The 243793-nt window shown below is 41.9% G+C and overlaps 1 protein-coding gene across 4 annotated transcripts; it reads left to right on the forward strand.

The window, feature by feature from the left end:
* The first annotated feature begins 46355 nt into the window (after positions 1-46355).
* Positions 46356-230006, forward strand: CDYL (chromodomain Y like). Of its 4 annotated transcripts, XM_055113155.1 has the most exons (8): positions 46356-46519; positions 112784-112901; positions 166385-167051; positions 209963-210219; positions 211991-212163; positions 218019-218229; positions 226732-226875; positions 228363-230006. In XM_055113155.1, exons 1-8 carry the CDS (start codon positions 46449-46451, stop codon positions 228519-228521), a joined length of 1800 nt encoding a protein of 599 aa, XP_054969130.1. In that variant the 5' UTR covers positions 46356-46448; the 3' UTR covers positions 228522-230006. The 4 variants fall into 4 exon arrangements, with proteins under 4 accessions (XP_054969130.1, XP_008954818.1, XP_034817273.1 ...); XM_008956570.6 differs by lacking the exon at positions 112784-112901 and having other exon boundaries at positions 46357-46514; XM_034961382.4 differs by lacking the exons at positions 46356-46519; positions 112784-112901 and adding an exon at positions 49737-50141.
* The last annotated feature ends 13787 nt before the right edge of the window (positions 230007-243793 follow it).

The following is a 243793-nucleotide window of genomic DNA, read 5'->3' on the forward strand; positions in this document are numbered from 1 at the left end:
AATAATGGGTGACTCATTGATTGTTGTAAGGATTAAATAATATAATTTCCAAAAATACCTAACACTAAGTAGGCTCTAAAATTAGTCTCCCCACCCTCAACTCTCTACCTTACCCTAAGTGCATATATACATTTAAATACATAGTTTTAGTCACTTTGTTTAACAATGTTACATTTTAGTAATTTAAAAAATATATTTTCCCAAAACCCTCCTAGAAACTCCAAATGTATCTCCACTTCCCTGACACAAAGTAGCTATTTGCCAACACGAGGAATGGGGTGAAAGGAATAGGACATTCCATTGAACCAGAAGTTTCCAGAGAAGTGTGGGTTTCTTCCTTTCAACCTCTCTGATGTAATCTAAATCACTAAGTAATGACAGTTTGTCCAAAAGTGAGGAAGAAGGGTAGGAACCTCATGGATGTATGCAGAGGAACTTAAGAACTCCTCTCAAACACTGTAAAAAAAGTTTTCTGTCCATACATAGGGTGGATTTGCAACACAGCCTTCCACAGGCTCAAGCCCATCTGTTGTAAGGAGCATGAGTTAGGACAGAACAAGGAGGAAAACTACCAAGTCATCTCTCTTCACACAAGTCCAGCCAAGTATTGATTGTTTATTCAAAGCTTTCTTTTCTCCCTCCCTCTCTCTGTTCAGTCACTATCCCCTGCCTCCCACCCACCCCCTCCCTCCACCAAATGAAATTAAATTTCTCAACTACCTCTATTTGATACTGTGTTTAGCATAAGCCCTGAGTAGATGTGGATTCTGTTTCTTGAATTTTCCCTGACAAACAGCTTCCAGCTGCCCTTTGGGGTGGGATGCCACCGTGATAAAATACAGTGTCATGTTTGCTGAGGATTTCAGCTGCCACCTGGGGGCTCATGCACTCAATGAGTGCTCTTTAGCAAGGCTGGTGGTGACATGGTGACAAACGGTATGTTGACTTTTTTCTTTCTGTGGTTTAGGACTGGTTGGTTTCAGTCTTGCTGGCTCTTTCTCCTGGGTTACCAACATTTTCCACATTTAGAGCCTGTGACTGCCTCTCCTCCAGGATTATTGCAGCAAGCTCCTTGCTGTCGACAGAAGCCATTTGTTGGTTAGAGGGTTTACAACTGAGACGACCTACAAGTGCCCATTTGATAGTTAACCCATGCTTCAGAATTTGCTTATTTTTTTTCCTTTTTAAGGACTCTTTCTTCAACTAAACAGTTTCTCTTCAGAGTGTTATCACTCCGCTCCCATGAAATGACTGGGACTGATACTTCTTTTATCTCTGGTCACACCCAGCAAAATTAAGCTTGCTTGTGGATGATTAGCCGTAGGCTGATCCACGTCTGAGCCAATTGGCTGGCTGTTTAGGAGGACTTTGCCTCGGGCTCACCCCTGAAGCCACCGCCCCTGAGGCCACTGCCTGTGCCATGGCATTCCCAAGCCTCTATCCCCAGTGTGGGCTTCCCTGCTGCATGTGGCTCTTCAGCCTCAGCTTCCTCCTCTTCACTCCCCCATCCTTGCACGGGCTTCCTCTTCCATCCCGCTTGCTTCTAGAACTCCCCCATCCTTGCATGGGCTTCCTCTTCCGTCCCGCTTGCTTCTAGAACATTTCCAATTATTGCTTCCAGGTCCTGAACACTAGTGGCTGAACTGAAAAATGGAAAAGATGATGAAAGCCAGGCACTGAGAAATCAGTTAATTAAACTCTTCAGAGGTCCCCAGAAAGGACAGATTCCCCTGCACACCTGATGAGGAATCTTGGACTCTTGCTTATTAAAGGGAAAGGAAGTCCATTTTACTGGAGACTTGTCAAGGAATTCCAAGCCCCTGGACAGAGGGCTTCAGTGACCAGGGTAGCTTTCTGCTTTTGGTTGTAAAGAGATCAGAAAGTGTCATCCTTCAAAGCGATGTCATGGGCTCAGAGCCCTTTCTGTGCACTTTGCCATATTGTGCCCACTCCGGTTCTCAAGGTCAGTTGGCCATCTGAAGTGGAACAATGACTTCTCTACAATCCAGCTTTAACTATTTGCACAGTTCCATGCCATTCCACTAATTTAGTACATACCAGGGTGTACCCAGGCTTCAGGCTGGTCTCGGTTCTACTTCCCAAGCCCAGTCCCAGCACATGCCTTCCCAAAGATCTTTCCTCCCAGTTCCCAGTCTCCCTCTTAGGATCAAACCAATTCAACTTAACCCTTATTTAATGTCTTCTCTCTGCCTACTCAGCCCAGTGTGGTAGTCAGGCACAGAAACTCATCAATTACAGCACAGAGTCAGCAGGTCAACAACAGAGTGGGATAAAATTCCCTCTTCTCCAAACACACAAACCCAGCTCTGTAGCATCTTTTTTCCACCCCTGAAATTCCCCCAAACAGACTATCCCTTGTGCTGGCATCCAGCAAGGTCCTAAAGAGGCCCTACAGCCTGTTTTTGCTCAGGCTTTTTTCAAGCCTTTTTCCAATCTACTTTCTCTGAAACTTTGCATGCATATACACACACCAGAATCAACAAGTCGACTGAGCATGCAAAAGCCACATCCACATTTCTAGACCTTGATACCTTCTCAGACCTCTGGCAAATCTAAAGCCCAGACCAACTGGGATTACTCCCAGGTTATACATTGCTTTAGAGAAGAGAATATTTGTCACACCTAGGCATGGATCCGAGAAGTCCTCACATGCTCACATGCAGAAGGCCCATTCCTTAAGTAATTAGAAATCCATCATCTAAAAAAAACAATGACCAAATCACATTTTGATTAGGATTAAAAGGTGGAGGCTGGGCATGGTGGCTCATGTCTGTAATCCCAGCACTTTGGGAGGCCAAGGCGGGTGGATCACTTGAGGTCAGGAGTTTGAGACCTGCCTGGGCAACAGGGTGAAATCCTGTCTCTACAAAAAATACAAAAATTAGCTGTGCATGGTGGTGCATGTATGTGGTCCCAGCTACTCAGGAGGCTGAGGTGGGAGAATCACTTGAGCCTGGGAAGTGGAGGTTGCAGTGAGCCACGATCACGCTACTGTACTCCAGCCTGGGCCATAAAGTGAGACTGTGTCTCAAAAAAAAGGGTAGAGACAATAGTACAGGTACCTCGAAACATCCAAAAACCCAAAAGCTTTTCTATTGTGAAAGCATCAGACAATTTTCTTATAAGAAATATATTTTTTCTGATGAGGCTTTGCTGGAGATATTACCAGAACAAGTGTCTCCAACCACTGGTAGTCTGGAAAATGATAAAGGTGGGTTCTGGGTGGCACAGTGAAACCAGCCTGAGATTACAAACCTTTGCTGGGGGTAAACTACAGAAGCAACCATGGAGACTTAATTCTGTGTTTTTCTGAGATTCTATAATTAGGTAATGTCATTTACATGCTTCCAAGTGAGGGAAGGAAATTCTTTGGAGGCAAAGCGTAACGGTTCCAGTACTGGCACCAAATGTCTTCCTGCTCAGCAAGTCCATTTTAAAGTCTTGTTCATGAGCTAAGCTGAGTTCTCCTACAGAAGCAGAGTGAAGAGTCAAGGAAATGTGAAGACTGGCCAGGCACGGTGGCTCATGCCTGTGATCCCAGCACTTTGGGAGGCTGAGGCGAGCAGATCACAAGGTCAGGAGTTCAAGACCAGCCTGACCAACATGGTGAAACCCCGTCTCTACTAAAAATACAAAATTAGCCTGGCGTGCTGGTGCATGCCTATAATCCCAGCTACTCAGGAGGCTGAGGCAGAAGAATCGCTTGAACCCAGGAGGCGGAGGTTGCAGTGAGCCAAGACTGCGCCATTGTACTCCAGCCTGGGCAACAAGAGCGAAACTCCATCTCAAAAAAAAAAAAAAAAAAAAAGAATATACCTCTTTCAGCATCCCTTTGCAGGGTCCTCCCTATCTCTGTGATTCCAATAGTATTCTCTGAAACAACACAGAAGAGTTGGCCTCCCTCCCTCGCCTGACATAGCTCTTTACACAGTTGCAATTCCATGCCTCACTCCCCACCCCGTTCTGGTGACTTTCCTCTGCACACATTCCACCTTGCTGTCCCTCTTAGTTTTTAGCACCTATTTAGCAAATATGCTGGAAAAATATTTCCAAAAAAAGTTAAAAGTGGTTGTTTGGAATGATGAGATTACCGGTAACACTGTTGTTTGCTGCTTCTTTGCATGTTTTCAACGTCTGGGCCTGGAACAAGTGCAGGTATTCCTTTGCTCATTCTGAAACGATGCTCAGCATTGAGTGTGCTATCCTGACTAGTGCGAATACTCCATTGCTTGACATCTCCTGTGTAATACATCTCCTGTGTAATACATACGTTACACTTCTGGTAATACATTCTACGATTGTATTTGTCTTTTTCAAGACCACTTAACACCTTCAGCTTATATAAATCTCGTAGCTAACTGAAGCCTCCAGGTTTTTTCACATGAAGTGTTCACATAAATCATGGATCTCCCAACCTATTTTCATCTTTATGAGTAGTTAAGACATAAATCCTTCTTACAGTATTAAAGGGTGCTAGTGTATTAAACTACCTAAATAGCCAGCATGCCTTTTAAAGGGGCTATCATGATCTAATTCAAATGGCAAGAATTCCAGGGTCTATGTCAGGTGCCCCTGGCTCCCTCTGTGTCTCATCCCCTTCCATTATGGATCCACAAAACATGTCTTGAAATGTTGCCTCCTGGCCAGGCATGGTGGCTCATGCCTGTAATCCCAGCATTTTGGGAGGCTGAGGTAGGCAGATCACTTGAGGTCAGGAGTTCGAGACCAGCGCCTGGCCAACATAGTGAAACCCCATCTCTATTAAAAATACAATAATTAGCCAGGTGCGGTGGCATGCACCTGTAATCCCAGCTACTCAGGAAACTGAGGCAGGAGACTCACTTGAACCCCAGAGGCAGAGGTTGCAGTGAGCCGAGATGCAGGTTGCAGTGAGCCAACATCGCACCACTGCACTCCAGCCTGAGTGACAGAGAAAGACTCTGTCTCAAAAAAAAAAAAAAATTATTGCCTCCTGCAAAAATTAATATGCAAGAAAATTCAAGGGACTAGTAATCTGTGGAAGGAGGAGGAAGATGGTAATGTTTTATTTCTTTTTGGTGTCAATTACATGAGGTCATTTTATTTTATAATATACTCTCTTGTATGTATGAAATAGTCAACGATACAAATTTTAAATATGTGATAATTTAAAAGTAATATGTAGAGTTGATTTAAAATAGGAGGAAATGACTGGGCATGGTGGTCCATCCCTGTAATCCCAGCACTCTGGGAGGCTGAGACAGGAGGATCACTTGAGCCAAGGAGTTTGGGACTGGCCTGGGCAACATAGCAAGATCCTGTCTCTACAAAAAATACAAAAATTAGCTAAGCATGGTGGTGCATGCTTGTAGTTCCAGCTACTCAGGAGGCTGAGGCGGGAGGATTGCTTGAGCCCCAGAGATTGCAAATGTAGTGAGCTCTGATTGTGCCACTGCACCCCGGCCTGGGCAACAGAGCCAGACCCTGTCTCTAAATTAATTAATTAATTTAATTTAATGGGAAGAAATGTCTGGGCACTGCGGCTTACGCCTGTAATCCCAGCACATTGGGAGGCAGAGGCTGGAGGATCACTTTAGGCAAGAAATTCAAGACCAGCCTGAGCAACATAGCAAGACCCCATCTCTACAAAAACATTAAAAAATAAAAAATTCACTGGGCATAGTGGTGAATGCCTGCAGTCATAGCTACTCAGGAGGCTGAGGTGGGAGGCTTGCTGGAGCCTGGGAGGTTGAGGCAGCAAATGAGCTCTGGTTGCACCACTGCACTGCAGCCTGGGCAACAGAGAGAGATCCTGTTTTAACAAAAATGGGGGGTGGGGGTTGGGGGGGAATTCTCAGTATCCCTTCAATTTTGAGGGGAAAAAAAGGTAATGAGAAAAAATAAGGAGAAAGCAATAGATAAGCAAATGAAAGGGAGGAAAACAGATTTAAGTTTGAGAAGGAAAATGAAAGAAAAGATAGAGGCCTGGAAGACAGGCAGAGATAGGAGGATTAGATGGAGTATTTGGCTGAACAGGGACGACAGAGGTGGTGAGGAGTCCCTGCAGCGCTGCAGAGTGCGAGAGAGCAGAACAGCGAAAGCTACTTCGGATCCTCCAAGAAACGTCAGCAAATCCATCCTATTCCTCAGCATTCTGCTTCAGCCACCTAAGGCAGTCAGCCTCCCACTGCCGTTCAGCCTGTGTGGCCCAGAGCCAGGAAGCACGTTCCCTCGCAGCTCTGGGTACAGATTCCCTATACACATGAGTGTCTCCCTCCCGGTGACTCAGCTGCTGTGCTTTCCTCTCCTTCCCCAGGGCCTGAGCAGTAGCCTGCCTGATGATGATCAAGCAGAGCCCTGCAAGTTTCAAGAGGAATGTCAGTGACTCTTCACTGAAACCCCCCAGGTAGGCATGCAGTGACAATCCAGGGCTTTCCTGGACACATTGCAATCCTAACCTCAGGGTAAAAGCCATGTCCCTGTTCCGTCACAGCATGGCAAAATCAATTCCAGTTGGATTAAAAAGTTACATGTTTTTAAAAAAATGAAACCGTAAAAATGTATGTGACTCAGATAAAGTAAAAAAAAAAAAAGAAAAAAGTGAGTGGTTATGTGTTTTTAAAAAGACCGAGATCAAATGGATAAATATTACAGAAGACTAGTCTAAATTGTTTAGTGCACACCATGAAATACTTTTTTCAACCTCTGGCTCCAAATCTCCAAATTTTTGTCCCCTTCCTTACTCCTTGTGCTGAACAGACAGCCTTTTAGTCACTCAGTTTTAAGAAAAACTTCATTCTGGTCATTAAGACTCCATCTCAGGTATGAAAATTTCAGTAAGTGAAGGCAAAGATTAATTTTATATTCGTTTAAAGGCTTTTCCCGTCCACCTAAGGCCAGGCTTGCAGTCCCTGTTCTGGAAGATGGGCTCTTTGCTCTTTCTGCATTTTACTCCTCTCCTCCTCTCTCTCTGCAGTTTCTTTTTCTTTTTCTTTTCTTTTCTTTCTTTCTTTTTTTTTTTCTTCAGACAGAGTCTCACTCTGTTGCCCAGGTTGGAGTGCAATGGCACATCTCGTGTCACTGCGACCTCTGCTTCCTGGGTTCAAGCCATTCTCCTGCCTCAGCCACCCAAGTAGCTAGGATTACAGGTGATGGCTAATTTTTGTATTTTTAGTAGAGATGGGGTTTCACCATGTTGGCCAGGCTGGTCTCGAATTCCTGGCCTCAGGTGATCCATCCGTCTCAGCCTCCCAAAGTGCTGGGATTACAGGCATGAGCCACCACGCCCAGCCCTCTCTCTGCTGTTTCCCCTCTGGCGTTGTGGGGAAGGGAGGGGAAAGGACTAGGGGAAAGGTGCCTTTATGTAAGTCATGCAGCTGTCCTGACAGTCAAACTCTCTCTCTGGGAGGGTCCCCTTGTGTGGGCTCAAGAGACCTTTGAGGGTCTCTCCAGGGCACTGTTGTCTGATGCATACTGGGTCATCTCAGAGTCCCACTCCTAGGCTCCCGCCAGCTATCCCCATCACAGCCTGGGGCACATGATGCAGGGGGCTCCCCACCAGCCAGCCACCTTGGGCGGGGCACCAGCCAGATGGCCTGAGTCACTGTCTGCTGCATTCACTTGGTCCACAGCACATCCTTCCACTCCACATTCCAGATGGGGAGAGTGTAGCTGCTCTCTCTGTCTGCTTTCTCTTCATCCCGCTGGGACGGGCTGCTCCAGCAAGACTTTTGCATTCAGAATTCTCTAGATGAAAAGGAGAGACCAGTTTCTATGTTCAGTCAGACTCCTAATTCAGTGAGGGGGAAGGGGAGGGCACAGGGATGGGAAGCTGGGGGATGGGGATGGAGGGAAGATGGGGATGGGGAAGAGGATGGGTCCACCTCTCTCAGAAACTTTCTCATTATTCTGTGCTAGTGTCAGCACCAGATGGGCCTTCAGACCCCAGCATCTCCGCGAGCAGTGAGCAAAGCGGGGCACAGCAGCCTTCCGGTTTACAGGTAGGTCTTGGTTTCTCCCAGTGGCAAGCTTGGAGTCCATCTGGCAAGGAAGAGCCCATAGGGGAATCGCCCCACACCACACTCTCCCTTTACATCTTTCCTGTGCTCGGGTCCCTTTGGTGGTCTGGTGAAGCTGTGGACTCCTTAGAATGATGTTTTTGGCCGGGCACAGTGGCTCACGCCTGTAATCCCAGCACTTTGGGAGGCCGAGGCAGACGGATCAGCTGAGGTCGGGAGTTCAAGACCAGCCTGACCAACATGGAGAAACCCCGTCTCTACTAAAAATACAAAATTTGCCGGGTGTGGTGGTGCATGCCTGTGATCCCAGCTACTCAGGAGGCTGAGGCAGGAGAATCTCTTGAACCCAGGAGATGGAGGTTGCGGTGAGCTGAGATTCATTACATCGTTGCACTCTAGCCTGGGCAACAACAGCGAAACTCTGTCTCAAAAAAAGAAAAAAAAAAAGACGTTTTTAAGTTTATAAAATAAAATATACAGGACTACAAAGGTTATCAATTACATCGAAATGCAGTTATCACAATCATTTGAAAATGTGTACTCTAGTAATAATGCTTCTTTTTTAAAAAAATCACTTTATTAAGATATAATTGACATACAAAAAGCTGTACATATTCAGGCCAGGCGCAGTGGCTCATGGCTGTAATCCTAGCACTTTGGGAGGCCTAGGTGGGCGGATTGCTTGAGGAAAGGAGTTCGAGACCAGCCTGGCCAACATGGTGAAAGCCCATCTCTACTAAAAATACAAAAAAATTAGCCAAGCTTGGTGGTGCGCACCGGTAATCCCAACTACTCAGGAGGCTGAGGTGGGAGAATCACTTGAACCCAGGAGGTGGAGGTTGCGGCGAGCTGAGATCGCTCCACTGCACTCTAGCACGGGCAACGAGCGAAACTCCATCTCAAAAAAAAAAAGTTGTACATATTTAATGTATAAGTGCACCCCCATGAAACTATCACCACAATTTATGTTATAAACATATCCATCATCTCCAAAAGGTTCCCCCCGCACTCTGTATTTATGTGCATGTGTGCACGTGATGGGGGGGGTGGGATGAGAGCACCTAACAGTTAAGATCTACCCTCTTGGTAAATGCTCAAGTATGCAAGTTGTGTTAACTATAGACAGCATGCTCTCCAGCAGCTCTTTAGAACTTGTATAAGGGAAATGTTGTACCCTTTGACCAACACCTCCTGTTTCCCACTCCCCCAGCCCCTGGCAACCATCATTCTGCTCTCTGCTTCTATGTGTTTGACTATTTTATATTTCTCAAGTGAAATGATGTAGTGCTTGTCCTTCTGTGTCTGGCTTCTTTCACTTAGATGATGCTTTCTTAAAACATAATATGACAAGGTCTAACAGTGATTTCTAACTAGTGATGAGTATAAAGGTATTTTGCTATATCTGCAACAGCTGTATGTAATATGAAAACACATGTGCTTTCTACTAGAGACTAAGTTACAGTTGCTGCTGGTACTACTATAGTTTGTTGTGTACATTCATAATTGGGGGAAATGCAACATTTCAGCTAGAGGATAGTGAAAATAAGGATGGAATATTTTTCCCATTGATGTTTGCAACCTGCCAAGGATGGACAAAGAACCCTTGCTCTAGACTGACTACTGCCTGCTCCAGGGAATCCTCCCACAGCCTTCCTGGCCTCTGCTTATATAGGTCAGGAGGGTGCAGGGGACATGGCTGCAGGGCCGGTTTGGTGGCCTCTTGGTGAGGTTTGCAGAATCACCCAGCAACTTCCCTAGGAGTGGAGAGACATGAAAGCCAATGCTACTCAGCTTTTTTTTTTTTTCTGCTACGCACTTTATTAGCAACTTAGCTTTTTTTTCCCTCATAACCCATAGACTTAGCAGGAGGAGCATAGACATTAAGAGTAAGTGCACATGAAATATTGAAAAGGAGTAAACATGAATCCTCTCTTTGCAAAAGACAGTCTCAGAAATTTTTCATCTGCTAATTCACTTAATTCAACAAATTACATCTATCATGTTTCAAGTGCTTTGTTTATCGATATAGTGATAAACAAAATACACTGATGGGACAAGCAACTCTGAGATGACAGAACAAGTTCCCTAAATAGTCTGTTACTGTGACTCCTGTTTATGCTTGACATTCACAAAATATTCTGGAATTGATACCCAAGAAACTGCTAACAGTGATTACCTCTGGGGAGTAGAGATGGAAATTGAGAGGAAAAGAAGGGAGTGTCTTTTCATGTTAAACTCCTTTGTACTGTCTTTAAAAATAATAATAAACATCTTTTTATATGATGAAAAACAAGTTGTAAAGACAACTTTAAAAGTTTTCCTAAAGGAAACCATATGTGACTTTAACTGATTTGAGACAAGTAGAAGCTTTCTAAGTATAAAAGTAATAGAAGGAATGATGGGGGAAATTGATAGATTTCACTACACACACAAAAAAAGATGCAAAACACAACAATGTCACAGACCAAAAATAACAAACTTAAGAAATATTTGCAACAAAAATTAAACAAAAGGGGCCAGGCGCAGTGGCTCACGCCTGTAATCCCAGCACTTTGGGAGGCCGAGGTGGGTGAATCACCTGAGGTCAGGAGTTTGAGACCACCCTGGCCAACATGGTGAAACCCCGTGTCTACTAAAAATACAAAATTAGCATGGTGGCGCATGCCTGTAATCCCAGCTACTCAGGAGGCTGAGGCAGGAGAATCCTTTGAAACTGGGAGGTGGAGGTTGCAGTGAGCCGTGATCATGTTGCAAAACTCCGTCTCAAAAAAAAAAATAGCCTCAGCCTCCCAAGTAGGGGGGACTACAGGCATGCACCACCACGCCTGGCTAATTTTTGTATTTTTAGTAGAGACAGGGTTTCACCATGTTGGCCAGGATGGTCTCGATCTCTTGACCTCGTGATCCGCCCACTTTGGCCTCCCAAAGTGCTGGGATTACAGGTGTGAGCCATCGCACCAGCTGGAAATGATTTCTTAAATAAGACCCAAAACAGACAAATGTTTAGAAACGTAAATTGAATTACATGAAAGTTAAAAACTTAAACACAATAACAGACATCTTAGAAAAAATGTAAAAAGTCAAAAGCCTAAAAGAAAGTGTTTGCAACACGAAAAACAAAGCATTAATATACAAAACATGCTAAAATTATTTTAAATAAACTTTAAAGAAAATACAATAAAAAAATGAGTAAATGATACATACAGTAATTCACAGAAGAAACTGCTATAGTCAAAAAATACAGGCTGGGCTCTATGGCTCCCAGCACTTTGGGAGGCTGAGGCAAATGGATCACTTGAGGCCAGGAGTTGGAGACCAGCCTGGCCAACATGGTGAAACCCCATCTCTACTAAAAATACAATAAATGAGCCAGGCACGGTGGTGCACACCTGTAATCCCAACTACTAGGGAGGCTGAGGCACAAGAATCATCTGAACCTGGGAGGCAGAGGTTGCAGTGAGCCAAGATTATACACCATTGCACCTCAGCGTGGGTGACCAAGTGAGACTCTGTCTCAGAAAAGTAGTAATAAGTAAAAATAAAAATAAAACAAATGCAGGAAAAGTTGTACAACTTTACCACAAACATGTAAATGCAAATAAATCCACATTTCACTCCCACAGATCATTTCACTTTCCCATATGATTAGAAAAACTTTAAAATTTTGACAAAACCAAGTGTTAGAGAGGATCATGGGAAACCAAAGATTCTCATGCACTATTAGTGGGAATGCAAATTTATTCAATCACTTTGGAGAAAAATTTGGTATTATCCAGCAAAGTAAAAAATGAGTACAACCTCTGACCCAATTCTGCTTCTGAAGAAACACTTGTACATGTGTGCAAAGAGACAAATAAAGATGTTTACTGCAGTGTTGCTCTATAGTAGAGATTAGTTGGAACTAGCTCAAACGTCTGTGTGTAGAAGAATGGATAAGTAAACTACAGTGGAACAATATGTGCAGTATAAACAAAGGAACCAGATTTGTACATAGTGACATCAAGGAATTATTAAAAACAATGTTGTGGCTGGGCGCAGCGGCTCACGCCTGTAATCCCAGCACTTTGGGAGGCCGAGGCAGGCGCATCACCTGAGGTTGGGAGTTCAAGCCCAGCCTGACCAACGTGGAGAAACCCCATCTCTACTAAAAACACAAAATTAGCCGGGCGTGGTGGCACATGCCTGTAATCCCAGCTACTTGGGAGGCTGAGGCAGGAGAATCGCTTCAACCTGGGAGGCGGAGGTTGTGGTGAGCCAAGATCACGCCATTGCACTCCAGCCTGGGCAACAAGAGCAAAACTCTGTCTCAAACATAAATAAATAAATAATTAAATAATAAAAATAAAATAAAATAAAAACAATGTTGAGGCCAGGCACAGTGGCTCACTCCTGTAATCCTAGCACTTTGGGAGGCTGAGGTGGGTGAATGACCTGAGGTCAGGAGTTCAAGACCAGCCTGGCTAACATGGCAAAACCCTGTTTCTACTAAAAATGCAAAAAATTAGCTGGGCATGGTGGCAGGCACCTGTAATCCCAGCTACTCGGGAGGCTGAGGCAGAAGAATCACTTGAATCTGGGAGGCAGAGGTTGCAGTGAGCCGAGATCTTGCCATTTGCACTCCAGCCTGGGTGACAAGAGTGAAACTCTGACTCAAAAAAAAAAAAAAAAAAAAAAGTTGAGTAAAAAAAAATGCCACGTATAGTTTTATACAGTATAATACCACTTATATAAATATTCTTAAATACCAAAGCAACATTAAATATTTACAGATGTATTTCTACCTAGTAAAAGCATAAAAAGGTGATTGAGGCCGGGCGTGGTGGCTCACACCTGTAATCCCAGCTCTTTGGGAGGTGAGGCAAGCAGATCACCTGAGGTCAGGAGTTCGAGAACAGCCTGACCAACGTGGAGAAACCCCGTCTCTACTAAAAAATACAAAATTAGCTGGGCATGGTGGCGCATGCCTGTATTCCCAGCTACTCGGGAGGCTGAGACAGGAGAATCGCTAGAACCCAGGAGGCAGAGGTTGTGGTGAGCCGAGATCACACCATTGCACTCCAGCCTGGGCAACAAGAGTGAAACTCTGTCTCAAAACAAAAAGAAAAAAAAAAGTAATTGATACACACTAAATTTCTGATGGAAAGGAAATGGAGAAGGAAAGAGGAGAAGTGTTATTGTACTTTCCTATACTTTAAAAAAATTTTCCCAAAAAAAGCAGTACACGTGAAATTACAAAGGAGAGTGTCTGACTTTTATTAGATACTTGCTAAATTATAGCTATTCTTGAAGTTATCTATCAAGAACAGGTGCTAAAATGTACTTGCTTCCTGTTTCCCAACTACACCAACTGGTGGCTTCTCCTCATCCCACGTGTGCTGACAGCAGGCTCTGTGTATCACAGAACAACACGGTGTGAGCCTTGAGCCTCATGTCAAGCCGGTGCTTCTCAACCTGGGGACAATTTTCACTGCCAGGGGACACTTGGCAATGTCTGGAGGCATTTTAGTCATCACAGCTGGGGCAGAGGGCGTTGCTACTAGAATGGAGAGTGTTGAGGCCAGGGAACTGCTGAACATCATGTGATTCTCAGGACAGCCCCCACCACAAAGAATCATCTGGGCCAAATGTCAATAGTGCCGAGGTTGAGAAACCCAATGTAAGCTCATAGAAAGTAACATAAATAACCGTTGCATTAAATCTAATATACTAAATTTGACTACTTTTCTGATGAGTCCTTTTTATAAATTACCAGACAAGTGAAGCCACATCTTCTTTCTAATCTTTCTTTCTAATACTGGACACTGACTAGACCGGAGAGTGTGGGTGATAGAGCTGCTTCTGCCAAAACCATGGCCTCTAATTTCTCTTCTCTGTATCCACAGCAGGCAGAATGGCATCTGTTGGAAAGGGCATATACTCTAAAACCTTTTTTTTTTTTTTTTTTTTTGAGATGGAGTCTTGCTCTGTCACCTAGGCTGGAGTGCAGTGGTGTGATCTCTGCTCACTGCAACCTCCACCTCTCGGGTTTAAACGATTCTCCTGCCTCAGCCTCTGGACTAGCTGGGATTACAGGCATGTGCCACCGTGCCCGGCTAATTTTTGTATTTTTAGTAGAGATGGGGTTTCACCATGTTGGCCAGGCTGGTCTCGAACTCCTGACCTCAAGTGAGCCACCTGCCTCAGCCTCCCAAAGTGCTGGGATTACAGGTGTGAGCCAACGCACCTGGCCTCTATAATCATTTTAATTGGGCGAAATATTATGGAATTTTTTTCAATCATGAAAATTAATCAGGCTTGCATTCTAGTTCAGTCTAACCCTGGCTATTTCCAAAGCCAAAGGAAGCACAACACAGGTATTTCTTTTCAACCTCCCAGGAAATAGTTCAACTGATCCATGGACCAGATGTCAAACCTACACCATTAAAGCACCTTCTCCATAGTCTTAAAGTTCAATTGGCCAAATCATGCATGAAGAGGCTACCAATCATGGTTACATTCAGCTTCATAGCAGAAAACTGCAAAAGACAAAGGCATATATAAGATTAAATTTCATTTTTCTCTCAGTTAAAAGAAACCTAGAGATAAGCAGTCCAGAGCTGCTTTGGTAGCTCCATGACATCATCATGCTCCATTGCATTCTCTGTGCCCCTCATCCTCATAGTTCCAGATGCTTGCTGAAGCTCCCCCAGAACATCCCTGTTTCTAAGTTCAAATCAGCAGGAAGGAGAAGGGAAGGGCATGGCTCTACTCTTTTAAGAACACTTCCAGGCAGCTCCTTGCAACCCAACTACTTTTATCTCATTGGCCAGAATTTAATTACCTGACCATACTTAATGGTCAAGGAAGCAGGGAAATACAGATTTCTAGCTGGGCAGCAATGTGCCTGGGTAAAAATCAGGATTTCTTTGCTAAAGGAGAAGCAAAGAGTGGGTTTTGGAAGGCAGCTAGTAGTTGATGCTGTAGACTGGTCCTCTGGCAGATATACTCATGAATACTCTTCTGCCCCTGTGTAGACCCAGGCATTTCCCATCCAGTTAGTGCATCTCACTCAAAGTCCAGAATCTCTAGGTGATGTGCTCGATCATGTCTGCATGTGCCTCCTCATGGTCTGGTAATTTGGAAACCAAAAAATGTTATCTACATTTACATGCAATATAATTGCTGGCATAGGAGCAGAATAAGCAGACACACAGAAAAACTCGCATTAGAAAAGCAGGGAAAGGCTGGGTGTGGTGGCTCATGCCTGTAACCCCAACATTTTGGGATTGCTCAGATCACTTGAGCCCAGGAATTAAAGACCAGCTTGGGCAACATAGTGAAGGCTTCTCTCTACAAAAAATAAAAAATAAAAAAATTTTTAATTAGCCAGGTGTGGTGGCATGTGCCTGTAGTCCCAGCTACTTGGGAGACTGATGGTGGGAGGGTCATTTAAGCCCAGGAGGCAGAGGTTGCAGTGAGCCAAGATTGCACCACTGCACTCCAGCCTGGGTGACAAAGATCCTGTCTCAAAAAAAAAAAAAGAAAGAAAAGAAAAAGGAAGAGAGAAATATTGCAGGTGTTGGTCCATAGCAATGATCAAATCCTGCTGGAAAACAAAAGAAAAAGGAAGAGAGAAATATTGCAGGTATTGGTCCATAGCCATGATCAAATCCTGCTGGAAAAGAAAAGAAAAAGGAAGAGAGAAATATTGCAGGTATTGGTCCATAGCAATGATCAAATCCTGCTGGATAGGAATGGCAAAGACTCCCTTTGGGGGCAGAGAAGGTCATTCCTTGATTGAGCTGCTGCCTTGGAGGATCTCTCTTGTCCATTGCCCCCATGGCCTCTGGCTTTGCCCTCTCAGGGGTTCTTCCTTGTCAGTTTTCCTCTATGGCTATATCTGAGCCCTGGGCATTGGAGATAGGATCATCTTGAAGCTGCATGGTTTCCACAGCCAACTTCTTGCTTGTGCAGGTGCAGCTTCCCAGGAATTCTTTTCAGAGTTGTCTAATCAAAGTTTTTGCAGGCCAAGCTTGAGGTTTCTGTCCAAACATAGGAAGCTTCCATCCAATCTCTTTGCTTCCAGTCAATTCCAAGTGTGGGTTACTACAGCCTAACACTGCGTCCAGAAACACTTCTCACGCCCCAAGGCTCTGATCTTTTATTTAGAGCTCTTTATGCTCTGCCCATCCTTTCCCTCTCCAATTGGCCTGGCTGCCTTGAGACCATTTGAAAGAAGAAAGAAGTTGGGTGAGATGGGAACACGCTTAATCTAATCTTTGTGTCTGGGCTTGTTTCCATTGTCTGGCAAGGAACCTAGGAAGATGCTCGGAAAGTGCCTGGGGCCACAGCCTTATCTCCTGCCAAGGCTGGATGGGCTTGCACTCACTGGAAGCTGTATTTTTCATCCTACAAGACTCCCAGTTACAGGACTTATAGCTGAGTTTAGATTACAGGCAGAGTCTAATCTTTACAAAGCTATGTTTCCTTCCATCTCTGTTGGCAGGCAGGATAGCTCCAGATGAGTTTATATCTTTATCACAGCTCTTAGCTAAAAGCTGCAAGATGCAATCAATACAAACCAAAATTTTACACTTCTTACCCCTTCCCCCAGCCACATCTTCAGTTTGCATGTTGCTTGCTTTATATTATTCAGGAAATGGCAATTTTGATCAAATGTTTTGCTACAGCATAACAAGGGTCACTAATTTTCCAACTGATGATATCTGCTCACCACTGCTCCATGTCTGATCTTCTCCACTAAGCCAATGACACAATTGGATTTTATTATATATATCATCCAACTCATGGGTGTTGAATTTTATATTGATTAGGATAAGGTTTAGTTGCATAAAACAGGAAAATGCAAAATAATATGTTTAAACATAATACAAGGTGGTAACCCCACAGATGTGGCTTGTCAGATGTGTAGTATGATAAGAAACACAATTTGCTTATTAATTATAACAGTTCCTAGTAATAACTTGTACCTGAGAGTATAGGACTTAGATAAAATACCTACAGGTGAGTGTGATAACAGCTCCTTTTCCTATGTAGCTTGTGAGACTTTTCTCAAGTTGGAACAGGATTTAAGATGTAGTTTCTCATAAGGAGGGATCCAAAGATTTTACGATAATGTCGACTAATTCCTGACCCAGAAGTCTGCAGAGGCTGGTGAAGGAGGGGTGGGGAGCTGAATCACTACTGAGCAGGACGAAGGTCAGATGGGAGTTGGGAAGGAGAGTGTCGAGGGAAGCCATCAGTGGGGCCCACCAGTCCAGAATCTGACTATAAAATTGCTAAATAGCTCAGGCGCGAAGTCTCACACTGCAATCCCAGCACTCTGGGAGGCTGAGGTGGGAGGACTGCTTGAGGCCAGGAATTTAAGGCCAGCCTAGTCAGCTTAGTAAAACCCTATCCCTACAAAAAATTTTAAAAATAGCCAGACGTGTGGTGCTGCATGCCTGTAGTCCTAGCTACTCAGGAGGCTGAGGCAGGAGGATTGCTTGAGCCCAGGAGTTCAAGGCTGCAGTGAGCTATGATTGAACCCACTGCACTTCAGCCTGGACAACAGAGCAAGACCCTGTCTCAAAAAAAAAAAAAATTGCCAAATTATGAGACAAAGAGAAAGAGAGTGCATGTTGAAATCAAGGAAAAGTCCAGAGTCCTACTGCCACCGATTACTTTAAGAACCAACATTTCTTGTCACTATGTGCCAGGCAGTGTACTAAATGCTTTACATACCTTTACTAATCTCTAAAAACCTTATGAGGTAGATACTACTATGATCTTCATTTTACAGATAAGGAAACTACGGCTTAAAGAGGTTAATTTTTCCAAAGTCACAGCAAATAGCAGAGCCAAGACTTGAACTCAGGTCTCTCAGAGAGCAACGCTAATCTCTTAACCTCTATGGTAAATTGTTTGTAAAGTAGATTTGAGCTTTTTTTTTTCTTCAAAGGAATGGCTCTCAACTGTGTCAACTATTCAGCAGTAGCCAATCATTCATCACCTATGTAATCAGTCTGGTTTATGAGAAAAGATATCTCAGACATACATTTCTTTTCTTTTTAGAGACAGGCCCCTGGCTGTGTTGCCCAGGCTGGAGTGCAGTGGCATGATCATAGCTCACTGCAGCCTCAGTCTCAAACTCCTAGGCTCAAGCAATCCTCCTGCCTCAGCCTCCCGAGTAGCTAGTACTACAGCCAGGTGCCACTATACCCGACTAATTTTATTTATTGTAGACGAGGTCTCACTATGTGGCTCAGGCTGGTCTTGAATTACTGGCTTCAAGTGATCCTCCAGGCTCAGCCTCCCAAAGTGCTGGCATGACAGGCCTGAGCCACCTCGCCTGGCCTACCCCAGCCATACTTTACTAATTTGTATTATTAAGCCACATGTCATGGACTCTATGAACAAAAAGGGGGAAAGAAAGAGGTTGGCATTTAGGAAAATGAGAAAATAGACCAAGTATGATTTGAAGACCTTTTATTCCTCTCTCAGAAAACCCCCTCTTTCCCTCCCTCCTTTCTTTCATCAAACACTTAGTGTTGGCCGGGCTCGGTAGCTCACGCCTGTAATCTCAGCACTTTGGGAGGCTGAGGTGGGCAGAAAAGATCACTTGAGGTCAGGAATTCGAGACCAGCCTGGCCAACATAGTGAAACCCCATCTCTATTAAAAAAAAAAAAAAAAAGTTAAATAACACTGAGTGTCCACTCTGGTCAGGTAAAACACTGAGGAGTAGAAGTGTCACCAGGGTCAAAGCCCAGCTCTGCACTTGCAGAACAGGGTGTCCAGTGCTGTCAGTTAAGCTCAGGTGTTGTGCCTGCAATGAGAGGCAGCTGGTCTCATGGGGAAGTGAGGGTAGAAATCCTTTTGATGAGGCCCAAGCTGAGGCCTGGGAGGATAAATAGAAGCTTGCCAAGTGTGGGCAGACTGGAAGGCAATCCCAGTAGTGGAGGCAACAGTGCAAAAGCCCAGAGCAGGAGAAAGCATGTGTTCAGGGAAGTGTTGATGATAACCAGAATGTGGGAGCCATGGGTAGGGGTGTGACAGGAATCAGCCTGAAGATGCCTGGCGTGCTACACTCACCAGCATGGACTTCATCCTGGCCAGATAAATGTTAGATACAAACGGGACATCCAATTCGTGCTTTAGAAGGTTCATTCTAGCTGGCTGGGCGCGGTGGCTCACCCCTGTAATCCCAGCACTTTGGGAGGCTGAGGCAGGTGGATCGCGAGGTCAGGAGTTCTAGACCAGCCTGACCAACATGGTGAAACCCCGTCTCTACTGAAAGTACAAAAACGAGCCAGGCGTGGTGGCACACACCTGTAATCCCAGCTACTCAGGTGGCTGAGACAGGAGAATCACTTGAACCCGGGAGGCGGAGGTTGCAATGAACCAAGATTGCACCATTGCACTTCAGCCTGGGTGACAGAGCAGACTCTGTCTCAAAAAAAAAAAAAAGTTTAGTCTAGCTGCAGGGTAGAGAATGGTTTGAAAGATGACTTCAATGAAGGAAATCAATGAGTCTATCAAGGTAATGCAGTGTTGAAATGGTGAGACCCAGACCTAGGGCACAACAACAGGAATGGACAGTAATGAAGAGACCGGAATGCTGCTGAGGAGGTGGAGAGACCAGAGCTTGATGCGTGCTTAAGCCTGGTGGCTGAGAGAGGAGGCGGGGTCAGGCCCAATGTCCAGGTACCTAGCTCGGACAATTAGGCTGGTCAGTGGGTCCAAAAACACAGGGAAGAGAGAAGCAGGTTTGGAAACAGGTTCAAATCAAATAGAGCTCACAGGAGTCCAGAGTTCACAGGACAGATCTGGCCTGGAGAAGAAGCTGTGGGGTCGCTGGCATAGACTAATGGGAGCCAGGGGAAGGATGAGATTTTCCCAGAAGAGGACTGTTGGCCTCCTGCCCTGCACCCCACATAGCACACACTGGCCAGGTCTTCTCGCTGTGCCGGCCCCTCACCCCGTCTACTCTTGGGGGTCCTGCTCCATGCTGCGTTACCCCAATCCCCATCCTAAATTAGCTCTGTGTCCCTTTCTCTCAGGGTCTCTCCTAGCTACTCTGGTGAATGATTTAATGTTAAAAATTCATAGGCATTGGTCAGGCACAGTGGCTCACGCCTGTAATCCCAGCACTTTGGGAGGTCGAGGCGGGCGGATCATGAGGTCAAGAGTTCAAGACTAGCCTGGCCAACATGGTGAAACCCTGTCTCTATTGAAAATCCAAAAATTAGCCAAGAGTGGTGGCGGGCACCTGTAATCCCAGCTACTCATGAGATTGAGGCAGGAGAATTGCTTGCACCTGGGAGGCAGAGGTTGCAGTGAGCAGAGATTGTGCCACTGCACTCCAGCCTGGGTGACAGAGCATGACTTCATCTCAAAAAAAAAAAAAAAAATTCATGGGCATTAATGCATTATTACCCAGAACATTTCTGAATTTTAATCAAAGAGAATCAATAGGATTTGAATCCATAGAAGAGCTCAGAGCATTTCCTTTCTTTTATTTATTTATGTATTTGTGATAGGTGGTTATTACTGAGGTGACCTGGCCCTCATGTCCCACTCCTGCCACTAGAAATCTCATTTCCCCAACTGTGCGTTTTCCAAAAGTTGAATATTTCCTTTGCTTTTCGTGCACAGATATAAATTGCTTCCCAGGTCCTGATCCTTTTTACCTTAGAGAGCCTGTACCAGCACTTAGTGCATTTATTCATCTTTGTAATGGACAACTGCGATTGTGGCTATTTTAGCAGAGGACACAGACAAAAGGGAACTAGAACTGTTTCTCACCAGTGCAAGGCCCTTGAGTCAGAAACACCTGGCAGTGAGTGGCAAAGAAGAAACAACTGTGAAGTTAAATGCCAATACCCCAGGGAAGCTTTCCCACAGGAATCATTAGGGACTTCTTCACCATGTTCCCATGGCAGTATGGCATTTATCATACTGCACTGCAATTCTTTTGTTTTCAAGTCAGTCTTTCCTTCTATATTGTAAGTTCCAAGGAGAGAAATGTCGTACCTTCTCCATCTTTGTACTGCCTGTCCCTGTGCCTTAACGCAATGCTGCTGTAGATAGCAGGCGTTTAATAAATATCTATTGGGTGAATGAGTCTGCAGAGATATATGCCATTCACAGAGCGTGTCAGGGAGCTTCTCGACACACCAAGTCACACTGGGAGGTTTTCCAGGGAATATAAGATTCCTTTTGCTATGTTGACCTCTTGCTTCTTGACCTTCGCATGTGCTGTGCCCGTGATTTAGAGTACATCTCTCTTCATCCCTAATTAGGTAACAGCTACTTAGTCTTCTTAAAATTAATAAATATCAAGGCTGAGCACAGTGGCTCATGCAGTTTGGGAGGCCAAAGCTGGAAGACTGCCTGAGGCCAGGAGTTTAAGACCAGCCTGGGAAACACAGCATTTTTTTCCAGGTGAAAAACATCATTTTTCACCTGGAAAAAAACATAAAGGATACATACTAATAACACAGGCTATATGGCAAATGTCTAACTGGTGGAGCTTGAGAAAGAGAATTCTGAGGGAAGAAAAACAGAAACTGATAGCAAGACTTGGAATAGGAGCAAAACAGGAGTATGATGGCATTGGGAGATTCCAGGGAAGTTCGGGAAGCCAAGAGGATGAATGGACACGGTGGTAGGGGTAGGAGCGTGGGAGGTATGGGGACCAGGATAGGAAGACATACATGGTTGAATGGAGAGACTGATGGCAAAGACACACACACACACACAAACAAATTTTAGTAAAAGAAAATATAAAGAAAAGAAATCTTGGCAAACTGTAAAACTAAAGATGGAAGAAGGAGAGGTAAAAAAGGAAAATGTGCAAAAAGCCAAGAAGTAGCTTAGCTTATAATTATTCATCTCTAAAGGCTTCTATGAAATTATTCCTTCTGCTATTCAAAGCTTTCCTAAAATTCTGCTCTTCCTAGAAGTCTTTAACAGCAGAGAAGTAAACATCTTACCTCCTATAATAGAACAGTGAGACTGGAAGGGATCTTAGCAATCACCAAGCTCCTTCATTTCACACAGAGGATGGAAGTGACTCCCCTGTAGACACACTGTTAGATCGCCTTGGAGCCTGAGCCAAAGTCACAGTCTGTGTATTTCTAGAATAGTGTTTATTCCAACAGGTAATTTTTTTCTACTCCATTTTCCCAAACAAATGACCTTCTCAAAAACTGGGGGGAAAAAAGTCTGTTTTTTAAAGTAAGTCAATAAACATTTCATTGTGAAGGACTAAGCAATAGGCCTGGGAGGCAAGAGCTGGTTTTTGTACTCACAGCACCTAGCCCAGAGCCTGGCACAAAAGTAGTTTTCGATAGGGTTTTGTTGGATGGATGGATGGGTGGATGGATGGATGGATGGATAGATGGATGGATGGATGGATGGATATGAGATAGATGGATGGATGGATGAATGGATATGTGATGGATAGATGGATGGATGAATGAATGTATGATGGATGGATGGATGGATGAATGGATATGAGATGGATGGATGGATGAATGGATATGTGATGGATGGATGGATGAATGGATGGATGGATGGATATGTGATGGATGGATGGATGAATGAATGTATGATGGATGGATGGATGGATGAATGGATATGAGATGGATGGATGGATGAATGGATATGTGATGGATGGATGGATGAATGGATGGATGGATGGATATGTGATGGATGGATGGATGAATGAATGTATGATGGATGGATGGATGAATGAATGTATGATGGATGGATGGATGGATGGATGAATGGATATGAGATGGATGGATGGATGAATGGATATGTGATGGATGGATGGATGGATGAATGGATGGATGAATGAATGGAAGGATAGATGGATAAATGTGTTCTATTTAGGGCTGCCACCACTATTCAGATAGTTATTGAATAGACTGTTTCAATGTTTTCTGACTTTAAGAGGTATTTGATCTAACTTGCTTCTGCATATGGGCCAATGATCCCAGGTTGTTTTAAAGAATTCTTGGTAAATGATCTAATTAATAAATGAGATGTTTTCAAATAAGTTATAATCTCATCGGAAACCTAAGACATGGATGTAAGCAGAAATGATTAGCAATACAGGAAAACAATGTGTTAAATGCCAGGTGACTATTCTTGCAGATAAGCTGTAAGTAGAGTGATATAACTTGTTTTCTAAAGTGGGTCCCCTTCGAGAGTGAAAGAGGGCCTTATTAATACACCTACACAATAGGAACAAACAGGGCTATATGGTCCAAGTAGGGGGTTCAGATGAGAGGGCAGATTTCCCATGTACTGAGGAGGCTTCTTGAACTTTGCTTGTGCTGTGCCATAATTTGGAGCACGTCTCTCTTCATTCCTAATTAGGTAACAGCTACTTAGTCTTAAAATTAATAACTATAAAGGCCAGGCATGGTGGCTCACCCCTGTAATCTCAGCACTTTGGGAGGCTGAGGCTGGAAGACTGCTTGAGGCCAGGAGTTTAAGACAAGTCTGGGCAACAGAGCAAGACTCTGTCCTTGCAAAAAAAAGTTTTTATTTAATTTAATTTATTATTATTACTATTTTGAGACAGAGTCTTGCTCTGTTGCCCAGGCTGGAGAGCAATGGCATGATCTTGGCTCACTGCAACCTCCACCTCCCGGGTTCAAGAGATTCTCCTGCCTCAGCCTCCCATGTAGCTGGGACTACAGGTGTGCACCACCATGCCCGGCTAATTTTTGTATTTTTAAAAGAGACGGGGTTTCACCATGTTGGCCAGCTGGTCTCAAATTCCTGACCTCAACTGACCCACCTGCCTCAGCCTCCCAAAGTGCTGGGATTATAGGTGTGAGCCATCATGCCCGGCCAAAAAAAATTTTTTAATTAGCTGGGAATGGTGGCACATGTAGGTAGTCTCAGCTACTCAGGAGGCTGGGGCCAGAGGACTGCTGGAGCCTAGGAGTTCAAGTCTGCAGTAAGCTGTGATCGTGCCACTGCACAACGACAACAATCAAATTAATATATGTGATGTATTAAAAATAAGTTTGAAAAGTGTGTATGAATGACAAAGGCTAGAAAAAAAATTAAAGATTCTGTACATACTGTAAGTATATAGACAGGAGTTTGTTATCTCATTTAAAAAAAAATCACGCGTGTCTTTCTAGAGTTTTAAATTTCAGATATTTGGCTTTGAGCAAAATACTCTTTTCTTTTTTTTTTTTTTTTTTAAGATGGAGTCTTGCTCTGTCGCCCAGGCTGGAGTGCAGTGGCGTGATCTCGGCTCACTGCAAGCTCCGCCTCCTGGGTTCACGCCATTCTCCTGCCTCAGCCTCCCGAGTAGCTGGGACTACAGGCACCCGCCACCATGCCCGGCTAATTTTTTGTATATTGTTTAGTAGAGACAGGGTTTCACCATGTTAGTCAGGATGGTCTTGATCTCCTGACCTCGTGATCCGCCCGCCTCGGCCTCCCAAAGTGCTGGGATTACAGGCGTGAGCCACTGCGCCTGGCCAAAATACTCTTTTTAATGGTTTAATGAGAGTAGCATAGAGTTTATTTTTAAATGGTAGAAATGTTGCTAAGAATAGGGTAGGTTTATATACTTGCTATACAAACTGTGGTCCCTGGAGTCGCAGCATCAGCAACACTTGGGAATCCGTTAGAAATGCAGATTTTCAGGCCTCACCCAGACTTATGGAGTCAAAATCTGCCTTTTAATGAGGTGCCCAAGTCATTTGCAAGCACATTAAAGTTCAAGAAGCATTGGTCTACACAACCTTCATTCTTTCAAAAGTATGACATTTATTTAAGCATTTAAATATACCTTTCCTACTTTGCTCTTCTCCTTTGTAAAATGTATTGACAGTATGCTTCCTTTTGCTTTTAAGCCATTTAAGTGTCTAGAACTTGAATGATAATAATGAAGAGGGCTGTTGTTTACAAAGAAAACAGTAAGAATAGGATGAACACCCTAGATTCCCATAATACATCCCCCATTCAGGGGTAACGATGGACAGAGACTCAAATTCACATGATAAGCTGCTCCATTTTGGCATGAACCAGTTTTTAACTCTAGCCAGTCAATTTTGTATTTAAAACTTCTCCCAGGAGAAGAAAAAAAGTGATAGAAGAAGAAACCATACTTAGAAATGCAAACTATTCAAGGAAATCTTGACTTTCAGTCCTTGTAAATACTGAACAAAAGGCTTTATCTCTCACAAGTTGAAGGAATATTAACATGCTATGGGGGTGTCTTTCCTGCGACTGTTTTGCTGGCTCTGGGCCCGGCATGAATTTGGTAGTACTGGGCAAGGCCACAGCTGCATGCCGGCCTGCATTGCATCTCTATTTTTGCAGGCATTAAATAGCTTCTCCCATCTCCAACATGTGTTGCTGCACATGTGACCCAGTGAATCAATCCCCTGTACAATGAAGCAACAATAATGGGTCTGGGGCAATTAGCACAGGGACAGCAGGTCTTCCTAGCAGACTCTTGCCCACGTTAATATTCACAGCATATCCTGGGTGGGTGCTTCTGAGAATTCTGCTAATGCCCCATTACCATCCTCAGGGCTGGTAATTGCAAGGGTAGAGATCTGTTGCAGCTTCTGGGCAGCCGTTCCCTTCCTTCCCAAGATGAATGTTGTGAAGGGCAATGAGGGGGTTGTGAGTGCCTCCAAATAAAGGTCTTTTATAGCTCTTTAAAGCTGTAAGTCATTCAGTCATAGTTTCTTTCGCCTGCTGGCTTGACAACTTTAAAAATTTACATTTCTGAACTTGTACTTTAACAGGCTTTCATCATAACTTCGGGAAAGAAGAATTAGAATGGGGAAGATTTAGGTGCACAGATGGGGTCGAAATCAGGATAATATTGACTAAGCACCCTCCTGGGGCTCTCCTAACACAAACGATTACCCTGCCTCCTAGGATTTTGTAGTTCAAATAGAATAGGTGAGCACTAAAACAATCAAATCTGTTATCCTGAAAGGCCAAATAGGCAAAGTAGTTTCTAGTGAAAATCATGGAATATTAGCCCTCAAAGATAGTTTAAAGCCCACCCCTCCTTTTTTGGTAATTGTCTGTGAAATGAGGATCTTACAGACCCTGCCTCATCACATGGCGGCGAGGACCAAATTAGACACCCTGGGAGCTTGCAATGGAAAAGTCTTTCATGTCTGCAAAGGAAAATAATGTGTGTGTGTGTGTGTGTGTAGATAGGTAGGTAGGTAGGTATGTAGGTAGGTAGATAGATAGATAGATTTTTTTTTTAAGACGGCATCTCACTCTGTCACCCAGGCTGCAGTGCAGCAGTGTGATCTTGGCTCACCGCAGCCTCAACCTCCTGGGCTCAAGCAATCCTCCCACCTTAGCCTCCTGAGTAGCTGGGACCACAGGTGTGCACCACCATGCCCAGCTAATCCTTCTGGTAGAGACGGGGTTTTGCCATGTAGCTCGGGCTGGACTCGACTCCTGAGCTCAAGCAATCTGCCCGCCTCTGCCTCCAAGAGTGGGGGATGGAAAGCATGAGTCACGGTGCCTGGCCTAATATGTGTATTTTTAATGATCTTTATTATTTTAAGCTGAAAAAATAGACTCAAAGGAGTCAAGTGGTAACAAGACAAGAGCTCCCTTAGAGGTGCTCACCCACCTGCATGCTAAACTGTATGAGGTAGTTTTCCTCTTGGGCTGTCAGTGCTAAAGATGTGTAATAATGCAGAATACGTGTACTCTGGACTCTCACTAGAGAATACAACTTTGAACTCCCTGCTGTTCAATCCCTTAGCAAAATACTGATTTTTGAGAAATAATGTTTTTGAAGAATCGCCTGAAGGTTATGCAAATTCTCCACTCTGCTGGATATCCTAAAATTTACCTATGGATCAAACCTGATTGTCAGGGCACTGTGTATTTGGATCCCAGGTATTTGCCTCCTGGTAGTACTAACTTGACTGAACTGTGCTTACATGAAGGGGTGTGCTATCAGACCCAATTGTAAGAAATGCATTATTATATTCAACACAAGGATTTTATGGAGAACCTGATCTGATGGATTGCTAGATTCCTCTTTATGAGGACTCACAGTGATAAATTTCCTTGGGGCTGCAGCTTCAGGAGAAACCTAGCTTCTACTAAACAACTTTTTAATCTTATGATTAAAGTATCAGCCTCTTCCCTCTTTGCTCTGGCCACTAGGAAACTTGGGGCCAAATTTGTTTATCAAATGGATTCCATTGCTCTGTAACAGTCTTGGCTTTAATGTTCTTACCCCCTTTTTCCCTTTGGCAATTTGTTTTATCTATGTAGTTGCCTACCTTTTGTAAATCGACTTGTTTTTAAAAATTAATTATCCCTAGCTACTTGGGAGGCTGAGGTGGGAGGATCATTTGAGCCCAGGAGTTTGAAGCTGCAGTGAGCTATGACTGCACCACTGCACACTACAGTCTGGGCAATAGAGCAGACCCTGTCTCTTAAGAAGAAAAAAATCAATTTTGATTACTTCATAAATTTCAATTGAATTGAGTCTCTGACATCATTTTCCAGTGAAGCCTTGAATCAGTCTTTAAGCAAACTATTTTCATCAGCTGGACCTTGGAGATGACACTCAACTATGATTTTTCAGAGGCATGTGTTAAGTCATGAATGCAAACCAATCACATTTTCAAGACTCTGAAGTTGGCCGATTTTCATTTCAGAAGACATATTTAGCTTTATAAGATCTCTTAAATTTATAAACAGACATTGAAGGGTAAATAGGCACTTGATCTTTGATACATAGTTCTTGGACTCACCAACAAGCAAAACAATAAAATCTCAGTCCGTTGAGCTGTATCATTTGGGTTTTGTGACAATTTGGACAAAGAGTGGTTGAAGTTTACTCTTTGCTCTCTGAGTATATTAAACAAAAGAGTATAAATTGTAAGAAGGAATATCTGAATATTAAAGAGCTATTTCCCAACAGCTTTTATTCCTATTTGCATATTAAAATGCCAGTAGATTATCTTTATAATCTAGCACTGCTCTGATTAGTACTTTAATATGCCTATTACAGACCCTTCCTATTTGTTAAATTAATATTTGATTACTATAATTTCGAAGGAAATCCATTCTTGAATGTCATAAATATGTACTCTTGAATCATATCCTATAAATTGAAATATTTACTAATATGTGTGGTCTTGAAAATCATTCCAAATTCCTGAAATCACTCTGAAATGTAAGTAATACATGGTATGTGCCTTTTTGAAATATTTGGAAATGTGTCTGCTTACTTCTTTTTTGAAATGACCCCTTTCTTGAATTCTGGAATATTGCATCCTCTTTCTTTTAGTTCTCTCTCTGATTAAGCCTTTGTCCTGTTTGTTGTTGTTGTTGTTTTGTTTTGTTTTTTGTTTTGTTTTGTTTTGTTTTGTTTTTGAGACAGAATTTCCCTCTTGTCACCTAGGCTGGAGTGCAATGGCACAATCTTGGCTCACTGCAACCTCTGTCTCCCAGGTTCAAGCTATTCTTCTGCCTCAGCCTCCCAAAGTAGCTGGGATTACAGGTGCCCGCCACCATGCCCACCTAATTTTTTTGTGTGTGTGTATTTTTAGTTGAGACGGGGTTTCACCATGTTGGCCAGGCTGGTCTTGAACTCCTGACCTCAGGTGATCCACCTGCCTCGGCCTCCCAAAGTGCTGGGATTACAGGCATGAGCCACCACGCCTGACCACCTTTGCCTTGTTAAACATTTCTTCCTCTTCACACCCCTAATTGTGTGATTCCCCAAATTCAGCATTTCTTCTTTCATGCTGACCTAGGATAACTAAACCTTCTTAAAGTATCAACTATCATTCTTAACAGATGACTCTGGGACCTGAATATCACTTGAGTTCCAACTTCTTAGATTACCCACTGGATACTTCCACTGTCACCTCAAATTCATTGTGTCAACTATTAATCATTACTGTTCATTTCATGTTAGTGGCATCAAAAGACTTAGCAATAACAAGAAAACTTTTATCAATTATATACTACATACTACAACAGCTGCTTTAAAAACAAATCTCACTTAATCCTCTGAACCATCTTATAGGTGAGTTTTACCACCTTCACTTTACCTATTAGGAAATTGGAAATAAGAGAGGTAAAGAAAGAGACTTGCCCTGGTCTCACAGCAAGTATACTGCAAAACTTGAACTCAAGTGTCATGTTAAGTGGTCTCCCAAAAATTATATCTAAAATTAAATTATTTTATTTTCTCTGTAACAAACTTTCTTCTTGTATGCCTATTTTTGCCTATGGTACCGTAATTCTCCTTCATATGGAAACTTGAAATTGTGAAGGTTTTTCCCTCCTCCTTATTATTTCTCCTGTCAAATCCATCTGTAAGTCCTGTAATATTGCCTCTTCCTGATTTTCCTTTCTTCCTTCCTCTAGTTCACACACTTACCCATTAAGGTCTCCAATAAATCTCTGTCCTCTCTTTCTGCTTTTAGCTCCTTGCACATTCTCCTTCCCTGAATGGCCACTGAACAACCTTTCAGAAGGCAGCGGTTGCCCTGTCCTCTAGTTGACCAGAAGCCTTCAGCTGATACAATGTCTTAAGGTCCTTACCCTGACAGTCTAAGCTTTCCACAGTTCGACTCCAACCTACTTTTCCAATAGCTGATAAAATTCACTCCACTCTTTTGCTCTCTTCACACTGCTTGGAATAGGCATTTTACTTTCTGCCTTCTAAACTTTGCTCACTCAGCCTTGCCTCTCAAAATAAATATCCTCCCACCTCTTTCCCTTAAAATGTCCAACTCAAGTCTCTTGAGTTGGCTCCGTGGTTTTTACTTTCCTCTAAAGTTTACCTACTGTATTTATTATTTGTGTTACTCATTCAGCAGAAGCATATGTTGCCCTGTGTAGTAATTGTAGCAATTAAAATTATCGTGTGTGTGTGTGTGTGTGTGTGTGTGTATGTGTATCTTGCCTCCTTGGTCAGATTTTAAAATTCCTAGAGGGCAAAATGAATTACAACCATCTTCTACATCTCTCAGATGTTTGAAATGAGTTTACATGTAAATCATTCTACAAACAATATAGTATTCAAAGAAAGCAAATTGCTTTGATAGAGGCAACAGGGTATAATAAAAAGAACATGGGTTTTGAAATTAAGAATATATGAATTCCAATCCAATCAGCTGTGTGAATTCAGTCAAGTTCAAATTTTTTAATAATATGGGTTACTTTTGTCACCTTATAGCTTATTGTGATGCTCATAGCTTATTACAAGAGAATTTAGGCCAATCCCTGCCATCCATGTATACTGAAAAGCAAAACTATTGTGGTTATTTGATGACTGAAGGGTATCACTGTCTTTTCAAGTCTTGTGTGAGCATAAGTGATTGGTATGAGTCACCATTGTACCTATAACTGATTGACATGAATAAATATACAGAATATAAACTCCAACTATTTTTTAAAAGTTTGTTGGATATTTCTGTATTTAGAAATATAACTTTAGTGTTGAAATAGTTGTCATCTAAACCAATGATGCCCAAACACAGGTCTGCAAGAAAATGAGAAAAACATTATTATAATGAGTTTTTTGGTTAAACTAAATAATGCAATTTTTAGGATTATTCTGTATTTTGCAATTATGACTCTCCTACTTTTTGTGTGGGTTAACATTTCTTTGCTTTATAAAACAATGGTCATGATACATGGTAGAGGACAGTAGCTGTGGTTTTTGTTATTTCTATCATGGCTTTTCTTAACAAAACCAAGTTAGCAAACTGATGTTCATTTCCACAATAGCTTTGAAAATGTCACAGATCCATATTACCTCAAATGCTTGGAAACCATAATCTAGCCCAAGCTCTTTGTTTTAGAGTTGAGAATTATTTGACTTACAAAAGTTAAATTATTTGTCCGAGATCATGTAACTTACTACTGCAGACCCAATATGAGAATTCAACTCTATTAACTCTCAATGCAGAATATGCCTCATTATTTAAGTGAAAAACTGTCTTTTCTACAAATGAAAAGAAGACTCTATTTTTCATATAACTTTTGAAGAAAAGGCATTGTGTAAATTTTATTTGCTAAAAATAATTTTATTAAGCCAGGTGTGGTGGTTCATGCCTGTAATCCCAGCACTGTGGGAGGCCGAGGCAGGAGGATTACTTGAGCCTAGGAGTTGTAGACCAGCCTGGGCAACATAGTGAAACATCATGTCAAATAAAAATAAGTAAATAAACTTATTAAAATCCTCCCAAAAGATGGCTTTATCACTAAATGAAAGAAACTGGATGATAAACTATACATCTGTAAAAATTTTTTAAAAACAAGTTTCCTAATTTTTTAATTTCATTTTTTTCTACTTATTTTCAAACAAAATTAACTTTTATTAAAAATATCTTTGTGGCCTGGTGCAGTGGCTCACACTTGTAATCCCAGCACTTTGGGAGGCTGAGGCAGGTGGATCATTTGAGGTCAGGAGTTCGAGACCAGCCTGGCCAATATGGTGAAATCCTGTCTCTACTAAAAATACAAAAATAGTAGGATGTGGTGGCTCGTGCCTGTAGTCCCAGTTAATTGGGAGGCTGAAGTAGGAGAATCACTTGAACCCAGGAGGCAGAGGTTGCAGTGAGCTAAGATTACGCCACTGCACTCCAGCGTGGGTGACAGAACAAGACTCATGTCTTGAAAATAAATAAATAAATAAATATATATATATATATATGTATGTATATATATATATATATTATATATCTATCTTTGTGGCCAGCACGGTGGCTCACATCTGTAATCCCAGCACTTTGGGAGGCAGAGATGGGTGGATCACTTGAGGTCAGGAATTCGAGACCAGCCTGGCCAAAGTGACAAAACCCATCTCTACTAAAAATACAAAAGAAATTAGCTGAGAGTGGTGACAAACACCTGTAAACCCAGCTACTTGGGAGGCTGAGGCACGAGAATCGCTTGAACCCGTGAGGCAGAGGTTGCAGTGAGCCGAGATCATGCCACTGCACTCCAGTCTGGGCAACAGAGAGAGACTCTGTCTCAAAAAAACACTTTGTGTACCTGAAGATTCTGGAAAATATAAGAGGAAGGAATAAAAACCCTATAATTCTAGAGAAAAGTCACAATTGACACTTTAACGTAGTTCCTGCTACATATTTTTCGATGTATATTTTTGTACGGTTGAAACTATACTACATATTTCCTGATTCTTCATTTTACGTATTTATTTTAATTTCTTTAAAATATGTAATATATTTACATATTTTAAAGCTTGGAAAGAATAAACAGACATAGAGTGAAGAGGCTCTTTCTGATCTTTCTACCTCAATCACCCAGTTTTCTTTTTTTTTTTTTTTTTTTGAGACGGAGTCTCGCTCTGTCTCCCAGGCTGGAGTGCAGTGGCAGGATCTCAGCTCACTGCAAACTCTGTCTCCCCGGGTTCATGCCATTCTCCTGCCTCAGCCTCCCGAGTAGCTGGGACTGCAGGCGCCCGCCACCACACCTGGCTAATTTTTTTGTATTTTTAGTAGAGATGGGGTTTCACCGTGTTACCCAGGATGGTCTCGATCTCCTGACCTCGTGATCCATGCGCCTCAGCCTCCCATAGTGCTAGGATTACAGGCGTGAGCCGCCGCGCCCGGCCAATCACACAGTTTTCTTCCTAACCAAAATTAATACAGTTGTTAAAAGTTTTCATATGTGTATCTTTCCAAAGAGACTTTGTGCATTTTATTCAGATTCTTTACCTTAATATTAAAACAGATTCACTTTCCATCTTATTTAAAATCATATAAAATGTCAATTTTAAGGCCCACATAATATTTTATTATACAGATATACCATAATTTGCTTGGTCCTGATTATCTATCGACATTAAAATTGTTTCCAACTTTTGAGTTTTAGCAACTTTGTAGATCCTAGTGCTTAAATTAAAAGAGCCCATTGATCTTCTCATTTTAGAAATTGTAGGACTTGGCGGGTGCAGTGGCTCACACCTGTAATTCCATCACTCTGGGAGGCCGAGGTGGGTGGATCACCTGAGGTCAGGAGTTCAAGACCCGCCTGGCCATGGTGAATCCTCGTCTCTACTTAAAATGCAAAAATTAGCCGGACGTGGGGGTGTGTGCCTGTCATCCCAGCTACTCAGGAGGCTGAGGCAGGAGAATCGCTTGAACCCAGGAGGTGGAGGTTGCAGTGAGCCGAGATCATGCCATTGCACTCCAGCCTGGGCAACAAGAGAGAAACTCCATCTCAAAAAAAAAAAAAGAAGAAGAAAGAAAAGAAAAGAAAGAAAGAAAAAAGAAAAACAAAAGAAATTATAGGACTTTTACAGTAATTTTCCTTGAAGAGATTAGTTTCTTTTTACCCCTATTCTCAAAAGCAAGTCTGTTGTTTTTTTCTGCTAAGGCTAGTCCATCAACCTGGGGTTGAAACAATCCTTTATCTCCATGAACTGACCTCAGTGAGTTACAGCCACATCCTCTTATACTTTGGAAAGAACATCCCTCAGCTCAGTGTTCCATAAATATTTATAGCAGGAATGCCCCAGTCCAAAGTGGATGGCATTTTGACCTCATCATTGTTGCTGACTCCCTGTATCCTGGGAGCTTAGAGGGTCGAAGCACTGTTGTTTAAGACACCCTTTGGAGCTCCCCCTTGAAAGCAAAGAGTAGTTATGCATTCAAACATACCCAAGGAATAGCACGGCAATACAAAAAAAAAAAAAAATGATGACCCAAGTAGAAAGCATGCCCAAGAATAAATAAATGTTGATGCTGCTTTCAGAGGACTATGAGAGTTGATGGGCTTTGTGCTAAATGCTAAAGACACTGGTTCATCATGGATTGGTCAGAAAAGAGTTTGCCTCATTTAGAGGAATATTCATGCAGTTGGTGATGAATAGAGAAAGGTGAGGAAGCCTTCCCGAAGCAGAGAAGCCATGAATTTGTTGCCTAGAAAAAGGTCTATGTGAAATAGAGCTCTTCAGAGTGAGAAATCTGGACCTACGCTATGAGGAAATTGGCATAAAAGGACCAAGAAGAAGCCTGACAAGAAAGGAAAATACTTGGTTAAAACAATTGCAGTAGAAAGGGAGAAATCTGGGCTTAATATAGATAGAACTGTCAAAGATAAGAGTAACTGCCAGAAAACCAACAAACAAAACCAGATAAATCAGTGAGCCTTCTGGGATTTTTTTTTTTCTGGGATTCTCTCTCAACCAACCCAACTCCCAGCCCCATCCCAACCCCCCTAGATAAAGTCTATTGTCCTTGTCCTATTCCTTGTAGTGGAAATTTAGCATGTTCTCAATTTGATGCAAAGTGTTAGGTAACTCCAGGATCCAGCCCACTCTTCTGACTATATTTCCAACTATGTTATAATATTACTCTAAGACTCTCTTTTATAGAAATGTTCAAAGTAACTGTGGCAAAATTGTTTTTGCTCCCAACTATTGTACACACTTCATAAAAACTATTTCTACAACCTGAGAGCCAGTTGAGATAAGCTCTTGGCGGCAGATAAAGACCAAGATTGAGCACTCTCCAGTTACATATGTGTTAAACAGATCTTTAAACATATCCTTTCAAAGCTGTATCTCGAGGGATAATTTAATGTAGGAATATAAGGTACCATGAGAGGGTCAATCACAGAAATATTTTTGGTGAGAGTGACTTTCCCCATGATTTTTTTTTTCCCCAGACTGAGTCTTGCTCTGTCACCCAGGCTGGAGTGCAATGGCACAATCTCAGCTTGCTGCAAACTCCACCTCCCGGGTTCAATCTATTCTCCTGCCTCAGCCTCCTGAGTAGCTGAGATTACAGGCGTCCGCCACCACGCCCGGCTAATTTTTCTATTTTTAGTAGAGACAGGGTTTCACCATGTTGGCCAGGCTGGTCTTGAACTCTTGACCTTGTGATCCGCCTGCCTCAGCCTCCCAAAGTGCTGGGATTACAGGCATGAGCCACCACGCCCGGCCCACTTTCCCCAGAATTGTTAAAGGTGACTACTTATGTGGTAGTATTCAAATACCCAAAGACCACCTACTCTAATTAGCAAAATAAGCTGTATTTGTATTGGTCCCATTCTTTCATTATTCTCAACCTGTTTCCTCTCTGTAAGATGGAAATAATATCTGTTTTATAGAATTGTCATAAAGGTTAAATCAGATTTCCAGTAATGGCAGACTAAATAAGTGTGATTGAGCTTCCTGCTAAGGACAACTAAGAAAGCTGGGGGAAAAGCATTTTAAGAATCTGATTCAAAGCAGTAGAGAACTAATAAGATGTTTAAAAACACTGAGCTAGGGTGGGGAAGCTTGGAAGCCCATGGAGGTGAGCCCGGAGTTTCTGTATGTTTCTCCCCTGTGAGCAAGACCAGAAGGCGGAGAGAACAACATGCTGAGTTATGATTTTGAGAGCCACAAGATCTAAGGTGACAGGGGTTGGTGCTCAGTTTCCATCAAGGGATGGGAGTCCTGGTGGATGAACTCTTCTCACACTGGATTAAAACTCTGAAGGACCTTAAGGAAAAGAGTAATTCAGAAGTAAGCACCCCTAGAGACTACAGCTTAGCTTTTAATTCTTTCAAGCCATGAAATTGGTTTTAGGTGACATTTTAGTGTTTGAGCACTTAGGCAGCTGGCAGGAACAAACATATCCTCTCTGGAGAAATATAACATCATCTCAGACCTCAAATATATTTCTACATTTTGTAGATCCAATATCTGGCACATAATAAAAAATAATCAGACACACAAGGAGTAAAATAACATGAACTAATATCAATAGATACAGCAGACAATAGAAACAGACCTACAGAGGCTACAGGTGTTAGAGTTTGCACACTGACTTCAAACTAATGATCTTATTCAGGTCAAAGAGATTAAAAAAAAAATCCAACAAGATTAAGAATTTCAACCAAGAACAACAACAACAAAAACTCAATAACAAATCAAAAGGATATTCCAGATTAAAGGGTACCAAAAAAAAAAAAAAAAAAAAAAAGGTTTAAGAGCAGATGAGACACAATTGAAGCAAGAATTTGTAAACCAAAAGATAGATCAGGAGAAAGTACCCAGAATGTAGTAGAAAAGCAAAATAATAGAAAAATCAGAAATGATAATACAACACATAGGACTGTAGTGAAAAGCTGTAACATACGTTCATTGGAAACTCAGAAGGGAAGAAGAGACTGAGGTAGCAGCAATAATAAGAGATAATGGCTGACAAAATTTTGCAAACTGGTAAAATAATTCAAAGACTCTATAAATCCTAGGAAACCCAACCAGGATAAATACACAAACGAATACCTAAACACATCATAGTAAAACTGCTGAAAACCCAAGACAAAGAGAAAATGGTAAAAATAGCAAGAGAAGAAAGATAGATTACCTTCAAAGGAGCAAAAATATAGCAGATTTCTCAATGGAAACAATTGAAAGTAGGAGACTATAAAATATACTAAAAGCACTGAGCAAAAGTAAGAAAATTGCCACTGAAATTCTATACCAGCTGATATAGCCTTCCATAAAAAGGTAAAATAAATAACTTTTTAGACAAACTAAAGCAAATATTAGATGTTTTTATAGCAGAAGGAAAATGTCCAGCCTTGGAGATACAGTAAAAACAAAACAAAACAAAAAAACCGAAGGACAAAATAATGAGTTAAATATGTAGGTGACTCTAAATAAATATTGATTGCATAAGCCAATAATTATAATAATTTTTAGCAATTAAAATGAAGAATTAAAACATAAAGCAACAATAAGGATGGAATATAGAATTAGTGGTGTTGGAACATGGGTCAGTAGGACATGGAATAAATGGTGTAAAGTGTTCTAAGTTTCTTGTGTTGTCCAGGAAAAAAAATAAAAGTATTGGTATTACATTTAGTTAAGAAAAAGACACACTTAATATTTAGGGTTATTACTGTATATATTTTAAAGGAATATATGGCTTTCCAGGTAATAAGGAGAAAAATAATAGAATAATTTTTTTGTAGGGCCAGGCACGGTGGCTCACATCTGTAGTCCCAGCACTTTGGGAGGCCAACATGGGCGGATCACTTGAGATCAGGAACTCAAGACCAGCCCTGTCAACATAGTGAAACCCCATCTCTACTAAAAATACAAAAATTAGCTGGGCATGGTGGCGTGTGCCTATAGTTCCAGCTACTCAGGAGGCTGAAGCAGGAGAATCGCTTGAACCCGGGAGGCAGAGGTTGCAGTGAGCCGAGATCACGCCACTGCACTCTAGCCTGGGCAACAGAGTGAGACTCCGTCCCCCAACCCCAAAAAAGAAAAATTTGTTGTAAAGTTCTCAATCAGTCTGGAACAAATCAATGAAGGAAAGAAAAAGAAACAGAACAAGTAGGAAAAATAGAACATATTGAATAATACCTAGAATTATAGGTAGAATCAAAATTACACATACCAGTAATTACTTTAAATGTAAATGGACTAAATATCCCAATTAAAAGACAAAGATTATCAAACTGGATTAAAAAATAAAAGTGTTAATTGTAAGAGACATGTAAAACTTAAGAATCCAGAAAATTTAAAAAACACATTTGGAGAAAGATTTAGCTATCATACAAACACAAAAGAAATTTGGTTGTAGGTTTTTTTTCGTTTTTTGTTTTTTGTTTTTGAGATGGAGTCTTGCTCTGTTGCCCAGGCTGGAGTGCAATGGCATGATCTCAGCTCACTGCAGCCTCTGCCTTCCAGATTCAAAAGATTCTCCTGCCTCAGCCTCCTGAGTAGCTGGGATTACAGGCGCACACCCCCACGCCTGGCTAATTTTTGCATTTTTAGTAGAGATGGGGTGTCACCATGGTGGTCAGGCTGGTCTCAAGCTCCTGACCTCATGATCTGTCCACCTCAGCCTCCCAAAGTGCTGGGATTACAGGCATGAGCCACCGCACCCAGTCAGTTGTAGGTATCTTAATATCAAAGTAGACAATGTAAAAAGCATTATTGGTGTCTTTATAATGACAAAATGCTTCCTTCACCAGATAGATTATAACAATTTTAAACTTGTATGTACCTAGAAACATAGCTTAAAGATATTCAAAGCAAAAACTACACAGAAAGGCTTAGACAAATTCATAATCATGTTGGGATATTTTAATGCACCTGTCCCAGTAACTAATAGAATATTTGAACAACATAAACAGTAAAATACAGCAAAATTAAACACACACACATATATAATAGAGAGAAAACACTGCATAACAACTAAAAAATACATAGTCTTTTGAAGTACCACATAAAATATGTATAAAACTTAAGCAATTTTGTGACATAAGTGTTAACAAATTTTAAAGGATTGAAATTCTACAGATTATATTCTTTCACTACAATGTTATTAAGCCAGAAATTGGCTGGGTGTGGTGGCTCACGCCTGTAATCCCAGCACTTTGGGAGGTCAGGGTGGGTGGATTAACTGAGGTCAGGGGTTTGAAACCAGCCTGGCCAATGTGACGAAACCCATCTCTACTAAAGTACAGAAAATCAGCCAGGCATGGTGGTGGGCACTTGTAATCCCAGCTACTTAGGGAGGCTGAGGCATGAGAATCACTTGAACCCGGGAGGCAGAGGTTGCAGTAAGCTGAGATCGCACCACTGTACTCCAGCCTTGGTGACAGAGGGAGACTTCTTCTCAAAAAAAAAAAAAAAAAAAGACAAATAAAAAATAACTAGAAAATCCTTATTTTTTGAAATTTTAAAATATCTTTCTAATAACATGTGGCTCAAAGAAGAAACCACAATGGAAATTATAACATATTTTCAACTAAATAATAATAAAAATACAAACTATTAAGACTTGTGGGATGCAGGGGAATTTATAGGTTTTAATTCATACGTTTGAAAAGAAGACTGAAGATCAATGAACAAAGTCATCTTTTTTGTTTCCCTTTTTTTTTTTTTTTTTTTTTTTTTTTTTGATACAGAGTCTTGCTCTGTTGCCCAGGCTGGAGTGCAGTGGCACAATCTCAGCTCTCTGCAACCTCTGCCTTCCAGGTTCAAGCGATTCTCTTGCCTCGGCCTCCCATGTAGCTGGGACTACAAGTGCATGCCACCACGCCCGGCTAATTTATGTATTTTTAGCACAGATAGGGTTTTGCCATGTTGGCCAGGCTGGTCTCGAACTCCTGACCTCGGGTGATCCACCTACCTTGGCCTCCCAAAGTGCTGGGATTACAGGCATGAGCCACCATGCCTGTTGAACAAAGTCATCTTAAGAAATTAGAAAATGAATAACAAATAAAACAAAGGAAATAATAGTGATAGAAGCATAATTAAATAGAGTAGACATACCATACAAAGAACCAAAAAAGCTCAAAATTGGTATTTTCAGAAGACTAATAAATTAATATACCCATGGCAGGACTGATAAAGAACAAGGAGAGAAATGATACATATTTTCAATAATTAAAATGGGAATATTATTAGAGATCCTACAAATACTAAAATTTTATGAACAATTTTATGTTATTAACTTTGAAAATTTAGATGAAATGGACAAATTGACACGGAAAGAAATAGAAATCCTGAATGTTCCTTTTTTGTTTGTTTTTTTTTTCTTTTGAGATGGAGTTTCACTCTTGTTGCCCAGGCTGGAGTGCAATGGCATGATCTTGGCTCACTGCAACCTCCACCTCCTGGGTTCAAGTGATTCTCCTGCCTCAGCCTCCCGAGTAGCTGGGATTACAGGCATGTGCCACCATGCCTGGCTAATTTTTTGTATTTTTAGTAGAGACAGGGTTTCACCACGTTAGCCAGGATGGTCTCGATCTCCTGACCTCAGGTGATCCACCTGCCTCAGCCTCCCAAAGTTCTGGGATTACAGGTGTGAGCCATGGCGCCCGGCCCTGAATATTTCTTTATTAAAGAATTTGAATCTATAATTTAAAGTCTTCCAATAAGAATGCTCCAGACCCAGGTGGCTTTATAAGCAAATGCATACAGGTATCAAAAGAAGAAATAATGGCATTCATACACAAACTAAAAATTGGAAAAGAGGAAGTACATGACAACTTATTTTATGAGATCTCTATAACCTTGATATTAAAATCTGACAAGAGGCCGGGCACAGTGGCTCACACCTGTAATCCTAGCCTTTGGGAGGCTGAGGTTGGCAGATCATTTGAGTTCAGGAGCTCGAGACCAGCCTGGGCAATCTGGTGAAACCCTGTTCTCCACAAAAAAAAAGTTGGCCGGGCATGGTGGCGTTCACCGGTAGTCTCAGCTACTTGGGGGGAGCTGATGTGGGAAGATCACTTGAGCCCAGAAGGTTGAGGCTGCAGTACACCAAGATCTTACCACTGTACTCCAGCCTGGGTGACAAAGTGAGACCCTGTCTAAAAATAAAATTAACAAGAAATAAAAATTTCAGGTGAATCTCCCTCATGAACATAGATTCAAAATCCTAAACATATTATTAGCACACCAAATTTAGCCATTTATGAAAAGGATAATGCATAAAAACTTTATTTGGTTTATTCCAGAAAAAGAAATTTGGCTTAAAATTAAAAATAAATATGTCAATGCATTTACAAAATGAAGGAATAAAATCATTTGATCATTTCAGTAGATGACAAAATTCAATATTCATTCATGATAAAAAAAAAAAAACATTTAGAAAACTAGGATGGAGACTGGGCGCGGTGGCTCACACCTGTAACCCTAGCACTTCGGGAGGCTGAGGCAGGTGGATCACGAGCTCAGGAGTTTGAGACCAGCCTGGCCAACATGGTGAAACCCCATCACTACCAGAAATACAAAAATTAGCCAGGCGTGGTGGCGCGCGCCTATAATCCCAGCTACTTGGGAGGCTGAGGCGGGAGAATCATTTGAACCCAGGAGGTGGAGGTTGCAGTGAGCTGAGATCGTGCCACTGCACTCCAGCCTGGGTGACAGAGTAAGACACCCTCGAGAGGAGAGGAGAGGCGAGATGAGGGGAGGGGAGGGGAGGGGAGCAGAGGGAAACTAGGATGGAAAGGAACTGCCTTAATCTAATTAAATAGGACTACAAAATTCCTTCAGCAAATATCATCCCTAATGGTAAAAGCTTTCCCTCTGTAATAAAAATCAAGACCTGATATCCACTTTACTCAATGTCATATTGGAGGTCCTAAGTGCAGTGTCCCTCACTTTATAGGCATGCTGCATATGCAGTTGGCATCAGCGAAGCAGGTCCACCAAAACTTTATTTTGAAATGATTTGATATCTAAACAAAATGTAAAAACATCAAATTTAATGCAATATTGCAATAATTCCCTAACCACTCTGCTCCAACCACTTTCTCTTCATAGAGCCAAACTTTTAAAAAATATAGGTCAGATTATTGATGAAGAGACCCAGGACCTGGTCATGAGCTACCAGATTTGCCTGCCTCTCCATCCCATCTTATGTCTCCCTTCCTGTTGTCTGCATTCTGGCTTCACCAGCATTTTCAGAGTCTCAAAGGTGTCATGCAACTTCCACATCTAGGCCTTTGGAAAAAGCCCTTTCCTAAGCCTGGGACCATTTCCAATGCCCTCTTCACCTAATTCATCCTTTAGATTTTAGCTCACTAGTTGAGGGACAACCTAATCACAAATAGGGAATAGCCTCAGTCACAATGAACACATCTAACACCCAGAACTTGCTTTCTAATATGATTTTTCAAGAAAGAGGAACCAAGGCTCCTTGGAGAAATGGTTGATTCTAGGACTGGAGCAGAAAATATACAAGATGAACCTGCAGCATCTTACAATGCCAGAAAGTAAGGAAGTGATCAAAATATACACCGCCTCATGATGAGAGTATGTCAAAGACGCACAGAAGTCAACTGAAAGAGCTCCCGGTGGCCCAAGCTAGAGAATCTGATCAAGGAAATAAATAATGCATTATGGATTATAATCCAGGGTATAAAATAATCCATGAGTCTCAATTGATATAAAAAATGAATAAATTAATAAGTGGGGGAGAAGAGAGAAATCTCCTATGCAGAAGAATTCTAGATACTTTTTGTAGACACTCTGCCCTCGAGGGGAAACATAATCCTCATTTCTTAAGTGTGGGCTGCTCAAAGTGACTCCCTTCCAAACACTACAGTATGGAAAGGGACAGGGGCTGGGAGTGGAGAACCCTAAGTTTTCAGTGCAGAAATCTGACAAGCACTGTATTTGCTAGGTGATCAAGGTCAACATCAACAGTGAAGTCATGTTGATCGTAGGTATCCTTGATACAATGTGATGAGAATGGCATTTTACCTCTGTGGTCTTCCTCCCCCAAACACAAAAGCCCAGTCAAATCATATCATGAGACAAATATCAGACAAATTCCAGTTGAGGACATTCTGCAAAAGTTTCACAAAATGTACTCTTCAAAACTGTCAAGGTCATCAAAAACAAGAAAAGCCTAAGAAACTGCCATAGCCAAGAGAAGCGTAAGGAGACAGGAGAACTATTAATAGAGGTAATGCGGCATCACAGATGGGATCCCGGGGCAGAAAAAAGAAAATTAGGTAAAAACTAGGGAAATCTGAATAAAACGTGTATTTTAGTTAATAATACTGTATCAATATTGGTTCACTAATTGTGCCATGTATACCTGACTAAATGTAATGGGGAAAACTGGGTATGGGAACTCTCTACTATATTTGCAATTTTTCTATAAATCTAAATCTGTTAAAATCTAAATCTGTATGAAAAACATCAACAACTAAATAACCTCTAAATAGTGAATAGAATATGGTATACCTCCTACTTCTCATAAATTATTTAAAAGTCTGCCAAGTATTGGTCTGAATACGGAAATCATATTTTGCTTAAGCTGGGGAGTGGGTACATAGGCCTTGTTGTATTTTTCTTTATGCCTTTTTGCATATCTAGTATTTCATTTTTTAAAATGCTAAATGTAAAGCAATTGCGTAAAAGTCAAAATGTTGATCTCTCGCATGATGGCTACTTAGTTTTAAAATATCAAATTATTTGAAAATAATTTTCCAATGATTCTGCTATGCTGGTACCCAAGCATGTCCAGTGTGCCCACGGGGTGCTGGGCACTGTCTCTGGGGAAGCAGCAAACCAGACTCATCTCTAGGTGGCCTGGGCTCAACAGCTTCCTGCCATTTTTTTTGATTGGTAGTTAAGACTTTTTTGTTGTTGTTTTGTTTTTGTTTTTGTTTTTTGAGACGGAGTCTCGCTCTGTTGCCCAGGCTGGAGTGCAGTGGCGCGATCTCGGCTCACTGCAAGCTCCGCCTCCAGGGTTCACTCCATTCTCCTGCCTCAGCCTCCCAAGTAGCAGGGACTACAGGCGACTGCCACCACACCCGGCTAATTTGTGTGTGTGTGTGTGTGTGTGTGTGTGTGTGTATTTTTAGAAGAGATGGGGTTTCACCATGTTAGCCAGGATATGGTCTCAATCTCTTGACCTCGTGATCCACCAGCCTCGGCCTTCCAAAGTGCTGGGATTACAGGCGTGAGCCATGGCGCCGGGCCAACATTTTTTTTTTCCTGACAACTTAATGTCTATCTATCCTAATAGATTGCCAGCTACTTGGGAGCAGGGATGATTGTATATACATTGAGTAGCAAGGTTCCTGGCATACAATAAATGGTCAATAAGTATTTATTGAGTGACTATAACTTAATGATTCAAAAGTTAGACCCTAGTGTTACCTGGACCTGATGAAGTTTAGCTTCCCCACTTACTAGGAATGGGGTCAATAAAAATGCCCACTCCAAAAGGCGCTTTGTGGACGAATGTGCTTACTTATTACGGTTCTTTGTAAATGTTAGCTATGATTTTTATTAGGTGCTTGCTGAATTAAATAGCTTAATATTTGTAAAGTACTTAGAACAGTTCCTAGAACAGGGTAAGTGCTTCTTGTTTGTGTTTATTTATTATTTTTTTAATGTTGCTGTTGACCAAATTAAACTTCACATTCATTTTGTTTAGTCTGTTAGGGATATTCTTTGGAAAATCTTCTACATTGTGTGGAAAGATAAGGCCTAAAATGCATACTATTCTGATTCGTTCAAAATATATCACTCTGGGATATGTGTAATTCAGAAAGGAACGTGATCTGAACACTTCTGTAGTAGTTATGGAGAAGTAATGTGTACTACAAAAAAGGAATCATTAAATCATTTAAGAAAATTGCTGTGCACTACAGCAATACCATTCATAGATAATTAACAGTCCACCTTTGCAGGGGTTTGTTACCTGGTTTCAAAACATTGGCTTTCAAACTTCTTGCCCTAGCTCAAAATGTAAGAAATACATTTTACATTATGACTTAGTACACAATAATATATGTGTGTGCATATATAAGCATATATATACATGCCTAAATATTTGTGTATATGTATAATGGAAACAAAATTTTACTACACAATGGTCATTCCTAGTAAAGTGATGGATGCTCTCTAATACTGTTTCTAGTTCCAGTAGGTGAGAGGGTAAGAGAATTTGCACTTTTTTTTGGCGGGGGGGATGGAGTCTTGCTCTGCCATCCAGGCTGGAGTGCAGTGGTGCTATCTCAGGTCCTTGCAACCTCTGCCTCCTGGGTTCAAGTGATCCTCTTGCCTCAGCCTCCCGAGTGGCTGGGATTACAAGCACATGCCACCACACCCGGCTAATTTTTGTATTTTTAGTGGAGATGGGGTTTCGCCATGTTGGCCAGGCTGGTCTGGAACTCCTGAGCTCAGGTGATCCACCTGCCTTGGCCTCCTAAAGTTTTGGGATTACAGGCGTCAGCCACCACGTCCAGCTGAGAGTTTGCACTTTGAACAAGTCCCAAGGTGACGCCGTTGCTGCTAGTCTGGGGAACCACATTTTGAGAACTTCTACACTAGACAATACTAGTGATTGAAAAAAAATCAAGCCCCACTAAGTGCCTCCAAGTGCTGGTCTGGCCCCAGTCTTCCAACTCATTTACACTTTGCTTTAGATTCAACATCCACCTGCTCCTGGGATAATTCTGGGTTCCCCCACTTCTAGTGGGTCTTGTGTTTCTATTTTCCTTACCAGTCAAAATGTCCACACTCATCTCTTGCCTAGTTGTTCTCTCTCTCTCTTTCTCTCTCTGTCTAGAAATGGAAAGGTAAAGAGGATACTGGGATGGTCTGACTTGAGAGACAAATGCAATTAATCATCACAATAATTCAAGAGAAAGTTAAACAGTACTTGCTGTTTTTTTCCAGGGATCCAAAATGAGTTAGTTACTGCCTTGGCATAAAGTCAACCAAAATTATGGGAATACCTGTGCCTATTTCCTCTTTATGATTTTTGGTCTTTTTGCTTTCCAAAAATGGGGTAATGTATAAAATTATCAATGAAAAACTTCCTTCCTCTTGCTCATTACTTTAATCAAAAAAGTTCAACAAGTACATATTACAAGGATTCTCTTGGTAGAACACCATTAGCTAAATAGAAAAAGGAACCGTACTTAAACACTAAATCTAGTTGAAAAAGCAAATGATCCTTAATTGTAGATTGATGAGCTCCGGCCAGTGATGGTATCACAGCCTAAGATGAAATTGGTGAAATCAAATGTTAAGAGGTCTCAGAATTGGCATCACAAGGGCAAAGAGATGAAACAAATAGTGATATCTGGCCAAGGAGCAGCAGTGTGGCAGCTGGCTACTGGCTTCCATATGAAAGAGAGAAATGGTACCTACCTGGGACCAACATGGAGGGCGGCAGGGAGAGGCTGCCCCTCGAAATGGGGAAACTGACTATTTGGGCAGGGAAGGAAACAGTGACTGAAAAAAGGAATCAGCTGTTATTGATTGACCAGAAAAAGGTACTGGTATCCACTCTAAGCTTTTAGGGAAGGAAGAACTGGTTGGCTCCCAGTTCAGACAAGGCCCCTAACATCTGAATTAATCTTATAACTGGTTCTGTATGCTTCTTTCTTTTGGGTCTCAGGTTTAAAATGTTCTTTCTTTTGAGTGGGTGATTGAGATGGAAATTCCACCAAGTTTTCTGGAGTAGATACTCTATGACAAGAACGGCATTTAATTTCCCTTCAGCCACTGTGGGTTTAAAACAAACAAACTTAGGTCGCATCTTCATAAAAATCACAATTAAATTTTGGGTTATGGAGGAGGTAACCAGGATAGAATATGCTTTGGGGGTACAAAACTGTTGAAGGGAATCATTATCAGTAGCTTTTCACAGCTACCCAACCATAAAACGCCTTTGGCTCTGAGAATAGTAGTAGCTAGATTTTGGCTTCTTTTGTTTTTTCTGTCCCATCCCCCATCTCCCCTTGGATGCCTTTGGATTCAAATGTAGATGAAATGCAGATTCTTGGGAGAAAGGAAGACCTGCCTGGTTTGGCTGGTGATTGGGAAAAGAGGAGGATCTCAGATTTCAGGTTTTAGTTATCATTCTCCCGAGATGGGAAAAGGCTGTGATTCTTGATCTGAAGAGTCTTATCGTCGGTAGTACTTGCCATCGATGATCAATTGTTTGGATTTGAGGAGGAGAGAATTGAATTATGTTGGCCTACAACAACGGGAGCAGGTCAGGTGAGAATCGTTTATTGCTGGTAGACGTGTCTTTTAATCATGTGTGTATATCGTCTCTCTTGTTGACCACTTCTCTAATCTTTTAAGAGTCATATGTCTTACTAGTGCATGGTATTGTGCTGTATGTATTTTTGCTGCAATCTTCCCGGTGTGCTTAGGGGATGTGATTTCACTTTTATTCTTAAGCCACTGAGAAAATAATAGCACCCACACACGTGGTCATGGAAACTACAGAACTTCACTGTTTCATAAAATGTGGTGGAAATTCCAAGTCATTAAATAATCTTGGGCATATTTACTTCTGCTATGAGTGCTGGTAAAATGTTTATATAAAAAAGTGACGGAGGAAAGCAAAGTTTGCTTAAAAGTAAGACAAATTGAACGAATGAGGTTAAAATATATATGTATATATAAGCAAAATAGCATTCCATAAATCAGTGAGTTTTAAATGGAGGGCAGATGAAAGGAACAAAGTGGACAATTGAGAACTTGCTCAATTTCTCAGTAGCTAGGTGGATACCCATCTCCTTCGCCAGTGGAAGCCAACTGTCAGAGTGGAGAGGTGGTTGGAACTTAGGAGTATGGCTCACTCCTGCTTTGTTTTAGAGGCTACTGGTGGTTACTCTTAATGTTGTAGACTAAGGATAGCAGCATAAACATTCCAGATTGTCAAGATTGAAAAGCTACGTAAATTGACAAAGGTCTATGTAAATTGACATTTTTGAGTTACCTTTTTGAGGCTATAATTCTTCCCTTTTTTGTTTCCACAATGGGGAAAATCGCCTTACTAGCTCAATATCTGGATATGTTTGTTGTGGATGTCTATGTTCCTTTCTTTCCCTCTCCTGGGCAACAATGGCAGTTTTGGAGACTCCTTGGAGACCACAGTACCATTACGCACATGGTGGAGCCCCTTGTGAATGCCTAAGCTTGTGGATGTTCTGAAGGGGGCAATAATTGGAGTAATGGTCATGGCGAGAAGTGCTTGTATTTGTATTGGTCCATCATTGCATAATAGGCTTATATGTTATATGTATCTATTTCCTATTGAGGATCTCTTTTTTACAGTTGATTTTTCTTGAGGGATTTTAAACTATCACCTGCCAGTATTTGAGCGCTTGCCGAAGTGTGCACTCAATGCTTTGAGATTTCTCAAATGTATAAAGTCCTAGTCCTTGCCTTCAAGGAACTTACAACTTTTGTTGATAAATTGGTAAACCTAGAGAGAAGGCAACAATGAAATGCAGCATATAATGGAAATGCTAAGTGAGAGGAAAGAGGCGCTGTTTGGAGGAGGGAGAGGGAATTGGCTGGGCCATCAGGGAAAGAGGCAGAGCTTGAGGCGCCTTGACCAGTTGATGAAGTGGTGGCTTTAATTTGCGATTCTTGTGCAAGCATTTGATAATGGGAATTGGATGTGTAGGTATTGGGCTTTCTCGTGGACACTGAAATTCCATTCATTGAACAACACCTTATTTCCTGTATAGAGAATGGTGCTAGGGGCCAGCGTCAAATTTGAAGATGAAGTCTGATTGAAGGTCATCGTTTGGAGTTGGGGTGGGGTGAAGAGTAGACAAACCTTAAAATACAGAGACGAGTGCTGCAGTGAGCACGCGTGAGTGCTTAGGCAGCGCTTGAAGAGGGAGTTACCGATTTGGCCCTGGAAGTCAGGAAGGCTATCCTTTTAAGGTGATCCCTGAGCTGGGAGTTTGTTTCAAACGGTGGGGACCGCAGGTAGAAGCACCGCTTAAGGGGAACGGCGATTCGACTCGCAGTGACTTAAGGGTTGGCGTGGTGCTTGTTCCTGGGCGTGGGGAGGACAGGAAACCGCGGGGTCTGTGAAACGCCCCGAGGTTGTTGAAACGCTGTTGGGGGGCACAAACGAATAGGGCTTTAGGAAGAAAACTGGTGGGAGGAGCCTTGTGGCTCCAAGGTAGGTTAGGAACTGGAGCGAGATGGAGCACGGAGGAGTGAGGCGGCCCGAAGGATGCCCGGGGAGACATGGAGGAACTGGCGAGGGCTTCCCGATGCAGGGCCTGGGGGAGAAGGTGAACTAATGCCTCTGCAGTGCCCCGTGGGGAAGTTCCGCATACTCGGCCAGAGTGATCGGAGTTGGCGGCTGTCTGGGGGAGTTGGGTCAGGAAGCCCCTTCTTTCGCCACCGATGGGGCACGTCCAGGGCCCGGCAGGTGTGCCCTGGCAGTAGATCTTCCCTGGGAAGTGGAGCGCGGGCCAGCCCTCGCTGTTCTGAGCGAGGGCCTGTCGTGTAGTCCACACCGTTCCGCGAAAGGAACCACCATTGACAGCCTCGTTCGATTAGAACCCGGACCTCCCTGGAATCCAGACTCGGTCCCCTCCCAGCTGCGCTTCGGAGGAGGCGGACGCTCCAAGAGGAACCCAGAGGCCTGGCGTGGGGGGAGCTGCGGGCAGAGCGGAGGCAGCCGCGCCCTCGCGCCGCCCTCCGCCGCGCCCGGCTCCCGCCCCCCGGATCCCACCCCCGGCCTGCCGCGGAGCCAGCGTGCCAGCCGGAGCTCCCCGGGCCACCCCGCGGGGCGCGCGGCCCGGGCTCCGGGTCTTGGCGGCGGCCAGTGGGGCGGGCATGGGGTGGGTGCTCCACCTGGCCACGCCGCCGGCCCTTCGCCGGCTGGCCCGGCCCCGGACGGGCGGGCGCACGGAGGCCGCCTCTTGGGCTCCTCCTGGAGGGAGGCGCGCGGTAGACGGCGCGGCCGCTGCCGTCGGGGCGGTGGGCTCCAGACGCGGGCCGGCTCGCTCGCATGGTTCCCTGCCCCATCTCGGGTCCGTCGCTGCCCGCCCTGGTGTGCACAACCGCGCTGCGCCTCGAACCTCGAGGTCCAGGTCCCGCCTGCCCTGGGCCGGGCCGCAAGCGCCCACGTCGAGGCGGGCTGGGGGGCGGTGCCGCGAGCCAGGCCGACCCCGAAAGCGGGACTGGGGAAGTCGGAGCCCCGCCCACCACCCCGCCCCCGCGCTCGCGGCCCCGCCCCCGCTGCCCCGCTCCTCCCCTTCCTGCCGGCTCGCTCCCGGCCCCGCCGGCCGCCCGCCTCGGCCCCGAGCGGAGCCCACTGCTCCCCTCGGCTGCCCCGCCCCGCCGCCGCCCCGCCCCTCCCGCGCGGGCGGCCCGAAAACCCGGAGCGCGGGAGCGCGGCTCCGCAGGGCCGGGCGGCCGCACTGGGCATGCTCAGTAGCCGGGGCAGGTTTTTTGGTCGCAAGTAGGAAGCTTTCTGCACTACACCGGAGAGGGGAGCCGCGATCCGGCCGCGCCGCCCGCACGCCGCCGCGCCCGCCCCAGCCCGCCCGGCCCCGCGGCGGGGCGCGATGAGCCCGAGCGCGAGCCGGCCCGCCGGGGAGTGAGCGCGGGGCGCCCAGGGCGCGTTGCGCAGCTGCTCCTGCGCACAACCCCGCCGCGCCGCCGGCCCGCACTGGCCGCGGAGTGCAAGAGGCTCGTCCGTGCCCAGCGCCCGGCCGGCCGCGGGAGCAGGAAGCGCAGGCCACGCAGGACCCAACTGAAACAAAGTGTCGGCCGCCCGGCGCCGGCGCCCGCCCCGACCCTGCCCCTCCCGCCCGCAACTCCGCCGCCCACCATGGCTTCCGAGGAGCTGTACGAGGTACCTCCCCTCCCCCCGGCCTCGGGCCGCCCCCCGCCCGCCGCCCCTCCCGGCCCGGCCGCGCCGCCCGACGGCCCCGCTCGCCGCCCGCGCCCGCCGCGTCCCCTCCCCCGCCGCGGCCGCAGTTTGCTGGACGGGAAATGTGTGTGAGGGGAGCCCGAGCCTCCGTTCCGAGGGGCCCGGCCGGGGGGTCTTGAAGTTGCCGGGCGTGGGGTGGGGGGGTGGGGGTCCCAGCCGTGGGGAAGTGGTGCTGACACAAGTGACTTGCTCGGACTGAGCTCAAAGTGCTCTTGGCGTGGGTCATGGAAGTGGAGCCTCCGTTGCCGCTCGGCGGGGACCGTGGGCGGTACGGGGGGTGGGGTGGGGGGGTTTTCTTGACCATTTGATAAAGCATTTGGGAGAGGGTTTTGCCCCTGGTCGGGGGGTGGCGGGGAGAAGACCGGTGCAAACGCTTTCGACTTTGCTGTTCGCCAAAGCGATGCAAAATCTCGCACCGAAAATGCTAAACGTTGACCACATGCTTTAATTAGGTTAGCATTGTGGCCAGAGCCAGGAAATTTAAATTTAACGCTGATACACCGTCATTCATTTGCGCCGCAGCGTTGCAAATGAGAAGGGCATAGCCAGAACTGTAAGTTATGGTCGATGGGTTTAAACCAGCTTCAAGTTTGAGAGTTACCAATTTGGATCTTTAGACATGTTTTGTATGTCTCCATGTAACTTCTTTTGACGTATTTCAAAGTAGACTTCCTGGGAGTACAGAAGTTTGGAAGGCTTTCTGTTCTTCTGGATAAATGATTCTCTTGTTTCACATGTATTTATAAATAAGTTCCTAAGAGACTTAAAACTTGCGAAGACTCTCTAGACTCACCTTTATGATGCGTTTAGGGACCTGGGTGTTGAGGGACTTAAGGAAGCATCTGTAACAAGTAGAGCCCTGTGGCCGCAGGGATCCTTTCAGTTGTCTTCTCTTATGGGCGTATTATTGCTGTTGGCATAGAATAGAGCTTTGTTGTCTGCGATGTTAGTCTTCTAGCAACTTTTTTGTTGCTTTTTAAGAGCAAGTGTTTGCAGAAGTTCTCAGGAGGAAGCTGCCATCTGTAGAATTAAGGGTAAGGTTGTTGCTTCTCCTTACATTGTATGTGGTCAGTATACCTTAGCTGGTACTGAAAATGTTCCATTCTTTTCAACCGTTTTACACATTAGCTGTGCCCCGCTGTATTCAGGATACTATTTTAGGTCATTTGGGGATGTAAAAGAAGAAAAATCTCCCTGTTCTCAGGAGCTTTCCTTCTAGGAAGGAAAGTGTTGTGTGTCTGGAAGACACAGAAATGGAGGCTAGGATGTTTGAGGTTGAGGTCTTCCAGGTGAAGTCTGTACAGGGGGAAGTACATAGCATGAGGGTATGGGGGATTTTAGTTTCTACATTAGATTATTCTTTGGTTGTTTAGTCATGAGTGTTCACTCTTGGCATTTGCTTTTATGAGTATGATTACATAATCAGTTCCATCAGTGGATGAGAGTAGCACCTTATACGTAAGTTGTATCCTATGTGTGTAAGAATGATTCTGAAGACAGCACATTTCCCATTAGTATATTATGAACTAAGTTTAGTTCCTTCTGTGCTTATTCTATATCTTCAGGTTTCTATTCCTAACAGAAGTTATTAATGAGTAACATTTTGTACTAAGTTTGTGTTCATTTAACGTTTATTGAATGCTTGCCATATGGAGGTTTCATGGGGAAATATTGAGGTGTGAGAATGGTTCATGCTTTCAAGGAGTGTCTATTGGGGAGGAAGTAAGTATATTGCAAATAAATGATACATCTGCACAATTGAACTTTTGATTCTGAGTTTTATTTTAGTTTTGGAAAAAAAGGTATTATAGAAGTATAGTTCAGGTGATAAATTTAAGCATGTGTAGTAAATATGTAGTGGGCAGTATCTTTCAAGGCAAAATTTGTAACTTTTCTTTTACTTGTAGGCAACACTATGACTATGTTATCATTGAAAGTTGACATTGAAAGTTTTGCATAGCAGTTGAGAGCCTAGATTTGGAGCCAGACAACCCAGTTAGTGACTTCCAACTCTATCACCTTGGGTAAATTAGCCTTGAAAGCTCAGTTTCCTCATCTGTGAAATTGGGATCAGTGTTTCCCTTATAGAGCTATGAAGTTTACATGAGAACATATGTAAAGCCCACCCTAAAATTCCCATGGCAAGCACCCAGTAAGTGATGATGATTGTATTGTAACTGGCTTAAAATGCCTCCCTGAAACCTGGTTTTGTTTCTAAAGGTATAGAGTTGTATTGTTTTCATAAAGGCAGTATTATTTGTAGGGCAGAAGTGATACGCAATTGTAAATGAACACGATAGTCTGACAAGGCTGGGAAAGACGCTAAGATGATGTTTTGTGGCCAAGTCAAGGGTTGTTAGTTGCCTTGTTTTGTCCAGTTCTGCCTAAACTGAAATAGAAGTTTTATATTTGGCCTCAGGCTCCACAAATCAAGAGGGATGTATTGACAGGAGGAAATGTGAAGTCTTGCTTCTTTGAACTCACATGGTCTGGTAGGAGGACAGGTCTGCAGTAACTGTGGGAACTTGGGTGAGTTACCCAACTGCTGAGCCTTGGTTTTCTCGCCTAAAAGAAATGTCTCCAATACTTAGCATGGAACCTGGTATGTAGTAGTAATAGGTCTTTAGTAAATGTTTAAATGGCTATTGAAACTAGGCTTTGTGAACAAAAAATAAAGGAACAGATCCTGGAAAAGATGGGTAGAGCATGAACCTTGCGAAATTTGAAGAGTTACTATTAGTTGAAGGATAGAATAGATTTACTCCCTACTTTTCCAGCTGCTAGGATTGAGGAAAAACAGATTTTTGATGCGGCATAGGTTAGAACTTCATAGTTTTCACAAAAAGACAAGCGTCCTTTACATCACGCTTCTAATGTAAAGGGCCAGATAATACATATTTTAGACTTGTGGGTTATATTATGGTCTTTGTTGCAACCACTCAGCTCACTTCATGTAGTGCAAAAGCAGTCGTAGACCTATATGAATGTGCGCTGTGTCTCAAACTGCTTATGGATAGTAAAATTCATTTAGTATATTTCATATAATTTTATGTGTCATGAAATACACATTTGTGTTTTTTTTCCAATCACTTAAAAATGTAAAAATGATTCCTAACTTGTAGGTTCCACAAAAATAGGCAGTGGGCTGGCTTTGCCCTGTAGGTTGTTGTTTGTTAAGCCCTGCTGTAGGTGATCAACTGTCATAGTCTGTTTAGGAATCTGGGTTTACTCAAGGGTTGGGGGTGTGTGGAAGTTAGACGGTATTTCTAACTTTCATCCCAGCTCTAGACTTAGAGCTAGAAGATCTGGGTGGTACTCCTCCCTCCTTTCCTCCTTCTCTTCCTTTCTTTCTTTCTCTCTCTTTTTTTTTTTTAAGAGTCTTGCTCTATCTCCTAGGCGGATGTGCAGTGGCTTCATGTTGTCAGCTCACTACAACCTCTGCCTCCCGGGTTCAAAGCTATTCTCATGCCTCAGCCTCCTGAGTGGCTGGGATTACAGACGTGCACCACCCCCGCCTACCCTCCCCCCCGCCCCCGCCCCAGCTAATGTTTTGTATTTTTAGTAGAGACAGGGTTTCACCTTGTGGGCCAGGCTGGTCTCAAACTCCTGGTCTCAAGTGATCCGCCCACCTTGGCCTCCCAAAGTGCTGGGATTACAGGCATGAGTCACTGCACCCGGCCTTCCCTTGTTCTTAGAAGCTTGTTAAGTAACTCATCTTGTACTTGTCTTAACTATCCTAAACTTTCTCATCAGTAAAATAGGGAGGATGATAACCAAATAATTGAGGCTTAGATGGCTTTAGCATGTAAAAGCAATTCTACAAAACGTTTTCCATTTTTAAAGAGGAAAAAAAACCATCCAACTCTCAAACCATGAAACCAAACCTGTTTTTCCTTCCTCAAGATTTAGGATTTGAAAGTATTCTATAAACTGATTAGATTATATCACCAGAGAAAGCTGTGAGGTCAAGAGGACCTTAATTTATCTAGCAGTCAAGTAACCACCATGAGACTGTTCACGTGAGACTGAATAAGGAACGTATGCTGTAGTAAACTGGAATAAGCATTCTCTTTATTTGTATGTCTTAATAATTCCTTTTTTCCTCAGTAGATGTGGAGTTATTCCCTTGAGAACTCCTGTAATAGTTTAAATTTCAGTAAGCTCTCAATGATTAGTCTTGACCTTCTGAGAGAATATTTATGTTTTCATTTTCAAAAATGGAAGTAAGCTTTTAAGAATGAAATCGTATGTGGTGTGTAAAAAATTGTTTTAAAGTTGATTAGCTTGACAGGATGATCAGGATTTGCAGGGGAAGGTAGGTCTTTTGAATCTTTCTTCCTACTTTGCGATAAGATTCCTGCTCTCTCCTGTGCACCACAAGGCTTTTACTTACATTGACCAAAAGCAGTTGTGAATAAAGTCTCAATCTGTAGTTCAAATGGAAGTCACAGAGACCAGGACACCTTTCATGGATGTTGGCCAAGCTAGGTCAGCGTATGTTGTATATGGTGTAGCTGTCTGAAAAGATTGGGATCACCAAAATTAGTAAAGAAAAAGAGTTCATTTGACTTCAGGAGTTGATAGTGAGGCAGTGAGGTCAAACATGCATGTGTGTTTTGACAATAATAGCCTATCTTAAATGCTCTTTTTCCTGTGAGTTGCTGAGAATATTATTTATTCATTTGCCCCAGCAGCAGTGTGGAGACCTCTCATGTGCTCTTCCTTTGAACTACTTTCAATTCCTGTGTACCAGAATAGCGTTTTTTCATTCTTGCTGTGATATCTAAGAATCATAGACTGTTCCCTCGTGCTCTATAATGATTTTAACCACGGAGAATATTTTCATGGTATGTAGGCAACACTTTCTTCGCATTGTTCTGGTTCACAGTTTTGGATAACTGCGATTCACAAAGCCAGGCCTCAAATGAATTCTTTTGTAAATAAGGAGTGATAGTTTTTATATTGTGAGCACTCCTAGGTGGAACAGGACCAGCCTGGGGTCTTTTTTCAATTCAGATTCTTGAACCCAAACCACGAGATTGTAATTTTCAATGTTTGGATGGAGACAGGAATCTTATGTTCCGAGAAGCTTCTTTTTGGAATGCAGGTGGATTTAGGAGCCTCTGGATACGCCCTTCTGTGTTTCAGACCCTTAGGCTGTGCGTGGAGGTGGGTGGGGGTGGGTTGGGGATCTGCCTGGCGGAAGAGGAGCTCTCGGTGGACCAGACTGGTTCTTTCTGCAGGCTCCTTGACCACTGCTGGTTGTTAACTGAGTAATTCCAGGAAGGGAATATTAAAAACATCAGGTAGTTAGCTAAGGGCGTTGTAATTTCTGTTTTCTGTCTTTATTGCCTGGCATGTTTGTCCACTAGAATGTAAGTGCTTTAAAGCTCAGATTCATTTTCTGGTCATTATTTTCCACAGCTCAAAATACTGCAATCGTTGCATAATTGTTGAGTTACTTTAATGGAAGAGTGAATTACAGGAATGAATCTCCATTCCTGACTCCTTACTTACCTCGAGGTTCCTCCTCCCCTAAGCATTATGCCTCTTGCTGTTCTTTTTACTCTTAGTTCCTCATCTGCTTACATGGTTTCAACTCTAGAATGGAGAATTTCACTGTTTCCCACACAAACTTAATTCTCTTCAGCCTTTTAAGCTGGGCAAGGTTTTGGGGTTCACGTTCTCTAGGAAGTCTGGGGAGGGCCTATTACGAGTCTAGATATGACTTTAAATCCAATTATAACCTCAACTAGAATTTTATGAAAATTTAAACAAGTACATATGAGCATATTTCAGAGGGAGAGAATCAAGAGCTTTCATCTGATTCTCAGAGGGATATAGGACCCAAAGCAAGTATTAAAAACTGCATTGAGACCTTTGAACTAAGACTTATCTGTGGCTGCCCTCCACGGACCACTTTGACATTATTTTTGTTGAACTGTCCTCTGCCACAAATTACAGTAAAACCATATTAAAACCTCACTGATTGGGTTTAGAAGTCGTATGCTATTTCTAGTCTTTAAGTGGCTAATTTTGCAGCTATGCATACATGATGTCTAAAGATAGTCAGTATTTAATGGCACTTCTGACATTGTAAAGATTTTACATTCCTTGAACCCTGGTGCATTCCTGAACTCACATGCTACTGCTTTCTTATTGCCCATGAAAAAATCCCTCATCAAATAGAACATTATTATTTTATACAACCTTTCTTTAGATTCACCTCTGACTTCATAGTTTCTTCACCAGTTTCTTCAATCAGATCGTCCATCTTCTATCTCAGAACTTCCTTCTGGGATTTTTTTTTTTTCTTTTCTCAAGTGTATCCTTTAGAGATTTCTTTAGTGAGGGACTATGGATGGAAAAGTTTCTAGGTTTTTGTTTTTAATTATCTGGACATGTCTTTATTTTGCCATCATTTTTTGAAAGAGAATAGTATTTCAAATAAAACCAGTTAATTGGTTAATTTCTTTCAGCTCATTCTGAAGATGGTGCTCCATTGTCTTCTGCCTTGCCTTTGCACTATTCTTGAGACTTTTTTTTTTTTTTTTTTTTTGAGGTGGGGTTTCACTCTTGTCGCCCAGGCTGGAGTGCAGTGGCATGATCTTGGCTTACTGTAGCCTCTGCCTCACTGGTTCAAGTGATTCTCCTGCCTCAGCCTTTCAAGTAGCTGGGATTATGGGCATGCACCACCATGCCTGGCTATTTTTTGTATTTTTAGTAGAGATGGGGTTTCACTATGTTGGTCAGGCTAGTCTCGAACTCCTGACATCAAGTGATCCACCCGCCTCAGCCTCCCAGAGTGCTTGGATTACAGGTGTGAGCCACACTGCACCTGGCCAAGACTGTTGTCAGCATAGGTGCAGTCACTTTATAGGAGATCTGTCTTCTGTCTCTGGTTGTTCTTGAGATCATCTCTTTGACTTTGGTTTCCTCTTGTTTAATACGACAATGTATTTTGTGTGATTTTTTATTAGTTAGGTGGGTATATGTTGTGCTGCTTTTTGGATTTGTGCCTCATCAGCTCGAAAATGGATTTGGCCAGTTTGTCTTCAAATACTCCTTCTCTGTACTCGTCAGGAATTCCAAGTAGACATCTATCAGATCATTTCATTCTCTCTTCTTTGTCTTTTACCTTTTCATTTCCATCTCCTTGTTTGTGTTTTGTTTTCTTTTTATGTGCTGCATTTTAGCTATTTCCTTGGATCTAAACTATAGTTCACTAATGAGCTGTGTTTAATCTGCTGTTTTATTCAACCATTGAGTTTTAATTTTCAATAATTACATTTTTTACTTCGAAATATTCTGGGGAGTTTTTACCTAATCTGCAATTCGTTTTTTAAGTCTTTGGTGTTTGTCCATTTTATGATTTAGTCATTATTTTGGGTTGGGGGCAGTTACTGAGGCAGCTGGGATATTTTCCTTGTTTCCTACAATTGCTATATGGTATCACTGTTAATGAGAGTTATATTTTATTAAAGATCTAGTTAATTTGTAATGAGAGGGCCCTTTGGAGTCATGTTTGCTTTATTGCCAGAATCTGAAGAAACCTTCTTGATTTGGAATTTGTGACATGAGCAGGGATTGAGGCTTTGAACCAACACTTGAGATTTACCTGATGATATTGAAAATGCAAAACAGTAGTTTTCAAGAGGACTGTTTATGAAAATGGATTATAATAGTTATAACGCAATTGCTTCTGAAGCAAAATGTTCAATGTCTTTGTTCGGCATGCCTTGATATATAGTCTTGTACCACATAATGATACTTTGGTCTTACGATGGTGGTCCCGTAAGATTATAATACCACATTTTTACTGTACCTTTTCTATGTTTAGATACACAAGTTGATTGGTTTGGCTGTATCCTCACCCAAATCTCATTTGGAATTGTAGCTCCCATAATTCCCACGTACCATGGGAGGGACCCTGGGGGAGGTAGTTGAATCGTGGGGTGGATCTTTCCTGTGCTGTTCTCCTGATAGTGAGTCTCATGAGATCTCATGGTTTGATAAAGAGGAGTTCCCCTGCACAAGCTCTTTTGCCTGCCACCATGTAACATGTGACCTTGCTCCTCATTCACCTTCCTCCATGATTGTGAGGCCTCCCCAGCCATGTGGAACTGAGTGAATTAAACTTGTTTCCTTTATAAATTACCCGGTCTCGGGTATGTCTTTATTAGCAATGTGAGAATGGACTAATACACAAGTCCTTACTATTGTGTTAAAATTGCCTACAGTGTTCAGTACAGTAACATCTGTACAGGTCTGTAGCCTGGAAGCAATAGGCCCTACCATACAGCCTAGGTGTGTAGTAGTCTACAACATTGATGTTTGTGTAAGTTCACTCTGTGAGGTTCGCACAGCAGTGAAATTGCCTAACAACGCATTTCTGAGAACATATCACTGTAGTTAAGCAACGTGTCACTGTATAGTATACTTTCTTTTTTGTGGAGAAGTTAGCTTCAATATATTTAGAGAATGTCTTTTGTTTTATTTACTTTTTGTCTTATTTCCATTTGTAGTAGGCTTTCTGCTATGTGAAGTTTTCTTTGTTGGTAGTTTCCTAGTGTTTGTTGATAAAACCCAACAATGTTGACTGCACATCATGAATGTTCTTTGGTTAAAATGTATCAGTTTTTCACCTGTACCCATTTTTCATTAGTAGTTTACTGTTTAGGAATTCAAGGCATCACATAGTTGCACACGGAAGCTTTCCTTATTTTATTAATAGCATGTAACTAGTGTGGATATCCCAGCTCTTTAGTGTATCTGAGAACCAGGACAAAAAAAGTCATCTTAGTTTGCAAAAAGATGCACCACCCCATGCACACTAGACAACAGCTCTGGGTCTCTCTTGGAGACTGTTGACATTTCCTTTAGGCATTATGTACTTGGACTTGACTGGCACCTTTAGCATGTTAGAAACAGGTTATTTGGTAAAGGAAAAGGCTCTGCCATAGGCAGGTGAGTTGACGTTAGTAAGTTTGTTCATGAAGTTCGCTGAAGAGGGTAGCTGGTGATGGCACTCCAAGTCTTGAGGTGACAGGCTCTGTGGGGCCAGTCCTGCGCCCCTTAGAGCAAGTGAAGGGCATGCTTATGAAAGAAAAGGCATATGTTGCAAAGAGCTATCAAGAAGAGTTTTTAAAAAGTGTTGCTATGTAAGTGTAAGCGAAAAAATTAAGTCTACTTTTATGGTAAACTTAAACATAAATTTTATGGTCATTTCCACCCAAGTTCTGCAGACGGCAGAGGAGTCAGCAGGTATTCTCCTAAGGAGGTGGAGGTGGGAGGGGGGAGGAAATGGCCTTTGCAAGCCTGACCTGTTGTTTGAAATCTCAAGTTACCTTACATGTTTTGTGATATTAACCATGTAGTCCATACAATTTTTGGGATTCAATATGAAATATTTTAAACATATTTACCAGGGAACTCTTCTCCAGAGATCCTTGATTTAGGCTGATGTTTCAGGAAGCTGAGCTGTGGATTAGTGGCCCTGTGTGCCCTTGGTCTCTTGCTGTGTGTGTGTACTCCGGCTTCAGAAGCAGAGACGGACTGTGTTACCTTCCCTAATGATGCCTGGTAAAGGAGGCATTAGCTGATCTGGTGAAATGTAAATAAGATTTGAATTAAGTAGTTCCAAAAAAATTTAAAAAGTTTGTTTTAGTAATTGTTTTTAACCAATAAAGATTAAAAGTACTTGTTTTCTGTCTGCAGTCATCTTACTGCTAGGGGTTCAAGAGAAGGTGCACTAGTAGTTTTTATCTCGAGTCTCGCTGTTTATTCTCTGTACTTTAAAAAAGTGACTGTGCTGCTGCCTTGAGCTGGTTGTGGGAGCATTTGTAGGGTCCCTGTTGGAATGAGGACCAATCTGCTTCATAACTCCTCTCTGTCTGTGGGCTAGACCAAAGTACCCTTGGAAAACTCCATGTCTTCCAGGAAGGTTCCACCCTTTTTCTCCTCCCTCTTTCCCGAGTGTTATTGTCTGCATGTCCAGCTGTGTCCCTCTAACCTGATTTTCAGCCATCTGCCAGGTCCCTCGAGTTGAGGCTTCATTCCTCCTGTCCTGATTCTTGACCCTGGCTTCTGCACTTGCTGGTGGCCCTGCAGAGCTCTGGCCTGGGAAGTAGAAGAATGGCTGCCCACTTGTGTTTGTGTTACCTGGCTTTTCATCTGCACAGTCCAGAGGGAAGTTCTCAACTGTCTTACACCCCAGGCACGTGAGGTAGAGTGTAGCCAACTCTCCCAGCAGGACAGACTTCTGGGATTCTTATCCTCTAACTTCTCTCTCATATGCAGATGAGCTTTTGAACTTAAAGCAAGAGGCGAGTGATTATTTTGTTCGCACCTTTAGGGATGCAAAGAAGTAGGAGTGTGTGTTTGAGGAGAGGTGCTAACTAGACTGATTCGTTGTGCCCTTCCTTCAGAGTGCACCTAGACGAGTCAGAGTCAAGGTTTCCCCAGAATCATTTGGCACGCCATCCTGCGACACCACTGGTTTCTGCTCGTAAATAAGCTTTTTGAAAAAATCTTGATTCGGTTGATAGATACATATCTAAATGTGCATTCCTCAGTCCTTCCTAAGTAGCTCTAGATTGGGGCTGCTTAAAAATGAAGAGGCTGCAGTGTATAGAGTATGTTGAAAAGATCATGGAAATGTGGTCCTGTGGAAGTGCGTGCTTATGCCTTGGCAGAAGAAGTTCAGTGCTGAGACCAGACACATTCAGCTTGCCCAGGAACCTAACGAAAGTCAACAGAAAAGAAATCGTGGGTCTGAGCTGGGCAGCTTCATGGCAACACTGCCCCCTCACCTTTGACAGAAAGGCAGCTGGGAGAGAAGGAGACCAAAGACATGCAGGTGGAGGTGGGGACAGGCTGCTCTGAAATTCAAGTCTTTTTTTTTTTTTTTTTTTTGGGAGACAGAGTCTCGCTCTGTCGCCCAGGCTGGAGGGCAATGGCACGATCTCGGCTCACTGCAACCTCTGCCTCCCGGTTCAAGTAATTCTTCTGCCTCTGCGTCTCGAGTGGCTGGGACTACAGGTGTGCACCACCACGCCTGGCTAATTTTTGTATTTTTAGTAGAGACAAGGATTCACCATTTTGGCCAGGCTGGTCTCGAACTCCTGACCTCAACTGATCTGCCCACCTTGGCCTTGCAAAGTACTGGGATTATAGGTGTGAGCCACCGCACCTGGTCGAAATTCGAGTCTTATAGTCATAATTCCACTGAAAGGAAAGGTCAGGGTCCTTCTTTTCGGTCTCCAGTGGCTCAGTTCTGTAGCAGGAAAGGGACATGACTTGGGGTTTGGTGAACTGTTTAAAAAGGCTTTTCAGGCTGGGTGTAGTGGCTGGCGCCTGTAATCCCAGAACTTCGGGAGGCCAAGGCAGGAGGATCACTTGAGGCCAGGAGTTCAAGACCAGCCTGGCCAATATGGTAAAACCGCGTTTCTACTAAACAAAAATTTAGCCAAGTGTGGTGGTGCCTGTAGTCACAAGTACTCGGGAGGCTGAGGCAGGAGAATCACTTGAACCCAGGAGGCGGAGTTAGCAGTGAGCCGAGATCACCTCACTGCACTCCAGCCTGGGTGACAGAGTGAGACTCTGTCAAAAAAAAAAAAAAAAAGGCTTTTCAGTAGTGGAGCAGGTCTCTGTGAAGAAAAGTGCTTCCCTTAGAGTTTGAAAAGGAACCCTTGGGGCAAATAAGGACGTCAGTGTGCCCTAGGCCCTGAAGGTGGGTCAGGAACTCTCAAAGATTGAAACACCACCCCTCCCCCACCATATTCCTGAGCCCTCACTCTCCTGGGTCACTGGGGTGGGAACTGTAAGGATGGAAATTCCCATCCTTTCTGTGCTTCCCCACCACCATTCAGCAGCAGAAGTGTGTAATTCATATCTAGTGTGACCCATGTTTCTCCGGAATTTGTGGTCTGCCTGTCGAACAGCCAGCCTCCTTCCCACCCCACCTGTTAGGATCCCCGCAGGCTTTGCTCTGCTGTTCTGGGATGAAGGATGTTGCTGCTTCCTCCATTGTGCCAGGTGGACCAGCCTCTGGCCCTGTCCCTCAAGGTGAAGCTATGTGAGTTAGAGCCCTCCCTGTCTTGTAGCTACATGGCGGGCCAGGTGCTGCTCCTCCTGGCTTTACATTCTGTCCCAGGAATAGCCAAGCCATACTGCTTCATGCAGAAGCTCCTGGTTTTCCTGGTTTTTGTTTGTTTGTTTTTGAGACAGGGTCTTGCTCTGTTGCCCAGGCTGGAGTGCAGGGGCATGATCTCTGCTCACTGCAGCCTCTGTCTCCTGGGCTCAGGTGATCTGCCTACTTCAGCCTGCTGAGTAGCTGGAACCATGGGTGTGCACCACTGTGCCTGGCTAATTTTTGTATTTTTAGTAGATACGGGGTTTCGCCATGTTGGCCAGGCTGGTCTCGAGCTCCTGGGCTCAAGCAATCTGCTCCTTAGCCTCCCAAGGTGCTGAGATTGCAGACGTGACCTGCCGCGCCCGGCTGCTCCTGGGTTTCAGTTGCGCTTCTCTCCCCCAGTGGTGTCTCTGGGCACGGTGGGCCCTCCGCACCACGTCTGTCTTGCTGGGCCGGTTTTATTTCTGGTTCCCTGGCCCTGGCAGCCTCCCCGCCCAAGGCATCTCCCCCACTCCCAGTGGGCAGGAACTCCAGTGATTCAAACTTAAATGCCTGCTACCCAGTACAGTCATTGAGGAGCTCTGCAGTGCTCTGTGAGCTTTTGAGGGGCCACGTGCATCAGAAAGCACCTGCCGCTAAAAATTGTTGTAGAATCAGTTATCTGAACTCTGGGTTCAGCGTTGTTCCCAAATGACTTTGCTCTGTTTCCCTAGCTCTCCTGCCTTTGGCCCTATCTGGCTCTTTCCCACCTACTCTGGGTGTTACTCTTCTCACCTGCCCCTGGGTAGGGCCCCCGCAGCACTCCATGGAGTAATGGGGAGTTGAACCATTCAGAGAAGTGTAGTTTCCTGTTCTTAATGAAAGACATCAGGTGAACAATAAAATCCTCCTGTTCCTCTAAAACAAATCGCCTTTCAGACGACAGGAAGCTGCCCTTTATGCCTTTGTGCTCCCCCTTCCCTGTGGGTTGTTTGTCCTTGCTGGAGAATGGGTTTTCTCTCCTGCTGTACATCATTGAGGACATCATCCTGTCAGGGTTTTGCTAGGCCGGTGTTGTGTGGATATTGATAATGATAAGAAGCAACAAGCATATAGGAAGATTTGCTGTTCTCCTCAGTTATCTCTTTTGGATATATGCTGTATTAGCAAGAAGCTATTTACTCTTTCAGTAAGTGTTTGTTAAGGGTGGTGGTATTTGAAAGCCTTGAGTTTATAAAGTACTAATGAAACCTTTTAAATACGAAGACAGCTTTTTACTTAACAAATGTTTAGTGAGCAGTTAACAATGGGACTTAATACTATGTGTAAGTGACCTTTTGCATGCTGTATAAAAGCTTGTCAGAGTTCAGGAGGTGTTACTGCTGTGGTTTTGGGTTTGCTTGAGAACATTAGATGTTATTTTTCTCCAAGACATACTAGTGACCTTAACAACAACAAACTCATTTTTCTTGGTATGAGGACTAGAGTTAGGAGAATTTCTGAAGCCCTTTTGGAAAGTAGGCGGGCATTTGAGTTCCTCATCTGCCTTTTCCCCTGGTCATCGTACGTGGGATCATTAAGCAGAACACAGAGCAGACTTGACTAAAGCAATGACATTTTGTAATGTAGCTTATGGAAGTAGAATAGGAAGGCTCAGCTAATTACCTGTAATTTCAAAGGCAGCCAGTAGGTTTCCTGTGTACAGCACCTTGGAAATCTTTTGTATGGACCCAAAAAATGAGTGACTAATTGCAGAATAGAAAATGAATAAGCTTTGTACGAGGTTAAGCAGATTTGCAGGAAGAATGTATTTAATGCATCATCGTGGAAAGCAATTTTTGACTGTCATCAACGATTTCAAGTTAAGCAAGTATCTGTAATGAAGCACAAAACATTGATAAAAACAGAGAAAATATCAGAGATTGGATTTGTCCAAGTAGGCTAACTGAAAATTTGGTCCAACAAACATCAGCAAGTGCTCACTTTGGAAGAGAATTTGAGTTTTTAAAAAATTAGGCCCCAAAGGTAGGTACAAACTGATGATTTAATATCTGTTATTAGTGTTTCTTAGAGAAACAGAACAAAGTGTAACGTCTTTGGAGAATACATTAAGGGAGGAAGCTTTCCAAAACCAACATGAAGACTCATATACAGTGGCCAGCATCAACATTCCTAAGAATCAAGAAAGCATCATATGATCTTTGTCATCGATACCACTGTTCACTGTATAACCGATTCCATAGGCTCAGAGAGATGTGGAAATCAGGATGTTTTGAGAATCAGTGAGGTGGAGGGAACAAGGGCTGGGCCCTAGTGATGAAATTTTTAACGAAGACCTTTCATTTTGTGTGTGAGAAACCACTTTGGATTTACAACGTATCATCAACCTCGCTCTCTAGACTTCTAGTACTGAAGTACTTTAGTTCATGTCAAAATCTGTTTCTCAATTAGGGAGTGAAGATTTGGCACCATAGAGCATATTCAAAAAACTGTGTTGGAGGGCAGTCCTAAAAGAGAAAAAGTTCTGAGGATATTCTGTGTTGTCAACAGCTTCTTTGAACTGAGAGTTTGGCCTCTGACGTCTTGGCTTGAACTAGCTGACATCCACTTGGCAGACAGGCCCTCTGAATTTCTAGCATTTACATGGTCTCATTACCTTAGTGTGGGATGTATATAATTTAAGGGCCCTGTGCGTGTTTACTGAGCAAAGAAACATCAAAGAAAGAAAAAAAAAAGTCCCATGCCCTACCACCCTAGTCTAACTACTACGAACCACAGAAGACCATTCTGGACAGAAGAGTGGATGTATACAGTTAACAGTTATTTCATAAACACAGAATCGTATACATGGTATTTAGTAGAAGATAAATATAAGTTAATAGGAAGGAATTGTAGATTTTTTTTTTTTTTTTTTTTGAGACGGAGTCTCGCTCTGTCGCCCAGGCTGGAGTGCAGTGGCGCGATCTCAGCTCACTGCAAGCTCCACCTCCTGGGTTCACGCCATTCTCCTGCCTCAGCCTCCTGAGTAGCTGGGACTACAGGCGCCTGCCACCACACCCGGCTAATTTTTTTTTTTTTTTGTATTTTTAGTACAGATGGGGTTTCACCATGTTAGCCAGGATGGTCTCGATCTCCTGACCTCGTGATCCACCCGCCTCGGCCTCCCAAAGTGCTGGGATTACAGATGTGAGCCACTGCACCTGGCCAGGAATTGTGGAATTTTATACGAAAACATTTTACATCATTGGATCACTTTTATTTTGCCTTTTCCTTGTTGATTTGTTGGAGATCTTGGTATATAATAGATTCTAATCTTTGCTACTATATACGTTGGAAATATCTTCTGATATATGGCTTTGCCCTTTTTAAAATCAGTAATAGTTATGTTTCACTTGCCAAATTAAATCTGACATTTTAATGTAGTCAAATTTTTATTTAAAAAAAATTTTTTTTTTTTTTTGAGACAGAGTCTCACTCTGTTGCCCAGGCTGGAGTGCAGTGGCATGATCTCTGCTCACGGTAACCTCCACCTCCCTGTTAAAGTGATTCTTCTGCCTCAGCCTCCTGAGTAAAGTAGCTGGGACTACAGGCACACACTACCATGCCCGACTAATTTTTGTATTTTTAGTAGAGACAGGGTTTCACCATGTTGGCCAGGCTGGTCTGGAATTCCTATCCTCAAGTGATCTGCCCACCTTGGCCTCCCAAAGTGCTGGGATTACAGGCATGAGCCACCGCGCCTGGCTTCTCTCATTTCGTTTTTTGTTTAAGAAATCCTTCCTACCCCAAGATCATTGTCTGCTGTGTTTTCATCTAAATATTTTGCTTTCTACAGTATGAACTTTCACTTACCTATAGTTTGTTTTTACAGTGTAGCCTGAGCTTGGGGTTCAACTTATTTTTAAAATGTGGATAATCCATAGGCACTGTTTAGTAAATAGACCATCTCTCCCCATTATTTGCCACCTCTGTCATAGATGTTTCCATCCGTGTGTAGGGCAATTTCTTCTGTTCAATTGGTATTTGTCTTTCCTGATTCATACCATGCTGGCTTGAGTAGCATGGCTTTATGTAAGTCTTGGAAACTTGTCCTTCCAGGTATCTTCATTGTGTTCTTTTTTTCTGGCAAATTTCTCTCCTCTTGGTGGTGTGCTCTTCCATCTACACCCTGGAATCATCATGTTGATTACGTGAGAAACCCTGTTGAACTGGGGTTGGTACTGCATCGCGTTCATGGATTAATCTGTGGCACTGGAGATATAGCAGCGGGCATGACCGCTCAGCCACTGCGCGCCCTCCTTCAAGGAGCTTTTATTCTAGTGGTGGCAACAGTCTAGTGAGAATTGGAGTGCTAGTGGCTGGTGGGGGTGGTGTTATTTTTAGGTGAAGCAATCAGGGAGAGCTTCATTGATAGGGTAACATTTGGGACTGGGGTTGGAGTGAGGCTGGCAGGAGGCCAGTGTCTCTGGAAACCAAGGGAGAGAATGGCGGATGAGGTTGGGGGTACTTGTAGGACTTCATAAATGTGCTAAGAAGTACTTTGAGTTTTATTTGTGGTAAGATGGGAAGCCATGAAGGAATGATGTAATACAATTAAATTATTTTAAAGTTTATGCCGGATGCTATCTGGGCAACTGGAGGGAGACTTAGAAGGAAGCCGGGAGACCAACTAGGAGGCTGGCAGGATAATCCAGGCAAAGGATGATGGTGGTTTGAAACCCAGGTGGTGGTATTGGGAGGTAGTAAGGAGTGATTGCATTTCGGGGATATTTTGAAGGTATTGCTGAGCAGGATTTACCCATGGATTGGATATCGGATATGAGGGAATGAGAAGGAATAGAAGGGACCTGGAGTTTTTAGGGTTGAGTAACTAGAGTGGACTTGCCATTTACTGAGATGGGGGTTCATGTGTAGGGCGCAGCTTTGACTTTATTGCCAGGGAGGGCTGGTGGGTATTTAGGAGTTGGATTTTAGATGTGTCGAGTTTGAGATACCTTTTAACATCTAGTGGGAGCGACTGGGCAGCTGTGAACTACACAGGATTATAGTTCAGGGCAGGAGAGAATTTTAGGAGTTATCCATGTAGTACACTTGGTTCTTAGAGCCATGAGTGCATTTAATCATCCAGGAGGTGAGCAGAAGTGGAGAAGAGATGTGAAGACTGAATCCTGGGGGCACTGTGGCCGTCATCACATAGAGCTTGCGGGGAGGTAAGAGACACAGTAAAGAAGACTGAGAAGAGATGTGGCCAGAGGAGGAGGAGAACCGAGAGATAGTGGTGCACTGGAAGAAAACCTCAAGGAGGGAACGAGCCCCACTGTGTTTGGTGCTGCTGAGGACTGAGAATTGACTGTTAGATTTGGCAGCGCGGAGGCCACTTGGCAGCAGCTCTTTCGGTGGAGTATGGAGACTGGAGTCTGGCATGGGCTCATGAGAGAATGGGAAGAGAGGATTTAGAGGTGGTGATTATGGGCGACTCCTGGGAAGGGTTTCATGGAAAGAGAACTGGGAGTGCCGGGCAGGCTCCGGGGTTTGTTTGCTTAAAGACAGAGGAATGATGGTAGTTGTGTGATGATGGGAAAGAGCTCGGGAAGGGGAGGGCCAGGAGAGAGAGAGTGCAGGGACAGTGGCTGGAACGATTTCCTGAGATGGCCAGAAGGGATTGCATCAAAGAGCATGGGGTGCATGTCCCTTACTCATATCTCGTCTCTCTCAGGAATGTTTTGTTATGAACCTTTTGAAAGTTTTGCATAACCTTTCTTGATTGATTCCTAGAAACTAGAGTTTTTGTTGTTGTTGTTGTTGGTCTCGTTAATGGAAAAGCAGTTGGTTAATGCCAGTACATAGAAAGGCTGTTTATGTATATCTGATCTTATATCTAGCAGACTTGTTAAACTGTCTTCGTATTTGAAAAACTGTAATTTCTTTTAGATTTATATGTAGACAATTATATCTTGTGCAAATAGGGATAGTTTTTTTTTTCTTTTCAAACTCCTGCAGTACCTGTTATTTCTTTTACTGAATTGGCTAGGACCATCAACTACAACGTTGAATGTAAGTTGTAACAACAAGCATTTTTGTTTTATTTCTGATTCCAAAAGAGTGGATCTGTAAAATTTTACTATTAAATAAAAGCTGTGAATATTTGTTAGATGCTCTTTTTTTAAAAAAAAAAATCTGGTTAAAGTTTTATTACTAGCTTGTGAAGAGTTTTAAATCATGGTTATTGAATATGTTTCTGCATTTATTGCAGATTGTTGTTTTACCCTTATTTTTATTTTCTGATGTTGAGCCATCCTTACATTTCTGGGATAAATGTGACTCTGCTTAGTCACATGTATTATTTTGTGTATATTGCTACAGTTTTTTTCCTAATCATTGTTATAATTAGTCACGTGAAAGAGAAAGACACAACTGAATATTTTTTTCTCTTCTCAGTTTTTAGAATTTTTGGAAATTCTGTTTTTTTCTGGTTTTGGCTTTACTTGCCTAAAAAATCATCTGAGCCTCTGCTGCCTTTTAGGATGGAAGGTGAACTATTTATCCATCGAGAATTTGATCTTATTGATTTATGAGTACTATTTCTTGAATCAATTATGGTTTAATGTCTTTTATATTAGAAGATTCTTAGGATACTTAAACATCTATACAGGCTCTGTGATTCAGCATGCCTCATTCTTTTTGTACCTTTTCTCTTAGAGGTATTTCTTTTCTTTTTTTTTTTTTTAAAGAATCAGTTTTTGGCCGGGCGCGGTGGCTCACGCCTGTAATCCCAGCACTTTGGGAGGCCGAGGCGGGCGGATCACGAGGTCAGGAGATCGAGACCATCCTGGCTAACACGGTGAAACCCCGTCTCTACTAAAAATACAAAAAATTAGCCGGGCGTGGTAGCGGGCGCCTGTAGTCCCAGCTACTCGGGAGGCTGAGGCAGGAGAATGGCGTGAACCCGGGAGGCGGAGCTTGCAGTGAGCCGAGATCGCGCCACTGCACTCCAGCCTGGGCGACAGAGCGAGACTCCGTCTCAAAAAAAAAAAAAAAAAAAAAAAAAAAGAATCAATTTTTGTCTTGGTTCTTTCTATTGCATCCTTGTCTTTCATTATTTCTGGTTCTTTATTTCCTTCTGCCTTTAGGTTATTTGGTTCTTTTTATAGCTCATTGAGTTGAACATTGAGCTCGTATTGTTCTTTAGTGAACATTATCCTCTAAATGCAGCTTTTGCTGCATCCTGTAAGTTTAATTTCATTTTTTTCACTTTCAGATTTTTTTTCTGTTTATTTAAAATACATTCACTTCTTTTTCTGAGACAGAGTCTTGCTCTGTTGCCCAGGTTAGAGTGCGGTGCAGTGGCGTGATCTCAGCTCACTGCAACCTCTGCCTCCCAGGTTCAAGTGATTCTCCTGCCTCAGCCTTCTGCGTAGCTGGGACTACAGGCACGCACCACCATGCCTGGCTAATTTTTGTAGTTTTAGTAGAGACAGGGTTTCACCATGTTGGCCAGGCTGGTCTCGAACTCCTGACCTCATGTGATCCGCCTGCCTCAGCCTCACAAAGTGCTGGGATTACAGGTGTGAGCCACTGCGCCTGACCCACTTATTTTTTGAGTAGGATATTTATTCATAGGTCTAAAAGGCCAAAAAGTATAAAAAATGAAAACCAAAAAATGATTTTAGTTTGATGTGAGAACATTTACATTTCTAAGGTGAAAAGTTTTTTTCTTGTGATTTTATAAAATATTTTATATTGGGATTAGATTTAAATATTTGTTCAGGGTTCATATATATACATATATGTCAAATGTATTTTCTTTATGAAGTATTTACTATACCCTTCATTGTTTTCTGGCCCGATCTTTTAATTAACTGGCACAAATGAGTTGGTTTCCTAAGATTATAGGTTTGCCAATAAATATTTTGTATATTTTGAGCCTAGGCTTTAGATGTATACAAATTCATGATCGTTTATTGTATTAAGGTGTAGTGCCCATCACTTAATGAATTTTTCCCTTAAAATGTGTTTATGTTGCTGTAATAACTAGTTTTGGATAGTATTTACTTTTTCCTTCCCTTTTTATTTAAAAAAGTTTGGTTTTGTTTGGAATTCTGTCTTGAAAGCACCATATAACTAGATTTTAACACTTCAGTAGTATCTTTTATCAGTTTAATGTGTTTAATTTTGTTATTACTATAATGTTTGGAATTCTTAGTGTTTGCTGTTTATCATTCTTCTTGGCTTACTATTAGTGTTAGCACCTTGTTGGTATGAGAGATTTTTCTACATGGATTTGCTATTACTTTGCTGTGTTGAACTATACAGATTCTGTGTCTGACCTTGTTGCCATTAGTTTCTTTGAATTCTGCTTATCTGTTATTTTGAATAAATTATTCAGTAATTTCTCCTGGAATGTGACAAGGATATTGGCATTCTTCACCTTTTGAATGTATTCTCTCTCCTATTTGACGTGTATCTAGAATTTTTAATTCTTTTCAGTGTACCAAAAATGGAATATGTATATTACTTTAATTTATATCCATCTTTCTTGAAGACACAATAAGGAAATTCACTGATTAACTCTTCATTCTAATCTGTAATCTTAACCTCCACTAGATTAATTTTAACTTTAGAAAACACATGAATAATTTTAAAAATCACAGGTTACTTAAATTTCCCGACATTTCATTTGAGAACCTACTGTTTTCTTTATTCCTTCTCTTCTACGTGGGCTGTTTTTTCTTCCTGAATTACATCTTTTTCTTTTCTTTTCATTTTTTTTTTTTGAGATATAATTGACATACCGTAGAATTTCTCCTTTTAAAGTACGTAGTTCACTGGTTTTTAGTGTATTCACAAAGTTGTACAGCCGCCACCACTATCTAATACCAGAACATTTTTATCCTTTTGGAAAGAAACTCCATGCCCATTAGCTGTCAGTTCCCATCTTACTCTAGACCCCCGGCAACCACGAATCCACCTTTTGTGTCTATGAGTTTGTTTATCCTGTACATGTCATATAAATGGAAACATACATTTTGTGTCTGACTTCTTTCACTTAGCAGAATGTTTTCACGGTTTATGTTGCAGAATGTATGGGTGACTCATTCCTTTCTGTAGCTGATTAATACCCCATTTTGTGGATACACTGTGACTTGTTTATCCATTTGTCACTTGGTGGGACATTTGAGTTGTTTCTACTTTTTGTCTATTATGAATATGAGTATTCATGTAGAAGTTTTAGATGAACATGTATTTTCTGTTTTGTTGTTGTTGTTTTGTTGTTGTTGTTTATGATACCCAGGAGTAAACATCTTTTTTTTTCTTTTCTTCCTTTTTTTGGAGACAGGATTTCATTCTGTTGCCCAGGCTGGAATGCAGTGGCGCAGTCACAGCTCACTGCAGCCTTGATTTCCTGGACTCAGATGATCCTCTCACCTCAGCCTCCTAGGTAGCTAGGACTGTAAGTGTGTGCCACTACACCTGGCTAATTTTTGTAATTTTTGTAGAGATGGAGTTTCACCGTGTTTCCCTGGCTGGTCTTGAACTCCTGGGCTCCAGCAATCTGCCCACCTTGACCTCCCAAAGTGCTAGGATTACATGCATGAGCCACCATGCCTTGCCAGACATCTTTTAATAATTATTTTAGTGAGGATTTGGGGATAAGTTCTTGGTATTCATTTGTCTAAAGATAATTGCACTATTGTCACTAGTAATGACATTTTAGCTGGAGATAAGTTTATTGGTTTACCGTTTTTATCAGTCTTAGAGCTGACGAAAAGTCTCCTGTCCTCCTTTTCTAAGTTATCTGAGTTTCTGATAGTTTAAGATTTCTTACCTTTGATAGTTCCGTAGTTTTATTACAGTGGGTCTAAGAGTAGATATGATATACTTTTGGTCTCAGTATGAATTGATCTGAGGATGTTAACATATCTTCTAATGTCAGTGCCTTGAGGAATTGTGTCTATCTTCATAAGGTATGTCAGTCTATAATTTTCTTATTTCACATCACAGTTAATGCTGGCCTCATAAGAGGAGTTAGGAAGCACTTTCTCTGTTTCTCAAATTGAATGTATTGTACTGGTTTGGATCCTTTCATGAATATGTACTAAAATTTATCAGTGAAGCTATTGGGGACTAAGATTTTCTTTGTGATAAGTTTTTAGATTATGAATTCACAGCCTTTAATTAAACATAAGCTAACTAGACTTAACATTTCTCCTTGGGTCAGTTTTTGTGAAAGTTTTATCTTTAAAGGAATTTACCTCATCTAAAGTGTTGCATTCATTAGCAGCTACTTGCTTCTGCTCTTTATTATTATTACCTTTACTTTCAGTTTAATTTGCTTTTTCTGTTTTGGTTTCTTAAGGTGGAAGTTTAGGCCATTGCTGTATTGTCTTACATGAGCATATAGTGCTGTACATTTGCTTGCAGCTCTGCTTCAGTCTATCAAAATTTGATATGCTTTCATTAGAATCCAGTTCAAAATATTTTCTGGGTTGCTTTGTGATTTCTTCTTTGACCCCTGGGTTTAGAATTAGGTTAAATTGTGGATATTTGAGGTTTTTCTAAATGTTTTATTGTTGATTTTGAATTCCATTGTAGTCAAAGCACATTTCCTATAAGATTTCAGTTTTTTGGAATCCATTCAGAATTGTTTTATGGCCCAGTATATGGTCTGTCTTGGTGAATGTTCTGTGTGTATTTGAAAAGATTATATAATTCTCTGGTTGTTGATGGAGCTTTTCATAAATACCAGCTAAATTACAGTTGGTATGGTCACATAGGTCTCTCATTTATTTTTTTATTTTTTTATTTTTTAGGCAAGGTCTCACTCACCCAGGTTGGAGTGCAGTGGCGTGATCATGGCTCAGCATAGCTTCGACTTCTCAGGCTCAGATGATCCTCTCACCTCAGCCTCCCAAGTAGCTGGGACTATAGGTGTGTGCCACCACACCCAGCTAGTTTTTGTAGAGATGGGGTTTCATAATATGCCCAGGCTGATCTTGAACTCCTGAGCTAGGCGATCTGCCTGCCTTGCTCGGCTCCCAAAGTGGTGAGATTACAGAGCATGAGCCATTGCGCCCAGCCAAGATCTCTCATCTCTTTGTTTTATTGTTTTTTGGTCCAATTTTATCAGTTACTGAGAAATATGTTAGAATTTCCAAATATGATTGTGCATTGGTTGTTTCTGTTTCTGTTTCACGTATTTTGAAGCTGTCATTAGATGGATGTATATTTATAATATTGTTTTATTTTCCTTTTAAAATCACTATGAAATGTCTTTTTTGTTTCTAGTAATACTTTTCGAAGTCTACTTTGTTTTACATTAATGTATCCATTCTAGCTTTGGTATATCTTTTTCCAGCCTGGTACTTTTAGTTTGTTTCTGTCTTTATATTTAAAATGGTTCTTTAGAAACCAGAATATAGTCAGTTCTTGCCTTTTTAAAATAATCTGATAGTCTATGCTTTTTAATTGAAATTAATCCATTTACATTTAAGGTAATTATTAATATGGTTATATTAGGTCTATCATTTTTTGCTTTTCTTAGGGAAGGGATTTTATTTGCTTTTGTTCCTCTTTTGCTGATTTTGTGTTAACCAAAATTTCTTATTCATTTTAATTCTTCTGTTGGTTTTCTAGCTATATGCATCTTAGCTTTTTCTTTAATATTGAATCACTTTGGATAAGACATATAATTTTTTCAATGATGTGTTTCCAGTTCCACTACTTATCCTTAGTATTATTGTCACAGTTGTTGCATTTATATACTTTGTAAACCCATCAGTAGTGTTGTATTTTTTGCTTTATGCTGTCATCTTTTATAGAAAACTAAGATATTACATATATCCACATAATTACCATTTCTGGCTGTCTTCATTTCTTCCTGTAGCTCTAAGTTGCCATCTAGTGTAGTTTCCATTTGGACTAGAGATCTTTCTTTAGCATTTCTTGTTATAGATCTACCAATGACAAATAGTTTATTTGAAAATGCCCTTATTTTACCTTCATTTTTAAAGGAAACTTCTTCTGAATAGTAGAATTCTTGGTTGACTGGTTTTCTTCCTTTTCTTTCTTCAGTAATTTGAATATGTGGTCCCAGTGTCTTCAGACTTAAAAGTTTCTAAGGAGAAGTCTTTGTTCTTATCGTTATTGTTGCCGTTGTTTTCCTGTTTATGACATGTCATTTTCTCTGGCTGCTTTCAAGATTTTGTTTATCTTTGGCTTTCTACCATTTGACTAAGGTGTGTCTAGAAGAAGTTTTGTTTGTGTTATTCTGTTTGAGGTTTATTGAGCTTTTGGGAGATATTTCAGTTGTTGTGTCTTCAGATGTCTTTTCCTCCTTTCCTCTCTCTAGAGTCCAATTAATGTACTGCTTCCTGTTGTCACATTTTTGGGAATTCTACTTATTTTTCATTCATCTCTTTCTCTTTATGTTCTTCAGATTATTCTGTATTCAGGTTCATTGCAGATGGCAGAACCAAGCATCAATCCGTTGCTTAGCCAGTCTAATGCATTTATTTTAGTAAATGTTTTGTTCAGATCTAGGCTTTTAGTTTTTCTGGTTTCATTTTTCTCCCTTGAGATTGCCGTATCTGTTCACTTATTGATACCATATTTTCCTTCATTTCTTTGGGCATGTTTTTCAGACGTTTTGAAATATTTATGATAAATGTTTGAAGTCTGTTAAATCCAACATTTCGGCTCACTAGGAATCAGTTTCTGTTGACTATCATTTTACCTGCAGAGGGTCAAGATTTCCTATTTTTTTCTTGTCTAGTGGAAAGTTGGACATATGCTGTAGTGAGTCTGAACTCTTGTGTTCTTCTGAGGATTATTGTGTTTTTATTGTAGCAGACTGTTAATAAACTGCTTGGTCAAACTACACACTTTGTTTTTCCTGTGATATGCAGCCGCTTGTAGCTCTCCTCTGCTCTTATGTCTTTGCACTGGTGGTGGTTTTAGTCTGGCACCCTGTGAGTCTCCCCTGTGTCTGCAAAATTTGAAAGTTGGCTAAGGATCTGAGTAGAGATGGACTTTTCTCTGTGGTTGTCTTTCTTCTGGGGATTCCCCTAGTTTCTAGCACTCCACCAGCTTTGAGCTCTGTACTCTGACATTTCAAGCTTTATGCCGCCCTAGCTTGAGCACAGTTGGGAAAGAGCATCATATTCACAGATTTGGCTCCATGTTACTCTTTTTTAAAAATATTGCTTTCTGGTTTCTGACTGCTTTTTCACCATGCTGCTTGTGGTTTCCTCAGCACATATGTAGTATGTAGTTCAGCTGTCAGCTAGGGATTTCAGCATCTTACGCTCTGAATTTGAGTGTCACCTCTATATTCTAGTGCTGTCAGAGTGCTTTAAATTTCTAGCTGCTTCCCCAATTCCAGATTCTGATATCTGGCACCTTTAGCTGGTGAGGAACTGGCTTTTGTTTGCCCCCATGTTTTGCAGCAATAGCTGTGGGAGTTGAGCAGTGCCTTGAGCCAAGATGCCACAAACTCACAATTCTTAACCCTTCTAGTTACAGTTTTTGAGATTTAACTCTCTTCCTGGCTTTTGCAAATACTACCTTTAGATCATTGAAAAAAAAAAATCACTAATTAGCTTGGCATGGTGGTACACACCTGTAATTCCAGCACTTTGAGAGGATGAGGCATGAGTCTCACCTGAGGCCAGGAGTTCGAGACAAGCCTGGGCAACATAGTGAGACCCCATCTTTACTAAAAATAAAAAAAACTTAGCTGAGTGTGATGGCAGTGTGTGTAGTCCCAGCTACTTGGGAGGTTGAGGTGGAAGGATCACCTGATCCCAGGAGGTTGAGGCTGCAGTGAGCTATGATTGCACCACTGTATTCCAGCCTGGGTGACAGAGTGAGACCCTACCTCAAAAAAACAAAAAACAGTTATTATAAATGTTATCTGTGAGTGTTTGTGTGACCTCTTCACCCTTCCTGCCATTACAGAAAGTTGATATTTTTAGTTTTGAAATACTAGGGTGAGTATAGCTTGTCTGTTTCATGAGCGTGTCTTTCTGTTGTGCTTTCATTGCTTTTAGGGTCATTATTCAGTTTATTTTTTTCTTTTTTTTTCCCTTGAGATAAGTTTGTATGAGAGTCAGCCACCATCCTTTTTCTGTTCTTCTTTTTATTTGAAATTAGGCTGTGTGCACTTGTGCAGGGAGGGTGGGCGGGAGAGGTTTTCAGAGGCCACAGGATTCTCTCTTCTGGCATCTCACTAAGTACTTGACAGTGTGGCCTGGTACCTTTTGAGCTCAAGGGCTGTCCTCCCATTCCTCTCCTTCCCCATCCATCTGGGCTAGACCTTCTCTTTCCATTGCGTCCCCCACCCCACACTATCCCTTTCCTGCTCCATTGCTGTTCTGTTCCCACCAGTTTTTCTTAGTAGAAGGAGGCTTTGGCTGGCTAGTTTCAAGAGCCCTTCAGCCTTAGACTGCTGCAGTCCCTTTGGACCTGGCTGTGATCACTTGTATCCACCTATAGATGGAAGTGTGCAAAGACCCTTCTAGTTTTGGCTGCTATTCTCAGCTGGCTCCCTGAGTTTTCCTGTGAGGTGCCTATTGACAGTGTCAGGGTTCTTCTGCTCCCATCCATAAGACACCCTGTTGCTGTCCTCTGCTTCCTCTGCACAGATCCTCATCCACCTGGTCCTGCAGCTTTTGCCCATTTATCATCCCTTTCCAGTCATATTTTGTGGCTTGTGGGGTACTTAGTTTTCTCTTGGCTATTATCTCAAGATTTGAGGGATTGGGCAATTTCTGCACCTCCTCTGCTGTCCCCATTCTCCTCCATCTGCCTTGAAGTGAAACAGATTTTCTCCTGCTCTGAAGCCTGGGGCGTGGATGAGAATTCTTTCAGGATTCTCTCACCAACTTTCTCCCGTAACAGGATTGACAGACGATAGGCAGGTTTCCTGTGGGCTCTGTTCCCTGGTTGCCGTTTCACTTGAGAGTGTAGCCCCTGACCTTGCCTGTCTGCGTGGGCTCTAATCTGATCTTACAGCCCCGTCACTGTGGCTCTGTGTCCCTGTCCAGCATCAGCGCGTGGCCTCAGGATATCTCCTGGCTTCAGACTTGGCTCACTTTCCTGATATTTTTTTTCTTCTTTTTAGTTTTCATCTTTATTTTCCTGATGACTTCTCTTCATTCTAGCTTGTAAATGATGTATTTTTAAAAGTAGTTAAAAGATATTTTATCCAACTCTGTGTGTGTATGTGTGTTTTTTGTACTAGGAGGAATTTTGGGGGTAACTTTGTCCTTATATTGGTGGTGTAAATTATATTTTTTAAAACTTTTCTTTTTAAAAATAGCTTATGTGTCTCATGGCCTAGCATGCTTTTTTTTGCTCTCCTAAGTCTTTTTGATTTTTAAAATACTTTGTTTGCCGTGCATGTTTTAAGAGTTTGCTCTCTTTAGGAAACCAGTCAAGGTCCATAATTTTATAAAACTTGGGCTGTCAGTTATTTACAGACTAACCAGTGTGGACAGAAGTAAGAGGAAAAGTGTAACACTTGTGTTATGAGGTCTGGGAGAGCTGAGGCCACTCCCCCTGTTTTACCGGAGGAAGGTCCTAAGCAGTGGCCTCGCCCAGTCAGCCAACCTCCAGTTTCACCCACGAGAATGGTGGGCCTGAGACCAAGAGAAGGCCATTATTCAGTCATGTTGAAGTGTGGGGCGCTGCCTAAGAACCTAGCTCCTAGGCTCCCCACATCACTGCAGGGCAGGCATTAGTCACCACTTTTAGAGCTGAAGAGAATGAGTCTTTGGTTAAGTGTTGAAATAGAAGTACAGTTCAGATCTCAAAATAAAGACCTTTGTCTTACGACCGCATCTCCAGGCCAGTGGCCTGGGAGCCAGAGAGAGCTTGTTCTCTGATGCCCAGGGCCCTGCTCTTCCTCCCCATCAGTAGGAAACGATGGCCTTGGAGGCTTATTTTGCTCATCACTCTCGCCCCACTGCTGTAAATAACAGAATGGCCCTCGCTCTGCGGTTTCTAGACCCTGGCACTATTTTTCAAACTTGACTGTCATAGAGACCGCTGCTAAAAGGAACTGTCTGCACGTCCATTTGGGTCCATTCTCCTACTCATGACCAGTGGTGGAAATTTTAGATTGTTTGAAAAAATGTCTTTTAATGGCAAATTAACATTCAAGAAGAGTAATTAGACTTAAGGGACCAGTAAGGGGGGAAATAGAATGATCAGTACTGCGGCGGGCAGACCTAGAATTGTGGGGTCAATGAATGAAGCGAATAGATTTTCGTTCATTTTGGTTCTCAGGGTTTATTGTAGTTTTTTATTTTTATAGGTTTTGGTGAGGGAGGTAGATGGTAATTTGTATTTAATATTTTTAGCTGGGTGATGAGAAATAGCGTAAGGAGTATTGGGGCAGTTATAACTGGAAGGTTTTTTTAGTCCATCACTTAAAACACAAACGTGGAAAATGTCACAGAACTCTTGGCCCATGTAGCGCATGCGTCTGTCCCATTTCTATACTTTATCTGTGTGTTCCAGGTTACACTTGTTTTAAATAAGAGAAAAGAAAGAGGGAGAAATTGTTCATAGTAGCTGCATGGTTAACGGTGTTAGCTAGTTTGAATCGGATTTCTAAATTAGACCAAAAAAATCCCCAAAAACAAAAACCCAGAAAACAGACTAGATGGTGCTTTTGAATAGGAATAATATATAAACCATTGATCTCAAAACACTAAAAACTAGTATATGCTCATCAGTGAGTGAATTAGCTTTTTACTCTAAACTTAAGAGTAAGTTTTGCTTTACTTTTAGAAACTTTTAGAACCAAACATGGGAACTCATGTAATCTAAGTAACTTAGTAGTGAAACTCTATTCTGCTTCCCATCGGGGGGAAAAAAAGCATATGCTTGGTAGAAAGAATGTTAGAACTTGAAAGTAGAAAGAAATGTTAGAACTCGAATCAGGCAAGGTGTCATCAGGGCTCAGAGCCACACTGGTAATTCGAATGGCGGAAATTTCATAGAATTGTTGGAGAGGTGTTTAGGATCCTCCAGAGAAACGAACCCATAGGTTAGAGAGAGATATATAGAACCAGATTTATTATAGGGATTTGTTTATGCAATGATGGAGGCCTAGAAGTCCCATGATCTGCTTTCTGCAAGCTGGAGGCCCTGGAAAGTGGTAGTGGAGTTCCAGCCCAAACCCGAAGTCCTGAGAGCCAGGGGAGCCAGTGGCGTAAAGTCCCAGTGGGAGACTGAAGGCCCAGGAACCAGGGGCAGTGACGTGTGAGGGCAAGAGAAATGGATCCTGGCTCATAAAGAGGGAAAGGGGATTTGCCCTTCCTCTGTCTACCTCTTTGTTCTCTCCAGGCTCTAAGTGGATTGGATGATGCCTAAGAGGCTTAAGAGGGCGGCTCTTCTTTCCTTAGTTCACTGATTCAAATGCCAGTGTCTTCCAGAAACACCCCCACAGACAAACCCAGAAATAATGTTTTACTAGCTACCCATCTGGGCATCCCTTCAGCAGTCAAGTGGACATGTAAAACTCACCAGAGGGGCTGAAAGAAGATGTGTACAGAGGGGCAGCTGCAGCAAGCCGCTGGCGCAGGAGCATGAGGAAGGAGCTGAGAGCAGCGCAGCCTGCCTGCTGCTGAGATTCGACCGCAGGGAGCGGGTGTACATGCTGCAGGGACGCAAGACCTGCCAGTGCTGGACAGAGTGGCCATCCACAAAGTCCTCTGAGGTCAGCAGGAGGGGCCCTGCATGCCGACCCACCGGCTGTGCCACCTGGAAAACCACATGCTGGAGAAGAAAAGGAATCCTTGCAGTCCCTCCAGCACCCTCTGTTGGCAAAGCCTGGCATCAAGCGTCACCCAGGATTTCAGAGCAGGGCAGGGCTCGGTCTGCATCTGAGAAGCAGCACCTTCACACCACCTCCACGCTGCTGCCAGAGCCATCTTTCCAAAATGTGAAATTCATTCTGGCATCCCCCTACCAGAGGATCTTCATGGCTGTCAAACAGAAAGTGTTTCAACTTTTTATTTTGCAGTAGTTTTAGAGTTTCGCAGCAAAGTTGTAAAAATGATACAGCATTCTCAAATACCACTCCTCCAACTTCCTGAGTGTTAACATCTTCTGTAACATTGTAGCACAGTTATCAAAACAGGGAAAGTCTTTGGGAGGAGGTATGCAGGCTGTATTCACACTGCGCGTTTTCCCATGAATGCCCTTTTTCTGTTCCAGGACCAGCATTGCATTCAGAGTCCTGTCTCTTTAGGCTCCTTCCTTCTGCGACAGGTCCTCAGTCTTTCCTTCGATGATCTGGACACTTTCAAAGAGTACCTTTAAGTTCTTTTGTAAAATGTTCCTAAATTCCGGTTTTCTGTCAGGTTAGTACATTTTTGGCAAGAATTCCATAGACGCAACACTGTGTCTTTCTGTCTTAGTCTCCTTGGGCAGCCGTAATAAAATACACAAACCAAGTGGCTCAGGCAACAGACATTTGTTTCCTCACTGTTTCTGAGGGTGCATCCAAGATCAAGGTGCGGGCAGGATGGGTTTCTCCCGAGGGCGTCCTTCCCTCAGAGGCTTGTGGATGACATCTCTCTGCCGTGTCCTCACACGCTCTTTCCTCTGTGCGTGCGTGCCCCGGTGTCTGTGTGTGTCCACATTTCTTCGTATGAGGACACCAGTCATGTTAGATTAGGGCTCACCCTCTAGATCTCATGTTAACTCAGTCACCCCACTAAAGGCTCTTGTCTTCAAATGTGGTCACATTCTGAGGTTATAATGGTTAGGGCTTCAATATAGGAGTTTTAGGGGACTGCAGCTCAGCCCATACATTTCAGTGGGTCGCTTATAGATGGGGTATATGATGTTGTCTAATTACTGGTGATATTAACTTTGATCACTTGGTTACGGGGATGTCTGCCAAGTTTTTCCACCATAAAGTAACTACGTTTCACTTTGTAATTAATACGTATCTTGGGGGCGATAACTTTGAGACTGTGAAAATAGGGCATTTCTCCTTGAACTTTCACCCATCTTTAGCATTCATTCCATTGGCCTGCAGCAGTTCTGTGGTGCTTACCTAATGGTGATTGTCTGTTCCTTTGTTTCTTCCACATTTGCTAATTGGAGTTGTTTTGCAAGGAGAAGCTATTCCTTCTCTGTATATCATTCATTCATGTCTTTTTTTTTTTTTTTTTTTTTTTGGAGATAGGCTCTTGCACTGTCATCCAGGCTGGAGTGCAGTGGTGTGAATGTGGCTCACTGCAGCCTCTACCTCCTGGGCTCAGGCAATCCTCCTGCCTCAGCCTCCTGAGTAGCTGGGACTACAGGCATGTGCCACCACACCTGGCTAATTTTTAATTTTTTTTTGTAGAGATAGGGTCTTGCTATGTTGCCCGTGCTGGTCTTGAACTCCTTGGGGTCAAGCGATCCACTTGCCTCCACCTCCTAAAATGCTGGGATTACAGGCATGAGCCACCGCGCCGGGCTCATTTATGTCTTTATGCACTTAGATTTTTTTTTAACTCTATGTATTATAATCCAGTATTCTTATTCTATTACTCAGATTGTCGTAGCTTTGGTCATTGGAAGCTCCTGCAGTTTGGGTCCTATGTCCTTTCATCATGTTTTCCCAATTTCTTATTTTCAGCTACCACAGGACACTCAGGGTGCATCTTGTATTTTCTTTGCTCCAGCTCTGGAGTCAGGCACTTGAGGGAGCACTGTTTCATTTTATTGGCGAACGGCATTTAGAAATGCACATGCGGGGCAACGCGTGCTTGTTGCTGTTGCCTCTCGAACCTCTAGGAGGACAAAGCTTGGAAGTGCATGCCTGTATCTTAGCCCACACAAACCTGCACATCTATATATGGATCTCTCTGCATATGCAGTTAAAAATGAGTTCCTATTGATGAATTCCATTTCCAGTTTAACACCATAGCATTCATTCTAACCTTCTTCTTTTCCTTAATTGTTAACTCCTTTCTCCAGCAGTGAGAAATCCGTACTCCACTGTCTGTAATACATTTACTCATTTGCTCAACTCTAGTATAACATCAAAGTAGTTTCAAATTTGCTAACCCAAATCCCTCTGAGAAGCAGCTTTATTAACTAGAACACGTGCCAGTGAACTATAGCCCATGGGTTCAATCTGGCCCGCTTGATGTTTTTGTAAATAAAGTTTTATTGGAACACAGCCCCGCCTATTTGTTTATATATCACGCATGGTTGTGAGAGAGACCATATGGCCTCCAAAGCTGAAAAGCTTTACTGTCTGACCCTTTATGGACGTGGTTTGCTGACTCTTAAAGTCCAAGAATATAGATTTTGTGTACGGCTCTTTTTGTCTTTAGCTTTATGGTGTCCCAGTCAAAATACTGTTTTCCAAGATTGCTTTTTCTTTTCACCTCCTTCAATGTGGTTATTTTATTCATTTGTAATTGAGTTAGATCAATTTGTTACTGCTTGGATTCCATTTTTTTGTTCCCCATACACACATCCTGGTTGATTGTCATTGTGTGTTTTGGATGTGTGAAATATTGATGTGGCTCCCAAGCCTGAGAGCTGTGCACCAGGGTATACACTCTGAAAAGCCTCCTCGTTCCAGCTTTCCCATTCCCATTCTGTACGCCCTCCACTCCTTTTCTACCCACCCTCTGTGGGTGACCAGTCTCTTTAGTTTCTAGTTTGTCTTTCATGTATGTTTTGTGCAAATCAACAGATACATATGTATTTTATTGCATTATCTTTCTTAAAGAGCAGGTAGTATGGTATAAGATACTCTTCTGCACTTGACTTTTTTCACTTATCAATATGTCTTGGAAATCACTCACATCAGCTCTTAAAGATCATCTTCATTTTAAAAAATAGCCACTCCTTCGTGTGGATGTACCATAGTTTATTCAACCACTCTCCTATGTATGGCATTTAGAATGTTTCTGGTGTTTGTAATTATAAACGGTGTTGCAATGAATAAACTCGTGGATGTGTAGTTTTATACTGTTGGAGGCCTGCCTTCAGGATAGTTTCTTAGATGTGGGATTGCCAGTTTTTAAGAGTACTTTGTATGATAGGGATATTATATTAGTCCTTGGTGATACTTTGTATGGTAGGGGTATTATATTAGTCCTTGGTGATATTTTGTATAGTAGGGGTATTATATTAGTCCTTGGTGATACTTTGTATGGTAGGGGTATTATATTAGTCCTTGGCGATACTTTGTATGGTAGGGGTATTATATTAGTCCTTGGCGATATTTTGTATGGTAGGGGTATTATATTAGTCCTTGGCGATATTTTGTATGGTAGGGGTATTATATTAGTCCTTGGCGATATTTTGTATGGTAGGGGTATTATATTAGTCCTTGGCGATACTTTGTATGGTAGGGGTATTATATTAGTCCTTGGCGATACTTCGTATGGTAGAGGTGTTATATTAGTCCTTGGTGATATTTTTTATGGTAGGGGTATTATATTAGTCCTTGGTGATATTTTGTATGGTAGGGGTATTATATTAGTCCTTGGTGATATTTTGTATGGTAGGGGTATTATATTAGTCCTTGGCGATATTTTGTATGGTAGGGGTATTATATTAGTCCTTGGTGATACTTTGTATGGTAGGGGTATTATATTAGTCCTTGGTGATACTTTGTATGGTAGGGGTGTTATATTAGTCCTTGGTGATATTTTGTGTGGTAGGGGTATTATATTAGTCCTTGGTGATATTTTGTATAGTAGCGGTATTATATTAGTCCTTGGTGATATTTTGTATAGTAGGGGTATTATATTAGTCCTTGGTGATATTTTGTATGGTAGGGGTATTATATTAGTCCTTGGTGATATTTTGTATGGTAGGGGTATTATATTAGTCCTTGGTGATGTTTCTTGGACATACTTTCTCCCCGTTGGCTTTTGACTTTGATCTTGGTGTATGTGTGTGTGTTTATTTTTGCCTTTATGACTCGCCCTTGCCTACAGGATAATGACATAATACATAGTTGTCTAAGTGTGTGATGGGTTACCTTTTGCCGTTTGTTGTTTGCATTGTACTTCCTAACTCCTACTTCACAAGATTTCAGTTCAGGCTTCAGTTCCGAAATGATTTCTCAACTAGCATGAGTTAAAGAAAGAGATTATGTTCTGCCTTCTCAGAGGGTGCTACTTTTAAAAGTTGTTTGATCCTCATGGTACCCTTTAATGACTCCCTGTGATTATGTGTCTAGTACCAGTTAACTATGTCAGAGTTTCTTTCAGATTTTATCAGTTGTTGTGACTGTATGGGATGACTCATTGTTGGACCTGAGACTTTGCCTCCAATTTTAATATATTTCATGAATCCATTTCCACTAAAATCTTTTTTGTTTTAGTATATAATAAAATCTACACATCTCAGTTTTGACTTGCCTGGTGTCATAGTCCATTTGGAGAGCTGTAACAAAATACTATAAACTGGGAAGCGTACAAATAACATAAATGTATGCTCATAGTCCTGGGGGCCCAGAAGTCCAAGGTCAAGGCACCCAGCAGATTGGTGCCTGGCGAGGGCTGCTCTCTGCCCTTCTCACAGTGTCCTCACATGGTGGAAGGGACTAGCCAGGTCTCTGTTATCAGGGCACCAATCCCATTCATGAGGGCAGAGCCTTGTGACCTAGTTATTTCTCAAAAGTCTAACCTTCTAGTACCATCATACTAGGGATTGGGTTTCAACATAGGAAATTTTGGGGGACACAAATATTCAGACCATAGCAAGTGGCCATTTGTGTCTATTCAGTTATTGCAGGCAGTTCCTTCAGTAAATAGAGAAAGAGCTTGTCAATGCATATCATCTTGTGTCAGATCAGCCGTACAGAGGTCCATTTACTGGGAGCTAATGAAGCTTCAGTTTCAGGTCTGACAGAAGTTTTTGATAGTTGGCGTTATAGAGGGGACATTTTTGCATGCTCATTAATTCTTTAGTAGTTAAGAAGGATTTCCTCTGGAAGCATTAATTAACAAGAATATGAAGTAAAAATAAAACATAGTAGACCATGTAAAAACTTCCTGAACTATGTTGCATAGATAATACTAAAGATAGAACTAGCAGTTGTTTATTTTTAATAAGCTCTCTAGACTTAAACTATTTTAAATAAAAACAGAGCACCTGACTTAAAATAGCATTTTAAAAAGTACCTCTTCAGTAGTAATAGGCTGTCCCTGCTAGCTTATTGGTTATTTTCCCTCAGCTCTTGCTCTCTTCTGGTCAGTTATGGATTCTTGTTTGAGGAGAGGAGCTGGCAACACTAGTTGGCCCTCTCTGTGTACTTAACATCATGAGGCTCCTAGAATTTAGTAAGGAGATACTCAAAAGTAGTCTATATGGGTTTTTTAAAACTAGCTTTTAATTACACAAGTACTCAATGACATTATTCTTTTTTTTTTTTTTTTTTTTTTGAGACAGGGTCTCTGTCATCCAGGCCATAATGCAGTGGTGCCATTATAGCTCACTGCAGCCTCAAACTCTTGGCCTCGAGTGATCTTCCTGCCCTGCCTTTCCAAAGCTCTGGGATTACAGGCATGAGCCACCACCCCTGGCCTCTCTCTTCTTTAACAAATACTAAATTAATTTATTTAGTTTAGAGATGGGTCTCACTGTTACCCAGGCTGGTCTGGAACATCATAAAGACTCCTGTTGGCCATCTCACTTGACGGTTGTCTTCCACCCTCTTCTCCATTCATCAGCTCTTAGTGTTGGTCTCCCCTGGAACCTTCCACATCATCTCCTGTGCCTTTGCTGTCTGCAGGGTGGTCCATGGACTGGCAGCAGCATCAAGCTTGCTGGAGTTGGTTGGAAATGCAGACTCTGAGGCACCGCCCCAATCCAGTTGAATTGGAATCTGCATCTTAACAAGATCTTTGGTGATTTGTAGGGACATGGTTTTGTATACATGTTTTCTATAGTGAACATAGAAAGTCCTGCCAATGTGTGTTTAGAAGGTACACAAACGATATGATGTAACTTTTTCCATCAACAAGATGCCCTAGATACCTCTAAAGATCACTCTGTGTGGTGTGTGTAGACCTGTCTCATTCTTTCTTAGTTGCTTCCTAACTTTACTTCTGCAGTGTTAAATGATTAGTCACTTTCCCATTGAAGGACATTAAGGTTGTCTGCAGCTTTTGTTTTTTTGAGATGTCCGGTGTGGCGGTGAACTCACTCTAGGGCACGTCTTGTGTACATGTGCCCGGAAAGTAGCTGGATAGAAGAGTGTGAACATTTTTAACTTAAACATCCTGCTAAATTGCCCTCCAAACTGGTTGTATCAATCTGACTCTTATTTTGTTTCAGTGATCAATTTACATAGTCTTTATTCTTTATAACATTGTTTTAATGGCCATAGCATTATAATGTTTTCATATCAAGTTGCCTTTCCCTCCCCTTTGCTGTAATTCTTCAAAATTATATTGGCTTTTAAAGAAATTCCACAGTCTTCTATAGGAAATTTAAAATCAGCCTGTCAAGTTCTGTGAAAAATTCTAGTAGGGTTTTTTTTTTTTCATGGCTGTAGATTGTATTGAATTTCTAGATTAATTTGGGTTGGAGACTAGGTATGTGAAGTGTTGACCTTCTGATACTCATCTCTGAACATGGTATTTCTCCCAATTTACTTGTCTTCTTCTGTCCTTGAGTAAAGTTTTATAGCTGAATGTATAGGTATATGTGCATTTGTATGTGTGTGTTGTGTATTGTAGTTTTGTCTGTTTTCTTTTAGATTTATTCTTAGGTTGTTTTTCTAGCTATTACGAATAGGATTTTCAAAAAGACTGATTTCTAATTGATTGCCGTTGTATAGGAAAATCACAAAGTTTTCATACGTTTACCTTGTTCCTTTGCTAGACACTGTTTTAATGGTCAGTTAGAGCTCTAGGATTTTGGAGTTGGCAGTCTTCTACCTTAGAATTAATTATAGTTCGTACTTGCTTTTCCTTGTGTTTATGCATCCATTTCATTTTCTCATCTAGTGTAGGCTGGGAACTTCCAGGACCATTTTGAGTAGTAACATGGTAGAGAACACTGCCGTCGTCATCTTCGCCTACCGGAGTGCTTCTAGTGTTTCACCATTGAAGTATGAGCATTCCCAAAAATGTCTAGTTGTAGATGTTCTATCCAGATTTGCTGGCGAAGAGGTCTTTGTTACTTTTTAAAATCATGAGTGGGTTTTAATTTGATGGTGTGCTTTTGCAGCATCCGCTGATATTCTTAGGTTTTCTCCTGTATCTAATGATGGTAGTGACAGATTTTCTAGGACTGAATTACCCTGTTATTTCAGGGACTTACTCTACTGGGTTATCATTTATTCTTCTGCCACTGATGGATTCATTTTGCTAAATTATGTGTTTAGGATGTGTAAATATCTGCTGTGAGATTGACGGATCCATTTGTGCATGTGTGTGTATATGTGCACATGCTGTTCTGGTTTTATTTTATCCGATTGTTATTAGAAGCTAATTACTTGTTTCTTGATGTTTTGGTGGAATTTGCCTCAAGTTTCTATCTCAGACCTGTAAACAGAATTGTTGGTGCAATTTGTTTTTTCGTTTTTCTGTTTTTTTTTCAAGACAGGATCTTGCTCTGTAGCCCAGGCTGGAAGTGCTGTGGTGCGATTATGGCTCACTGCAGCCACAGCCTCCCAGGCTCAAACGATCCTTCCACCTCAGCCTCCCGGCTGGAACTACAGAAGTGTGCCACCATGCCTGGCTAATTTTTTTTTTTTTTGTAGAAACAGGATTTTACCACATTGCCCAGGTTGGTCTTGAACTCCAGCTTGAACTCAAGTGATCCACCCACCTTGGCCTCTCAAAGCATTGGGATTACAGGATAAGCCACTGCACCTGGCCAAGTATTTTTTATTTCTAATAACAATGAACTTTTGGTGCATCTGGATAGGTAGCATTCCCATTATTTTCATTTCCACATTGAGTTAAAATTATTTTTGGCAAACTTTTGGGAACAAAACATTTTCTTAAAATGTTGAAGTAAGTTTTCTTAAACTTTGTGTAAGCAGCTATTTTTATATTAGTTAATTATTTTAGAGTTGAAATCATGAGAGGGGAAAATTTACAACCTTTAAGTAATTGACTTGAACCTATTAGAAAGTGCAACTGAACAGGTATTTTACTGTTCATGGAGCATATGCAGAGTCAACCTAAGAGGTCAAAGGAATTTAACTTATAACAAGAGGAAGTTCTGCTTCAGTTCACTGTGAGGACTTAATATTAGAAAAGTAGAGTTCACAGACAAATTTAGTATTTTGTTGTTGTTGTTTTGGAGACAGGGTCTTGTTCTGTTGCCCAGGCTGGAGTGCAGTGGTGCAGTCCTGGCTCACTGCAGCCTCCACCTCCAAGGTTCAAGCAATTCTCGTGCCCCAGCCTCCCTGGTAGCTAGGATTACAGCCGGCTACCATGCCTGGCTAATTTTTGTATTTTTAGTAGAGATGGGGTTTTACTATGTTGGCCAGGCTGCTCTCGAACTCCTTGCCTCAAATGATCTGCCAGCCTCAGCCTCCCAAAGTGCTGGAATTACAGGTGGGAGCCACCCCACCCAGCCCAAATTTAGGATTGAGAATAGATTCTACAGATGTGCCATGTGGGATTCATGTCAGCTTGTTGTAGGGTTTTGATGGAATCCATTCAAAGAAGAGGGAGAGGATGAAGAGAGCCAGCCAGATTAAGGGGCAGTGTTGTAGGGTCTGCCAGTCCCTTGGTAACAGATCTCTTATTCAGAAATATTCTCATTTTTCCTGGTTTGTGACCCTTAGTTTGCCTTCTCTTCAATCCCAAAGTCAGATTTTTAAAGCTGCCAGTAGGAACTTGAGCTTTAATAGTACATGCTTATGCTTTTATACCAGTAATAACAAATACTTACAGATGGAAATAGGATGTGTCTGTGTTCTCACCCTCCCTCAACCCTAACCTTCCAGAATATGCCTGAATATGTATGTATGTGTATATATGCATATGTTTATGTATATATCGTGTATCACATAAATAGATTTTTAAATATGCACCAGAGGTTTGTATAAATATAGCTATAAGGCTTTTAATTTTGGAACTTAAGAATATTTTGTATGTCACTATGTAGTCAGTTACCACATATCAACCTTCTCTACTTAAGAGCCTCATAGTTTTATTCCTTAGTATGGAAGACTGTCATTTAGCCATTTCTCTGTTGATTTTTAGGTTGTTTACAGTTTTTTCCAATAGACTTACTATGTCAGAAGGAACACACATTTAAAAAATCTGTATAACCAGATTGCCTTCCAGTGTATTTGTTCATACTCACAGATTGAGTGCCTGTCTTCCTGCATGTGTATCAATACTGGTTATTATCAGTCTTTAATTTTTGCTAATCTAATGGACAGAAATTGGCATGTGATTGTTTTAATAGTGAGATTTCACTTTTTTTTTTTTCCCTTGTCCAAGGTGTGCTTATTTAATGTTCTTCCATCAGGCAGTTGGCACTTTCCATATTATATTCAGTGGTCCCGTGTCAGCATTTTCTCCTAATTTGCTGCCTGTTTTGGCTTTTAAAAATATATGTATTTTTTGCTCTACAGAATGTGTTTATCGTCAACTCTTTATGACAGCTGGCTTGTGTGTCTTGGTGAAAAAGTCGTTTTCTTTATCAACATTATAAACACCCTCCTATATTTTCTTTGAGTATTTTTATAGGTTTTTTTTTTTTTTTGACGTTATCCTGTTGGAGGATATTATTGTTTATGTTTGGGAACATAGAGATTGAGCTTTAAATTTTTTCCACGTGAGATAACCAGTTGCCCCAATAGTTCATTGAATTTCATGTTTTAAAAATGCTACCCATTGGCATACACTAAATTTCTGTATATTTCTGAAGTTTCTGTTCAGCTTCATATTCAGCAGCAGTGGCAGAGCTGTCGTTATCCCAGCTGTAGAGGACGCACTGAGCATCAAGCACGCAAATCTCTCGTGTCCCTGTTTTTTTTGTTTTGTTTTGTTTTTTTGTCAAAATTCTCTTGATTATTTTTGTGTGTGTAGGTTGACTTTAAGAGTTTTATTTTGGATTTTGTAAGTAGTAAAGGGGTTGCATTTTACAAAGCCAAAAATACAAATAGCCCCAAGAAACTACTACTATGAAGATTTATTTTTATTTCCCATCTGCTGGGTATTGTTTTAAGTACTTTGCAGATATTGTTCCAGAAGAAGCAGTTATACTTTGATTTATTTTTCTTTCTTTCTTTTTTTTTTTATTTTTAATGGAGTCTCACTCTGTCACCAAGGCTAGAGTGCACAGTAGCACAGTCTTGGCTCACTGCAATCTCCGCCTCCCAGGCTCAGGCAGTCCTTCCACCTCAGCCTCCTGAGTTGCTGGGACTACCACCATGCCTGGCTAATTTTTGTATTTTTAGTAGAGACGGGGTTTTGCGATGTTGCCCAGGCTTGTCTTGAACTCCTGAGCTCAAGTGATCTGTCCATCTCAGCCTCCCAAAGTGCTGGGATTACAGGCATGAGCCATTGTGCCCAGCCTATATTTTGATTTCATAGTGAGCAAAAAATTGGTCTGATTGCATGACTGTAGTGGGGAAATGATAATAAGTTGACACCTATGTGTTTTAGCTGAGACAGTATAAAATTGTGTCTAGTATAGATTTGAGGTGTACTGAGGTTCCACTTGCCCCTCAAGGGACACCCCCAATTCTCATATACCCACATTGAACACAGTTAACAGTGTTTGTGTCCTGCTTTTTATAAGTCATGAGCATTTCCTGATATCATCAAAATGCTTTTAGAAATACAACTAATAAATATATCATGTCTTGCCTGTTGTATTGTTGCGAAATCTAGTTATTCCTACAGGCATTGTATTTTTTTGGTGGTATCTTTCTTTTGCAGTTGTGTTGTATGTGAAAGAGTATGTCACCTGTGAGGTATGGAGCCTCCTAAAGAGACCTGGGAGCCAGCTAACTTCAGCCAGAGCCTATCTAATACTCATGCATTGGACTGTGTGCTCTTTCCCTCAGGCCTTTAATTACAGGTACACAGTTACAAGTAATACTGTGACCTACTCTTCAATCACCCTTTCCTTTTTAAGAGAGAATTAAAAAAAAAAAAAAAAACAGTGAAATTCCTGGATCAGAAGCCATGGCTTTTGTCAGAGCCAGCTGCTCACTCCCACCAGCAGTACCTGAGTGACCATCTGAACATTCCCTTACCAGCCACCACTAGACAGTACATTCAAAACTTAGCTCATTTGATAGAAAAGTGTTATCTTTTAATTTGCATTTCTTAGCTCACTAGAAGCTAAGCGATTTGGAAATTTTTGTTAAAGTTAGTATTTTTATCATTTTAAACTTTTAAGTCTATAATTTACATATCTGGACTTTATTTTGCCCAGTGTTGTGTCTTGAGGGCCTAAATCTCATAATCAATTAGCCAACATTTTTGTATTATTTATGACTTATCATGACTTCCAAAGTTTAAACTTCTGTGTGTACTAGGGTTTGTTTTGGGCTGGTTGCTGCATCAGAATTAGATGAATTTGTCTGTAGTCTCATTGCTTGAGACAAAATATCCTCTAAAGAAACTTTGAAATAACATCTTTTTCATATTAAAAACGTTTAGGCATTGGTACTTCTTGTTTTGTGGCTACAACTAAAGTTGTATTTTGTCAGCCTTTAAATGCTTAAGTAAGATAGTAGCTATTTACATTTAATATGGAAAAGAGGCCAGGTACAGTGGCTCACGCCTGTAATCCCAGAACTTTGGGAGGCTGAGGCGGGCAGATTGCTTGAGCCCAGGGTTCAAGACCAGCCTTGGCAACATGGCAGAACCACTTCTCTACAAAAAATACAAAAATCGGCTGGGTATGGTGGCACACACAGGTAGTCCTAGCTACTTGGGAGGCTGAGATGGGAGGATCACTTGAGCCTGGAGGTCGAGGCTGCAGTGAGTGGAGATTGTGCCACTGCATTCTAGCCTGGGTGATAAAGTGAGCCCCTGTCTCAAAAAATAAAATAAAAAATAAAATAAAATAAAATGGAAAACACCAAGAAAAGGAGTGTGGGCAATATAAATGGTATTGATATTGTTAAACCTTTCTAAGAAAGATTGTTTCTATGAAAGGGAGATTTTCTAAGCCTTTTGAAGGCATTTTGATACCTCCCTGTGTTAATGTGGCGTGAGGTATGTACAGTGAACAGCTGAATTAGTCAGCAGTCTTTGCCCTTAGTTGATTGTGTGGACCTTGGGGATGTTATAATTTTCTTCAGTGTGAGTCTGAGATTGGAGATGTATTCATTAGATGCATAGAGTTTATTGACTTTTGGGCCACAATTTGATTGTCTTCCATGAGCAAATGGACATTTCTCTTGTGGGTGCCTTGTTTTCCTACTCATATTATGCTTATCCTGCTTTGTCTGGGCATTTTTATCACCAGATTAATTTTCCTTCTTCAGGAGGGAGGCACAGTTGTATTCCGTAGTAGAGACGCTAAATGGGTAAGGTGTGAAAGCTGACTCTGACCACAATTGCTTAGCATGAAAACTGTGGATGTAAAAATCATGTTAACTTGAGTGTAACTGTATTACCAGGTGACTGAGCAGAGAGGCACGAGGGCTTATTTATTCAGTTACTTTTTCTTTTTCCAGGGATTGATCCCTTCCTGCCTTTAAGACCACAGGTCTGTTGTAAAAGTTAATGCAGGTGCGGTGTCACTGGTATCCTCTCTGTAGGTCCCTGTGAATTGGGAGTGCTTCCCTGGTACCCCACAGAGGTGAGCACTGGGAGTCTGAGTATTGTCCGTAAATCCAACTGTTTTTATACCTTGATAATGGAAATGCTACCTGGCTCTTTTTCTTTTTAGGTTCGTTCTCTCTCTCTCTCTGTGTGTGTGTGTGTGTGTGTGTGTGTATATGTGTGTGTGTGTGTGTGTGTGTGTGTGTGTAGCTCTTCACCAGTTTTTCATTTTTCGTGAATGGGGATGTTATTTATGTGCATTGGATTTAATGCTTTCATTATAAATCATTAAAATCTCACTTGTATGTTGAAATTTGGGGATACTTTATTCATACTCAATTCATAGAAGTAAAGAATTACTACTTACGTGTGTCAATCATTGGTTCTCAAGCTTCCTTTGTTAAGATGTTCCCACTCCCTCATTGGACAGGTGGCTGAGGGGTTTGCCCAGACTTAAAAATTTGTCATGTCTACCAGATAGTGGTGGCTTCTGCCCTTTTTCTTTCTGGTCTGTTGACAACCTTCATGTATTGGGAACTTGCTGTTTTTGGGGTCCAGCTCATTGCTTTAAAGGTATCATCATGACAACATCTTGAGGCTCAGGTATCTGCAATTTTGTAGTTAAGAACTTCAGGTCAGAGAGGTTACTAGTGATGCCATCTTCCTTGATCTCTGCTTATTTCTTCTCTGATCTCATAATCTGATATCAGGTGTTTATGACAGTGGTTTTCAGAGGGGAAGGTAGATCACATTCACCCTCAAGGGACATTTGGCAATGTCTGGAGACATTTTGTGATGGTCACAGCCAGGTTGGGGTTGAGGGGCTGTGCTCCTGGCATCTTGTGGGTAGAGGCCAGGGATTCTGCTGAACATCCTGCCATGCATAGGATGGCCCCACAACCAAGAGTCACCTGGCCCCAGATGCCAGTAGTGCTGAAGTCGAGAAACCCTGTGTTATGAGAATGTACCAGATACTGGTGGTGGAGTGGAAGGTCTGGTGGTGACTTCAGCAGGACAAGAGTCGTTAAGGGAGGCTGAGTAGCCAGAGAAATGAGGAGAGGGACCATCCTAAGCCGTGGTGGGGAATGCAGGCTGATTCCTAATCCATCTCCCTCTGTGTTCTCTGTGGTGATTCATCCCGTGGCCACACAGATGCACAGAGAGCTCTTAGAGCCGCAGATGCCAGCACAGAGATCTAGATTTTCTCCAAAAGTGCATAAATGCACCCAACAGGTAGATTTTAAAGTGTGGTTTTTCAGCAGTTGTAGCATTTCCCTGTTATTTCATCAGGGCCCTGAATATACCTCTGTGACTTGAAAGTGGTCGTGAAAAATACCTGATTTACTCTGTGGTGAGACAACAGATGTTAAAGACAGTTTCCCTGATGTTTGGCTATAAAGCTAGGCTTTTCTCCCTCCTCACAGCAAAGTTTAACATATCAGGTTCAACTTTCTGAACCCACTTGTACCACGGTAAAGAGATGGGTTCCTCTGAGGGTTGGATTCTGCTATTTTCCTCTCTCTCTCTCTGGCAGCATCGGACCTTTGGGGTCCTGAGGTTTGGCTCTTGGACCTTCGGGAGGCATCCCAGTGAGGGAATCGAGGGACTTTGATCTTCACCACAGCCCTCTCACTAGTGGATGTTATGTTCTCCCCCACCAGATTGTATTTAAGAAGAGGCTGCATAGACAGGAAAACTTTGAGGAGCTATATGAAGGAAAACAGGACCAAATTAAACCAGTTCCCTCGTGAGTGCACTGGGAAGTGATTGGAAGTGATGCCCACAAGATGACTGAGATACCTTAATTGCAGGTGTGGAAACAGTCCTGCAAAATGCCTGTGAAAATAGAAATATAGTGGACACTAAGGCAGAGCGGCAGCCTGCAGCGTGCAGAAACACGGGAATCATGAGACATCTTGAAATCTGTAAAACATCCACAGGCCTTGCCTCACATCCGGAATGTGACATCCACAACCAGAATTGTCTTACATCTTACTCAGTTCTTGGCACAGAATAGGTTTCAGTATTAATAGCAGTGGGAGCCATCTTTACATTTTCTAACCTGGCTTTTGATTGTATTCATCTCATTAATGATGTCATGTAGAATCTCATTTTACCTTTATCATTATTCATTTCTTTCTTGCCTTTTCATCTTTGTGGTTCTAGTGCCTTTATGGTCCAAGTGAAAGTTGAGGTATACAAAATGTAAATCTTAAGAGAACAGCGCTCTCAAGAGAAAAGCAAAACAAAATGTAAATCAGAGGAGAGGTGATTATCATGGTCATATGGGAATTCTTTTTTTTTTTTTTTTTGAGACGGAGTCTCACTCTCACTCTGTCGCCCAGGCTGGAGTGCAGTGGTGTGATCTCGGCTTACTGCAACCTCTACCTCCCGGGTTCAAGTGATTCTCCTGCCTCAGCCACCCCACGCCCAGTCGGTCATATGGGAATTCTTCATATAAAAGCATTCCTTGTGGCCCGGCGTGGTGGCTCATGCCTGTAATCCCGGCACTTTGGGGGGCTGAAGCGGGCGGATCACTTGAGCTCAGGAGTTTGAGGCCATCCTGGCCAACATGGTGAAACCCCATCTCTACTAATAATACAAAAATTGGCTGGGCATGGTGGCATGCACCTGTAATCCCAGCTATTCAGGAGGCTGAGGCATGAGAATCACTTGAATAACCTGGGAGGTGGAGGTTGCAGTGAACTGAGACCACACCACTGTACTCCAGCCTGGGCTATATAGAGTAAGACTGTATCTCAGGGGGAAAAAAAAAAAAAAAGCGATCCTTGGATTTCCATGTGTTCCTAATATTTGTGGCTTACCAGATTTAAAGCATGCTCCTTTCAGAGTACATAGATTAAAATATGCACCTACATTGTCCATTTGAGGTAATTGTAGCCATATAATAATTTTCCAAATTTTAGTTGTTCTTGGTGGTTGTTGCAATAACGTATGTACCAGCCAAATGGTTACTTTTTTCTTTAAGTTAATCAGCTTTTTATTTATTTATTTTTTTGAGATAGGGTTTTGCTCTGTCACCGAGGCTGGAGTGCAGTGGTGTCAATGGCTCACTACAACCTTGACCTCGTGGGCTCAAACGATCCTCCCAACTCAGCTTCCTGAGTAGCTAGGACTACAGGTGCACACCACAATGCCTGGCAAATTTTTCTTTTCTTTATTTATTTTTTTCTTTCTGTAGAGATGGAGTTGGCGGGGGGCATCTCACTGTGTCACCCAGGCTGGTCTTGAACTCCTGGGCTCAGGTGATTCACCCACCTCAGCCTCCCAAAGTGTTGGGATTGTAGATGTGAGCCACTGTGCCCGGCAAAATCAGCTTCTTAACAGCCTTTTCTTTTAAACGTAAATATTATTTTGCCATAAATGGAGTATCATTCAGCTTAAATAGAAATATAAAAAGCATTAACAAAGCTACAAATTTAATCTGGGGGGAAAAATCAATGGTACCATTCATCTGTTAATAGTTTTGGAATAACCAGCCTGAGAGTCAATTCACATGTGTACACTTGTAAAGTATAAAAACTATTTTACCATTTTCTTTATTTTGGTTGAATACCAAGAATTTCTAATACTGGCAATGAAGGCGGCTTGGGTCTCCAGGAGCCACCAGCAGCCATTCTCTGGAATCTATCTGAATGTGTCAAAGTATGTGTGTAGTATCCAGACAGTGGGATAAGAGGGCCCTTTGCCACACATTGCTGCCATCTGGTATGGAAAATGAAACCCTATTTCATGTGTTTTCAGTTCTCTTCATAATGTGCAAAATATTTTCAGTGAGTTTTCAGATTAATATTTGTCTCAGTCATGTAGACAACAACAAAACCGTCCTGTATTTTGTTATTCAGATGTGACCCCACAGGTCTACTTCTGTGCTCACAAGGGAATTTCTCTCTTCTTGCATGTCCAGTACCACCTTGTAAGGATAAATTCAGGTGCTTTAAATGAACAAATACCTTAGCAGAATACACTGATTCCTGAAGCCTGCCCAATTCCTTCTATGCTCTGACGTAGACATGGCTGTGCATTGTCGTAAGAAGTCGACACCACCTATCTCTATAGAAAGCAGAGGGGAAGAGTGCAGGATTCAGCAGCTTTTCTTAACAAATTGTAACGTTTTGAGTTTGCTTCCATATATAAACAAGGAGTAGATAAGTTTATTTTAGCATTTTAGCAAAAACACTTAGTAATTTAGTATATTTCCGTGACATTTACCTTTAAGACTCTTTAATTACCTAATTGATCTTATCCATGATGGGTTCAACACAAAGAACAAATATTCAGAGAACAGTCCCAATTCCATTTCCAAATTATGTATACTTAAACATAACGTATCTACTAAAATATTGCTGGCTTCTAGGGGTGACTTTTGGTCTGTCACTGGTAAGAGTGCATAGATACACATGGAAAGTCAATGTTCAGAAATCTTGATTGGCATTCATGCATGCCTTCCATACTATCTGTAGTCCTTTTCTCTTGTAATAAAATACATGTAACCTAACATTTGCCATTATAACAATTTTAAGTATATAATTCCCTGACGTTAATCACAATGTTGTGTTTGTATCTCCAAAACTTTTAAATTCCCCCAAACAGAAACTTAGTAACCGTAAAATGTATGTAACCTAACATTTGCCATTATAACCATTTTAAGTATACAATTCCATGATGTTAATCCAACGTTGTATTTGTATCTCCAAAACTTTTAAATTCCCCCAAACAGAAGCTTTGTAACCGGTAAAATATATGTAACCTAACATTTGCCATTATAACAATTTTAAATGTACAATTCCATGACATTAATCACAATGTTATATTTATATTTGTATTTTATTTGTCTCTCCAAAACTCTTTAATTTCCCCAATCAGAAACTCTGTAAGCATTATGTAAAAACTCCCCATTCGCTTCCCCCAGTCCCTGGAAATCTCTATTCTACTTTCTGCCTCAGTGAATTTGCCTATTCTAGATATTTGATATAAGGGAGATCTTGTAGTATTTGTCCTTTTGTGTCTGGCTTCCTTCACTTAGCATAATGTTTTCAAGGTTCATCCGTGTTCCAGCATGTATCAGCACTTTATTCCTGTTTATGACTGAATAATACTCTTACATAGATACACCACATTTTATGTATCCATTCATCTTAGTGGACATATGCGTTATTTCCATATTTTGGCTACTGTGAATGCTACCATGTACCTTGATAATTCGAGTATATAATTGAGTCCCTGTTTTCAGGTGTTTGGTATATATGTCTAGGAGTGGGTCCTGTGGGTTGCATGGTGGATCATTGTTGGGTCATATGGTAATTCGATGTTTAACTTTTTGAGGAGCTGTCAAACTATTTTACACAATGACCACACCATTTTACATTTCCACCAGCAGCGCTTGGCAGCACTTATTTTCCATTTTTAAAATTATAGTCATCCTCATAGATTTAAAGTAGTATTTCATTGTGATTTTGATTTGCATTTTCCTAATGAGTACGATGAGCATCACTTGATATGCTTATTAGCTATTTGTATATCTTCTTTGGAGAAATATACAAATAACCCATTTTTCATTGGGTTATTTGTCATTGTTGTTGAGTTTTGTTGAGTTCTTTATATATTCTGGTTATTAAGCCCTTACCAGATATGATTTGCAAATATTTTTATGTTGTCTTTTCACTTGCTTGATAATGTCCTTTGAAACACACAGGTTTTTAATTGGTTAAAGTTCAGTTTACCTATTTTTTTTTCTTTTGCTGTTCATCCTTTGGGTGACATATCCAACTGTTTCTTTCTCAAGATTGTTTTGACTTTCTGGGACCTTTTGCAAGTCCATATGAATTTGAGTACAAGCTTTTCCGTTTCTGCAAAAAAAGCTGTTGGATTTTTTTTTTTCTTTGAAACAGAGTCTCACTCTGTTGCCCAGGCTGGAGTGCGGTGGCATGATCTCGGCTCACTGCAACCTCCGTCTCCTGGGTTCAAGCAATTTTTGTGCCTCAGTCTCCTGAGTAGCTGAGATTACAGGTGCCCGCCACCAAGCCCAGCTAATTTTTGTATTTTTAGTAGAGACAGGGTTTTACCATGTTGGTCAGGCTGTTCTCGAACTCCTGACCTCAGGTGATCCGCCAGCCTCGGCCTCCCAAAGTGCTGGAATTTCAGGCATGAACCACCATGCCCCACCAGCTGTTGGAATTTTGATAGGGATTGCATGAACCTATCACTTTTGGTTAGCATGCATTGCTAGTATATAGAAACACTCTGAGTTTTGTGTGTTATCCTGCAACTTTGCTGAATTTATTAGCTTTAGTAGCATTCCTGTGGATTCTTCGGGATTTTCTATATATAGGATCGTGTCCTATATATAGAATTGTGAATGAATAGTGATAGTTTTACTTCTTTTCAATTTGGATGCCGTTTGTTTTTTGTCTAATTACTCTGGCTATAATTTCCAGTTATACACTTCACAATTGAGTGTATTAGCTGTGAGTTTTTCATAAATGTCCTTATCATGTTGAGGAAGTTCTCTTCTATTCCCAGTGTGTTGAATGTTTTAATCATGAGTTAGATTTTATCAGTGCCTTTTCTGCATTGATTGAGGTGATCCTGTGGTTTTCCTTTCTTTGATTTTTCTAATGTAATATATTACATTGATTGATGTTCTCATATTAAACCACCCTTGCATTCCTGGGATAAATCCCATTTGGTTATAATCCTTTTAGATGTTAGATTTGGTTTGCTCGAACAGCCAGTCCTCATTATTCATGGATTCCATATTTGCCCATTTGCTAAAATTTATTTGTAACCCAAAAATTAATAATGCAGTGGTTTCATGGTCATTTATACGTACACCTAGAATGGCAAAAAAAAAAAAAAAAAAAAAAAGAGAGTCACCTGACACACACCTTCCTAGCTGAGATTGCCCATAACAACACACTGCCTTGTTTCAGCTGTGAGACCACCAGAGGGTGGAAGTGATGGGGGTAATGCAGTGTAGTACCAAAACCTTTGGCCTCAGAGCCACTTGAAGTGGTTTAAATCTCAACTCTGGCACCTGTTAGTGTGACGGTCTCAGGCAAGTCACTTAACATTTTTGAGTTTCATTTTCTCCATTCTGTAAAATAGAATTGACTAGGATCAGTTGTTTGTAGGATTATAATCTATGTGAGATATGTGTGTGTATATTTACCTTATGAGCAGGTGGTTTAGTATCCATTGATTCAATGGTCCTCACCTTTATTTCTAATTTTAGTTATTTGTGTCTTTTCTTTTTTTCTCTGTCCAGCTAATGGTTTCTCAATTTTTATTGAGTTTTTCAAATAACCAACTCTTAATTTCATTGATTTTTCTTTTCTTCTGTTCTCTATGTATCTTACCCGTAATCTTTATTATTTTTATCCCTCTGGTACCTTTGGGTTTACTTTGCTCTTCTTTTTCTAGCTCCTTAAGGTGTAAAGTTAGGCTGCTGATATGAGATCTTTTTTTCTTTTTTAATGTAACCTTTACATCTATAAATTTTCCTCTGACCACTGCCTTCACTACATTGCATACTTTTTCTGTGTTGTGATTTTGTTTTCATGTGTCCCTAAGTGTCTTCTACTTTCCCTTGTGATTTCTTTTTTGACCCATGGTTGTTGAAGGAGGGTGTTGTTTTAATTTCCACATATTTGTGAATTTTCCCGTTTTTCTTTTTGTGTTAATTTCTAGCTTCATTCCACAAGATAACTTTGTAAGATTTCAATTTCTTAAAATGTGAGACTTGTTATGAGGTCTGACATTTGGTCTGTTCTGGAAAATGATTCATATGCACTTAAGAAGGTATATGAAGGTATATGGTGAACTGTTAGGTCTAGTTGGTTTATAGTGTTGTGCAAGTCCTGTTTTGATCTTCTAGATATTCTGTCCTGTACTGAAAATGTAGTGTATTGAATTCTCCTACTGTTATTGTAAAGCTATCTTTTTCCCTTCAGCTTTGTCAATATTTGCTTCATGTATTTTGGAGCACTGTTGTTTGGTGCTTATATGTTTATAATTGTTATATTTTCTTGTTGAACTGGCCTTTATGTCACCATCTTTTGTGTCTTGTTACAGTTTTTGACTTAGTCTATTTTGTCTGATATTAGTGTAGCCACCTCCAGTTTTCTCTTGCTTACTATTTACATTTAATATATTTTTTACTACTTTCCCTTTCAACCTTTTTGTTTTTGAATCTTGAGTTTCTTGTAGATAACATATAGTTATATAATGTTTTTATATCCATTCTGCCAGTCTCTGCCTTCTGTCAGAAAAGTTTAATTTACATTTCAAGTTACTACTGACAAGCACTTCTTCCATGTTGCTATTTGTTTTCTGCCTTATACTTTTGTTCCTCATTGCCTTAATTACTACCTTTTGTGATTAGTTGATCTTTTTTCTTTTTAATAATGGATTGTTTGGATTCCCTTCTCATTTCCTTTTGAATATATAGCTTTTAGATATTTTCTTTGTGGTTATCATGGGAATTATATGTAATATCCACAATTGATGTTGTTGTTTAAGTCAATATCAGCTTCAGTAGCATACAAATGTCTGTCTATACAGCTCCATCTGCTCCCTTTATGTTCTTACCAAGTACATATTTTATGCATTGTGTGCTCAATAACATGGATTGATAATTATTTTTCATGCATTTGTCCTTTTTTTTCTTTTTGAGACAGAGCCTCACTCTGTCACCCAGGCTGGAGCGCAGTGGCATGATCTCGGCTCACTGAAACCCTCTGCTTCCCAGGGTCAAGTGATCTCCTGCCTCAGCCTCCCGAGTAGCTGGGATTACAGGCGTGTGCCACCACGCCTAGCTAATTTTTGTATTTTAAGTAGAGATGGGGTTTCACCATGTTGACTACGCTGGTCTCAAACTCCTGGCCTTAAGTGATCTGCCCACCTCATCCTCCCAAAATGTTGGAATTACAGGCGTGAGCCATCGCACCCAGCCTGTGTATTTCTCTTAAGTCATGTGTGAAAGAAAAAGTACATTCAAAATTCCTAAATACAGTACTACTGGCTTTTATATTTGCTCATGTATTTACCATTACCAGAGAGCTTTATTTCTTTTTCAGCTTTGAGTTACTGTTTAGCATGCTTTCACTTGAAGCATTTCTTTCAGGGAAAGTCTAGTGGTGATGAACTTCCTCAGCTTTTATTTATCTGGGAATGTCTTACTTTCCCCCTCAGTTTCAACAGTTAGTTTGCTGGATATAGGACTTTTGTTTAACAGGTTTTTTTTTTTAACTTTCAGCTTTTTTTTTTTTTTTAAGAGATTGGATCTTGCTCTGTTGCCCAGGCTGGAGTGCGGTGGCATGATCATAGCTCACTGTAAGCCTCAAACTCCTGGGCTCAAGTGATCTCCTGCCTCAGCCTCCCAAGTAGCTGGGACTCCAGGCGCACACCACCATGCCTGGCTTCAGCATTTTAAATGTGTTGTTCCATTGATTTCTACCTTCCATGATTTCTGTTGAGAAATCAGCTATTAATCTTATTAAGGATACCTTGTGCTTGTCAAGTCACCTCCTGCTGCTTTTAGGATTTTCTTTTTGTCTTTTGCTTCCAATAGTTTGATTATGATGTGTCTCAGTGTGGATCTTTTTGAGCTTATTCTGCTTGGAATTGATTGGCTTTGGATAAGTAAATCATGTCTTTCTTCAGATTTAGGAAGCTTTGTCCATTATTTATTTAGATAATCACTTTGTCCCTTTCTTTTCTCCCAAGTCTTCCATAATTTATTTGTTGGTATGCATGATGGTGTCCTGCTAGCCTACTGGGCTCTGTTCATTTTTTCTTTATTTTCTTTACTTTCTACTTTTCAGATTCAGTAATTTTAATTGTGCTATCTTCAAGTTCGTTGATTAATTTTTTTCTGTTTGTTAAAAACTTTCCGAGCCTCTCTAGTGAATTTTTTATTTCAATTATGTACGTTTCAGCTCCAGAATGTTTGCTTGGTTCCTTTATAAAATGTGTTTCTTTATTTTGTTTATAAATTGTTCTTCTGATTTCCTTCAGTTCTTCATATCTTTCTTTTGCTTTTTGAGCTTATTTAAGACAGTCTGCCTGGGTTTCCTTCTGGCTGATTTCTGTCCATTATTTTATTATTTTGAATGAATTGTACTTCCCTATTTCTTTATATGCTTTGTGGGGTTTTTGTTGTTGTTACTGTTGAAAACTGAACATTTGACATTATAATGTAATTCTGGAAATCAGATTTTCTTCCATGTTTTGCTGGGATTTTTTTGTTGTTGTTGTTGAAGGCTAGAATTGGCTGTTTAGTGACATTTCCACACTATTGTGTAGAGACTGTATTCCTTATTGTTTGTGGTCACTGAAGCCTCTGTTCCTCAGATTGTGTTCCACTGTGTTTTGGCAGAGATTTCTTTGGAAGCCTGGAGCTAAGCAAACAAAACAAAACAGAGCACTTCTCCTAGTTTTTGCATTTAACTCTGTGACTCCAGGTTTGCATTGAGCCAGGTGATCATTCTGAGGTGTAAGCCGAGAAACTTCTCAGGTCTTTCTGAGCGTGCATCTTGCCCTGGGCTTGTGCATGGCTGTCTTTCCCCTTACACCCACATGCTTTAGAATGTCCTGATCTTCCAAAGAAACTCTCCTGCAGCTTTTCTGGGGGTGCCTGTGGACTTGTTTGTATATCTCAACTTGATCATTTAGCCTAGGTGTTTGTGGGTGTTAGTTTGTGAACAATCTCCCCCATTTTTCTGGCTTAAGGGCCCAAGTTCAGATGTCGTGCCATGGTCTTCTAGATAGCCTTCAGTCAGGTTAGAACATACCTACACAATAATTTGTGAATAAGGTTGGCTGTGCTCCCTCTAGAACCAGGAACCAGGGACTTTCCCACTGGGAATGCAGGCTGTCAGGCCAGGGAGGTACGGCAAGTACAAGTAAAAATACCACAAACCTTACCTGTAATTTTGAAGTTGCTAGCTTCTTGATTCAATGTTCACTTGTCTGCTGCCAATCTTTGACTTATTTCCAGAGTCCTGATAATGTTGGTTGTAACAATAATTGCTGTTTTTTGGAAATGTTTCCGTATGAGAAGTCAGAGCTTCCTACTCTACCAAGTCTGCCCCTGTCTGTACATCTGAATGGTTGTGGTGGAAAGTCACTGACAATTTTCAATATTCAAGGTGTGCGTAAGCACCATCCTTGCAACTGTGAGTCTGTGTAAAAGGGCTTATCACCACACTACCCATTTAAACAATTGGCGCTGGCTTATGGTTCTTCTAATTATATAATAAACAGTGTTAATAAATCTAAATATTCATCCTTATGCCATCTAGAAGTCATCTGGTGGACCACTAGGAGGATGTACATCATGCTTTGGGAAACTCTCTTCTGCCATAAGTACAGATCTTGGCTGGCATTGATAGTTTTCCTTCCCCAGCCCCCTGCTATATTCTAGATCAGGCTACCCCATTGTGTCTGTGGTCACAGCCACATTTACTGGCAGGCACTCCACAACTCAGGAATAGTTTGTGTTCTGAAGCTTTTTGTTATTTTTAAATTGGTGCTTGATCTGGAAACTTTGAAATATGTTATTCATAAGGCTTAGGTTTCTTTTATTTATTTATTTTTATTTATTTTTTATTATACTTTAAGTTTTAGGGTACATGTGCACAATGTGCAGGTTAGTGACATATGTATACATGTGACATGCTGGTGCACTGCACACTCGTCATCTAGCATTAGGTATATCTCCCAATGCTATCCCTCCCCCCTCCCCCCACCCCACAACAGTCCCCAGAGTGTGATGTTCCCCTTCCTGTGTCCATGTGTTTTCATTGTTCAGTTCCCACCTATGAGTGAGAATATGCGGTGTTTGGTTTTTTGTTCTTGCGATAGTTTACTGAGAATGATGATTTGCAGTTTCATCCATGTCCCTACAAAGGACCTGAGCTCATCACTTTTTATGGCTGCATAGTATTCCGTGGTGTATATGTGCCACATTTTCTTAATCCAGTCTATCATTGTTGGACATTTGGGTTGGTTCCAAGTCTTTGCTATTGTGAATAGTGCCGCAATAAACATACTTGTGCATGTGTCTTTATAGCAGCATGATTTATAGTCCTTTGGGTATATACCCAGTAATGGGATGGCTGGGTCAAATGTTATTTCTAGTTCTAGATCCCTGAGGAATTAATGCCTAGGTTTTCTTCTAGGGTTTTTATGGTTTTAGGTCTAACGTTTAAGTCTTTAATCCATCTTGAATTGATTTTTGTATAAGGTGTAAGGAAGGGATCCAGTTTCAGCTTTCTACATATGGCTAGCCAGTTTTCCCTGCACCATTTATTAAATAGGGAATCCTTTCCCCATTGCTTGTTTTTCTCAGGTTTGTCAAAGATCAGATAGTTGTAGATATGCGGCATTATTTCTGAGGGCTCTGTTCTGTTCCATTGATCTATATCTCTGTTTTGGTACCAGTACCATGCTGTTTTGGTTACTGTAGCCTTGTAGTATAGTTTGACGTCAGGTGGCGTGATGCCTCCAGCTTTGTTCTTTTGGCTTAGGATTGACTTGGCGATACGGGCTCTTTTTTGGTTCCATATGAACTTCAAAGTAGTTTTTTCCAATTCTGTGAAGAAAGTCATTGGTAGCTTGATGGGGATGGCATTGAATCTATAAATTACCTTGGGCAGTATGGCCATTTTCACGATATTGATTCTTCCTACCCATGGGCATGGAATGTTCTTCCATTTGTTTGTATCCTGTTTAATTTCATTGAGCAGTGGTTTGTAGTTCTCCTTGAAGAGGCCCTTCACGTCCCTTGTAAGGTGGATTCCTAAGTGTTTTATTCTCTTTGTAGCAATTGTGAATAGGAGTTCACTCATGATTTGGCTCTCTGTTTGTCTGTTATTGGTGTATAAGAATGCTTGTGATTTTTGTACATTGATTTTGTATCCTGAGACTTTGCTGAAGTTGCTTATCAGCTTAAGGAGATTTTGGGCTGAGATGATGGGGTTTTCTAGATATACAATCATGTCATCTGCAAACAGGGACAATTTGACTTCCTCTTTTCCTAATTGAATACCCTTTATTTCCTTCTCCTGCCTAATTGCCCTGGCCAGAACTTCCAACACTATGTTGAATAGGAGTGGTGAGAGAGGGCATCCCTGTCTTGTGCCCGTTTTCAAAGGGAATGCTTCCAGTTTTTGTCCATTCAGTATGTTATTGGCTGTGGGTTTGTCATAGATAGCTCTTATTATTTTGAGATAAGTCCCATCAATACCTAATTTATTGAGAGTTTTTAGCATGAAGCATTGTTGAATTTTGTCAAAGGCCTTTTCTGCATCTATTGAGATAATCATGCAGTTTTTGTCTTTGGTTCTGTTTACATGCTGGATTACATTTATTGATTTGCGTATATTGAACCAGCCTTGCATCCCAGGGATGAAGCCCACTTGATCATGGTGAATAAGCTTTTTGATGTGCTGCTGGATTCGGTTTGCCAGTATTTTATTGAGGATTTTTGCATCAATGTTCATCAAGGATATTGGTCTAAAATTCTCTTTTTTGGTTGTGTCTCTGCCTGGCTTTGGTATCAGAATGATGCTGGCCTCATAAAATGAGTTAGGGAGGATTCCCTCTTTTTCTGCTGATTGGAATAGTTTCAGAAGGCATGGTACCAGTTTCTCCTTGTACCTCTGCTAGAATTCGGCTGTGAATCCATCTGGTCCTAGACTCTTTTTGGTTGGTAAGCTATTGATTATTGCCACAATTTCAGCTCCTGTTATTGGTCTATTCAGAGATTCAACTTCTTCCTGGTTTAGTCTTGGGAGAGTGTATGTGTCGAGGAATTTATCCATTTCTTCTAGATTTTCTAGTTTATTTGCGTAGTGGTGTTTGTAGTATTCTCTGATGGTAGTTTGTATTTCTGTGGGATCGGTGGTGATATCCCCTTTATCATTTTTTATTGCGTCTATTTGATTCTTCTTTTTTTCTTTATTAGTCTTGGTAGCAGTCTATCAATTTTGTTGATCCTTTCAAAAAACCAGCTCCTGGATTCATTAATTTTTTGAAGGGTTTTTTGTGTCTCTATTTCCTTCAGTTCTGCTCTGATTTTAGTTATTTCTTGCCTTCTGCTAGCTTTTGAATGTGTTTGCTCTTGCTTTTCTGGTTCTTTTAATTGTGATGTTAGGGTGTCAATTTTGGATCTTTCCTGCTTTCTCTTGTGGGCATTTAGTGCTATAAATTTCCCTCTACACACTGCTTTGAATGTGTCCCGGAGATTCTGGTATGTTGTGTCTTTGTTCTCGTTGGTTTCAAAGAACATCTTTATTTCTGCCGTCCTTTCATTATGTCCCCAGTAGTCATTCAGGAGCAGGTTGTTCAGTTTCCATGTAGTTGAGTGGTTTTGAGTGAGTTTCTTAATCCTGAGTTCTAGTTTGATTGCACTGTGGTCTGAGAGATAGTTTGTTATAATTTCTGTTCTTTTACATTTGCTGAGGAGAGCTTTACTTCCAAGTATGTGGTCAATTTTGGAATAGGTGTGGTGTGGTGCTGAAAAAAATGTATATTCTGTTGATTTGGGGTCGAGAGTTCTGTAGATGTCTATTAGGTCTGCTTGGTGCAGAGCTGAGTTCAATTCCTGGGTATCCTTGTTGACTTTCTGTCTCGTTGATCTGTCTAATGTTGACAGTGGGGTGTTAAAGTCTCCCATTATTATTGTGTGGGAGTCTTAAGTCTCTTTGTAGATCACTCAGGACTTGCTTTATGAATCTTGGTGCTCCTGTATTGGGTGCATATATATTTAGGATAGTTAGCTCTTCTTGTTGAATTGATCCCTTTACCATTATGTAATGGCCTTCTTTGTCTCTTTTGATCTTTGTTGGTTTAAAGTCTGTTTTATCAGAGACTAGGATTGCAACCCCTGCCTTTTTTTGTTTTCCATTTGCTTGGTAGATCTTCCTCCATCCTTTTATTTTGGGCCTATGTGTGTCTCTGCATGTGAGATGGGTTTCCTGAATACAACACACTGATGGGTCTTGACTCTTTATCCAATTTGCCAGTCTGTGTCTTTTAATTGGAGCATTTAGTCCATTTACATTTAAAGTTAATATTGTTATATGTGAATTTGAACCTGTCATTATGATGTTAGCTGGTTATTTTGCTCGTTAGTTGATGCAGTTTCTTCCTAGTCTCGATGGTCTTTACATTTTGGCATGATTTTGCAGCGGCTGGTACCAGTTGTTCCTTTCCATGTTTAGTGCTTCCTTCAGGAGCTCTTGTAGGGCAGGCCTGGTGGTGACAAAATCTCTCAGCATTTGCTTGTCTGTAAAGTATTTTATTTCTCCTTCACTTATGAAGCTTAGTTTGGCTGGATATGAAATTCTGGGTTGAAAATTCTTTTCTTTAAGAATGTTGAATACTGGCCCCCACTCTGTTCTGGCTTGTAGAGTTTCTGCCAAGAGATCTGCTGTTAGTCTGATGGGCTTCCCTTTGTGGGTAACCCGACCTTCCTCTCTGGCTGCCCTTAACATTTTTTCCTTCATTTCAACTTTGATGAATCTGACAATTATGTGTCTTGGAGTTGCTCTTCTCGAGGAGTATCTTTGTGGCGTTCTCTGTATTTCCTGAATCTGAATGTTGGCCTGCCTTGCTAGATTGGGGAAGTTCTCCTGGATAATATCCTGCAGAGTGTTTTCCAACTTGGTTCCATTCTCCCTGTCACTTTCAGGTACACCAGTCAGACGTAGATTTGGTCTTTTCACATAGTCCCATATTTCTTGGAGGCTTTGTTCATTTCTTTTTATTCTTTTTTCTCTAAACTTCCTTTCTCGCTTCATTTCATTCATTTCATCTTCCATCGCTGATACCCTTTCTTCCAGTTGATCGCATCGGCTCCTGAGGCTTCTGCATTCTTCACGTAGTTCTCGAGCCTTGGCTTTCAGCTCCATCAGCTCCTTTAAGCACTTCTCTGTATTGGTTATTCTAGTTATACATTCGTCTAAATTTTTTTTGAAGTTTTTAACTTCTTTGCCTTTGGTTTGAATTTCCTCCTGTAGCTCGTAGTTTGATCGTCTGAAGCCTTCTTCTCTCAACTTGTCAAAGTCATTCTCCGTCCACCTTTGTTCCGTTGCTGGTGAGGAACTGCGATCCTTTGGAGGAGGAGAGGTGCTCTGCTTTTTAGAGTTTCTAGTTTTTCTGTTCTGTTTTTTCCCCATCTTTGTGGTTTTATCTACTTTTGGACTTTGATGATGGTGATATACAGATGGGTTTTTGGTGTGGATGTCCTTTCTGTTTGTTAGTTTTCTTTCTAACAGACAGGACCCTCAGCTGCAGGTCTGTTGGAGTTTGCTAGAGGTCCACTCCAGACCCTGTTTGCCTGGGTATCAGCAGTGGTGTCTGCAGAACAGTGGTTTATCGTGAACCACGAATGCTGCTGTCTGATCGTTCCCCTGGAAGTTTTGTCTCAGAGGAGTACCCGGCCGTGTGAGGTGTCAGTCCGCCCCTACTGGGGAGTGCCTCCCAGTTAGGCTGCTCAGGGGTCAGGGGTCAGGGACCCACTTGAGGAGGCAGTCTGCCAGTTCTCAGATCTCCAGCTGCGTGCTGGGAGAACCACTGCTCTCTTCAAAGCTGTCAGACAGGGACATTTAAGTCTGCAGAGCTTACTGCTGTCTTTGTTTGTCTGTGCCCTGCCCCCAGAGGTGGAGCCTACAGAGGCAGGCAGGCAGGCCTCTTGAGCTGTGGTGGGCTCCACCCAGTTGGAGCTTCGCGGCTGCTTTGTTTACCTAAGCAAGCCTGGGCACTGGCCGGCGCCCCTCTCCCAGCCTCGTTGCCGCCTTGCAGTTTGATCTCAGACTGCTGTGCTAGCGATCAGCGAGACTTCGTGGGCGTAGGACCCTCCGAGCCAGGTGCGGGATATAATCTCCTGGTGTGCCGTTTTTTAAGCCCGTCGGAAAAGCGCAGTATTTGGGTGGGAGTGACCCAATTTTCCAGGTGCCATCTGTCACCCCTTTCTTTGACTAGGAAAGGGAACTCCCTGACCCCTTGCGCTTCCTGAGTGAGGCAATGCCTCACCCTGCTTCAGCTTGCGCACGGTGCGCTGCACCCACTGACCTGTGCCCACTGTCTGGCACTCCCTAGTGAGATGAACCTGGTACCTCAGATGGAAATGCAGAAATCACCTGTCTTCTGCGTCGCTCACGCTGGGAGCTGTAGACCGGAGCTGTTCCTATTCGGCCATCTTGGCTCCTCCCCAAGGCTTAGGTTTCTAAGTCAGCCACAAATGCTACCCAAAACTACATAAAGAAGAAAAAAGTTGCATAGAACCAAAAAGTGAGTTTTAATTATTTATGTGTGCTTTCAGAATTCCAACCCCCTAGAGGAGTTGGGATTTTAAACCAGTGTGATACATTTTCTGTTTGCTTCAGTTTACTTTTTATTTTTTTCCTTTCCCTTATGGGTTCTGGGAATTGAGACTTCGGCTTTCCTTCCTGTGATACCACTTGCCATTGTGTGTCCATTCGAGAGCATGGCTCTCACCAGCCTCTCCCCTCTCCTGTTTTTGCAGTAAGTACTTTGTCCTTCTAAAGTCCTTTAAAAGATTGCTGATTAGAATATTTTTAAAATCTGTTAGCAATAGATAATTACAGCCTTATTTCTATGCTGACCACCATGCAGCAAGGAAAAATGTGCAAAGGAAAAGAGGCAGAAAAGAACTGTTTATATTGAATTTAGGGGCTGTTTCAGGCCTTGGTATGCTGGTCTCTAGTGTGGCTGAAGGAAAAAATGCTGGGACTGAGTGCGAGGAAGGGGAGTGAGTACATTTCTGATTCTGGCACCTTGATGGAGATGGTCCTGTCACTTGTAGACCTTGCCCCTGGATACAGAATTGGGGATACAGAAGTTTGATGGAACAAAATGGAATTATGTGAGTGCCCTGGAATGGAGTGATGTGTGTGGGTGCGGGTATGTGTGTCTGCTCCCACCTCTGCTGGGTGGAAGTCTCTCTCATGAGAGTGAGGGCAGCAGTGGTGTTCACCTGTATATCCCCAGTACCTCGTACAGTGCCTTATACATAGCAGACACTCTCTTGCTGAATAAATGAGGATCCAGATAAGATAGATCAATCATTGTTAAAGGCATAGACCTGAGTCAGTGGGTGTTACATGTTCAGGGATATGAATTGGCAATTTGTTTTATTTTACTAATTTGCTTCTGTGTACATTCCTCACAGTGTTACAACTTGAGTGACAATATAATTTATCATTCAAATGGAGGCACATGGAAGCAAAAGGAGGACTGAAAATTGTTATACAATCTTTTGGAATTTTTTTTGACCAATACATTTGTTGTAGTGATAGACATAAAGTAGTTTTATTCAAAAAAATTTTCAAAAAATTATGAAGTAAACGTCAGTGCGTTACAATAAAGGGATCACCAGTACATTACAAAAATTAGTAAATACTCTTTTTTTTGTTGTCGTTGTTTTTTTTTTTTGGAGACAGAGTCTTGCTCTGTCGCCCAGGCTGGAGTGCAGTGGCACGATCTTGGCTCAGTACAACCTCCACCTCCCGGGTTCAAGCGATTCTCCTGCCTCAGCCTCATGAGTTTCTGGGATTACAGGCGAGTGTTACCATGCCTGGCTAATTTTTGTATTTTTAGTAGAGACGAGGTTTCATCATGTTGGTCAGGCTGCTCTCGAACTCCTGACCTCATGATCCACCCACCTCAGCCTCCCAAAGTGCTGGGCTTACAGGCACATGAGCCACCGTGCCCGGCCTCTTATTTTTTCTTTTCCCGTTGGTTTAAGACAGAGTCTTGCTCTGTCGCCCAGGCTGGAGTGCAGTGGCATGCACATGGCTCACTGCAGCCTCTGCCTCCCAGGCTCAAGTGATCCCAATACCTCATCCTCTCCAGTATCTAGGACTACAGGCGTGCACCAACAAACCCAGCTAATTTTTTTTTTTTTTTTTTAAATAGAGATGGGGTTTTGCCATGTTACCCAGGCTCATCTCGAACTCCTGGGCTCAAGCAATCCGCTTTCCTCATCCTTCGAAAGTGCTGAGATTACACTTGTGAGCTATCACACCAGGCTGTAAATATTCTTGATACATTTTTATCATGTATCTATTGTAATGCCTTGTGAGTCTTTAAAAATTTTTCGGTATGTCTTTTTATTTTTTTATTTTAATAGGTTTTTTGGGAACAGGTGGTGTTTGGTTACATGAATAAGTTCCTTAGTGGTGATTTCTGAGATTTTGGTGCACCCATCACCCGAGCAGTGTACACTGTACTCAATGTGTAGTCTTTTATCCCTCACCCCACTCCCACCCTTTCCCCCAAGCCTCAAAGTCCATTGTATCATTATGCCTTTGCATCTTCATAGCTTAGCTCCCAGTTATGAGTGAGAACTTAGGATGTTTGGTTTTCCATTCCTGAGTTACTTCATTTAGAATAATGATCTCCAGTTCCATCCAGGTTGCTGCAAATGCCATTATTTCATTTCTTTTTATGGTTGAGAGTATTCTATGGTATATATACACCGCAGTTTCTTTATATACTTGTTGACTGATAAGTATTTGGCTGGTTCCATGTTTTTGCAATTGCAAATATAAACGTGTGTGCAAGTGTCTTTTTCATATAATGACTTCTTTTCCTCTGGGAAGATACCCAGTAGTGGGATTGCTGGATCAGATGGTAGTTTTAGTTCTTTTTTTTTTTTGAGACAGAGTCTCCCTCTGTCACCCAGGCTGGGGTGCAGTGGTGCCATCTCAGCTCAATGCAGCCTCCACCTCCCGGGTTCAAGCGATTCTCCTGCCTCAGCCTCGTGAGTTTCTGGGATTACAGGTGAGTGTTACCACACCTGGCTAATTTTTGTATTTTTAGTAGAGACGGGGTTTCACCATGTTGGCCAGGCTGGTCTTGAACTCCTGACCTCATGATCCACCCGCCTCGGCCTTGGGATTACAGGCGTGAGCCACCACTCCCGGCCTTACTTTTAGTTCTTTAAGGAATCCTCACACTATTTTCCACAGCAGCTGTACTAGTTCACATTCCTGCCAGCAGTGTGTTTCCTTTTTTTACCACATCCACACCAACATCTATTATTTTTTGATTTTTCGATTATGATCATCTTGCAGGAGTGAGGTGGTATCGCATTGTGGTTTTGATTTGTATTTCCCTGATCATTAGTGATGTTGAGCATTTTTTCATGTTTGTTGGCCATTTGTATATCTTCTTTTGAGAATTGTCTGTTCATGTCCTTAGTCCCACTTTTTGATGTGATTGTTTTTTTCTTGCTGATTTGTCTGAGTCATTTGTAGATTCTGAATATTAGTTATTTGTCAGATGTATAGATTGCGAAGATTTTCTCCCACTCTGTGGGTTGTCTGTTTACTCTGCTGATTGTTTATTTTGCTTTACAGAAGCTTTTTAGTTGAATTAAGTCCCATCTATTTATCTTTGTTTTTGTTGCATTTGCTTTTGGGTTCTTGGTCATGAAGTCTTTGTGTAAGCCATTGTCTCAAAGGGTTTTTCTGATGTTATCTTCTAGAATTTTTATGGTTTCAGTCTTAGATTTAAGTGTTTGATCCATCTTGAGTTGATTTTTGTTTAAGATGAGAGATGAGGATCCAGTTTCATTCTCCTACATGTGGCTTGCCAATTAACCCAGCACCATTTGTTAAATGAGGTGTCCTTTCCCCACTTTATCTTTTTGTTTGCTTTGTTGAAGATCAGTTGGCTGTAAGTATTTGACTTTATTTTTGGGTTCTTTATTCTGTTCCATTGGTCTATGTGCTTATTTTTATACCAGTACCATGCTGTTTTGGTGACTATGGCCTGATAGTATAGTTTGAAGTAGGGTAATGTGATGCCTCCAGATTTGTTCTTTTTGCTTAGTCTTGCTTTGGTTATGTGGGCAGTTTTTTGGTTCCATATGAATTTTAGGATTTTTTTTCTAGTTCTGTGAAGAATGATGGTGGTGTTTTGATGGGAATTGCATTGAATTTGTAGATTGTTTTCGACAGTATGGCCATTTTCACAATATTGATTCTACCTCTCCATGGGCATGGGATGTGTTTCCATTTGATTGTGTCATCTATGATTTCTTTCAGCAGTGTTTTGTAGTTTTTCTTGTAGAGGTCTTTCACCTCCTTAGATCCATTCCTAAGCATTTTTTTTTTTTTTTGCAACTCTTTTTAAAGGGGTTGAGTTCTTGATTTGATTCTCAGCTTGGTTGTTGTTGGTGTATAGCAGAGCTACTGATTTGTGTACATTAGCTTTGTATCCTGGAACTTTGCTGAATTTATCAGTTCTAGGAGCTTTTTGGAAGAATCTTTAGGGATTTCTTGGTATATGATCATGTCATCAGCAAACGGTGACGGTTTGACTTCCTCTTTACTGATTTGGATGGCCTTTATTTCTTTCTTTTGTTTGATTGCTCTGGCTGTGACTTGCAGTATGTTGAATAGAAATAGTGAGAGTGGGCATCCTCGTCTTATTCCAGTTCTCAGGGGAATGCTTTCAACTTTTCCCCATTCAGTGTTATGTTGGCTTTGGGTATATCATAGATGGCTTTTATTATCTTAAGTTATGTCCCTTCTATGCTGATTTTGCTGAGGGTTTTAATCATAAAGGGGTGCTGGATTTTGTCAAATGCTTTTTCTGCTCTATTGAGATGATCATGTGATTTTTATATTTTTAATTGTGTTTATGTGATGACAACATTGACTTGCGTATTTTAAACCATCCCTGCATCCTGGTATGAAACCCACTTGATCATGATGGGTTATCTTTTTGATGTGTTGTTGGATTCAGTTTGCTAGTATTTTGTTAAGGATTTTTGCATCTATATTCATCAGCGATTTTTTTGTTTTGTTATGTTTTTGTTTTTTGTTTTGTTTTTTTGTTACATCCTTTCCTGGTTTTGGTATTAGAGTGACACTGGCTTCATAGAATGATTTAGGAAGGATTCCCTCTTTCTCTATCTTGTGGAATAGTGTCAATAGGATTGGTACCAATTTTTCCTTAAATGTCTGATAAAATTCAGCTGTGAATCCATCAGGTCCTGGACTTTTTTTTGTTGGCAACTTTTAAATTACCATTTCAGTGTCACTGTTTGTTATTGGTCTGTTCAGAGTTTCTGTTTCTTCCTGGTTTAGTCTAGGCGGGTTGTATATTTCCAGGAATGTGTCCATTTCCTCTAGGTTTTTTAGTTTATGTGCATAACGGTGTTCATAGTTGGCTTGAATAAACTTTTGTATTTCTGTGGTATCAGTTGTGGTATCTCCTGTGTGAATTCTAGTTGAGCGTTTTGGATCTTCTTGTCTTGGTTAATTTCACTAATTTTATTTATCTTTTCAAAGAACCAGCTTTTTGTTTCATTTACCTTTTGTATTTATTTTTTGTTGGAATTTCATTTAGTTCTGTTTTGATCTTCGTTATTTCTTCTGCTGGGTTTGGGTTTGGTTTGTTCTTGTTTTTATAATTCCTTGAGATGTGACCTTAGATTGTCTATTTGTTCTCTTTCAGACTTTTCAGTGTTAGGCATTTAAGCATGTGAACTTTCCACTTAGCACTGCCTTTGCTGTATCCCAGAAGTTTTGCTAGGTTGTGTCACTATTATCGTTCAGTTCAAAGAATTTTAAAATTTCCATCTTGATTTCATTGTTGCCTGAGTGATCATTCAGGAGCAGGTTATTTAATTTTTATGTTTTTGCCTGGTTTTGAGGCTTCCTTTTTGGAGTTGATTTCCAATTTTATTCCACTGTGGTCTGAAAGAGTACCTGACATAGTTTAGATTTTCTTAAATTTACTGAACCTTGTTTTGTGGCCTATCATATGGGCTGTCTTGGAGAATGTTCCATGTGCTGATTAATAGAATGTATATTCTGCAGTTGTTGGATAGAATGTTCTATAAATATCTGTTAAATCCTTTTGTTATAAGTTATAGTTTAAGTCCATTGTTTCTTTGTTGACTTTATATTAATATTATATTAATAATAATAATAAATTATTAATATAAATTATTTATATTTGTATTATTTGTAATATATAATGTATTTTATATTAATATTCATATTTATTTATATATAATTATATATTATTTATATCATTTATATTATTTATATATAAACTTATTAATATACAATTATGTTACTTATATATTATAAATATATATTATATATTATATAATAAATCATTAATATTAATAATATAATTATATGTAATTATATATAAATAATACTAATATTCATATAAATAAAAATAAATATAAATATCTGTTAAGTCTTTTTGTTATAAGTTAAAGTCCATTGTTTCTTTGTTGACTTTCTGTCTTGATGACCTGTCTAGTGCTGTCAGCAGAGTATTAAAGTCCCCCACTATATATTATTATTGTGTTGCTATCTCATTTCTTAGGTCTAGTAGTAATTGTTTTATATGTTTAGGAGCTGTGGTGTTAGGTGCGTATATATTTAGGATTGTGATATTTTTCTGTTGGACTAGTCCTTTTATCATTATATAATGCCCCTCTTTGTCTTCTTTATCTACTGTTGCTTTAACATTTGTTTTTTCTGATATAAGAATAGCTACTCCTGCTTGCTTTTTGTGTCCTCTTGCAGGGAATATCTGTTTCACCCGTTTACCTTAAGTTTATGTGAGTACTTACGTGTTAGGTGAGCCTCTTCACAACAGATACTAGGTGAATTCTTATCCATTCTGCCATTCTGTTCTCTTTCCAGTGGAGGTATTTCAGTTAGTATTGAGATGCTAGGTATTATTCTATTCATTGTGCTATGAATACACAACATGGGAACGAATATGAAAACCCTTGTGGGTTTTTTTTTCCATTATGTTATTGCTATATAGTTCCTGTGAGATTTATGCTTTAAGGAGGTTCTATTTTGGTGTATGTCAAGGATTTGTTTCAAGATTTATATCTCCTTTTAGCAGTTTTTGTTTCAAGATTTATATCTCCTTTTAGCAGTTATTGTAGCGCTGGCTTGGTATTGGCAGATTCTCTCAGTATTTGTCTTAAAAAGACGGTATCTTTTCATCATTTATGAAGTTTAGTTTTGCTGGATATAAACTTCTTGGCTTATAATTGTTTTGTTTAAGGAGGCTAAGGATAGCCCTCCCCACCCCAACCCCTAGTCCCTTCTAGCTTGTAGGGTTTCTGCTGAGAAATCTGCTGTTAATCTGTTAGGTTTTCCTTTATAGGTTACCTGGTGCTTTTGCCTCACAGCTCTTAAGATTCTTTTCCTTCATCTTAACTTTAGATAACCTGATGACAGCGTGCCTAAGTGATGATCTTTTTGCAATAAATTTCCCAGGTGTTCTTTGAGCTTCTTGTATTTGGATGTCTAGATCTCTGTCTAGCAAGGCCAGGGAAGTTTTCCTCAATTATTCCCTCAATATGTTTTTCAAACTTTTAGATTTCTCTTCTTCCTCAGCAACACCAATTATTCTTAGGATTGGCCATTTAACATAATCCCCAACTTCTCAGAGGCTTTTTCTTTTTCTTTCTTTCTTTTTTTTTTTTAATTCTTTTTTTGTCTTTGTTGGATTGGGTTAATTAGAAAGCCTTGTCTTTAAGCTCTGAAGTTCTTTATTCTACTTGTTTGATTCTGTTGCTTAGACTTTTGAGAGTATTTTGCATTTCTCTAAGTGTGTTTTTCATTTCCATAAGTCATGATTATTTTTTATTTATGCTATTTATTTCACTGAAGATTTTCTCCTTCCTATCTTATATCATTTTTATGGTTTTATTAAGTTGGACTTTACCATTCTCTGGTACCTCCTTGATTAGCTTAATAATCGACCTGCTGAATTCTTTTTGTGGCAATTCAGAGATTTCTTCTTGTTTTGAATCCATTGCTGTTGAGGTAATGTGATCTTTTGGTGTTGTTAAAGAACCTTGTTTTGTCGTATGACCCAGAATTGTTTTTCTGGTTCTTTCTCATTTGGGTATACTATGTCAGAGGGAAGATCTGGGGCCCAAAGGCTGCTATTCAGATTCTTTTGTCCCATGGGGTGCTCCCTTGATGTGATACTCTCTCCCTTCCCCTGGGGATGTGGCTTTCTGAGAGCCAAACCATGGTGATTGTTTTTTCTCTTCCGGATCTAGTCACCCTGCAGAGATACCGGGCTCTGGGCTGGTACTGGGGAGTATCTGCACAGAGTCCTGCGATGTGAACCATCTTCAGGTCTCTCAACTGTAGATACCAGCACCTGAGCGTGCTTAATTGTGGTTTTGTTCATTGTTACTAGTTTTGTGTTGGTTGGTCTCCAGCCAGTAGGTGGCGCTGTCAAGAGAGCATCAACTGTGGTAGTGTAGGGAGGATCAGGTGGTGTGGGGGCCCAAGAGCTCCCAGGAGATTATGTCCTTTGTCTTTGGAGTTTTTCGGCTGTCCCCTGGGGCCTGCAGCAGCAATCCGCTTCCTTCAGAGGGTTTGTGGATTCTCTTGGCTTTCCTGGTACGTTCCTGCAGTAGTTCTTGGAGCAAAAGTTCAGGAGGTGAGTCCCCACACGCTGCTCTGTCCGTCCGAGTGGGAGCTGCAAGTTAGTCCTGTCTTCCTGTCTGCCATTTTCCTTGTGACTCTGAAGAATATTTTTCCCCCAACATGGGTTTGTTTCTGAGATTCTCATAAAAGTACATACTTCTTAAAAGTTGCATTTTCAGTTAGTATATTTGAGATTGTTGACATTTGGATTTTATTCTTCTGTAAGCCATCATTTTATTATTGAAAAAGTTTATTTGTGCTGAGGTAAGGTAGCTTATGAGTTCAGAGCAACTAGTGCTAAAGGAAGGATATTTTGTTGTTTTTTTAATGAGATGTGAAGTATTATAGCTCAAATATTTTCATAAGAACTGTCTAAACCTCTATTTAGAATACCTATATTCAACAAATAATTTTGCAAGACAAAAAAGTTGTCAAATAAATTGCCTTTTTCATTCTTTTGAATCTTTTGCTAAATTTAGATGCTGTAAAATGTTGTTTTTATCCAATTAAAAATAGAAGCGCCATGAAATTATTCTTTCTACAATTTGAGATACTCCAAAGTGCACTTACTGAATTTCAAAATTATTGTACATTGCTCTATATATTCCATTTTTGTCTGTCACTTGATTTTTTTAGAGGTTAATTTCACTGTATGCTTACTTGCAAAGTTTGATTTCAACAACTGCAGTTTGCCAAAAGATTCAAAAGCTGACTTTTCAAAAGACAGTTCTGTTTGTTGAAAGTTTTGATCAAAATTTCCAGCTGATTTTGAACAAAAGGTAACCCAATCTTAGAGGTCTCACCAAAACAAAACAAAACAAAACAAAAGGTTCCAAGTCATTTTGCGATGCCTAGATTGGTTTTCAAAGTAGTTTTTTGAAGGCTAAATGAGTTGAGTGCCGAAGAGAATGGGTACTGCCATGATGAAGTATTCTTAACTTTAGTTTAATTTGTTCTTCGTTATTGTGTATATGAAAACCTGTATTTGTATTAAAATCAGAATAACAAATAGTGTTCCTCATTGAGCTTTTACGATATTATTAACAGTAGTGTTTAACCTTTTAAGGCAGGATTCAGCAAACCTTTTCTGTAAGGGGTCAGACAATAAATATTTTATGCTTTCTTGGCCACAGCTATCTATTGCAACTCACTTCTGCCTTGGTAGCCTTAAAGTAGCTATAGACAGTATGCAAACAAATGAGTGTGGCTATATACCAACACAACTTTATTTATGGAGACTGAAATATGAATTTTGTATACTTTTCATATATCACAAAGCATCAACTTTTGATCTTTTTCCAACCACTGAAAACGTAAAAACCATTCTTACTTTGCAGGCCATGCCGAAACAGGTGGCAGGGTGGATTTGGCCCGCAGACCAGTTTGTTGATCCTTGTTCCACGAGTTGGATGAAAAAAATAGAACTACTAACGGAACTGATCTCCTATTTGAAAACTGGCACAATCTAATTGCCTGTAAAGTTCTTCCAAGCTAAAGGAGCCAATATTTAACTGCTATTATGTATCTGTTTAATGTTCAGGAGAACATTTAGGGGAAAAATTGGCTTAATTATGTTAGAACAGTCATTTGATCTAAATGAACAGTCATGCTTTAGAAAGAAATGTGAATACTACAATTTTATAAATGCAAATTCTGTGATTGCACCTAAGAATTAGTTGTCTTTGGGTACTGCCTTCTTAAAAAAAAAAAAAAAAAGGTGGATGTGGCTATTTTTTCAGATATTGTCTGGTTTTCATGTGCCCACTGATAGCACCCCAACCCCACAGGGTGCATGGCAAATGTGGAGACATGTGCAAATTACTATTTACTATTAACTTTCTTGAGAAATGGAAATGTAGTACTTATTAAATCTGCATTTTTATTTTTTAGTTCATTGCTCCTAGAATGGCTTGTAAATTACAAACAAAACAATAAAATAGTTGTGGATTTACACTATACATGACAAAATCATTATAATACAAGCTGTCAGACTAATATTCTATGTAATTGCTTCCCATGTGATGCCAGCATGCTTTCTTCCGTCAGAGTGCCGGAGAGGGAGCTGTTAGTTACCTTGGACCTGGAAAGGGCCCAGAAAATAGGTGTTATTCCTGGTTGACTTTCAGAGTTAACAACACACTGAAGTGTGAACTCTATTCGCTGTATGTGTGTCTTGCATGCTACTAGATGAGATGGTGACAGAAGCAAGACATACAAAAAAGAGGTTATTTATTAAACTCAAACTGGCTTATTTTAATGCAATAGTGAATCATAATATTTAATTAAAAATGAAAAATACAAAGACAAAACCAGATTGGACATTGAGACAGCAGTTGTAAGCCAAGACTGTTTTAGGCAAACCAAGACATATGGTTGTCCTATTTAAATCCATAAAATTAAACTTTTCTGTAATTTGGGTAGTTCTACTCTTTCCTTTTCCCATTTTGGTCAGCAAAGTTGCCCCCTATTGGGTTTCTGCAGTAGTCTCAGATCCACTTAGATCTGTGATCCCGCCATTCTTATTCTGCACACTACGTTTACACAGCCCTGCTGTGTGAACTAATGAGACCCAGTTACAGTCATGTCTATCTGCTGCTTAAAACCCAGCATGGACCACCCAGGAATGCCACCAATGGCCCTCTAACTATTGCGTGCACCAAAATCATCAGTGTGTGAGGGTAGTTGCAAATTTCTGGTTCCCTCCTAGAGATTGGTATTCAGTAAGTCTTGGGAAAGCCCTGGTGCATCAAAGTTGAGTCTCTGTCCATCTCATTACTTTGTCACTTGCCGTCCCTATCCGTCCCTGTCTCATGGTCCACCCAGCTGTTGTAGGTCCCCAATGTCCTGTTTAGTGGACCTGTCTGTCTTTTTCCCCACATTCTTTCAGCAGCTAAGAAGCTGCTGTTGTACATCTTTCTGTCGAAATTAAATTTATTGCTCTTTGATTCCATTTTTCTCTAGCTGAGCATCTTGTGTGATAGCAGGGTCTAGGTCTCAGATCATCTGTATTCTTAACCTGATGCCTGAAACTTGTAGTTACTGTGGAGTGATGGTATAAGATTCAAGTTAACAGTCTTTCCATTGTTTCTCTTGTCATGAACTGAAAGTTCAGTGAATTAAAGTAGGATTTGTATAGTCACTTCATTGTATGTATCAAGTTCTGCCTTTAAAACTTCCATTTTCTCCAGGATCAGTCAGTGTGGTAATTTTAAATTTCATACTTTAAAAATTGAGCTTTAGAACGGGCAAAAATGCCTCCTAAACATTTACAACTTCTGCTGTCTTTTGAATTAAAATAAAAACTGTGTCTCCCTACAGCCAAGCTAGGGCTCAACAAACGAAAGCTGAAAGGTGCTGGAAGCCTCCTGCACTTTGGGAATATACAGTCAGGAACAATTGTCAGGAGTTCTGTAGTTGATTCTGTAGGTTAGGATTGCCATAAGGTTGGTTAGAAAAAAGATGTGCGAAAGCTTTCCTGAGGGTTTTTGCCCTTGCTTTCACATGTCCCATCATTGAAATTAAGAACTGCTGGCAACTGGTTAGTGACCAGTGTTGAAATGGGAAAATATTACTGGCTTATGCTTTTGCTTATAGATATTGAAATTTAATAAAATTTAACCATAGTTACATATGATTCTATGAAATTAGGTAGGCTCTTCAAGAAAAATGTGAGCAATGTAAGGCAGGGTATTTTTGGGAGGGGGGTGCTTTATTGTATAGGCAAGCTCTCGAACAGTGTCTGATAAATAGTAGTGTCTGACAATATTTGCTGAATGAGTGAACTCATGGTAACATAACTCCAGTATGGCAGATTGATTCTTGGTGCTTTTTTTCCAGTGGCAAACTTTTATAGAAATTGGAGAGTTTCGTAAAGACTTTTAAAAAGTTGTCAGAATTACCTATGATGTCCTTTCCTAGATAATCAATTTGGAAATAATTGCTGGTACCTTAACCCCGATGTATGCCTCCTATTATAGTGTTGAAAATGTTCTTTTGACAAATGCATCAATGACCAGGCACGTGAGAACAGTGCACAGCTGTAGAAAAACAACAATGAAGGTCTTCGACACAGGAGAGAGTCTGCACTGCATCACAGCTGATCCGAAAGTTAAATTCAATGAAAAGGCAAATATTCTGGTCAGAAGAGGAATTCTTCCTAGGGAGTATTAGCACAGTGTATTTTTAGTTGTGTGGCTATTTATAGCTGCCCGATGGCTTGCATCTGAGTCTTTATTTGGTTTTTAGGACATGCTAAGGATTGAGGGTCGTGGGCCTTAATTGTATAGAAGATGCAGTTGCATTTGGTTGCCTGGAGGCTTCTCTGTGAAGCCTGGTGGGACACCTGCTGGCCAGTTTGGCCCTTCTTAGTGAAGGTGATAGAGACAAGGGCAGAAGGTCATTGTATTTATAGGATGTGTGAAGCTTATCTTGTTTACTTTGTTAATAATACTTGAGTCATTTTTCTAAACATTCTTCTTTGCATAACAGCAAAGATTAAAAAGATAAGTAATGTAATATATTAGGCCCTAGTTGTCATTCACCTGTTCTTGTAGAGCCAATACTTTTTTCTTGATCAAATTTTAGGTTTAATCATATTTAGCTTAGAAGAGTGGTCTGTCTTAAGAGTATTCTGATTATTTAGGAACATCTAGATGAAACTTCTTTGCCTTACTCCATCGTTTCTCCTTTGAATTCCTAAAGGCAGGAATGAGTGTTTCTTAAAACCAACATGTATAAAGCAATATTTTAGGCAAACTGGGATGAGGAAAAACAACTTGAAGGGGGCTTCATAATGGTGTTGGAGCCTGTTAAAAATGTGGAATGAAAAGCCGATCATGAAAACAGATTGTACTGACTTTTGGCAAAATGAGTCTTTATGAAAACATACCTTAATGATTATCTGACAAGTGCAAGTGCTTTTTGAGGTTAACAGAATTATAAACAGGAGACTGCAGACACTAAGGTCAGTACTGAGCAGCACGATAATTCGTGTGGTGTGTTCTTTTTAAAGATTAACAATCTTAAGTCTTTTGTATGTTATGTTGCTAAGTTATTTGGGGGAAAGTGTTAAAATAAGTGCTCTTACTTTCTTTCTCCACTGCTTTTGCACAAAAACTTTACCGTTCAAAGAATATTGTCCATTCAGTTTACTTTTTATTTTTAAGATGAAGTGTCCCCCAAACTGGTCATGCCAGGAAAAAAAAAAAAGTCTCTTCCTTCCAAATTTAAACATGTCAGAAAATTCTTACTTCTTTTGCACCTGTTAAGTGCCAGGCACTTAAAAGTTCAAGGGACATAGCAGGAAACAGTACTAATGAACTGCCTTCATGAAGCTCACATGTAGACCACAAACACAGAAATAAAACGCAGTGTGTTTGATGGTGAGATGGTGTGACGTGCTCAGGAGAAAACAGGAGGCAGGGAAGGGGCTAGAATTAGGGGGAAAGGGTGGGGAGGGAGGGGGGCAGTTCCAGCCCTACCACTAACTAGAATGGATTAGCTGGGTGACTTCATTTAACTCTGGAACCTGTTTTCTCATGACTGGATTGGCAAAAATAATACGTGTTCAACCTACTTCATAGAGTTTTGTGGGTAAGAGGAATATTATTAGTAGTAACAAGGGCCTTATAACTGCACATAGGATAACTGTATTTGCTTACTGAATCTTCATAGTAATGCTTCACACTAATTGCCAGTATCACAATTCATTCTCTGATTAATTCAGCAAATACTTGTTGAGTGTCTGCTAGGCGCGAGGGATATAGCTAGATTTTAGATACACAAAACTCTGTTCTCATTCTGGTTGAGCTATGACTGAAGAGATGTAGTGTCTTATACCTTTCACCATTGCTGTGTATTTTATCTTTAAATGCTCAGTTTGGTGACTTTTGTCAATTAACTAGAAAAGTCGATGTTTTAGCGAAAAAGTTTATAATTTTAATAGACCTTGTGGTAGGGAACTCACAGTAGTTTTATTTTCCTATTACTTACTCTTGGGACTATTTAAATTAGTAATTTTGTTTATTCTATAAGTTTCTTAATTTTAAAAGTATTCATAGAGTTCTTTTCCTTGTAAGAATGCTACTGTATAGCCCTAAAATTTATAATGGTTCAGGAGAACTTTGGATGTAATACATTTTGTGATAACAGTGTGGATCAAGAAGTAGAAATGAAATATGCCATTTGATAATTGAAAGCATATAGTTAGATCGTGAAAGCCACACACTAGAATTTGTCTAAGTTGATGAAATGCTGACTGGTGAATAAGGTGAATCTTTCTTCATTTGGGCCAGTAGAATGGAGAGATCCATATAATTTGGATACTTAACAAAAATTTTCAAGTGTTAAAAAATTATTTGAAAAAATGTATAATTTGCATTAGCCAGTACAGAGTTCTTAACTAACAAGCAGAAAATCCAGGAGTACTGCTCATTTTTTAAAAGTTTTTGATTACCAGGGGAAATATAATGGCACCGAGGCACATGGCAATGACTAATTAAAACTGAGCACTAGGGTCTGTGGCTCTCGACTGACTAGTATTTGTGATTTAATCATACTGCCCTAAAGATTTGGGCGCTTACTTGGGTGGGCATAGTTATTACAGATTGGCCTACACGTTCCCTTTCAGAGCCAGAGGACATGGACGTCTTATTTAGTAGAAAGTAGTAATCTGGGTCTTCCAACTTTGAGCTCTGTGCTAGTTCTGTAACCTGGGCCAAAGTTACCTTTGGTTTTCCCATCTGTAAAGTGGACATAACAGCAGGGTGGTGAGAATCAAATGAGTTAATTGATAGTAAAGACTTAACCTAGTGCCTGGCATGTAGATATACTAGGTACTTGATTATTATTATCTATCATACAAAGCTGAAGGATTGTCAGAAAAGAATCATGAGTGCTTCACCATGTTGGAGAGCTTCTGGGCTGGCAAATGTTTAACTTTCCCTATAGGTGGTTAGGGGTGAGCTTTTGAGGTCGTCATTGTGGCAGGCGACATCTGGGACAGCTCCTCTCTTGTGGGTGTAGGAAGCTGGAGTCTGGGGGCTCTCTCTGTTTAAAGATCTTTCATGAGTAGAAACAGACGATTTGCTCGGCCGTTTGTGAGGGGATTTTCAGGTGGGCACGAGGACCTGGCTGGAAAGGAACCACCGTTTAATTCTTCACTGCATTCGCAGACGCATTGCATCCACCAGCACCTTGGTAAAAAGTCTTAACGCAACAATCCCTGATCATGGCTGTGCACGTAGTCATTCAGGCTTTGTCAGCCTCATGTTAGAAGATGCACATGGCTGTCATTCTTCATGTTTAAACCTGAGAAACTGAACAGTCAAATTTGGGGAATGGTCCAGGACTGAGGAGTGCTGAATCTACCAGCCCCCAGTTGAGGTTCAAATAAGTGGGGGTGATAATGATACTAACCAAAAACAGTGTGGCATTTTACACCCTTTTCTATGTCAGTCCCCTACTTTTATTTATTTCTATAGTGACTTTTTGAAGTAACCAGGCCAGTTGCTTCTTGGTGGTGTGTGTAATTTATTTCTCTTTCCCTTGCTCTTCTGTAAAGCGATGGCTTCCCCTTTGCTCTTAGCAGATAACCTGTTGGGTGACATCTAGGCACCAGGCAGAAATCCCATTTCCCGTTAATGTTTCAACATGTGGATTTAGCATCTACTGATGATCCTTGCTGAATCTTCAGTGGGTGTTACAATTGGAAGATTTTCTAGTCCTGTCGTTCCTTCTGTGGTTACCAGGTGGAACTGTTTTGCAAGGAAGAGCTGTCACCAACTGGGGCAAACGATGATTCCTCCTAAAAAGGCAGGGCCAGTCTTCCTTCCTTCCTTCCTCCTTCCTTCCTTCCTTCCCTCCTTCCTTCCCTCCTTCCTTCCTTCCTCCTTCCTTCCTTCCTTCCTTCCTTCCTTCCTCCTTCCCTCCTTCCTCCCCTCCTTCCTTCCCTCCTTCCTTCCCTCCTTCCTTCCCTCCTTCCTTCCCTCCTTCCTTCCCTCCTTCCTTCCCTCCTTCCTCCTTCCTTCCTCCTTCCTTCCTTCCTTCCCTCCTTCCTTCCAATCTTCCTTCCTTCCTCCTTCCTTCCTTCCAATCTTCCTTCCTTCCTTCCTCCTTCCTTCCAATCTTCCTTCCTCCTTCCTTCCTTCCTCCTTCCTTCCTTCCTCCTTCCTTCCTTCCTTCCTCCTTCCTTCCTTCCAGTCTTCCTTCCTCCTTCCTTCCTTCCTCCTTCCTTCCAATCTTCCTTCCTCCTTCCTTCCTTCCAATCTTCCTTCCTCCTTCCTTCCTTCCTTCCAATCTTCCTTCCTCCTTCCTTCCTTCCAATCTTCCTTCCCTCCTTCCTTCCTTCCTCCTTCCTTCCTTCCAATCTTCCTTCCTCTTTCCTTCCAATCTTCCTTCCTCCTTCCTTCCTTCCAGTCTTCCTTCCCTCCTTCCTCCTTCCTTCCTTCCTTCCAATCTTCCTTCCTTCCAATCTTCCTTCCCTCCTTCCTCCTTCCTTCCTTCTTTCCAATCTTCCTTCCTCCTTCCTTCCTTCCTCCTTCCTTCCTTCCTCCTTCCTTCCTTCCTTCCAATCTTCCTTCCTTCCTTCCTGTTTAGATTTAAACCAAGTTTACATTTGGTGTAAAATCATTGATTATAAGCAAAGATTTAACATTTTTGTGTGTGTATCATTGTGGGTTTGTGATTTTTATTTGATGATTCAAATACATTATTTTTGTTTGAGTTGTACAATTTTTAGCCAGTGGGAACCCTTTCTCATGGGTTTCTTTGTTCTTTTTTTTTTTTTTTTTTTTTTTTGAGACAGGGTCTGTCTCTGTCACCCAGGCTGGAGTGCAGTGGCTTAATCACAGCTCACTGCAGCCTCGAGCTCCTGGGTACAGGTAATCCTCCTGCCTCCGTCATTTGAGTAGCTGGGACCAGCTACCATGCCCAGCTAATATTTTAATTCTTTGTAGAGAAGAAGTCTTGCCTTGTTGCCCAGGCTGGTCTTGAACTCCTGGCCTCAAGTGGTCCTCCTCTTGGGCCTCCCAAAGTGCTGGGATTATAGGCATGAGTCACGGTGCCTGGCTCCTTTGTTCTTTTGACATCTGCCCATACTCCCTCATTAGTCTTTTCCTGCTTTTTGACACAGTAAGGTGGCCAAGGCTCACCTTGTACTTCCCCGTGCAGTTGATGACAGTAATTCCGTAGCCATTACTGAGCATGTACATTTGTCAGGTACTGGTTTGTACTTTAAAAGAATTACCACATTCAGTTCTCATAACAACCGCGAGGGTAGATATTTTTATTTTTCCCGGTAAAATAGAGGACATCAAAGTTCAGAGAGCTGAAGAAGGTAACATAACTTATCCAAAGCTAAGCTGCCGGATGGCAGAGCCTGCATCTGAATCCAGGACTTCCAACTGCGGAACCTCCAAACCGTTGTTCCTAATCACGGCCAGTTTTGGCAGACCTCTTCCTTCTCTTCCTCCTTCTCCTTCTCACTCCCCTCCTCCTCCCTTCCTCTCCCATTTTTAGTACCACGGATAGCTCTTAAAGCATCTCTTGAGTCTCTTCTCAGCTTCACTGCTGTCTTGCTTCAGGTGCTGGTTTTTCTTTTAGATTACTGCATCGCGTCCCTGTCTCCTGCCTTTCTTCTCCCAATATCCACATTCCTGTCAGGAATATCTTTTAAAAAGGAAAACAAAACAAAACACCAGGCAGCTGTCACCTTTGCGTACAGGATAGAGCCCGTCACCGTTTGTGTGGCACACCGGCTCCTCACACCTGTCCCCACACCTGCCCCAGCTTCTCCTGCCATGCCACAGCACACCTGCATGTGCAGAACAGCATGGCAGGCACCTCTTAGCTGGCCTCGTGTGCTCCCGTGCCTTCGCACACCTTGTTTCTTCTTCTTGGGATCCTCCTCCCACTTTGTAAAATTTTGTTTTCCCGAAATTCAGCACAGATGGGCTTCTGTGAAGGTGTTGTCCTGATTCTCTGTGCAGAGGTGAGCTCCTGCTCGTGGTGAGTCCCCTTGAAGTGTGTGTACTTTGCACACGTGTCCCTGGGGGTGTAGTTCACTGTGCACACACGGCCTCCTCCGGCAGGGCAGTGACAAAGCTGGGCCTGACTCATCTTCGTAGGCTAGTTCTTTCAGTCAGCAGATAAGGTAGTGTTAACCCTCGAGACCTGTGCGAGCACACCAGTGTCTGGCTCTCCTCACTGGAATTGTCGCTTAGATTCTTACGTAATCTGAGTGATGCCGTCTTGCAGGCATGGCTCAGATCCTCTTTAAGATGTTTCCTCAAAACTCAGCATCCGCAGTTCACATCACCCTGTTTATGTTACGCAGTTTCATACTAGTCATGTATTTACCCCATCAGATCACCAAGTTTGCACTTGAGGTTTCTCCCCAGCACAAAGGACTGTGTACACCCCGCAGGCTCCCAGTGAGTCATTTTGGTTGGTGAAGTGGTGGAGGCGCTTGGTCACCTGGGAGCTCTATGTGTGTTCCTTTTAGTGGTGTCTAGAGAGAGGATAAAGACGCCAAGTCTTCTACTATGGCAGGTGTTTTCAAATGGCAAAATGCTACGCCACCTGGAATAAAATAACCTCATGACACTACACAAGGAGAAACAAGGTTCCAAGGCTTGGGGGGAAGCATGTGCCGTTGAGGGCACACACACCTAGCAGGTAAGTTGTCACACATCAGTGGCAGCACAAGGAGTGCTGGGTTCCAGGAGTCTGTCAGCCCCCAGGGTGACGTCGAAACAAAAACCAGCCACCCCAGGGGTGTACATGAAGCACCACACACCGATTTAGGTTTGGCCTGTCCTCTTTTGGCCACTTGCCTTAGAAGTGTAAAGAGTTAGGTAAGATTAAAGGAAGAAGTCTACGGAGGCCCCTGATAATTGTCAGTCAAGACTCATGTTGAGAGTCAGGGCTAAGGTCGGAGTTCAACCCGAACCGGTTGTAATTATGAAATATATGAATAGGGTCAATATGAGCTTCCTTATCAAGTGTTGGAATTCTAGAAATAGTCTATGTCTAGACAAGGTTGCTTTGGGATAAAAGGAGAGAAATAATTATTTCCTGGATAATATGCTTAGGATTTTAGATTGATTATATAGATAGATTGGAGGATGGTTTATTTAAATTAATAGATCTGCAATGGATTCTAAAAAGAGAACCAATGAAAGCCCAGTATTTAACCCTTTGAAGTAAAGTGAAAGATAATTGACCCTTTTCTCTATTAATATCCTCCCATCAAACAGTTTAAAATTTTAATTTTTTTAGAGATGAGGTCTTGCTCTGTCACCCAGGCTAGAGTGCAGTGTTGTGATCAGAGTGTCATGATCAGAGCTCACTGCAGCCTCGAACTCCTGGGCTCAAGGGACCCTCCCACCTCATCCTCTGGAGTAGCCGGGATTACAGGTGCATGCCACCACCCAGCTAATTTTTATCAGCAGTTTTTAACCTATTAAAGCCCAGGGTCCCTTCTGGAATGTGCCAAGAAGGCATAGATTCTCAACCTAGAAAGTTGCACACATGCACCCACGATTTTTCACACAGTTTTTTTCCATTTGGTGGAAGGACCAGGGGAATCACAAATTCATCTGAAAGTTATTTGTGGATCTTTTATCTCAAAAAGTTTTCTTGACCGTAGCCCACAGTTGAAAATGTAGTTTACATCACAATCTACACGTAAGCATATAAGATGAAAAGCTTCATAGAATACTAACCTGACTATGGGCAACACACACTGTTCTGTTCTGGCTCGTTTTATGAAATGATTTTATGACACACTAAGGGGTCTCCACCTGCAGTTAGAAAAATGTAGCTCTCACCATGCAGAGTGGGTAGACTTTAGAACCCTTGCCTTGTCACGGCCAAGCTCAGTACTGGGCATCTCATGCTCGGACGTAGTTCTTATGCTCATTGTCCATTTGTTGCCAAGGTTGATTCTGGCTAAATGCATACCCCAGGCAGTTAGAAAAGAAGAATTGCAAATCAACTTCTGACACATTAAAAGTGTTATGATCTGGCCCACATTCATATAGATTATAGAGATCTCACATGCTCAGCAAATGTGCCTCCTTTGTGGTCACAGCACAGGTATCTAAAAACACCAGGGTATAGCAGTGAACAAAACAAACAAAAGTTCCAGCCTTCTAGTAGAGGAGAGGGGCATCAAATGAGATCATAAAATATGTCAGACTGTGATAAATCATAAGGAGAAAAAATAAAGCAGAGAGTGGGGTATGAAGAATTGGGATAAGGTTTGAAATTTTAGCTTGGATCGCTGGGTTGTTAGTGTCACTGAAAAAGCGACCTTTCCTGAGTGAAGTGAAGAGGTCGGCCGGATAGATAATTGCAGACAGGACTTTGTAGGCAGAGGCCATGGAAGTGCACAGTCCCTGAATGAGACAGAGCCCAGTCGTGTCTGGCGAGGAGGGAAGGGGACAAGGGGCCAGAAGGGCAGTCCACACATGTCCATGGGACCTTTTGGTTGTGCCAGGCAGCCTGAGGGTGGCAGGGTAGAAGCAGGGGAACAGCTGTGAGGACGCTGTTGCGACAGTCGGGGCCAGAACAATGGTGGTGTGGTCCTGAGGGATGGCAGCGGGAAGAGCGAGAAATGCATGAATTCTGGAAAGACTGAACCTGGGTGGGAAAGAAAGAAGAGAGCCCAGGATGGCCCCAGCCCAGAACTCTGATGGGGAAGACTGAGATGGAGTAGCTTGGGGCCTGGGGGGAACTTCAGGATCTCAACTTGGGGCAGGTAGAACTTTGTGAAGCCTTTTACACCTCGTTGGAAAAGTCAAGAAGATAATAGAATCATTAATTAACAATTTTTGCACATTTCCTCACTAATTTGAAAGAGAAACTCTAACCTGACCTGGTAAGTATAGTCTGGATATTTTTGTCCATCTCTGTCTCATATGATTTTTAATGTGGGGCTGAATTCCTGGCGGTTCCTTTCTCAGCCAGCCGGGGGAAGTCCACAGAGGTGAGAGAAGCCAACTTAAGAGAAAGGCAACTTTCCTTCATCTTTCAGTGGTCATGCGTGGTTCAGTGTTATAGTTTGTGGCCTTTTACAATTAGAAAAACACAGGCTTTTTTCATTGTAAAAATTGAGTTTTTTAATTGGTGAAATATACGTGACAAAGTTTGCCATTTTAACCATTTTCTGTGTACAGTTCACTGGCATTAAATACATTCACACTGATAATCAACCATCACCACCAAACATCGCCAGAACTTAAAAAAAATGAAGTTTTGCATTGAGACACCCTTCCCAAAAGTATTTCAGAATTACCCAAATTTCTGGTGAAAAGTTTTACATTAATAACAATGCGTTTTTATATACACGAGAGTAAACATCGAATTTAAGGGTAGTTGCAAATGTTGCTCTAGGGGAGGACTTCCCTACGTGGGGCAAAATATGCTGAAATTCTTGAGAAATAAGTCTAAGAGACTCTTACTAGACTCTGCCTTTTTCTGGTAACTCACCCTTTAGCAAACGTAAGGTCTTCTTTGTAGCTTTGTAGGCCTTTGAAGTCCCTTCAGAACAGGTAGATCGTTGAGGACTATTTGTTGCCGGTTTGGTGTGTGTGGATGCTTTCTAAAAGTCTCCTGATAGGCAGGTCTGCAGGGCATGACCTGTGCTCACAGTACCACCTGTTCATGGATCTCTTCTGTCTGTTTCAATACAATCTGTCATTGGACATAAGAATATTGTTTCTTGCCATGCGCTTCTCAGAAAGCTCTGTTGAATTAAGACGTGTCCCAGGTCTTCCATTTAACTTTACAGGGAATTATCCGATGATTGCTGTGTTCCTCGAACCCTTGCTAAAGAAATTAAGTCAGCTTTTGCCCATACTCACTTCTCATTATGCCTGTTTAGAAGAAAAACCACCTCTTTGCTGAAATAGTGATTTAAAGACGTGGATTTGCCAAGTTGGATTGTATCCTTTCAGCCTAAAGGTTTTTCTGCCCGCCCCCGCCCCCATCTTGTCCCACTGACTTAAGCTTCTGTATCGCACTAGCTCAAGGCTCTGCCTCCTTCACTTATTTTCCTTGCCCTTCAAAATTGTGCTTATTTCTGAATGCAAGAAGTTCAACTAGGAGCCTTGTTCATCCACTTTCTTTCATTTCCTTTTATCTTAAAATATACTTCTTGTCCAGAGTGAGGCTTTAAAGAGATTTTTTTGGTTGTATTTAAAAAACCCACATATTTTCCTAGAAAAATTCATGTAGTAAAGAGGAAGGGAAACTCGGAAAAATCTAAGACTCAGTACTAAACCACCTTTTGATTTGATTATTCTTCTAGGTTATTACCTTACTGACATGTAATAATGGCGAACACAAACACAGTCCTGGCAGGTGTCAGGCACTAAAATGTTTCACACCCAAACACTTCCACTACTTGTCACAGCAGCCCTCTGAGGGTCAGCACTACTATTGTCCAGCCGTCCAGTCACCTGGATGAGCAAACCAGAGCTCACGGAGCTTAAGGAACCTGCCCAGAGCCACACAGCCCCAGCCACGGGATCGAGCGCCACCCTGGCCAGCCTGTCTGGGCAATCCCTCTTGGCTGGCATGCTTATTCATCTTTTCCTGTGACCCGCCTTTTGTTTGGTTTTAAATTCAAGGATATGTTGCAAATCTTGCAGTATTTATGTACAGACTTGCAATTTAAGGCTGTCAGCTTGAAGGTGGAGAGTGTAGACTTGAATTAGACTATTAGACTGTGTGAGTTTGAATCCAGCTCTTCCAGTTACTGCTCCCTTGACAGAGTGACTTAACCTCTGTGCCCCAGTTCCTCCTCTGGAAAAAGGGGAAGACAGAAATGATATCTTTCATAGGGTTTTGCAGGAATTAAATGAGTTAACAGAGGTAAAGAGCTTAAAACAGTGGTTGCCACATAAACACTGGGCCAATGTTACCCAGGTTAAATGTCAGCTACCTGCAGGGGTCTCTGCTCATTCTGCGCTGGTTCATGACTGATGGGTTTGTGAGAGTATACGTGCTTTTAGAGTAGTCCTAGAGCTAGAATCATTTGTACACATTTTACTGATTTGTTATTTCTTTAAAAGCCTTTTTCATGGGAAGGTTTTATTGTTGGTTTGGTGGCTGGCAGTTCTTTTACTAAGCTTTCCTTCATGCTCTCTATTTTGTGATATTTTCAGTGAGTCACACAGCAGAGACATGTTCTGTGGCACAAACCTATCCTTGGATTACAACAGACAGTGACATTTTCTTTCTAGTGTGAGCTCAAGTCTGTGAGCTGTGTGCTTCTACTTGTAGTCTTTTTTTTTTCCAGTAATGGTCGCTGCGGATTACTTGCCATTGTGTAGGTAGGTGAGCTGCCCGGGGTGCCTTGCTTAAACCTTCTCAGTCCTGAGTTGGTTGCCCTTGCATCACAGACGAAGAAGTGGATGGAGTTATGTCCCAGCCACGGTCCCCTGGCAGAGCCAACGGTGGTCTCCAGAGCGCTACCACACTCACTCCCTCTGTAAGGAAAGCACAATTTAAGGGTGGCAGCCTTGCCTTTGACTGTCCCAGGAAAGGGGATTTTGACTGTGGATTCTGTCCTTAGGTAATTAGATTATTTTGATGAGTGCTAGTTCTGCACACTTGCTAAAGTTTTAGGGACTCTGCCTTACTTAGGAGATAATTCTGTCTTGAGATACCCCATTTACAGAATGCTTTCTAACTTAGATGTTTGGTGAATAAGGGCATCTGTTTGCCAGCACCAGCTCTCCTGGCTCCCCGTGCTGGTTTTCTCTGAACACCTCACCTGACTGCAGGCAGACAGCTCTGAGTGGCTGCCTCGTCGCTAGACTGGTGGGATGACTTTTGCCAACACAAACACAGTTCATAAGGATCTTTTTTTCTCTTTGTTTTTTTTGGAGATGGAGTCTCGCTCTGTCACCCAGGCTGGAGTGCAGTGGCACAATCTCGGCTCACTGCAAGCTCCGCCTCCTGTGTTCACGCCATTCTCCTGCCTCAGTCTCCCAAGTAGCTGGGACCACAGGCGCCCGCCACTACCCCCAGCTAATTTTTTGTATTTTTAGTAGAGACAGGGTTTCACCGTGTTAGCCAGGATGGTCTCGATCTCCTGACCTCGTGATCCGCCCGCCTCGGCCTCCCAAAGTGCTGGAATTACAGGCGTGAGCCACCACGCCCAGCCAGTTCATAAGGATCGTAAGAACAAGTTTATACTTCCAGCAAAAGAAAAACTTTTGAACTGTGACTTTAGTGTTAACGTTTCGTTACATGTGTGTAATGCATATGATTGTTACCACTGGTTTTTGCCATCCATATTCCCCTCACTCCCCCCTTCTTTCCCTCCCCATTCTCCTAACTACTATGGTGAAGCTCCTGATAGTGTAGCATGCAGGTGCTAGCATATGGGAAGTGAGTCTGTAGTTGGGGAGCTTGTTAGCAATTATATTAGGGTTCTCTTAGAGGGACAGAACTAATAGGAAATATATATATATAAAAAAATATATAAATGTATATTATATATCATGTATATATTACATATTATATATATTTTGTATATTATGTATAATATACATATATATCATATATTATATATTATATTTTGTATCATATATTATGTATATTATATATAATATATAAATATATACATATAAACATATCTAAATATAACAATAATAAATATATAATATAATATATAACATATAACATATATATTTTATATATTATATATTATATATAATATATAAATAATATATACAGGAGTTTATTAAGTATTAACTTACACAATCACAAGGTCCCGCAATAGCCAGTCTGCATGAGAAGCAAGAAGCCAAGAGCCATTCTGAGTCCCCAAACTGAAGAACTTGGAGTCCGATGTTCAAGGGCAGGAAACATCCAGCATGGAGAAAGATGTAGGCTGGGAGGCTAGGCCTGTCTCTCCTTTTCACGTTTTTCTGCCACTTTATATTGACTGGCAGCTGATGAGATTGTGCCCACCAGATGAAGGGTAGATCTGCCTTCCCTAGCCCACTGACTCAAATGTTAATCTGTTTTGGCCACACCCACCCAGACACACCCAAGATTAATATTTTGTATCCTTCATTCCAATCAAGTTGACATTCGGGATTAACCATCACACCAATAATCAAGACAGTATAGAAAGTGAGATTAGTTCATTAACGGCAGTTACTTATTTGATGCAGAGGATCTAAAAATATAGAACAGTTAAAACATAAATATCAGTGAAAAAATGTGATGCTATGAGCAAAATATTGGGAAGCCTATCTGTGTCCTTTCTGGCTATGTGTATGGCGTATACGGTGATGCCTAGGTTACCATTCTCTGGGGTGTGCACCCAGGCCTGAAAGGCACTAAGTGCAAATGGAGTCGTTAACTGTGGGTATAAGTTGTCTCAGGGCCAGGCTGGTGACTGGGGAGGAGGTGGCCCCAGGACTTCTTATTGAAGGTTGGAGTGTCATCTGCCCCTAAGTGGCTTTTGTGGTCACCCAGATAATAGAGCTGGAGATGCTGTCCTTGGCCATGTTTGAGCTCCACTTCCCCGCATCAGATGTTTTTTGAGGGCCAAGAGGGCCAGTAAATCATGGTCTGCCTTTTCTCAAGAAGTAGGGGGAAGAGACTGTAGGACAGGAAATGGAAACCTGAATCCTAAGACATAGTCCACGTCTAATATGATGTCTAAGGCTATGTTTTCATGAGTAAAGCTGTCACAATATTTTCCTATGTTGAAGTTATCTTAACTTCATGGGATTGCTCCTTAAAGAGAGTAGATTTTAAAAGCTGTTCTTCTTGATGCCCTTGGAAGCTGTCACATGATCCAGTTTGTTACCATTGCGCAGTACTGTATCTGTCTCTTTACATGTGCTTGATACAGAGTGACTTCCTGCTTGTTGTTTGTCCTTAGGCAGTTTGACTTCTCCACTCAGCAAGCCTTTAAAGCCACCTGGGTTATGATGTGCATGGATCTGGTTAAGTTACAAAGACCCATGACCATCTCCTTAATATCCAGCATCCAGTACAAAGTGTACATTCCCCATTCAATCACGTAGTCATTTTTATAAATTCATAGCCCTGGTCCTAAACAGGAAGTGAAGGGACCCTGCCTCCTCCCCAACCCCCACTCCCCAGAAACCAGAAACAAAAAGAAGTGTCAGACTCCTGGATATCTTGCTCTTGTGGGTACTGTGCAGGTCTCTGTGTGTGCCAGGTTCTGTTGCTGTTTTAACATCCTACGTAAATAAACAAAACACCCTAGAATGAAAAGTAACAAGTCCCCTCCTTCCCTGTAATCGCCCCTGATCCCCTGGCATAGTCTGTAGGTTTTAGCTTTGAAATAAATATTTGTTTGAAAAAGAGAGAGGAAAGTGCTGCTGTTTCACTGGAGATATTTTCATTCTTTTTTGAGGGGGTGGGATGAGTTAATTCTGACCATGGCTTAAGCCTATAAAGTAGGCTTTAAGCCCATGATGTGGCCATCAGCTCTGCCTGGTGACAGCTCACCCTACAACTTTCTTTTGTGGAGAGTAATTTTTACCTGAGCCTTATAAACATAAAACCCATAGTAAATAATAAATATTGTGATATTTATTAAAAGAGTATTCCCTAAAAGTAACCTCTGAAAGAGCTGTAAACATGATCTAATAAACAATGATCTCAAAGCTCCCTACCTTTGGGGGCTGTTAAGTTAATGTGAATGCCCACTATAGCTATTAGTGTGCTAGGTCTACAACGTTTTCACATAAAACACTTTAGAACAGTTAATTAATTTGCTTATACTTAGTTTGTAATTCCTAGACTATTTCCTCATTTATAGCTTCAAAGAGAAACTCTATGGCAGTAATTTTCCAGGTGGTCCACTTGGTTAAGAATATCTCTTCCCTTTCTCAAAGAACTAAAATTAGAACTGTCATTTGACCCAGCAATCCCTCTACTGGGTATCTACCTAAAGAAAAAGAAATCGTTCTGTCAAAAAGACACCTGCACATGTATGTTTATTGCAGCACTGTTCACAATAGCAAAATCATGGAATCTACTTAAGTGCCTATCAACAGTGTACTGGATGAAGAAAATGTGGTACATATACACCATGGAATACTATACCCCCATAAAAAAGAATGAAATCATGTTCTTTGCAGCAGCATAATGCAGCTGAAGGCCATTATCCAAGGTGAATTAATGCAGAAACAGAAAATCAAATACCACGTTTTCACTTATAAGTGGGAACTAAACAGTGGGTACGCATGGATGTAAAGATAGGAGCGGTAAACACTGGGGACTCCAAAAAGGTGGGAGGGAGGGAGGTGATCAAAGGTTGAAAAAACTACCTGTTGGGTACCGTGTTCACTGTTTGAGTAATGGGTTCACGAGAAGCCCAAACCCCAGCTTTATATATTATACCATTGTAACAAACTTGTACATGTAGTCCCCGAATCTGAAATCATTAAATTATTTTTAAAAAGACTACCTCTTCCCCTTCTTTGCCTCGCTTTTCGTGGCAAAAATAGAAAAAATCGAGTCACATAATTTCTTGTTCTTTTGGAATTAAAAAAAGGTCACTTTACACTCAAAAAGAATGATCCTTCCAAAGGAATTAACAGCTAACTAGGTATTGTTTGACATTTGCATTTGGTGGCATTCTTCTCTAAGAGATCCTTGCTTTGATGCAGCTGGTTCCAGTTGCAAAATGGTATTTCCCATGAGTGTGAGATTATGAAGAGTTGCTCCTAGAAAGCCATTTTGTTCTACAAGCATGTTTAATCAAGAAAATAAATATCCTTTTGCAAATTTTTATAAGCATGTAAGACATATTTCTTGCAGAAGCTGAGACATATTTAATGCAGAAGCTGATTTCAAATTGGCTTAATTTTTAATGCCTGCATTGGAATAAACCTGTATCCCATTTCCTTTCCTCATGTGGGACCCAAGACCTTGTCTTGGGCACGAGAAGGTCCAGTTTAAGTAAAATTAGTGTTTCTCAGGAGACGAGAGAGGCCCTGATAAGATCCTCAAGTTGAAACACGCTAAAACCCTAGCAAATTGAATTGAGACCTAGATATATTATTAGAAAGTATAGACCCTCAAAGGTAAAGTAGAAGATGTTGAAGGCACAGAGGGAGAAAGAGAGATCGCCTGAGGGTCTGTAATGACACTGACTATGGATTTCCACAGTAATCATAGAAGTATGAAGATGGAGCTGAGAACGTAACTGCCAACCTAGAATACTTTACTAATGTAAAATATGATTCAAGAAACAAAATGAAATGGACACTTTCAAACAAGCCCTGAAATTTTTACCACTGGTGGACTCTTGCTAAAAAGATCATGAAAAGATGTTCTTCAAAAAGAAAGAAATTGAACTCAGAAAGGCATAAGATGATTGGTGAGCAAGGAAATGGGAGATGGCAGGTATGTCTAAACCACATTAGTTGTACGAAACAGTAATACTGATTTTGATAAAATTGGGGAACATTTTATTGACTAAAATTTGTAGCAACAAGAAGAAGATAGGTGATCAGGAATAATATTTTATCCTGTCCTTTTATTATTTGGGAGGGAAGGAAATAACTTTAGATTTTAATAGATAAGCATGCTGATATGGTTTGGCTGTGTCCCCACCCAAACCTCAACTTGAATTGTATCTCCCAGAATTCCTACGTGTTGTGGTAGGGACCCAGGGCGAGGGGGTAATTGAATCATGGGGCCGGTTTTTCTCATGCTGTCTTGTGACAGTGAATAAGTCTCACAAGATCTGATGGGTTTATCATGGGTTTCTGCTTTTGCTGCTTCCTCATTTTTCTGTTGCTGTCATCACATAAGAAGTGCCTTTCACCTCCCACCATGATTCTGAGGCCTCCCTAGGCATGTGGAACTGTAAATCCAATTAAACCTCTTTTAGTTCTCAGTTTCAGGTATGTCTTTATCAGCAACGTGAAAATGAACTAATACACATGCTAAAGCTGTAAGGATAACAACTGAAAATTACAAATTATAGGAAGGAAGGGCCAAAGAACTATAGAAAAAGCAAGAGTGTTAGAGTCAACTCCAAGTTTCTCTTCAAAGAATCAGTATGTCAGTGTGTTCAGCTCTCTTATTCTTTGATTCTCCATTTTAAAGTTTAACTTCCTGGTTCTTTTTGCCCCCTTGCCTCTAGTTTCAGTAAACAACTTTCCTGCCAGTTCTAATCAGTAGTTCACATCTGTTCCCCTCATCACCTGCTGCATCTTGAGTCACCCCTGGTCACCTGCTCTACCCTGAGTTACTCCTGGTCACCTGCTCCATCTTGAGTCATCCCTGGTCACTGGCTCTGACCTGAATCATCCTGGGCCACCTGTTCTGTAACCTCCCTTCCCGCCAAACTACTCATCCCGCCACTCGGGCTCATACCCCTTCTGTCTTTAAAATAGCCAATTGGAATTAGCTTAGACTGTGCGGTTCAACCCTAGCCAATAGGGGAATGACACAGCAGTAGGGGCTACCTGCATCAGGAATAAGAACCCCTTCCCCTCCCTTGTCCAGGTGTACTCTCACCATTGCTCCATCTGTGAGTCACACCCTTCTATAGAAGTAAAAATTGCCTTGCTCAGAAAAGGAAATTTATGTTCGAGTGCTATTTTCTTGCAGCACCAAGTAACAAGCATTTGTTTCTAACGAAGAGTATAGAATGAAATGGTCAAAATAAATACAGATAAAATGTGTTTGTAATCCGAATAGGTAAAAAAGGATTAAATTTCAGGTAAAGATCAGAGATGATCAGATTGGATAAAACATAATTTTAAGGAGGAAAGAAGATGAAGGTGGTCATTGTACAGTGATAAAATGTATAGTTCTCCATGAAGATAAAGTGATTTTAAACTTGTTTGCCTTCGGTAGCATAGTTTCAAAATAGTTAAGGCAAAGCCAACATAATTTTAGATCTCTAGTCAGTGTCAGTTGTTGAATGACTTCTCTGTAAGTAACTAGTAGATTGATCAGAAATTACAAAGATCAGAAGATTTGAACAGCTACAGTTTCAAGTGGACATAAAGAACCTTACCTTTAATAAGGAGATAAATTATTTTAAAATACAAGAGACATTCAAATTTCTTTACACACTAGGCCAGAAAGCAGTTAGTATCAACAAAAAACACATATCATACTGTGTTATCTGATCACAATTATTAGATTAGAAACTGAATTTCTAATTTTATGCATTTTGGAAATTTGAATTCAATATAACTTGTGGGCCAACGAAGAAAACAAACCGGAATTAAGAGTGGTTGTCAAAATTTTGGAGTCGGTCAAGTACCCAAGTTAAAAATCAGACAGAAGAGTGAATAAAGTTAAAGGAAAAGAGATGTTTTTCTTTGTTTTCTTTAAGAATGTTAAAGAGAAGAACAGAAAATAATTCCAAAACAAGGATACAGTTAAGAGGATACAAGTGCAAAAGTGGTTATTTATTTATTTTTTAAAAAGTGACAGTTTATCAAGTAGAAGAAAGAAGATTAAAACATTAGGAATGAAAAGAAGGTCACATCTACAGGAATAGCAAGTATTTTTAAAAGACTACAAACAACTGCATGCCAACAAGTATGAGATATTATAGTAAGTTCTCACTTAACGTCATCAATAAGTTCTTGGAAACTGCTACTTTAAGCGAAAAGACAATGCCAAGTCCTTGAATAAGATCATTTTCTTCAGTGTCATTTTATTATAATGTTGATGAGGGAAATAATGGTTGTATTATAAATAAATTTGCTTAAAGTCACAGTTTCCAAAAACCTGTCAAAGACAGTGAGGACTTACTATATAATACTTAGAATATAAGCAGTTTTCTAGAAATAACCAAGTTTACCCAAATTGACTAAAAAAGAGTAGGAGACCATTCAAGAAATGAATGGGTTAATAATCTATACCCTCTCACTTTGCATTCTACCCCCATACTAGGCCCAGAGAGTTCACGGATGTATTCAACCAAACAGTCAAGGGAATGGATTCTCAAAATTTTACACCATTATTTCCAGAGAGAAGAAAAAAAGGAACTAAATTGATCCTCTAGTTTGGTTTTATTTTCAAGCTATCATGAAAAGCTTCAAATTTCTGTCACAAATAAGTATAACAAATAATCGTGAACCCATCATCAGTCGCCTAGCATTAACAATTAGAATATTTTGCCATTAGTGTTTCATCGATAATTTCTCACAGATATCTTTTTTTGTTCATTTGTTTTAAAATACTTGTTGTAACTGTAGCTGTGACCTCCTTTTCATTTCTAATGTTTTGTTTGTTGTTTCTGGAGTATGTTAAAACAAATCCAAGCCTTGCTAAACTCATTTATTAGTTCTCAAAAGTTTTTTTAAAAAATTTCTTAATTTCTTCCTGCATACTGGATCATACCATCTGTGAATAAAGACAGTTTTACTTCTTTCCAATCAATGTAGATTTTGTCTTTTTCTTTACCAAGAATCTGCAGACTTGCTGAGAATGAACATCCTTACTTCATTCCTGGGATCTTTGGGGAAACATCTTCAGTCTTTCACATTAAGTATGTATTAGCTGTAGGGTTTTTATAGATTTCCTTATCAAGTTGAGAATGTTCCCTTTTATTTCTAATTTGTTGAGAGTTTTGGTCATGAAATGGTGTTGGATTTTATTAAATGCTTTGTCAATGACTAGTGAGATGGTTATGTGGTTTTTCTCCTGTAATCCGTTAATATGGAATATTACATTAATTGATTCTCTGATGTGAAACCAACTCTGAATTCTTGGGATAAACTCTGCTTGGTCATGACGCACAATCCTATTTATCTGTTGCTGAATTTGGTTTGGGATTTTCATGTCTGTGTTTATGAGGAATATTGTTATGTAGGTTGTTGTGGGGTTTTTTTTTTTTTTTTTTGGTAAAAAAGATTTTGCTGATTTCCTTTTCTTCTGGAGTCAGTTTTGGTAACTTATAGTTTCCTAGGAATTTTTGCATTTTGTCTAAATTGCTTAGTTTGTTGACATAGAGTTATTCAGAGTATATTGTGTTTCCTTCCTTTCTGCCAGGTGTAGGTAGTGATGTCTCCTCTTTCATTACTGATATGGGTTATTTGTGTCATCTCTCTTTTTTTGGGTGGAAGATCATTCTGGCGAAGAGTTTATCAGTTTTGTTGAACCTTTCACATAACTTATTTTTTGGTTTGAAGTATTTTTCTGTTTTATTGTTGCTGCTGCTGAATTGATTTATACTTGGATCTTTATTGTTTCCTCTCTTCTGCTTGCTTTGGGCTGAATTCGCCCTTCTGTTTCTTATTTCTTCAATAGAAAGATTAGATTATTGGTTCTTTCACTTTTATGACATAAGTGTTTAAAACTACAATTTTCTCTAAGCACTACATCGGCTACATTTCATAAATTTTCATGTGTTGCTTTCATTTTCATTCAATTCTAAATACTTTCTAATTTTCCCTATATTTTCTTTTTTGACTGATGGCTTGTTTTTTAGAAGTGTGTTTTTTTAATTTTTAAATTTTGTAGAGTTTCCAAAATTGTTGATTTCTAATTTAATTCCATTATGGCCATTAAACACAATTTTCTCTTGTCTTTAGCTTTTGGTAGTTTGACTATTATGTGTCCAGGTAAGGATCTTTTTATATATCTTTAATCTTTTTAAAATAACTGAGTCCTGTTTTATGGCCTACATTCTGGTCTTTTGTAGTAAATGTTCTGAGTGCACTTGGAAGGACCATTGTTGGATGGACTGTAAATTTCAGAATGAGTTGGTTGACAGTGTTCTTCTATATCATTGCTGATTTTCTGTTTTGGTCTATCAGTTATTGATAGTGAGCTATTGAAATATCGAACTATAAATGTAGAATTGTGTATTTCATTTCTGTCAGTTTTTGCCTCATGTATTTTGAGGATCATACATACACACATTCATAGTTATTACATCTTGAAATACTGAAATACTTGAAATACTGAAATACTTGAAATACTGACTCTTTTACCATTATGAAATGTTTCTCTTTGTCTGTAGTAATATTTATTGGCTAAAAGTCTTGTTTGATACCCATACAGTCACTTCTTATGGTTATTGTTTTCATGTCATATTTTTTCCTATCCTTTTACTTTTTACCAAGTTCTGTCTTAGAATCTAAAATGTGTCTCTTGCAGACAGCATATGGTTGCTTTAAAAAAATCTGATCTGATCATTTCTTTCTTATTTTTTTTTTTTCGAGACGGAGTCCTGCTCTGTCACCCAGGCTGGAGTGCAGTGGTGCAATCTTGGCTCACTGCAGCCTCCGCCTCCTGGGTTCAAGCGATTCTCCTGTCTCAGCCTCCCAAGTAGCTGGGACTACAGGTGCCCACCACCATGCCCAGCTAATTTTTGTGTTTTTAGTAGAGATGAGGTTTCACTGTGTTGGCCAGGCTGGTCTCAAACTCCTGACCTCAGGTGATCCACTCGCCTTGGCCTCCCAAGGCGTTGAGACTACAGGCGTGAGCCACCGTGCCTGGCCTTGATCTAGTAATTTCTGCATTTAATTAGGAGTGTTTAGTTATTTCACATTTAATGTAGTTATTGATATGGTTGGTTTTAGTTTGTCAGTTTGCTATTTTTCTGTTTATCTCTTGTCAGTTTATTTATCCTTTCCTGCTGCCTCCTAGTTAAATGTGTTTGTTTCTGTTTTTTGGCCTGTACCATATTCTCTGAATTTTAAAACTTAATATTTGAATTATTTTCTTATTGATTGCTGTAGGGATTATAATATGCATTTTAATTTATCGCAGCCCGCTTGGGATTAATAACTACCCTAATTCTAGTCAGTATATCAGCTTTACTTTGTATCTCTCCATCTCCTCCCCCCTCCTTTTTGGTAATTTATTCATATTTATTATACAGAATGTGTTAAATGTGCATAGTGTTGTAATTAATGCTTTATACAATGTTATGTCATTTAAATAAAGAGAAGAAGCAATATTCAAATAGTCTTCTGTATTTACTCACATATTTCCCATTTCCAGTGCTTTACCGTTCTTCCCATGGTTTTGCGTTACTGTCTGGAGTCCTTTCAGCCTATAGGACTTTATGCTTTCTGTCAGGCAGCTCTGTTGGCAAGAGATTTTCATTTATTTGGGAATATCTTTATTTTGCTTTCATTTTTTTTCTTTTTTCTTTTAAAAATAATTTATTCATTTATTATTATGAGATGGGGTCTTGATCTTTTGCACAGGCTGGAGTGCAGTGGTGTGATCATAGCTCACTGTAACTTCAAACTCATAGGTTCAAGCGATCCTCCTACCTCAGCTTCCCAAGTAGCTTGGACTACAGGTGTGTGCCACTGAGGTGTGTGCCACTGTGCCTAGCCTTGTCTTCATTTTTGAAGAATAGTTTTGCTAAATATAGAATTATTGATTGTTTTCCCTTTGGTGCTTTGAGTATGTCATTCATTCTCCTGCTTTCTGACCTCCATCATTTCTGATGAAGAGTCAGCCATTATATTTGTATATATTTTGTTCCTGTATAAATTATGAATTATTGTTTTCCTTGCTGGTTTTAAGATTTTTATCTTTAGCTTCCACCAGTTTAAGTAATATATGTCTAAGAATCTCTTTGTGTTTATATTATTTGGGCTTTGTTGAGCTTCTTGGATCTATACATAATTGCATTTGATTTTATTTGGAATATTTTTAGCCATTATTTCTTAAAATGCTTTTTCTGTTCCTTCTCTCTCCCCTCTCCTCTCCTTAGGGTATTCCCATTACATGTATGTCTGCACTGTTGCTGTTTCCCCACTCTCTGAGGCTTCGTTTTTCTTACATCTTTTTTTTCTCTCTGTCTTTTGGATAAGTTCTGTTGATCTCTCAAATGTTCACTGATTCTTTCTTCTGCCATTTCAAATCTACTGTTGAGTCCATCATTGGATTTTTAAACTCTAGAATTATTATTTTTTTATTTTGATACACGCTTTTTATTTGTCGGCATTTTCTATTTGAGTCATTGTCATCATGTTTTCCTTTAGTTCGTTAAACATGGTTTTAAAAAATCTTTCAAGCACAATTAAAATAGTTGATGTGAAGTCCTTTTCTACTAAACCCAAATTCTAGGCAAACTTAGTTTCCACTGACTGTTCTAATTTGAGTATGACTCATGCTTTTCCTGGTGTTTTGTTTTCAGGATTTTACTTTCAGTTTTTTTGTTTTATGAGTGTGTGTTTATGTGTGTTTTAAGTCACTTGCCTAGGTGTAAGTTGAGGGATCTTGTCCTCTCTACATTGAATGGGCACTGAATTTTGTTCTCTTCATCACTCCCTGTCCCCCTTTCTTTTAGTCTGACTTTCTAGGGGTCACTGTTTTAGCTGCATAGTTTATTTGTGAGCCATGTTTTGGTCAGGGATTGTGGACAAACATCTTGAGCCCATAAGGCTTCCACTCCCTGCTGTTGGATTTTAGTGTGGATTGGAAGTGCATTCAAATTTTAGGCAGGTTTCAAGGCTGCCCCAAAAAGTTTTGGATTTTAGAGCATTTTGGATTTTGGATTTTCAGATTATGATTGTTCAACCCGTACTATATCCTCAGCAAAAACAAGAGGGCTGATGTGTCATAGGGGTTCAATAAATATTGCTATAATGGAAGACTACAGTTAGTGAAACCAGACTCTCTAGGATCCATCTGGTTAGGAGGCTCCAACACACTGAAGGGTCTCAGCATCGCAGCCTCTCACGTGGCAGACCTACAAGCTAGTGTCAAACCTGGAGCCTGCAAATATTGACTGTGCATCTGTGATTTGCTCTAGTGGGTTGGGATTTTTTGTAAAATTTATATTTGGCCGTGTCCTCTCCACCCTAAATAGTCTCCCCTAGATGAGCTTTAGAAGAAATACAAAGGGGCGCTTTCTCACAAAAACTGCTAAGTACCCCTAGTCTGTCTGACACTCGTCTTCTGATATTCATGTTACGGCTGAAGGAACCTAAGTTCCCACTGACCCCTAATATTCCGCATTGGCATTGTGACAGTTTTGCTGTTAGGAGCCTGCATCGTGAGGTTGGAAGAGGTCCTGCCTCCATAACATCACCCAGGATCTCTGTGCAGGAGTTGCAGTTTGGGTTTCTGACCAGAGCTGTTGTATTCTGGTTCCTAAATGCTTTATCTGTCTGTCATTGGTCTCAGTATGTGTGCGCCAGTGTATCAGTGTGTGGTTTGAGTCTTTTGTGGGCTGTGGAACAGCTTTGCTGCATTTCACTCTGGAGTGGATTTTATTCCTCTGGTGGAAATACTCATTCTTGTTAGCAGAGGGCTTAGTTTTTCAACACTAAGGTACCCTCTCTGTGAGTGATCATCAGACTGCAGCTGTGAAACCTGTCATGACCTTTACACCAAGAGCTTACTATGTGCCTGGTGAATTCTATACCCATTTAATTTTGGCATGTCTTGGTGTTTTGATTTGGCTTTTTTTTTTTTTTTGGTTGGTACATTAGGTTTAAAAGCGAACATGTTGGCAGAGTTTTTTGGTTTTGTTTTTGAGACAGTTTTTACACTTGTTGCCCAGGCTGGAGTGCAGTGGTGCAGTCTCGGCTCACTGCAACCTCTGCCTCCCAGGTTCAAGGATTCTCTTGCCTCACCCTCCCAAGTAGCTGGGACTACAGGCATGTACCACCATGCCTAGCTAATCTTTTGTATTTAGTAGACACAGGGTTGCACCATGTTGGTCAGGCTGGTCTCAAACTCCTGACCTCAGGTGATCCACACGCCTTGACCTCCCAAAGTGCTAGGATTACAGGCATGAGCCATCATGCCCAGCCACAAAGTTTTTATAATTTAAGATATGTGAAGGCTTGCCTATAACACTGTAGTTCCTAACTTTGCCATTTTATTATGAAAATAGAACTAGATAGAAAATTCTTAACCTCAAAAATCCTAGTTTATCTATTTTTAGTACCTGAACAGTTCATCTTGGTCTCTATCCATTTCATAAAGCCAGACAGTAAAGCATAGTAGCAGTGATTCCGATTCAGAACAGGAATTTCTTTATGGCTTCTTCAAGCTTTCTGTTTAACATTTTTGGTTTGTGTTGTCAATGGGAAATAATAAATGCTTTGTTATCTTTTGAGATATCTGAAGAATAATACAGTTGTTATGAATATGTTTTTATAGTTTTTCCTTCTCAGTTGTAGCAGCTGTGTGGGAAAAGTTCTGTTTATACAATACACATATATAGACATGATTTAATTTGTGATTTGTCAAGTACACAAAGGAGCAAGTGGTTTTATTTGTACCAGACACCATTCTGCACTTGTTAGAACAAAACACTAGCAATAGGACTTGCCGGTATCATTTCTACATGGCTTAACTTTTTTTTCACTGCCCATTTCTTAGCATGAATAAATGGCTTAACCTCTTAAATATTTAAATCAATTTTTATTTGGGTAGGCCATGTAAGAAAAAAAGTGGATAGATATGATAATGACTACTATGACTTTTAGCAAAAGGGGTATATTTAATTTTTATGCACATAGAATTCCCAATCTCATATTGGGGAGGAAGAGAATAACAATATGTTATTCTTCTACCTTCTTATGTATATACTGAGAGACATTTCATTGCTGTGGTATTTGGTTTCCTTATGGGAAGGAAAAATTGGGATAATGATGATACTGTTCTGTGCAATTTTTAATGGGATGGATAGAAATTCACGCTTGTTAATAACTTAAGTCATAGCATTTCTCCTTTGTTTTTGGTTAGAACATTAACTTACATTTAACACTTTGGAAAACATGACTGTCAGAAATTTCTGTACCTTAATTCTACCCACCTGCTTGAAGAATAAATGGATGTGATAATATACAATTCTATCATTATTGAAGAAATTCAGAAATGAAGTTTAGCATTCCTGTGGTGACATGTTTTATTGTGAATAGGCTCCGAGAGCCTGGTTTGAAACCGCCAAGTAGGAACATCGCACAGGGGACACCTTCACATGCGCCGCAGCTGTGCAGACTTCACCTCCTGCCACTGCTTGCTCATTCTGGTCCCCGCCTTCTGCCTGTCTGTACCTGGGTACACATGTGCGTGTCTTTTGAGCCCCCATTCAGTTATTTCCTTGTGTTCATTCCTTAGCTACATTCCCAAACCACAGAGTAAGATTGTTTTAAAACCTTTTGGTGCTCATCGTTCAGTTGCCCTCTAAAATTCTTCCCACTCACACACTCTCAACAGTTAAAGAAGGTGTTTCTTCACACCTCTGTAAGCCTTACAGACAGAAAACGGTTCACTTTGGTGAGGTTAAACGTTACTCATATTTATTGGCCATTTGTATTTTTTTTTTCATGAATTGCTTACTCAGAATTTGGTGGGTATTCTTTGTGTTGGCCTTACTGATTTGAAAGAGCTTTTTGTTAATAAGCCATAGCCTCTTATTTACAGCTTGCCAGTTTTATTTCATAGCGTTTCTTTTTTATATGTACATGTGCACGTTATTCGATGTTTCTGTTCAGCGTTGGCGTTAGGGTTGGCGAGGCCTTCCCCACTGTGTGCCTGGCAGGAACTGTTGCTCTGTGCTCCTCATGGGAAGCTCTGCCTGTGAGGATCCCGCGCTCTCTGAAAACCCAGCTGCAGTGTTAGGTGCTGTTGGCCAGAAGCACCTCTCCATTCTAAGACTGATCCCTGACTAAGCGCTGCCTAGCCTCCTTTCTGCTAGGTGCGTTAAATGAGATATGGCTTACGTGCAGTATGTGCACAAATCTTAAGTGTATAGTTGGTGAGCTTGACAAATGTGTACACCTGTGCAACTACCATCTCCCTAGAGGTACAGAACATTTTCACCACCTGACAGTTTCTCTGGGCTCCCATCGCCCCATCACCATGGATAAGCACTGTTCTAATGTCCCTTTCCACAGGTGGGTTTGCCTCTTCTAGGATTTCATACAAACACAGTCATATAGTATGTGCTTGTTTGTGTCTCTTTTCATCTGCTGAGCATGGTGACGTTTGGATTCGTCTGTGTTGTCGTGGGATGGTGAGCAGTGTTCCATTGTGTGAACATACCCAGCGTGTTTATCCACTTTGCTCTCAGTGGGTACCTGGGCTGATTCCGTTTCTGGTTCTTATGACTAAAGTGGCTATGAACATTCTTACGTGGGTCTTTCTGTGGACAAACACAGAAATTTCTTTTGGCAAAAATACCTAGGAGTGGAATTGCCGAGGGAGGTGTGTGTTTAAGAAGCTCCACATGGTTTTCCAGGGGAGTTGTGCCACTCTTGACTCTGACAGACATCGCAGGAGAGTCCCTGTTGTCCTGCATCCTAGCAGCACTGACGTTTTTCTTTATAATTTTAGCCACTGTAGTAAGACTTGAATTTCGGTATGGTGAGAGCTGAAGAACTTTGCTCTTCTCTCATGAGATTATTTTTGCTATTCTATTTATACATTTGCTGTATAAATGTTAAGAGTTTCATGGAAATTTGTCAGTTTCCATGAAAAAGCCTTTGGGACTTGTGATTGGGATTGTATTGTATCTGGGTATCAATTTGGGAAAAATTGACAAACAGTATTTTATTTGTCAACTTATAAATATGGCATGTCGCCCAATTTATAGGTACTCTTTAATTTGTCTCAGCCATGTTTTGCCATTTTTGTTAAACTTATTTCTAATATTTTGGCTTTTTATTATATGGTAAATGGAAATTTTAAAACCTCACTTTCAGTTTACAACTACTATATAAACATACATTTGATTTAAAAAATTTGACATCATATCTGTGACTTTACTGAATTCACTTTTTCTGGTTGGTTGGTTGTGTATTTATTTTCTGAGAATTTTTAAATTGAGAATGAACACTGATTTTTTTCCTTTTTCCCTCACCTTTTTTAATTATGAAAATTTTAAACATACAACTAAGTTGAAAAGTTATTCAGTGAATGTTTATAACCCACTATAAAGAATGTCGTTTTACTATGCATCCATCCATCAGTCCATCTTATTTTTTGAAACATTTTAAAGTAAATGGAGACATACCCCTAAAAATACCTTATTCAGCAAGCATTTCATTAACTGGAATTCCAGTTTGTTCATAGTTTTTTTCTTTTTATGTAAAATTTCCTAACAATGAAATGTGCTGGTCTTAAATACTGCAACCAGTTGCTTAGCTAAACAAATGCATATACCTGGGTAACCTAAAAGCTTATCAAGCTGGAAAGCTGTCAGTCACCCCAGAAAGTTCATTCATGTCCCTTCCCAGTCAGTTTCCCTCCCACCCTTGTTGTTTGTTGTTGTTGTTTATACAGTAGTTTTTGTTCTAGAATTTTCTTTTAAATGGAATCATATTACAAAGTATTTTTTGATAATTTATACCACAGTTTGGTCAGTCACCTGTTGAAAACGTGGGCTGTTTCTAGTTTGGAGCCATTATGAACAGAGCTCCTATAAATATTTTTGTACAAGTCTTTCTGCTGACATGTGTTTTCATTCCTTTGGGGTAATTAGGTTGGGGATTGCTGGGTCACAGGGTAGGTATGTATTTAGTTTTATAAAATGCTGTCAGACCTTTTGCCAAAGTGGCTGTCCCATTTTAAAATCCTACCAACGATGTATGAATGTCCTAGTTGCTTACCTTTGGTATTTTTTTCATTTTGGCCATTCTGATGGGCATGTAGTTGTAACTTATTGTGCTTCTAATTTGCATTTCCCTCATGAACGGTGTGATATTCATCACTTCAAAAAATGTTTAATTGACAAGTAAAATATTCAGCACTTTTTAATGTGCTCACTACACATTCATATACTTTAGGGAGTATATGTTCAAATCTTTTGCCAACATTTTAATTATACTTGGTCTTTTCATTATTCTAGAAACTTTTTATAGGTCTTAGGGACTAGGGGCTATTGGGATGAAATGAATATATTTTGCATGTGGGAATGACATGAATTTTGTGGGAATGACGTAAATTTTGCGGGACCAGAGGTAGAATGCTGTGTTCTGAATGTTTGTGTCCTGCCAAAATTCCTATCTTGACACTTGGGGATTAACGCAGTGCCATCATGGTACTGGGAGGAGGTGAGGCCATGAGGGCGCCACCATGGGATCTGTGCCCTTAATAAAGAGGCCCAAGAGAGCTTCTTTGTCCCTTCCACCATGTGAGGACACATAAAATGTGCCATCTGTGAGGAATGGGCCCTCGCCAGACACTGAATCTGCTGGCACCTTGACCTTGGACTTCCCTGCCTCCAGAATTGTGAGCAGTAAATTTCTATTGTTTATGAATTACCCAGTCTGAGGTATTTTGTTATAGTGGTCCAAATAGACCAAGACAGAAGTTGGTACTGAGAGTGGGTGTTTCATAGATATTATCTCCCCATCTATGGCTTGTTTGTACATCTTTCAACATTTTTTTTCTTATTTATTCTGTGCTCACAATCTGTCCCCGTCAACATTGTTTTTGATGAGAAGTTTAAAATTTTTTTAATGAAATCTTTTTTTAAATCAATTTTCTTTCTTTCCTGGTTATTGCTTTTTTGTGACCTGAGGAACTTTTGCCTTCCCCAAAGTCACAAGGATGACGTTGGTTTGCTCTAAAAACGTCATCGCTTTAGCTTTTATACTTAGGCCTGTAATGCATCTTGAATGAACTTCTGTGTATATCGTAGTTTGTGGTTCACTTGGTAACATATGGATATCCAGTATCCCAGCTACATTTTTCCAAAAAACTTGACCAAATAGATTTCTTGGGGATCTTTGTAATCAAAAATCAGTTGTGTAATTTAGAATCATAAATGAAAATCTATTTCTGGTGCTCTCTTGTTTCATTGATGTCTTTGTAGATACTTACACAGGTACTGCTTTTCCTTGAAATCTGTTGCTTTATGATGTTATATCTTGAAATAGGTTGTAGGAGCCCTACTTAGTACTTCTTTTTCAAGATTGCTTTGGATTGCCTTTCAAGTTTGTTGCCTTTCCTTGTAAATGTTAAAATCATCTTGTTGGTTTCCACATAAAAGCTTGTTGCCAGGATTATTTTTGGGAACGTGTTGTATCTATAGATGCATTTGGGGGAAATTTTATATTAATATTTGCTCTTTTAATTTGTAAACATGGACTGTCTTTACATTCATTTAGGCTTGTAATTTCTCAGCAGTATTTTATTGCATCTATTGAAATATGGCTTTTCTCTTCTATTCTCATAGTATGGTGGATTATATTGATTTTGTAAACCTTGCATTTCTGAGATATGCCACATTTAATCATGACATTTTAATTGGTTATATCTTTGATGTCAGGTTGTTAATACTTTAATATGGATTTTTACATCTGTATTCTTGAGGGATATTGGTCCATAATTTACTGTTTTTATCTACCTCTTTTTTTAAGATTATGTTGGCTTCATAAAGCAAAGCAGGAAATAGTCTCTCATTTTCTGAAATGATTTCTATAAAATTGGTATTTTTTTTCCTCAAATGTTTGATAGAATTCACCAGCAAAGCCATCTGGGGTTTGATGTGTGTGTGTGTAGAGGTTTGGGAGAAATTTGTGTGTGTGTAACATTTTAATATATTATAAATTAATATGTTAATATATATTATATACAATTTTATATGTGTAAAATAGCCATATATGTATATATTCATACTTCTGTTTCATCTTGGTGTCAGTTTTGGTAAGTTGTATTTATCAAGGAACATGTCTACTTTTACGATGATGAATTTATTGGTATAATGTTTTTCATAATATTTTGTTATTTTAATGTCTGTAGGATCTGTAGTGTTATTCTCTTATATTTTGATATTGGTAGTGTGTGTTTTATTTCCAGACTGTTTTGACTTAGGGCTATATCAATTTAAATAATATTCCAAAGAAGCATCTTTTGGCTTTTTAATTGTTATTTGTATTGCTGTTCTAATTTATTTCTGTTCCTAATTATTTCCTTATTTCTACTAGTTTGGGTGCAGTTTATTTTTCTGTTTTTTTCAAGTAGAAATTTAGATAATTATTTTTTTCTAAGGTGAACATTTAAAGGCACCATTTCCCTGTGAACATTGCTTTAGCTGGATCCCACAGTATTTTCTAACATTTTTTGTGTGATTTCTTCTTTGACTCATGGTTTATTTAGAAAAATTTACTAATAGCTTATTTATTTCTAGATAATGATATTGTTATTGGTGTCTAACTCCCCAGCAGTCAGAGAACATAACCTGTAAGATATTCCATTCACTCTTTTAAAATTTTTATTTAGACTTATTTTATGGCTTACCAAGTGGTCTATCATTATGAATATTTCAAGTGATTTAAAGATACATTCGACAGTTGGATATAACATTTTGTAAATATCACTTAGTTTAATGTGATTGAGTGCTGTTGAAGTCTTTAGTGAATTACATATCTATCAGTTACTAAAAGAGGGATGTTAAAATTTTCAACTGAGTTTGTGGATTACTTTCTCCCTTAAGTTCTGTCAGTTTTCTTTCATATATTTTGAAGCTGTTGTATTAAGTGAATACACGTTTAGGGTTGTTATAGCATCTTAATAAATTGACCTTATAATAAAGAAATGTCCCTATTTATGTCTTGTAATGCTTTCTTGAAGTTTACTTTGGTAAACACCAGCATTAAGAAAAAATAAATTTAGTTTCATGAGAGTCTCCTGATATCTAAGAGTAGTTATAATATTTCCATTTCTTTTTTGTGGGTTTTTGGTTTTTTTTTTTTTTTTTGAGACAGAGTTTCGCTCTTGTTGCCCAGGCTGGAGTGCAGTGGCACAATCTTGGCTCATTGCAACCTCTGCCTCCTGGGTTCAAGCAATTCCCCTGCCTCAGCCTCCCAAGTAGCTGGGATTACAGGAGCCCACCATCACGCCCAGCTAATTTTTTGTATTTTTAGTAGAGATGGGGTTTCACCATGTTGGCCAGGCTAGTCTTGGACTCCTGACCTCAGATGATCTGCCCGCCTCAGCCTCCGAAAGTACTGGGATTACAGGCATGAGCCACTGCACCTGGCCTTGTGGTTTTAATAGACTATTTTTTTAAAGAGTAGTTTCAAATTCTCAGCAAAATTGGGCTGAAAAAATAGAGATTTCCCTATACCCTCTCCCACGCCCCTACACACATACAGCCTCCCTCATTATCAGCATTCCCCACCAGAGTGATACAGCTGTTACACTTGATGCATCTACATTGACACGTCATCACCCCAAGTCCTTAGTTTACATCAGGGTTCACTCTTGGTGTTATGCATTCTATGGGTTAGACAAATGTATAACAACATGGATCTAGTATCATGCAGAGTAGTCTCACTGCCCTAGAAATCCTTTGTGCTCTGCCTTTATGTTTCCTCCTACCCTCTCTTAGCAACCAGTGAGCTTTGTACTGTCTCCACAGTTTTGCCTTTTACAATATGTTGTATAGTTTAAGTCATATAGTATGTAGCCTTTTCAGATGGGCGTCTTTTACCTAGTAATAATATGTTTAAGGTTCCTCTGTGTCCTTTCGTGGCTTGATAGTTCATTTCTTTTTGGTGCAGAATAGTATTTTATTGTCTGGGTGTACCACAATATACTTACCTATCCATTTACCTACTGAACGACATTTTGATGGCTTCACAGGTTTTGGCTATTATGAGTAATGCTACTATATAAATATTTGTTTGGAAAGTTTTTATAAGTTTTCATTCATCTTTCTTGGGTAAATACTAGGGATCGTGATTGCTGAATCGTATGGTAAGAATATGTTTCATTTTGTAAGAAACTGCCAAACTGTTGTCCAAAGTGGCTGTGCCATTTGCTTTCCATCCAACAGGGAGTGGGCGTTTCTATTGCTCCACATCCTCACCAGCATTTGCTGTCATGTTCTGGATTTTGGACATTCCAATAGATGTGTAGTGGTATCTCAGTGTTGTATTAATTGCATTTCCCTAGTGACATATTCTGTGGCACATCTTTTCATGTTTATTTGCCATCAGCATGTCATCTTTGGGGAGATGTATTTTGCCCATTTTTAAATCAGTTTCACTTGTTAAGTTTTAAGATACCTTTGTTTTGGATAACAGCCATTTGTCAGATAAGTCCTTTGCAAATATTTTCTCTTAGTTTGTGGTTTGTCTTCTCATTCTCTTGAAACACCATCTTTTAAATTATTGTTTACATAGCATTTTCTTTTACCATTCTTTTATTTCTGACTTATCTGTGTCTTTATATTTATGTGGCATCATTTGTAGATAGCATGTACTTGGGTTCTGTGTGTGTGTGTTTTTAATCCATTTTGATGATTTCTGCCCTTTAAGTGGAGCACTCAGTCCACTTACATTTAGTATAATTGTTGATAGGGTTTGATTTAGGTCTAGTGTTTTATTTTTTTCTAGTTCTCTTTTTTTGGTTTTTGTTCCTCTGTTCCTCTTTTCCGCTTTCTTTGGCTAATAATATTATTGAAATTTGACATTTCATTATAATTCTCTAATGGCTTTTAGTTATACTTGTTGATATTATTATGGTTTCTGTTTTTGCCTTTTTTTTAGTGATCGTTGTAGAGTAGTGCTTCTGAGTAATCACTCAGGCTCAGCATCGAATGGGAACTTGTTTGAAACATGAATTACCAGGCTGCATCCCGGGCCTCAGAAATTCTGTGGGAGAGACCTGGCATTTCATGGTTTAAATAAAGGTATCAGATGCTTCTGAAATGCATGATAAAAATCTGTCGTACCACCTTATGTAAAGCAGAAGAATCTTGTAACAGTATAATTCAATTGAGTTTTCTTATTTGTGCTATTGTTATATATTTTCTGTCTACATATGATAAACCCCACAATAGTGTTTTTGGGATTTTGCATTAAACATTATTACACTGTCTTACAAAATTAAGAGAAACAAAAAATGAGTATTTATATTTATTCACAATTTCTGGTTCTCATTCTTCCTGTATATCTGAGGTCCCATCGGTACCATTTTGCTTCAGCCCAAATAATTTTCATTAGTGTTTCTCATGACAGAAATTGTTGGGAGACAATTCTCCATAGGTCTCCTGCATTTCTGCACCTTTTGCAAGCAGTGCACTGGCTGTGTTTCTTCTAGACTACTTTTTCAAGGATATTCATAGAGAAGACAAAAGTCATTTCTCCTGCCAGAGGCTGGAGCAGGCATGCTCACTATACATCATAAAAGTGTGCCTTTTTAAGCTCAGGGTTCTGCTCCTGTGACATCGTCCATTGCACGCAGAGGTGTCATCCTCTGGGGACTGAGGCACAGCACACCGGAGCAGGAACATGTTGGTACCCTGGGTACTGCGCTTGCTCCCGGTTCACATTGATCCATGACTCAAGAGTCTCTTGTCGTCTGTGAGCGTTCTTGAAATTGTGGCAAGCTCACTTGTTAGCTTCTGTCCTCCTTGTGGTTTTTCTCAAAGAGGAGGATGGGAGTCTCATGGGTCACTTGGTGAGATTTTAGGAAAATCCATGGGATTTGTAGCTGACATGTTGACCAAATTGTTATCCTAGTGGTAAATGGTCCTTCACTTTGCTGCCTGCTAATGAGGGGAAATTGGGGAGATGGTTTTAAACACAGCTGCCCAAACAATGCCCTGGTTATTGCTAATTCTTCTCTGGGTGGGAGGATGTCTTCACCCTTTGGTGGGCAGATGGTTCTGACCCTTTTCAAACAGTTAAAGGAGAGAAATTGATAACCACCAGGGGTGGAAAGCAGGCAAATTGTTTCAGCTGAATGTTGGCTGGTTCTTTTGGGAGAAGAAGGGGTGGGACTTGTTAAGGCAGAAGGCTAACAGCTAGGTTGCCACATGGTTGGCTCTTCCAGCACTGGTCCTGCCAACCTCAGATGCGCTGGGAGATGACAGTAAACGGCTTAATTATTTTTGTAGTGGACCCTGGCAGCTTTAGGGACGTGCACCCCTGTCGTGTCAGAGATTACCCTGACATAGACAAACACCTGTGGGAAAATGTTAGTGTCTAATAAGATCATCGACTACTATTCCAGCTCTTACTGCCCCAGATGAGGTTTCCAGTGCTAATGATGATGACCCACTGGAGAGTGAGAAATTTAACCCAAACAAGTTGACGTACATTCTTGCCGTCCACTCCACTGCTCTGGGAAATTCTCCCCTGGCCCTTCCATTAAAGCCACGTGATAACCCATGAGATGTTACCATGACTGTGGGGCCCGCATTGGTCAAAATGGAGGACATAATCAATCTGTGTAAGCGACCTAAAATTGCCTTGTCCCTCTTGCATCTGGCCCTTGCTTACAGAAGGGCTGGGTATGAGTAGGGTATCATTGGTAAACAGGTGAAAATAGCTCCCGAAATAGGAAACATACAATTTTGTCCTGGTGGAAGGAGAGCAACAATGCTAGTACCTAGGGAAGTGGGGAGTGCATTACACCTTGGGAAGTTCTGGGACAGGGAACATTAATGATCCTTGTCATTCAGAACCACCCCTAGAGCCTTCCTCAGGGATGAAAAAGCCCTGGTGTGGTTCTCCCAGATTTTTGCAAGGGACCGAAGTGAAGCTTTCGGATCTGCCATTCCTCCTTGCCAGACCACTCTGGTGACGATTTGGTGCATTCCTTTGACCCATGCTGAGAATTCTATCAGAAGCAGCAGGGGATGGTGCCAGCGCCTGCACCTGCCACACAGAACACCTGCTAGCACCTCTGGCTGTCTGCCCACCCATACTCATGGCCATGGCACAGATGAGTGCCACCTGACTGGTGGAGCAGGCAAACAGGATAGATTGGACTGACCACTGTCAGGCAGTTCTTCCAAAAACAAGGGCAAGACTCAATGATTGAACTGAGCTGTAGACCTTTAAGAGCCATAGCCATCTAGAAAGCTCTGTTGAAGGCACTGTCAGCCTATGCCCCTATGATGCAGGGCTCACTGGTGATTGTAAGCAGCACTTTCCAGGACCAATGCAACACTGAGACTACACTGTCCCTCTGTGAAGGGCAGGTATTATCTCCCTTGTCTTCCTCCTAGAAGCATGGTGACTTGCACCTTAGCAGTGATCATCAGAGAACTTTGAGTATGTAAACAAAAAAACTCCATCAGATCCTGTAGTCCTCATAGAACAGTGGCAAACTCTCCAAAATGAGTCTACCCTTGAGTATCTGGGGCAGCCCCCCAGAGGGATCATTGACTCACCATGTGTGTGCATCCTACAAGTAGCTTTCCCCACTGTGAGAGCCATAGACATGGTGGTAGGAAATTTGTCCGTGACGTTCTCTAAAGTGATCCATAAAAGCATCTGGAAGCATTCATTAATGGATGATAGGATTGCTGTGGATTTCCTCCTTTGGGCCAAGACACAGTTCATGCAATTGCTAACACATCTTGTATTATCTGTGTCAGTGGCCCCAACCAAAAGGAAATGTCCATTCAGAAGCTTCAGGAGAAAGCCACATGGCTTGCTAAGGTTGACCCTGATGTTTTATGGTATTGCTTTAGCTGGCTGGGTCCAGGATGCTGGGAAGCATGGTTAAGGTCAGAATTTTAGTTTGGCTCATCATGATAATTGGAGTCCTGTTGATAGCAGCTTTTATTAGATGTGTGAGACAAATTGAGTGGATTTGGTTCCAGCCTGTATTAGATTGATCAGAGTAGCTAATGGAGTGGATACTCAGAGGGAAATTTGACAGAAGCCAAGACAGTATAAATACAAGGAGTGGGTCTTGTTGGGAGAGAGTTCTCCAGGGATCTTTTGCATTTCTGTATGTCTCTGGAAAAGAGAGTGAGCGCATTTGTGGTGGACTGTCTTTTCAGTAGTGTTGGTGTAAGCAGTTAGCCTCGGAGACAAGATAGTGTCTCCAGGCCATAGGTAAGTTTGTTTACTGCTCTGTAGGATAAAGATGGGATGTGGGCAGGCATGCCCATTATAAGCATTTGGGATCCCCAAGCTCAGGGATCCTTTCTTGTAATGTAACCTATTGTTCCAGCAGTTTTTACCTGACTGTCTTTGTATTGCCCTGTAGGAATTACAGGCTCAGGTAACCGGTACAAGCAATGCTAATAGGCTGACAGCTGCTCCTGCTGTGGGTAGGAAAAGCGGTAGTCCCCGTTTACCCTTTAAGCTTTCACTTTCCACAGTTTCAGTTACCCGTGTTCAACCATGGCCCAAAAATATTAAATGGAAAATTTTAGAAACTATTTATAATTTTTTTTTTTCTTTGAGGCAGGGTCCCACTCTGTCACCCAGTCTGGAGTGCAGTGGTGTGATCACAGCTCACTGTAGCCTAGACCTCCTTGGCTCAAGTAATCCTCCTACCTCAGCCTCCCAAGTAGCTGGGATTACAAGTGTACTCCACCAGGCCCAGCTAATTTTTTTATATTTTGTAGAGATGGGGTCTTGCTATGTTGTCCAGGCTGGCCTCAAACTGCTAGGTTCTAGCAATGCTGCCACCTCAGCTTTCCAAAGTGCTGGGATTACAGACGTGAGCTGCTGCACCCAGCCAATTCATTATTTTAACTTGTGTACCGTTCTGAGCAGGGTGATGAAATTTTATGTTGTCTTGATGTGTCTTGCCCAGGACGTGAATTGTTCCTTTGTTCAGTGTCTCCATGCCATAGATGCTACCACCTCATTAGTGACTTAGTAGCTGGTTCAGTTATCAGATGGATCAGAGTGCATATAGGGCTGGGTTTTATCCGAGGTTTCAGGCATCGGCAGGGGGTCCTGGAGTATATCCCCCACTGATAAGGGTTGACTGTTATACTGTTTCTCTGATGAGGACTCTTGTCTTCTGCCAGCATCCATGAAAATGTCAAAAACAAGTTATAGCTTGATAGTTTGCAAGCAGGTAAAATCTCAGACCCTTCAAATTTCCTTTTGTCTCTTGCAAAAAGTTCTTTTAGCTCTTATTCTTCTGAAAGTGTCTTTATTTCACTTCCCCCTTTCTTTAAACTGCTTTTTTGAGATTAACTCACATACCAGTTTACCCATTTAAATTAGAGAATTCAGTGGCTGTTAGCATATACAGTTTTGTGTCCGTCACCACAGTTGAGTTTAGTACATTTTCATCACCTCAAAAAGAAATCTAGTATCCATTAGCTATCATCTTCCTATTTACCCCTATTACCTTCCCCCCAGCCCTAAGCAGCCACTAGTCTATTTTCTGTCTCTATAAAATGGCCCATTCTGGTTATTTTTTATAAATGGCATCATGTATGTGACTGACTTCTTTTACATAGCGTAAGGTTTTTAAAGTCCATCCATGTTGTAGCTTGTATCAGTACTTCATTCCTTTCTGTGGCTGAATAATATTCTGTAGTATAGATATGCCACATTTTGTTACTTACTCATCAATTAATAGACATTCGGATTGTTTCTACTTTTTGAGTATTATAAACAGTGCTGCTATGAACATTCTTCTGTAAGTTTTGGTGGGGACAGGTTTTCTTTCTGTTGGGTAGATACCTAGGAGTGGAGTTGCTGGGTCATATGGTAACTCTAATTATTCGAGGAACAACGAGACTGTTTTCCAATGTGGCTGTACCATTTTACATTACCACAAGCAGTACATGACAGTTCCCATTCCTTTCCACCCTCACCACTGCTTACCCTTTTTATTACAGCCATCCTACCGGCTGTGAAGTGTACCCGCATTGTGGTTGTGATATGCATTTCCCCGATGGCTAATGATGTTGAGCGTCTTTCCGTGTGCTTTACTGGTCATTTGTGTATCTTCTTCGGAGAAATGTCTATTCAGGTCCTTTGCCATTGTTAAACTGGGTTGTCTTTTTATTATTGAACTGTAAGACTTTATATGTTTGATATAAGTCCCTTATCAAAACAATTTTTTTCCTCCCATTCTGTAGGTTATTCTCTCACTTTCTTGGTGGTATCCTTTGAAGCACAAAAGTTTTTAATTTGATATCTAGTTTAATCCACTTTTTTTCTTTCGTTGCCATTGCTTCTGGTGCCATATGCAAGAAATCACTGCCTAATTTAAAGTGACAACAAATTACACCGCTATATTCTTTTAAGAATTTTATAATTTTAACTCTTTCTTGTAGATCTTTGACCAACTTAATGTGTGGTATGAGGTGTAAAGGTCCAACTTGCCTCTTTGGCATATGGATATCCAGTTGTCCCAAGATTATTTGTTAAAAAGATTATTCTTTTCCCCATGGAATGGTAGTGGCAGTGTTGTCCAAAATATTTGACCATATATAAGGGAGTTTATTTCAGAGCCTTCTATTCCATTAGGCTATATGTCTGTAGTTCCACGCTGCCAGTTTCATAGTATATTAATTACTGTAGCTTTGTATTAAGTTGAAACCAGTTAGTGTGAGTTCTTCAACTTTTTCTTCTTTTTGAAAATTTTTTGGGCTGTTCTCAATTGTTCTTACCAATTCCATGTGAATTTTGGGATTAGCATGCCAGTTTCTACAAAGAAAACAACTTTAATGTTAATAAGAGTTACGTCGAATCTAAAGATCAATTTGGAGAGTTTTAAGGTATTAACAGTATTAAGTCCCCAAATCCATGAACATGGAATGTCTTTCCATTTAATTAGATATTTATTTCAATAATGCTTTATAGTTTCCACTTTATAAGTTTTACACCTCTTTTATTCCTGTTTTTTTTCTTTTTGGTGATATAACTGAGACTTTCTTAATTTCATATTTGGTTTGATCATTGCTACTGTATAGAAATACAATGCAGTTATTCCATTTTAAAAATTGATTTTTGTATGTTGCTTTGTCTCTTGCAATCTTGGTGAACTTCTTTGTTCTAATAGTTTTTAATGGACTCCTTAAACTTTTCTGTACAGAAGAGTATGTCATATGCAAATAGCAATAATTGTACGTCTTCCTTTCCAATTCAGATATCTTTGTGTTTCTTGTCTAGTCACTCAGCCAGAACTAGCTAGAACTCCAATACAATGTTGAATAGAAGTGGCAAGAACAAACATCTTGTTTTTCTGATCTTAGGGGGAACCTTTTAGTCTTTCAGTATTCTGTGTGATGTTATTTGTGTGTTTTTCATAGATTCCTTTTATTAAGTTGAGGAAGTTCCCTCTATTTCTAGTTTACTGACTTCTTTTTTTTTTTTTTAATCATGAAGAGGTGTTGAATTTTCTCAGGTGTTTTTTCTGCATCTGTTGAAACAATATGTGATTTTTTCCCCTTTATTCTATTGATGTGGCATATGAATGTTAATTGACTTTCACATATTAAACCAGCCTTGCATTTTTGGAATAAATCCTTCTTGGTCATGGTCATTTTTGTATATTGCAGAATTCAATTTGCAAATGTTTTGTTGAGGATTTTTGTGTCTATATTCATAAAAGAGGTATAGGTCTATAGCTTTCTTGTGATGTCTTTTGTTTTGGTATTAGGTAAATAGTGGCCTCATATAAAGTGTGGTAAATTGTTTTCTAATTACTGGAAGAGTTTATGAAGAACAGGTATTTAAAAAAATTTTGGTAGAATTCACCAGTGAAGCTATCTAATCCTATGCTTTTTTTAAGGGAGGTTTTGATGATCAGTCTTATATAGGCCTGTTTAGATTTTCTTGGTTCATTTTGACTAGTTTGTATCTTTCTAGGAATTTGTTTATTTCATCTGAGTTGTTAAAATTATTGGCATATAGTTGTTCATAGTATTTTAATTATTTTTATTTCCATATGGTTTGTAGTAATGTTCCCTCTTTAATTCCTGGTATTAGAAATGTGGATGTTTATTTTTCTTAATCAAAATAAGTAAAAGTTTGTCAATTTTGTTAATTTTTTTTAAAGAAACTTTTGGTTGTGTTGCTTTTAAAATATTGCTTTTCAGTTTATTAAGTTCTAAATTGTTTCTTTTCTTCTGCTTGCCTTGGGTTTAGTTTCCTTTTTTGCCAGTGTCCTAAGATAAAGGGTTAGGTTATTGATTTGAGGTCTTTCTTCTTTTTAGTGTAGGTGTTCACTGGTAGAAATTTCCCTCCCATCACTGCTTTTGCTGTATTCCATAAGTTTTGGTATGTTGTGGTTTCCAACTTCTCTTGAGACATTTTGGGGGGAGGTGGCCCATTTATTATTTAGCATGGGTTAATTTCTGCATATTTATGAATTTTCCCAACTTCTTTGTTATTTTCAGTATCATCCCCATTTGGAGATAGAACTTGCATGATTGCAATCCTTTTAAATGTACTGAGCTTATCTTAAGACTTAGCATATGGTCTGTGCTGGCGAGTATCCTGTGTGTGCTTGAGAAGAATGTATATTCTGCTGTTGTTGGGTGCAGAGTTATCTCCTTGTCAGACTTGCATAATGTTTCCATCACAATAATTAATGGAGCAGTTTGCCTGCCCCTGGATGTCTTATTGCTCCTTCACAGTCTGATGCTGAGATCTCAAGCTATGGCTGCCTGCTGGTTAACTCAAAGAATGGTTTTCATACCTTTTTTTTTTTCTTTTTTTGGAGACGGAGTCTTGCACTGTCGCCCAAGCTGGAGTGCAGTGGCTCGATCTTGGCTCACCGCAACCTCCACCTCCTGGTTCAAGCAATTCTCCTGCTTCAGCCTCCTGAGTAGCTGGGACTACAGGTGTGCACCACCATGCCCAGCTAATTTTGTGTATTTTTAGTAGAGACGGGGTTTCACCATGTTGTCCAGGCTGGTCTCAAACTCCTGACCTCGTGATCTGCCCGCCTTGGCCTCCCAAAGTGCTGGAATTACGGGCGTGAGCCACCGTGCCCGGCCCACATTTTTTTACTAGCTGGAAAAGATCAAAAGAATAATAATATTTTATGATGTGTGACAGTTATAAAATTCAAATTTTAGTGTCCATAGATAGAGGGTTTTTTTGTTTTTGTCTTTGTTTAATGCCATTTCATTCATTACATATTGTGTCTCGCTACTTCCTTGCTACAAGAACAGGGTTAAGTGATTGGGAGACCAGATGACCCATAAGCCTAAAACATTTACTCTTTGGCAGTTTATGTAAAGTTTGCCAACTCCTGGTCTAATGTGTCCACTATGACTTCCTTATGTATACTCAGTCTGGCCACTGAGTATGCCTAAAAACGGAGCACACACCTACCCTTAGCTGCGGAGGCTACTGTTGCTTTTCCTCTTTGCTCAATTTCCTGAGGAGGGAGGGACAGGATCTGCCTGGGGCCTGGCAGCAGCAGGTCCCCAGGGATGCTGGCTCTGGGGGAACCAGTGGTACATGGTTAAGGAGGGAGGGGAAACAAAAGCAGTGTGCTCCACCAGGCTCCTGCCTCGGCTCTAAGGAAACAGAGGAAAGCAAACGGGAATACTCTGGTTTAGTATACTGCCCGCTTCTGGAGTGGACATTGATTTAAGGTGGGTTGGGCAGGAGGCAGGGGGAACATGAAACATAGCTTTCCTACAAGACATAATCTCTTTGCCCCTTTTCTTTTAAAACTCTTAAACTATTTCTGCAAAAACGTCATTTATGTGGACTTTTCCGGAAATATGTCTTTTACTTAAATTGAAATACACCCTCATACACAACTATTCACAAGTGAAGGAGCAAGGGAAAAATCGCTTTCAAAAGCTTTCCCTGCTATGATACGGACCGCGTGGACTCGCCCTTGCTGACCTGACGTTAATTCTGACTCTGTGGAGATCTGTCAGACGTGAAATCGGCCCTGTGATGAGCTAAGGTCTTGCTGTTCCTAATCCTTTTTTCTCAGAAGCAATAATATGTATTTAATTTTAGGCTGTTCAGTAGTTAAGGGCTTCAGTTTTCTCTATCTCAAGTAGATATACTGGAGAGTTTTTTATTTCTTTGAGAGCAGAGAAAATGATGGGGATGGGGTATTCTCCCGTTCTCTACGATCATCTGCACTTCTACTCATTAGACTCGAGTATTTGGGGATGTTAGAGAACCAGGCATGCCATAGTTTCGCCTGACCTACCTCTAACTGCCAGAAATGTACTGACGTTCTTAATAATTGATAGGTGCAGACCTTTGCGTTCTTAATTAAAGAGCCACTCCGTGGCTGTAGGCCTCTGCCCACAAGATACAGAGTCACATGCTGCCCCCAGGATGCAAGCTGATGCTTTTATAGTAACTGCAGATGTAACAACAGATTCTAGGTATTTCTTCAGTAACGTATGGAGGCACTATGTCACATAATTCTTGTTCATGTGAGTAGCGGAAGATCTCTCTTCCATTTACGCTTCAGATGTTCAGGTAGTAGAATTTGTCACGGTGATAAAACGTGCTTACAAGGCAGGGTTGTGTGAATTGATAAATTTGATCCAAAATGTATTGGTCATCCATTTCAATGATTAACAGCATCTCCATTGAAAGATGTTAGTGTAAAATTAATTAAAACCAAGATTTGAAAATAACCTGATCGCTCTAGACTGTTTTATTACAATCAAGTATGATGTTCTCTGTTGACCTTTTTAGTTTTAATTGAGTGCTTCTGAATGATACTTGTGATACAGATCATATGTTTCTTTGATGGCAGTTTCACACCACAGAAGGTTCTCAGCGCCTTGTAGCTCATTGCTGTCACCACTCCAGGCTGTTGCCTGGGTGCCCGCTGCTGGAACCCTGGGATGACCAGGCACAGCTGCAGATGCCTCGAGCTGCTCCAGCCATGAGTGTGGAAACCAACTCGGTGGTCAGGCTTCAACACAGAAATAGCAGAGAGCCCCTTTCAGTCACAAGAAACATAAGTCACCTAATGCATATCCACACGTTCTCAGCATAAAAATTTAGCATCTTGTTTGACTTACTTTGAGGGAAATTGCCCACAACCCAAATGGCCTATTACTATTTTATTGAGGTTGCAGAAGAGATCATTTTATCATCTATTGTGGTTTTTGCTATTTTTGATGTTTCCTAATGAAACTTGCACTTTTCCCCCCAAATTTTGATTTTTTTTAAACTATTTTTTTCCTTTTATGAACAGGTTGAAAGGATTGTTGACAAAAGGAAAAATAAAAAAGGGAAGACAGAGTATTTGGTTCGGTGGAAAGGCTATGACAGCGAGGACGACACTTGGGAGCCAGAACAGCACCTCGTGAACTGTGAGGAATACATCCACGACTTCAACAGACGCCACACGGAGAAGCAGAAGGAGAGCACATTGACCAGAACAAACAGGACCTCTCCCAACAATGCTAGGAAACAAATCTCCAGATCCACCAACAGCAACTTTTCTAAGACCTCTCCTAAGGCACTCGTGATTGGGAAAGACCACGAATCCAAAAACAGCCAGCTGTTTGCTGCCAGCCAGAAGTTCAGGAAGAACACAGCTCCATCTCTCTCCAGCCGGAAGAACATGGACCTAGCGAAGTCAGGTATCAAGATCCTCGTGCCTAAAAGCCCCGTTAAGAGCAGGACCGCAGTGGACGGCTTTCAGAGCGAGAGCCCCGAGAAACTGGACCCCGTCGAGCAGGGTCAGGAGGACACAGTGGCACCCGAAGTGGCAGCGGAAAAGCCGGTCGGAGCTTTATTGGGCCCTGGTGCCGAGAGAGCCAGGATGGGGAGCAGGCCCAGGATACACCCGCTAGTGCCTCAGGTGCCCGGCCCTGTGACTGCAGCCATGGCCACAGGCTTAGCTGTTAACGGGAAAGGTGAGTGTCTAGGGAGCTGCTCGGGCTCCGTGGTGATCCCAGAGGGCTTGGGTCCATCTCTAGAGATCAGGCCTTGAGCCGGGGAGAGTCCGGGGCTTCTCACGGCATCTGCTGGAGCCTTGCAGAGATTTCGCCAGCTTCTCCTTTCTTCGCTGGAAGCCTTTGATAGTTCTCTTAATTCGGCACTAGTTTTTTCTGTGTAATTCGCCATCCACAGACTGTGCTACCACACTGACTTGCTTTAAACAGTATCTCCCTCTCACTAGGTTATTAGGTGAGTAAGTTTTTACAGCAAGTTTCTGAAGCTGTCTACCTTTCTTCACCTCTGAAGTGCTGAGTCTTGTCTCGTGTTAAGCGTTTTCTTCTAAGTGTGGCCAGCATTGATACAGAAGTGCTGGTTCTTATTTTGCTCATCTCTGTGAATACCCAGGAATGCCTTTCAGTGGGAGCGTTGCTAACCCAGCAGAGCCTTTGGGAGCCGGGCTCGTTTCTCTGTTGTGATCGGCAGTGCAGGTGCCATTGCTTCCCCCGTCAGAGCCCAGTCTGCCTGGCACCGGTGGTGTCCTCTGTTTTACTCTCATCCCCAGCCCCGCTCCTGGGTTCTGCAGCTGCCTTGGTTGTGCCATGACCTGTCCATCTCCCAGGACAGCACAACTGGGAGTTCACACAGGTGGCTTCCTTCTCCTCACTTGCCACACTGTGCCGGCCACAGTTTTCTCTTACGAGGCCTCATGACTTCTCACCTGCTGGAGCTTTCTAATAGGGCTTCCTGCCTTCTGACAGCTCCCATCCCTTTTCAGTCATTCTTGAACGAGGGTGGTGTCCACTGGTGCCCCCACCCCATTGCCTTCAGTAGCAGGTGTGCCCTGTATGTCTGCGATCTGGCGCTCCGCTGCCCTCTGGCTCACTCTCTCTGTCAGCACCAGGGCCGCACATGGTCCCTTCCTCTCCATCTGCTCAGGGGCCCCCACCACCTGGCCCTCTCCTCTCTCTCCCTTCTGAGTTGTAGTCTTAAAATTGTCTCTTTAGCCGGGCGTGGTGGCTCATGCCTGTAGTCTCAACACTTTGGGAGGCCGAGGAGGGCAGATCGCTTGAGGTCAGGAGTTCGAGACCAGCCTGGCCAACATGGTGAAACCCCGTCTCTACTAAAAATACAAAAATTAGCCAGGTGCGGCGGCGCGCACCTGTAATCCCGGCTACTCAGGAGGGTGAGGCACAAGAATCGCTTGAACCCAGGAAGCAGAGGTTGCAGTGAGCCGAGATGGTGCCATTGCACTCCAGCCAGGGTGACAGAGTGAGACTCCGTCTCCCCAAAAAAAAAAAAAAAAAAATTGTCTCTTTACCTGTGTGTGTCTCCTCCAACCCAAGCTCAGTAGAATAATAGCAAACAAAATGCAATGGTGTTGGTTTGTTTGGGGAGCTACTTTCCTCTAAAGCGAAGTGTTCACTAAGACATTCTAACCGTCCTGCTGTGGTGCATTCAACAGGTTTTCTCCTCGGCCCAGGCCCTTGTGTAGCAAAAAAGTGGAATATGAACTGAAATCTGGGGTTTCCCTTTGACAGGAAATTGCCATCTTGCCAATGTTTTTCAGATACACACTTGACCCAAACGGTGCCTTTTCCGGCTTCACTGGAGCTTGTGAACTTGTTTGCAGGTTTGACTTCCTATATTGTTTGACCTCATGGATACAGTTTTCTCTTACTTAGTTGTATGTGAGGGATCAGAGAAGTTCAGAGGTAGGAGGGACTCACTTAATAGCACGCTCTATTTTGCAGTTAGGGAAGTCGAGTCCAGAGAGAAGGTGATGTTCATGGAGAGAACCGAAGCCAGAAGGGGAACCAGAGCGCGCGCCTTAGTGCCTCCCTGGCGTTCTTCCCAGCATTGCTTGTTGCCTCCTGGACAGATAAGCACCTCCGTCTTCATTGATGACTTGGGGGCCAGGCACGGTGCTGGACTGTAGTGCTACCAAAAAGGACTCACGATCTATAGTCCGTGGGCTTGGCCCTGCCCCGTTCCTGGTTTTGTATGACCTGCAAGCTCAGAATGGATTTTACATTTCCTGATTTTGGAAAAACAAAAAAATCAGGAGGAATATTTACTAACGTGAAAATATAAGAAATTAAGATTTCTGTGTTCATACATAAAGTTTTCTTGGAACACAGCTAACCATCCATTACTGTGAATGAATGGAGCTATCCATTCATTTACTTCCACCACCAATCCCGGCTAATTTTTGTATTTTTAGTAGAGACAGGGTTTCACCACGTTGGCCAGGCTGGTCTCAAACTCCTGACCTCAAGTGATTCGCCTGCCTTGGCCTCCCAAAATGCTGGATTACAGGCGTGAGCCACTGCATCTGACCTACTTGGCTCTTTACAGAGAGGATACCTGATCTCTGCTCTTAGGAGGCCATAGATCTGTGAGCCCCCTTTTTTGTCCACGAAAGTTGTATGTGTGTGTGTATATATACACATATATGTGTGTACATATGTGTATATATACATATGTGTATACGTGTATGTGCACATATGTGTATATATGTGTACGTGTGTGTATGCATACATATATGTATATATCTATATACACGTACATATGGGTATATGTGTGTCTATATGCACATGTGTACGTGTGTATATGTACCTATACACATATATGTACATATGTGTATATATGTACGTGCACAGATGTGTACATATGTGTGTAGATACATATATGTACAGATGTGTGTATATATACATATGTGTATGTGTATATATGTGCATATATACATGTATGTATATGTGTGTATATATGCATATGTATATATACACAGATGTATTTGTGTATATATACATATATGTATATATGTATACATGTATGTGTATATATGTATATATACATGTGTATATGTGTGTATATATGTTATGTGTTTATGTATATATGTGTGTGTATATATATACACACATTTTTTGTTTTGAGAATCCTTGATTTTCAAAACTTCGAGCCAACAAGGTTAAGAGCTCTAGTCCTTAACCTGCACGTCCAGTTTTGGTTGGAGACCACCTCCAATGCGATCTTGCTGCTTCCCTCTCGTGTGTTAGTTCTTTCAAAATGAACTGCAGCCCTCGCCAGATCCACATTGCGCTTTCACCACATGTGAAACAATTCGCAACAAGAACCTTCATTCCTTTATATTTCTTATATAAGGAAGATAATGGCTTCCATTTAAATGAGGATTTAGTGACTTCCTTTCTAAAAAACATCCATCCACACGTGTGGCATTGGTTAAACCAAAAGGGATGTGTAAGCATAGAATCTTAAATTATTTTACCTTGTTGTGCGGAGTTGGGAGGTTGGGTTGGGAATGACAGTATTTTTCCAAGGCCCTCACCATCATTTTTCTCCAAAGCTATGATCTCTACCCCTCTCTCACTTCTGCCTGGGCGCTGGTCAGATCAGCCCTGACCCCTGTATACTGCTGAGAATATAATCACTAGTTAGAGGAAAATAGAAGCCGTTAGGGAGCATTTTTAGGACAGTGGTGAATGACATCCCCTGCGGCCTTGATCTAAATCAGGCTTGCAGATTAACAAGGAGGAAGTCTTTCTGGAAGAAAAGCAACTGCAAAGCTGGTGGAGCCCCTGACAGCAGGCCGCCTGCGGATTCGGGAGGGTCAGTGCTGTCGCTGCCCTGGTCCCTGTGCAGAGAAGAGCTTTGTTATACTCTGCTAGATCATAAGCTCCAAGAAAGCATTTTGTTTTTCCAGACTAAATCGAACTGTGCCCAGAATGGTGCCTGCCGTGTAGTCGGTGCTCTGCAAGTACTTGTGGATGGAGTGATTCCAGTAGAATGGGTGCGCATGGAAGACAAGGGTTGTTGTAAGGAGTCATTTGTGGCCTGGGTCTCTTGCTCAGAGAGGAGGGAAGGAGAGCAGGAGGGGAGAAATGCTATTGAAATAACAACATATATGGCCAGAAACACAGACATTCCAGAAAGCCCTCGTTCGCCCTCCGGCACATGCTTCCTGAATGAGGAGAAGCCACGCTGAAGCTCTGTTAGGCTGTTGGTCCACACTCAGACACTTTTTAAGCCATTGTTTGTTTTTACTTTCTAGATTAATTTTAGAGCTACGTAAAGAAACTGATTTGTTTTTCTAAAACCAATTGAAGTAGATACTGGTGGAGTCATTGGGAAACGAACCATCATTGAAAACATTAATCATATACTGAAGGAATATTTTTGCAACCAAAAACCACAGATATTTGAATATCTGTGAACCCAAAGAATGAATGTTTCTGGAGTATTTTCACACACACTCACTTTTATAGAATAACCATATATGTGTTTGCTTTTTAATTATTTTAAGTATGACGCAAAGGCTTAAATGAATATATTATTTCACTCAGAAATGTGAGAAATTCTAAAATTTAGGTGATGCAGCTAGCTGTCTTCTTTCTCTCTATCAATGTTTAATGGTAATTTCTTGCTCTTTTAATTCCCTAATGAATTAATCCTACAAAAGAAGTAATTGCTTTTAAAAACTGGATTATCGTAACTTTGTTCTTTCATGGATTCAAACATATAATTCATCATCATTCCATAAGTATGAAATTTCAGAAAATGCTATTAGCAAACTTAAATAGGTGTAAACCTTATCAGTGTTGTGACATAGGGTTGGCTTTTGGATTTCATATTGAAGCCAACAGACGTAGTAGGAAAATGACTGAGGAAATATTAATACCTTAGCACACCTTGCATTTCATGAGCATTTCAACCAAAGGAAACTCCTAAGAGAAAGTGTTGAGGAAAACCTGGCTGCTTCTGAGGAGCCGGAGTGTGATTTCCTCTCAGTAAGAATATGAGTAGATGATCCATCTCCCTTTCCTCTGTGATTATCAGGGAAGTATAAGAGGCACAGCTGCCCTCTAGGAAGAAGCCCCAGGGCTTTCTAGGGCCTTTTATGATTTAGTCTCAGAAATTAGAACTTAACCCCAGGGAAGATTAACAAATCAGGAGACCAGGCCAGGTGTGGTGGCTCACACTTATAATCCCAGCGCTTTGGGAAGCTGAAGCTGGAGGATAGCTTGAGGCCAGGAGTTTGAGACCAGCCTGGGCAACATAGTAAGGACCCCATCTTTATAAAAATAAAAACTATTTTCCTAGGTTTTGAAGGTTTTTGTTTTGTTTTGTTTTTTAAATTATCCAGGCATGAGGCCAAGGCGGGCGGATCATGAGGTCAGGAGATCAAGACCATCCTGGCTAACAGTGAAACCCTGTCTCTACTAAAAATACAAAAAAAATTAGCCAGGCGTGGTGGCAGGTGCCTGTAGTCCCAGCTACTCGGGAGGCTGAGGCAGGAGAAAGGCGTGAACCCAGGAGGCAGAGGTTGCTGTGAGCCGAGATCACGCCACTGCACTCCAGCCTGGGCAATTGAGCAAGACTGCGTCTCCACCAAAAAAAAAATCCAGGCATGGTGACTACATGCCGCCTGTAGTCCCAGCTACTTAAGAGGCTGAGGTGGGAGGATTACTTGAGCCCAGTAAATCAAGGCTACAGTGAGCTATGGTTGCACCACTACACTCCAGCCTATTCCACAGAGCAAGACCCTGTCTCAAAAAGAAAAAAACACAAAAAGGCAGCAGTGCCCAGACCAGCGCCCAGAGGTAGCAGCTATTCCCTGGGGCCACAGCAGGAAACCTCCACTTGAAAAGAGAAGACATTTGAAGTCAAGTTACAGCAAACAGGCAATTAGAAGTGTGTTTGAGGGTTTGATCAAGAAAGATTTCAGTTTGAAACCCCACAAATGATTGACATGTCCTGTATAGTGGGTCCATGCTAGAGGCTTCCACATGTGTTATCTTGCTTATTCTTTTCAAGAGCAAACCCACTTACACAAGGAAAGGGTCCAGAAGCTAAAAATCAAACGAGAGGGGAGTAGTCCTTTGAGACATGCAGATGCACAGCCTCCCTCCTTTCTAAGCATTTAGTAGGTATCCTCAGGCAGAATGATGTGATGCCCAGCAGCAGGTGGGTTCCTCAGTTCCTCACAGTGAGCACAGTGGTCCGCAAACCTGCGTGTGCTTAAGGATTCTAGTGCAGAGTTTCAGGCACAGAGCCCGTAGAGAAGATGCTCTTGTCCAGCTGGAGCCAGTCTGCTTACTCCCAGGAATCTTTAAAAACATGCACACCATAATGATTTTATTTTAAAACTTAATAAATCTGCATTATTTTCCAATGATTGATGTTGAACCAAGGCCCTTTCCAAGGGAGTGCTTGCGTTTGCCACTTGGAAGAGCCAAGGACTTTTGAACATGGATTCATTGCTTGGAGCCCTCTCTTGTGTAAAGCATGCTCGTAATGTATCACTTACTGTTACCACTTTGGATTTCTTCAAAGTAGAGCAAAACTTAGGTGTACTTAGAAATCTGAGTACAGCCCTAGCCTTTTTGATTTTTCTCATTTTCTCACACCTGGTTTTGACAATAGTTTTTAGTCTAGAGCCTTTCCAAATCATTCAACGTAGTTTTCTTTGAAACATCAGCTCCCCTTTTGTAATCATCCCCTGTTGTATGTAAAAATGAATTAAATATAACAAGTTCAGCTAGCCAAAAAAGTGTAAGAGGAAGGAGAGTGTTCCCTCTATCCTCTTAGGTTTGTGGCTGGGGCCTGTGAATTACAGTGGTGAAAGACATATTAACAGGAGAAAAGGACATATACATTTAATTGGTGTTTTAAATTTTATGTGCCCAAGAGGTCTCCACACAAAAGAGGAAACCCCAAAGAAGTGGTTAGGTTTGAGAGCTCATATACCATTTTAACAAAGGATGATAAATTGCGGAGAAGTTCCTAGACAAAAGAAAGTGGGGTTTCTAGGCTTCTTGGGGGTGGTAAAATGTCGGGAGGTGGATATACGGGGAAACAAATGGAAGACAAAGGCTGTTTAGTAAGGCCTGTTGATGCCGTCTCGGCCCAGTTTCATCTCTCTGGTAATGAATTGTTTTCCTTTTCCTGGTACGGGAAAGTGGGAATACCTTTACAGACAGGAATTTAAGCCCTTTCAGGCAGCAATAGAGAGTTCTTTCTGCATCTGTTGCTTCTCAGTTGCCTTTAACTAAAAATAATCCTTATTCAAAAGTGGCATATTTTAGAATTGCATATTCTGATTCCCGTCAGAAGTTTAGGGAAGGAACCCTGCCAGCTCTTCAGCAGCCATATCCCGAGGGGAAGAGTCACGTGTAAGCTGTGTGGAGTCCCGTGACCATCTCACTCTGGATAGGGAACCAAGGTTTCTCAAGGAGTGTTTTCCTTCTTATTCTGAGAGTCCCTGCTGCAGACTTTGAGAGTTTTTTCCCTGCAAATGAAGTTTATTGATGTCACAGCTCCAGAAATGTTAACACACATCCTGTTGTAAACAGAATGTGTAAATGTCATACATTTTTGCACAAGTAATTTAGAAGTACTTTGAGCAAAATATGAGTTCACTATTACCTCCCCCTCTGAATACCAAATTCCCCAGAGAGAACATCAGTAGTTTGATGTGTGTCATTTCTATCGTTTTCTATGAATTTATATTCTTTTATATGAGATCATACTACGTAATTTGTTCTTAGCATTTGCTCTTTTTATTTAACATCATGTCTTGGAGAACTCTCTATTTTAAGACTCAAATTATTTCTTTTTATGTTTTAAACTTTATATAAATATGATTTTAAACTTACAAGTTGCAAGACCAGTACAAGAAATACCCATATAGTATCCCTTACCCAGATTCACCAATTGTTTACATTTTGCCTCATTTACTTTCCCTCTCCTCTTTCTCCCCCATATAAGTATATGTTTATACACACATACACATATGCATATACATTTTTTTCCTATTCGAGGGTACATTTTACACTATTTGAGAGTTAGTCGGCAACTTGCTATTGTAAACGATAAAACACAAGGCCTGTAATTGATTTAAAATGTTAATAGATGTTGCCAAATTGTTCTCTAAAAAAGCTGAAAATATTGTGAGTACATATTTACCTATTCTTAACCAACATTTTAATCTATTTTTCAGTGTCTGGCAGATGAGAAATTGCTATCTCATTGTTTTAATTTTAAAACAGGAAAACTGTTTTTGCAAGTTAATTGACTGTTTGCATTCATTCTTCTGTTAATTCCGTATACGTGTATGTATATGTATGCATATATATATATATATATCTTGCCTGTTTTTCTTTTGGGTGGTTTAACTTCCAAAATGTGAACATTTCGTGAATGTACCTGTCCTTGCCCAGGGACTACACTGATCTTCTCTGCATGTTTGAGCTGTGGCGTGCATGCTTGTAAAGAGAGTGCCTAAAAAGAGATCCATGATTCAGGGTCCTCCCCACCCCACTCAGGGGTGAGGTGGGACTATCTAGGCCCTGCCTTAAGGGACTAGAAAACTTCTAATTAATGTGCATTAATTTTATGGTTCCTGCTCAGTTTTGAATATACCGAAGTATATTTCATTACTTTGGGCTTATATGAAGTACAATTTAAAAGAAATTTAGATTTCTTAGGTCAGATGACATAAAAGGAATATTTCTAACTATAGTGCTTGCTCCTTTTGAATTTTAACTGATACAAGGACAAAGGGGGGGAAATCACATTTTCAGATTAAATTTGCTCTTGTCGCTGCATGTGCTACTAGGAATTAAGCCCTGTTACAAATCCTCCTTGTCTCCTCTATTCCCGTTAGCATTGTTTTTGCTGCAGTCAGGTACTGGCCTTCTGGAATATTCCTCCAGTGGCATGCTGTACCTTAAGGTTGGGAGCAGCTATATATACACAGGGTACAGGCTCTCTAGCCTCTTCCGAGCATGCTATTCTGGTGCCTTTGTTCTGTCTTAAGTTCCTCCAACATTCATCTTCCTCTTTCAGAGAATCCTTGTTTTACAGAAGAGGCCGCTTGTGAAAGAGAGTGGTTTGATCAAATCACTAGCAGAATTGGCGGGAAAGTAGACTCTACGTTAGAACCTACTCCTGACTTCCATTTAGTTCTTTGTACTGTGTCACACTGATAAGTGAATTTTTTATAAGCGTAATTGATTTTATTAAGTACACAATATTACTCAAGACTTTCGCTTCTGTGTCAAGTGAGTGAAACTGAACCCACAGTGGCTTAAACATACAAGCAAATGAAATGGCATCTGTTGGCTCATGAAACTGAAATCCAGGCACAGCTGGATCTGTGGCCTGAAGTTACCATCATTCTCATACCCCACCCCACCCCCAGCCTCCACTTTTTCAGTCAGGCCATCCTTCCCGCATGGAAGCAAGGTGCCCCTGCAGCTCTGGGCTGCCACCCTGACCTCTCAGCTGACCAGACAGAAAAGGGGCTTCTCTTCCTCCTACGTTTCAAGGGGTGAGGTCAACTTCATCTAAACTCTGTAACCTAGAAGGAAGGGGATGAGAGGATACCCCAGGGGAGAGCCAGGGCTAGTAACAATAGAAATGGCAATAGAGGCCGGGTGCAGTGGCTCACACCTGTAATCCCAGCACTTTGGGAGGCCAAGGTGAGTGGATCAACTGAAGTCTGGAGTTCGAGACCAGCCTAACCAACATGGAAAAACCCTGTCTCTACTAAAAAAAAAAAAAAAAAATACAAAATTAGCCGGGCGTGGTGGCGCATGCCTGTAAACCCAGCTACTCGGGAGGCCAAGGCAGGAGAATCGCTTGAACCCGGGAGGCAGAGGTTGCAGTGAGCCAAGATCGCACCATTGCACTCCAGTCTGGGCAATGAGTGAAGCTCCATCTCAAAAAAAAAAAAAAAAAAGACAGTAGGTACTGAGCAAGCCTGGACAATCATACTTTGAATTAATGTCACGTTCCAGCGTTTGGGTGGTCCTCTGAAACAGCACACAGTCATCCTCCCAATACAGCTGTGCCCAAGATGCTGCTCACCAGGAGACTGAGCTGTGCCCAGCTCTGTACTTCCTCTTTTTGAATAGGTGTTCTTCCTCCTTTTCTAGTCCTGTCTTTGGGAGCTAGGCACTGCATTTATCTCCTTTCTAATTTGATATCTCACCTTTTACACATCAGTCACATTAATGACACAAATGGACTGTTTATGAGGATCCGCTTGAAGGAACGTGCCAGGGAGTCCGAGTCTCCGAGGCTCTTTTGCCTTGGATGCAGAAGGTTTAACTAACGTGGTTTGAGTACTTAGATTGGATGGATGGGAGCCGATTCCCTACAACAGTCTGAAAAAATAAAATCGGATGTTTTTAAAATATCCAGGGAAAGATCCAGAGTAGATGGACAAATTCACTTAAACTTTAAATGGTAAAATGGAAAAGTGTTGTGCAGATATTTTAATGGTCTTTAGAATCTCCTACATTGCCTAGTCCAATTGTTTACACACATTAGGGGCTTCATTAACATTTGCGTGTACATGAGTGAGTTGTTGGAGGAATTTTTATCCCTTCTGCTTCCGTTATTAGTGTTTGTCTTTTAAAAAGAAGAGTAAAAAGAATGGTTTGTCAGGGTAGTCGGGACAAATTACCAAGGCACCAAGAGGCACTCCTACACTCCTGCCGCCCTAAGCACTTAGGGGACCTCCTCCAAATCAGACGAGTCAGCAGGCCTGTGCTCCTGCGCCATGTCCCTGCTGTACGTGCACATGTCCTTTTAAGTGAAGTTAATATATTCCTCTTCACAGCTGCATCCCAGTGCGCAAGGGAACTTCTTGAGAGTAGAAACCAAGACATTTCGTCCTAGTTTTTCTACTACCTGCCACATGGTAGGCGGCCACTAAACTGTGGAGTGGATGAAAGCATTTTCTTCTGTGATGGTTCATCTTAAATGTCTTTGGATAATTAGCATTTTATTGAAAATTATATTGTTTTATCTGAGCAAAATCTACTTAAAGGGTTCATTCAACTTCAACAAGTGAAATAATAAAAGAACCCACACGATGCACACGGTGGCTTGCCAGGGCTTGGGTGCTGGAGGGAGGAGACAGCTTCTGTGTCCTTTCTCACCAGCAGTCTCTGGCCCCAGTGGAGCCCCAGGCTCACCTCCCCTCTCCCGCTTTGTGTGCTCGGCCCCTGCAGCTGGAGTCTGCTGTACTTGATTCATGTTACTTGGTGTCCACACAGTTGCTGGCTCCTGAGTATCTTCCATGGCTTCTGAGTTCCTGAAACAGATTTTCGTCAGGTTTTGAGGCATCTTTTTAAAGCTTGCTTTTAGTTTCGGATTCACTCTATGTCCCATGCCATACACCCATCAGCCGTCTGCCTGGGAGAGTTTCTGGAAGCTCCATGCCTCTTCATAGGCACGTTGCCATGTACCACATGGCAGGCAGGTGTGACTGGAGCTTGGCATTGCAGAGCCCCTGACTTCCAGGAGCTCAGAGCCTGGCAGAATGGATATTCAAGAAAGAGCCCTCGTTTCTGATGATAGGGTCTGTTTGAAAAACATTGTGGTTGACAGAGCCATGCCACGCTGTCTGCAGACCAGAGGCCGGGCCCCTCGCAGTGTTGAAAGTTCAGCCCTGCGGTTGTGGGTAGTGCTCCCTAAGGCAAGGGCAGATGCCAGACTATTGTTAAGAAGATTATACTAAACTGATCCTTGTACAGCCCTGCTTCTTGTGGAGTGATGACACCGAATGAATGAGATAAACTGTCTCTTTTTAAAAAGTAATTACCCCGATATAGTGAATACCCATCTCCTCCAGTGATATGGACCTGATGTAATTGGCTCTCAGTCTAGGATCATAAATGGCATCTGCCAAGGCATCCTTAATAGGAAATATTAAGAAAACATTTTAAAGCTTATCTCCAAAGTGTTTGTTACTCCAGGTTATTTTCTGGACGATGTATTTGCTCTTCCGAGCAAGTGGATTTGATGCTCAATTCTTCCATTCACTGCACCCCTCCCTGCCCTGGCTTTTGGGAAGATAACATTTCACAATCAGGTTTATTTATGATAACATCTGGTCTGTCCTCCCTACTTTATTATTTAAGACTTGTTTGTGCTTAAAAAGAACGTTTTTAATGGGAACACACTAGGTTCTCAAATATACTTTCAGCCCAATTACCTCAGTCATAGTCATCTCTCATTTCTGTCTGCAGTTTAAGTTCTTATTTATGTCTGTGCAGTAAGGAGAGGGAGCGTGTTGCCAGGAGAAAAGCTGTAAACGGCTTTGGGCCTCATCGTACAGCTACAGGTTGTACTTAGGACCCGTGTTAGCCACTTAGACTACAGCTGTGCACTGTGTCCCCCTCATCCCCACCCCGACCTCCAGCTGAGAAATAATTATCAGAGTCCATGCACTGAAATGGAGGCGCTTAATCACGAGAACACCTCTGCAGTGCCTGTGCGATCGGCCGTCCCTATGTGAGCTGCTGATCTCAGAGACAGCATTAGGATGGCGACCACTGCCCCAGACGGCCCAGTGCTCTACCCCTGGCGTGATCTGAACTGCTGAAGTCAGAGAAGTCCACGTTGGATAAACAAAGCCAGCCCAGTAGTAACCTGGCTGTCACAGTGACCGTGTGTCCGTCTTACTGAACCTGGGTTTACGTGACTAGGATGCTGACACAAGTGAGTTTGCGCATGGCTTGCTGTTCTCTTCAACCCTCTCCAGACTGAATAGGAATGTTAAACCCACTCAGGAATTCTCGTTGGTCTAAAGGACTGTGTTCATTGGTCTTTGACACTCCGTCAACCAACTTAGCGGGGTTGACCTGAGCCTTCGGACACGATGTGCCTGTGGGTGCCTGCCTCTCCTCCCACGAGACAGACCTGAACTGTCTCCTCAGCTGCTCAGCTGATTGTGAGAAATGTATTCTGTGACAAAGGCAGGCCACATTTCAGCGTCTTTTCTGAAGTGGCATGCTTAATTCCGCAGGGGCAGTGGGGGGATAGTTAGAAGCAGTCGGTGGGAGAGGATGAACTGCTGAGTTTGAAGTAGTGAAAGGGGAAATCAGTCATAAAATTCATGTTTGAGAATTACACCAGTGAAGCCGTTGACTGCCTGGGTCAGAGCCGAAGGGCCATGTTTGGTGGCTGGGAGCCACTCGCCCCCAGCACTGGCTTTCTGCATGCTGCACGCCTCTTATGTCAAGTGTTTGCCTCCATTTTAGTAGGACCTCTTCTTTTTCATTTTTTTTAGTTTTATTTGTTCCCCTTTTTATTTTATTTATTATTTTTCATTTGTTTAAATGTATGGGGTACAAGTGCACATTTGTAACATGCATAGATTGCATAGGGATCAAGTCAGGGCTTTTAGGGGATCCCTCACCCACATAAACATACATTTCACCAATTGAGTAATCTCTTACATAGGACCTTTCTACTGTCAACAGTAATTGTGGGAATTGTTTCTACAGTGATTTAAGCCTTGAAACAAGTAACTTCCTCCTAGTAAAATTGTAAAATCAAATGGTAAGATGACGTGGTCTCTAAGGAGGAGTGTCTACACCTTTAATTACTACACTGCTAATGGTGAGAGGGTTGTACATTTTATCTGGTAAGAGAAAGTCTGCCTCTCCCATGGGCGGATGATATGACTTTTATTGAATGGAAAACCGGACGGAGATTATTTTTCATCTTGCTAATGTAGTTTTAAATTATGTATTCCATGTTCACATTGTAATTGTAGCATTTTCTTGCATGACACTTTCAGCAAAGTTTGGTAGCTGTTTCCCATGCTTGGCATTACCTCTAAAGGTGAAGTAACATAAGAATTGTATAGGAATACCATGAGAGCATAACGTGAGCATTATCAGCTAGGTGAGTGCGGAAGATCACACTGTTTAATTGCTGGATTGCCAGCTTCTGACCCTTCTCTGGGAGTGCGGCTGCCTCTGTATCTGCTTCATGACAGTACAAGCGTGAAGGCCACAGGAGAAAAAGAACAGGACCACACAGCCCAGACCAGCCTTGGAAGGCATGACATTGCGTACAGAGTGTATCGGTTGCTTCTGATTTCCGTGATTTGAACCACTCTTGTATTATGGACTTCAAAGGGAAAGTGAGCATAAGTTTAACTTCTGTGCTTTGGTTTTTCAGATAAACCTTATCTGATGGGACAAAAATTCTAAAACTATGGCAGCTATCAAAATTGTCACAGCTTTATAACAGCAGACCAAGAGGAAGAGTGGTGTAAAAATAGACTCAGTCAGTTTTGGTTTGGTTTCGTTTTATCTGGGGGAGAAGGAGGTTGCCCTAGTAAAATTTCTACTTGCAAAGTCTTCCACGTGCTATTTTTTCTGTTAATATGTTCTCAGTGAGTGGTCTAAACTAAATGTATTGTGTTCTATTAATCACTGTTTACAGAAATTTGCCATTTAGGAATGTATATTGTGCAGTCTAATGTGTGCATTTCCCAGTTTTCACAAGGGGTTTTCTCATGTGCATGTAATAAGCAGTTCCACACTGGGTTTTCTTGATTATAGAGTCTGTGTAACGCTGTGACAGCCTGGGGTGGCACCTCGCCACAATCTTCAGAGTTGCACATTACTGTGTAACATTAGAAACTGCTGCTACTCCGAGCTCAAGTGAGTCAGGGGTGCACCCCAAGAGCTGGATCACTGTAGGGCCAGTGGGTTACCAGGTTGTCCTCCTACAGAAAGGGGAGATGGGGGGAAAACAGACCACCCTGCTGCAGTTTTAGCCTGCATTTCCATGAGTTATGGAAGAATTGGAAGAAAAGCTGACTGTCAGAGTTTTGCTCTAATACAGCTTTTTTGTGGGTTTTTGTTTGTTTTCTTTTTTTGAGACAGGGTCCGGCTCCGTCTCATCCAGGCTGGAGTACAGTGGCTGGTGCCATCTCAGCTCACTGCCGTCTCCCCCTCCCAGGCTCAGGTGATCCACCTCAGCTTTCCAAGTAGCCGGGACTGCAGGCGTGCACCACCACACCTCACTAATTTTTGTATTTTTTGTAGAGATGGGGTTTCACCATCTCTACAAAAGATGGGGTTTTGCCCAGGCTAGTCTTGAACTCCTGAGCTCAAGCAATCTTCCAGCATCAGCCTCCCAAAGTGCCTGTAATAGGCATGAGCCACCATGTCCAGCCTCTAATACGGTTTTTAAGTATTCTCGGATGCTCAAAACTGATAGCAAAACTGGATTTCAAAATTACTATATAGTTTTTGTTACTGTATTTATAAAACTTAGCACATTGTGGCTTTTAGGTTTCTGTTATGGTGAGGTCAGCTTCCTGTCTTGGATTTTGAGTAGCTTTTGCCCTCCTCTAGAACATGGTGTGTTCAGTTAGATGCTCTCCCTTGATCCTTTGCTCTTCAGCATGTCCTAAACGTCTCTGTTAGACAGAACCATCAGTTCCACAGTTTGGCCCCCCTTGAGCTCCGTGTTCTCTACCACCCGACTTGGTGCCCATAAGGAAAGAGACACATAAAAGCCCCTCCTTGCTGTCAGGGGGCTCATGGGCTGTCATTCCTCAATGTACTTGGTGTGGACCCCTGAAATGCCAAACACATGGAAAATTCTAGCACCCTAGTTAGAGGAACACTGCATGACAAGTTCTTGTTTCTCCTGGCAGCTTTGTAAGTACCCAGGCATTCCCTTGCAGAGATGGGTGTGGTCCCTCAGTGATTGTCCTGGGAGCCATTCAGAACCATATTTATGGGTGATCCTTGGCAGCACCTGGTTAACCTGATGGGAAAGGGTCCGGAACCGGGCAGGCCATCCAGGCCGTGTAGATGATCAGAGGGTGCGAGCACAGGATTTAGGCATTGGTGTTTCATAGATGGATAGGTGGTATGTCCTTGGGCCCTAGTTTGAGAAACACTGATCTGGGCTGAAGCTGGAGGTTTGTTTTAGAAATTTGCTTAAGGAAGTATCTAATTTCACTGTAGTTTGCTCAGCCTTTAGCTTTGCAGATTAAGCTAGCTACTTATTGAAAATACCTCCTCAGAACCCTCTCCTCCTGCCCCCCACAGGCAACCTATATCCTTGGCTCTCCAAGCTTCCAGGGTCTGTTTTTTAAGCATAAATGCTTCTACTTTTAAATAGTACTTACAAGATCATACGTCACCTCTGAGCTTACGTCTCTCTTTCCCCATTTTCTCCCCTCCATCCTGCAGAAATGGAACTTTAAATTCTGATCCAGGAGAACCAGTAGCCCACAGGCAGTCCTTTGACCTCCTGACCTGCTATGCATCCTCTGCCCTGCAGCTTATCACATCCCCAGGTGGAAATGCTGTGCCCCTTCATCCATACCGTGGCACTTCCTCACTGGAGGTCACCTCTCCTGTGCATGGTCACATTCTGCCTGTCTGTTGAGAGGCTCCGTTCTTCGCTGCGTTCTGCTTACCTGGTTAAGCCACAAAAGGTTCTATGCTTAGACTAGACGTGGGATTTAAAAGTTTCCATGTTCGTGTACAGGAGTGTACAAAATATGCATGAGCAAGTGGTCACAGTCATAGACACACCGTGCCTTGGGGGGCCCCAGGTCATAAGATGGTGTTCTCTGTATTTCACCTGACACCTTTGGTTTTGTTGCTCTGTGAGAATGAGGGCAGTCTTTTAAAGGAACTCATCCAGAAAGAAAGGAGAAGCAAGTATGTTGGAGAGAAGATACATTTATGATGTCATTACTAAGCCCTGAATTAAACTTATTGTAAACACTAGGGTAATTACTGACTCCCTCCATGTGAGGAATCAGGGAAGGGCTGCTGTGTCCAGGCTTTCCGGCGTCCGTAAGTGCTACCTCCAGCTATTCAGTAGCTCCAGCCGAAAGCCATGCCTTCCCCTTTCCTGCATCCTTACTATCAGCTCTGCTGCTCACCATTGCCACCACCTTGTCCAAGCAATTGACATCAGTCTTTATTGCCTTTTTCCAATCCATTTCTCACACACCAGGAGGATTTTTTATAGATGTAAGTCATATATTGCTGCCCTGCTTAAGGGTGTGTCTTCGCTTTCTGGTGTACTTGAGATAAAATTCATACTTTTTTTTTTTTTTTTTTTTTTTGAGACGGAGTCTCCCTCTGTTGCCCAAGCTGGAGTGCAGTAGCGCCATCTCAGCTTGCTACAAGCTCCGCCTCCCGTCTTCATGCCATTCTCCTGCCTCAGCCTCCCGATTTAGCTGGGACTACAGGCTCCCACCACCACGCCTGGCTATTTTTTTTTTTTATTTTTAGAAGAGATGGGGTTTCACCGTGTTAGCCAGGATGATCTCGATCTCCTGATCTCGTGATCTGCCTTCTTGGCCTCCCAAAGTGCTGGGATTACAGGCATGAGCCACCGCACCTGGCCAAATTTCATACTTCTTACTGTGGCCTACAGGACCCTTTGGGGCTGACCTTTCGTTGCTTACTGTGCTTCCAATATGCTAGGCTCCCTCCACTTTCTGGAATTGGCCAATTTCTTTCCTCCTGTTTTGCACATGTATTCATATATATACATATACACACATACCTTTTTTTTTTTTAATCTGGTTGACCTCTTATCCTTCTGGCCTCAGCACAGACGGCACTTCCTGGGAGAAGACTCCCCGATTTTCCCCCTCCATCTAAAACATAGCGCTCAGCCACAGTTCTAGTTGCATGCTTAATGTGTTGGTTTCTTTACCTAAGCTAAGCTGCGGGAAGTTAGGCAGCATATATGTTTATTTACTCAGTCTCACGGCATTAGCACCTGGAACAACACCAGGCAGTGCTCACCTGCTCAGGTTTGTTAAACGGTGACTCTGATTTTTGTGTCTTTGTCTTGTTGCCAGATTAAGTTCTTGTCTGTGGTTTTATGGCCAGAAGAGGCACACATTAATGAATGAGTACTCTGCCTTTAACTCCCTTCATACTTTCTGCTCTTTTCCTCTGTCCAATTTATTAAGCACACTGCATACTATGTGCCATGTCATGAGGTTCACTGGGTGACCCCCATGGGACCATGTGACTGATTTGTCCTCTGAAAGCCAGTGCTTGCTGGGCTGGGGAGAAGCCAGTTGCACAAAAGGTTATAACATAAGGCAACAGGTAAGTGCTCTCAGCTGAGCAACTTAAGAGACTGTGTTCAAAGGCTCAAGGAGCAAGCATGTCTGGTTGAGGTCTGCAGAAACTATGAAGAGGGAAAAGGTGTCTCCGTGGGCCTGGAAGGATTAGTCGGGTTTTTATAAAGCAGCAGTGTTGGAAGCGATGGTTTGGATAGAAGGCATGAAATGGGTAGTGGAGTGTTTCTGATGATTTATACACCTCTAGACCTTACCTGAGACAGGATTTTCTTTTTTTTTTTTTTTTTTCTGTGACGGAGTCTTTCTCTGTCGCCCAGGCTGGAGTGCAGTGGCACGACCTCGGCTCACTGCAAGCTCTGCCTCCCAGGTTCACGCCATTCTCCTGCCTCAGCCTCCAGAGTAGCTGGGACTACAGGCGCCTGCCACCACGCCCGGCTAATCTTTTTTTTGTATTTTTTAGTAGAGACAGGGTCTCACCGTGGTCTCGATCTCCTGACCTCGTGATCCACCCGCCTTGGCCTCCCAAAGTGCTGGGATTACAGGCGTGAGCCACTGCGCCCAGCCGAAAAAGGATTTTTAAGGCAGTTGACAGTTTGGAAATACAGGGATATAGTGTTCTGTTTTTAAATCCAAGCGAAGATGTCATGACAAACTGAAATGAAAACATATTAAAGCCAGGGTTATGGTTAGTCCAGTCCAGGGTATGCATGCCGTGGCATTGGTGACTGCAGGTGGGCCACAAATTTGGCTTTCAGCTGTCTGGTGGCATGTGATAAGAGTGTGCTGATGAGTCAGATCCACAGTGCTCTCACACATACATGCGCACAGTAGTTGCTCCGTAGAAGTATAACTGTGCACGGTAATAAGACTTGAAAAACAATTTTGCCCTAGGTCATTAGGAAAGTTTTTCCTGGTTTAGTGAACAAAATGTGTCCGCACCACTTTCTTCACAATTGATACAGTATTCATGGTACTGTTTGCTAAAGGGGGTCCTTGGTTTGTAGCCAGAGGCACAGACCACTTTTGGTGTTGGTTCTAGGGATAGCTAAAAGCCTCAGAGTTCATGTCATAGAGCATGGTGTTTCTAACCCCCGCCCCTTAGCTTTAAATAAAATATTAGAAAAGAATCTATAATTTTCAAAATTATTTAACTTTAAATAACTTCCTAGGTTAGTTTTAAACCTTTAGGGGTTACAGGACATCCACTTTCAAATTTCAACTTCCAGTAAGTAAAAACATGACTTACAAATACAGAATCCATTCATGTCAAGTATTCATTTAACTCAGCGAAGGAATCAAAAAGAAAGTAAAGTTGAGTCAAAGAAAATGCAGGAGACCATGTGTAGGCACTGAAACAATGCTGGGATCGTTGCAGAGAAAGAGACAAAACCGGTTAACGGCCTGCAGGGCAGCCATACTAACCTTTGCTGTTGTCTTTTCTCCTGAACAGGTGTCATTTAGATCTCTAAGCAATGCCATTGATTTATATCACTCTCAGTTTTCTAAAATTGACATCCATATGGAGCTGTAAAATACTCTAAACAGCGCTAAACAGTCAAATGAAGGTACATGGCCATAAAGAACGAGATGATCCCTGGTGGGAGTGGCTCCCAGTGCCCCAGCATGATGTTGAAAAGATACGTGCTCCTTTCACCTGTTTCCAAGTTGGGAATTTTTTTTTTCCTGACCATTAGGAAAAATGTTGACGTTGGTTTTGGTGAATCTGATTTGACCCATTCTTCCTGGGAGTAATAGGATAACACGGCCGCTTCTCATTTGTGTAGACAACCCCAGCTCATCGTCATCTGCACGTGGCCTGGAGGGTCACTGTTCCCTGCAGTGGCTCCTTGGGAGAGGAGTAGCACCCTGTTCATCAAAAGCAGGTACCAAGGCGCACTTACAGTTGCTGATCTGCAGGGGCAGAACGCCGTAGGGCTTTGTAGCCAGGGTAAGAAGGTTGGGTTTTTTTCAGATGGTAAAGGGATTGAAGTGGAAACATGATGTGTGCTGATTGACATTTGACATTTGATTGTCTTCTCAGTCCATTTTCAGATATTTGTGAGAGAATATCTGAAACTACATAATTTACAAAGAAATGGAATTTTTCTTTCTTGAAGTGATAGATGCTGAGGAGTCCAGGATCAAGGGGCCCCCTCTGGTGGAGCCTCTTTGCTGGTGAGGACTCTGCTGAGTTCCCAGGCATCACATGGCGAGGGGGCAGAGCCTGCTTATGTGCCAGCTCAGCTCACTCTCCCCCTCTTCTTATGAAGCCACCAGTCGCACTCCCATGATAACCCATTCATGAGGGCAGAGCCCCCATGACCCAATTGCCTCTTAAAGACCCCTCGTCTCAATACTGCCACACTGGGGGTTACATTTCAGGATGTGTCTTGGAAGGGATAAATGTTCAAACCATAGCAGCTGCTGACTGCTCTGAGGAGAGTGACTTGCAGGTGAGGTGGACTAGCAGAAGTCATCAGAGCCTTTCTCAGAGTCCAGGCCAGGCTGTTAACGCTGGTGGCTTGCAGATGTAGACCAGCATTACTAAACTCTTAAAAGTTTGTTTCCCTGGGATCAAAGCTAACTTGGCAGAGACCTTATTGTGTCTTCAGAATTTTCTTCCCAGTGCTCGAAATTCGAGCCAAGGAACGAAAATCTCTTGAATGAGGGTAATTTTATTAACACTCTTCCTTATTATTTAATTAAAATTTTTTTATTTCAGGGGTGGTTTTAAGTGCCATCTTTTAAAGCATTACATCGGTAATTTGCTAATCTGAGCTTCTCTCCTCTCCACAGCATGAGGCCCTGATACATTTAGGGCCTCTGTTATAAAGCAAAAAGTGTGTGGCAGTGGCAATAGAATCACCAAAGCTAAAATCATAGAGAATGGTGGCTCGTAGTGTTTTAAAACTGTTTGAAAAGTGATTATAGGATTGGGGAAAAGTTGATACTTCCATCTTTAAGCAGATAACAGAAAGCCTGGTTGCATGACTGGCAAACAATTTTAGATTTAAAAACAACAGCCCTTGGCTTTAAAATACTTCCACCTTCTTCCGGCCTTCCAGGGAACTCTCTATGCTTCCTTACTAGGAGGGTTATACTAGACAAAAGAGGACCGTCTAGTCTAGGGATCAGCACGCTTTTTCTTTAAAGAGCCATTTAGTAAATATTTTAGACTTTGAGGCCAGACCGTCTCTACTACTACTTAACTCCGCTATTGTAGCCTGAAAGCAGCCAAAGACAACAGGTAAACAAATGAACGTGGCTTACAAAACTTTATTCACAAAAACAGGAAGCAGCCCACATTTGGCCAGGAGCCCTTGTTGGCGGAGCTCGGGTCTAGCCTGTTGGCCACCCAAGTTCTTACCTGTCTCCTCCTAACCTTCTCACCTTGGGAGACATAATTTATTACCATGTATGCCTGAGTCATAGAGGACTGACTGCTCTCTCTATGGTTTCTCCTCTCCTAGGAGTGGACTATTGTTGATTTTTACTTGGTTCTTGCTAGGCTGGGATAGGGGCTGCAGTGTAGGGTGGGAACAGGGTAATCTTTGGTTGTTCTGGTCTTAGGCCCTGTGTGTCTCACCTGTGGGGGTGAAGTGTTTCATGATTTTTTTCTTCTGCTCAAGGAGTGAAAGAGTTCTTTTTTTTTTTTTTTTTCCACACTCTCCTTCCTTTGGCACTAGTAGATCAACAGGGTTTGCTGCCCTTTCCCCAGAGGCCAGAGAGAGGGCAGGGCAGGAGAGTATGGCTCCGTGCTTTTCTCATGGGGGTGGCAGGTCCTCTCCTCTGTGCCTGAAAGCCTGCTTCACCTCCAGACTTTCTCATTAGCGAACTGCTACGCTGTCGTGCCAGTCCACACGCAGCCTCTTGCAGGTCTTTAGAAGCTCAGCTGAGTTTCTTACTATTATCTGTCTCTTGTGTTCTGCCGCAGTTGAGACAGTCCACATGGCCCCAGCTTTCCTTGCAGCGGCTCATCTTTCCTCAGATTGCAGGCTGTGTGGCTGCCTTGCAACCTCAGCCATCCTGCAAGCTCAAGAACAGTTGTAATTGATAGTTTATCCAGCTGTAACCAGCGTTTTAGCTGTGCACGGGCCTATTCTTCATTCTGAGCTATTAAGCTGGTTTTCATTTGACTTTTGTTTGCATAGAACACAGGGTTTGCAGAATGGGTTTGTGACTGGGGTGGGTTGTGACATGGTTTCTTAGAACGGGGCCCACACATGGCCCACGCATAGAGGTGTTTCAGTACAGCAGTAACAGCCCAGCACGGTACCACAGTGTTCACAGTTGTGGGAACAGGGTGAAGAGTAGACTGTCCTCCAGCTGGGAGAGTAGGCAGGGATGAGTCGGTGCAAGTGGACGAGTCCAGGACAGAGCTGGCTTCTGAGCCTAGGAGGTCGGGTACGTATCCTTGCCTTTATTCACTGAGCCCTGCCTGTGGTTTGCATGTGAGAACACACATCTCTGTCTTGTGTGCCGAGGCTGGCCCAACCTCGTAGATCATGTTTAGCTCTGTGTTGTTAGGCATAACCACAGTCTACTTTAATGACAGCAGACGCCCCAGTGTTTAGTCACACTGCAAAGAGCATCCTTTCGATCACCTCCCAGTGGAAATCCATGATGATGAATAAATTCCTAGATTCGGATTTCTCAAAGATTTGTTTTGTTTTGTTTAATATTTTTGATACAAGTTATCAAACCATCTTCCAAAACACATTTTACCACTCTGCTCTCTAGCCAGTGAACACATTTTGCTTGGCCCTGATATTAGGGTTGTTTTGGGTGTTTGATAAACTTATGTGTTTTGACATTAGAATTGGAAACCAAAAATAGCATTCTAAGCCCTGCAACTTGGAATGTGAACTGCCTCTTGGCCAAGGGGACCCTAAAGAAACCTACATAACTAGTTCAGGCCATAATGTGGGGGATGGGGGCAGACACACCTCATTATACCCTTACCGCTTTGGAGTTTAGACACAACTGACTAGCATTAACAGTAAAAGAGAGATCCTAATACTGACAGAACAGACTCTGTAGCAACCAGATACCAAATTCCAACCTGAGTCAGGTAGAGCATCACATGACAGATAATAGGTGCCCTGAAGGAAGCCAAAGTATTTTATCCCAAAATATAACTTGACATATTCTGAAATGCCCCTGTAAAGCTCTCTTGTGGGGGAAATTTTCATTCTGTAGAGAATCTCCTTCCCTTACCAGGTCTTTTCCAGAGAGGCTGACACCTTTTCAGCTCTGATAAGAGACAGTCACCCTATATATGAAGCCTGCTACCTGGAGACTTCATCTGTACGGCAAGAAGCTTGGCTTCCACACCTCCATATCTAAACTCAAGCATTTCTTTATTCTGGATTCACCTCTTCAGATAGGGCTTACTCTTGCAACCAATTGCCAGTTAGGAAATCTTTGGATCCACCCATGACCTGGAAGCCTCCCCACCCCGCCACCCCATCCTGCCTTCCTAGGCCAAACCAATGTATACCTTACATGTATCAATTTATGTCTTTGCCCATAACTTCTGTATTCCTAAAATGTCTAAAGCCAAACTGTAACCCAGCCACCTTGGCACATGTTCTCAGGATTTCCTGAGGCTATGTCAGGGCCATGATCCTTAACCTCGGTAAAATACACCTCTAAATGGATTGAGACTTGTCTCAGATACTTTCTAGTCTACAGAATGATTAACTTGATTGCTTTAAACCTTCAGGTTTGGAGTGGCCATCTTTTTTACAAACTGCATACCTCTAGCCTTCTCTTAGGAGATGACACTACATGCCAAATGTTTTAAATTTCAAGGATAGTCTTTATATAAAATCTATGTACTTGTGGATAATTTCCTCAAAGAACTCATGAGATGAGAAACTCTCGACTGAAGAGAACTAAAAATAAAGACTGAGTGAATGTCACAACCACTGAGAACAGGTTTTGAAAAGTTCACTGTGAGGTAAATGAAGACCCTGTTCTCATGGTCTGAAAATTAATTGAAAAGCCAACAGAATGACGCCTGGAAGGGTGACCAGATGTATCGGGGGGGGCAGGCAGTTTCTGTCCCCTGGCCTGCCTCCCCCTCTTTCAGTGATGCTGACCATTCACCTTTATCTGAGTGGTTCATTCCAGCCAAGCAGCTGAGCCTGTGAGGACAGAGGCATCTCTCCATTCTCTCAGCAGCCTGTTTCTCTCTAAAATAAAATCACATATTTCCATTTTCTTATGATGCTTCCTAATTCCAAGGAGGTGTAGTGTGTAGTGATCCCCTCATGCTGGGCAGGTACCCGGATGGAGGCCTGGCCACGTGCACGGCCCACTGCCACACCTCCACCTCTGACAGGTGGGCCCTGAGGCTGATGGGGAGTCCAGAGCACCCTGCCCACCAGAGAACCTCAGCTTTGATCCGTTTTGTTTTTGAGGTTCCAAGTAAGATTTTTCTTTAGGAAGGAAAAAACAGCTCTGTATACAGGGGCAATGCTAGGAAAACTGTTGCTTCTCTGTACTTTGTGGATACTACTGAGTTTGTAACCTGCCCTGTCTTATCAAGTCATTTGCTTTCATGGTTATTCCTTCCTTATGGTTTTGGGGTGGTTGAGTGTCTATGTGTGTGTTGGCTTGTTTTCTTTTAAAGAACCTCATGGAGAAATTTATCTTAGATCTTAGAAGCACCAGATTGTCTTTTGAAGTCATAGGTTTGTTTTTGTCTTAGAATCTTCGTTTTAATGGCGTTTCCATCCTTGCTTTGGCCTCTAGAAACACCAGAACTGAGTATGTGGCTTGCTTTTAGGAGCTAACCACAAGACTGACTGTTTCCGTGTGGTGGTTCTGCCGCTAGCTTCTTGTTGGGGTTTGTTAGACTTTGAGTAGCTTTGCCTTTGTAGTTTTAAGGGAGGTCTATAATGTGTACTAATACTAATACATTGTCACCAAGCATAGAGCCTCATTAGGATAGCAGTTGAGACACAGTTAAAATTAATGTAAATGTTACTCAAGTTTAAACTGTTTCTCTAATCTCCGATTTAGAGATGAAGTGGGGGCAGAAGTCAGAAGTTAATTGTCCTGTGGTGTAGTCTGCTGTTAGAATACTGAGAAATTGATAGAAATGGCAGCACTGAGGAAGGATTAAAAGTATAGATGGCAAGTTTTCATTCTTAGGCTGTTGCTGTTGGCATTGCAGGGAGAAGGCTGAAGTAGACATTATGATGAATACCAGCAAACACCTTGAACCCCTCCTTACTCTGGGTAATTATAGATGTACTTCCAAATGAGGTGTCTGAAGTTTTACCCTCTGTGAGGTGAACTAGGGGTGGAAAATTAGCACTTGAACATCTTAGCTTAGAACACGTTAGATGCAGTAACTATAGGTTGTGAGCTAATTTTCTTTGAAGTAGATGTTTGCCTGTAGCTACTATTCATGTATCTACCCAAGATAGTATCTTCCTTTAATATCTAGGTTTTGAAATTAATGGCCACACACTGTTAATGAAATAGAGAAATTAGATTGTAATTGATCAGTTGTCTTATGAAAACAATAGTTGCAAAAGCCAGTTGGTTCTGAGAGTCAGGATAAACATGAAGAAAAGTATTGATCATTCAATCCCATATCAAAGTAGAATCATTTCTGCAGGAAATGTAGTTTTTGAAGATGTGATCAATAATAAGATCCCACTGCTGGAGAATTATACCATGTCGATAGCTATGGTTATTTTTGTATTTTCATTTGTCCTTTTTAGTTGTTGTTGTTACTGTTAATTCTGCCTTATTCTCTGCACTGAAAAGAAAGGTTGGGTGATGTTCTGCCCGCCCCCCTTTTTTTGGCACTTTGAGGTGACATTATAACATAAAGGTTGTTGCTTTTTTCTCTCCAATATTCGATGTATTTTCAAAGTCTTTAATAAGGAAATAACTAAATTTAAAGTACCACCTGTCTTGTTTAATTTGCTTTAGGAATTTATCCCTATATGCTTAGTTAGAATGATAGGATTGATATTGCGTAGTAATTTCTGATGTTTTTGTTTTAGTTTGTCAAAAGTAAAACTAAATAGCATGAATTTGCGTCTGTAATTAAAGATTGACCACGCTTGAATAAAGTTTTCCATTAACTTCTTCAAATAATGGAGTTCACTTTTAAGGATTTCCCTTTCCTCAGTGTTTTTAACTTTGATTCTAAAATGCTGGTTGTAGGGATCGCTTTGAAACTGCTTTATCTCTGTGTATGTTTTGAAGAACTGAGTAAGGATGAACACTTCGATTTCCTTTGGGTTACTAAAGACTTTGCTGCTTTTCTGATTTAGGAGTCCAAATCCCCTTAGGGATTAATGCTCTCAGAGGAGCTCAGCACAACTCAAAATGAAGATTAAAATTGACACAGGATTCTTCTACACATAGTAATCTATACATATGGGCCTTTATGCTACAGAACCTTCAGACGTGGGCAAAGACACTTGATTGTCTCTAGTTGAAACCTGCGCTAACTGTATAGTTTTGCATAGTTTATGGTGATATTGTTAATTAGAGTGTTTTGTTCCAGAAGACCGGAACAAAACAAGTTCAAGTTCTTTTCGTTATCCTACTGTCAGTCATTCAGCAAAATGAGTGTCTTTAAGAGTGAGGCTCCTGCACAGAACCAGAGGCACAAGCTTGATGAGGCCTGGATCCTACACTGGGTACATGTGTGGCCTGTGTGTATACATTAAAACTGCAAGGCTGGCTGGCATACAGCAGTTCCAGGATGTAAAAAAAAGAAGTAAGAGTTTGTGAAGGTATTGTCTCTAAGCTAAGATAGCCTCAAAATTGGCTAGAGATTCTTGCACAATTTATCATTGATAATACAGGTTAAATAACCCTGTCTGAAATGCTTGGGACCAGAAGTGTTTCAGATTTCACATTTGTCAGATTTTGGAATATTTGCATTATACTTACCAGTTGAGCATCTCAAATCAGAAATCCACGATGAGCATTTCCGTTGAGTGTTACATTGGTGAAAAGTTTCAGCTTTTGGAGCATTATTCAAAAAAATTCTTCGAGTTTTCAGGTTAGAGTTACTAACCTCTCTCCAACATGTAAAGGATTTTACCTCCTTGTATCCCTGTTTCTCCATCCCAGGAGAACTAAAGTGAAGACATTTAACAAGGAAATAGAAGTAATCACAGTCCATGATTTTAATCTTTTCCAATAGTTTTATTATAATTACTAATTAAACACATTCTAGATAATTTAGGAAACTATTAAATATAGCTTCAAAAAATTAAAATGACCACATGATGCAGCGGTTCTATTTCTAGGTATATACCCAAAGAATTCAAAGCTGGGTGGTGAGGAAATCTTTGTACCCCTATGTTAACATCATCAATAGCTAAAAGGTGGAAGCAACCCAAGTGTCTATCATCAGCTGAATAAATAAACAAAATGTGGCCTATCCACAGAATGGAATATGAATCAGCCTTAAAAAGCAGGGAGATTCTCACACATGCTGCAATATCGATGAACCTTGCGGACATGGTGCTCGGTGACATAAGACCATCTAAAAAGGATAAATAACTAAACAGTTCCACTTACAAGAGGTACCTAGAGTAAACGAGAGTGGTGCTTTACCAGGGCTTGGGGCGTGGGAGTGGAAAGTTGGTATTTAGTTGGAGTCTGGGGAGACGAAAAGTTCTGGAGATGCATGGTGGTGATGGTTGCACAATAGCGTGAATGTGCTTAATGCCATCAAACTGCACACTTAAAAGTGGTAAATTGTATGCTCTGTGCCTTGTGTCACAATAAAAAATGCTCTAGATTCCATTTGCTAATATGTAGGACTTGTGAAAAATATGCATATACAATATATATTATGGCACCACTGGACTATAATTATTTAAAGACAAAGTCCATAGGTGTCCCCAGTGAGACGGGGCTCTGCTGCCAAGCCTCGGGTGGGTCATGCAAACAGTGGAGGGCGCCGTTCCTGAAACAGCAGTGCCCCAGCAGCTTTAAGCAGTAGGAGGGATAAAAGCAGGAGTGGTTAAAGTGAAATGGCAGAGCTCATTAATCAAATTCGTTCAGTTTTATTGATTGATTGAGATGGAGTCTCGCTCTGTCGCCCAGGCTGGAGTGCAGTGGTGTGATCTCGGCTCACTGCAACCTCTGCCTCCCAGGTTCAAGTGATTCTCCTGCCTCCGCCTCTGGAGGTGGGATTACAGTCACGCGCCACCACATGCAGCTAATTTTTGCATTTTTAGCAGAGACGGGATTTCATCATGTTGGCCAGACTGGTCTCAGACTCCTGACCTCAAGTGATCCACCCATCTCAGCCTCCTAAAGTGCTGGGATTAGAGGCGTCAGCCACCGCACCCAGCCGAATTTGTTCAGTTTTAAATTGCATGTGTGTGTTTATGTGTATGTGTGGCTTCTCAGTAACTGCACCAGCATGATACATCTGTGTGTGTGTGTGTGTGTGTGTGGCTTCTTAGTAATTCCATCAGCATGATACATCCCTGAGCCATTCCTCTGGAAAATGGTGGTCTTCAATCCAGCTGTAGGCATGGCAAGAAGGGAAGGTCAGTTTCAGCTTCAGGGTAGGTGGGTAGATAGATAAATCAGACAGAGATGGGTGTGTTTTAAGCACAGGGCAGGAAGCACCAACATAGGTGCCTAGTGCGTCACTTCCCACATTTTCCCTCCGCAGGACATGGAATACTAGTGACTAAGCCTCGTTTTCTCTCTCTGCCCAAGTAACTGAAGCTCACCACATGGTGGCCCAGCACCGGCCTTCTCCCCATTTGTGAAAACCAGTCCACTTGCCCTTCCCGTAGGTTGATGCCAGAAGTAACAAGAGGACTCTAGTTCGAAGTCCTTAACATTTAATAAACAAGAAGACATATTGGGGAGTTACAACAGCTCTTGATCTTTTTATGTTTTATTTTTTCTCCTTAAGCTGGCTCGGAACACATTTTCTGAGCCCTGGAAGATCTTTCTCAGCCCCCACTTCCTAGGCTCAGCTTTTTGTTATTCCTCGTAGGTGGGTGAGCTGTAGACTTCCTTGTGCCCTTTCCAATGCCTCCACCTTTGTGTCATATGCTTTTTAACTTGGTATTTAACCCTTCAAAGGCTGGCTGCAGTCTGTTTGTTTCCATCCTGGCTTTTCATGGTAAACCTTCATCATCCCCTGAGTATGTAGTGTATTTGGCCACCTCCGTTTCTTTGCTAATGGCATAGTACCTCGACATGCCATATACTTTTTTTTTTTTTTAACCAATTACATTCAAAAAATACTTATTGAGCACCAACTGCATGCAAAGCACTTGAGAGTCAGTTAGAATCCCAACTCCATAAAGTCTTCACCAGCATTCCCTGGGAATATTCCTAACCTCTGTGGAGAGGTTTCTTGTCAGTAATCACTCATTTTTCCACCACTTTTCTTTTGCTAGTTCGTTTTTCACGTAGGTACCGTTCCTGCCTCTGTGGTGGCAGCTGGGTATGACGGAGGCTGCATTTGTGCAGCCTCATGGGCCTGAATTTGGTATGAGCTTAGCACCCCTCACCTGCTCAGTGACCTTGGGCAGGCGAGGTGGTTAGGCATCCTGGACCTGAAGTTTTCATCTTCAGGGGATTATGGCTTGGGGGTTGGGTGAGACACCTGGTACTGCCCGGCCAGCAGTGATGGGTCCACAGATGCTGGTTGCCGACCCGTTGCCTCGGTATCTGTGTCTCTGACCTCCTGTGACCACCTTGCTCTGAAAAGCCAGTATGATCGTTCACTGGGATTTCCCCTCTTGCTTTTGGTGAAGAATAAAACAAAGTTGGAAAGAGTTATCAATGCATGGGCAATGAATCCTGAGGACAGATGATTAATTAATATGTGAACATTTTTATCTTCCTGAATGATATTGTTAAAAAAGTATAAATACAAGCAGTACAAGAACCAGCAGTTAAAGTGTGTCTACATTGGAGACCATTTCACTGTGAATGGGTGAGCGTGTTTCCTTGGGTGCAGCTTTAACGAGCAGCACGGCGTAATCCAGGTGGTGCCCACCAGTACGTGCTTCAGAGCTCCCTGCTGGTTGCCAGATCCTGAGCCGCCTGCTTCCCCTTTTATCATTGTTATTTATCTGTGTTAATTACCTGGACTTGAACAGTCCTTCCTCTGATTTATGGGAATTGTTACTGCTGCTGCAATCTCAGTGTTCTGATCTGAACCATTTCCTTTGAGTTACCCTGAATATCCTGTTTTGGGCCTCGAATATGCAACATCAGCAATGGACACCAAACACACCGACCTGGAGCGGGTCCCCAGCCTCGGGGTGCGTCTGATCACACACCACGGGGCCTGAGCTCCACCCAGAGTCCTCGGGTGCCTGCAAGTGTGGCCCAGGGAGCTTTTTTTCCCCCCTTTTATTTTTTACTATTTTTACTCAACACTTATGTACATATTACAATTATTATGTACAATATAATTTGATATATATGTGCAATATGTAATGACCAAATCCATCACTTCAGACATTTATCATTTCTTTATTTTGGTAACATTTAAAATCTGCTCTATTTGAAAATATACAATAAATTATTGCTAATTTTAGTCACCCTGCAGTGCCATACGACACTCAGAACTTATTCCTCCGGTCTAGCTTTAATTTTATATCTGTTAACTGACCTTTGACTCTTCTCCCCCCACCCCCTACTTCCCAGCCTCTAGTAACCACTGTTTTACTCCCTGTGAGGTCAACTTTTTAGCTTCCACATGTGAGTGAGATCATGCAGTATTTGTCTTGCTGTGCCTGGCTTCGTTCACTTAGCATGATGTCCTCCAGGTTCACCCATGTTGCCCCAAATAACAGGATTTCACTCTTTTTTTAAGGCTGAATAATACTCCATTGTGTGTATATACCAACATTTTCTTTATCCATTCATTTGTTGATGGGCACTTAGGTTGGTTTCATATCTTGGCTATTGTGAATACTGCTGCAATAAACATGGGAGCGCAGATGCCTCTTTGACGTGCTGATTTCATTTTCTTTGGATAAATCCGTCAAGTGATTGCCGGATCATATGGTAGATTTATTTTTGAAGAAACCTGCATACTCTTTTCCATAATGACTGTACTAATTTACATTCCTACCGACAGTGGATAAGAAAGAGTTCCTCTTCTAACCCGGTGAAACCCCGTCTCTACTAAAAAATACAAAAAAAAAATTAGCCGGGCATGGTGGCGGGCGCCTGTAGTCCCAGCTACTCGGGAGGCTGAAGCAGGAGAATGGCGTGAACCCGGGAGGCGGAGCTTGCAGTGAGCCGAGGTCGCGCCACTGCACTCCAGCCTGGGCGACGGAGCGAGACTCCGTCTCAAAAAAAAAAAAAAAAAAATCAAAAAAAAAAAAGAGTTCCCCTTTCTCCAAGGAGCATTTTTTAGAAGTCCCCTGGCAACCCCGTTGCAGAGTCAGGGTGAGAACCCCTGCTGTCATGTGGCACATTGCACTTGCCACATCTAATACAACATTATTGTGTGTCTCTAGGTTCACAATTCTGTGGTTTAATCAGGCTAGTCTTATTTAGTCTTAGGAAAATATAATTAATTATCTAGAGTTGATTTAAAGGTACATTATCTCATTAATTGGTACTTTTATCTCAAAATAGTTATTTTTCTTTTTAAAGTCCCCTCACTGCTTTTGGCACTTAATTTTTTGGGGTTGATTCTCTGTGAAAAGTTAGCTATGAAACAGAATCATTTTAATTGCAGGAACCTTAGCTTACGTTCTTCTCTCTGTTGATTTTCAGAATGCTCCCTAAGCCTGTGGAGTCTCAGGTATTTAATGTTCTCATTTCGTGGTTTGCCGTTCACCTGCCCTTCTTTATATTTCTAGCATTCTCAAGTTATTTAGCAGTTTCCAGGAATTATTTGTATGTTTCATGGACTAAAATGCCTTTTACACCTCCTCTGTTCTCAGGTTTTTCTTTTGCTTTTAAAGTGACTTTAAAGCATTCTCTGAATGTGGTCTTTGGTAGTAAGCATTTCCATCCTCACTCCCCACTGAGCTCTTGCTGGTTGGTTTTTATGACATCTTGAAGCATATCATTAAGTTGGATGGTTTTATTTTTAGGGCCAGGTCTAAAACATGGCTGTGAATAAATTTTTTCTCAAGTCAACCAAAAAATGAACAACTTCGATACTGAGCAGTTGAAAGAAAACTTACAGTGAGTTCTGCTATAATGTGATATATGTGATCCTAAAAATCGCCACACTGCAAAATCATGCAATAAAAGCTACAGGGCTTATGGGGGAAATGAGATTAGAGGTACAGCCCACAAAGACTTTGTCATGGACACATTAACCTAATAGAAACAGTAGCACAATTTCAAGTGTCAAATAGTTAAGAAAAGCAAGTACTACAATAAATACGATACATTATCTTGAAAAAGGACAGCAGAAATTTGCCTGTAGAAGTGGGCGTTGGAAGGGTTGCAGCGTGTGGCTACTGCGAAGCAATAGAAGGACTGCAATCTGAAATCATGCAGAAAGTTGTAATACCTGATGTGGGTGGGCGGCTGTTTGAGTGTGTTTTGTGTGTGTTTTGTGTATTCCTGCCTAGCCAGTTTCAGCTGGGTGCGGTTGTGCATTCACTGACTTTCTCCAGACAATTGTGCATAAATGTGTGACATTCACAGTATACTCAGATCGTTCCTAATCTGTCACTTGTTTTTACAACAAAACATGATTGAAGTCCTGATGGTATATCAATGTCTTTCTTAGAGATGGCTAAGAATGAGCACATTTAGTGAACTATATATTGAATGGTTTATACCAGCTTATATAGATTTGTTATGCGTCTGTCCTCATTACAGGAGCTATTCTTTTTTCTTTTTTTTTTTTTTTTTTTTGAGACAGAATCTCACTCTGTCGCCCAGGCTGGAGTGCAGTGGCACGATCTCGGCTCACTGCAAGCTCCGCCTCCCAGGTTCACTCATGCCATTCTCCTGCCTCAGCCTCCCGAGTAGCTGGGACTACAGGCACCCGCCACCACACTCGGCTAATTTTTTTGTATTTTTATTAGAGGCGGGGTTTCACCGTGTTAGCCAGGATGGTCTCGATCTCCTGCCCTAGTGATCCGCCCACCTCAGCCTCCTAAAGTGCTGGGAACAGGGTGAAGAATAGACTGTCCTCCAGCTGGGAGAGTAGGCATGGATAAGTAGGTGAGAGTGGACGAGTCCAGGACAGAGCCAGCTTCTGAGCCTAGGAGGTTGGGCGCATATCCTTGCCTTTGTTCACTGTGCCCTGCCTGTGGTTTGCATGTGAGAACACACATCTCTGTGAATAAGAATAGCCCAGCAGGAGCTATTCTTAGACTGATTCTAGCTCATCGTTTTCCCCTGTGCTAGAACTATGCACTTCATGTAGATTTATAACATACAACTAGTTAGGTATATTTCATTCATTATTCTTTTCAAAAATTTCTTAGCCTGTCTCCCTGCTAAATCCTAACCACTGAGTTTTTTATTGGAAGTCTACTAGAATTAGACTAGCCTTTAACTCGGAGACCCCTATGGATAGAGAACTGGAAGTGAAGGAGTTAGAGCAAAGACACTTTTACAATTATTTGTAAAGGATTTATTTAACACATTATGAAGAAAAGAGGTATTGATGTTTAAAGCCTGCATTTACTTCCATGTTCATATGAAAAATTGTTCTTCAAGAAAATTTGCAGATTATGTAATCTGAATAAAATTATAAGGTTTTGTATAGGTGAATAGGATTACGTTCAATATCTGTAAATAACAATATTTTGAAATATTAAACTCCATAAACGGAGCGCTATTAATTCTGTAGATGCTCTAGTCCTTGCTTTTTAACTTCAGACCAAAGACAACAGTGGTCATTAATATCCAAGATGGTTAAAAACAGTTTTTGAACTCTTTTTGCAGTTGAGACCCTTCTGCCTTGAAAACATATTAAAACTTGCTAACTCTGGATTAGACAATTCTAAACTAAAATATAATCGGAGAAATACCAGTTAATCTTTAGCTAGTGAAGAATAATATCCCAGACATTTTTGTCTGGATTTTGGATGCTGTAGTGTAGTTTCAAGTGGTTTCTTGATTATGTCAAATATATTGTAAAAATTCACAAAATAGCAAGAAGATAAGAATTATTCTATGTCTCTCTCACCAATAAAGAGCCAATATTAACATTTCTATAATTTACATTCCTAATAAACTCACATGGAAACATTGTTGATATCTGTCTGTCCACATACCCCTTCTGTTATCTTTCATTTTTATTTTTTTCATGTATGATTTTGGGGATGGGCAGTGGAAGGACACAAGCGTGGGAATCAGATCTGCAGGGACCACACACCTTTCAGGTGTGCTGCAGGGATTTGAATCCGATTTTATGCTTAGGAGCTCAGCATGTGTAAGGTGTGATGTAAATGGCAGCTGCTGTGATGCACTTATTGACCCGTATTTTTAAAAATCTTCACAAGCATAATAGCTATATAATATCATGTCAGGTGCACGTGTGCCATAATTAATTTCACTGTTTCCTTACTACTAGGCATGAAGTTTAGGGCTTTTGGCAATTTTTCCATTTTAAAAGTAAAGCTGTTTGAATACCTTTTGTGTGTAAAAACATATCCTCATGTACTTTCTGTTTTAGGAGTAAAATTCTAAAGGTAGAATTATAAGGGCAGGGGTTGATTGCCACATCTTACAAAATTGCTTTCTAGGAATGTACCAATTTATGTATATGTGCCCTTCGCTAGCCCTAAATTGCCATATTTTAAAGTTTTCTAATCTGAAGGTAGAAAGAACGTGTCTTTTTTTTTTTTTAACTCAGATCAATTTTTTATGTTTTAGTGTTTTCATTCCATCATTCGAATTTACTGTACGTGTGTGTGTGTGTGTGTGTGTGTGTGTGTGTGTGTGTGTGTGTCTTTTGAGACGGAGTCTCACTCTGTTGCCCAAGCTGGAGTGCAGTGGTGTGATCTCAGCTCACTGCTGCCTCAGCCTCCTGAGTAGCTGGGACTACAGGCATGCGCCACCACACCCAACTAATTTTTGCATTTTTAGTAGAAACAGGGTTTCACCATGTTGACCAGGCTAGTCTCAAACTCCTGACCTGAAGTGATCCACCTGCCTTGGCCTCCTACAGTGGTGGGATTGATTCCAGGCGTGAGCCAACACACCCAACATTGTGTGTGTGTTTTTACATCTGTTTTATGCTTTGCAGTTATTAGTGCTTTAATGATAATACTAGCTTTTCGTCTGTGAAATTTTCAATTTTTATGTACTCGAATTTTTTAACCTTTTTCCTTTCCTTTTTATGTTTAAGCTCTTCTCCGTCTAGAAACTTTACATGTTCTATTATGCTTTTTATTAAACAAGACTTTTGCTATTTATTGAATGTTTTATACCAGCTTATTGATTCATGATGCATGTATCCTCATCATAGAAGCTGTTCTTAAACTGATTCTAGCTCATCATTTTCCTCTAGCTCATCATTTTCCCCTGTGCTAGAACTGTGCTTTTCTTGTAGATTTGTAATATACAACTAGTTAGGCATATTTCACTCATTATTCTTTTCAAAAAAATTTTAGCTTGTCTTCCTGCTAAATCTTCACCACCGAGGTTTTAATTGGAAGTCTACTAGAATTCAAATTGGGAAAGAGAAATCACTTTACAGTGCTTGGTGTTCTCCAGAATGGTGGCATCCCACCACACCTTTTGTGTGTGTATGTGTGTGCGTGAGGGGGGCTGTCTTTTTATGTTTCTTAGTACAATTTGATGTTTTCTATTTGTTTATTCCGTTTTTTTTTTTAAGTTGTTTATTCCTAATTTTAGTTCAGGATTATGGATGTTTTCTTTTTAATGTGTGTTTATTTTCTAAATAGTTCCCAGAATCTAGAAATGCTATTGTTTAGTATGTTTTTGCAATTCTTCTCCTTGAACTAAGCTATCTCACAACATCTTAAAATGCCCTTTGACATAAACCATCAACCATTAGTAAAGTAAGATTGTGCTTCCATGAGTAATGGGTAAAATTGGTACGTGGTTTTGCTCTGTGGCATTTGTGTCTAGTCAGGGTTAAGTTATCTTTGCAAAACAGATTGGATGAATTTTCTTTCTTTTCTCTGTGGTCAGAGGCTATTTGTTACTACACAGCTGTTCCTTAACCTGCATAGCCTATAAACTGTTTTAAGAGGTAATTTGTTAATGATTTTATTTTTTCTCTTTCCTTGCTTTTTTTTCTGTTTCTGCTACATCAAAGATCAGTCTCGAGAATTTATATTTTTCCAAAGAATAGCCATTTTTTAAAGATACTTTAATATATTTGTATAGTATATACAAAGCGGTTTTTATTCATTTTTGTTAAGTTGGTATGAAAGCAGGGGAGACATTGTTTCAGTGATGAGGCCAAGCAGTTACTACTGTCTACATTTAGTTAATTACACTTAATATGCAGTTGGTGCAGGTTCATTTTTACCCATATATTTACTGGTCTGATACTCTTTATTCCTTTGAATGTATTCAGGCTTCTGTCTGGTATTATTTTCCTTCTGCCTGAAGAACATTTTTTAACATTCCTTACAGTGCAGACCTGCTGGTACAAACTCTCTCAGCTTTTATCTAGAAATGTGTTTGTTTCTCCTCTGTTTTTGAAGGACATTTATGCTGCATTTGTGCTGTGTATATAGGTTGGCTTTTTTTTTTCTTCATACACTTCAAAGGTGCCATTCCATTTTCTTCTGTGTTGTATACTTTCTGAATGTAAGTATTGAGTTGATCTGTTATTCTATCTGTAATCTTTTTGTTCTCATGTTATCAGCAGATGATAATAGGCCTTAGTTTGGGGTTTGTGTGTATTTATCATAGTTAGTATTTTTTAAGCTTCTTGAATCTGTCAGCTTCTGGTTTTTATCAAATATGGAAAACTTTCCACTATTATTTCTGCAAATGTTTTACTTACACACACACACACACACATACATACACACCCCTTCTCTGAGACTCAAATTACACATATGCTAGACTGCTTAATATTGTCCTACAGGGCACTCAGGTTCATCGTTTTTTCTGTTTCTCCTCCTGTCATACTGTGTTTTGGACATAGCCTATTGCTGTGCCTTCAGGTTCTCTGATCTTTTTAGTATCTAATTGGTTCAACACATTCAATGAAATTTTTATTCCTAGTCTTTCATTTCTGCATTATGTTCATGTTTTTCTTTAAATCCTTGAGCACATTGAGATTATAACAGTTTTGAAGATGTTCTTTTCTGGTAATACCATCATCTCTCATTTTTCGTCTTTATTAACTGATTTTATTTTAGTCACTGGTCCTATTTTCCCACTTCTTTGCTTATCTAGTAATGGTTGGTTGATGAACATTGTGATTTACATTTTGGGGTGCTGGATTTTGTTGTATGCTTTTTTAAAGTGTTAGATTTGTTCTGGCAGGAAATTGTTAGTTGTATATCAGTTTGATCCTTTCACAGCTTACTTTGAAGCTTTGTTAGTGAAATTTTAAGTATTCTTTATTCTAGAGCTAGATTAGTTCCACTGCTGATATGTGCCTGATCTGGGGTCTCTCTACTGAATGCCTCATGTATTTGATGAGATCTCTGCTCTGGCTGATGAGGACTTCCGGCCCTAGGCAGACTTGAGATTATTCAGTTTATAGGTCTCTGGTAATTGTTCTTTCCTCAAAAGTTGTTCACTGCCCAGCCTTGTGGAATTTCTCCCTGTGCATGCTCAGATTGGTTCAGCAAAGACTCAAAGGGATCCCCTAGGCTCTCTGGAACTTTTTATCTATGTAGCTTCCTCTTTTTCCATATCATGTCTCACAAATTACAGCCTCCTGGGCCTCCCCCAAGTCATCTGTTCTAAGACAGCATTTTTGCCAGCTATGTCTGAGTTTCCCATCCCTGCACCTGCATTGTGGCAGCTGCTTTCGTTGGAAAGGCGGGTGGACTGTTAGGCTCACCATGTTTGTCTCCTTTCGCTCTGGGAACATTGCCCTGCACAGCCTGTGGTCCAGTGCCTGCAAACAGTTGTTATGTGTATTTTATTCAGTTTCCTAGCTATCAGTGGCAGGTGAAGAAGTACAGACGCTGTTCTCTTTAGGTGGGAAGAGGGTGTCACAAGTCATTGTTAGAGACTTGCAGTTTTTGAAGCAGTGATATTTAACAGATTTGCCATATGTATTTGAGGATATCCTTTTTGCTCTTGAACATATTAAAAGAAAATCAATTACTGCAAGAGATACTAAAATAGGTTTCTTTCCTAGTCGAATGTTATGTTAATAAATCCTAGGAAAGCCTTGGTACTCTGAATCCAAATCCGTAAGGAACTCTCAGTTCACAGAGGCAACTTGTACTCCTGTGTCAACGATGAGAGTCATCGTTCCAGGGGAGTCGCACTAATTTCCACAGTTTGGGGTGAGGGGGGCGGTTTTTTCCTGAATCTCAGTGTTTACCATTTGTTTAGTCATTAGCAGCTACTTCTGCTCTGAAGTGTGGAGCTTACCATCCCTGGCTTGGGTTGAGGTAATGAGCTGTGTGACACTTGGCCAGTCACTTAGCTACTTGTCTCTAAATTGAGGGATCTGGACTAAAGAGACTTGAAGACCCTTTCCATGAGTTCACTGAGTAAACATGTACTGAGTGTTGTATGCACTGGGGATGGGTGGATAAGACAGGCGAGGACCCTGCTCTTAACACAGCTTGGTGGAGTACATTGATGATACTGTAAATAAAAATACAATGAGAAAGAAATAACTTTCATGGGTGCTTTGAAGGAAACAAACCAGGGTGATATGAAGTGCTGATGGGAGGGACCAGCATTAGGATGGGAGGCCCAAGAAGGCTTGTCTGAGATGCTGAAATTTGAGCTGCCGTCCAGATGAGCAGAAGAAACTGGCCATTTGAATTCCAGGTCATAGGCGTTCTAGGCAGAGGGAAGAACACATGCAAAGGTCCTGAGATGGGCACAACCCTGGGTGGCATGAGAACCCCGGGTGATGTGAGAACACTGTGGCATGATTGTCTTGAGTAGGGGTCATATGTGATGATCAGGGTCCTAGTCAGTGTGGGCAGCCTGTGACTCCAAGATTCGATCCTGCTGTGAATACTTCTCTACCTAAATAGTGCAAAGTTCAGTGTCACATGCCCTACTCAGATGAGTAACAGGGAGTGCCAGGAATTACATTGGGGTGGGGTGTGGTCGCTGAAGCTCCAACAAGATCACAGAGTCTGAAATGAGCAGGGACCTCACTGGCACGAGGAGCCAACACAGTTTTAACTCAGGAGTCTGAAGGCCAAGTTCAGTAGTCTTGGTCAGCGTGAGCCAAAATGAATCCATTTTTAAATTAGCAGAACCACGGATAGTTCGTAGGCACTGTCGCCTCAAAGAAAATGCTGAAGCTGTTTCTGAGACTCACGTATAAAGGCTGCATGGACTCCATGGCCTGGAAATGTTGCTTCGGTGGAAGGAAGCCACCAGGAAAGCTGCTGGGAGAGTTTAAGGAATGTGTGACCTTTACGTAGAGAAAGGAAAGACACAGTGAAAGCAAGAGCATTCCAGAGGTGGGGAGAGCGGACCTGAAGCCAGCCAGCTTTGCCCTGGTGGGAGGCAGGTTTCTTAGCCATTTGGGCTGCCTTAACAAAATACCATCAACTGGGTGGCTTGTAAATACACAACAGAATTATTGTGTTAATTATCCTCATAATTCTGGAGAGAACCCTAAGATCAGGGTGCCAGCAGGTTCAGGGTCTGCTGAGGGCTCACTTCCTGGTTCACAAATAGCACCTTTTTGCTGCATCGTCACAGGGCAGAAGAGCCAGGGGGTGTCGGCCCTCATTTATAAGGGCACTCATCCCATTCATGAGGGCCTCACCCCCATGACCTAATCACCCCCCAAAGGCCCCACCTCCTCAGACCATCACCTTGTGGGTGAGGATTTCCCCACGGGAATTTGGGTGAGACACAGGCATTTGGGCCATGGCACCAAGCCTTCCCTGTGTTGCCAGGATGCTGCTTTTTGTGCTTGGATATAGCAGCAATTGAAAAATCCAGCTCGGGTTGAGGAACTCTTAAAGACCCAGGAGCTCTCACTTGGCATTACCAGCTGCTGGCATGTGTAGTCCGAAGGAACCCCCTTCTTCTGAGAATGCCCAGAGTCTCCACGTCTGTCTCCTGTCCCAACATGCCAGCACCGTGTCACGTAGCCTCTGCCTGCCTCTGCACAGCATTGTTCCTGGTGTGGTCTCTTTTTAGGCAGGGAAATCGTTGCTGTCGGCTGTCACCTAAGTGGCAATGTCATCTCACCTGCACTTTTAACAACTCCTGCTGTGCCTACGTGTGTTTTTATTGATCGATTTTTAGTTGTCTTTCATTGTGTCCTGTGGTCTGGCTTCCACTCTTCACGCCATAGTGAAGCATTGCCCATGCTTACGAGTGGCCTCTCATTTCTCCCTGCGTCACCTCTTCTGCATTCTCCTCCACCTCTGTAACACCTGCCCCTGCAGACACAGCCTCACTGCTGTGGCCTGCTCTCCTTCCTTTGAGGAAACCAGTTATTATTGCCTTCCTGCTTCTCTGCTGCCTCCTGGCTCTGCCTGCGCCCCTCCCCAGCACTTCCCAGCTGGCTTCAGCAGGCTCACTCTCTGTCTCAGTCTTCCCCTGGGAGCTCATACTGTCAGTTCAGCCATTTCTGGCACCAACCCCAAGTACCTCTCTCCAACCCTGACTTCCCTCCCCTGATCTAGATGTGCACTTTGGGCTATGCGCATCTCCACCTGGATGCTCACCCTGGAGGAGCAAGCATCTCTCCCTCGCCTCCTCCCTCAGCAACTCCAGGCTGCCCTGTGGAAGCCCCTCTTCCGCTCCCCCAGGCTCACATGTTCAGAGTCATCCAGCATCCATTTCTCTAGACTCAGAAGGTTCCTGGCCATGTGGACTCTGGGTCCCAGTTGAATGGGTTGAAGAATGATGGACAGAGGGAGAGGTGAAGACAGCAAGTGCAGACAGGTGAGGCCGTGACGGGACTGAGACTGGAGGAACAGATTAGAGAGGGTTCCTGAGGGGAGACGAGATTGTCAAACGTTTTTAAACAAAGATGGGAGAAGGATCTGGTAGGGTAGAGGATGGAGGTTAAAAGAAAAAGTCTTTCCTGAGTCCCTCGGAAGGACTCAGCAACACCTTTGCTGACTGGTAACATCCGACCCAGTGGTCTCCAGTTAGAACTACTCCAGGCTACAAGTCCTTTGGAAGCTTGTAGAGATTTGACAGCACTGGGATGACAGAGGTCAGGATTATGTGTCACTGTGTTCTTGGTCATATCGACAAGTCACTAAATAGTAGTGCGTATTGCAGTGTGAACTGGAAAATGAATTACAGTGCATCCCTACCTTGGGCCTCGCCTGCCACGCAGCCTTAGGAAAGAACAGGAAGCTGTGTTCTGATAGAGGAGCCATTCTAAGATATTGTGGAAGGAATAACCATGAGATGTAACAATGTGTATATCTTACATATGTACAAGCAAGACAACAATGTATAAGATACAGCATCTTATACTACATCTAGTGTACTGCCATCTGTGCTTTTAAAAGCCAGGGTGGTGGAGAAGTCTGTATTGATGTTTTCTTGTATATCCATGGAGATACTCTGGAGGGGCCCCTGAGAACCCAGCCCCAGTGGCTAAGAGGGCGGGGGGATCCTGTGTAAACAGGATCAGGCTGTGGGGGGCTTTCACCTTAATATCTTTTCTATTTTTAGGTTTTTGAACCATATGTATGTATTATAACCTCTTTAAATTTTTCAAAAATATAATTTAAAAAAAAACCTCTAGCAATTAAAATATTATTTCCACCAGTTGAATGAAAGTCAGGTTGTTTTGCCAGGGAGGTTATTTGGCTCCTCTGAAATGTCCATTCATGAGTTTTCTGGTGGCTTTGGCTTATTCTCTTTCACTTTGGAGGAAATATTTCTGATTCATAATTCTTCATGCTCCGCCCTCAGAGAACTTCTGCCATTGCTAATGCTACTAGTAAAGTCTGATCTAGTTTTCTTACATTTCATTCCTTTTTTCCCCATCCACTCTACATTCATCACCACATTGGATCATATTTGGACAATTCATACAGACAGGAGGATAATTATTTGCATTCTTAACCAGGCGCAGTGGTTCATGCCTGTACATCTCAGCTGCTTGAGAGGCCAAGGCAGGAGGATCACTTGAGGCCAGGAGTTTGAGACCAGCCTGAGCAACATAGCAAGACCCCATCTCAAGACCCTGGCAAAACACAGTTGCTGCTGTTGAGCTGTGACATACGAGGGAACGTTGGCAGGATGCTTTATGTGGTAGGGGAGAGGAGAGCTATCTTCAGCTGCTTAACAGGGCTGTTTGAAAAAGGAGTGGAACTGGAACAAGTAGATGGACTTTCTGATAGTCCCTCCCAGGGCAGCTAGAAACAACTCCTGAGTGTCCCACAGGGGTGGTGGTCTGAAGTGGTGGCTGCCACACAGCTCTATGACCCGCAGAGAAGGCTGGCCGCATCCATGTGTCTATCCAGTTTATCTTGCATTTGGAAAAAGAAGTTTCGACTAGATGGCCTTGACTCTAATAATAAGATATTTTCTTGATTATTTTCCTTTTTTCTTTCAGCTTCTCAAACCTGGAATAGATACTCTCCATGAGACCCATTCTGTCTTGATTCTGTCCTTTAAAAAAATCTCTAACTATGTAGCTTCCTTTCAATAAGTACCTCTCCATCTGTATTTTTTAGGCAAGGTGAAACAAAAGAGTGACTTTCTTGTCAGACCTTGAAAGAGAGCAAGTGGCTTTAAAAGTAGACTTTGGCTTTCTGAAGGTTCTAAGTTTTAATGTTCTTATATTCGTTTAATCCTAAGTGTGTAATGAACATCTTTATCCAATTCAAAGATGACACCTGGGAGTGAACTGGTGGTGGGACATCACAGACTACTGTGATTTCAAACTCTCGGCAGGTACATCTCCGTTCATGGATGCATTAACAGCCAATGGGACAACCAACATACAGACATCTGTTACAGGAGTGACTGCCAGCAAAAGGAAATTTATTGACGACAGAAGAGACCAGCCTTTTGACAAGCGATTGCGTTTCAGCGTGAGGCAAACAGAAAGTGCCTACAGATACAGAGATATTGTGGTCAGGAAGCAGGATGGCTTCACCCACATCTTGTTATCCACAAAGTCCTCAGAGAATAACTCACTAAATCCAGAGGTGAGAGGCGCTCTTGGGCTGGCGTGGGCTTCGCGCTTCTCCCTGCCTGATTTCCAGGCCTGCCTGGCGGAACTGGCTCTTCCTGTGCTCTTTCTAAACCTCCTTTTGGGCCATCTCCCGACGCCCACCAGAAGGGAGGGAGCAGAGGGGAAGTTGCGGGCTTTGCTCCGTGTCCCATCTCCAACGGCCGTGAATTCAGGATGCTTGGCCTGTGCTGAGTGTCCATCCCCATTCTCCCGGGTGTGGGTCCACCCAGGCCTCTGTGTCTCTGTGGTTCACCTCCTGCCTGGAAGCTCTTCATCTGGCGGGCACGGGGCTCCATGAAGGCACGTGGGAAATGTGTGTGCACGCGCTTTGCTTTAGCTTTCATCAGATCCTTAAAGGGTTCTTTGTTCAGACAGAATTTAAATGCCCCCGGGGATCCCAGTCCCTTCAGAGTATTTATCATCTTTCCAGTCCCCAGATACTCCTCAGCGGTTGTAGCAGAACACACAGCAACAGGGATTTCCACACATGCTCATTGCTGATAGTGCCTAGTAAGTAAGTTTTCCAGAACTGGTTGTTGGAAAGGTTAGAACATGAATTTTGTGAAGTTTCTAGAATCGGGAGTATTTGAACCTAACCTATACCTTTCCAAAATTTTAAGTCCTAGTAGTTTGTGAGTAGCTAGGTTGAGTTTTGTCCGGACAAGAAAACTTAACTACAGAAAGTCTGTGTGTTCGCCCGGGGTCACATAACAAACCAGTTCAAAGTTGGTCCTTGGTACATTTTTAGACTGCAGAGTCCCTTCATTGATTATTTTTAAATGCTTCACAGAGATCATTTAAAATGATTTTATGCCCTAAAATTACCAGTCCATGCTAATGTGCTTGGACTTAACGCACTTACGCACCAAACTATTTTCTGTCCCAAGTGTAATAGGGTAGTTTTTAAAACAAAACAAAACAAAAAACAGTAGAACTGAACGAGTTTCTTTCAACTGGTTTGAATGTGCCACCTGCTGTCCAAACTGGAGAAATGCCCAGTGATATAATAAGCAACTTGCCTTATCTAAGAGCCGCAATGGCTGTATAAATACTAAGATAACGTAGATTCCCATGTCTTTTTAATTATACTCGAGTTATGTAGTTATATTTTACTCCATCCCCAGCATCTCAATCTCTGGTTACAGAAAATGAGACATTTGCAAATTAATTAAAATCATGGTAGATGTCAGTAACTGTATCAGGCTATGATGCATTTTTCACAGATGCAGATTCTCCAGTAATAAAATGCTTTTAGGCAGGGTGCAGTGGCTAATGCATGTAATCCCAGCACTTTGGGAGGCCAAGGCAGGAGGATCACTTGAGCCCAGGAGTTCAAGACCATCCTAGACAACATAGCAAAACTCCATCTCTACAAAAAAAGTTGAAAAATGAGCAAGGCATGATGGCACAAGCCTATAGTCCCAGCTACTTGGGAGGCTGAGGCGGGAGGATTGTTTGAGCCCAGGAGTTCAAGACCACCCTAGACAACATAGCAAAACTCCATCTCTTACAAAAAAGTTGAAAAATGAGCCAGGCATGATGGCACATGCCTATAGTCCCAGCTACTTAGGAGGCGGAGGCGGGAGGATTGTTTGAGCCCAGGAGTTCGAGAGCACAGTGAACCTTGATTAAACCACTGCACGCCAACCTGAGCAACAGAGTGAGACTCTCTCCAAAAAAAAAAATGCTTTTAGGATTTTAAACCCAAAATATTCTTTGCCACTTTAACTTCTGGTGACTTTCAGGTAATGAGAGAAGTCCAGAGTGCTCTGAGCACGGCCGCTGCCGATGACAGCAAGCTGGTACTGCTCAGCGCCGTTGGCAGCGTCTTCTGTTGTGGACTTGACTTTATTTATTTTATACGACGTCTGACAGATGACAGGAAAAGAGAAAGCACTAAAATGGCAGAAGCTATCAGGTATGTAAAAATGATGTTTTTTAAACATTGGTTGGGTGTTTTGTTTTTGGTAAACCAATCCTGATAGAATGGGCCTGACTAAGCCTTGAGAATAAGATACACATCTTCTTCCATGGAGAGACACGAGCAGCAAAATTAATTAAATCATCTGTCTCTTCTATGGGCCTGCCATAAATTACTACTTGCCTTGGGCAGATAACTGATTTCAAGGTTGGTTTAAACCCAGAAAGTGTTCGGAGAATGTTCTGATGATTAGAGTAGATGATCATGGGTAGCCAGAGTTCCTATTATTTGTGCCGTGAGTATGTTCTGTCCTCAACCCCTAAATAAAGATCTCTTCCAAATAGTAAGTTACCATTTGCTCGACTCTGAAGTAAATTGTTTAGGCTTTATGATGAGATAGCTCCGTAACACCACATGGAGAGTTTTGTTTTTTGTTTTTGTTTCTTTAAATACAAGTAGTGCACATTCTTGTTCAGTTTCATCCTAAATTCCAACTGGACAGAGAACCAGATAGTAGGAAATAAAAAGCAGAAGTCCTCCTTGTCCCTCACCCCCCTCAAGGTATCCAACATTCATTGGTGTGTCTTCCCCAACCTTTTTCTGAACATTTTCTTATAATTTTCAGTTTAATTTTTTAGACTTACTTTTAAATTCAGAAGTAAAAATTGTATATACTTATAGTGTACAACGTGGTGTATTGAAACACGAATACATTGTGGAATGGTTAAATCAAGCTAATTAGCATATGCATTACCTCACATACTATTTTGTGTGTGTGGTGAGAACACTTAAAATCTACTCTCAGCAATTTTCAAGTACAAAAATACATTAACTGTGGTCACCATGATGTACAATAGATGTCTTGATCTAAGCATTTTCAAATTTTTATTTCATATATACACACAAATAATATCAATTTAGTTCTGTTGTTGCTTTGCAACTTGCTTTTTTCATGTGACAATATGACTTTGAGATATTTCTATTTCCTTGGTTGTTGGATTTTCCTCTGCTATATGATAACATATAGCAGCAAAACTTTCTCTAAAACCACTTAATTCGTCTAAAATCATATCCCCTCATTTATCATGCTAATCACTCCATGTATAATTAGAAGTGTCTGATTTTTTGGAGATGAATTTTATTTAAAATGGATGAAACCTAGTCATCAACATGAAAGTTGGCTATGCTTCTCTACCCACCTCCGTAAAATGACATATCCCCAGGTGGCCCCCATAAGCCCTTTGTGCTTGCCTTTTTAACTTACAGAGGATGAAAAATGAAAGAAAACATAGACTGGCAAAATGGCAGTAAAGTAAGTTGGATCTTTTCCAAAATCCCAGATTTCTGGAGGGCTGAAGTTGAACTACTTTTGATAGTTACTAGGCTCCAGCTGAGCACTGCCCTTGGTGCACTGGGCTTTCTAGCACCTGAACCCTTCTAGAGCTTGCACAGCAGGATTGGTGTGGTGGGTAGGGGGGCTCTTTTTTCTGTTTTGGTGAGTCTGGGGTAGGCAGGGACGTCTTTCTTTGACTGACACCCAAGATGGCTCTGATGGGGACCAAACAGCCCATCACAGGAGTCCTGGAACCCACACCTCTGGGTTGAAGGGGATTGCCTTAGCCTCTCATGACATATTTAATCATTTTCAGAATTACTATATTTTCTCATATGATGTACACATGTATTTAGGAGGTTATCCCTTAATCTTTTGAATGTTACCTTTTACAGGCTATCACATTATGTGTGGTTTTTTTCAGAAGTGGTTTGAAATTTTTTTTTTTTTTTTTTTTTTTTTTTTTTGAGACGGAGTCTCGCTCTGTCGCCCAGGCTGGAGTGCAGTGGCGCGATCTCGGCTCACTGCAAGCTCCGCCTCCCGGGTGGTTTGAAATTTTATAGTCTGATCTTATTAAGTATTGTTTCTAATCTCCTAGGGGATTTCATCCCTGTGGTACACTAGGTGGGACCATCTTGTTCTTCAGTTTAAGATTAAACTGCTTGATCAGTGTCATAAATCCTTGGCTGACTCTCAGCGCCTCTAAGACAGCTTCATTATTATCCATTCAGGGTGAATTCCATGAACTTAACTTTTATTTTTAAAATACAAACCACCATGCCTCCTATGGTCACTTTGCATGTTCTCCATAATATCACGCTGAATGTACACATAATATTGTGCTTTTTGGTAGCTCTGCGGTCATAAGAAAATCGGATGTGTCAGCCAGTGCCTTCTGGGTCCTGGCTCCGTTTTCCCGTGTAGGCTTTTCCCTGGCTCCACTTGTGAGCCTGCTGGTGCCTCGCCAGGTGCAGCTCACTCCTCCCTCCAGCGTTGAATTCTCTCGGACAGAGGCTGTGGGCTTGTGGCGCTGGGATCAGTAAGAGCAGAGGAAAGCTGGATCCAGTCAGGTTTAAGTGGAGATCTCCTTTGTTGAACTTGATGTCACTTTAAAAGTTCACTTTCATCAGCTCCCTGCTCCATCCACTCTCCCTACTCCACACAAAAAGCTGGATTGATATTCTTGTGAAGAGCCAAGTCCTGCTTTAGGAAAACCAACTTGTTTCTTCTTTATGTGACTATATTTTTGTCAATGTGAATTTTCCTTAATGTAGTCTGGCAAGATCAGAAAAATAATTAGTTACACCAGAGTCACTTAACCTTTCCTTTCTTATTTGCATTTAAATTAATTTTTATGTGGATAAAAGCTCTTCCTGTGTATATTTTTCATTTCTCTGGTGTCTTGTCTCATGTTCCTTAAAACTTGGAGGCAAAGGACTTCATTGCAGCAAGTTTCCAAAGGAAAAGCGGGAAACAAACAGGAAGATGGGGTTTCATATTAGGTCACCAGGTATCTAGAGCAGCTGACTTCGTGACGAGGATTGGTGGTTTGCAGTTTGCAGGGTAATTGCAACAAAAATATTCTGCACCTTTGTGGTTAGAACAAAATTATTTCAAGTTCATGGACAGCATTAGGCTTTTGAAGTCTGCCAGAACCAGTAGCTGCCACTGGGTTATAAGGACCAGGAGACTTCTCTCCCCAAAAGTGAGGTTTCTTCTTCCTCCCACAGAGGGAGACCGGGGGCCCTGCCCAAGCAGTGCCCCAGGGGCAAGAGGATTTGGGAGAGAACAAAGTGAGCCAGTAAACATGCCCCATGACCCTGACCTGTACCCCATTAGTCCTTCAAACGAAGGTGCCATTCAAATGAGAGAGACCTCAGCCATGGAAAGCAGCACACTGGCTGCCCAACTTCAGGTCCCTGCTGCCTCCTTCTCCCCAAACGTTCCTTTGACAGTCCCTACATCTTATGTGATTTTCCAACTGTTTGATATCTCCAGATTAGTAAATGTCCTTTAAAGGAAGAGTTTTGTTTAATTATAAAGTCTTTTTAGACTAATTATGTGGCAAATATCAGCCTCCTTCCCTGCCATACCCAACAACAGCCTTGAATTCAATTCCAAAGGAACAAATTTAACTTCAGTATGTTGCATGGCACACATTTGAGTGTTCATACATTTTGATTTCAAGTTTAAAACACACTTGGCTGAAGCCCACAGAAGCAGGGGCTACTTGGGAGAGGACCGTCCCAGGCTTGAAGGCAGCCCCTGCCTCGCCTCTGGTTCCTTGTGCCTTGATTTGCAGCTCCCTTGGTTAAGCCTTTATGGTCCTGGGAAGTTTCTACTAGGCAGAGAAAGCATTTCTGTAAAGGTTTTCTTTTCTAAAACAAAACGAGTCTCTGTGTGCACCACATCCATTTCTGGCATCTCAGGGCTCACTATTCAGAATGGCCAGTTCCCATTCCCTGAAAAGGGAAGGGGCTCTTTGCTCCAGAGCATGCTGGTTCATTCATACCCCGTCCAGAAAGAGCCACCAGCTTCAGGTGAAGTCACCATTCCAGGCAGAAGTAAAAATAAAATTTCAGTTCCAAAAAACGCCTTCAGCCTATCAAAATCTAAGTTTCGGCTTATCAATATCTATTAATATTTTAGAAGCAGATTTTTTAATACAAATATATGGGCATGGGGGCAAGGATATATGAAATAATTCCTTTTACTGTTTCTCTGTAGAATTACCTTCTTATTACCTTGATTTTGATCATCCCTTTTATGTTAATTTATTGCCCCATCCGTGGTTTCCAGATGTCAGCCAGGGCAACGGCTATAACAGTTTGCCTTCTGTTCCATAAGGCAGATGAAATTGGAGCTACTCAGATTTTGGAAACAGCTGTTCCTTATCATTGAAAGACAGTTCAGCAGTTTTACCTTTTCATGAGTCATCAGTTACTGGGCCTAGGAAATGTATTTCCATCTTGTGTCATTGACCCCATATCCTCAAAAGATGACACAACTGAAATAGCTTCATGTAGTTCTTCTAGGCTTATTTCAAGAGTCTGCTTAAAAGGTTGTCTGCCACTCTGATCATTAAACCCCAGTGTGATCTTTCTAACAATGCCTCAGGCTCTCTCATTTAGAAAGACTTAGTGCAACTCATTCATTTGAATGAGTTAATTCTTGCTCAATGCAAAGATCCCACAAACCTTGGGGGCTAGGCTGAGGTCCAGCCGCTAAACTCTGCAATTCCTCACTCTCCTGTTCATACACACACAGACACAACCCTCCTCACCTCCCTGACCTGCCCCTGCCAAAAAATATGAGTCATCCGTCAGTGTCTCGGGGAGTTGAGTGGGGAGCTATCTCAGATGCTGAGTCATGATTTTCAGAGAAGATCTGAACAGATTGCTGTGGTTTTAAATTGCTGAATTGTAGAGAGCATCTAGATTGTTATTTTCAGTATTAAAGATGGGGGTCAGGTTTAGAATCCAGCAAGTGAAAAGCTGTCCTTACTCTGCACTTCTGATCTAGAACTCAGCCTACACTGAAGGGACTATCTTGTGTTTCTTCTTTTCTCCACTGTGTGAAATCATAACAAGAAACAACCTCTGAGCATAAGATCAGCTTCTAGTATTTGGGGGAAGAAAATGCACGTTCCTAAAGTGGTATGACACCAAGCTACCCTACACTGAAAAGCAGCCTACTTTTCCAGCCTGATCTAAAGCAAATCCCAAAATAGCATGGGCTTGATTTATTAAACCTCTGTCCTGTGCAGAGGCTGCCCCACGCCTGACCCCACTGTCCTCCGAACTCCTGCTGCAGCCGTACCCTCCAGCCCGCAGTGGAGCAGGATGTGGGTACAGGCCTGAGCCCTGTGCTGTTTGCTCTTCTTGTTTGCGGGTCACATGTCTTGAGCCAGCCTGTGACACTCTTGTCTCTGTATCCCCCAGACTGTTCAGTCCACTTCCACATAAACTCAGGAAATAGCAATTATTGCCAAATAATCAGCGAGCTGTCTGAAATCATGAACCAAGGCCAGACCCAGATCCCAGGGTTTTTGTGACCCCTAATCCACCACCGTACACTTAACACCAGGCAGTCTTAGTATGCCCTGGGCCAGATTTCCTCTGTGACAGCTTCTTGATTTGTCTTATGAAGCCCAGAATATGTATTGGGCTCCTGTGTCTTCGAGGGAAGACAGTTTGGGGAGCAAGATGTGTTGTTTATAGAGCCCGAGAGCCACCTGCAAATTCCAGTGCAGCTCATGGCTGCATGTTACCCTGTGGCCTTCACGTAGGCCCTGTAGCGACAGCCACCACATGTGTGGGCTCCAGGCTGTCACCAAACCTTTACAACACGTAGTAAATAAGTCTAGGGTCCACAACTGCTGGGGAAGGCCTTAAACAAATCTCAAGTCTTCAGGATTTCCGTAGCATTTACATCTTGGTAAATTGAATTCCATAATAGACTTTTCCTTTGCTCAAATATGCAATGTTTTGAGTAATTCCCCATTTATTTTTCATTTTAGAAACTTCGTGAATACTTTCATTCAATTTAAGAAGCCCATTATTGTAGCAGTCAATGGCCCAGCCATTGGTCTAGGAGCATCTATATTGCCTCTTTGCGATGTGGTTTGGGCTAATGAAAAGGCTTGGTTTCAAACACCCTATACCACCTTCGGACAGAGTCCAGATGGCTGTTCTACCGTTATGTTTCCCAAGATAATGGGAGGAGCATCTGTGAGTACCTTTTAAAAAAAAAAAAAAAAGTCATTCTAGAAAGCTTCCTGAAGAAATCTAGTTTGGTTATTGTTTTTCTAAAGCTGTACAGTGTGTCATTCTGTGGGGACTTTCCATCTTGTAATTCAGATTTGGATTCATAGACGTTGTTGACCTTTTTTGCATCATTCCCTAGAGAAGGACTTCATTCATTGAGGAGCCTACCACTTTGCATAATTCACATGGGTATCTACTGTTAGTAAATACCCAATCAGTAACCCAACCAACAATTTGCAATCGAAAAGTTCTTCACCTAATAACTTAAAAGCTGCACTTTTAAGAGAAGGCAATTTTAAGAGGGAGCAAAGTTACATAGGATTAGAGGGTTGTCTTCCATGTAATTGTGTGTTTTTATTTCTTTAACTGCTTAATCCGTTCATTATAGTAGTTTGTGTTTGTATTGTAGCTTGTGATTTATCAAGCAGTTATTCACATCTCATTCTCTAGTCCTTGAAATAGGGCAGGAGGTGGTGTCACAGCTCAGGTTCTCCAGAAGCAGACACTGAGATGAGTTTGGCACATGGAGAATTAGCAGGTAGTCAGTACCTGTGGAAGGGATGGGAAGGAAGCAGGACCGGACAGAGGAAGAGGTCAAAGTGATACTATGCCCATCATCCTTAGGGGTGGGATGCGCGGGAAGCGTTGCGCCCTGGACGAGGTGGCTCCCTACGGCTGAGGGCATCCCTAAAGGTGCCCTGTGGCCGTCTGCTAACAGCAGCACCTGCAGCCAGGCAGCCAGGCCTCCCCAGGAGCGATCATGGCAGCACAGTTCCATGTCCACCACAGTTCACCCCAGGGCCATTCAGATCATTCACGCACCTTTTAGGGGCCAGCTCCTTCAGGTTCCAAGGGGCTTTCTTTCTGGGAGAAACTTAGAGGAAGAAGATTAGGCAGCAATAACTTGCAGGCCGGAATCTGAAATGTTTAACCTGGATGTTATAATCAGTGGGTAAAAGTGTGATGAGAAAAAGGATATTTGGATCCTCTCATTATTTGCAGTGGGAAAAATAGTAACTTTACAGTAAAGAAACCTGGCAGCTACCACCTTGCCGAGTGGTCAGAGTTCACAGAAATAAGACAAAAGCCAACATGAAGCACTGAGGGGAACACAGCCTTCGTCGCTGGGTGGGATTTCTCCTGAAGGTGCAGCAGCTCAGTCTCATCATGAGGAACGTCAGGCCCAGACTGGGGGGCAGTCTGCAGACACCCGCAGTGCTCCACCAAAGCGCCAAGGTCAGAGAAGACGTGGAAAGACTGAGGAACCGTCTCAGACTGGAGGAGACCAAGGGGACATGACAGCTCAGAACATCAGGGACCCAGGATGGGCTCCTGGGCCAGAGAAAGGACAAGAGTGGGAAGGCTGGTGAAATTCACATCATGTTTGTAGTTGAGTGACTAGCACATTGTCAGTGGCTTTGGTCATCTTAAGATGTTATGTGACATTTTTTAACCTAGGGAGAGCTGCCTGAAGGTTTATGGGAACTCTGTACTACTTTTATCATCTTCCTGCATCTAAACGTACTTGAAAACCAGAACGTTTAAAATAAAGGAATACAAGAGAGGAGGAGGAAGGTGAATAGGCCAGACCGTGTCCCCCAGTGCCGCACTGGTCTCAGAGCTGCCCTGCTCCTCACCTTCTCACACCCCAGGGTAGTTCCCCTCACCCATAGCTCCCACCTCTGCTGGCTTCAGCAGCCGCCCAAATGCTAAAACACTCACCCCCAAGGGATCTGTGGCCTGCTCACTGTGCCCAGCTCAGAGTTGCTGCACTTGTCCACTTAACTGCTATAGTTGATCAGGAGAGGAACAAGCGGCACCGGCCTGCATCCCATTTCCCAGGCCACGTGTCCTTCCAGATAGAGGTCTTTGTACTGTATGTGCTACAAATCAGAAAACGCTGCTGCCCACCATCATGGAGCCACCTCCAAACTGGCACCTCTCAGGCCGTGCCGACGCCCTACCAGGCTGGCGGCTGTGGCAGGTGCTATATGTGACTTAGCCACAGGACTCTCGGGTCCTGTCCCCTGACATGGTCTTTGCTGTGAGGCTGGTGTTCTGGTCACAACGCACCACCCTGAGGCACCCCATGCTGGTGGACTAGACCTTCCATAGCCACAGAGAGTGATGCTGCCTGAGGATCTGCAGGTGGGACAGGCAGACTCAGACCCAGAGGATATGCCCATGCCTGTTAGAGCCGTCAGCGTGCTGCCCAGCGCCCACAGGCGGGCCTCCCTGGGAATGGTGTCATGTGGGCCGATCACATTGGCATCTCCTGCTGGCAGGCTGGACGCTCAGTAGCAACAGCGACTGCATCAGCCTTTGGTAAGTCAGAGACTGTGCTGTTGAGGCCCCTCTGGCCAGCCCTGGGTGGCCAGCGACCACCAGCCGTCTCTCAAAGCTGTTCAGTGCCCCCTCCATGGCGGATGCTCTCAGGTGGACATTAATGTGAGACAGCAACCTGCACGCTTCCCATTCCTCCACCCACCACACGCCTCTGTCCAGGCCACCCACCCCTGCTGGCAGCTAGTGTTATTCTAACCTTGATCCACTTTTTTTTCTACACCAGGGGGTGACCAGGTGCATGTGCCCCCAGTGGGGGCATTTTCCTCACCACATTCTCTTTGAGGCCTGCTGGATGAGGCTCTGGTGAAGTTGCTGTCCCCTTTTTGGCTTGCCCATCCACCCAGTGAGCCAACCCACCCACAGGCCACACTCGGTCACAGGGAGTCCCCCCATGGCTGTAGGTATGAGCTGAGGCAGGGCGCAGGTACTCAAGGGTCTGGGGGTGACGCAGGGGTCTAGGCTGCCGGCCCATGCCCTCTGGAGCTTGCCAAGCCCAGCTGTGCATCTGCCGCGGGCCCTGCCTGACCTTGCGCCTGTGGGGATGATGGAACTCAGCTCGTGGTGGTCACTCCCCACGTGTGGTCATGTGGGGTCCCGTGGTGAGGCGCTTTGCCTCTCCCAGTCCCAGCCAGCACTCCAGGCATGCCCTTCCCTGCTGTGGATGGCCCAACCGGCTGTGCTGCCCTCCTCCCTCTGGCACTGACCACAGGCTTCATATGCATCTTGTCCCACCCCTCCCTACTCAGCCCTGGCCTTTCAGCCTCACTCAGCAGGGCCCCCACCTCCCTCGTGCTTCCAGTAGCCATCCCAGCAGCCAGGTGAGACCATCTCCTGGGAACCTAGCAGGGCCAAATCAGTATCGCAAGAGACCCCCACGTCAGTGAATCTCCTGTCCAGCTTGTGGTTGGGCCCCAGGTCAGGCGCCCTGAGAATCCAGGCCCTCGTGTTTTCTCACAGCTCCCACCTGCACCCTTGGCTGGGTCGTGCAGCCCGTTTCAGGGAAGAGGCGAGTTACAGGCCTGACGCCAGGAGAGGGGATGGGGCAGGTTTTGGGGGGCAGTGTTGCCTTGCTGAGAGAGATTTGCCTTATCTTCTAGCAAGGGGGGCTTACGAGTTCTGATAGGGATGGGTGGGCCGTGTCCGTAGGCTCGGGATCAGAGGAAGCTGGACTTCAAAGTTGGGGGCATTCACCCAGAAGCGCCCATGCCAAGTTCTAGGGTACCTCCCCACCCCTCACAAGCTGACAGACCTTCCTCCAGCGGCTGATTAACCTGGGTGGAGCTTGTCCACTCTTGCTGACAAGTCCAGGGGCTAGGGCCAAGTCTCAGCCCTCTCTGCCTCTTCTCCCGGCTGCCCCTCTGCTTGCACCCATGTCCCTGCCCCTCACCTGTGAGAGTGTTAGCACGTGGACGGCTGCCTGTGCCAGGTACTGTGGCTTCTCCACCTGGCCTGTTGGGGGGTGGTCCCTCATTGCCAGCTGGGGAGCCGTGCAGTTTCTAAATCCCTCTCTTCACCCTCGGTCTGTCCACTCCCCCCGTCACAAGGTGGTTTCTCTGGAAGCTAAGATAGATTTGGGAAGCAGGGTCTGGTAGATTAGGTGCCAGCATCTGTGGAAGGGCAGAAAGGAAGCAGGATTGGGCAGAGCTGACTGACAGGGAGCTCTGGAACCACGTGGCCTCACGGCGGTTCCCGGTGCCCCACTGCAGTTGGCCGTGGGGTTGGCGGCCCTGGGAAGAGCGATCCATGGGGGAGGCCCTGAGCTCTCTGTTGCCTGCTGACAGCACTTCCCACAGCAGGCAGCTTGCTGGTGTGGGGACGTGGGTGGCTTATCCAAGTCATTTGCTTTGTCCTTTACACCGTACTGCACGCACCTGACACCACCAGACTCCCATGGTAGAGTCATTATCAGTAAAATCAGTTCATCGTAGTGATTACTGTAAACGAGACTGTGTCCTGCCAGTTAACCCTGTCCCGGCAGGAAAGAATCCTCATCCTCTAGAACATCCCGTGAATCTCATTTTGAGTTATTTATCCAAAGGAGGTTGAGATCTGAGGTTCTGACCCCTCCCACTGTATGATCTATGTAGATGTGTGGTGTCAGTGCAGATGTGGGGCAAATACTAAACCACCTTGATGTTCAGACACATTTTGGCCGAAGACATTTTGGAAGTGGAGCCCTGGAGCTGAATGCTGCTCAGAGGTAGAGGTGTCAGAGTTCACCATTCCCAGAAAGGGCCGTGAGGCTTGAAGTCATCACAGGACGAATGCCTGCCCTCTGGTCAGCCGTGTTTCTCCCCACTCTACAAGCCTTGGCAGATCTTTACGCTTCCCCTGGAGATGTACTGGTGCCTCTTGAGCTGCTGCTTTCAACTGGGCAGTTTTCACCCCCTGACCTCACGCCTGGGGAACAATGTCTGGAGACAACTTGGTTGTCACACATGAGGAGATGGCCATTAGCAGAGGCCGGGGTACTGCTCGGCACCCTCCATAGCCCACGGGACAGCCCTGCTCAGCACCCTGCATGTAGCCCCCACAGGACAGCCCCCACACCAAACAACAGTCCAGCCCAGAATGTCCCTAGTGTCCAGGGGGAGAAACCCTGCTCCAACTCAAGAGCGAAGAGCCTGCATTTCACTCGGCGTGAATTCTACACTTTCTGAGCAGAGTATCTGACGAAGCCTCTCTGCAGAAAGTGAATAAACGTTGTTCAGATGACTTCGACAACTCTTGTTCAAAGTGACTACGCAAATGATGTAAATGATGTCGTTCCTTTCATGAGCCTTTGGTGTACTTGAGCTTTCAGCAGCCTGAGGCAAGACTGGACAAGTGTGGTTTTCCCCACTTTGCATGTGCAGAGCTCTGCCAGGAGGATAAGCTAAAGGAATCACATTATCAAGATAAAAAGAACATGCAAATAATGCAGGCTGTGTGGCCTCTCCTTTCTTACAGCAGGCCCTCTGCTGTAGGCGAGGGCTACGTAAATCAGCCAAGGAGTCTCTTCCAGTTTAGCCTTCCTAGTGCCCAGTAGACATTCATGGAGTGCATGGAGGATGGCATGGTCTGACGCCCACAGGCTCCCACGTGGAAATCTTGCACCTCTCAGGGGCCTGCTGGGGTGTGAAGCTGGAGAATGCCCAGCGAGTACCTGAGGGCCGTACCCCACGCTCACACCTTGAGAGCCCTCTCTTGGGGACTTCAGAGACTGGCCTGAGGGAGCAGGTGGTAAAACCTCTGCCACAGCAGTCCCCATAAGGCTGAAGATTCCTGGATCCCCTCTGCTCATACTGGGCCAGTTTCCTTGCCACCAGTCCTGCTGTACTCTGGCCAAACTAAAAAGACATCTCTATTTAACTTTCCTCGGCATTTCCCATCTCTCTGGATGGTTCCAGGATAACTTTCTTTTAATAGTTGGACAACTTTGACCACATCATGGGGTGATGTAGGTTGTCTACAGGGAGTCCCTGTGCACTCAGCCATCTCAGAGCAACGTGCTAGCTGGTCAGGTTCCCACCGCCTGCATCTGTGTGAATCGGTTATTTGGGTAGAAGTTTGAAACCTCTCATTTTGAAACTACTGAAAATAGTGTGTTTATATAAGAATATGCTCACGCAAATTGCGTGTATTTAATCCTATAATACAAATCTTACCAAGGGAGATTTGTTGTTGTTGTTTTCTTGGGTGACTGTCGTTCAAACCAACTCACTGGCCGTGTTTAAGTGAGAAAGCTTTAACAACCTAGCGTGAGCCCTGTCATTTTTGCTCTTGAGTAAATTGAGAAATGCCCTTGCTTGTCCTGCACCTCCAACCACCTGGAATGGAGAACACCGAAGGTAGGGAAAGGATCTCCAGGGATGAGCAGGCATGGAGCCAGCGGGGCTGCGGAGGAAGACCGGCCGCAATGAGTGAGTGCTGAGCAGAGAGAAGGGCCGTTCTCGGCTGGCATCAGGCCCAAGAGAGTCAAGAAAGGGGGACGAAAGGGAGACAGGGAAGAAAACAGTGGTGGGGCTGTAAGTTGACCTCCAGGTGGCAGAAAATAAAGTTGGAAGAATTGACTGGGACAGACAGCCAGGGCCCTGCAGGAAGGGCGGGAGTGGAAGCCTGCGGACACCTGCCCTTTGTGATTGAACCGCAGACACCAGGCCTGGCAGGGTCGCTTGCCTCCGCTGCCCAAGCTAAGGCTCTGCTAAGCTGGTCCTGAGAACATACTTCATGCTCAACTTCAGGGATGTGGCTGTAGTGTCCTCACTCTATGCTGAGAATGAAAGAAGCACAGTCTATGAAAGGAAAACCCCGACAGCACAGAGCAGTTCGTGCGGCAGCAGCACACCGGGAGTCCCACTCCCTTTCCTGCTGCATTTGGGTATGCCGTGACAAGGACTATCAGAACCACTCACAGTAAGGTCAGGTCGTGTTTCTAAATCCACTGTTTATGGACCGTCTTTTCACTGAGAAGAAGCTCGTCAGTTCAGGGGTTTCTAGAACTTCTCCAGACTCTTCAAAAACTCATGACTTTGTCCAAGTTGGTAATCCCAGCACTTTGGGAGGCCCAGGCGGGCGGATCACGAGGTCAGGAGATCGAGACCATCCTGGCTAACACAGTGAAACCCCGTCTCTACCAAAAAATACAAAAAAAAATTAGCCGGGCGTGGTGGCAGGTGCCTGTAGTCCCAGCTACTCACGAGGCTGAGGCAGGAGAATGGCGTGAACCTGGGAGGCGGAGCTTGCAGTGAGCCGATATTGCGCCACTGCACTCCAGCCTGGGCGACAGAAGGAGACTCCATCTCAAAAAAAAAAAAAAAAAAAAACTTGCAAACCCTCATGAGGAGCCTGTCCCCAGCCCTGTTTTCCAGCCTCTGCCTGCATGGGAGGGGCAGTGAGTCAGCCACGTGTTTGCTTTGCCGCCTCTGCCTGTGTGCTCTCCAAGCTGCGGGTTTCACATGCAGTAAACGGCATCAAGACATTGACAGAAGGTGTATGGGCAGTCTTACACTGTCTCAGCGACTTCAGGGCCAAAACTGTCTCTTGTGATTTTGCCTCTTTTGGAAATGGAAGCCACCTACCGAAATTGTGTTTTACCAGAGCCCCAGGAGCTCATAGTCAAGGCTTTGTGACATCAGAGTTGTTAGGAACGTTAACCAGGCAAGATAAATGACAGACCAAACATTGTCCTCTCAGGCCAGTGTGGAGTTTCTTTATCAGACATGTGTGCACCCCTTCCCGCCTTATCTCGGCATCTGTGAGCCTGTCATTTGAATGATGTAAAATGCATACATGTTGTACTGAGACCTTAAAAGTGATCTAGTTAAGTGTTATGTATTAAAAAATAAAGTGATCTAGAATCCAGGACAAGGTTAAAATTAATTTCATATATACACATATATATTCTTTTAAAGAAAAACTAATATTAGCTTTCTCCATTGAGCCATGTGAGGTGACTATAGCCAGCCCCTCAAGCAGATTACGGTAATTTTTTGACACATTCAAGCCCTAGATAGTTCTGTCTTTTCATATCCAAGCGATACAAGGCAGCCTCCAAGGTACACTCTAGCAGAAACAGTCACTGCCATTAGAATATTTTTTCTGTGTATTAAAAACAAGTCACCATTGGCCTCCCAGATAAAGAAAATGTTTGGTAGGAATTCTGTGCCTGGTTCAAATCCTTAAAATTATAAATTGCCTAATTTTGCATATGCTGATTTTCCCGGGATTGTTTTGTGTATTACAAGAGCTCACACGGGGGAAGGGCCGGCATTAGGGGGAGGAAGGCAGAGGGGGGAGAGGAAGTTATACCAGTAACTTTTTAAACGAATGGCAAAAGACCTTTTCTATTTTAGATTTCTTTATTGAGTCCCTGTAATTCTGTAGTAGGCTGTAAAATAAGACACTTTTTGCTTTCCTTTTTAAGAAAAAAATCATCAGCCCGATAGATTACTTTCCCACCTGCCCAGTGGACTGCACCTTGCACAGGGTCTGTTCCCAGCGGCCCCTAGAGGATGTGCCCCATTTCCCTGCGGGGCTGGTATTTGTGAATGTCTCCCTTCGGTGTGGATTTTAAGGGATGGGTCTTCCCCGCCCGCCTCCCACCGCAATTCATATTACATCCACTCTTCTTCCTTGCAGGCAAACGAGATGCTGCTCAGTGGACGGAAGCTGACGGCGCAGGAGGCGTGTGGCAAGGGCCTGGTCTCCCAGGTGTTTTGGCCCGGGACATTCACTCAGGAAGTGATGGTTCGCATTAAGGAGCTTGCCTCGTGCAATCCAGTTGTATGTCTGATTGCTTCTGTTACACGTTACTTTTTTAAAAATAGAACCTTTTCCCTCAGAGAGCTCACAGATTTGCAATTATTCCTAAGTCCTTTACGTTTGTCCTCAACAGAGCACCTTCCCGTGAAGTCCTGCCAGAAGCTACTGCCGCCACTGCCCCCACGCACGCCTTGCCTTCCCTTTGCAAATACCCAGGCACCACAGAAATGGACTTCAGTCTGAAATGTCAGCAAGTTAGCAAATGTCCTATGAAAGTCAACAACAACTAACGGATATAATTCTTCACTGGTTCCAAAGCCTTTTCAGTCACATTATTAGCTTCTCCCCACTTTCCCCACAGTGGGCCTAAGTTGTTTTTGGGTTGTTGTTGTTGTTTGTGAGATGGAGTCTCACTCTGTCGCTCAGGCTTGAGTGCAGTGGTGGAATCTCGGCTCACTGCAACCTCAACCTCCCGGGTTCAAGTGATGCTTGTGCTTCAGCCTCCCGAGTAGCTGGGACTACAGGCATGCGCCACCATGCCTGGGTTATTTTTGTATTTTCAGTAGACACGGAGTCTCACCACGTTGGCCAGGCTGGTCTCGAACTCCTGACCTCAAGTTGATCCACCCACCTCAGCCTCCCAAAGTGCTGGAATTACAGGCATGAGCCACTGTGCCCAGCCTCCTAAGTTTTTGTTTAATAAATGTGCTGAATAGGCCGGGCACAGTGGCTCACGCCTATAATCCCAGCACTTTGGGAGGCCAAGGAGGGCAGATCACTTGAGGTCAGGAGTTGGAGACCAGCCTGGCCAACATGGCAAAACCCCGTCTGTGCTAAAAATCCAAAAGTTAGCCAGGCTTGGTGGTGCGCGCCTGTAATCCCAACTACTCGAGAGGCTGAGGTGAGAGAATCGCTTGAACCCGGGAGGCGGAGATTGCAGTGAGCGGAGATCCCGCCACTGCTGTCCAGCCTGGGCAACAAAGCAAGACCCTGTGTCCAAAAAAAACACACAAATAATTTTTTTTTAAATATGCTTCTAACAAAATTGCATTTGGCAAATTATAGGATGTGAAATGTATAATATTAACTGACACGACTCCCATCCCAGGCGGACAAGCAACCCTCATTATGAAAATTACATTTTGTTTAGAAAAATTCCCTCAACAGGCATCCCCAGAGCTTTCTGGGCATCAGCAGAGCAGACGTCCAGTTCGGGGGTCCACGCGGTACGCGGCAGTGGCGCGGGGCCGAGGCTGTTCACGGGCCGGGTGCCGACAGCCCAGCTCTCCTTTCAAATAAGCCGTTTTGAAGTTAAGAATGCACCCAGTGCCTAGTGTGAAATGTGCTTTATACATATGTTAGGCCCGACATATTGTGAGAAAATGTCTGGTAACCTTTTTAACAGGTGATTGCTGGATTTGATGATTGCCTCCGTAAATGTGGAGGCACAGGGGACCCGTGTCTGCCCGCATGCGCCCTGCTAACTGGCTGCTTGTTTTCCGGTGCAGGTGCTTGAGGAATCCAAAGCCCTCGTGCGCTGCAACATGAAGATGGAGCTGGAGCAGGCCAACGAGAGGGAGTGTGAGGTGCTGAAGAAAATCTGGGGCTCGGCCCAGGGGATGGACTCCATGTTAAAGTACTTGCAGAGGAAGATCGATGAGTTCTGAGTGTCGGGCTGCCCACTGGTGACACCGGGATCGGGCTGAGCAGGAGTACATCACCGGCTCCAGTTGCCCTGATCCATTCTCACAGCCTGAAACAAGCTCACCCGTAGCTTACGCTTGGAAGCAGGACTGGGAACATCCACGCTATTTATTATCGAGGAGTTTTAAAGTACTGTAACTTTAAAATAACTACAAAGCTTCTTTGTCCAAACGTCATTATTTTATACTTATATACACGCAGGTGTAAAAGTATAAAGGTGAGCACTAGACTGCTCTTAGAAGCTCTAATTTTTGTTTTCTTTGGCTAGTACTGTATAAAAAACAGAATTGTGTTTTATTGGTTTTGGATGACAGAAAAGTCTGGAATAATGTTTGTTTTCCTCATTTCTTCCTTCTAGAACACAGAATCTAAAGGGGTATTAGCCAGCCTCGCCTCCCTGCCCCACGTAGAGACACAGAGTGATGTGAGGCGTTGGCTTTTTCTCCAAGAAGGTACAGATACCTCAGATTCGGGAAACTCAAAATCAAAAGACTTAGCTTCTAGGATAAATACTTCTGATGAAAAATCCGCTGAGGAGCATACCCCAAACCAGACATATGCTTAGGATTCATGCTGAGATGTCAATTGGTTTCCCCTTCTTTTTCAAATACATCCAGTTCTTACCCAGTTAACATGAAGAAACCACTGTCTCTAGAAGAAAGCTTGTTTTGCAGTATTAGCGAATCACTGAATAGCTTAAGTATGTCTAAGTTATAAGTTAGTCTTTAGTGGGTTTTAAATAGTTTTTCTTACCCTTCTGAAAAATAACTACATAAGTGCTTCTTGTTGCTGGGTGAGAAATACTACTTTATAGACAGTTTTGGTTTTCTATTTGCAGATATGGTTGATGTATTTCACCAAAATAAAATATTTTTATGTTTATAAAGTGTAATTTTTAGGTTCACTTAGAATATATTTTATTTAATAAGTTAAAATTCTTTTGGCACACTATTAAATGCAAAAACTCCTTTCAAAACAAAAAAGAACTACCTTATATTCAACATTTAATGTTCTTGGCCTCTGCTTTTATGTCTATACAATATACTGAGTTCAGTATGGTGTCCAAGAGTGCCCTGTGTGGATAGACACGTGCACTCCTTCCAGGAGTGGGTACTGATTCCAGACTCCAGATGCCTATTATTAGTTAGGCTTCTGAGCTTGCAATCATATTGAATGTATGAAGAGCGAAATAAAATCAAATTCTTATTTTTGTACAGTTTTGAAGTTTATACTTAGAACTGACCACCTCCCCGGCCACGCGGAGAGCTGTACAGTGTGTAAATCTGCCTTTATCTTGGATTGATTGGTACAGTATTTTTGCATCTGTGGGACCTACCTTTTCGTTCAGTAGTTTGAACTATATATAAACTGTACAATCTGTAAAGTTTTTATAGAATAAATATTCAGCTGTGAAAACTGGTTAAATAAAACTAATATTTCTTAACACATTTGAAATGTTTCTCTGATTCTTGTGAGATTTCTCATGGGATGTTTTCTCTTTCGTGTGTGTGTGAAATATACATGTGTGTATAAAGCATCTGTACAGTTTAATGGAATGAAACCCTGTGTGACTAACAGCTAGGTAGGACCTAACAATTTGACCAATATCCTCCCTGGTCACCTTCACCCAGGTGACCGTTTCCTCACTTTGTGTCCATCATCCACTTCTCCTTCAAAGAACTTATTCCTAAAATAAGTTACTTTTAGTTCTACATATTTTTAACCTTTATATCATATCACAAATAAGCTTCTGTGACTGACTGACTTCATTCACTGTTAAGTTTTCTCTTACGTAGAGTTGTAACTTACTCCTCCTTTACCCAAACCTGTCATGTGGCTGTTTTCACTCCTGTTTTACAGATGAGGAACCTGAAGAATTAAACACTTGCCCAATGTCATGTAGGTGATTTGAACAGGAGTAGCATGAAGCTTTTACCCAAGGTCGAGGTGGCAAAGCACATATTCTGGCAAAGACACCAAGATGTCAGTGTTGTAGAATTCACAAATAGGGAACTGAGTAAAATCTCCAAGTTGATGTCTGCATCATCCGAGACTTTGAATCCTCTGGGCCTTGTGAGCCACCTCCCCTTTTTCTGAAGCAAACCTTCCACCTTTCAACTTCTTGCACAAGAATTGATCCCAACTAGAAGTAGCACTGGCGACAGCAGTGAAGTGCTTCTGTTTTGTGCCCTGCGTGGGTGAGGAGGAAGGGAAATGCGACTGCTCAGGTGGGTGAAAGTCTCGGTCCAACTTTTGAAGAGAATTTGACAGTAACTGTCAAATATAAAAAGCCTGGACCCAGCAACTCCATCAGTAAGGATTCATCTTAAGGAATGAGTGGTTATAGGAAATATGACAATAAAGATACGTACGCAGTTAAGTTCATCTCAGGATTGTTCCTGACAGTGAAGCATTGGAAACTGCATTCATGTTCCTCAGTAGGGTTTTGGTTAAATAATTGTGCAACACCATCACAGTGGAATACACATTTATTGAAAAAGAATGTTGATGAAATCTTAGGTTTAAAGAAAATTGTATGCTTTAAAAAACTTTAAAGGATATGCATGAAAAACATTATCTTGTATATATCCAATTCTCTCCCCTAGAGCTTCCCAGCTCCTGGGCTTAAGACTGCTCAGCCCCTCACAGCCAAAGTCGGGAGCCTGTTACCCCTGAGAGCCAGAGACAGGCACAACACCCAGGCAGCCTTGCTTCCTCAACCATGAGGGTAACAGTGACGATGGCACTTACACTGCAGCGTAAACCAGGCTCGCTTCGAAACACTTGATGTCCGTTGGCTCATTCAGTTTTTTGAGATTATTTTGCAGAGAATATTAATGTAATACACATTAATATGCTTTTCCCAGATCCACTCACTGAGCCCATCTGGTGGCCTGTCTGTACTGACCTCTCCTGGAACCAACTTTCCCCAGCTCGTGGCCTTCCTGTCCTAGCATCACTCTAAAATGAGAGCTCTCAAATAGTCTTTAGGCAGGCTGATTTCGTTTGTGATGTCCCCAGCAAAACTAGTGACAGCTACAGAAATGAGAAGAACCCAGAACTCTGACAATCTTGGAGGGAAAAGTGTGCCAACTACGTAAACGGGACTATAGATGGCCTCAGACGGGCTGCTCCCCTTCTCTCGCCCCATATTTGGTCAAGAGGGAGTGAGGGGTGCCCCCAGTCTCTGGGCACAGCAGGAGCCTAGGGGGCTAGGGCCAGCCTTATGGCCAACTCCCTCTCATTGGGCTCCATCAGAGGCTCCAACCCACTGGTACGCTACTTCTTACACTGGTATGAACAAGCGTTACAGCTTCTCCAAAAGAAAAGTTCTCTCCCCTAGAGGTAAATATAAATATTTATAAATATTCTAAAAGAAGAAAATATATTTTCTGTGTGTTGCAAGAGAATTGGCACCTGCCAAATAGTGACACATAGCTTAAGAGGGAAAAACCCTGGGGACACAGGATTCTGTCAGAGACTGAGGGAAACTCAGTCTCTGCTTTTCCCAGGTCCACTCACTGAGCCATCTGGTGGCCTCTCTGTGCTGACCTCTCCTTTCCCCAGCGCATGGCCTTCCTGTCCTAGCGTGCAGACAGGAGCTTTCTGAGGCTTTTCCGACAACAGCCCCAGGTTCGTGCCCCACCAAGTGTGAGAAGCTGTTTCTAAGCCGAAACTTTTCAAATGGACTCCAGGACATGCCAGGGAGTCCCGCCCTCTAGAGGAAGGGAGAGACTCGGGCAGCTGAAAGCACAGATAACTGGGAATATGAGACCCTGGAGTACAGCCCAGAACTAAGGAGGAGAGGAGATCTCCGATGTTTCGTGCACCAGTTTAACTTTACATGTGAAGAAACTGAGGCCCAGAAGGGTCAGGCCACTTGCCCACCATCACACAGCCTGTTGGTGACTTAGCACCTGGGAAGAGAGGGCTACATTCCACTGCTCTATGCACTCTTCCCTTAAGTGGGAAGGCAAGGAGGGGACCAATGGCCTGTGGTGTCCAGCCCATCCTGGCATCCCATGGGCCTGTGATTCTCTGCAAGTGAGAGTGGTGGGGCAGAACGGGTGGTTCCAGCCTGCTCAGTGGCTCTGGATTTAGGGCTATTTTCAAGTCAACGCTAAACTTACCAGGGAATTCTGATGGTCTACAAGCTTTCTGCATCTGTAAGAGCTGGACCAGCCCACCAAGCTCTCTCAATACTAACTAGCATTTAAAAATAAATACCTTCACTATTTGGCAACAGGGGAATCCTCTCCCTCTTCCCCAGGGAACGTTCTGACAGCATGTCTGTCTGAAGAAGCAAACGAATGTCTGCTTTGGTGAAAATGACATTGAATGATTTCAACCCTGGTTTAAAACTTACTTTTTTGGCAAGATAAGAGACTAGCATTTCAAAATTTAAAATCTGTTTTATGACCTTAGAGTCACAAGCACTTAAATGGCTAATAAATGGTTTAATACAGGCATTAGAATAAAAGCTAAGATCTAATGTATTTAATTCTTATTTTCTTAAATTTTATATGCTAAAACTGGGTAAATTATATACATATATATGTATATCACCTGTATGAAACACACTGCATAGGACAACTAGACAGAGGATCAACATGGAAATAGAAGACTGGAACAACATTTTAAACCACCTAGACGTAACATACCTGTACAACCCTTCATCCAATAACAGCAGAGGGCATATGCTTCTCAAGTGCACCTGGGACATTCTCGAGGATAGACCATATGTTAGGCAATAAAACAAGTCTTAAAAGTTTAAAATGATTAAAATCATACAAAGTATGTCTTCCAGCCTCAATGGAATGCAATGAGATATCAATAACAAAGAAATGTGGAGAATTCAAAAATATGCGGAAATTAAACCACATTCCTAAATAACAAATGGGTCAAACAAGAAACCACAAGAGAAATTAGAAAATATTTTGAGATGAATGAAGATGAAGACACAACATAACCAAATTTATGTAATAAATTATATAATAAAACATCTATATGAGAAAAGTAGATGCCAAATCAATAACCTAATCTTCTACCTTAAGAAACTAGAAATAAAGAACCGCAAACTAAACCCATAGCAAGTAGAAGGAAAGAAATGAAGATTAGAGCAGGAGTAAGTAAAATGAAGTACAGAAAAATAGTAGAGAAAAATCTGAAACCTAAAGTCATTTCTTTGAAAAGATCAACAAAATTGACAAATTTTAGTTAGACTGACCAAGGACATAAGAGACTATTCAAATCACCGAAATCAGAAATGAAAAGGGGGGACACTACTACCAACCTTAGAGAAATAAAAAGAACTATAAGAGAGTGCTGAGGAATCGTATCCCAACAAATTAGATTAGCTAAATGAAATGGACAAATTCCTAGAAAGACACAAACTTGAAATTGACTCAAGAAGAAAGAAAAAACTAAAATAGACAAAAAGATTGAATTTGCTGTCAAAAAACTTTCTATGAAGAAAAGCCCAGCACTAGATGGCTTCACTCATAAATTCTGTCAAATGTTTAAAAAGGAATCAATGCCAATCCTTCACAAACTCTTCCACAAAATAAGAGGAGTGAATGCTTCCTTACCTCTATAAGGCTAGTGTTGCCCTAATACCAAAACCAGACAAAGACATCACAAGGAAACTATAGACCATATAGACTATATATTTATGTTAACATTCCTTATTAATACAAATGCAGGTATTCTCAATGAAGTAATCTGACAACATATAAAACTTATATGTACACCATTACCAAGTAGGTTGTGGTGAACTGCAAATGTGCCACTGCACTCTAGCCTGGGTGACAGGGCAAGACCCTGTCACAAAAAAAAAAAAAAAAAAAAAGATGCTCAATGTCAGCCACTATGGAAATGCAAATCAAACTACAGTAAGACATCACTTTATCCCACTAGAATGACTATAACAAGAAAATACCAAAAACTGAACTAATACGTTCAGTTATAATAACAATAACAAATGTTGATGAACATGTGAAAAAACTGAAATCCTCACACATTTGCTGGTGAAAATGTCAATTGGTACAGCCACAGTAGAAAACTGCTTGATAGTTCCTCAAACTGGCATAAGGATGAAGTTAAACTTCTTAAGGAACTCTTAAGCCTTGCAATTCTACGTCTAGTATATATCCAAGAGAATTAAAGATAGGTACTCAAATACTTGTATGTGAATGTTCATAGCAGCATTATTCATAATAGCCACCAAATATTCACCAACTGGAGAAAGGATGAACAATGAATTGGCATATCCAATGGAATGTTATCTGGCAATACAGATGAATGAATGAGGTATTGATACATGCTACAGTGTGGTTGAACCTTGAAAACATTACGCTAAGTGAAAGAAGCCAGATGCAAAAGGCCACATATTGTATGATTCCATTTATATAAAATGCCAAGGATTGGTAAATCCATAGAAACAGAAAATAGATTCGTGGTTTCCAGGGACAGGGGGTGACATGGGGCAACCGGAGTGGGGAGCGGCAGGTACAGGTTTTTATTTGGGGGGTATGAAAATGTTCTGGAATTAAATAATGGTAATGTTCACACAACCTTGTAAATATCCTTTAAAAATTGAATTGTTTGCCTCTTAAAATGGTTAATTTTATGTTGTTTCAATTATGTCTCAATTTTTTGAACGTGTGTGTATATTATATATATAATCCTCTAAACTAACATAAAGAGACTATGGAAAAATACTTAACTGATCCGAAATGTGCAAAAAAGATGTGAAAAAACAACATAGACTGGCAGGACAAATAATAGCACATAGAAAATATGGTATATTTTATCTCAAAATATTAACAAACACATTAAATAAAAATAGACTAAATTCTTGTGTGAAAGCTAAATATTTTCAGGCTGTATTCAAAATATATTGACCTAGATATACATATATGCCGTTGACAAGAAAAGAAAACACATCGGAAACTGAAAAGTTGAACATAAAAAGGTAGAAAATATATACTGTGCAAACAATAACCAAACAAAAACTGGTGTAGCTATGCTAATATCAAAATATCTATTAAAGCAAAAAGCATGGTAGGAAAAAGTTTTTCATAATGACAGCAGACTAAGTTCTATTGAAAGATATATAGTTCTAAATTTGCGTGTACCTTGTTACTTATCCTCAGAGAAGAAGAAGAAAAGGAAGAACAAGAAGGGAGGAGAAGGAGGAGAAGGAGAAGGAGGAGGAGAAGGAGGAGAAGGAGAAGGAGAGAAGGAGAAGGAAGTGCGGTCAGCAGCTTCTCAACTGGCTCCCAGTGATCCCGACCTCTTGCTCTTCACATCTGTGTATGATGTACGGCTAGACCTGGTGACTCGCTTCTAACAAACAGAACATGGCAAAAGCAGTCACTTCTGAAATCTGGCTGTAAAAGACTGTGACTTGTGGCTGGTGCACACATGTTCTCTTTTTGCCTCCTCTGGCTGGCTTACTATGGGAGAGTCCAGCTGCCATGCTGGGAAGTACCCATAGGAGAGGCCCATGAGCCAAGGGACCGAGGGCGACCTCCCACCAACATCCAGTGAGGAGCTGAGTCCTGCCAGTGCCCACAGGAGCGGGCTTGAGAGAGAATCCTTTCCCAGTCCAGCCTGGTTCACCCTTTAAACCGCAGCCCTGGAGAGACCTCCAGACAGAGGATCTGGCTAAGCTACATCTGGATTTTTTGTTCCAGAAAGTGTGAGTTTGGGGGTAATTTGCTATTCAACAGTAGACGACTAATACAACCAGGGTGGTCATTCTCACAGCTCACTTTTGATAAATATACAGATAGATAGATAGATAGATAGATAATAGATAGATAGATAGATAGATAGAGATAAATACAAACAGACATTGATATAGATGGGGTCTCAGACAAAATTTTCATCTTCACGTCCTGTAACAGCTTGCTAAAATAGTCTATTCTCTGCATTTAAATGTCCCTTTATGTGGGATTGGATGTACAAATGATCTTATGCCCATACTGTGCAACTCTTTAAGAGAACATGTAGCAATGATGGTGATGAATATTTATTACTGTCTTAGATGAGAATTACAATCAGCCCTATTTTTCAGATGAGAACTCTGAGACCAAAAGAGGTTATATAATTTACGTAAGGTCACCCCCCAAGTAAGGGCTGGAACAGAGATTTCATAGCAACCAAACCACACCCAAGAACAGCATTCTCTCCTTTTTCATCCTTTGCGCTCTATAGACCCCAGGGTAATGGTGTGTCATGGGCTCTTGGCCTTTCTCTGTCTTTCTTTCTTTCTTTTTTTTTTTTTTGAGACAGAGTCTCGCTCTGTCACCCAGGCTGGAGTGCAGTGGCGCGATCTCGGCTCACTACAAGCTCTGCCTCCCGGGTTCATGCCATTCTCCTGCCTCAGCCTCCTGAGCAGTTAGGACTACAGGCGCCCACCACCACGCCCAGCTAATTTTTTGTATTTTTAGTAGAGACGGGGTTTCACCGTGTTAGCCAGGATGGTCTCGATCTCCTGACCTCGTGATCCGCCCGCCTCGGCCTCCCAAAGTGCTGGGATTACAGGCGTGAGCCACTGCGCCCAGCCTGGGCTTTCTCTTTCTATGACAATAAGTAAATGTGACATTTCTTGCCCCTTGAATTTTAGAAGCAATTTGTAGACTTGTCATATGTATGTTATTATAGGTATTTTTGCTAGCCACGCTGTCACTGTCAAGCTCCTGGGTGAAATAAAATTAGGTAAGTTTTTAGACAAAGCCTTGGTATATAAACTTTTGCTGCTCACTGTCTTAAACTCAGGAATGCAATTCATTTGGAATGTGTGCCATCACTCCTGATGCAAGCTTGGTGCCTGACACTCATTATCCCCAGCAGGAACTTCTTGGTGATTTCCACAGTGAGGGACAGTTATGTCAGCACAGAAAAGACACCAAACTTTCGGTTTGATCATCACTAATTACCTCTAGTGGGTGTGATTATGAGAAACTTTTACTTTTCAAATAAATTGGGGAAATGTTTTAATTGTTACAAGCATGTTTACATGACTAATTCTTACAAAATATACCTATAGATAGATGCTTCTTGTCCCTGTCTCAAGCTTCCCCAAGGGGGTTTTGCCTGAATATTTGGAAACTGATGCCCTCGGAGATATGAGCATCAGCTCCGTCTCCCTTCTTCCTATTTAAAGATCTGGGCTGGGCACGGTGGCTCATGCCTGTAATCCCAGCACTTTGGGAAGCCAAGGCAGGAGGATCACTTGAGGCCAAGAGTTCAAGGGCAGTCTGGGCAACAGAGTAAGACCCCCATCTCTACCAAAAATAAAAAATAGAAATAAATTAGCCAGACGTGGTGGTGCATGCCTGTAGTTCCAGCTACTCAGGAGGCCGAGGTGGGTAGATTGCTTGAGTCTGGGAGGTCAAGGCTGCAGTGAGCTGTGACCACACCACTGCACGTCAGCCTGGGCGACAGAGTGAGACCGTGCCCGCCCCACCAAAAAAAGATCTGAGTTCACCCGAGGGAGGCCTCTGGCTTGCTGGCTGGATGTTCCCTGTTTTAGAGGTGTCCACCCACATGTCACAAGAGCTTTTTAGGTTTTACTATGAAGCAGCAAACAGTTTCCTCCCCAGGCCCTCGGTCACTCAGGGTCCATTGCCGGGTGTTTCCTTTTTTTTTGTTTTGAGATGGAGTCTCGCTCTGTTGCCCCGGCTGCAGTGCAGTGGCATGATCTCAGCTCACTGCAAGCTCCGCCTCCCAGTTTCACGCCATTCTCCTGTCTCAGCCTCCCCAGAAGCTGGGACTACAGGCGCCCACCACCACACCTGGCTCATTTTTTGTATTTTTAGTAGAGACGGGGTTTCACCATGTTAGCCAGGATGGTCTCGAACTCCTGACCTTGTGATCCGCCCGCCTCGGCCTCCCAAAGTGCTGGGATTACAGGCGTGAGCCACCGCGCCCCATTGCCAGGTGTTTCTAAGAGTGGGGAGTGGGAACCTTTCCAGAGTTTTGCTTTGGGGCTCAGCTTTACTGCTCTTCTCTCTTCTTCCTCTGGAGCTGGCGCTCAGAGCTGGCGAGAGCCCTGTGCTGATGAGGTGTGGTCCTAGTTTGAGGAACCATCGCACCCCAGCAGCCCCGATTCCCACCGAAGACCTTGGCTGGCCGCCAGCAGCAACGATTGATCAGCAGAGAGCCCATGAGAGGCAGATTGAACGCACCAGGGCCAGTGAGCCTCCTGGAAAAGGCTGCTCAGGTCAGCAGTCGGCTACTATCGTTTGGTAAAAGGAAAGATAATCTGTTGATTTTTATGCCTTGCTGTAAATGTTTGCTGGTAGCAATCTGTTATGTGACAGTCACCACTGTTTTTTATTTTTCTGTATCACTAGAGATGTTCTCTGGAGCTTTAAAGCCTCCTGCAGTGAGAAACTATTACATAAACACACTGTTTGGAGAGGAGAAAATTCCCTGTAATTCTTGTTCTCTAGAGGTGTGTGGTGATCATTAGAACCACAATCCTCAGCTCTGTCCTGGGGGCCCCAGATACGGTTCATTCCCTTGGTGTGTTAACCCCCGAACCCCTCATTCTCCATTTTTAATTTTCCCCTGAAGAAGGAAAGAAGACATTCCCAATGCCTGTGAGGACAGGGCTCCTGGGGTGAGCCTGTCGATTGTGAAGTTTAAGCCACAAGCTCAGTGATCGTCGGGATTGTAAGGGTCGTGGGGATGAGACAGATGCAGATTCAAGAGTCTGCCCTGCTCTGTGCACCTGGCAGTTCTCTCCTTGGCTCGGGCCTTCCCAGATCCTGGAATATTGAACTTTAAGTGGTATCACAGTCACACTGCAGCCACAGAGTCAGGCCGTCTGAGTGTTGGTTTGTCTGTCTTGTGACAAGGGCACAAAAGATCCATGACTCCTGCAAGCGGGGAGGTTTGCCGAGAGAGAGGTGCGCACTGCACGATTAAAGTGTAACCTGAACCACTGCCCTGCAGACTGTCAGAGCTCGCGTGTGTGTGCCTGTGGGGGTGTGTGTGTAGGTGCGCACGTGGAGTGTATGTGTGTGAGCACATGCATGTGTGCTGGGGGGATGTTAACAGCTTCACTGAGGGGTAATTGACATACGATCACACTGTGTTCAAAGTGTAGAATCTGACAAGTGTTGACGTATGTATACACCCATGAAACCAACACTATACAGTGAACACGTCCATCCCCCCCAGAGATTTTCCTGTGCTTCTTTGTGATCCCTCCCTCCTGCCCCTCCCACTCTGCCCCACTCCAGGCAATCACTGATCTGCTTTCTGCCACAATACGAAGATTTGCAAACCGCTTATAATAACCATTTCTGAGCCCAGCAGGCAAATACTTTCTTTTTGGCGGGTGGGCCTTTCATTGATTGTTTAAACTTCTCAATTCAGAGAGAGAGGGGGAGACAGGAGGACAGGAAAGACTGGTCTGGGCCCCTTCTGCGAGGCCTGGCCTTAACCACAACCCCAGCCTGGCTCACGTGCCCTGGAGCCTCTGCCCACAGGACAGCCCTGAATTCCCCTCTCCAAGCTTTGCAGGGCCCTCATTACCTTTCCTGGTCAGGCTCTGTACAATCTGGGACTCTTAGCCATCCTGACACCAAAACAACAAAAACCAGAGACAGGGGGGTTGGAGCCAGTCCCTGCAACCTCTCTCTCATTCCTGCAGTGCTGACCTGCTAAACCAGGTACTTCCCTCTCTTTCCTTTCTTAGGGCTTTGCTCCTGGCGCTCTGCTCCTCTTCATTCTGGATCTCTCCTTTACTTGCTTCTCTCCCACCTTCTGCCACCCCTGCAGCCCATGGCAATGCAAACAGACTCATCTATGTCCTCAGTCTGTTTGCAGAACCACAGCCCTGGCCTGGCTCTGCTCAAGGACACCATACCTCCATTCTCCAAGTCCCGCACCTGTGGGATGCAGGTGGGGCTGGGAATGGGCACTCCCCTGACCCCACTCCAGCATCAATCCAATCCCCCTCCGATGCAGGAAGGTTCCAGATGTTGGGGAGCCATGGAAATTGTTCAGTGTACATATGGTGTTCTGGCTTGGGCAAATCATAATGAAGACAATTTTCCCACAAAATAGGAGAGAACATCCGTGATGGTGCCTGGTTCATTTCCTAGCACGATGTAGCCATCAGAACACTGAAGGGCTTATACAAGAGATTTATTGGGGTTGTGGAAAAAACAAAAATCGGAAGAGTAGAGCTTAGTAGGCAGATGTAGATTTTAAAAGCTCGGTAAGAGGTACATAAACATTTCTTCAACAGGACACAAAAATCACTAACCCGAAAGAAAAAGATTGGTACATTAGATGACAGTAAAATTAAGAATTTCTTTTCATCAGTGAGAGAGTAAAAAGGAATATACAGTAGCTAAAAGACCCATATCTGGAATATATAAAGAATTTCTACAAACTAGCAAGAAAAATTGATGATTCAATAGAAAAAAAAAGAGCCAAAGAAATAAACAGCTAGAAATGGATGGCAGCAATGGTGGTACATCAGCGTGAATGTAGCTAATGTCGCCGAGCTGCACACTGGTAAAAATGGGAGCTGGGTACAGTGGCTTATGCCTGCAATCCGAGCTACTCAGGAGCTGGGTACAGTGGCTTATGCTTGCAATCCGAGCTACTCAGGTGGCTGAGGCAGGAGGATCACTTGAGCCCAGGAGTTCAAAGACAGCCTGGGCAACATAGCAAGACCCCCATCTCAAAAGAAAAAAAGTAAAAATGGTAAATTTTATGTTCATATATATATATAATCAGAGTTAAAAATAATAAAATAATTTAATTAATTGTAAAAAGAAATTAACAGCTGCTTCACAAAAGAAAGAAAAAATAAAAGAAGGAAGGAAAGGGAAGGGAAGGAAGAAAGAAAGAAAAAAATGATGTAATTGGCCAAGAAAAAATTAAAAATGCTCAACCTCATAAGGCATCAAGCAAATTAAAACCACAGTGAGAAACCAATACTCACCTACCAGAATGTCTAAAACTATAAGGATTGTTAATACCAAGTGCTGGGAGAAATATGAGGTAACTGAAATGCTCATACACTGCTGGTGAGAATGTAAAATAGCACAACCACTTGGGAAAACTCTTTGGCAGTATCTACTAACACCAGCATATTCCACTACCCAGAAATGCCACTCCTAGGCATAGCCCCAAAAGAAATGTGAAAACATGTTCACCAGTGATGTGCAAATGTCCATCAACAGGAGAATGGCTGGCCAGGTGCTGTGGCTCACGCCTGTAATCCCAGCACTGCGGGAGGCCAATCATTTGAGCCTAGGAGTTCAAGACCAGTCTGGGCAACATAGTAAGACCCCCATCTCCACAAAAAATTTTAAAAATTAGCTGGGTGTGGTGGTGCACACCTGTGGTCCTAGCTACTTGGGAAGCTCTGGCAGGAGAATCACTTGAGCCCAGTAGTCAGAGGCTGCAGTGCATTGTGATTCACCTCTGCACTCCAGCCTGGGTGACAGAGCAAGCCCCTGTCTCTAAAAAAATAACAATAACAAGTTAATTAAAAAAAAAAACCAGGAGAATGCCTAAATACATTGTAATATACTTATAAATGAATTCTTATGGTAATGAAAGTGTATTAGCAACTGCTAAACCCAACTGATGAATCTCACCAACATGTTGAACAAAAGAAGCCAGATACAGAGGAATTTATACCGCATGATTACATCAGACAAGGTTAAAACCCAGGCCAAACTATGGCATTAAGAGTCAGTGAGCTGCTTAGTGCTTCAGGGAATGGTGCTTGCGGGGAGGGAGGCTCTGGTAATATTCTCTTTCTTGATTTGGGTCTGGTGTCCCAGGTGTGCCTACTTTGTGACAATTCATCAAGGTGTACTCAGGGTTGGTAGCTTTTCTGTATATGTATTACACTTCTCTCTCTCTCTCTCTTTCTCTCTCTCTCTCTCTTTCTCTCTCTCTCTCTCTCTCTATATATATATTTTTTGGATACAGAGTCTCACTCTGTCACCCAGGCTGGAGTGCAGTGTTGAGATCTAGGCACACTGAAACCTCCGCCTCCCGGGTTCAAGTGATCCTCGTGCCTCAGCCTCCTGAGTAGCTGGGATTACAGGCACGCGCCACCATACCCAGCTAATTTTTGTATTTTTAGTAGAGATGGGATTTCACCATGTTGGCCAGGATGGTCTCAATCTCCTGACCTCATGATCCGCCCACCTCAGCCTCCCAAAGTGCTGGGATTACAGGCATGAGCCACTGCGCCCGGCCTTAAGTTTATTTTTAAAAGCTCCTACTGATTGAAGCATAATTGACTGATTGGTTGGCAGAGTCTCTCTCTGCTGCTCAGGCTAGAGTGCAGTGCCGTCATCTCGGCTCACTGCAACCTCTGCCTCCCAGGTTCAAGCGATTCTCGTGCCTCAGCCTCCTGAGTAGCTGGGACTACAGGTACGCACCACCATGCCTGGCTAATTTTTGTATTTTTTGTAGAGATAGAGTTTCACCATGTTGCCCAGGCTGATCTCAAACTCCTGAGTTCAAATGATCTGCCTGCTTCAACCTGCCAAAGTGCTGGGATTATAGGCGTCAGCTACTACACCCAGCCTGAAACATTATATTGTATTTAAAACAAACTCTTCTGGCTGGGCCTGGTGGCTCATGCCTATAATCCCAGCCCTATGGGAGGCTGAGGCAGGTGGAACACTTGAGGTCAGGAGTTTGAGACCAGTCTGGCCAACATGGCAAAATCCCGTCTCTACTAAAAATACAAAAATTACCCAGGTGTGGTGGAGAACACTCGTAATCACAGCCCTATGGGAGGGTGAGCCAGGTGGATTGCTTGAACTTGGGAGATGGAGGTTGCAGTGAGCCAAGATCATGCCACTGCACTCCAACCTGGGCAACAGAGCAGGACTGTACCTCAAAAACAAAAACAAAAACCTCTTCTCATTGTCATCCTCACGTGTTCTTTTTGCCCCATATAAAATAATCAAAAGCAGGCTAGCTCTCAGCAGACTAATTTCCATGTAATGATATGTACATCTCAACAATGCATGCATTCTTTGATTATAAAAGAATAAGCATTATTGATTCTGGAATTGATTGATAAAAGGAAGGGTAGGTCTTCAAACCAACAAATTGGCCAATGGATAAAAGTGCAAACTGCCAAGCGGAGAAAGGTGGGGACCAGCCATATTTTCTTTTGAATCTTTACTTTGATTTATGGAATGAGGGTGTTCTTTCCCTTAAAGAGATG

Source organism: Pan paniscus, chromosome 5 (assembly GCF_029289425.2).
Source record: "Pan paniscus chromosome 5, NHGRI_mPanPan1-v2.0_pri, whole genome shotgun sequence".
In the NCBI taxonomy this organism is placed as follows: domain Eukaryota; kingdom Metazoa; phylum Chordata; class Mammalia; order Primates; family Hominidae; genus Pan; species Pan paniscus.

Coding starts and splice junctions, on each gene's coding strand:
- CDYL (XM_055113155.1), top strand. CDS start 46,449: ATGATCAATTGTTTGGATTTGAGGAGGAGAGAATTGAATTATGTTGGC. Junction 112,902..166,384: donor GTGAGTTTCTGGGATTACAG/GTGAGTGTTACC, acceptor TTTTATGAACAG/GTTGAAAGGATTGTTGACAA. Junction 226,876..228,362: donor TTGCCTCGTGCAATCCAGTT/GTATGTCTGATT, acceptor TTTCCGGTGCAG/GTGCTTGAGGAATCCAAAGC.